The 288,358-nt window shown below is 42.3% G+C and overlaps 3 protein-coding genes and 3 non-coding genes across 7 annotated transcripts in view; 2 read left to right on the forward strand and 4 right to left on the reverse strand.

The window, feature by feature from the left end:
* The first annotated feature begins 2,196 nt into the window (after positions 1-2,196).
* On the forward strand, positions 2,197-132,102 carry SH3D19 (SH3 domain containing 19). Its single transcript, XM_089670463.1, has 21 exons — positions 2,197-2,706; positions 54,762-54,801; positions 74,782-74,822; positions 80,686-80,728; positions 84,659-84,794; positions 85,589-85,778; positions 91,780-92,775; positions 92,982-93,089; positions 109,703-109,800; positions 112,520-112,578; positions 112,837-113,092; positions 113,799-113,867; positions 115,307-115,447; positions 117,091-117,157; positions 118,180-118,310; positions 121,196-121,251; positions 121,390-121,583; positions 121,924-121,970; positions 125,231-125,408; positions 126,213-126,307; positions 128,253-132,102. The coding sequence occupies exons 1-21, from the start codon at positions 2,613-2,615 to the stop codon at positions 128,358-128,360; spliced, it is 3,147 nt and encodes a 1,048-aa protein (XP_089526589.1). The 5' UTR covers positions 2,197-2,612; the 3' UTR covers positions 128,361-132,102.
* Positions 132,103-164,517: 32,415 nt separating this feature from the next.
* Positions 164,518-186,385, reverse strand: RPS3A (ribosomal protein S3A). Its single transcript, XM_089670464.1, has 6 exons — positions 186,227-186,385; positions 180,791-180,894; positions 178,504-178,691; positions 166,703-166,911; positions 165,186-165,295; positions 164,518-164,688 (listed from the first exon to the last, which is right to left on the reverse strand). The coding sequence occupies exons 1-6, from the start codon at positions 186,286-186,288 to the stop codon at positions 164,567-164,569; spliced, it is 795 nt and encodes a 264-aa protein (XP_089526590.1). The 5' UTR covers positions 186,289-186,385; the 3' UTR covers positions 164,518-164,566.
* Positions 164,771-164,842, reverse strand: LOC149468288 (small nucleolar RNA SNORD73). Its single transcript, XR_016311778.1, has one exon. It is a non-coding gene; the product is annotated as a small nucleolar RNA SNORD73 (small nucleolar RNA).
* Positions 178,783-178,854, reverse strand: LOC149468289 (small nucleolar RNA SNORD73). The gene has a single exon (XR_016311777.1). It is a non-coding gene; the product is annotated as a small nucleolar RNA SNORD73 (small nucleolar RNA).
* LOC149468290 (small nucleolar RNA SNORD73) lies at positions 182,516-182,587 on the reverse strand. Its single transcript, XR_016311776.1, has one exon. It is a non-coding gene; the product is annotated as a small nucleolar RNA SNORD73 (small nucleolar RNA).
* Positions 186,386-221,545: 35,160 nt separating the features above from the next.
* Positions 221,546-288,358, forward strand: part of LRBA (LPS responsive beige-like anchor protein) — a 970,380-nt gene continuing 903,567 nt past the window's right edge. For both annotated transcript variants that reach the window (XM_089670467.1, XM_089670468.1), the window contains exon 1: positions 221,546-221,934. In XM_089670467.1, the coding sequence (XP_089526593.1) occupies positions 221,734-221,934 (201 nt within the window). In that variant the 5' untranslated portion in view covers positions 221,546-221,733. The remainder of the gene's footprint in view (positions 221,935-288,358) is intronic.

Genomic DNA, 288,358 nt, shown 5'->3' on the forward strand with positions numbered 1-288,358 from the left:
TTGAAAGATTGAGTTTAAGGTAGTGATGTGACATCCATGCTGATATGTCGCTTAGTAGATTTGTGATACGGGAGGAGATAGATCTGGGTGTCATCAGCATAGAGGTGGTATTGGAAGTCATGGGAGGTTATCAGTTGGCCCAGGGAGGAGCAATAGAGAGAGAAAAGGAGGGGCCCAAGGACAGAACCTTGGGGTACCCCAACATAAAGAGGAAGAGGAGTGGAGGAGGTGGAGTTGTATGCGACACTGAAAGTGCGATGAGAAAGGTAAGAGGAGAACCAGGAGAGAGCAGAGTCACGGAGGCCAATGGAGTGGAGTTTACTGAGGAGGAGCGGGTGGTCGACTGTGTCAAAGGCAGCAGAAAGGTCAAGGAGTATGGAGTAATGGCCATTGATTTTAGCAGTTAGTAGGCCGTTAGTGAGTTTTAGTAGGGCAGTTTCTGTGGAATGTTGTGGACGGAAGCCAGACTGTCGGGGATCAAGAAGGTTGTTGTCGGTGAGGTAGCAGTTCATACAGTTGTGAACAAGGCACTCAAGAAGCTTGGAGGCAAACAGGAGCAGGGAAATGGGTCTTAAGTTATTCAAACAGGTGGGCTCCAGCGAGGGTTTATTGAGAATGGGGGTAACCAGTGCATGTTTGAGTGGGGAGGGAAAAGTGCCCATGGAGAGTGAGAGGTTGAAGATGATGGTACTTAAAGCCATGGGAGTTTATCAAGTGACCAAGGGAGCAGGTGTAGATGGAGAAGAGATGGTGTCCAAGGACAGAACCTTGAGGGACCCCTACAGAAAGAGGGAGTGGAGAGGAGGAGACAGAGTTATAGGTAACGCTGAAGAAGCGCTGTGATAGGAAGGAGGAGAACCAGGGGTGAGCAGAGTCTCGGAGGCCAAGAGAGTGGAGTTTTTTGAGGAGGAAGGGATGGTCAACAGTATCAAAAGCCGTAGGGAGGTCAAGTAGTAAGAGAATAGAGTAGTGGCCATTGGTTTTAGCAGTTAGTAAATCATTAGTGAGTTTTAGTAGGACAGTTTCAGTGGAGTGGAGTGAGCGAAAGCTAGACTGTAGGGGGTCAAGAAGGTTGTTGTCAGTGAGGTGGGAGCTCAGGTGATTGTAGACTAGGCGTTCTAAGAGTTTAGAGGTAAATGGCAGCAGGGAGATGGGTCCTAAGTTGTTTAGATTGGTGCTGTCCAGGGAGGGCTTTTTAAGTATGGGAGTGATGTGTGCATGCTTTGGAGGGAAGGAGAAGGCACAGTTAGAGAGGGAGAGATTGAAGATGTGAGTGAGGGAGCATAGGATGGAAGAAGAGGGTGACCGTAGTAGTTGTGAGGGGACAGGATCCAGGGGGCAGGTAGTGAGACGGGCTTCTGAGAAAACCTTAGTGACCTCTTCGGTAGTAGCAAGATCAAAAGAGGAAAGTGTTGAGGGAGGTTTAGTATGAGGTATGCTACCTGGGATAGATATCTGTGCAGTGGAGATGCCCCTACAAATTGCATCAATCTTGCTTTTGAAATGATTTGCAATCTCGTAAGCAGTGAGGTACTGGGTGGAGAAAGTAGAGAGTTAAAAGTAGAGAAGAGACGACGAGGAATGGATGACAAGGTATTAATAGGAGTGACAAAGTAGGCTTGTTTGGCAGCATGGAGGGAGGAATTGTATGTTAAAGCAGATTTAGATCGGGTGAATGCTTGCTGGGAATGGCTTTATGCCACAATCGCTCCAGCACACTAGGGTCTCATCGGTTCAAATCCCAACCACCTGCCTGGAGTTTGCATGTTCTTCCTGTACCTGTGTGGGTTTCCTCAGGGTACTCCGGTTTCCTCCCACATCCCAGACATGCTGGTAGGTGAATTGGCTCCTGTGTAAACTGACCCTAGCATGTATATGTATGAATGTGAGTTAGGGACCTTAGATTGTACACCCCTTGAGGGTTAGGGACTGATGTGAATGTACAATATATATGTGAAGTGCTGCGTAAATTGACGGTAAGTACCTGAAATAAAATACTGGAAAATAAATATGAATCCCATACTACATTTATTACGCCTGGAGCAGCTGTGCACAGTAACCAATCAGCTTCTAGCTTCATCTTGCTCAGTTATGCTTTGCAAATGAAAGGTGCCAGCTGATTGGCTGTGATGCAGACCTGTGGCTGATGCCATTCCTGGCTGGTGCTCAGGAGGACAGATGTGAGGAGGAGGCGGCAGTGATTAGCAGCGAGCCTCGCTCTCTCTCTCACACACATGCCTGCACCCATCTCCTTGTGCAGGTACCTCCTCCTCCTCCTCCCTCCCCCTCCGCCTTTTGTTTTACTATCACAGGGAGAAGGAGAGAACAATTTCCTGTTGACACCGGAATATTTAGAAAGTGCAGGGAAGGAGGACCGGGAGAAGGTGGCGGGGGAAGTTTCCTGTGGCCCCGATGGGTGACTAGCACACAGGCCGGCCCTGCTTGGATGAGGAAAGTTGGTGTCATCCTCGGGGAGATGAGGTGCGGGGGACCGAGGGGCTGAGCGCACACAGCCGGATCATTGGGCGCCTGTAGAGGAGAGCACAGCTCGGCCTGCTGGACGCAAGGAATGTGATTTTTCTCCCCGCTCTGCCCTCCTATGCTGTCTGCTGATGGCTGAAGCCTGGCTGGAGGAGGAGGAGGAGGAGCTGAGGGACAGTGCTGGCAACAGGAGACACAGGAGGTCCAACCTCAGCCAAGCTACAGGTAACCATGGGGAACAGGGGCTGCCATGCTGGATGGATGGATGGGGTGGAATCCTCATCCACCTGCACTCACACCTAACATCTATGGGCTTAGCTGGGACATATGGACAGCAGCTGACAGCCATGGCTTGTGGTGATCCTTTAATTTTTATAGAAATATATTATTATACAGGATTTGTGTAGTGCCATCAGTTTACAATATAAAGTATATGGACTGCTCTAATGCAGCCTCAACCCCCAAAATTTGGATGAGGACCCCCCCCCAGTGCTGTATTAAGCATCATTATGGGCAGCACAGTGGCTAAATGGTTAGCACTCCTGCCTGGCAGTACTAGGGTTGTTGGTTTGAATCCCAACCATGGCACCACCTGCCTGGAGTTTGCATGTTCTCCCTGTGCCTGCGTGGGTTTCCTCCAGGTACTCCGGTTTCTGCCCACACTCCAAAGACATGCTGGTAGGTTAATTGGATCCTGTCTAAATTGGCCGTAATATATGAATGTGAGTTAAGGACCTTAGATAGTATGCCCCTTGAGGGTTAGGGACTGATGTGAATGTACAATATATGTGTAAAGCGCTGCGTAAATTGACGGCGCTATATAAGTGCCCAAAATAAATAAATTACACTCCCTCCTCCGCACCCCATAAGAGCCCATTCTTTCTATGTGCACTTACCGGTGTTATGTTCCTCATGCAAGAAGACAGGTAACTGCAATGACACCTAGAAAACAGTAGTTCTAGTCGCCGCAGAACACTGGCTTTCTCTGTGCAGAGCTGTGCGATTTTATGCAGCACGTTGGCACAATAACGTATCGAAAATGCAAACGTAATATTCACCAGCACACCACAGATCTCAGTATGGTCCAAAAAAGGTTTTTATGCCAAAAAGATCACATCACAAAGGAAAGTGCAATGTTTCAGAGCCACGCAGGACCCCTTCGTCAGGCGAGTGACTGTACAGACTATATATACATAAACCAACAATCAAAACCAAATACATATCCCCTCAAAATGCACCACAACGCACCTCTTACCCTCAGAGCTGTGCTATTTTAAACGCATGTAAAGGTCCATTCACACATAAAAACATGCCTGCAGTGCAGAGTTTTGGCGCATTTCCGCACATTTATATGCACACTTATGAGCGTTTTTATGTGCTTTTCTGCATTTATTTCTGTACAAAGGCATGTTTACTTTGACCTGTTGTTGTGGTTAAGAGTTGTGTTGTGCATGTTCTGTGCGTTGCAATGCAATATTGTGCAAACGTTGCATAAAATCGCACAATATGGTTGTCAAACGTATCAAAATGCACCACAACACGCCTCTTATCCCCAGCAATAGGCCAGTGGAATCATTCCTTTGAAAAAAACAAATCTATGCAAAATAACACATCATAAAGCTAATAAACACATGGAAATGTACCGAAATGCACAAATTCGCTATGCACTGCTGGAGTGTTTGTGTGTTGTAGCATGAATGGGCCCTCCTTGCGTACGTTTCTGTGTGTGGTGGTGTAATTATGCACACATGTGGCATACAAGCTCTGGAATGCAGAGGAACATAGCGTTCTGGTGTGAACATAACACACAGAAAACTATTGTTTTCTATGGGTCATTGCAGTTACCTGCATTTTTGCATAGGGAAAAACGGATGATTCACACCAGAACGCTGTGTTTCTCTGTGTTCCAGAGCTGTGCTATTTTATGCTATTTTATGCAACGTGTGTTCGTAAGATCGAAACAGACACACATGTAAGGGCCCATTCACATAACTCACATAAAAGCATGCCTGCAGTACAGAGAGTTTTGGCGCATTGCCACACATTTATATGCACAGTTATGAGCGTTTTCATGTGCTTTTCTGCATTTATTTTTTTTCAAATGCATGTTTACTTTGACCTATTGTTGTGGGTAAGAGGTGCATTGTGGTGCATTTTGTGTTTTTGTGCGTTTCAATGCGATATTGTGCAAACATGTTGCGTAAAATCACACAGCTCTGCAACACACAAACACAGCATTCTGGTGTGCACATGACACACAGAAAACTATCGCTTTTTGTCTGTTATTGCAGTTACCTGCATTTTTCCACAGATGTATTATGAATGGGACCTAAACGCACCAGACCTCCCACCCAACAATTAGGTCAAAGGAAGCATGCAGAGCTATACAGAAAAATGTGCATGAAAACAAATGGAAACATGCATGGAAGCGCAGCTGACTGCAGGCGTTTTTGTGCTGTAATGTGAATGGGCTCTAAGGCTCTGTTCACACCAGTGCTTCGGTCTGGCTGCAGCATGATTGCATCTGCATTTTACATGCGTGCTTTTTTGTTTGTTTTTTTTGTGCCCTCCCATTGACTTCTATTAAACCATTTGTTCTCTGAAAGCGTATCAAAGTTGCAGCATGAGGGACTTTAATGAAAATTTACAGTTCAAAGTAAGTCAATGGGAGCACACCTAGAACCATGTAAAATACGGATACAGTCGCACTGCACCCAAACCAAAATGCATCAGTGTGAACTTCACCTAACAGCATTTTATTTTTTCTTTTTGTTTACAGTTTTTCTGGTATGGTCCACCAAGGCGGGAATGACGTCTCCTCAGCTGTGAAGCATCCTGGGATATGCGTGTCCCATATTCCAGGATGCTTCACATTCCATTCGCTAAAGCTGGCCAAAGACAGCTAAAATGAGGGGGAACAAATGGATTCCCCCATTCACACAGAGGAGATGGGTGGAAGAATTCCTCCTCCCGACATTGTATTCAACCCGAACAGCAGGATTCACCCCTGTCAGAATACACTGATCAGTGGCTGCAGCTGCTGATCAAAAAAACCTTTATCTCTTTGACAGATGTTGATCAAACTATCAGCTTCTGTCAAACAGGGACAGCCACACACTGATCACAGTTGGCCCCACAAATGATTTCCATTACAAAGTGATTTGACAGATATGTGCACTGTATCATAGTGTAGTAGCATCTGCTGCATACAGTATGACGTCACGATGTTCTGCACAGCAGTGCGAGCGGCTTCCTGTCTGCTGCTGGAACTAAATATAGTCCACCTGAATACTTCTCAGCCTTATAATATTATCAATGAATGCAAGGTTTGATTAGCAGAGATAGAAATCGTGATGTCATACACCTGCCTCTCCATCTTGGCCAATCAGAGGAAGTCTTGTATTCACTGATAAAAAATACAAGCCTTCTCAACAGCTGAGAAGCATTCAGGCCAAGTCGGTTTAGTTCCAGCAGCAGACAGGAAGTCACCTATACTACTGTGGAACACAGTGGCTCCATACTGTGTGTAGCTAATGCTACTACACTATGATACAGTGCACATCGTGCGTGGCACTGACTGACACTGATAGGCGGAATTTAAAGGCAGCTCCGATGGGCACTGATATGTGGAATTGATGTGCACTGATGGGTACTGGTATGTGGCATTAAAGGGCACTGACAGGCGGCAATTATGGGTACTGAATGGCAGCACTGATAATCAGGGCACTGATTATCAGTGTAGATGTCCCCTCTGGGAAATGCTGCTTATTGGCTCTCTCCTCACACGCTGTCCACATGAGGAAAGGAAAGCCGATAACTGGCATTTCCTATTTACATGTGATCAGCTGTGATTGGACACAGCTGATCACATGATAGAGCCGGTGTCATCGGTTCTTTACTGTCATCGGTTCTTTACTGTCATCGGTAATGCACTGTGTCCAAGGGACACAGTGTACCACTGATCGCCAGGGGCCCTCATCCGCATCTAGAGTGGGAGGACGTCACATGATGTTCTCCCAGAATGCGAGAGCCACCGCCCACCGATAATTTCTTATATGGCAGGCGGGAGGACGTTAAAGAACTCCACTAATTTTGTCACTATTTAAAATGTGCTGGCTTACAATGGATTAAGTCTAACAAGGTGTATACCCCCTTGTGGACTTATCTATTTTATTTACAATTTATACTTCTAATGCAGGCCGTACATGGGTCAAATTCTGAACAAATTTTCTTTCGAAATTCATCATTGATTTTGAAATTCGACCAACCAAGTTTTCAATTTCACCTCCATGTTGCTACAAAAAATAATTTTTATGGCTGGGAATCTTCTTTTCTTTCCAGGTCACAGCTCATGCTCATCTCTTTTTCGATTATATTTTTCACAGAGTTCTCCCATCATTGATTAGAAATTTGTTTGTTTTTTCAAAAAATTTCCAACATGCTCAATTACTCAAATTCGATGGCCACACGAAAATCGACCAATGCTGCAGCCCACTAATGGTGCGAAATTTGAATGAAAATTATTTCGGAATTCAACTCATGTATAGCCTGTATTAGTGTCGGGAGTACAGCTTCTCCACTATGACATTGGACCTTTTGGGTCTCCAATCCTGTGGATGTAGAGTCGCTTTCAACCGCTCTGCATTCCCTTCCTCTCCTCTTATCCAATCACAGAAGACTTTGGATTATGTGAACCCATTCACAAATCCTTCTATGAATGGGCAGCAGAGAGGAGGGCAGTTACACTGCAGCCGCATGTCCTGTCGGAGCGCTCGCTGTACTCTAAGCACTCAGTAAGATTGTAAATAAGAGATAAGTCCACACGGTGGAATTACACCCATTGTAAACCAGCACATTTTAAATAGTGACTTTAAAGTAGAGCTAAAGGCAAAACTTTTTTTCAATTTGGATAGAGTAAGGAAGGGGTTATAACTTCTGTCAGTTTTTTGGCCACCTGTGTCCCATTGGGGAGATTTCCCTTCACTTCCTGTTCGATAGCAAAATTAAGAGGTGAGAGGAAATTTCACTAAAGTGAGGAAAAATATGTTTGTCACCTGAACTAATGTCCCCATTGGAATATCACCCCTCTATTTCAATTCTGGTGAAAACCCTAAATTTGGGATTTTCTTGCCTTTTTTTTTAAATTTTTTTATTTATTTTTTAAACAGTAAACCGAAATAATGGAGAGGGTGACTCTCCCTAATGGGGACACAGACAGCAGTAAAAACATGAAAGGTGGTCTAATCCCATTTCACTGTATCCAGACCAAATGAAAAAAATAAATAGCAAGGGTCTGGGCAGGAGAAGGCAACAAGGTCAGGTACAATCCGGGTCAGTAACTTAGAACAGGTTTGCAGATACAGGATACAAGGAAAGACCGGAAGGCACTGAATGACAGCTCAGGGTCATTTAAATATCCCGCCGTGCGCTGCCATTGGTGCCACGCGTGCACCCGCGGTCCCTACTGCGCATGCGCGAACTCCCTCGCTGCGGACGGCCAGGTCTCAGTGCCCGCATTTTGACACAGGGCGGTGCACCGCGCCTGCGCCGAGCCCATCGCGGCGGGGATCCCTGCCAGAAGCGGTGTACAAGGCCTCTTCCCGATGAGGAGAGAAGCGGTGTACAAGGCCTCTTCCCGATGAGGAGAGAAGCGGTGTACAAGGCCTCTTCCCGATGAGGAGAGAAGCGGTGTACAAGGCCTCTTCCCGATGAGGAGAGAAGCGGTGTACAAGGCCTCTTCCCGATGAGGAGAGAAGCGGTGTACAAGGCCTCTTCCCGATGAGGAGAGAAGCGGTGTACAAGGCCTCTTCCCGATGAGGAGAGAAGCGGTGTACAAGGCCTCTTCCCGATGAGGAGAGAAGCGGTGTACAAGGCCTCTTCCCGATGAGGAGAGAAGCGGTGTACAAGGCCTCTTCCCGATGAGGAGAGAAGCGGTGTACAAGGCCTCTTCCCGATGAGGAGAGAAGCGGTGTACAAGGCCTCTTCCCGATGAGGAGAGAAGCGGTGTACAAGGCCTCTTCCCGATGAGGAGAGAAGCGGTGTACAAGGCCTCTTCCCGATGAGGAGAGAAGCGGTGTACAAGGCCTCTTTCCGATGAGGAGAGAAGCGGTGTACAAGGCCTCTTCCCGATGAGGAGAGAAGCGGTGTACAAGGCCTCTTCCCGATGAGGAGAGAAGCGGTGTACAAGGCCTCTTTCCGATGAGGAAAGAAGCGGTGTACAAGGCCTCTTCCCGATGAGGAGAGAAGCGGTGTACAAGGCCTCTTCCCGATGAGGAGAGAAGCGGTGTACATGGCCCCTCCCGATGAGAGAAGCGGTGTACATGGCTCCTCCCGATGAGGAGAGAAGTTATCTACAAATGCTTTGGCACATGTTCGGTGTATGCATCTCTCTGGAGGGAGGAACATCAGCGTGGTTGCTATGACGCGTTTCAGAGGCATGGCCTCCTTTGTCAAGTCATGCCCACCTGCAACACCCGAAGCCTTATATATGGTATGTTACAATCAGGGTGGATTTGATTTAAATCCAACTGATTTAAATCACTAGTCAGTAAGGCTATTTAAATAATAGTTTTCTACATAAAGACTAATTCTTGCTGGTGTAACTTTAATAAACTTTAATATGCAAGTAGATGAAGATTTTTAGAATGACAACTTTTCATATTAGTTTTTTTTAATAGGTTAATCATTCATATTTGGACAACTTTTCTGTTGTACTTAGGAAGGAGAAAAATAATCATTACCTTAATAATAACAATTTAAATAGATTTATTCAACTGAAACAATAACATTACAGCATATGTTATTTGCTTAAACACATCCATGTTTGTTAACTAATTTGGCTAAACAAAATATATATATTTTAAGAAACTTAGACTGTCAGCCCCTTCCTCCTCACACTTAGTTTCACTTTCTTCTTGTGCAGATCTATTCCACTCCAAACAATCAGAAAAATATTGTTTCTATTCTATTCTCTGAACTTCTTGAAAGTTAGCACTGAAGGGGTTGATTCTGTATTCATAGGTTTGTAGAAGTTAGGATTAAGGTCTTTTTCTCAACTCTGTTCATGTTATAACATTTTTGCTGTGAAGAAGAGGCATGTGATCTCCGCTGAGTTAAATTCAGTTTTGAGAACTGCAAAAGTAAACCAAGCATCTGTGATAATATCTTGTAGGCAGAGAAACTGCCCAATAATCTTACAAAAACCTCTGGAAGAGCATGACATTGTGAATGGATTAATGGAATTTATTTACCAAAAAAATTAAACATATACAGCCTTATTCTACATAATTAAAAAACTAATCTTTATTTCATGATGGAATTACCTTTGGATGGTAATATATTTTCCTCAAAAAGCATTATATTTAAAAAAATCTGATTTAAATTAAAAAAAAAATCGATTTTAAATTAAAAAAATCGGATTTTTTTTTGATTTTAAAAAAAAAATCGTTGATTTTTATCCACCCTGATTACAATCCTCCTAGAGGTCCTTAAAGGGACATTTATAAAGGCAGCCACCGGTGGGACTACAGCAACCAAAACCTAACATATAAATCTCCTAATAATGCTGCTATAATTAATGGTTAAAATAATTAATTAAAAAAAAATTAAAAGGTTTTTAACCCTACAATTCAGTGTAATAAATTCATCAACGGGCCCTGCATGAATGTGAAACCTACACTCATAAACACACATCAACCAACTGTATCACTAAAACATATATATATATATATTACAAATTCCAAAGTATTATAATAAATAGGATGTTGTGATACAATCTTTATCCTAGCCACTTATGGCCATGGCTGATAGACCTAGTCGCGTTAGCACCGTAACTAGTGAATATTAAATGAGGGTGTTGATTTCAATCTCCTCATTAAACCCTTGGGACATCGTGTTCAATGTGAAAATCCAGAATGTATCACCTTGACAGTCTGGAAAACCTCTCACCCTCAGGTACTGACATAGGGATAGCGTCTATCCCAAAAAGTTCTAAACCCTAGGTAACCAAACCATGTACGGTACAGAAGTGGCAGGGAACACTATGTTTATCCCCTTTCTGTTCTGTAAGTCGTCAGTGTTCACTAAATCTTTTGCACATAGTGCGCACTGTCCTACCAACGTAACATAGTCCACAAGGGCACCTGAGGCCGCATACAACAAATTGTGTCCCACAACTTCTAAACTGTTTAATTTGAAATACCTTGCCAAACTTCATTGTGAAGGTTTTTTGGCAATGATTAATAAAAAGACAGGCCTTACACTTTTTCGACTTACATATGTAGGAACTTAATAAAATGTACCATGTGAGTGCAATTAGTTTTATGATTTTCATTATAAATAAATGGAATTACACTAGGGCTGTTGTGCATTCTGTCTTTTTTTTGTTTTGTTATTCAGAGCTTTGATTGGGAGCCAATCAGCAGACCTTTTTTGTTCATGCCCCTTCGACAGAAGCTGGCCGAACAGATGCCATAGACACAGGCTGAATGATGGCCGATTTCTATTGAACCAGCCAATGCCACCTGACATTCGGCCCATGTGTACTAGGCTTAAGTGTTCTGAGCACAGAGAAGTTAAAAGCAAGAAGGGACCACCACAGTGTAGTATGTTAAAAAAAAGGCTATTAATTTGGTAATGTACTTACAAAAAGAAAGTCATAGGCATATCACAAAAGATGAGCACCGCGGAATTTCTGCCAGCGTACGTGATAATGTCATGTGTTCGGCCTCGCCTTAAGACATTTCACTGGAAAACGGCATCTTCAGGTGATAGAGGCAGGTGATAGAGGCATGCCTCTGTACACTTCTTTGTTTATTTCTATTTAGAAAGTGGAGTATTGGATTATGTTACATACACTTTAAAGTTTGAGTGTTTTTGACATATTTAACCGCTTCCGTGCTGCCCTATAGTAGAAATACTGCTACAGGGCGGCACGGGTGCGCAAATTCACGTGTATACAAATGTTCTGTCTCTCCAATCTAAGCATTGAAAGTGTGATCTCTGTAACTTACAGTTGTGATGAGATAGCGATAACTCCAATCTCAGTTGGATACCACAGTCAGTGACTCAATCGGATGATATCTTGTAGATCTTGTGAAGTTTATTCCATAAACCGAGAGAATCTTACAACAATGAATATCTGATAGGTCAAAAGATCATAACATGACCTGCTTCATGACATGAGGCTAGAAGCTGCAATGCATTTCTGGGAAAAGGGGTGGGCTATCTATACAGCGTGAACTAAACCAGAGAAAAGGGAGGAGCAGAGACAAAATATAGAGAACACTTAAAGGCATATGACAGTCATGTGAAACATGACAATAAACGTGATTTTGCAGTTCTGGGTAGGAGGCACCCTACCCGTGCTGCCAGATCACCTGGTGATCACCGTGTATCTCCAACGGGGTAGAGACCATAGCAGAGCCATACAAAGCAGTGTGCTTAGTGAAAAACACACAGCCAACATAGTGAAACAGCACAAGGTTAACCCTTTGATCACCCCAGATGTTAACACCTTCCTGCATAGTTCCATTAGTACAGTATCAGTGCTTTTTATTAGCACTGATCACTATATTGGTGTCACTGGGGATGTCAGTGACACAGTCAGTTCCCCCCTAGTGTCAGAATGCCCACTGCAGTCCCGCTATATGTCGCTGATTGCCGCCATTACTAGTAAATTAAAAAAAAAAATGAATTCCAGTATCTATACCGCCATTTGTAAACGCTATAACTTTCACATAAACCAATTAATTTACACATATTGGGATTTTTTTTTAGCAAAGACATGTAGCCGAATAAATTTTGGCCTAAATTTATGACAAAATGTTATTTATTTATTTATTTTTTTACTGGACATGTTTAATAGCAAAAAGTCCAAAATATTTTTTTTTCTCAAAATTGTCGGTCTTTTTCTGTTTATAGCGCAAAAAATAAAAAATGCAGAGGTCGTCAAATACCACCAAAAGAAAGCTCCGTGGGAAAAAAAAGGACCTAAATTTAATTTGGGTGCAGCATTGCATGACCGCGCAACTGTCAGTTAAAGTAACACAGCGCCATATTGCAAAAAATGGCCTGGTCAGGGGGGTAAATCTTCTGGAGGGCAAGTGGTTAAGCATCTAACTTATCATAATCCATATACACGCTTCTATGTTTATCTTTATTTTGAAAGTGGAGTATGGTGTTTTTACACACGTTTTTAATACTTTTTAGGCATATGGCAGAACTTTATTTGTGGTTATTGCATGTATTGAGTTTACACGATCATTATTGCCTTATAAGATAATAATATGGTTTGATATAGTTACTCTGTATTCACAATTGCACTTTGGAATTTTTAAGAGACAGCGCGCCCACTATTCTTGAATTATTCATTTTACATCTAGTATCTAGATTGTGTAGTGGATGCAGCAGTCTTTATTTATATTCTGTTTTTGCTAGTGCAAGTAAATTTTGTTTGTTAGTTACATGTGCAATACCTTTAGTAGGTTGAGGTGCTATTCAAAATGAAAGGTAGCCCAGTGCGTCAACGCAGATGGTGTTGCATTTTAGCCAATGAAGTAGCAACTTCCAATAGGGAAAAAGACAAATGCATTAAGGTGGTGATGCTTCTGGTGTGTTAGATGTAACTAAATCAACTGTCATTTAGCATCCCAGAACATCACTGTATATCTAGCCTTACACATTACTGGCTAAACATGGTTTAACTTTCTTGCACGTTACCATAATGCTGTTTGTACACTCGGTAAATTTGTTGCTTTCAGTTTTGTTTCCACTACAAATGTTTCCTGCTTTAGGCAACCAAATGATAGATATCGGGATAGAAGGAATTTTCCATTTTAGTAGTTCTGGTCGATATTCACAACGGTTTCCATCGCTTATTCACTATAAGCAACAAATGTGAATAAAAGTAGAGAAGTACAGCCTTTCTTTCCAAAGCACAATAAAGTATTCATAAATTAAAAAAGCAGTGCCTGTATTCTCCACCCTCCTTCATGGAAATGTATTATTCTGCCCAGGATTACTGTGCACTTTGTGGTTTTCATACAATAATCTGTGTATGTGGAAGATCCTGGGTCTATTCTAGCAGCACCAGCTGCAATTGGGGGGGTTGTACAGTGTTTGTGTCAAGCTTTTTGAAAAATGTCAGTGGGATGAATGCCTTTTTTTTTTTTGCTGTAGGAGGTAGCAAGAAAGTATCCTGCTACTCCAAACTAGATGAAGAATGTTATAACTATATAAAAAAAAGACAAATCCCTTTAATTTTGCCTGTATGTTGTGTTTTATTTTTCGGGTTTTTTTTGCGGGGAACCCAAATCATGCTTTATTGAGCCAAGTGTAATATAGACTAGAATATGAATACAAGTAGCAATATGAGCATCTTTGGTCCTGCTACATAATACACATAGAGCATGTTATACCCAACCATATGTGTTGCAGCAGAAATCTGCACAGTAACTGTTTATCTGATTGATCGGGGTGAGCCCCATGTACAGAGTCAGGCTATGCAGGTAGAGTGTACACATCTAATATGCACTAAAATGTATGTATCTGCTGTAAACATACAATAGTTGAAAGTAAATGTATAACTAAACCATTTTTTTTTTTTTCATTTTGGATAGCATTAAGATGGTTAGTACCCTGTTAGATTTTTATCACTATTCTGACTAGGTTCCAGTTTCCAGCTGTCTAAGAGGGGAATTCCCTCAATTTGGGAAATTTAGGTAAGTGTGCATCTGGGGTTGGAGCAGGTGAGCTGCATTGTATGAAAGTATACTTGTACCCAGGGGCAGACTGACAACTCATGGGGACCCTGGGCAATAGGGGATCATGGGGCCCCTGTGTCCTTTCCCAATCTCAAAAAAGCCTATGAAAAAGGTACCAGGGGCATCTCATGGTGCCCCCTACTGACCCCGGGCCCTCGGACAGTGTACGAGTTTCCAAATGGTCAGTCCGTCCCTGCTTGTACCTTAAGCCTTAAGATGTATACAGAGAGTCAATGTGCTGATCCAGGCTTAGCTATAGTGCACAGACCAGCTCATTCCCTTTTGTTGATGATCCTGAGAAATACTCTTGTTTGTAATGCAGGAGAGGTATTCCCAAACACTATCATCTGTAGGCTCATTGCTCAAATACAGAAAGCCTGATGTTCCAAAGTGTACAAGGACATTTTTAGAGCCACTACATTCAAGCCTACCTTGGAAGTATAAATTTCATTGCTGACAACAGAGAGAGAGAGGAAGTTGCATACCTGAGCAGGAAGCAGTCTCCCATTACACATGTGAGGTGCTTTGTGAAATCTTGCTCCAAGGGATTATATAGTACTTAGATTAGGATATGCCCAGTGTATTTCCAACCTTTAGCACAACTACAGTGTATACTAGATTGTAGTAACAGTTTTCTGGTTGAAATCACTTGTTAATTGGAACTGTGCTTTATTAAATTACTGGTTCACAAAAGATGACGGATTTACATTTTTAAAAATATATTTATTTATGGGTTTGAAGCTGTAATGATGTAAAGCAGGGAGAGTGTTCAAACAGCTAAGATCTGTCACATGCTGGGCTCAGGACAAAATGCAAAAAGGGAGTGATACCAGAAAGGATGTAAAACATATATTTTTTTTTTCCTTGCTTGTAATATAAGCTTCTAAAGTCTTATTTGCTGGAAATCAAAGTATAATCCACTGTTTGGTTATTATTCTATAATGCAGTAAAGCGCTTTTTTAACTTTTTAAAAGTATTATAGCTCTGTATGTGTACATTGACAGGGAATCTTAATTTGTATAATTCTTTCTCTTAACTACCACTGTGTCATCTATCCATAATCAAAACATAGAGTGTTATCTCCAATTCAAGGCCACCTGGATATTCTTTAACTTGAGTATTTGGTAATCATTCACTTGAGCAATCAGTTTCCTTTAGAAAGAAAGAAGTGTAGGAGAGTGCCACAGGCTGGGATGGAACTGAACAGAGTATTTAGGTCCCATACACGATGAGAATGTGAGTCTAATACAGAAATCCTGATGTTCCAATGTGTACAAGGACATTTCTAGAGCCACATTCAAGCCTACTTTGGAATATAATGAGCTTAATACAAGTAAGCAAAAATGAACTAAAAAATTCCCCCCAATAATTTTTTTGTTTTAATTTGCTGATCTGTGATGAAAAGAACACAGACAGTGACTAACCAACCCTATATCTCTACTATGTCCTGTAGTGACATTGGGGTTGATATAAACAACCACAGCACCCGATGGGAGCACATGCTATCCAACACACCCAGAAGAGTTGGGTAACAACAGCATTCGTACCAGACCAGTTAGGTAAGTATTTTTAGTGTACGTACACCCTTAGAATGAACTTCTTATCTGAGCCCTTTTGCTCAAGTTCTAAATATTTCACCCTCTATTCTTAATGAAGGAAAAAGGGTAGTGTTCTTCTGTGAGACATCCTTTTTTTGGAGAGCTGCGTAGGAGAATGGTTAAGATATGTCATCAGCACACCTACTAGTTTGTCGTCAGGTACAAAACTTTGTTTGCTATTTGATCACATATGATTACTGTTTCAGGATCATGCAAGAACCTGCCCAATGAAGGGACCCTGTATGAAGCATTGACTATTCATGTGATTATACAGTAAATGAAGCTTTGCACTTGATGACAAGCTTGTGGGTGTGCTGACAACACATCTTATCCATGTTGTACATAGTGACCATACAGGACTCAATAAGAGCATCATGTTAAAGGCTAAGGGCCAGAACATGGTGCTGGAAACCCGCGTTCTGTGCACGTTTCACGTATCATGTTCAAAATGCACTGTCGTTGCGATCTACAGCGGATGTCAATATTAAGTTAATGACACACCAAATGCAGGTCACAAACTGAATACTACAGAAGTACCATGCAATTTGACTGCAGTGAATTTCCAAAAATAGTGCATGTGCTATTTTTGGTTCAGTGCTGTGCGATTTTAGCCAATTCAGAATGAATTAGATTAAATCGCACAGCACAAAACTGCATATGAATCGCACAGGAACACACAGTGTGTTCCTGTGCTATTCTGTGTGAGAACCGGCTCTAAGACAGCCTTTTGCAAATAAATAAATAAATGCACCCATATTTACAGAAACAAAAAATGCGATCAGTGGATTGTGGGTGCAATGCACAGGCTCCTGCGGACTCTCCCTCCTGAAACATGTCTGTACTGAGGAATGAACTTCTGGTTATGGAGCTGGAGAAAGTATCAGTGGGTTACAAGTGTGGTGATCGCTGCACTTGAGTTCCATTGAAAACTGAATCCCTTTGCCACTGTGCCAGACAAAACTTTGTGACTTTAGTGATTTGTTGACCAATATGTGCCTGCACAACTGTGCATCATTTAAAAAGTGCCAGTAGCCGCTGGAAAGAGGAGCCCTTGGACTCTGTAAGAGCTGGGGTGGTTTGGGTGTCAATTTAGCACTGTTACATTTTACAGCCTAACAAAGGATGTACATGATATAAAAAGTGGACTTGGCCTTTAACCAGTCCCCCGCCTCCCTATAGCATAACTACTGCTGCAGGGCTACGCAAAATCACATGTTTATATATACATGATTTAGCATTTCTGTGTAGGGGGTGGGCGCCGCCCTACCCACGCTGCCATTGGCAGCTACAGCTGTTGATCACCGGGTCCCGTCTGGAGATTCCCCGCCGTCGCCTGTCGATCGCCAATAAACAGTGAAAGGGGAGAGGTCTGTGTGTAAACAACACAGATCTCTCCCCTGTCAACACCAGCATGCTGCTTTGTATTGCTCTGTATAGTTGAGCAATACAAAGCAGCAGGTTTACCTAATAAAATGCATACATCACACACAGTAAAACAGCACACAGTTAACCCTTTGATCGCCCCAGATGTTCACCCCAGTGTCAGTGCTTTTTATTAGCACTGATCACTGTATTAGTGTTATTGGGATGTCAGTGGCAGTTAGTCAGTTCCCCCCAGTGTCAGAATGCCCGCCACAGACCTGCTATAAGTTGCTGATCGCCTCCATTACTAGTATTAAAAAAAAAAAAATAAAATATTCCAGTATATATACTGCCATTTGTAGATGCTATAACTTTCATGTAAACCAATTAATTTACAGGTATTGGGATTTCTTTTAGCAAAGACATGCAGCAGAATACATTTTGTCCTAAATTTATGACGAAATTTGATTTTTTTCACTGGATATGGTTTATAGCAAAAAGTCAAAAAATTTTTTTCCCAAAATTGTCGGTCTCTTTTTGTTTATAGTACAAAAAATAAAAACCGCAGAGGCGATCAAATACCACTGAAAGAAAGCTATATTTGTCGGGCAAAAGGACATAAATTTCATTTGGGTGCAGCATTGCATGACCGCTTAGTCAGTTAAAGTAACGCAGCGCCGTTTTGCAAAAATTGGCCTGCTCAGGAAGGGGGGTAAATCCTCTGGAGCGCAAGTGGTTAAAGTGAAAGTAAAGCTTGTTGTTTTTTTCCCCTAAAATAACAAACATGTCTATACTTGCCTGCTCTATGCAGTGATTTTGTGTATAGCAGCGCCATCCTCTTCTTTTCAGGTCCCCTTCAGCACTCCTCCTCCTCCTCGAGCAGTGTCCTTAGGGAAAGCCCTTGTGGCACCTGTGTGCTTATCCCAGAGCTGCTGCTCTATGCCTCCATAAGACACATAGAGCTATGGCTCGGTTCTGTCCCCCGTTCTCTCCTCATTGGCTCACTGGCTGTGATTGATAGCAGCAGGGGCCAATTGGGTCACTTTGCTGCCTCAGCCAATGAGGAGGAAGAGTCCCCAGACAGCAGAGGCTGTCGAGAACATCGCTGGATCGGAGGGGGCTCAGGTAAGGATTGGGGGGGCCGCTGCACACAGAAGGTAAAAAACTCAGCCTGCAGAACTACTTTAAAGTGATTCTAAATGCTTAATATATTTTATCGTCATGCATTCTATGCATGAAGGTAAAAAACCTTTTGTGTGCTGCTCCCCCCACCACCCCCCCTAATATTTATCTGAGCTCTGTCTTGATCCAGTGATGTGCATGGGAGCCTTGGGTCCCCCTCTCTTCATACCTGAGACACAACAGTGGGATTGAATCCAACTTCTGTCAATCACAGTTTGGCTGTATGTGTCTTATGGATGCATAGAGTGGGGCTCGAGAGCGAGCACACACCAGTGCCCCCATAGCAAGCGACTTGCTATTGGGGCACTGGTCAAGGTGGAGGAGCTAGGAGTGCCGGCGGGGGACCCAAAAAGAGTAGGATCGGGGCTGCACTATGCAAAACCTTACACAGGGCAAGTTACATAGTTAGTCTGGCTGAAAAAAGGACAAAAGTCCATCCAGTTCAACCATAAAAAAAGTTATAAACCTGTGCCCACAGTTGATCCAGAGGAAGGCAAAAAATACAGCAAAGCATGATCCAATTTGCTCTTGCAGGGATCCCCCGAGAGGCAATCTGATATTCCCTGGATCAACGTTACCTATAAATGTTAGTATCCAGTTATATTATATTCTGTGTATCTATGAAAGAATCCGGGCCTTTTTTAAAAGCAATCCACAGAGCTGGCCAGAACCAACTCTTGAGGGAGTCTATTCCACATGTTCACAGCTCTTACTGTGAAGGAACTCACCATTGAATTCTATAGGAGACCTGCACAATGAAGGAGTATTTGATGCTTTTTACTATTCTAACCACTATATCTGATCTCAGGAAATTGCTGAGATAAGAAACAATGAAATCTCGGAGAATGCCAAAAATATTTTATAATCCACGGTAAGGACATTCACATTGTAAAGATCCCTTAACAGTTTTGTGTATTTTTTTTTTTCCTAAAAATATTTATGAAGTTTTAAACAAGACCACTGCATTTAAATACCACTCATTTCTGTAAGAGGAAAGTGCAGGTACAGGCCAGACTGCAGCCCCAGCATACTGTGTCTTCAGGCGATACCTTACAGGTATAACATGTTTGGGTTTTTTTTTCAAATAACAAATAACATGTTTGGGTTTTTTTTTCAAATAACAAAGAACCTTAAGTATCACTTTAACCACCTCCTGCCCGCCATATAGTAATATGACGGGCGCAAGGTGGCTCTCTCGTTCTGGGAGGACGTCATATGACGTCCTCCCATTCTCACTGCGCATGCGCGGCTCAGGGAGGGCGCAGAGCGGCAATTGGCGGTGTGATGTGTCCCTCGGGCACAGCGGATCACAGAAAGAGCCGAAGATGTCGGCTTGGTCATGTGATCAGCTGTGTCCAATCACAGCTGATCACATTTAAACATGGAAATGCCGGTTATCGGCATTTCTCTCCTCTTGAGCTGTCACGCTGACAGTTCGAGAGGAGAGGAGAGCTGGTAATCTGCTTTCCGCGGAGGGGACATGTACACTGATCATCAGGGCACTGATGATCAGTGTGGCCCCAGAAGTGCCACTTGTCAGTGTCCATCAGTGCCTCGTGCCAGTGCCCATCAGTGCCACATATCAGTGCCTACCAGTGCACATCAATGCCACATATCAGTGCCCATCTGAGCTGCCTTTCAGTGCCACCCATCAGTGCCACCTATCAATGCCAGTCAGTGCCGCCTAACGGTGCCAGTCAGTGCCGCCTATCAGTGCTGCCTGTCAGTGCCATATATCAGTGCCATGTATCAGTGCTGCCTTTCAGTGCCCATCAGTGATGCCTGTCAATGCCCATCAGTGCCACCTACCAGTGCCTCCTCATCAGTGCCACCTATCAGTGTCCATCACTGCAGCCTATCAGTGCCCATCACTGCAGCCTCATTAGTGCACATCAGTGAAGGAGAAAAATCACTTATTTACAAAATTTTATAACAAAACCTAAGAAAAAACATTTTTTTTCAAACTTTTCTGTGGTTTTGGGTTTGTTTAAGAAAAAATAAAAAACCCAGAGATGATTAAATACCACCAAAATAAAGCTCTATCTGTCACAAAAAAATGGTAAAAATTTCATATAGGTACAGTGTTGCATGACCGTGCAATTGTCATTCAAAGTGTGACAGCCCTGAAAGCTGGAAATTGGCCTGGGCAGGAAGGGGGTATAAGTGCCCAGGAGGCAAGTGGTTAAGCCTAAATTTATTCCATTATATTGTGTAATAGGATTATACTGTGGCTGGCCAAAACACCTTGAATTTTGGCCAATTCCTGCTGATTTGGCCAAAATTCGAGCCATGGTTTGCCCTGTGAGCACCAACCAGCTTGACAAATCAATTTCAGCTAAGCCAGGTGAAAAATTACATGTGGTAAGGGACTACATCCTATCAGATGCAGTCATTTTTTGAGGTATTCAGGCAGTCACGGGTGTCATGGCTGCCTGAATACAGTAGCCGACATTGGAGTGTGGATGGGGGAATGAATTGGTATTCTGTTGTTCAGACCATAGGCTAAATCAGAAAAATAGAACAGTCCACAAACCAGACATTTCTATGCATTGTGTTAGCTGTATTCCAAAGACCATTTTTTTAAAGTCTGTATTATTCATATATTAAAATGTGCTTTTGTTTTACTATAAATTTGGTGACTTGAATAATCAGCAATATTTCATATTTTTGGGTAGAGTTCTATTTGCTATTTTTTTCAGCCTGTATTTTGAAAGCTCAGCCCAGTGCATTTCACTGGCATTTTAAGAAAGTTCGTATTTTTATGAAGTTTACTCCCGCTGACTTCCACCATATATTTATGATGCCCAGGAGCTGCAGCCCACGTAGAAGACCATGCAGGTAAAATATGCTGGCGGTGACACATGTATGACAAGCCCTGCTATTTGACTGTGTATTATTGGCAGAAGTATGAGGAGAGGCAGGTCGATCAGGTTAGGCGGTGGTTCAAAGTGACAACTCCTGAGAATGAGTCAGTCCTGGTTCAGAAACCGAAGATAAGGAATGGGAAACTTTGTTCAAAACATGATAATCAAGATCAGGTTTGCTCACACTTAACTCGTTTCTCATATATATCCAAAGCTTTGGGTCCATTTGCAATGGTGATGCCTTGTGTTTTCATGCACAGAAGGGTCTGTTTAAAATTGGGAAAATGTGTCTAACAGACAGGCCATGTTGGGTTTTCTTTGTGTTTTTTTTGTTTTGTTTTTTTTTGTCAAATAAACATGGTAGGCTAGGTTTACACCTATTCTTCTGCTTCCAAATGCTTTTTTGGAGCGTTTTTGCAGGTCATTTTTTTATGCCTTGCAATGCATTCATGCTTTTTTTTTTTTTTTTTTTTTTTTTTTTTTTTTCTTCAGTGGCAAGTAAAAATTTTTTTTTTTTTTTTATAATTACAATGGAGCGAGATTTGTTTTTATGCAGAAATATAATTTTAATAAGCATACGTTAGCATATTCACTGAAGTTGTTTTCAGAAGAAACTTACGTTTGCTGTCTTTGTATGGCCAGGTAACTGTCCCCAATCCTTGTACACCTCACAGGCAATGTCCTACCATGCCACATAATCCCCCTTCATCAGGGTTGGGTGAATGGCAGAATGTTTGGAGGAGCTTCAGTCTCCCCAAACAATTAAAATCAGCAGCTACAAGTACTGTAGCTGCTGACTTTTAATATAAGGATACTGTCCAGGGATCCAGCGCTGTCCTCACCTGAGCCAATTCTTCAATGGGCTTCAGGTCCAGGCTCTGGCATCTTAACGAAAGAAAACCGTCAGGAAAGCCTTGCGGATGCACAGCTAGCTTACCACTGCATATGCGCAAGCCACACTGTGCTTTGTGAATGGTCCCGCAGTCTTCTGAGACCCGTGATAGAAGGCTGCTGGCAAAGAGGTGGGGAGTAAACTTCTGTCAAAACTGGGTACCTGCTCACCCCCCCCAAAAAAAAAAGTGGCAGATGTTGAAGGGGGGGGGGGAGCAAACAAGCGGAACTTACCCTTTTTGGTGAAGTTCTGCTTTAAATGGACTCATAAATCCTGCAGGCAGAGGATGTTATAGTGCTAGTGTTCAAAGTGGAAGCAGCATATTTATATTTAATAAATTGGCCACAGATGATTGAAGGATAGATGCATATGGCTCGGACTACATTTACTTGCTGAGCATCCGCAATCAATGCCCCCTCCATTACAGCATTGGAGAGTTTTTTCCCGCAATTGTCGCTTTCAGAATTTTACCAGCCAAAATATTCATTGACAGAGACCTGTGAGTGAATGAGCTACAAGTGGTGTCTGCCACAAGTGCGTTACTGAGTGACCCTTCCTTCACTGATCGTGGGTGCAATACTTTGCAGGTGCCTGTAAAAAGAAAGAAAAATCAATTAAATACATTTTTGAAAAATTTTAAATGCTAATTTTTTTCCTGCAAAAATGTGTGCTTTTATAATTTTATTTTAATGTGACTTTCTCCTGTAACTGACATGCCGAAGCTGCTACATTTAGTCTGTGTATGTATGCATCAATGACCTCTGGTCATGAAGGGGTTAATAAGCTACTGTTTAGGTATAATTGCGGTTTTCACACCACTTTGTATAAGCTACAAATGGTTTTGTATGCTAAAATTTAGGATTTAATCCATAGTGTGTAGTGAAAGGTTTTTCACTATACTGGAATCTACTTGGGGGGAGGCTTTTCACTTTTGAGTTCCTTCCTCCTCATTTTTTTTCTCTTCTTTTTTCTTTCTTCTCCTCTTTCTTTGTTTTTCTCCTCCAGTCTTCTTTTTTCTTTCTTCTTTCTCGTTTTTTGTGTACCATAGTTTGGGTATATTCCTGCAAGCATCACATGGGGGCGCCCTCCTACTGTGATGGGATATGCATATAAAAATGAAGAATGTTCAGCAAGATTTGACTTTCAGATTTCAATAAGATGTTATTGCTGAACTTTGTTTAAAGTAAACAACCTGATAACCACCAATGTGCTGAAGCATTTCCACCTCTTGTTAAATGCAAATGGAACAGGACAATATGAAATTTACATAGTGGTCTCACCTATGTCTGACTGTATATGTTATGTCTGATTTATACGTCTCTATTATTATGGCTTTTGAAGTATTGATTATAATTACCAAAATACTGTCCATTAATAAAATGAAATAAGTGGACAGAACTTGCCACACAAACAATAAGGCATTTTATCCAGGTACTACAGGTTTTGTAAATACCTCCTATTTATTGAATAGAAGCTTTTACACATTTTTGTATACGTACAGTATTAGTATAATGGTTTTTCCAGAAAAAAATGAAATACTGTACTTTGATTGGAATCCCTGTGCACAGTAATCAGGGGGTTATTTATGAAAAGTAATTAACAAGAAATTTTTTTTCTTGCCTATAGCCACCAATCCAGAAATGAGTTGGAATCTTTGATAGCTTTTTATATTTAACATCTTGCTGTTTTGAAATGCTTAGAAAATTGAAACTGAAAAAGATTCACCAAACAGTCTGAAATTTTGGTGAGTTATACACGCCTCTGTTGTGGGAAAAAACATTTATAAAATATATCCAGTCCATGTTACTACAGAGAGAAGCCACAAACTGACAGAGGACATTTCAGGAAATTCCCCTATTTACATGAGAACTGTTTTTCTATAATATGGTATAATACTCCTTAACGTCCCCTAGCACCCTCCCTTAATTTTAGTTTTACCTGCCCAATCTCCTGCAAGATTCATGCTGTGTGGCCAACAACTGCTGGTCTCTCTCTTCTTCTGCACCATGTGGACTTCCTATGGAGAGTCACCCATTATGCGGCCCAATGGTGGACAGCCTCTTCATAGGCATTAATGGAATTTTCCCACAGGGTTTGCAGTGGTGGCTGTTAGGATCCCAGTGGGCTGCTCAGTGTAGACCCTTCAGGACTGTGTATGTGTGAGTATAAATGGACAGGCTTAAAGTGTCTCTAAAGGCAAAAACTTTTTTACAGTTTTGAATAGATAAAGGGAGGGTTAAAACCCTCCCTTCAGGTTTTTTGCCATCTGTGTCCCTCTATTTCTCCTCTATTCTTGTTCACATGTCAACCCAAAACTTGGGATTTTCTCTTTTTTTTTTCCCTTTTGATGTTAAAAAAAGACAAACGGAGTGGGTGAATCTCCACAACAGACAGCAATAAAACCGACAGGTGTACTAATCCTCTCCACTCTATCCAAAACATAAAAAAAAATTTTTTACCTTCATGCATTCTATGAGAAACCACCTCCTCCCACCACTGACTGACCCACACCCCCTTAACTACTGCCCCCACTGATAGACCACCACCCCTCAACTACTGATGGACCCCCAACTCCTGACTCACAGCCTACCACTGATAAACCACCACCCCTCCAACTACTGATCCCTGTCCCCCACTGACAAACCCCAGCTCCCCAAAATACCACACTCTCCCCCCACTGACAAACCCCCAACCTCACCAAATACCACCCCTCCCCCTACTGACAGACCCCCAACCCCCTCAGATACCACCTCCTCCCTCCAGTGTCCCTCCTCTTTGGAAAAAAAAAAGACAGCTGAGCTGCAGTTTTGTTGCCCACCGGAATTCTAACATTACAGCATGACAGGGCTGTGCACGTGCCCTGGACATTGCAATTTTAATTTAGTCTGAAGAGTTTGATGATAGTGTGACAAGCGGTGCCACATTGAGATCAATCGGGATGTACTGAAAGGACTGCAGTGTGAAATTTCCATTTGTCTGTCAGCCGCTGCTATGTCACCATCTGTAAAGCAGTCCACCGCAAATCACTTTTTTCAGAAGCTGGTAAGCATTACTGCTTGTCTAAAAGAGCCCTTAGAACTTTGTTATCTGATCAGCTACCTATTAATTGCCACTTCTCTACTTGTTAGTCTCTATCCACAGTCAGATTGTTGCATGATTGTGTTGGAATTGGTTGCATTGTTTGACAGTTTGGTTCAGTGTAGAGGTACTTTTTAACTTCCAGAATCAGAAAAACAAATTGTGATATATCATTTACACACCTCCTGTGTGTCACTGCCCCAAACACTGATTTTGTGATAATGACAGGTTTGTGGCAGTGACTTTCATGCGTCTGCTTCTCCAGCCAGGAATGTTGAAGTGCCATCAAAATTATGTACTAAGACCCTTTATGTAGCAGAGAACAGTCTGACCTGTGCTGATGAGTTCCCCCTGGCCGTAATGGCTCCATCTGCCAGGGGACGCTTAGTCAGAACCTTGTGTGTGCGCCGTACTGTAAAAATGTATTTATTATGCTTTTGGCTTGTATACACAGAGATTAAACAAACTACATTTCCCTTTCTTTGCTCAGTACTTTGTTAAATGTTTAAATTATGCTGAAATACTTGTAAAAATGTCATTCAGAATGTCGTGTTTATCAAATGGGGCTGGTAAAGTGTAACTGACCCTTCCAGTAATGTGAGATGTTTGCCATGGGTTGTCCTAAAGCCTTCAGCTGGGTGTGTTTTTAAGAAATGAAGATAAGAAGTGTAACTACAGAGAAGAATACGTTTGTTCCTGAGGAGGAGTGGAATACTGCTGTATGATTCTATTTTATTTTATCATTGGGAGTGGATTTACATGGTAGAAGAGTGGATCCATGATCTGGGGCAGTCTATCACACGTCTTCATCTGAAGCATTAAACGTGATTGTTGGCTCTAGGTAACTTTCACTTTTACTTTACTTATCTTATATGAGAGTTTGTAAGTCTGTGGCATTCTTTTTCTGATGGCAGCATGCAATAAAAAATAGAATAACATTGAGGGAGCATGAGGCTGGTTGATTTTGTTCAGGTATACATGTAAAAATTATGAATAAATGTAAATAGCTAGATCAACATGGATTAAAGCTGAAGTAACAGATATGACAAATGTTACATAGTTACATTGTTTTAGCTTGATCCAGTGTATAGTATATATGTGCCATACCTGTGGGATCCCATGGAAGCTGGAAATCACTGTAGTGGGCACCACTACTGCAATATTCTCCACTGGCTTGAAGCTTTTGGGTCCCTTGCCAAGCTGCTTACTGAATACAGGAGATCACTACTAGCTCAGCATGGGTACCATTCAGAGAACACTTTGCATTTTCTCAGTTAATGCAAAGTGTTATCTGATTGAAAGAGGTGGAGATTGTGACATCACAGGGGATCCCACCGGTATGGCCAAGCCATAGTTGTCATTAGAATGGCTGTCTCAACTGGAAAATTGCCCTTCAACTCCTGTTCTGGTGACAATTCTAAAATTTTGGATTTCACATCACTTTCTGTAACACAGTGGTAATCAGGACAAACTGAGTAGCTCTCCCCAGTGATTGATTTATATACACTTACACTGAATCTAATGCTGAGAGAGTGCTTGCAGTGCATAGCAGGTATCTGCACATTGTCAGTTTTCAAAACCGAGGGGCACTCTGTATTAAAATTTCTACCCCAGCTTCCTGGGTTGAGAGTTTGGCCCAAATTCTAATGCTGTCCTTACAGGTAAAGATTGGCTGCATTAAATAAATCCTTGGAATCCCCTATGTATGGCAAACAGCATGCATGGATGAATCTCTTGCTATTGGCTGTTGTAGTCAAACAGCTGGCACTTGCGTGTGTCAGAATACCCAGTGGCTGTATCGGATTTGCTGCAGCCACTGTTTGCTGGATTTTTCCTGTGTGGCTCATTTTATTTTTCAGTTGAAGTTTTTCAGCCAGGGTTCTGTTGACAGGGCTACCCTTGACTCAAATTTGCAGTCTTGCTGGGTAATAGTGAGGCTGGGGATTTTGGAGGTGGGTTTGGAGAGACTGTTGTCCCAGGAAACTGGTTTAATGTTTGTATACATTGTTGCTTCTAGCTTCTGTGCTCAAAGTGAACTGATATACACCTGATCTGCTGACAGCTATGTCGGCAGCTTTTGAGCTTTTTACTGACGTCATGTACTAAAAGTATGTAGACTATCATTGCTTCCTTTTTTTTTCTTTTTGCTAATTTCTGACTGTCCCTGGCTTCGGTACTTTGAGCTACTGTCAGTGAATGGGAAGATCGCCTCGGCGATTGAATCTGCACATGCGTAGAATCTTGACAAGACATACAGGCAGGCACTAGGACCCAGGCGCGCCTGTCACCAGTGACGGCGCCGGGCAGGCACTAGGACCCAGGAGCGCCTGTCAGGAGTTGGGCGGCCTATTTAAACCCAGCTCTTGCAATGCTCAAGTGCCGTATGGTCTTACCTGTTTCCTGAAGTTCCTGTTTAGTAGATTGTCTTGTTGCCGACCCTGCCTGACCCTGATTTGCTGTCTGTCTCCTGTTCTGATCCCTGGCTTGTCTGACCATTCTCCAGCTTAACCCTGCACGTTCTGATCTGATTCTGCAGCCTCGGCTGTACGGAATTAATGAACAGAGAGTTCTGCACAGTCTCCCTGTTTATTCACAAACCAAAGCAAGTAAACAGGGGAAAACACAGTGGGCCCAGGCAGCAGAAGGACGCAGAACCTGGACAGGAGGGATGGCATTTGCTGGAATGGACCCCTGTATTTTCCTTTTGCAGCCACTGAATGCTGTCTTGAGGGAATGGAGAAAAAGCTGGTTTTCAGTGGCTACAGGAGGAAAATAAAGTGGGTCGATGCCATTAAACGCAACCACCGAGGTTCTGGGGGTTAGCAAAGAAGGGACACGATCTACCCATCACCTACACATGATTGACAGATTGCTGACCCATGATACACAGCTTTACTAATATATTACTAAATATACTAATGCAGGCCAAAGATGGGCCGTTTATCGGCTGAAGTGTCGGCCGATAAACAAAAAATCAGTCGGTGCCATTGCCGATGCTGCCACCAATTTCCAGCATGACCGATAAAAATAAACAAGAAGATCCGCGAAAAGCGGCCGACGGGCTGGCCCCACTAACGGCATGAATATCGGCCGATTTTTCATCTGGACGAAAATTCGGCCGATAAACGACCCGTCTATGACCTGCATAATCTGTAGAAGTGGCATTGCTTCAAGCTGGTCCTTAATGATGAGGTCTGAATGATTAACAACAATAGACTCTGTGCAGTCTCTAATGATTAAAAAGCCTACAATGCAACCTATAGACAGAGACCATTGAGATCTATGACAGTGGTTTGACATGGTGAAGCTCAGAACAGTATATTTATTCATAGAAAGAAAGAGGTACTTTTTGTGCCCTCAAATATGACATGATTCTAATACTGACCTAAGTTATATTTGTTTCACTTGGTCACAGACTTCTGGAAAAAGAGGCATATAATGAATATATCAATACAAATTGCCTTGGACACTAGAAGTTATATACCAAAATATAGTTTCAGCCTTGAATCTCTTTCTCATACAATATAACTGAAGAAAGATACACATGTTGCAATCAGTCAGAGGTAACAAACCACTGATAACATTGTACATTATTGTGATCCAGCAGTTGTTTGGGTGTGCTATAAATATACAGATCTTCAGAAACCACAACTCCTCGATCAAGATAAACCGCATTTGCAAAAGAAAGTGATGCAATCGTGATACCTCCCCACTTATAAGAAGCATAAACAGCCTATAATAAATTAATAACCACTAAATAATACTGCAACATAATAAAATGTGGAAGCAGGAAATTGTCTCAAATTTAAACTCGCTGACAGTGAAAAGGAATCCCAAGAATAAAATATTTATATGTTGCAGTTTACCAGTCCTTGGATGTGGTGGCTGCATTAGTTTTAGTTTTCATGTTTCATGCTAAGAACATTTTTTATTTTTTTTTAATATGCATTTTTTAATCAAGGACAGAAAATGTGTTGACCATTCCAGAAGTGCCATGTCCTTGTCACTTCCAGTGAGCTGAACTGACTGCAAAAACAATTCTATCTTCCGTCCTTCCTTCATGTTCAAAACATTTTTAGTCACAGCACCCTTTAACCACTTCAGTAACAGGGCACTTTTGCCCCCTTCCTGCCCAGACCACTTTTCAGCTTTCAGCGCTCTAACAATTTGATAAATACTCAGTCATGCAACACTGTACTCAAATGAAATTTTTGTCAAATAAATAGAGCTTTCTTTTGGTGGTTTTTAATCAGCACTGGGTTTTTGTTATTTTTTGCGCTATAAATTAAAATAGACCGAAAATGTTGAAAAAACAAATTTTTCTTTGTTATAAAATTTAGCAAATAAGTTTTTTTTCCTCATAAATTTCATCCAAAATGTATACTGCTACATTGCTTTGGTAAAAATAATCCCAATCAGTGTGTATTAGTTGGTCTGTGTGAAATTTATAGAGTCTACAAGCTATGGTACCAATCATTGAAAATTGATCAAACCTGGTGTAGTTGTGGCCTCATGGATCTCGTTTCTTGAGACACTAAGCCCCCTGTCACATCAAAACCGATTTTGAAATCATGTGACTTACAGTGAAGTCGCACAATTTCAAAATGGGGTGACCTGCCGATTTTCAGTTTGATTTGCAAGACATCTGACACATCTATGCAAATCGCAACAAAAGTAGTGCATGCACTAATTTAGAAATCAGTGCAGCTCCGACCAAGTTGGAACCACACCGATCTAATAGCGGACAATTGGGTGCGACTTGGCATACGATTTGCAAGTCACATGGCATGCAAGTCGCACCCGATGTGACCGGGGTGTAACGAGCCAGGACAGTAAAAATACCCCCCAAATGACCCCTTTTTGGAAAGTAGACATTCCAAAGTATTTAGTAAGATACATGATGAGTTTTTTGAAGCTGTGATTTTTTTTCCCACAATTCTTTGGAAAATGAAGTAAATTAAAACTTGTTTTTTTTTTCCACACAATTGTTATAGTAACAGGTTATTCCTCTACATAGCATATGCATACTTGCAGCTACACCCCAAAACACATTCTGCTACTCTTGAGTTTGGGGATACTACCTTTGTGAGACTTTTCCACAGCCTAGCCACATAGAGAGGCCCAACATGCAAGGAGCACCGTCAGGTGTTCTAGGGAAATAAATTGCACATTTAATTTCCTGACTAAATATTTCACATTTGAAGGCCCTGGAGCACCAGGACAATGGAATTATCCACAAAATTACCTCATTTTGGAAAGCAAACTAAATGTATATTCTATGAGGCATGAGTCTTTTGAACATGTCATTTTTTTCCACAAAATTTCAGAAAATGTGGAAAGAAAATGAAAATGTAATTTTTTTTTTTTTACACAGATTTGTCCATTTATAAGATATTTATAACACACAGCATGTACATACCAAAAATAACACTCCAAAATACATCCTGCTACTCCTGAGTATGATGATACCACATGTGTAAGACTTTTCCTCAGCCTGGCCACATCCAGAGGCCCAACATCCAAGTAGCACCCTCAGACTTCTAACACATAGCATGTACATACCAAGAATTACACCCAAAAAATACATTCTGCTGAGCAAAGGGTAAACAAAAAATTACCTGTGGTTTTAGTAGTGCAGTTGTCCACAGAGGAGAGCATTGGTCAAGGCAGCAAGCGGGGATGTGGTAAGCGAAAGTGAAAAGAATCGCCCAGGCAACAGGAAGGAATACTGTCCATAGTCACTACAGGCAGCAGGCAGAGATGTTGCCAGCACAGCCAAAATATCAGTCCTGGTAGTAGGCAGGAACACTGTCTATAGTACAGGTAGCAGGCAGAGGTATGGTCAGTTCATGCAGCAGACAGAGGCATGATGGCAGTAAGTCAGCAGCAGGCAGAAATTTCAGGCTTAGGGCCTCGATCAGGTAAGACCTGAGCACAGGAGTAGAAGTTTCATTCTACCCAATCTCTTTGACCCTCGAGGACTAACAGACCCTCTTTCGGGAATTACAAAACCCAGATAAAATCAAAAACTTAATTTTCTCCACTCAGAAAATGTATTCTGGAGCCCCTCACATACATGAGAATCCTGTGTTGTTTTGAATCAAACTAATACAGTGGTAGGGCAAAAGGTCAGTTCAGGAGGCAGGCAAAAAGCATGGTTGATTAATAGGCCGAGTTCATTTCACGTGGAAGGCAGAAACGTGGTTGATTAGTTCAAGTGGCATGCAGAGGTATCGTCAGTAAACAGTCCAAGGTTAGTTCAGGTGGCAAGCAGAGGCATTGTTGATAAAATGTCCAGGTCATACAGGGAAATAGCAGATCGTGGACACTGAAAAAATATCTTCACTAATAGTGTAGTTGTCATGTACCTTGCTTGTGAGCCTGACGGCAGATGAAGGCCTCTCGTACAGCTCCGGCTCAAGGGCAACTGAAGGTGGAACAGCAACCACAAGATCATAGCTGGATATGAGTGCCGGGTCAGTCCTGTAGTCTGTGCAGGAATAGATGGCACTTCGCTGGTAGATGGGATGGCAGGACCGGCTGGTAGCAGGCTGACGTCACATCAGGACAGGTAGGTTGCAGAGCAGGGTAGCACGCTGTATGCAGGGTCAGACAGGCTGGGTCGGTAACGGATAAATAGGCAGAACAATAGTCGAGTCACAAGCCAAGGTCAGTAATGGGAGCAGATCAAGCAGAGACAGAAGGCAGAGATGGAGTCCAAGAAGCAAGCCGTGGTCAATCACAGGAACAAGCACATGAATAGAGGAGAGGGAACTGAAGATCAGACAGCACAGGCTAATAGTGCTGCTGGGTTTAAATAGTCTGGCGCCAACATTAGCAATGACTATGCACAGCAGAACAGGCCCTCGCACACCTGCGCCTGCGCCGCTGTTTAAGCCCAGAGGCTTCAGTTGCACTATGGAAAGCGTCTTCCTGACATTGCTCCCTCCGGATGCCCAGCTGGCTTCCCTTCTCCGGGTGGGCACGGGAACAAGTACAAATAAGTCCTTTAGCATGGACATTCTGTTTGGGCTCCAAGGAGTTTTCTTCAGGACCATACGTTTTCCACTTAATCAGGTACTGCAGCTGGTTCCTTCTTCTCCTGCAATCCTCGATAGCTTCCACCTAATATTCTTCATCTGCATTTACAAGCGCAGGTTCAGGAGGACCAGACCACCTATCAGAAAAGGGATCCGTCACCACAGGCTTTAGGAGCGAAACATGAAATACTGGATGGATCTTAAATTATTCTGGTAAAAATAATTCATATGATACCTTGTTAAGTTGCCACTTCACTGGGAATGGCCCCAAAAATTTAGGTGCGAGTTTTCCTTGAAGGACATGCCAAATTAAGGTTTGCTGTGGATAGCCGCACTTGGTCACCCAGCTGAAGACTCAATTCCCCCCCTTCTCTTCCTGTCCAATGCTCTCTTATTATCAGCCTATACTTTAGCCACTGCTTCTTGTAACAATTTTTTGTTATGGTTAAGAAAGTCCACCGTGCTTTGAACGGCAGGAACTGTTGATTCTGAAATAAAGTCAGGCAGAAAGGAAGGATGAAAGCCGAAGTTGGCAAAGAATGGGGATTGTCCTGTGGCTGAATGGCTGACATTATTATAGGCCAATTCTGCCAACGGCAATAATGATGCCCAGTTGTCATGGACAAAGGATGTAAAACATCGAAGGTATTGTTCAAGTGTCTGATGAGTCCTTTTTGTTTGCCCGATAGTTTGGAGGTGGTAAATTGAATATTCAAAACTTCACATAATGCCCTCCAAAAGTGAGAAGTGAATTGGACTCCTCGATCAGAGATAATGTTTGCAGGGACCCCGTGCAGCCTCACAATTTCTTTAACAAACATCCGGGCCATTTCCATGGCAGAAGGTGTTTTCCTTAGAGTAAAAAAAATGGGCCATTTTAGACAATCGGTTTACTACCACAAAAATTGCTGTACATCATTCAGAAGGTGGAAGTTCTACTATGAAATCCATAGATATACTTTTTCCATGGCCTATCAGGAACTGGTAAGAAGCTCTGCTTGTTGCAGTCTTTGGGTACAGACTGTACATGAGTCTTGTGGACACTAAAGTGGCCTGCCAGTGGGTGATCATGAAAAAGCCTCAGAACAGACACTCTGTTACTTTCTGGCACAAAGATTTTGTCCTTTAACCACAGTAAACCTTCTTTAACCGCTAGCCTACAGGGCACTTATACCCCCATCCTGCCCAGGCCAATTTCCAGCTTTCAGTGCTGTCGCACTTTGAATGACAATTGCGCGGTCAAACACTGTACCCATATGAAGTTTTTATCATTTTTTTGTGACAGAGCTTTATTTTGGTGGTATTTAATCACCTCTGGGTTTTTTATTTTTTCTTAAACCAAAAACCACTGAAAATTTTGAAAAAAAAAATGTTTTTTCTTAGTTTTTGTTATAAATATATATATATATATATATATATATATATATTTTGTAAATAAGTGATTTTTCTCCTTCACTGATGTGCACTAATGAGGGTGCACTGATGGGAACTGATAGGCTGCACTGATGGACACTGATAGGTGGCACTGATGGGTACTGATGTGGAGGCACTGGTAGGTGGCACTGATGGGTGGCACTGACTGGCACTAATAGGCGGCACTGATTTTCAGCACTGATTGGCATTGATAGGTAACACTGAAAGGCAGCTCAGATGGGCACTGATATGTGGCATTGATGTGCACTGGTGTGCACTAAAATGTGGCACTGGCACGAGGCACTGATGAGCACTGACATAAGGCACTGATGGACACTGACAGGTGGCACTGCTGGGGCTACACTGATCATCGGGGCACACTGATCATCAGTACCCTGATCAGTGTACATGTCCCCTCCGCGGAAAGCTGATCACCGGCTCTCCTCTCCTTTCAAGCTGTCAGCGTGACGGCTCGAGAGGAGAGAAATGCCGATAACTGGCAATTCCCTGTTTACATGTGATCAGCTGTGATTGGACACAGCTGATCACATGACCAAGCCGACATCTTCGACACTTTCCGTGATCGGCGATCCGCTCTGTCCGAGGGACACCGCCGATCGCCGCGCATGCGCTGTGAGAATGGGAGGACGTCATCCCAGAACGAGAGAACCACCTTGCGCCCGTGATATTACTATATGGCGGGCGGGAGGTGGTTAAGAACCAGTGTAATTGCAGAAGGGTAGGGGACCCCCACAGAGGCTTGCTTAATCTGTGAAAGAAGGTCAGTTTGTAATAACAAAAAGTTACCTGCAGGCAGGATGGTGTCTGGCACAGAAGGTTCTCTGGGATCATCATACTTACAAGACAGCGCATCCGGTTTAGTATTCTTTGATCCAGGTCCGTAAGTAATATGGAAAGCTATCCTCAAGAACAGTGCCCATCGAGCTTGTCGTGGCTTCAGATGCTTAGCAGATCTTAAGTACTCGAGGTTCCTATGATCTGTATAAATCAGTATAGGGTGTGCCGCTCCTTCCAACAGGTACCTACATTCTTCCAAGGCGTCTTTGATATCAAGCAGTTTTCTATCTCCTATGTCATAGTTTCTCTCTGCTGAAGTTTGCATTAAAAGAAGGCCACAGGATGCATTAAGTCCTTCAGACACTGACGTTGTGAAACCACTGCCCCCACTGCGATTTCTGATGCATCCACTTCCAATATGTATGGTAAAGATGGATCAGAATGACTGAAAATAGAGGCAGAAGAGAAAAATCTCTTTAGGTTTCCAAACGCAGTTCGTGCATCAGGGCTCCAGTGGAAACAAAGGTCCTGTTTAGTCAGCTGCGTGATGGGAGCAATAATGGCGGAGAACCCATTAATAATGTACACAAGTCCCCCAAGCTGCTGCACCCCCTTCTTGTCTGTGGGTGCCGGCCAGTCTAAGATGGTGGACACTTTTTGGGGATCCTTCTTAATTCCCGTTGTAGAGATCACCAGGCCCAAGAATTGGATGCACTGCCTCTCAAACTTGCACTTCTAGGGTTTGCCGTGAAGTCCATGTTGGCAGAGCCAGCATAGAACACTCTTTGCGTGCCCTCGGTGTGAGTCAAAGGATACAGAGATGATTAGAATATTGCCTAAATATACAATTGCAAAAATGTCCAGGAAGTCTCTGAATATATCGTTAATAAAATGCTGGAAAGTGGCAAGAGCATTGCAGAGACTGTAGGGCATGACCAGATATTTGAAGTGGCCGAATCTGGTACGAAAAGCAGTCTTCCACTCATCTCCTTCACGTATGCAGACCAGGTTGTAGGCCCCTCGTAAATCAAGCTTGGTGAAGACAGTTGTGAACTGCAACCTTTGGAACAGTTCGGGTACAAGAGGAAGGGGATAACGGTTCTTCACTGTAATTTTATTGAGTTCCCGATAATCCACACATGGCCGTAAAGAGTGGTCCTTTTTCTCGACAAAGAATATTCCTGCCCCTGCTGGAGATGTGGATGGGTGGATGAAACCCTTTTTTAAGTTTTCATCAACATACTCTTTTAAAGCTTCCTATTCCCATTCTGAAAGTGGAAATATTCACCCGAAATAAATCTCTGCTCCAGGAAGCAGTTCAATCAGGCAATCGTATGGCCAATGAGGGGGTAGGGTAGCAGCCCCCTATGTGCTGAAGACATCAAGATATTCATGATAAGGTTTAGGCACTATTTGACAGACCTCAAGATCAGAGTCCATACAGAGTATGGTCACAGCAGAATTGGGTGATTCTGGCAAGCAATGTTCTCAACAATAGGTGGATTGGAAATTGACTGCTCCAGTAATCCAATCAATTTGAGGGTTGTGGGCCTGAAGCCAAGGTAGCCCAAAATGACAGGAAACAACGGAGATGTGATAGCATCAAGGCTTAAAAGTTCTTTGGAAGGGATAACAACAGGCAATGGCGGTGTTTCCTGGGTTACCAATCCCGATTTGATACATGAGCCATCTGCCAGGTAAACTGAAAGTCCTTGAGTCTTTTGTTTTAAGGGTATATGCTACTGGGCTGCAAAAGTCAAGTCAATAAAGCAGCTGCATGCCCCAGAGTCAATAATGGCGTTGACCGAGATTGCTCCTTCCGGCAGCTGGAATGAGAGTGAAAGGGCTAGGTGAGTCGTACTGGCAGATTATTATTATTATTATACAGGATTTATATAGCGCCAACATTTTGCTCAGCGCTTTACAACATAACGGGAGACAATACAGTTCAATACAAGTGGGTTAGGAGGGCCCTGCTCCTTGGAGCTTACAATCTAAGAGGCAGATAGTGATGACAGGTTAGCAGGAGAAATAGACACTTACGCATCTTTACAGGGCATGTGCGCACATAATGGCTGGATTCTCCTCAGTATAGGCAAAGGTTGTTCTGCCGACGATGCTGACGTTCCTCAGGTGACAAGGACAGATGCATCAATCCAAGCTGCATGGGTTCTGGAGTGTCAGATGCTGGAGGCACAGGATTGACAGGAATGGTGTGTGCAGCTGTGGACTGAGCAGAAGGTGGCATCCTGGGCATCATCCATACAAGACGTGACTGCTGAGTATTTCTTTCCAGCCTGCGTTAATGCAGCCGCCGGTCTATCTGGATGGACAAGGTAATAATAGCCTCCAGTGTATTTGGTATACCGACCCGGGCTAGTTCATCTTTTAACCCTTCAGAAAATCCAAGGTGGAACTAGTGTCGCAGGGCTGTGTCATTCCACTGTATGTCTGCGCTCCATAACATAGTCCTCGAACGCTCTGCAGCCTTGCTGGAGCACATGAAGGGCAGCCTCTACTGTGGCAGTCCACTGTGGGTCTTCATATAACTGAGCCATTGCTTCAAAGAATGCAGATATGGTTTGCAGTTGAGTATTGTTCTCTTCAAGAAGTCGGTTGGCCCAAGACTGTGGCTCACCTTGAAGTAATGAAATTATGAACCCAGCTTTGGTGGATTCCAGAGAGAAAGTTTGTGGTTGCAGAGAGAAGTATAATTGACATGCATTTTGGAATGTCTGGAATTTACTTCGAACTCCCAGAAATCTTTCTGGCGTGGGGACCCGGGGTTCAGGGAGTAGCATCACCACGGTGGGTGCAGGAGCAGATCCTGTAGTAGCTGTAGCAGAAGAGGAAGCGGATGTTGTCACAGGACTTGCAGATGTAGCAAGAGATTGTACCCGCTCTTCCAACTGGACATACTCCTCTTGAAGAGACTTGATAGCTTAAATCAGGGCCGGCAAATCTCAATAATGGGAAAGGATCCTCCTGCAGACTCAGACATGGCTGTCTGATACTGTCATGTACCTTGCTTGTAAGCCTGACGGCAGAGGAAGGCCTCTTGTACATCTCCGGCTCGAGGACCACTGAAGGTGGAACAGCAACCACAAGATCACAGCGGGGTATGAGCGCCGGGTCAGTCCTGTAGTCTGTGCAGGAATTGTTGGCACTTTGCTGGTAGATGGGATGGCTTGACCTGCTGGCAGCAGAGCAGGCTGGTAGCAGGCAGAGGTCACATCAGGACAGGTAGGTGGCAGAGCAGGGTAGCATGTATGCAGGGTCAAACAGGCCAGGTCAGTAACGGATCAGGCATAAACGGCAGACAGAATAATAGTCGAGTTACAAGCCAAGGTCAGTAATGGTGGGAGCAGATCAAGCAGAGGCAGAGTCTAAGAAGCAAGCCAGGGTCAATCACAGGTATCACTCACAGGAACAGATACAGGAGGGGGAGCTGCAGATCAGACAGCACAGGCTACTAGTGCTGCTGGGTTTAGTCTGGCGCCAACATTAGCAATGCGCAGTCACGGGTGCAGGCGCATGGGCAAACGCAAATGCGCACGACTTTGCACAGCAGAGCGGGCCCTCACACATCTGCACCACTGTGTAAGCCCAGAGGATTCAGCTGCACTATGGCAAGCGTCTTCCTGACAGTAGTGATGTGTGATAGATCCAGAAGCACTCTCCAATACAGAGTCATGGCTGGGAAGGACATTGAGGACAGTAGTATCGGGTGTCGCAGCGAATTTGGTTACTGGAACATACATGACATTTTTTGGGGGGTTTGCAGCCTGTTTGGGTAAGAAGGAGGATATCAGGGAAATGCTTCTCATGGAGTCTGGTCACTGAATCAGAGCAAATTTGTTCAGGGGCATTGCCATGTGTATAGAGAAGGGCTGTACAATGTCCTCTTGATACTTCTGGTAGGTTAGGGACCTTTGTCTGCACTTAGAAAAGATGATATACGAATTCTACAAAGCTAACTGATAAAGATGGCAACCTTTTTATACCAATAGATTGAGCAGTCAGAGCAGTGGATGGGGTCAGTCATTAGAGCAGTGGATGGGGTCAGTCAGTAGGGCAGTGGATGGAGTCAGTAGAGCAGTGGATGGGGTCGGTCAGTAGAGCAGTGGATGGGGTCGGTCAGTAGAGCAGTGGATGGGGTCGGTCAGCAGGGCTGTGGATGGGGTCAGTCAGTAGGGCAGTGGATGGAGTCAGTAGAGCAGTGGACAGTGTCAGTAGGGCAGTGGACAGTGTTGGTAGGTTTTATTTTTAAATTTTTTATTTTTCACATTTTCTTTAGAAGCCCTGTTGAAAGGAGCGCACTTGGGGGAAGGAGGAAACAAAAAAAAAGGAGGAACAAGGGTAGAAAGGGAAGCAGGTGGGCGTTTACTAGAATGGAGATGATGTTCGGAAGAGATGCTAGCTTTCAGCTGCTCGAGGAGGACAATAAAGGGGATCGTTGTAAGGCAGGTATTTTAAAAATCTGAACTCCCAGCAAGTGGCTGGGGATTGGGATTTTTCTGCCCCCCAGCTATCCTGGTGCCCTTAGGCGGCTGCTTAAGCAGTCGTATGCTGGGGGCTCCAGGGTGGGGGAGGGTGCAAAAAAAATCCAGATCCCCAGCCAATTGCTGTGAATTCAGGTTTCTAAAATTCCTGTCAATGAGAGGAAAGGGGGGGGGCAGAGGTCATTGCTATGGGGGAAAGGGGGGCAGTGGACACTACTGTGGGGGTGTGTGTGATATGAAGGGCAGTAGAGGGCACTGCAGTGGGGTGGCCCTGTCCATAGCAGTTGGTGTCAGTTGGAAGAATAGTGCCCCAAGGTCCACACAAAGGCAAGCAAAGGGCCACAGTTTGGAGACCACTGGTATATACCATTGGAAGTGTGTTGTTATTAAATCTGTTCAACAAATGCAAAAAAAAAAAGCTTTTCAGAAATCTTGTGAGCTGATACATTCCTTTACTCTCTGCCTCTGAGTCATTATTCTTCTACGGGCTACAAAACACCTTACCCTGTTCTAGAGAGGGAGGTGTCATTTAGTCCTAACACAACCCCTCTGCTAAGGTGACAAGGCTGCTCAGTGCGGTTGTTACCCCAGGACAGGAAGTGTTTTATTGGCAGGATTACCAGGTAAAATAAAGGGAAAAGCCATGTGAAAAAATAAAACTGAGACACCACATCTAAGGAGTGCTAAGCTGCAATACTATAAATCTTTGCTCTTGGGTTTAGATACGTTTTAATGGCAGTGCAGCAAAGCCATTTAGTCAATCACTGCCCAGCACCTTGTATGTGATTTATGATTCAGAACAATGCAGTCCTAGCTTTATCTTGTAAGTGATTTGCTTTGAGATCCCTTTAATGGACCTGGTTTCCCTTTTTTAAGTGGTGAAAGTGAGGAGGGACCAGGCACTTCCTGAATAGCTGCATTCTTTTACTGCTCTTTGACCAGTTTAGCTTTTCCAGTCATAAATACACAAACACACAGGACCCATCCCTCCAATCCTCCGCCTCTCTGTCTCTCTCCTAGATGCTGCTAGCTCATTTCATCTCTGGCTTGCTCCCTCTAACACGCATGCCACTACATTGGGCTCAGCTGTGTGTGTGGGAAGTCCACTTGGTAACGATAGTACTGCAAACTTGTTGATACTCGGAAACAATGGTGGCAGTAATAGACAGCACAAGCATTTCCTTCTCTGGATCTAGGTAAGATACAAGTACTAATAGGGGAAGAGTTTACATTCCTGTCTTCCTGTCTGCTTGCTTGTTTTTATAGTTATACTATTTTTGTTTTGACGAAGTATGGAAAACTTGACAGCTATCACTGAGTCACTTTTATTGGTATTTTTTGTGGAATTGCTATTATTAGTGTAGCACAAGTTCAACACGCAAATGGAGAGAAATGCTAATAGATTTGTTACAGGAAATAATAGGAGTCTTCTTTATGTAAGATCAGATGCACAGGACAGCGATAAACGCTATTAATTGTAGTCTGTGTAAACAGGTAAACATTTAAAGGAAATACACAGTCTTTTTTTTTCTTTTTTTCTTTACTCCTTTCCAGTAAATGATTTTATCACTATATAATATTGTTTAAAAAGCCTTGTTTCTTTGTTTAACATGTATTGATATATTTACAGGGAGCTTAGACAGATTCTGCTTCCTGCTTTGCAGACCTACACAATGATTGTGCTTTACTACTCCTTCCTACAGTGCAAGTCCATGCATTGTATGACTCAGTGAAAACAATGCACTCACTGTGTGGCAGATATCCTATGTCAGTGTTAACAGAGAGACAGAGCCAGTAATGCTGGCCATACACTGATATATTTTTTCCTTTCAGCCAGGGGACAGAATGGAAAAAAATCGAACAGATTTCCCCCATTCACCAGATGTAGCACGAAAAGATAAATCCCCTTATTGGGCTATTGTATTATGACAGCTGCTGATGACGGTCAAAATAGCCAAACAACAGTTGCATCTGATTGGATGCAGCCACTGTTCAGCTGACAATATTCTGCCCAGTTCCTTCACTTTTCTCAATCGGAGGATGTCAGGTGGGGGCCGACAGGGCCATTCACTAAGAAAATTAATTAAGTTCATTAAGAACTACATGAAATTCATGACCTTAAAGTTCTAATCCACAAATATCTGTATTTAATAAAATAACAAAAATAGACAAGCTTGTAAAAATGTAAAAGCCATATGATGATGTTCCCAGCTGCCCAAAGCCTCTGGGATACTTATATTATCCATCCCTGGAGGCCTCAGGGGTTTGTGCATGCACACTGTGCTGGGACCGCTGCACAGCATCAAGAGGCCAGCTGCAAGAACGTGAAAGAGGTAGTCGGTTCCTGATGACGTTAGCAAAGATGGCGGGGTGGGACCTGGCGTGTGTCAGCCATTGCCAAATTGCAGCAAGGCAATGCTGAATTGGCTGGCTGTGCGATTATATGTTTTAAGAGAGAACCCAGGAAACCAAATCACATATGGATGGTGGTGGGGGGGGGGAGGTTTAAGTACCTCTTTAAGGTGAACACTACAATATCTAAAACATGTGTTCAATAAAAATGCACAATTCTTTTCACTTTATAAGGAGATAAGGCAGAGACCTTTTCTATGTGTATTTGTTCACTAATGAAGAAAGATAATGCATTTGCTTGATTAATTGTAGAATGGAAGATTGGATGGTTTGTGATTAAAGACAGATCTGTGTATGAACAGCTTTAGAAGTATATATTCTTGTAAAGTGAACATAGAGAGACACATTAGGTCATTTAGGACAATACATAAAAGATTTGTACCCATCAAAACCCAGTGGAGCATGAAAGGTTAATATGCAGTGTTTCCTATAAATTATAAGGTATTTATACAGCCATACAGTAAATTTCCAGATGTTGCTTAGACCTGCCTGACTCCCCCCTTCCTGTCGCGGAATCTTGCCAACAATGATTCATGGAATAAGCTGATCCCTCCTTTTTGTTTCTTTTACTTTTTGTGGTTTTTCGTTTTTTTCCCTCCTCTATTTTTAAAGTTGTGGATGAAGTATGAGTTTGACCTGTTGCTGAGGATACAGCTGCACTAGGTTGCTTTGTCAGCACTTTATTGTGTTCCTAAATTTAGGTCTTCACTCGGACAGTGGAGAGGCAGGGAATTCTTTTATGAACAGTTTGGATGGTATTCTGACAAAGCCCAGAGATGTACTGTAGAATAGATCAGGAGAACATTAACACAAACTGTTCTCAACCTATTTTTTTTTTTTGTTTTGTATGTTTCTAATCACGACCATTTGCTGTGTGGTTTTTGCTAGCTGTGTAACATCACAAGTGAAAATCAGGTAGTAGAGGCTTTAATGAAAAACTGCTATTGAAATGTCAAAGTGAACCTCAGCAAAGGGTCATTTCTATAGAATTACATACATGCTTAATAAAGACTTGCTATACTTACCCTTCTGGCAGCTGGTTTGTTAAAATGCGTCCTCTTCACAACTCACTGACCGCTGCATGTATTTCACATATTCAGCTTGCTTCCACACACTGTGATTTTTGGGGCAGTGGCAAGAAACGGGTATTCAAACCATCCCACTAGTAGAATACCTGTAGAAGCTAGCGAGCAGGAAAGAAGCAGCATTTTAACAAGCCAGCCACCAGAAAGGTAAGTATCGTGACTCTTCTTTTAGGCAATATGTCATTCTATACAAATGATCCTGTGCTGAGTTACTTAAAGCAGACCTAAATTGTATCTGAGCACCACTAACTGAAAAAGCTATTTCATTCATTTTTAATATTCACAGCAAGCTCACCCATTCATCCATTTCTCCATGCTTTATTTTGATTACTTTGAAAAACATGCCCTAGCATTTGTGGCCATCTTGAGTAAGAAAAGGTGATTCAGGTAGCATTTACATACTGAAATCTGTCTGCCTTTATCTCAGGTATGCAGGTAGGAGGTGTGCTGAGGAAGCCCCTCCTCCCTGAATTTTACACAACACAGAGGAGAAATTCAGAATAACATGGAGGCCCTTTCAGTACTTTAAAACCACAGACCCCTATCTAAAGGCAATGGTCCAGAAATCTAGTTGTAGACCTGGAGGAACACAACCAAGTACCTCAATTGCACCCCCAAAGCTTTAATATGAAGACAACCTTCTATATATCTCCCCACTGGGAGTTATCTCCTTCCCCCAGGGTGTGGCACTTATCAACCCGAGTGACAGCCTAAACCCCTACCGTCCCTCTTAAGCCCCCTACCCTTCCTCTTAAAGCCCCGTACACGCGGGCCGAATATCGGTACCATGTGTACACCTGCCTGTCGGCATTCGATCTGTGCTGGCAGCCAATAGCTGCCATCGCTGACCGGTGTGTTCTTGTGGTCCCCATTAGAACACAATAGCTCTGCGGGAGATCGTTGTACTAACATTGGATCATTAGTACAGCGAGCTCCTCCTGAGCTCTTCAGTTTTTTTTTCGTCATTGGGTTGAAGGAAAAAAACTGATGGTGTGTACCCAGTTTAAGAATACATTCACAGTGGTGACCCTAAAAATGCAGTATGTGGTATGCAAAAAACGCATATTGCGTTTGTAATGCATTTTCAATGGGTTTTTGGTGCGTTTTCTGGATTCCTGGCTCCCAGCATGCACCTGTGAAACTTGGATATGTGACTCAAACACACTAAAAACGCATGGATGTATTGGGTAAGCTTGAATAAACAGAGGAACACCCAGTAACTCATTAGAATAATTTAAACTGGATAAACTCTAACTGGTTTATGATAATAGGAGGTATGAAAAGTAGTAGGTGCTCAGATGAACGAGAGATTAACTGGTACCCTGAGCAAAATCAGACAGTACAGGATCCCATGTTGTACCCAATTCACTGGTAGGAGAGCACTTTTTACTCCTTCCCTGCATTGCTTAGAAAGTACCCACCAACATGGAATAACATCTTGTACCTAAGCTATTCGATGTAAATATTTGACAATATTAGAGCTGCAAAGTGCATGCTGATTCACAGGATTAATTGATATGAAAGTATGTTGCTATATGTATGAAATTGCTCTGATTTTTACTGGAGGTGTTGCTACCCACTGTGGAAACCCCAAGTTGTCTGTGGTTTGTTTGGTAGCAATACACACATGTAGCCTCTGCGTACTAATACCATTGTTGCTTTTCACTGAGATCCCTGCAGATCAGTTCATCTGTTGCTTTGTTCTGGACCACAGCTTTTTTGTTTCTTTTAATCCAGTCAATGGTGTGATGTATGGGTCTCGTGCCAGCAAAATGCTCTCTCGAGTTAACTGTGAAATTAGTCAGCATGCCTACAAGGCTGATGGATAGATGGTATTGAACATGCAACCTAGTAACACATAGAAGAAACCCATTGATACAAGGATAATAGCATAAAAAAAGCTTATTCATTCATTTTTTTTGTTTGGTGTAAGAGGATTGTACTTGCCAGTACTGTACTATGTCAGTTAAAATAGTATTTGTATAGCCATATATAAAGGGTATTTTTAGGAAAATCCAACCTTCCATCTGACTATATAAGACTATTTTGTATGGTAGTTAGAGGGGTTCCCTATTTGTGTAGCCCCTTTTATAAATAAAAACAAGATTTCTTTCCTGCATTCTTTTTGTTACAGCATTGTCAGCCATTAAAGACCGTAGTTGTTCTCTTTTAGAGATATTGCATTTTATGTTTGCTCATGATAAAGAAGTCCACTAGCAGATGACAAAGCTCTTTAAATGCACATAATTTCTATATGAAAAACTGAAGTCAAGGCCACAGTGCCAGCCCATACAGATAGGTGTCTGCACTTACCTTTTAGAAGGCACTCTCATATGCATATGTCAACATTTTGTGGTATTGCTGAAAGCTGGCCTTCCCCATTTTTTCTCTTACACTTTCAGAATATCCCATTACTGTATTGGACAGCTTTATTGGCAAGTAGTGAGATGCAGTAGGTGAGAGGCCAGCTTTCAAAATTTCTAGAACCTGTTATTTACAGGTAAGAGCACCTCAGGTTTCAGGGCTCCTGGGTATTTAGGAAGAATTCTAATGTTGTCAACAGCACTGGTAGGTGCCTGCATTTTAATCCTGGGGCCTGTTTAGGAGTAGTAGAGAAATAATTAGGGATGCACTGAAATTTCAGTGGCTGAAACGTTTCGGCTGAAAACACCCTTATCTGCCTTTGGCCGATTTGAAAATAAGCACCGATACAGGTGCCAAAAATAACCCCACATAACGCCGCTGCTCTGTGGTTCTCAGCCTTACCTGAGAAACCATCGAACAATCCTGACACTGGGCATAGAGATAAGTGAAGGAAAGATGGCCTCCACTCATCTCTATGCCCTTGGAGGACTGGAGTGATGTCACTACGTCACTTCCCGTTTTGGCACCTTGTAAACAAGGCTTTTTTCCCCTTAAAGCGCTAAATCAATGCTTTTGCTAATGTAATGCTTTATATTGTAGAGGAGAGATGTGGGGTCTTATTGACCCCATATCTCTTCATAAAGAGAACATATCACTGCTTATAGCTATCATAAGGGATGCATGCATTCCTTGTGATAAGAATAAAGGTGATTGAAAAAAATCACCACCTCCCGCCCGCCATATAATAATATGACGGACGCAAGGTGGTTCCTCGTTCTGGGAGGACGTCATGTGAGTCCTCCCATTCCACCGCACATGCACGGCTCAGGGAGCGTGCGGCAATCGGCGGTGCGCTGTGTCCCTTGGACACAGCAGATCACCGATCAACAGAAAGAGCCAAAGATGTCGGCTCGGTCGTGTGATCAGCTGTGTCCAATCACAGCTGATCATATGTAAACAGGGAAATGTCGGTTATCGGCATTTCTCTCCTCTCGAGCTGTCATGCTGACAGCTCGAGAGGAGAGGAGAGCCGGTAATCGGCTTTCCACGGAGGGGACATGTACACTGATCATCAGGGCACTGATGATCAGTGTGCCCTGATAATCAGTGTAGCCCCAGCAGTGCCACCTGTCAGTGTTCATCAGTGCCTTGTGTCAGTGCCCATCAGTGCCTCGTGCCAGTGCCCATCAGTGCCACATATCAGTGCCCATCTGAGCTGCCTTTCAGTGCCAGTCAGTGCCGCCTATCAGTGCCATGTATCAGTGCTGCCTTTAAGTGCTCATCAGTGATGCCCATTAGTGCCACCTACCAGTGCCTCCTCATCATTGTCGCCTATCAGTGTCCATCAGTGTAGCCTATCAGTGCCCATCACTGCAGCCTCATTAGCGCACGTCAGTGAAGGAGAAAAATCACTTATGTACAAAATTTTATAACAAAAACTAAGAAAAAAAACTTTTTTTTTTTCAAAATTTTCAGTGGTTTTTGGTTTGTTTAAGAAAAAATAAGAGTTGATTAAATACCACCAAAATAAAGCTCTATCTGTCACAAAAAAATTATAAAAATTTAATATGGGTACAGTGTTGCATGACCGCGCAATTGTCACTCAAAGTGCGACAGTGCTGAAAGCTGGAAATTGGCCTGGGCAGGAAGGGGGTTTAAGTGCCCTGTAGGCTTGTGGTTAAAGGAACAGTGTAGAAAAAAATAAATAAAATAATAAAAAGTTTAAAGTGCCCCCGTCTCCTTGCGTTGTGGGGAATGCATACGTAACATGTGAGGTATCGCCACGAACGTCAGAACAAGAGCAACAATTCTAGCACTAGACCTCCTCTGTAACTTTAAGCTGCTAACCTGTTGACATTTTTAAAGCGTTACCCATGGAGATTAAGTACCGTAGTTTGATGTCATTCCACAAGCTTGCGCAATTTTAAAGCATGACATGTTGGGTATCCACTAAGCGTAACATCATCTTTCATATTTTACAAAAAAATTGGGTTATATATTGTGGGGGGGGGGTTATCATGAAAGTGTTTTTTTTTTGTTTGTTTTTTTTTTAAATAGCGTTTGAAAAATATATTCATTTTTAAATACAGTCCATTTCAGTTTTCGGCCAAGTGCATCCTGAATTTTCGGTTTCCGTTTCGGCACCAGTGTTTTCATTTCAGTGCACCACTAGAAATAATAGATTACATATAGAAAGAACTTCCATGAAGTTACCTTTTGCAGTAGAGGAAGAGGTTGTAATGCTCAAACTTACACTTAGCTTGTGTCCTAAGACTACTGTAAATCTAAAATAAAAATCTACTTGTGTATTAATTTACAGTAAATCCCTAAATATATTGTAGATTCTGTGACTGTAAACATGAATGTCTGAATGTCTTGATTTCAGTCTCCTGTTATTTCCTGCACAGTAGAGAGATGGGGGGGCAGCACCGGTAGCCAGTGAGGCACTGCTGCACCCACATGTACTAATAGGAATATATTTAGAGAAGAAGAGCAAAGTGAGCAGAGATGTTCTCATTCGTTGTCCAATCAGCTGGCTGAGGATGTATTTTGACCAGTATTCTTGACCAAGCTTTGCTTCTGCAGAGTACGAGAATCTGGCTTTGTTCTCTGGAAGGGATGCCTGGATCACCAAACTGGATCCTTTGGCAAGAAAAACAGTTCACTTATATGCATTAAAGGCTCAGCTTTCACACCTTCCTGGCAAGTTTCTAATCTCACTATGAAGAATATATTATTAATGCAAAAGGACTTTATAAGGTGCTCAGGGAAACCACTATATAGAGTATAAACATAATTTTATTATAACATAATAAAATTAGCAAAAAGCACTCCTGTCAGATTACATAATAGTACCAGTTCCCTCTAAGGCTTACACACTTCTTGTGGATTACAAATTATGACATAGTTCCTTAATGTATCCAATAATATGAAATTTATTACAGATTACAAATATATTTAGAGGGTCTTCAAGAAGGTATGGCCTTTCTTTCTCAGCGTGTTTTGCAGTATATTATACCACTTTCTTAGGAGAAAGGGAGGCAAGATGGAATTTTATCGACCAGCTCCTCCACTCTTGATGACCCTATATATATATATATATATATATATATATATATATATATAGTTAAATGCATATATTTTGACACAGGCACAATTTTCATACTTTTGGCTCTGTATGCCACCAGAATAAATAAAAACCATCCAAATGAATTTGAAGTGCAGACTTTCAGCTTTAATTCAATAGGTTTTTACATAACAATATAATAGTACAAATTTTAGGAACTGCAACCATTTTTATATACAGTCCCTCCATTTTCAGGGGCTCAAATGTAATTGGACAAATGAATGTCATCAAAAATAAAATGTTCATTTTTAATATTTTGTTGAGAATCCTTTACTGGAAATGGCTGCCTGAAGTCTGGAACCCATGGACATTACCAAAGACTGGGTTTCCTCCTTTCTTATGCTTTGCCAGGCTCTAACTGCAGCGGTCTTCAGTTCTTTGTGGGTCTTTCTGCCTTTAGTTTTGCCTTCAGCAAGTGAAATGCATGCTCAATTGGGTTGAGATCAGTTGATTGACTCAGCCATTGCAGAATATTCCACTTCTTTTCCCTCAAAAGCTCCTGGGTTGCTTTTGCAGTGTGTTTTGGATCATTGTCCATCTGTACTGTGACGCTTCATCCAATCAACTTTGCTGCATTTGGCTGAATCTGGGCTGATAGTGTCTCTCTAAACACTACAGAATTCATCCAGCTGCTTCTGTGTTCTGTCACATCATCAATAAACACGAATGACCCAGTGCGACTGGAAGCCATGCATGCCCATGCCATCACACTGCCTCCACCATATTTTACAGATGACGTTGTGTGCTTTGGATCATGAGCTGTTCCAAGCTTTCTCCAGACTTTTTTTCTTCCCATCATTCTGGTACAGAATAATCTTCGTTTCATCCATCCAAAGAATGTTTTTCTAGAACTGTCTGGCTTTTTTAGATGTTTTTTGGCAAAGTCTAATCTGGCTTTTCTATTCTTCAGGCTTATGAATGGTTTGCACCTTGTGGTGAATCCTCTGTATTTGCTCTTGTGAAGTCTTCTCTTGATTGTAGACTTTGGCAATGATACGCCCGCCTCCTGGAGAGTGTCCTTCACTTGTCTGGATGTTGTGAATGGGTTTTTCTTTACCATAGAGCGGATCCTGTGATCATCCACCACTGTTGTCTTGCGTGGACATCCATGCTTTTTTATGTTGCTGAGGTCAACAGTGCATTTTTCTTTCATCAGAATGTACCAAACTGTTGATTTGGCCACTCCTAATGTTGCTGCTATCTTTCTGATAAATTTGCTTAATTTTTGAAGCCTTACAATGGCCTGTTTCACTTGCATGGACAGCTCCTTTGAGTGCATGATGTGGGTTCACAGCAATAGATTCCAAATGCAAATACCACACTTAGAATCAACTCCAGACCTTTTACCTGCTTAATTGATGAAGAAAGAACGAAGGAGTAGCCCACACATGGCCAGGAAACCGCTTTTGATTCAATTGTCCAATTACTTTTGGTCCCTTGAAAAAGGGGGGACAGCTACTTTTAAGAGCCGTAATTCTTAAACCCTTCCAACTTGGAAGTACATACCCTCAAATTAAACCTGAATGTGCACTTTCAGCCCATATCCATTCTATAACTATAGCTTGAATATGTTTTGGTAAACACCTGAAAAAAACTAAAATTGTGCCTGTGTCCAAATATATATGGACCTAACTGTATTTGTAATCTGTATTGCATTTCGTATACATCAAAGAACTATGTCATAATTTGGGGCCCAAGAGAAGTGTGTGTGAGTCTTCGAGGGAATTGTTACTATTTTATGTTATCAGACAGGAGTATTTTTAGCTATGTTTATTGGTTTTATTATGTTCTATTTTTTTTTTTTTATATACGCTACGTAGTGGTTTCCCTGAGCACCATAAGTCCTTTTGCTATATTATTATTTTCAGCATAGTATGATTTTAAGACAAGGTGTCTTATAAATGTACCCACCCATTCTTTGTATTACAAAATTTCCAATGTCACCTGAAGTGATGCAGCAAGCTCCATAAAAGCTAGTTGGGATTTCCAATGTTCCCAGAATGCTGCAGTGCAGAATGCAGTAGCTAGCAGCAAGCTAGGCAGAACAAGCACAGCGATGAGAATTGTCGCTTTTTAAAAGCCACATTTATTTATTTATTTCAGGTACTTACATAGTGCCATCAATTTACGCTGCACTTTACATATATATTGTACATTCACATCAATCCCTAACCCTCAAGGGGCATACAATCTAAGGTACCTAACTCACATTCATACATACACATACTAGGGCTAATTTATACAGTAGCCAATTAACCTACCAGCATGTCTTTGGAGTGTGGGAGGAAACCAGAGTACCCAGAGGAAACCCACGCAGGCACAGGGAGAACATGCAAACATCAGGCAGGTGGTGCCGTGGTTGGGATTGATATGAAAGGGATTGTAAAAACTCATTATACTTGCCTCCCCGATTTCTTCACAAATTTCAGACAAAGCATATAGTTATGCTCCAGACACTGTGTTTTGCATAAATACCTAAAGTAGAAACTATAGGCAAAACTTTTTTTTCTGCTAGAGTAAGGGATATAATCCCTGTAAGATTTATTTTTGTCCCAATGGGCCAATGGGGAGATTAACCTTGATAGCCAAACAGGAAGTGAGAGGAAATCCTTGCAAATTAGGGAATTTCTTGGGGACCCCCAGGTCACCAGAACTAGTGTCCCCATTGGAAGATTTCCCCTCTGTTGCTTTTCTAGGGACAACCCAAAATTTTGGATTTTCTATTACTTTCATGTTCAATGATAATGGTAAATAGGACAAAACGAGAGGGTGGCTCTCCCTAATGTTGACACAGACAGAAATAAAAACTGACTCTAATACATCTCCCACCTATCCAAGCTAAAAAAAAAAAAGTTTTGCCTTTTAGCTATACTTTTTTGTAACAGGACTTTCCAAATTGTGTTACAATGTGGAATTTAAAATGGATTCCATTGAGATTTTACTGCACTGATCTACACAGAATGGTCCGTAGTAGTGGAGTGGCAAAACCATTTACATAAAAATTATAAATATAACTCAAGCGCTTACTATGGTAACAAAAAAAAAATATATATAAATGCGGTAGCCGCTAGTGCGCACAACCAATATCTCAGTAGGCTAAATAGCGCAATAATTGAATCCAATCCCCCTGATAAAGGCACATGATCGGTGACGAAACGCACCGAGGAGCGTGCGGATGATGTCACAACATTACCTTTGATCGACACAGTGGTATACTGATCCTTACACTGCTCCAGGATCATCTATTATTTTAAGGCAACTGCATTATATATACAGGGCCTGGTTTTAGCTTTGCATGTACACAGTGTGGTGATTAGTTGGAGCCTGATCTATGCTGCTGGTGACGATACTGCCATCTGGTGCCTAAAGGGGTACATTACTGGATGCTCATTGAACCTTGTGTGGTTGTGCACCTACTGAATTTGAGTGCATTTCCTATGGTTATTGTGCAATAGAAAGTTTTAAAGGATAAAGCACTATGTTTAGCTTTTGTTTATGAGGAATATGGCTGATCCTGAGCTGGAGTGGATGTCTTTGGAGATATTATTCAACAAGTTGAACTTCAGAGTACATACTTTTGGGACCAAAAGTGCAGTTAGACCAAAACATTGTGTAATGTGAGGTCACACTGCTGGAGGTGAGCAGATTTATGGTGGAGGATAGTTTGCACCTGCATCTTGTGGTAGCTGCACATGGTGGTCGTAATCTTAAGGACTTTCCACAGAAGAACACTATTTGTTTGGACTTTCTAATTTTTATTTTTGATTCATTGTCTGTGTTTTTGGTTTTCCTAGTTATATTTTATATGGATTGTGTTTTTTTGATCATGTAGCACAGCACTTTTTTACATATACAGTTGTGCTCAAAAGTTTACATACCCTGGCAGAAATTGTGAAATATTGGCATTGATATTGAAAATATGACTGATCGTGCCAAAAAAATGCTCTTTTATTGAAGGATAATGATCATATGAAGCCATTTATTTGCAAATAGTTGTTTGGCTCCTTTTAAACCATAATGATAACAGAAATCACCCAAATGGCCATGATCAAAAGTTTATATACCCTGCAATGTTTGGCCTTGGTACAGACACACAAGGTGACACACACGGGTTAAAATGCCAATTAGAGGTTAATATCTGACATCTGTGGCTTTTTAAATTTCAATTAGTGTCAGTGTATAAATAGTCAATGAGTTTGTTACCTCTTACGTGGAAGCACTGACTGGGCTACATACTGAGCCATGTCAAAAGTCCTGCATAACAAGGTAATGGAACTTTATAAAGATGGAAAAGGACATATAAAGATGTCCAAAGCCTTGAATTTGCCAATCAGTACTGTTAAATCACCTATTAAGAAGTGGAAAGTTCAGGGATCTGTTGATACCAAGCCAAGTACAGGTAGACCAAGAAAGATTGCAGCCAAAACTGCCAGAAGAATTGTTCGGGATACAAAAGTTATAAAGTTCCATTACCTTGTTATGCAGGACTTTTGACAATTCTTTTCTGATCGCCATGGCTCAGTATCTAGCCCAGTCAGTGCTTCCATGTAAGAGCTAACAAACTCATTGACTATTTATACACTGACACTAATTGCAATTTAAAAAGCCACAGATGTGGGACATTAACCTCTAATTGGCATTTTAACCCGTGTGTCACTTTGTCTGTACCCAGGCCAAACATTCCAGGGTATGTAAACTTTTGATCATGGCCATTCGGGTGATTTCTGTTATCATTATGATTTAAAAAGGAGCCAAACAACTATTTGATAATAAATGGCTTCATATGATCATCATCCTTCAATAAAAGAGCATTTTTTTGGCATGATCAGTCATATTTGCAATATCAATGCCAAAATTTCACAATTTCTGCCAGGGTATATAAACTTTTGAGCACAACTGTATATCAAAACAATTTACATAGTTCCAATTTCTTTCCTTCGTTGTGAAACCTCTAAAGTCTTTTATGCAGTCAATTACTTTCAGATGTTACACAAGTAGCTGAATGGAGCCCACTTCTGTGCAGATAGTGTCACACAATCTGTTTCTGGAAGACCCTTATTCATAAAGAAATCTAAAGAAGTGACAGTACGTTTTTGAGAATTATAAGAAGGGTTGTGTTAATAAACAAAACAAAAAATTCCCACACTTTGAACATCCTCCATAGCACCATTTTAAATCCACTATTTAAAAAAAAAAAAAACCAAACAAATCGGACATGATAATAATAACTCCAAAATCCAGTGACTGAGTTTGGGGTATTAGTCAGTGAATCAGCCAAGTGGGCGAAGGTACATCTAAAGGTGCTGCCTAATTTGAGGAAATGGGAGAAGCTGTCCAGGGGACCACAATCCAAGTGCTCCACAAATCTACATGATGCAAAAAAACAAAACTGCCAATCGCCCTGAAAAACCATTCACATGGTTAAAATAAGGACTGGTCCAGTTTAAGCAAGAAACAAAAGATGAAGTTGAATACAGAATAATCGAAAAGGAGCATCTGTTTTATTGTGCAAGAGACCTAAGTTGGGATAGAGGTTCAACTTCCAGTAGGGGGGTGACCATAAACCGACAGCCAAATATGCATAGCAGTGACTTTAGGCAAAGAATAAACACACAAGTCTTTGTTTTAGAGTGGCCCAGTCATAGCCCATATCTTGAAAATCTGTGCCAAGATTTGGCAAATTGTTCAACAGTTGTTTCCATGCAAATTCACACAGCAGTTTTTCCAAAAAGATTGAACATTTGCTGGACTTAGGCAGGTAAAGGTGGTTGTAACTTAACCCAAAAGACTTACAGCTTTAATTTCATCCAGAGTTTGATCTACTAAGTATTGACCAGGACCAATTTTTATTTCATTGAAGCCCAATTAAAATGTATTTATTATTTGTAATACATCCAGATTGCATATACAGACAGACCTCTTTACTTTACTTTTTTAAATCTAAGTGCTGCAACAGGAGTTAGTAAAATCCTGTGCTTGCATGATATCAGAGAATCTCACACTCAAAATCAGCAAAGCAGTCTGACGTGCCCCTCTAAAAACTGCCTAATCAATGCTTAGGGAGGGACAGCAATGGTGATAGGAGCCTAGAAAACACAATGTATGAGAGCCTTGTTTCAAAAGTTATATTTGGTGGCAGGGTTTTTAACCCTTACTGCAGCACATGGCTGATAAAAAAGCATATTCATTTCTGTATATGGCTTTAAGAGGGTTCAGTTGGGCTTTATATATTATACAGTATAACAATAAAACCTATTCTGCACTTTCAAAGTGTTTTTAGAATGTTGTGTAAATGGAAGAAGTAAAAATTATAGGTCATGTCCACAGTAGATTGAAAGGTTTCAGTTGTTTTACTCTGGCCAGAGCTAGCTTTCTGTACCCTTTTATTCTCACAAAATATTGGTCATTCTAAAATCCTGACGATTGTGGAGTTTCAACAGTTATTTGCTGCAGAAATATTTTTTATGTGATTGTACATAATTTCCTTTCACTTGGGATAATTACATTGAAGAACATAGGGTACCAAAGCAAGAAAAACAATCATGTCTTAAGCTGTCTATATCTGAGTATTGACTTTTTCCACTGTGAAATGGTGATGCAGAATTGTGGTGTGTGTATGTATGTATGTATATGCATGTAAAGTTCAGTTCTGTTGTTTTTTTTTCACAACCATAAGATGAAATGAAAATGGAGAACGGAAGTGAAAAATGAATTTGCCGTTCCCAGTTACTGTTATTTGTGCTCATGTAACATATCCATAAAACAAATTCTTAGTAGCTTTTTTCCTCTCTCTTTGTACAGAACGCCCAGAAAGAAATAAACCAGAGCACAGATTTCCTGGGTAAGTTACTTTTGAGGGGATTTTCTTTTTTACTTTTTTTTTTGCCAGAAATAATGGAGGATTGCATGACTAATTTTTCACAGAAGTATTTTATTGGCTTTAAAGGGCCAACTCCAGCTAAAAGGTTTTTTTTTTATTTCGTTAGACAAAGTGTTTTATTGTGGTTGTATTACCACTCAATATAAGTACAGATAGACATGTTATTACAATAGTAGAGCTGCTGGAAATATGCATCATACCCCACAGTACAGAAATTCAGAAATCATTTATGGAGAGGTTCCACTACCCAAACAAACCTAATATCAGAAATCTGAATATTTTGAATGGTTGGTTTATTTATTAAAGCAGCACAGCTATACAAGATAAGTAATTAAAGCTGAATTCCATTCACTACTGTAAGGATTACACATGACACCCTGGTATACCCTGACACATTAGGTGTCACAGGGGCAGGTAGTGAAGGAAATTCTCCCCCAGTGACAGAGTTCTAACCTTCTCCCACAGTTTTATCTGGGGTTTCTTATCTAATCAGCATGAGGTCAGTCTATAGTTAGGACATACCATGTTTAGAGAATGGTGAAGAAGATGAATCTTAAAGCGGAGTTCCACTCAACCTATCAAAAAATAAGTCAGCAGCTACAAAAACTGTAGCTGCTGACTTTTAAAAAACAGCCACTTACCTGTCCCTCGGTTCCGTGGTGTGTCCCCTGCAGCCCGTTTCACCGGTCGTCCTGGATTCCCGGAGGCCGGCATCTTCAGTGTGGGCACCCGGCTGTGATAACTTGCAGCTTTACAGCCGGGTACCCACTGCGCATGCGCAAGTAGCGCTGTGCTTCGTGAATGGTCTTGTAGTCTTCTGGGACCTGTCACGTGTCCCAAAAGACTACAGGGAGGGAGGGAGGACACCTTCGGTTTCCGATCGCCTAGGCGATCGGACCGGAAGTGGGAGCAGGTACCTGTCAAATTCGGATTCCCGCTCCCCAAAGGTGCCAATCCTTAATGGGGAGCAGTCCTTAACCGCTTCCATACTGGGCTCTTTTACCACCTTCCTGCCCAGGCCATGTTTCAGGTTTCTGCGTTTTCACACTTTGAATGACAATTGCGCGGTCATACAACACTGTACCCAAACTAAAATTTTATCATTTTCTTCACACAACGTTTTTCTTTATTTCTGTTATTTATAACCGCAAATAAATAATTGTTCTTAATAAATTTAGGCCAAGATGTATTCTACTACATGTCCTTGGTGAAAATAACCCAAATTAGGATGTATTATTTAGTTTGTAGGAAAGTTATAGAGTTCACAAACTATGGTATATCTGAATATTGATCAATCCTGAAGCCAATCTAATTTATAGAGGTCCAAGAATGTCAGAACAGTACAGATATCCCCCAAATGATCACCTTTGCAAAGTAGACAGTCCAACATATTTCATAAGAGGCATGGCAAGTTTTTTGAAGTTGTAATTTTTTTGTCATAATTTTTCGGAAAATTAAAAAAATAATTTTCACTTTTTTTTTTTTCTACAAACTAACACCAGTGCAGTACAGCATCATCATATAACTGGCATGGTGGTGATCAGGGACACTGACTGGTGACAGTACGAAAAAAAAAAATGTAATTCTTTTTTTTTTATTAGTTTTAATTTTTTATTACATTTTTTTTCTCAAGATTTTTTTTTATATTTCACTATGACCAAAATAGTATAATGTTACCATAGTAACATTGTACTACTTTGGGGAAGTGATCAGTATTTTTTTTTTACACAATTTGCTTATAGCAAAGAATTACTTTAGTAGTAGTTTAGTAGTAGGAGATGTAGTGGGAAATGACTTAGGTCACTGGGTATGCAGAGCGAGCCTGATGGGGAATTAAGAGATTACATTCCCATCAAGTCAATCTGGTTGTTGACTGACATTGCTCATCAGTAGGAGGACCTGTAGCCACTATTCAGTCCGATAATGGTTTTCAAATCCACCCACTGTTGCGCACTGGCAACCAAAAGTGAGGCAAACTTGATGTGGGAAGTAGTCTCTCTCCCTCTCTCTCTCCCTCTCTCTCTCCCCCCCCCCTCTCTCTCTCTCTCCCCCCCCTCTCTCTCTCTCTCCCCCCCCTCTCTCTCTCTCCCCCCCCCAATAGTGCCCCATCGTTGGTGTCAGTTGGGTGGAAATAGTGCCCCATCGTTGGTGTCAGTGAGAGGAATAGTGCCCCATCATTGGTATTAGTGACACCAATGATGGGGCACTATTCCTCCCACTGACACCAATGATACTTACCTTGCTGACCTCTGCTTCAGCCTGGGCTCGCTCCCTCTCCTATCTACAGCCAGCATACCTGGCTGCAGCAGCACCATCTGCACTTTACAGGTGCTTACCGGTCAGCTGTCTTCCTTCTCTGGCCGCTCTCCTCTTCACTCGCTCTGGCTGCTCCCTCACTCAATCTTCTTTGATCTTCGCGCTGCAGCTCGGATCCTCTTCTCCAAGCTCCACCTCCTCGCCGGTGATTGGCCGCCTGTGTGCCTCTCCTGAGCTACAGTTCTGGCGGCCAATCGCCGGTGAGGAGGCAGAGCTGTTGAGTGACCCTGGGGGTGTGGCCAGGTGACAGGGGCGGCATGTCATCCCGCCCACACATCACGGTCCAGGGAAATGTGGGAGTATCTGCATGTGGGCAGACCCGCCTGAAGACGGATAGAGGAGCGGTGTCTCAGTTCCTAAGACCATCGGAAATATGTGTTTTCCGATGGTCTTAGGCGACCCCTGTGAAATGGTCGGTCGACCCCCAGGTTGAGAACCGCTGAACTAGATCAATTGATGTCTTTTTTGCAGCCTATGTATCTATGTACAGTAGCTTAGAACTGGTCATAATTACAGCCAGTTTCCTGATCTGTGAATTGGCGAAAATTATTTGATAGGTTCTTAAAGTCTCAGTAGTTAGAACTAACTGTGCAAGCGCTGCCTAGTTAAAGTGAATAATAACAAATTAAATTATAAATATATACATAAACGCAGTGATGATTAGTCATTCATGCAAAAACACTGGTGCAGTCTCTTAACTGTGTTGTGCACTATTCCTTTAAATAACTGTTCCCATTCACTCACCAACAGCACTGCACTCTTTGTGAAATATTGGTTGTCGTCAAATCCAGTTGGTAGACCGCATGGCGGTGCTTCACTTCTGGTATGGTGATTTTGCTCTTATTCTTCTTTTAAAAGTGCGTGTAACCAATTTTAAGTGTCATATGTAATAAATTAAATTACCTATGTGGATTCCCTCTATTATTTCCTTCATATGTGTATCATGTGAGAAATACTTATACCTGTGTACATTGCTATTGAATTGAGATACAGCTACAGAGGAAGACTACAAGCCCCAGCGACACCAGGATATTTACACAAAGCGTTTATGACTCTTATACATATCTAAATGTCCACAACTGTCAGTGAGTAAGTGGGATCACTGGCGGGGAGCACAGCACTGAATGTTTGCACCTTATTTAAAGGAATAGTTCGCAACACAGTTAAGAGACTGCACCATTGTTTTTGCATGTATGAATAAAGAAGCAGGTGGATCTAGACTAATCATCACTGCATTTATGTTTATATTTAATTTTGTTATTCAGTTTTACTAGGCAGCACTTATACAGTTAACTCTAGTCTTTGAGGGTTGTGAACCTTATTAGAGTGGCAGCCAGTCATTTTCAGCATTGCACAGTCAAAATAGTATTGCACTATATTTATTCTATTTTGTTTTATCTGTGGCTTTTTAACTTGCAATTACTACACCAAAGCCCTGTTCCAATATGCCTGACAACACCTTGACACGCCTCAGCATGCTTTTTTGTGGCATTGGCGCAGTAAAGACTTCTTTCTGGCAACTCGACCATGCAGCTCATTTTTGTTCAAGTATCATCATATTGTGCTCATTGAAACAACCATATAGTCTTTTTCCAGAGCAGCCTGTATTTCTCCTGAAGTTACCTATGGGTTTTTCTTTGCATCCCGAACAATTCTTCTGGCAACTGTGGCTGCGATCTTTCTTGGTCTACCTGACCTTGGCTTGGTATCAAGAGATCCCTGAACAGTACTGACTGGCATATTCAAGGCTTTGGATATATTTTTATGTCCTTTTCCATCTTTATAAAGGTCCATTACCTTGTTACGCAGATCTTTTGACAATTCTTTTCTTCTCCCCATGGCTCTGTATCTAGCTTGCTCAGTGCATCCACGTGTGAACTAACAAACTCATTGACATTGATTGATACAGACAAGAATTCCAGGGCATATAAACTTTTGATCAGGTCCATTTGGGGGATTTCTATTATTATTGTACAGGATTTATATAGCGTCAACAGTTTGCTCAGCGCTTTACAATATAACGGGAGATAATACAGCAACAATACAGTTCAATACAATATGGTTAGGAGGGCCCATTTCTATAAACATTATGATTTAAAAAGAAGCCAAACAACTATGTGATAATAAATGGCTTCATATAATAGCTATCCTTAAATAAAAGACAGATTTTATGGAATGATCAGTCATATTTTCAATATCCAGGCCAAAATTTCACGATTTGTGCCTGTGTTTGCAAACTTTTGAGCACAACTGTAGTTCTAGAGCAATCTACAACCAGCAAAGTGTCCGTTTTACCGAGTTCCGCAGATTGGCTTTTCTGCAATTATACCCTATACTGCTAGCCTTTATTAATAGATGTAGTTCTGTACTAAAATACCCCTATTTTTTATTTTTTCAACAAGCATTCCTAAATGTGCTGTCTGTAGTAGGAAGTTAATCATTTTGTTTTATTTACATCATCCCATCAATATGATGAGTTCCCGCCAGTCTCTATCACCACTTCAGAAACACTAAGGGCATTTTAGCTCTTTGTGGCCAGATGTCATTTCTCTACCATTCTAGGCTGTAAAAGGACAGTTTTACATTTACAATTACATTCCTTCCTAGGGCCATTTAATGAGACCCATCCAATGCTGAATGTTTTACTTTCTCATGAACATATTATAAACAGACGTGATATACAGCTGATTTATACTGGGCTGTGTTTAGACAGAGATTCCAAAACAACCATTCTTAAAATTTTATAAAGGCCGCAAAAACCAAACTGTTTTATTTAAATTTACAGATATATAAACAATTTTATGTGCAAAGATTAGATTAGAGATAAAACAGAGTGATACATTATTGGACTTTTTCTGTTATACAGCTTGAAAATGACAGTTATAGCTTGATATCAAATATTAATAGACATGCAGTTAAGTTTCATCTTAAGTCACCCCATATTAGGACTTTCCTTCCCTCCCCTCATTAAAGCAGAACTTTACTCTCATTGAACATTGATTATTTTTATTCCCTATGCTGTCCCTCAATTCAAATATCTAGTTTGTTGTAATACAGCTTTACGGAAAGGCCTGGACTGGGACAAAAAATAGGCCTGGGCATTTTAGAATGAGCAGCCAATTTGGGGGGGGGGTGGAAGGGCGTCCGCGGGGGCAATTGGTGACAGAATATTCACGAAGTCAGTCCTCCGCACTCTAATATAAAGGGGGCTGCACTGTTAAGGGCCACTGTATTTATTACAGTGCCCCTTTACAGCGCAGTCCCCTTTATATCACAGTGCCCCTTTACATTACAGTGCCCCTAGAGATCTAATCACAGTGCCCCATGTATATTAAAAGAGATGGCCCAATTCAGAGACATCTCCACATAGCAAAGACGGGATGTTTCTCTGCTAGACGAGGATGTCCCTTCTTGGACTTGGCTGTCTCTTTGCTGGATTGGGATGTCTCTTTGCTGGACCCAACTGGGCAAAGAGACAGCCCAGTCCAGCAAAGAGACATCCCCATATAAACGGTATGTCTCTTTGCTGGATGGGGATGTTTCTTCTTGGACTGGGCTGTCTCTTTGCTGGATTGGGATGTTTCTTTGCTGGACCCAACTGGGCAAAAAGACAGCCCCCTCCAGCAAAGACAGCCTCCTCCAGCAAAGAGACAGCCCCATCCACCACTGCTACAGACCTTTCACAGTATGCTGGCAACTGCGGGTGAAGAATGGAGGCTGCTGTTCTCCCTTCAGTGCAGCGGCCAGCCGAGGAGGTGTCCCTGTGTCAGCGGCGCTTCCTGCTTGTCTTCAGGAGCCGTCACTGCCATTCCTCCTGTCGGCCCTCCTGTTAGCCCCACAGCGGGAGGTGATCAGCAGCCGCGGTCTGTATTAGCCCCGTCCAGACCACGGTCGCCACTTACCTTCCGCCTTGCGGGGCCCGGTCATCTTAAGCCCGGCAACCCCGGCCCACCGGGCATATGCTCGGTGTGCCCTATGGCCAGTCTGGGCCTGTTTATGGATGAAGAAAAGACGAGTGCTTAGTAAAAGGGAGTAAGAAAAGAGGAAAAAAGGTGGTGGGGGAGAGGAGACATAAGGGACTCCATGCTCCAGCTCAATCCTTTTCCAGGTTTTCCAAATCGGGCTAAACCCGAGGGTCATTTGTTAAGTATTTAACACATGAGTCCCACACCTTTTCGAAGACTTTCATTTTATCATTCAAGATTGCTGACAACTGCTGGTTTATCATTATCCAGGAAAACGTGGTCAGATTTATTTGGATGAGGGTATATATTAAGTTATACACTCTAATCCAAAAGCACCTTACTTTGGGACATCTCCACCATATGTGGTATGCTGTACCTTCCTGGCCACAACCTCTAAATCATAAGAGTGACACACCCAGGACATATGTGGCCAGTCTAGCTGGTACCATGTACCACCTAAGGAGCACTTTATAATTGGCTTCTGTAATGGAAGTATTCATGATAGACCTTGAGGTCCTTGGGCTAATGAATGCCATTCGTCCAGCTCAAAACTTTCCTGGAGATCCGTTTCCCATTTCTGCATGTAGCCTAGTTGAACCGTAGCATCAGTTAAAATAATATAGATAGATGCCACAGAATTTTATCAATTCTGTGACCTAAAGGCTCCATAGATGACACTAAATCGGATCTGTGAGACAAGGTTTTTTAAAAATGCGTTATCTGAGCATATCTATAACATTCAGTTTCTGGCATACAGTACTTCTCTATTAAAGTTTTTTTCAACAGAATACCTCTATGATCAAAAATCAACTATACGCAAAAGGCCCTTGTTAGTCCAGCAATCAAAAGTATTGGGAGTGAGACCTGGTGAACTCTTTATTTCGAAGTGTTGGGGCCAGTGGACTGTGAGGGGACCTAAATTTATAGGACTTGGAAAGTCTATCCCAAATTTCCAGGGCAAAGGAAAGGGAGGGACATAAAACTGGAGGAGGCTCCTTCGCCGGAAGCAATAAAATGTGAGAGATTGGCCAAGATCAGGGGTCTCCAAACTATGGCCCTCCAGCTGTTGAAGTTCTCCAAGTCCCATCATGCTCTGCCTCTGGGAGTCTTACCTTTGGTTGTCAAGAGTCTTGCAAGGCCTCATGGAACTTGCAGTTCAACACCTGGAGGGCCATAGTTTGGAGACCCCTGGCCTAGATAGACAGGAGTAGGACTCTATTGCCATCCACAGTGGTTGGGGTTTATGAAAGTGAAATTGATTTAACTGAGCAGCATAAAAATATTTTAAAAAGTCCGCAACCCCCAGTCCACCTCTCTGTTTTGGAGTAAATAGAGCAATCTTATTCACCCTAGGCTTCTTATCTCCCCAGACAAACAATATTAGTTTTCATTTAAAATCCAACAGAGCAGATCGAACAAGTGCTACCGGTAAAGAGCGAAATAAATATAATAGGCGTGGGAGGATGTTCATCTTCAGTGAATGAAGTCTGCCAAACCATGACTGAGGGTGAAGCTGCCACTTGGCCATATCCAGCAGTAAGTTGTTTGTATAGTGAAAGATAATTTTGAGAATAAAGAGTATGCAGAGTAGGCGTCAAATTGATCCCCAAGTATGGGAAGGGCTCAGACTTCCAATGAAAACCATATGATGTTTTTAGAACTTCTACAATTATATCGGACAAGGAAATATTCAATGCTTGTGATTTATCATGGTTTATTTTGAGGCCAGAGATTTTAGAAAAGGGCTGAAGGATGGCATAAAGGTTAGGAAGAGTAGTGACAGGCGACGACAGCAACAAGATCGTCCATAAAAAGGGCACATTTGTGCTCTGTCTCCGCAGGGTATCCCCTTGATGTATACACAATTGCGGATTTTGATGGCCAATGGTTCTAAGGCCAGTGCAAAGAGTAGTGGGGATAGAGGTCATCCCTGGTGAGTTCCTCTGTGGATGGTAAGAGGGCCCGAAACATATCCCTTCACCGTTAAGGACGCAGTAGGTGTGCTATATAGGACCTGCAATATTGTCCAAACCCATATCGCAATAGGATATTAAAAAGACAGGGACTCGAAGGCCTTATGTATGTCCAGTGACAATAACATACTTTGTCGGGGCCCCCGGCCATCCCAATCTGAGTGTATTGCCGAAATAACGTTGATATCCTTCTTGGTCAGGGTTGATCCAGGAAAGAGTTCAGTCTGGCAGCAAGTATCTTAGACAGTATTTAAATGTCCATGTTTATTAAAGATATGGGGTGGTAACTGGCACAGTTCCCCTGGTCTTTCCCGCGTTTTGGTATAACATGTATATACGTTGCATCAGGAGAGCTGAGCCCTGCTGGACTGCATTGAAAAGGAGCATAGATGAGGTGTCAAAACATCTAGATATTTCCCTTAATAATGACCTTGGAAGCCATCTGGGCCAGGTGCTTTATAGCGGTGTAAGTTCTTGATAGCTAATTTAATTTCTTCTTAAGAAAATGCCCTGTCCATAAGCTTAGAATGACCGTGCTTCAGTTTAGGCAAGGAAATATCTTGGAAAAATTGATCTGCCCTGTCCGGTGGGAACTGGTCAGGTTTAGCAAATACTGCAGAGTAAAATGTATGAAATTCCCACAGGATCAGTGCAGGGTTCTGGATCAAGTGCCCATTTTGTAATCTCAGCTTGGTCGTGGAATCCACCTGTATAAGCTTACTTCTAATAGTAACCTTCTGAGCTGCCCAGTTAATAACTGGAGGGGTATCGTGCAGTAAATTTTCACAAAAAAAGTACGCAACTCCATCTCGATTTCCTTGTACACTGATGGATCATTCAACAAAGACCCATTCAACCGCCATGGGGAAGGGTGAGGTTTAGTCCATAGATCTGATAGAGACAATTTAAGGAGAGAACGATCAGGGGACAGTTCGAATTTTGACCGAAGTCACGTAGGATAAGAAGGATAAGCATATGAAAATATGGTCTATCTGAGAAATAGGTATAATCTCTAGTAGAAGGGTTATCGTCTCACCATTTTGCTGTTTTTAGGGACATGTTTAAGGACTGTTTTATTAGGGTCAGATTTGTCCAAGATCTGATCCAATTGTATGTTGCTGTCACCACCAGACACCACCTGTCCCTTCGCTTTGGGCCGCACGACCTCCAGCATATTGCCAAAAAATTCCACTTGCCCTGAATTAGGGACATAGTAAGATATAAAGGAGACCTCGTGTTCATTAATATGCCCTACTGCCATAACGTATCTGCCATCCTTATTTTTAAGTATTGAGGTAGGAGTAAAAGGGGCATTTCTAGAGAAGCATACAGCCACCCCCTGCTTCTTATCTGGACCAGAGGACAGGCAATGTTGTGGATATCTGACACTAAGGAATCTAGGTGCTGAAGTCCTAGAAAAATGTTTTTGCTGAAGCATTAAGATATCAGCGTGTTTTAAAGTAATAAAAGGCCTACGTTCGCTTAGCGGGGGAGTTGAAGCCTTGCACATTATGTGCAATACTTGTATTATATTCATTATATTGTATTATATTCAATACTTGGATGAAAATACCCTAGACATCATGGTAAGGCATAGCACACTTACCCGAAAACGGAGTTGGCAATTTCACTACCCAAAGTCATGAGCCTCGGGCTAACCCTGTATGCTGGAACATCTTGGAGACGCCAGAGCGTGGGATCAAGAGTAGGCAGGGCTAGAAAGATGGGTAAATAAGATTAAGAGAAAAGTATATGGCCAAAAACCTGGTACATTAGGTAAATTATCATTCAAACAGTTCAATCTATAATGGGTCTTAGCCCTGTCCCTGGTCCCAGCCCGGGGTAGTATTCGTGAGGTTGCCCCCAACATTTGGTCAAGGCAAGGTCACTGATGTGGCATGCATATCCACCACAGTTTATATATCACAAGGGACAGGAGAGAGGGCTAATAATAAAAATAATTGGTTCCTGCAGGATCATCCATCAAACTTAATCAACCAAAGCCAAGCCAATTGTCACCTGGACTCCACATAACCAAAAACTACCTTCAGTTGTGAGTAAAGAGGAAACAGTGTAAACCGATTCTGCAAATATTAGAAAACTCTCTGGAATAGATAATGATTAAGTAACCATAAGAGATGTAAGAAAACATGTTCAAGTTGTGGTGGGCTTTGGGACTAGCAAAGCCAGAAGTGGTCTATGCCACTGATCTCAATGGACAAGTAGGCTCTGGTGAAGAAAGGAGGAAGATGTCAACCTTGTGGCAGGTAGTCCACAAAACAGGTGGTTGGTGGTGAACTTCTAGTCGATGAAGAGCACTGCTTGTCTCAAATATAGATAAACGCGATCCGCTCGTTGGGTAGATGGAGAGGCTGACGGTTCCCTATAGATAATGCCCAAATCTACTAGGAGACCTTCTCCGTCCTGGAAGGAGGAAAAGTAGTGGGAATTGCCTCTGTAGGTAAAGGTGAGCCTAAATGGGAAAGACCATCTGTATTTTATCTGTTGATTCAGCAGCTGCTGTAAAAGTGGCTTGAAATTCTAATGTTTTTGCACCGTGAACGGGGCAAGATCCGCAAACAGCTGGATGGACGTGCTAAACAGGGACAGGTCTTGATGATTCCTTGCAGCCATCATCATTTTCTCCTTAATTCTTCAGTAATGTGGTTTAATCACATCGCGAGGCAGTTCATCAGACCGGGGGGCCAGTCAAGGCTCAATGAATTTTGTCCACTTCCAATTGATGAGGTAAGATATCCGGAATCAGATCTTTCATTAGAGAATGGATCACCCTTTCCAGCACTGTGTGTGATTCTGGGAGGCCTCTAATGCGCACCTTATAGCAGCAAGACCTGTTTTCCAGGTCCTCAATTTTAGCTTAGGCCTCCTCCAATTTATTCTGGAGCTCTATATTCACACCAGTATTCTGATTCACTCTAGCAACAGTGCCATCCACTTTGGATTCAATGGTATCTAAGCGTTCACCAATGCTCTGTGTGTCCCATTTAAGATCAGTAGTAAAGATGGAGCATGCTTTTGAGAGTTCCTGTTGTAGTAATGTGGAAACATGCAAAGAGCAACGCATCTTCTTAGTAGGGAGCTGGCTGCGGGACAGGTGAATCATGAGCAGGACTGGGTTGGCTGAAAGCAATTTCAGCCAGTTCGGCCATGTTTCTGTCCATGGAGGATGCTGTGGAGGCTACCGGGTCCTGGGAGATCTGTGGGGTCACAGGAGAGGGAGGTACAGAGAAGGACTCACCCTGCGGCTCAGCTTCCATGTCTCCTGAGGATTGGAAGTAGAAAGGATCTCTCCTTTTTGCGACTCCTGTTCAGGTGGATGTCTGGAGAGAGCATGGCTTTGACTGTTGCTGGTCGCCACGCGAGTCTCTCTTACCTGGCACCATATTATAAGCCTGGGTCTGCCCAGAGGAGGGTTGTGCAGCTCTTTGGTGATCGCCTTGTTTGTATGACCTTTTCTTAGGCTGGCTCGGTGCTGCATCTCCCTCTCCAAGTGTCCAGGGACCCTTTAATGCCTCTGTGTCCGCTTTACAGCCACTAATTTTAGCTGTGCTCTGTCGGCAGTGTGCGGAGCTTGCTCTGACCTCAAGCCTGCATGCATGCGCACTATAATAAACAATTCCAACCTAACACGTGCCTACTCATCAGCAAGATTAGCACTGTAGAATCTGCATAGATATCAGTGTTAGGGGAGCAAGTTCTGGAATCTGCAGCCATGGGTCCCACAATTTGTTAACTTGTGAGGAATGTCCTGTTGCATCAGTATATGCTTTTCTTTAAGCAAGGTAATGTTGACCTGTGTACGCCAGTCCTCAATTGTAGGGGGAAGAGGAGAAAGCCATTTCGATATAATACATTTGCAGGCCAGGAGTAATAATCTAGAGATTGAAGTTCGGGCTTGAGGCGTATATAGTTCCTCATCCAAAAATTACAGTATACATGTCAGGTTATGTTGTAAAACTGTCTGGAATGCCATATTAATGGTAGCAATAACTCAATGCCAATAGCACACCAATTTAGGACATTTCCAAAGAATGTGCAGTAGATCCGCAGGAGATCCTCCGTGTCTGGGGCAGTCTGGACTCTATCTACGGTGCCATTGATGTAGTAGTTTGTGTGGTGTTCTATACGCCCTATGTATGACAAAAAGTTTGGACAGGAGTTGCAATGGTGAAAGAAACACAAGCAAAACCTGTTCCAATACTGCCTGCCATACCTCTCCATCTAAAACAGCAATGTCCTTGCCCCATCCTGTCCTGCTAGGAAGCTGCTGATTACCAAGGGAGCTATCCAGCAGAGATTTAAACAGGGCGGAAATTAGGCCTTTCTTATCTGCAGTATTAGCAAACTGGTCTATAATTGCTGTAGTAATCAATCTAAAGATTAGCAAACACGATCAGAAAATCGTACGTAAAAATAATGCTTTCGAATCGATTGTACGATAATCTGATTTTAGTACATAGCTTTCGCCTGAAATTGTTTGAAGGGGCGAAGCACGATATATCTCTTAGCACGAAATATCTCTTACAATACCAGATCGTACGATTTTTGTGTAATCAGTACAGTTTTCACCCAAAGATACAATACAAACACATTACATCACTTCTGAATTTTTATTCTGTCGTACAAGAATTTTTGTAACTTTAGTAACCCCTTCATTTTTGATCTGAAACTAGCATGCAAAAAAAAAAAAGGAACATCATTCGTCTGATATTATCATCATGTGTATGGGGCTTAAGGCTCCATGCACACTAGTATTTTTTAAGCTCCTAGAAGCTATTATCAGGATATTTTTTTTTCTGCTCCTGGAAGCTAAATAGTATTATCCTATGTATCCTTGTGCACTAGTTTAGGCTATTATCATTTTTTGAGCTTCAGCATCTAGGAGCAGAAAAAAATTGTTTTTGTAGAGTTTTTTGGAGTGTTTTTCCTGAAGAAAAAAAGCTAAATGCTTCCGAATGCTACTAAAACGCTACTATAAACTCTATTTCCGCATTTTGTATCCAGCATTTTTTGAGCTTAAAAAAAACCTCCGCTAATGTGCATGGAGCCTAAGAGTAGTCTGTTTAAATTGGGCTTAAAGGGTGTGTCAAAGTTGGAGGTACTGGCAAAATACCTCTTAGAGAGGATATCAAATTCCTGTTGTAGATCTTGAAAGGATTTTAAATTGTCATCAGCACATAATTGATAAAGGAAATGGACATCCCTGGAATGCCAGCCATCAAAACCCTGCAGTTTATTCAGTTCCTCTAATCATCCTCCCTCCAAAATGGGTAAATATTGTGAGACCCCATCATACCTCAAGACTTGAACATCCCGTGAACATAAGGATTAAGGTAGGATAGTGAGGACAGTCCCAAAACCCGCCCGCCTCCAATTGTGCCAGTAGAGGATAGGTACAAGACTGTGATAATAGAACAGCTTGAATAGGATCTCTATGGTTCATGGCACCCCAACCAGCAAAGTGTTGTAACTGAGCAGCCAGGAAGTATAATCTCACAGATGAAACAGCTGGGTCCCTTCCATCCTCAGGTGATTGTAATATAAACAGACAGGTTTATATTACCTTTACCTTTCCAAATTAAAATTTGGAATAGAGAGTGAAGCAAATTCTACATTAATCATCTGCCCTTACTCAAGATGGCCACAGCCAGAAATGCTAGGGGGTGTTTTACTAGGTGATTTCTCAGCTAAATAAAGCATGGAGACATGGATGAATGGGCAAGTTGCTTTGAATAATAAAAGTTAATCAAACAGCATTTTAGGTTTGTGGTGCTCAGATGCAGTGTTTCACTTTTTTTTTTGTTTCCATATTTGGGGGTGGAACACATAACATGTTCCCAATGCTGCAGCCGCAGCCTGCTGCCCCCCCCCCCCCCTCCCCAGTGAGAGAAGTATGGGGAGAAGTTCCCTGTACTAGCTGTTGCTTTTTAAAATTGCCATGGCTGAGTAGTGCTCTGCCTACACTGCCATTCTTTCACAGTGTTCTGTGAATAAATTAACTACAAGTCCTGACAGCTTAGTGGCTGTCGGCTTCTAGTTCTCAAAGAACTACCAGGGCGCTGTGGAGCACCCTGGTAGTTCATTGAATCTTCTTTTCATTACATCTGGTTGTCCGTACAGGAAAACAGATATACTGACAGGTCTGGAGGAGTCCTGCATGGCACTAGCGATCTGCTGATCACTGGTGCAATGCTTTACAAGCTGCTGCAACCCAAAATAATAAATACACATTTTTTTACCTGCAAAAAAATGTGCATTTATTATTATTGGTCAAAAGGTGAGCTTGTCCTTTGACATGAGTTGACTTGTATTTCTTAATGCTTTGCTTCTTTAGCATTTTTGTATTGCTTGAGCTTTTATGTGCATTTGGCAATATAAGCAAGGACCTGTGGCATTTTCTTTAGGATGCCCCCCACATGGAATTATTCATTATATATTTTTTATATAATATTTTATATTTATTTTTTATTATGCTTCAAGTACCTGACTGGTTCTAAGATTGCCTTATGGCCAATACTTCTCTGACTTTTCTATTGTGTTCAGCTCACTGGCAATGGGGGCTGAAGATATACATTTTGGTTTAGACAACAGAATAAACACAGAAGAGATACAACTGTGTATAAGCCTTTACTTTTCCTCCTTCCATGACTTGTTGAAAACATTGTCATAATAGAGGATGTGCATACCAGACCCAGTGTAAATATGGCACCCAGTGTAAATAGGGGCAGTTCATGGCAGAAGGGGGTTGGTCTTACTGGGGGGGGGGAGGCGGTCAGTGCATCATTGCAATTCTTGAGATTTGCATCATAAAGTGTCAGACTGACACTACCTTGTGTGCGGGCCTGGAGAGGTCTTATATTTTTGATTGATGTAGATATGTGATATTTGTCAGTTTTGTGATTTACTGAAAATAAGTGATCTTGAGTATAAATTACAGAGCAATTCTTTTGTTCCTAGGGGCTGGAGTGTTGGGTGTGGTTTGGCTACTTTTGAGAATGATTTGCACATGTTGACAATTTGTTCAACATAAAATAATTGAGAACACATGCGAGGAATGCAAACATTCTGTTATACTTGTATCACGCTTATTACAAATTCCCCATTATCTCACCGTGACAATGCTCTTTTGTGTTTTGTTTTTTTTTAATTTAGAAATTGACTGTAAAAAAACAAGTTTTACATGTTTGTCTGGATAGGTATCAACTTTCGTGATGATTCTTTTTCCTAATTTAAGTAAATTAAGATGCCAGTTTAGGATTGGTCTAATCTGTAAAGTAGTGCAAATAAGTCAGGACAAAAGAAACACACATTTTAAAAGAATGTGACGTTTGGAAGATGTTATTGGTCTAGTCAAAGCTGACAGAATCAGCCATCAAAATCCATCAGGTCTCAGCAGGAATTTCCTCCCACCTAGTCAATCTGCAGTAACGAAAAGCCAGATGGTTTTTTTTTTTCTTACAAGAGCTGAACAAATCACAAAACCAAGATAGCCAGTGTGCCCAAATGGGGCAATATTGTGCAGTGCTGGCACAGTCACATAATGACCACAAGGACAAGGACCATGATGTTTTCGCTTGTGCAGTGAGGTGATCTGAAAGTGACTCTGGTCTTGGCTTTTCAGGGGGAAAAGAACAGTGATCAAACAAGTGTTCCAACCTGACAATTTGCTTCATCCCCCAACAAGCCGCAGCTAGTGATGTCTGCTGGGGCCCCATAGATAATAAATGTTTTCTTGATGTAGCCTAGCATCTGTCCATTATCAAGTAACACATTTTTTGTTTTAAAGTGATGTCTGTTGGGGGCTGTTTCCCTTTGTATAGCATGATATCAGCAAATTAAAATGAAGGCTGGCCACAGATGAATTGTTTGTTTGGCCAGAAGGCTGAACGGAAAAAACAAATGGATTACTCCATCTCCACAGTCAAGATGGATAGAGGAATCCTCCCCGCTGAGACATTGGGGTTTATTTACTATGGCTGTGAGAGTGAAAATCAGGCTGATTGGTTTCTATACAGAAGTGAGCCTGATTTTGGACTCTTCCACTTTAGAAAATAAACCCCATTGTATTCTGACAGCAGGGACTCCCTCTCTCAGAATACACTGATCTGCAGGTTCAGCCCATTGGCTGCCATCACTAATGGATAAAACTTTTCCAACAAGACCGTTCAACAGAAGTTGATCATTAGCTGGAATTCTGTTGAGCAGGAGTGGCCACACATACACCGAGATTCCACTGGTCCCTGCTGAACTGACTGAATTTTGATCCATCTATGGCCAATCTTAAACATCGACTCATGTATAAAGCATTGTTATTTGCACATTCTTTACAGGCCGGTTTAATGCACTAAATTAGTTTGAGGAAAAAACAGGACATGCTTTTTTTTTTTTTTTTTTTAGGATCAATAGAAAAAGAAATATGTAGAAAACTGCTTTTGTCCAGATGTCCACTTTACTGTATCTTAGTGGAGAAGAAGTAAAACAGGGCTGTTACCAGCTAATTGGGTTGTCTGCACAGAAGTGTCTGCAGAGTGTGAAAGTTCCGATACAGTTGTGTTCTGGTTCCACAATACAGTTGTGTTCTGGTTCCATAATACAGTTGTGTTCTGGTTCCATAAGTGTCTGTTATCCATTGTACTTGCTAGATGCTATTATATGTCAACTGGCAGTAAGCTCTCGTATTTTACTGGCAGCAAAGGCCTGCAATGCGCACTTCCATCTGTAAAATTTACATCCTAGCATTCCATTTTCACCTTCAGATTATGGCCTATGTTTTTAAGTCATCTATGTTTGGAAATAAGGCCCAATTTTGCATGACTGTGTCTGTTTTACTAAGGGCAGTTGAGATCACTATACGCTTTGGCAGATCTAGTGTTCTAGATCGCCACCAATACTCCTCATTGCTGAGCTTTCCCACTGTTCTGTTGGATCTGTTGAAGCTCTGAGATACCCCATCATGTCAGGTATGGATGGGCTGTGGCCTACTCCCTTACTTCAGGAATGTATTGTTCAGGGCTCTGTGGCTATTTACCAGACCCTAACACTGTGAGGACTGTGACAATAACCTTGTGTAGGCTTCAGAACAGGTCAGCATTGTGCTCACACAATTACTAGACTCAGGGATTGACAACTGAACAGATGTACAGGGTAGCAAAGGTAAGGCAGGTGTCAATGGGTGAGTGTAGTTCTAGTCAAAACTTTTTTTTTTTTTTCGGATAGTGAAGTGAAAAGCCTCTTGGTGAGATTTCTTTTCACTTTCTGTTCCAAGGACACATCGGGAGGTGAGAAGAAATCTTTACAAAATAAGTGGAAATCCCCTCCTTCTGACTCCCACCAGAACAGGTGTCCCCACTGAAAAATGTCCCCTCACCGCCTGTTCTGCTAACAACTGTTTTGAATTCCCTATCACTTCCTATCTTTGTGACAGTGGTCATCAGGACAGATGAAAAGGGGGAATCTTACCAGCAGGGGACATAGAAAGCTATAAAAACCTGACAGAGGTTCTAACTCTTCCCTGCTCCATCCAAAGCTGAAAATTTATAGCTCGAGCTATACATACAATATAGATATAACAGGGATGTACAGGCAGTCATAACATTTTACATTTGTTGATATTCAAGGCCTTTTCTCATAAACTAAGCTTTGCATGCTTAGTCCTCATGCACACTGGGTGTTTTAAAAATGCCAGTAGCGTTAGCTGTATAAAGTGACGTTAAAAACACAAGTTTTTCTCAATTTTTTTGCGTTTTGTATTATCATTTAGCTGTGTTTTTCCGCGTTCGCATTTTTTTTTAGAGTTTTTTACACAAAAACAAATTGCCGTTTTGCTGTGTTTAGCAGCATTAGTGTTTTTACAACTAAAAAACTCAACTAGAAACCCACTAGTTCTGTTTTTTTTAAACGCTGATTAAAGCCTATGTGTGAATGGACACATCGAATAACATGCTGGGGAGTTTACTGGCTGTAAAACACCAAAAGCCAAAAACAGCCGCTGTAAAAACATCCAGTGTGCATGAGGACTAAAAGTCAGTTCTCCTTTCAGACCTATTGCATGCATGCAGCAATTAGCCTGTGGCAAAGTTAGTTTTTTTTTGTTTTTTTTTTCTCATGAACTTCATACAAAAAGCAAGGTCAACAGTGGCAACTTTCATGAGAGGTTTCCTTTTTGAAGCTGAATTCCTGGATAAGAAACTATTGTCTAATTAAAAGTCGTATCTTTTCTCTTTTCTTAAATCTTGGAGTGCTTTGTGTGCTTCCAGAGCTGTGCACTAATCCAGTATAAGGCTCCATGCACACTAGCATTTTTTTATAAGCTCAAAAATTCGCAAAAAAATAAATAACTGGATGAAAAATGTGCTAGCTTGTAGTAGCATTATAGTAGCATTTAGAATCGTGTAGGAGCATTGGCCTTTTTTAGTGCTTTTACAGTACATGTTAAGGAAAAATAAAGCTAGAAATAACTGTTTGGAGCGTTTTAGTAGCATTTAGGAGTGTTCAGTGTTTTTGGTTTTTTTTCCTGCCGAAAAACGTTCCCAAAAAACTCTACAAAAACATTTTTTTCTCCTGCTCCTAAAGACTGAAGCTTGAAAAACACTACTAGTCTAAAATAGTGTGCATGGACATATATGATAACACTATTTAGCTTCTGAGAGCAGAATAAAATGCTGACAACAGCCTCTAGGAGTTTAAAAAAATGCTAGTGTGCATGGAGCCTCAAACCTCTGCAGAATCTTCCTGTAATAATGACCGATCATTGCTGCTTTTGCTGCTTGGGTAGGGTGACTTGTCTTGTCTCTGCCCCTTCTGTAGTTTTCTGCAAGCAGCCTGTAGTGGTTGGAGCTTCTGGGTCCCTCACACAGCTTTGCTGTCTATACAGGCTATGTACGGCAAAGTGATAACATCACTGCTGCTTTTACTAAGAAATATCTGGGTTTGCACAGACATTTGGTGCACACACAGTGGATTTATATCATTTGTGGCTACTGAGGAATCTATTTAAATAAGTCTTTGTGCCCCTGAGTTCAACTTTAAGTGGTTTCAGAAAGGAAAACATTTGGTAAGGTGTCTTTACCATCTTACTAAAAATTACATTTAATTTTAGAGTCCTTTTTACAAAAGTGTCTGTTGTGTACGTGACAACATTTTGGCTTGATGAAAACGGCTTGTGCTGTTTGTTAAATTGTTGCATGTGTGTTTTTAATCTTGTATGAATCTCATGGGAAGAGTCATCTGGAGACTCGAGCTTCTCTTACAGATAAACGCATAGTTCATCCTCCCAAGTGCTTTCCCTGCAGCAGAGAGCAGATTTCTCATCAAAGCAGCCTGAGAACAGCAATGCGAGTGCCGTGTGTTCATCTCTGTGTATTCGTTGCTTTTTCTTCTTAACAAGCAACACAAGTAATCCAATTAAAACAGTACGAATTTTGCTTTTTATTTGTTTTGCAGCTGATTCTCTTTCAAGATTCTGGTTTCCATTACAGAGGGCTGAACCAGGGTGGGATCAGGAGATTATTTTACAGTGCTGGCATAAACATAGTAAACTGGCTTGAAATACTTTCTTTTTTAAAATGATGGAATGCTTGCAAGAACCAAGTCAGCTTTTGTGCTTTTTGTTTCAAGTTGTTTTGTTCCAAATCAAGACACTAATCCAACCATTTTTTTTTTTTCAGACAAGGACCTTTGTCATCAATACGAGCTGTAATTAAGAGAAGTAAGTACTTTTCTTCCTGCTGATTGCATTGCATCTATCTGTTTTAGCCAAATATTTATAGTATTTTTGTATTGTTTTATTTTTGAATGACATGACCTTAAAGGCTAAGTTTAAAAACATGTTACACCCAATAGTTCCATGTTCTAGCTCCTGCTCCCCCTCCCCCCGTGACAGTGGGCAGGGGATCCTCTCCCCAGTGCCACTGTCACATTTAAAATTGCCATGGCTGTGCAGGGCACAGCTGAATCTTCCATTCACAGGCATCTGTGAATAAACTACAAGTGCCATCGTCCACCTTGGCAGACAGCTTGTAGTTCTCAATGGACTACAAGCATTCTGATCAGCACACTGAGCCCTCATGCACCCTGGACGTTTTGATAATGCTGGTAACGTTAGATGTGTAAAGTCATGTTAAAAATGTGAGTTTTTCAGCTTTTTTTAGCGTTTTTGCATTAGTGTTTAGTGGCGCTTTCCCGCGTTTTCCCATGTTTAGTGGCGTTTTCCCGCGTTTGCGGGTTTTAGCTTTGTTTTTGCCAAAAAAATTTTTTTTTTGTCAAAAAACGCTGTTTTGCAGCGTTTTACTGCGTTTTGGCACGTTTTTCAGTGTTAGAGCATTTTTACAGCTAAAAAAACTCCTCTAGAAACCAACTAGTCCTGGGTTTTTTTCCAGCCAAAAAACGTTGATTACAGTCTATGTGTACATGGATACATAGGATAACATGCTGGGGGGTGTACTAGCTGTAGAAAAAAAACATAAAAAATCAAAAACAGCAGCTGTTAAAAACATCAAGTGTGCATGAGGGCTCATAGTCCATTCACTCTTCCCCCAGCTTTCTAGCTGAAAGCCCATATAGAGGTATGAGCAGAAAGCTGGAGGGAGAGTGTGCAGGAGCCTGACATTGCACCCATGATTCACTATTTACAGGTGCAATGCTTTGCAGGCTCCTGTAGGAAAGAATAATAAATGCACATTTTCGTTTATTATTTTTTCTTTTAAGTACATAGCTCATGCTGAGATTTTCTCTTTGAATGTCAGTTGCCATAGTAGACCCGAAGGCTGTTTGTGCCCTTTCGTTTCAAAACATTACCTTTATTAAAGCAACTCTGACCCTTCTGAAAAAAAAAATGAAAGAAATGCCTGCAAAAGAACACAGTTCCACCGCCCACTCAGCTGAACTTGAGCTTCTTCTGCCTGAAGGATCTTATCCCAAAATAGCCAGATGCCTGTCCCTCTGTGTTCTGTGGTTCTATCCACGTCCCCTATGCCACCCTGAGAAAAAGTATTGACATATGAGCTAGCAGAAGGAACCACAAAGCATGCTGAATGTATGCTGAATTCTGAAGAGTGTAAGGCAGCAGTGGAGAAACAGCATGGGGAGTGGGACAGGTATTTAACTGGTATACAAGCACTTATTTTTTTTTCAGAAGTGAGTCACTTTAAAGAGAGACTAAATTCCATAGGCTATGTCTCAAAAAAGAAAAAAAAAAGGAACTTCCCTGTTGTCCCCTTGCAAACTCCTCTTTCACCAATTACATGCCTTATTTTGCACTTTGTGTGTCTGTATGAAAGTGGCCAACTTTCAACTTTCTTTCTCATGTTGACCCTTTGGCAAGGACAACAGCAATTATTACACCAAATCTCATTAAAACTGGCCATACATGGATCAAAATTTGGCCAATTGAGCATGGACTGGACACATTTCGATCCATCTATGGGCACCCTGGTTGTACAGAAGTCAGTCTACCAATAAACTTCTGTACAGCCAGCCCATCAGGTCTTTCCCAATCGATTAGTGCCGGCAGCACTAATCATTGTATTCTGACAGCAAAAAAAGGATTCCCCCATCCACATCAAATGTGTGGGTGGGGAAATTGGATCTTTTTTTTTTTTCTTTTTTGTCCAACCCGCAGGCTGAACGGAAAAAATGATGAATGCATGGGCTGCCTAAGTCTTTTGAGACTAGCAGTAAGTTGCAGCAGAGCTCACACCGCATATATACTGTACATTTATGAGGCTGTAGGTACGGAGTGCCCAGGCACTCACATACCACCGCACTGCAAATTTTCAGGAGGAATGAAAGGCAAAAGATACAAGAAAAAAGATTTCTCAGGGTATTGCTTAGTCACACTTAATACATCTAGATGTTTTTTTTACCATGCCAATTTACGTTTTAGGCTCACTTAGCTCCAAAATGTTCCTCTTTTGGAACCAAGTCTCTGTGTCTCAAACAATCCACAAGGATAGTGCCAAAATGAGTAAATAAATCAAAAACTAACTTGTAATAATACAAGTCCTTCTATGTCCAATAAATAAATGAAGACTACTTTGTCAGTCATGGCTGCAGCAACTCACTAAAGCAGGGTCTTGGGTAAATCCAGCTGGTACATGTATATAACAAAAAAAAAGAAAGAGAGGGTGCCACCATCTAAGTGTAGATTTATCAAGATAAACGGAAAATGCATGGTATGTCCTCCCTCACTGTGGTAAAATGGTAATTTGCATATCAAACAGCCCAGGTATAGCTGGTCTTCCCATGGTGAATGGTCATTGGTCAGGGATAGAAGAGGAGCTGGTAAGGTGCAGCTGAGTATGTATGAGAAGTGACCAGGGAGTGAATGCACTGCAGCCGGCTGGAATCCTTTGGCACTCTGCCTTGTCACCACTCTACTCATTTCATAATTTTTGTTATCATTTATCTCAGTAAATCTACACCTTGATGATGGCACCCTCTCTCTTCTTTTTTTTTTTTTTTCTTTTTATTGCGGTTTGTGTCCCTACTTTGGTGATTCTCCCTAACTTTACAGAGTTGTTAGCAAGACATGAAGTCAGTGTACCCTTTACCAGAGGCTCCCATTTTTTTCTACAATATACAAAATGTAGCAAGGACAGGAAAAGAACCAACAATGGTGGCAAGGGAAATGATTTAGCTTGTTATTGAAATGTTACATCAGGATTTGGTAATTTCAGCAATTAGGTCTCTTGCCTAGTAACTTGCTGATGATTATATGCAGGAGCTTGGAAGAAAGACTCGCCTATACCTGTGTACAGGCGGGCAAACGTGTGTTCTTCATCCTCTTGTAGCTGCCAGTGTTTTAATTTACACGTACTGTATACACTTGTATGTACTTGCATATGTAAATTACTGCACTCAAACATAAAATTTTCCAGCGTGATTTTATTAAATAGGACAGTGAACTAACCCAGAACAACCAATCAGAATTCTCCTTTTACTGATCTGTACTTAGTGAACACCTCAACCAATCAGATATCAGTGTAACTGAAATATCTCTTTTGGATTAGCATTTTTGATGTTTTATTTACTTAAAGAATAGGGTTTTAAGATAAAAAAAAAGTGTATATCCCTGCCCCACCCCCCTTTCGTGGCTATTGTTCCAAAAAAAAAATATCTGACCTTCGCTGCAGCGCTCTGTCCCTCTTTATACTGTGTAGACTTGAGAGATGCTGGTCAGTGTTCACTTTTTTGTTAACCCCAAGCACCCATGCTCCTGTACCCTTGAGCCGCTACAGGCTCCATAGAATTGAACGGCAGAACCTGGACTTTTAGCCCCAGTTCACTGATGTGGGATTTGCAGAGATTCCTGTGTTTGTTTTCCCCACACCACATCACAGCTGCACTCCGTTCTTGCAAACTGCTGCAGATGTCAATGTTAAGTTACCGACATGAACACCCATGTGATCCGATTCCAGTGTGGCAAAAAAAGGTGCATGCAGCTTTTTTTGTGCAGGTGCAGTGCGATTTGAGCCATACAAAATGAAAGGGTTCAAATCGCACTGCAAGGAATTGCATGTGATTGGAATGCGGTGCGATTCCTGTCTGAATCGCATGCAGTTTCCTGCACCGCATCAGTGCGCACCAGCACTTTTAAGTTTACCTCCTACCCTCTCATAGCATTTTGACTACATCTATAGACAATGCAGCCGAGAAAACTTCACTGTGCCTAGAAATTCTCTGCGCTATACTCGCACAAGTGCGCTGCCTCCATTCATGTCAATGGAAAACATGTCTGTTGGCTTACAAGGCTGTGGACAGCACCGTAGCAAGTGAGTATATGGTATGGTCAAACCCCTGGTGAAGGGTAGAAAAGGATAATTGAATTTATCTTTTAGATATTCAGGGGCTAATACACTTACTAGAACTTGTCTGAAGTACCAAAGAAGCTTTCTGTCTGAGTACATTAACAGGGAAGATTCCATCAAAACGCAATGACTAAGCTCTCTTAAAGTCTAGTCATAGCTTTAGCCACATGTCTGTAGTTTTGCTAGGATCATCTAACAGAGTGCACTATTTATTGAGTGACACAATCTTTGCCTGACTACACCCTCTTCCTGCATGGCCCCCAAAAATTCTTTATACATACATTGCCTGGAGAAAGCTTGAATTCCCATGTGGTTTCACTTGTGGAAATGGGATTTGTATGCTTTGGCAATTGCAATACTCAATAATATACAGGGATACAGGCAATGTTCTTCTTCTTCTTTTTTTTTTTTTATTGACAAATGAGGCTTTGCAGTGCACTAACAACCAGTCAGATTTCTCATTTTACCAAATTGGGCTGAAATCTCATTGCGTGCTGTAAGCTACTGTGTTTTCTAGTCACCTCACTTTGGCATTTTTATTAAAAAACTGGGTTGTGTTTCATGTAGTTCACTCGCATCAGAATATAGCATCTATGATTGTCAGCCATTTGTTATGCTGGCCGCACACTGCTCAAATTCATGCTGGCTCAGTCGAAATTCAAGCAATGTTTGACCCTGCCAGTGCTGCTGTGTTCAAAAAAGGTTGATTGTTAAATCAACTTTGTCAAAGGAGCCAGGCATAAAATTGTCAGCCAAATAGCACCTGTATCCAATCAGATGCAGGCACTGTTTGGTACCTGTTGAATTTCTTTCATTTAGCCCCACAGGCTGAAAGACAGAAAATTGTACGTGTATGGCCTGGTTTAGGCAAATGCCAGGTAAACTGATCTTCAGAGGACAAATGTCAAAATATACATATGTGTGGAATGAACTGCATGCCCTCAATAAACGGCATAGATTTTTTAATGTATTTTTTATTTATTTCAGGTACTTGTAGAGCGCCGTCAATTTACGCAGCTCTTTACATATATATATTATACATTCACATTAGTCCCTAACCCTCAAGGGCCGTACAATCTAAGGTCCCTAACTTACATTCATCCATACACATACTAGGGCCAATTTAGACAGGATCTAATTAACCTACCAGCATGTCTTTGGAGTGTGGGAGGAAACCGGAGTACCCGGAGGAAACCCACACAGGCACGGGGAGAACATGCAAACTCCAGGCAGGTGGTGCTGTGGTTGTGATTCGAACCAACGACCATAGTACTGCCAGGAGGAAGTGCTAACCATTTAGCCACTGTGCTGCCCATAGATTTGCACTGACAGAGAAGAACGCTGGAGTATCTGCTAGAAATGTTGGCAAAGCCCAGTTTCCATCTAGAATACTAGAGTTCTCTATTTCCAACAATGTTTCCCCATATGCCCTGGTATCTTAAACCTTAAAATATCACACATTTTAGAGCATCAATATGTCTTGTGTGGCAGGTTTGTGGTAATCGCTGTAGCCATTTGTTTTTACAGCTTGCATTCCATTGTTTGTCTTGTTTGTAATTTTCACTATCTTATTACAAGTTGTGTAAATACTCTCACATACTGCGGTGACCCAATAGCAATTGTTCATAATCAGTTGACACAAAGCATTGTGCATTTTACTTTATAAAATAACCCTTTACGTATGGTAGCTCAAAGTATGTTTTAAATTTTAATAGGCAAATCTGCATGTATGTAATATTTTAAATTTAGTTTTTTATCTTGCAGCTTCCAGAACTACTGCACAAAGTGAACAGCAAAGAGATAGGAGGTAATGCTGTCAATCATGTCCTTTTTTCTTTTTTTGTTGTTTACATGCTGTGGCACAAATGCACATAAACTCTGAGCTAAATGGTAAATCATGTGGATGCAGTTCAATAAATAAAGCACACAGACTGGTCAAGAGTTTCTGTTGTTTAGCGAAATATAAGAATGTGGAGCAAGTGTGTTTTAAATTACTTTAACTGTAGAATGATTATTAGTGCCAGTCATGGCAGTTGTAGCATCGCAAACACCGTTCACCTCCTGGGACTGTCACACATTAAAGTCTCTAAAGTTTACAGAGAATGATGTGAAAAACATCCAGTGAGCAGCAGTTTTGTGGTGAAAAACACCTCATTAATAGGTCAGAAGGGAATGGGCAAACTTGTTCAGGCTGGTAGGAAACCCACAACTGCTGAAATAACTCCTCTAAACTACAGTGGTGTGCAAAAGGGCATCTCATCATGTCACACATTGAAGAGGATGAATTATAGTAACAGAAAACCATGACAGATTCAACTTTTGTCAGCTAAGCATAGGAAATTCAACTCGGCATCAGAAAACTGAAGAACACATGCACCACCTTGTTGAAGCCATGGAGTGAACAATTCAGGCAATTCTGAAGATAAGGGGAGATGTTGACCCTACCCATTAGATAGGTGTATCTAACAAAAGGGCCATCAAAAAACTGCATAGCTTACTTGGAGCATACTGAAAATATTGCATTATACATACTGTATATCTGTAGCTATGAAAAGCATAAATGTTATACATTTTCTGTCAAATAACACTTTTTTCTTTCTCGACCATTGAGGAAAACAGGAATTCTTAAAATTTTGGTTTAAGCTGCAGCCTTAAGAAAAATTGGACACTGGAAAAAAAATGTAGGCCAGCCCAGGATAACACTTTCTACTAGCAGCATATCTCCTGCATGAGCACACGGCATCTCTGTGGACAAGGGCATCTCTGAGCTTATGATTACTATGATGCTCAAGGTTGGGAAAGCTACTTCCCACAAGGTTTATCATCAGACGTGGAAGGCTGACTAAAATGGTATCAGTCTATGGACTTTAACCCAGGAATCTTCTCCATGGGATGAATCCTCTCCTCTCTGTCTCTCAGAACTAACAAAGTTCAGATTCTGCCCTTTCCATTCTGTTTCAGGTTTTTTTTTACTTCTCACTCTTTTTTGTGCAGGGGGCTTGTGTGTAGCCCGCCTCTCTGTTCCCCAACGACAAGTGGAATTTGAATCTGGTTCTTTCTTTGTGCCTCAGAAACCACCATTTAAACCCATTAGAGACATTCCTTTCTACCCTCACCCAGAAGGTGGTTTTCCTTGTAACCATCACCTCAACGAGGTAAATTTGTGAACTGACAGCCTCATCAACCTTTGTGGTCCTACATAGGGACAAGGTGGTGTTGAGACCCAAGACTGAAGACAGGAAATTCCTTTCCTGCTAAGGGTGGATTTCTGTCTTCCACCTCAAGACACGATATTGTTCTCCAGAACATTTGCAGTATCTGGCTCTAGTTCACTAAAAGGAAAATTTCCCCCATTGTCTGTATGTATGGACTGCATGAGTCTGTGTCTCAGCCAAAAGCACCCATGGCTCCTCATTCCACAATTTTTAGATGGCTGAAACAGACCATTTATCAGGCTAGTGGTCTCAAATATTAGGTTTGCCTCTTTCCTGTTAAGACTTACTATATACTATTATATATGAGAGGCAACTGTTTCCCAAATTTGGAAAGCTGACGCCTGGACGTCTGTTCGCACGTTCTCCAAATTCTACCAGACAGGCATTTAAGTCTCATATGATGATATGATGCCAGCTTTGAGCTTAATGTCCTTCAGGTGGCTCTTTGAGCTGCAGGCAGTCCCTAGTTTTCTGTTACCTTGAGCCTGTTTGCTGTATTATCCACTCCTTGGTTGGAGTGCTTTGAGATGTTTTGAAGGTTTAAGACTTCCAGTGTCCCTCAGTGGATGAGAAAAAAATAGAAATTTTTTTTATGGTGACAACAAAATTCTTAAGAATCCATTCATCCATTGTACCACCCCTCTTTGCTTATGGCCATGCTCTCAGTACTGCTTTGCTACAAAACTGAGGCCAACTGATAGTTTGAAGGGTTTTCCTGGCCTGGACTACAGTTTGCTTGTGTCCACTTCCCCTGTAAGTGACAATATAAGGTTTAAGACTGTCCCTCAAGAGTCCTTCCAAGAAATGGATTTTACGATGAGTACAAAAATCCAAGTTTTCCAAGCTACAAAAAAAACTTCCGCTTGGATAGTCTAGGCCAGGGGTGTCAAACTGGTGGCCCTCCAGCTGTTTCTAAACTACAAGTCCCATGAGGCATTGCAAGGCTGACAGTTACAAGCATGGCTCCCAAAGGCAGAGGCATGATGGGACTTGGTGTTCCGCAACAGCTGGAGGGCCGCCAGTTTGACATCCCTGGTCTAGGCAATCTGAGCGGAAGTATAGTGGGTACCTCTCAGAAATAGGTACCCACTTGCTAGAAACAAAAAACTCCAAAAGTGAGAGGGGGAGGAAGAGAAAAAACAGAGGTTTCACTTTAATACCAAAAATATGAAGGTTACCAGAGTGTACCACAACTTTCAAATCCTTGACACTATGGCAATAGTGCCTTCAAAAAATTTGGGACATCTGGTGCATGTAGGGAGCATGTTGACACCCTCCCTTGTCCCACAATGCAACACTCAGTGCCTGAGCAGCTTATTGGTTGGCCCAGGACTATGCAAATCAAGAGGAAACAAGTGGGCTCTAGCAGTGCTGTGGGAGGTATCTTATTCACAGGACACATACATTTACTTACCTTAAGATTCTTTCTATGTATCTCAGGCACTTTATGTTGCCTTGCTTTCATCCTAGGCTCACCCTGATATAATTCCTATGACTATAGGTTTATTTTAAGGAAGAAAATGCAATGTTTAAAGATATCAAAAAATTAATACTGTTCTGTTCAATCCTGTTTTGGTGTTATGTTTGCCACTTATATTCTGTGTTTCTCACATTTTTATGACAAATTTATGCTATTTTACCTGTATAGACAGAATTAGTGTTTTGTATATTTGTTTCAATGAATCCTGCTATTGAAGCAAGCTACTTATGTCTGTACAATATCCCTGTAGAGTTCTTACACTGACCCTTTTTTTTTTTTTGCCAGTTCTGGATACTAGGCAGTGCACTATAGTCTTTAAGGAATAGGGTGTTTATCTGACTGCTGCAGTCCATTATGAATTACCAACAACTTATTAGTAGCAATGTGGGCTCCTGTGGTTGCATAGAGCATACAGACCTAGCTATACAGGGCTTAGTTGTGGCCTAGTTATGACACACAGATAACCAATTTCACACTTGGAGAAGTCAACCATATTCAGGTTTATAGAACATTTTGCCATTTAAATTTTATTGCTGAAGATCCTTATTAAAGGTCTTGTCCTTTAAAATGTTTCTAATCAGGTTCAGGTACCTTTTTAAAAACACAAACCTAGTTTTTGCGTATTTAATATGTTAATCGACATTCACTAATGCCTCACATGCTTCCTCCTAAATGATCTATATTAGCCTTTCATACATAAATTATTCAGTAAAGCATTGATTTTCTTCTTTTATAAAAAAAAATCTGTTATTTATCCTTTACTTGTTATATACTGTATATCCTTTAGGGATGAGCAAAATTACTTATTAGTAAACTAATAAAGCAAACCTTTAATTGTAGATCTAAAAGGTTTTACTAATATACTGTATTTGCAAACAAAGATGATCTGTGTGAAGTAAACTGTACTGGCTGATCGGAAATAATTGGGTTATTTGGAACTATGGCAATAACTCACAACCACTACCAGCTAGATAAATGTATTTTACGTATTGTCAAACTACATTGTTATACAGAGCCTTACTTCTGTATGCTCTTACTGTAGACGTCCTGAGATCACAATTGTTGCTGCTGAGCCTATTGGTCCTGGATCCTGGTTTCATGGTGGTCCAACAGGGGGGCTAGGGTTTCCTCCTCCACCCCCACCGCAGTGGAGGCCCAGTGATTCCCATCATCCAGAGGTCAGTAGTAGTTAATATTTTTTCTGTTTCATAATATTTTTTTTTTATACATCGGATTTATTGACAAAAGATAAAAATCCAGAACATGAATGAACTTGTAAGGTGTTAAAAAAAAAAATCAAATTGCAGTATTGTTGACATATTACCTAAAAGTACGTTAGTATTTTACAATGCACATTTCAATTGGTAGTCTTTGCGGTAATGTCTCTATTGTGCATTAGACAAAGTTCCCCAGTGAATTACTTTTCAGAATGTGGCTAAACTGCCGCTATCAGGCATTCAGGAGGCTATCGTGGTGCCTCCTGAATGCCTGCTTTATTTCCCAAAGGCCAATTTTCAGTTGGACTAATGTGCCGCAACTACAAACCAAGTGTTTGGTTAACGGTTTTGGTTTGCTCCTATTGACTTCAGTGGTTGGGTTTGCCAGACAGAGTGCCACCTGTCAACTCAACACAACATATTAGTCATGACACAAAGCTTTGGGTGGCCGGTAAAACCCAATCACACCAACCCACTCCACTCTATGGACAGCCCTTCGACACAAGTCCATTTACACCCACTGGCCCATAGAGGTAAATGAACTGTCCAATTGGGTCCACCTGAAAAGTTGACAGGTGGACCTGATCAGACCCTTCGTGTGAAAAATGCCTCAAGGTTTGGATATATTCAATACTGAAAAATTATAAGTGCGTTATTACTTTAGTTACTATATTTGCATCAGTGCAAAGGAGCCCTGTGAAGCTATGCTTTTCTCTGCCTACATTGTAACAATTGCTTTCTTATCTGTGATGCAGCCTCCATCCTATGAGCAGGTCATAAAAGAAATCAACCAAGTCCAAGTTACCACACCCAGTGCTAATGTTGAGCCCAGGCGGACAACAACGTGTGCTACACAGACAGACTTTCCTTTGGAAGATGATCGCCCTGGGCCCGGCAATAATGTAATTCATCAGCCTGTTCTCTGTGATCAAGCCACAATCACAGGTAGGTTTAAAATTCTTGTTGTACATGAATTAGCTGATAAACTTCTACATTGCACAGCAAATAATATATATTTATGAAAGAGGGTGCACTGACTTTTTTTCTTAAAGCTGTGTCATAGCTCTCTTCAAATTACTTGTGGTACACACATGTACAGTTAGAAACACATTTGTTTAAGAAGCATTTTTCTGACACTATATTCATTTACCATTAAAAGGTCACTAATCACAAAACAGGTTTCTCCCCTGAAATGACAGGGTGTGGTTGAAGCATGCATCAATTTTATGTGTGCTTCACTAGTGCAGGCTTCGTTTTCACATGAATAAAAGTTCAGGGTGGACAACCACATCCATATTTGAACCATAAAGTGGACTTTTCATTAAAATTTAAACTTCTCTTGAACCAGTAAGGCTATGTTAGGATTGCCAAATCATATTGTTATTGATGAAATAAGGTATATTTTTTGCCTGAATAGGCAGATAGGTAAGGTCACTTGGGCTGTGATTACTACCGGTCTCCCAGCCTTGGCAGATAATATGACATGTTTTCTCGCTACCAAGCATTACTGCGGAGTCCATTGTTTTCAGGCTTCCTTGTTATCCTTGACTATTGCAAATGTAACACAAGAACTTTTAATACATTACAGACTTCGCTGTTATTGCTTATATTATTGTAAAACCTTCCTCCAGTGCCTATATTTAGATATACTCTGCCGCACAGATCCCTGCTGCCATCTGCAGCAGTTGTAGCTTGATTATCAGTTTGCCCCAGCTCTGTGTCATGGGGATGGGGAACATACCATTCAATGTGTAATTGCCATTTATTTTGCAGGAGTAGCAGGAGGGATCTGAGTGGTGGTAAACGTAAATAAAGAAACTAGGACAGAGGTGCCTAGGACAGGGTGAGAGAGGGGTTTCAAAGGGGTTGTTTTCTGACAAATTACTTAAAGTTGAAAAATAATAAAGTACTTTAGAGACAGATGAAATACAGTATTTACAGTTGTGTTCAAAATAATAGCAGTCAGACATCACTAACCTGATCAATCACTGTTTTTGGTAGAAATGATATTTCTACATGACAAATAATTCTCTAGCAGGTGTAGTAGAGTAATAGAAATCCAACAGACCCAACAGTCATGACATGCATACTGCTGATTCTGTGTAATTGAATCACTAATTGAAAGGGGCATGTTCAAAATAATAGCAGTGTGGAGTTCTATTAGAGAGGTCATTCATTCTTTGAAAAACAGGTGGCAATGATTGCCCTTATTTAAGGAAGGAAGGCAGCAAATGTTGTACATGTTGGTTACAGTGCATTTCTCTCTGAAATTCTGAGGAAAATGGGTCTTCCAGACATTGTTCAGAAGAACAGCATACCTTGATTAAAAAGTTGATTGGAGAGGGGAAAACATATAAAGAAGTGCAGAAAATGATAGGCTGCTCAGCTAAAATGATCGCAAATGCTTTAAAATGGCAACCAAAACCTGAAAGACGTGGAAGAAAGCGAAAAACTACCATTCGAATGGATAGAAGAATAGCCAAAATGGCAAGGACTCAGCCAACAATCAGCTCCAGGAAGATCAAAGAAGGTGTAAAGTTACCTGTGAGTACTGTTCCAATTAGAAGACGCCTATGTGAAGCCAAGCTATCTGCAAGAAGCCCCCGCAAAGTCCCACTGCTGGAAAAAAAGACATGGGCTGAAGAGGTTACAATTTGCCAAAGAGCACATTGACTGGCCTACAGAGAAATGGCGCAACATTTTGTGGACTGATGAAAGTAAGATTGTTCTTTTTGGGTCTAGTGGGCAGAGACCGTTTGTCAGACAACCCCCAAACACTGAATTCAAGCCACAGTACACTGTGAAGACAGTGAAGCATGGTTGCGCAAGCATCATGATATGGGGATGTTTCTCATACTACGGTGTTGGGCCTATTTATCGCATACCAGGGATCATGGATCAGTTTGAATACATCAGAATACTTGAAGAGGTCATGCTGCCTTATGCTGAAGAGGAAATGCCCTTGAAATGGGTGTTCCAACAAGACAACGACCCAAACACACCAGTAAACGTCCAACATCTTGGTTCCAGACCAACAAGATTGACGTTATGGAGTGGCCAGCCCAATCCCCGGATCTTAATCCAATAGAAAACTTGTGGGGTGACATGAAAAATGCAGTTTCTGAGGCAAAACCAAGAAATAGAGAAGAACTGTGGAATGTAGTCCAATCATCCTGGGCTGGAATACCTGTTCACAGGTGCCAGAAGTTGGTTGACTCCATGCAACAGAGATATACAGCAGTTCTCAGAAACAGTGCTTATACAACTAAATATTAATTGATTAAAAGGAAAGCAAAATCTTCAAACATTTTTCAGTTTATATAGTGAATATTTGAGTTTGTAAAGAAGAATACCAACACTGCTATTTTTTTGAACAGTCTAATATTCACTTTTCTTAAATTTTTTTAGAGGAACAACACAAATTTGATATATTTTTCTTCATGTTTTGATTTGGAATAGAATGTGTAGTGTTCCCAATGCATTTGTGTATCTGGAAATAAAAACTATTAGAAGGATTTTGAGCTTTATTCACTTTTTTCAACACACTGCTATTATTTTTAACACAACTGTATAAAGGAGTTGTTTTACTTGCCATTTGTATTTCTGTCCATCCGGTTCTGAGATTTGCGCTTCTGTCACACAACATAGCCGTGTTTGGCAGGGCGAAAGACCTATCAATCAGATAAAAGTAAAGCGCTCCAGACGTCAAATGTGAAAGTAGATATAAGACCGCAAATACAATAATGCAAATAAAATTTTGTCCTAAATAAAGTCCCAAATGCTATACATGTGAAGTAGAAAGTGATTAAGTAGAAGTCTCATACACTGTCCAAGTTAAATCTTAAATCAATCTTGATCTGCCAGATGAAGATTGGCGGAGCTGGGCAGAGCTATACATGACATCATCGTGCACGCCGCTGCTCCAGCGGCGGTGCTGTTTTAATTCTTTTTGAAGCTAATGTTTTGGGAGTACCTGTACAGTGTAATAAACCTTTTAAGTTTAGATATTGGACCATGGCTTTTGTGGTTTGTTTCTCTCTGAGTGCCTGAGCCAGACCTGGGAGAGGACGTGCTGGAGTCCTGGAGATAGCTGCACAGTGGGAGCCAGACCTTTGCCTTGATTCTTATGAGGAGTGTTACCTGCTTATATAACGTCTTGTAATCTGAAGGTTAATGTATTTGGTAAGAAGCTACTTCTGGTGGTGGTGGATGCGCAGCGGTGAAGTTGCAGTGTATTTTTTATTTCATCCAATGATCTATGAACTTTGTGGGACTTGGTTTATATATTTATTTAATTAATTGCACAGAATCACTTTGTTGGTACTTGTTTTTCAGCAATTTGGTGTGGATGTTTTGAATCTCCAGTTTATTTATAAATTTACTTGGAATATTTTATTTTTTTTGATACGCACAAAGCACTTTTTTTTGACTTGCATAATAGCATTTTTATGTGATATTTACGATTTGTTTCACTTTAGCACTTCATTTATTTGTGTATGAATTGAGTAATTATTGCATTAGACCCCTTTTTTAGGCGTAGTATACATTTAAAGGGACAGCGCAGCTGTTATGTATATATTTAAAAGAGAAGTATGGGATCTTTTCTTTTTTCTAAATTATACTTAATACATAATGTCGGTTAAATGGTGTTGACCATCAGACTGCGGACATCTAGCGTTAGAAAAAACCATTATAGAGGAAATTTCTAGATTAAGGTTACTATTGCAGCAACATCTGGTTTTTTTTTTTTTTTAATTTGATTTTTAAAGAGTCACACATGCAGTAATGCATCCTTGTCATAGTCACTTTGGCACCTAAGGGGTTAATCCTCAGTATAGTGTATAAAACCTGGTTGATTCTGCCAGCTGCCTTCCTTCACTGTTCCCAATTCAGTTGCCGATTCCACAGAGCAGCATTGTCAAACAATGAGCCTACCCTGTACAGTGCACCTGAGAGGAGGTCAGTGACAGCCAGGCCACAGTCTAAAGGGGGGAGTGAATACACTAAGATGTAAAGGTTCCTCCTTGTATCGATCACCCCCCTTACTCTAGTGTATTTATTTTGTGAAGGTGGTCCGTGGTCACCAGAGTCCACACATACATACAAATACCAGTTCCCAACATTCCACTTTTAATCAGTGTCCTCAGAGTTCCCCTTCACATCAGAGTTGGCAGGATTCCCCCTTACAGTGCAAAGGGAACTCTGTTTACCCTGATCTAAAGTGGGAACTCTGATGTAAAGAGGAACTTTGTGGACTGTGATGAAAGAGGGAACTCTGTTTGCTTTGATGTAAAGGGGAACTTCGTGGACTCTGATGTAAAGGGGAATTTTGTGGTAACTGAGGTAAAGGGGAGCTCTGTGCACTTGACTCATTTTTAAGGGGGGCGGGGGGAATCTGGTGACCAGAGCCCACCATTACTTTGGAGTTACACCAGAGTCTACTGCATTCCCCTTTACATCAGAATCCACCGTGTTCTCTTTTATGTCAGGGTCCACAGAGTTTCCCCTTGCACTATAAAAAGGGAACCCTGCAGACTCTGATATAAAGGGGAACTCTGTGTGTAGAACTCTGTGCTGGGTTATATTAAAATGTTACTAAACCCATTACACTGTATTCACTATATCTGGTCTCCCACAGTACACACAACATGGAAATGCAATTATTTTAGTAAATATAAACTGTTAAATACCTTTTCTCATCAGCAGTTAGAGCAGTCTTGTGACTTCAGCAGAGCACTGGTTAAAGCTTGTAGGAGGAGTTTTCTTTCTGTTCTAGGAGGATGTGAAAGTCCTGACCCTCTGCCTGGACAGTGCTGATTGGTCCTGTGCTGATCACATGCACGTTCCCAAGAAAAAAAAAACATCTCTAGCAATACACACCAAACTGAGCATGTGCATGTGAGTACGATTCAGTCTGTATCAGGTGGTCATTTCAACAAGAGGAGGGCAGAAAAGACAGGATCAAAAAGCAAAGGATTAACCCCTTAGGTTCCATGGTGAGTATGAGTATAACAAGCATGCTTTACTGCATATACAGACTGATTTTACTGTTGTGGGTTTAGTAACACTTTATTCTGACCCATTGTAAAAGGAGAAATTTTTTTGGCTTTTGTTATACCTTAACCAGATTGCTAATCACACTACTTATGTTTGTAGCTTAAATATTGATCTATATTGCACTGATTTGCACTGAAACTGGTCATTGTATGTACTTATTTATTACGGTTCAGCAAAAAGAATTGCGCCTGTCTGTAAATTCCATGTGTCAGTAAAAAAATTGTGCTGTTGTACATTTTTTGTGTCCTGTCAGTAAATTTCACTTTGGGAGGTTGGCGACACTGGTATATACAGATGATGAATGACAGACCACATCCACTCTTCCTCCATGCCCACTAACTAGCAAAAAATACAGTGGGTGGGATAGTGAAAGAGATTATCATTGATATGCAACTCCACCCACACCATGTTGTTGCTGAGTAATAACAAAGCTTGGATTTCAAATATATACCTGTATGATCATTTTATACAAGGATGCAATGTTAAATCTATATTTTCTTTTCTGTATCATTAGTCTTTTTTTCTGGGGGGGTTATGTGACCAGTACAGCACCAGTCAGCGCTGTCTAGACACAGATACATCAGAGAGGAATGAAAGCTCCTCCTATGATCTCTCCCAGCACTCTGTTCAGTATTAGATATGAATCACGTGATCACTGTCTACAGCTATGGCATACAGGTACCTAGCAGTTTAATTTTTTTAAATGAATTACACAAACATGAATACTTTGGCAGAACATATAAAGGTTTTTATGGGGTATGTGTATGGTGTCACTTTAATTAGGACTATTCATATTTTATTTGTTATTTTTAGCTGGAGTTCTGCTTTAAACTAAATATTTTGATATTCATGTTTGCACAATAATCATGAATATTGTTATTATTTTTAGTGCAAAGAACAGAAAGGCCAGAGAGACCCCGGCAGCCATTACCATTTGTGAAAAACAATGTGCAGGACAGTGGTCACCAGATAGCAATCAGTAACACTGCTGGGACCAGCACCCGACACGAAGAAACAAATGTCCCAAATATCATCAGATATCCAGTGCCAAGACCAAGGACAAAACCAAATCTTAAGCCTGTAGGAAATCATTTGAGTATCTTTCAAGGAAACAGTGAGTTCTTTCAGGTCACAGCTGAGGGAGAACTGCCATCCAGTCAATCTTGTCCAGGTTTTGATGATAACTTCCTAGAGGAATTATTTGAAATGAACAATATGAGCCATGAAAGAAGCCAAAACAGTATTACGGCACGAATTAAAGCCTTTGAGTCTCAAGGTGAAAGTACTGAACATCCTCGAAGACCAGAAATTGCTCCACGCTCCATCAACACTAGAAGTGGTGTTCCTGGTAAGCCTTCTGTAGCTCCCAAACCATTTTCTAATAGGACATCTGGAGAATGGGAACCAGGAAAGGACAATAAACCAAAATGCACACCAAGAGAAGGACTAGTCCCAACCATTCTATCAGATTCTGGTGGTGTGACCAAACCAGAGCTGCCAAAGAAACCAAAGTCAAGTGTTGTAAAAAGCAGCAGTGGTGACATCCCTGATGTACTCCTTGGAACTTCTTTGTCTGGAATTAACAGTAAAGAGTCTGACAGGACAATCCCAGTTCCTGCTCCAAGGCCTATGCTACCGAAAAAAACCTTGCAGACTGATAACTCAGTACCGGTAGGAGCCAAACCATTGATTCCTGCTCCGAAATTCTCTATAGCGACTCAAGCCAAAGCATTTAATGCAGTGGAAACTCCTGCAACCCGAACACCTGCGCAATTCACACAAAGCAAGTCAGTGGGTGAATTAGATCTGATCAGCTTTGATGACGATGCTTTACCTCCTGTGTTACCAAGTCCAGATGTTAATAATGATTCCAAAGCAAATTCTGGTAAGAGCTGATACACATGTTTACTATGTTTCTTTCATTACTCTGTTTTTAACTTTTTCTTTCTCTAGACAGTTTAAAAGCAGTTATGTGTCTGTGTCTTTACTGTTGGCTATTTATTTTTAACAACTCTTAAATTCTGGCAAACTCAGGGAATTGCTAAACATTGCAACATTTGATTTCCAAAAGAATGCATTTTATTTTTTCAGATCCATTCCAGCTGTTTTCCAAGGATGAGACTGAGAAGGAACAGCCAGGTCCTCCTGTTATATTAAGAAAGCCTACAGTCATCAGGATCTCCGGCAAACTAGGCAAATGTAAGCAACGCAAACATAACCTAGCACAAGCATTTCTTTTTCACTATGGATTTTGTTTATTAGCTTCTAAAAGAGAGCTTGGTTGCACACAGTAACCTGTTTCTCTCACTTTGAAACCTTTTCTGAAGAATAACCTGTTTCATGAAATTCGCTGCTTGACAAGTCACACAGTTCTTACTTTATAATCCACGAAGAAGGCCCAGAGTTTCAAGACATAAACTATAGGTAAAACAGAAATATGACAAGGCAGGATCTAATGAAAAGGTTAAAGGAAATATATGGAACCTGAGATTCATAAAGTCTACAGATCTGTATGCAGTCAGGAGTTGCTGTGTTTGTTCTTGATAGAATTGTACTTTCAGCTGTAAATACGCTACCTGTCTGACAAAGGACTGTGTGGACAGGTGTAACTGGAGAAATACATCATGGGTCCCTTCTGTTTGGTTTCCTGTTATAGATAGAAGACCTCAAGAAACACGCTGCTTGCAGTAATGGATAGAAGATTGCTGGCTTGCAAACATACTAGGGTATCTATTAAAGCCCACATCCAGGAAATCTGAAAATTCCCCCTGCTGTGGAGCTGTGCCCATCCTGCAAGGATTACCTGCTTGTTTAATCTAGGGGAGAGGAGAAGCGCTTTAACTTACCTGATCTTCCTCTCCCCTGGCAGATGGTGCTCCCCCACACTCCAGAGGTGGACTATTCCCCTTGCATACTCACGTTCAGTGTAGGGTTATGGACCCTGCATTGGTCTTGATGATGTCAGGACTTTAGACCAGTGAAGCATGGAAAGAAGATGCTGCAGGGACCTGTCTAGCAGCACAGAGGATCAGGTAAGTAGATATTTTTTTTTTTTTTTATGTACCCCAAACGTAAATGAGCAGTCAGGCCTTGCAAAGGATTCAAGGGATAATATTTAAGTTTCTTGGATCTGGGCTTTAGCTCTTTTTAATTCAACACCGCAAGTACGTCATTTTGGGGTGGGCCAAGTGGTACAACCAATGTAAAATTTACGTATTGAGAGCATTTTCTATTTGAAATGATATTATTCTTTGAGAGTGGGGTAAGGCTGACAGGGAAAGCGTGCAGTGTAGAACAGTAATCCTGTCTTGGCTTAGTGCTTTGTCTTCGTGGTACTTTGGTGTTTTCTGGTATAATTTACTAAAACAGGAACAGACAGAATCTAGCAGCTATGCATGACAATCAAGCAGCTTACAACTTCAGCTTTTTAATTAAACTTTAAAATTGAAAGCTAGAAGCTGATTGGTTGTTATGTACAACTGTAGTTCTGCATCTACAGATTCTGTCTGTTTCAGACATAGTAAATGTCTCTCTTTGTGTATCTATTTATGTTAATAACATTTAGTTAATTTTATTAATCTAGTACAATATATTAGTATTTTCTTGGAAATGTTCAGTCAGGTTACTTGCCAGTATAGCTTAAAGTCGGCCATACATGGATCAAAATTCAGCCAGTCCACAGGGAGTGGCCAAATTTCAGTAAATGTATGGGCACCCTGTTTGATTAATGCAATTCAGTCAGCCCCACTGGCTTTAGCAGGCAGCACTGATCAGTGTGTTTTGATGGCGAGGAAGTCTCCCCGCTGTCAGAAATCGCTCCCACTGAGCTACTGTGTTCTATGTCCACATCAAATGTGTGGATAGAGAAATCGGGTCTTTTTTTTTTTTTTTTTTTACACATTCAACCCACTGGTTTAACTGAAAAAACGGTATAATGTATGGGCCGCTTCACAATCTGTGGGGGTATTCAAGGTGATCATCTACATGGTTATACCCATGCAGCCTATATAGATGACTATAGATAGTCATGGCTAAGGCTAGGTTCACATCTGTGCGGCTCTGCAAGCCACGGTTTGCCTGGGAATGGTAGCCGATTCATTTGAATGGGCTGCCATGCCTCCTGAAATGCAAGGAAAAGGTCCTTGCAGCATTTTAGAAATTACAGCCCGCACGGGAACCTCAAGCGCAGTGCACTTCCCAGTGCAGGAGCGATTTCCAGTGCACGTGGCGTGACATTGGCATTAATGAGACACGTACACAGCGCCTGCATTTTTCTGTGTGTGTGGTAGCAGGAACAGGTGCGTTCCCGCAGCGGTACTCGCCCACACAAATGTGAACCTAGCCTAGATCCAAATTCAGCCAAAACATTTATTTAGTTTTAGTGTTGGGAATGGTTAGAACTTCGGACAATGTTTTTAGTTATGTCTGGGCCTTTCCATTTTTCTGTGCATTTACTCATACATCAGGGCCTCTGGTGTTTTTCAGGAATAATATCAATTCAGTATAATTCTTTATATTCCATGTAATCATTTGGATATACAGTTGTGCTCAAAAGTTTGCATATCCTTGGAGAATTGGTAATACAGGTGTACCTCAGTTTACAAATGCCTCGGTTTATGTAATTTTCGGTTTACGAATGAAAATCCATTGACAATAATGCCTAGGTTTATGAATTTTGTTCACAATACGAAGTGTATGTCGATGCCAATTTTTAAATGCAATTGCCGGCTTTTTTTTTCTTCACTATAGCTCACAGAATTAGCTGTCGCTTTCCCCGGAGCTTTTGTTTCTTTCATCTCGGGAAACAAACTAAAAGGAAAAAAGGAAACATGGTTTCTTTTAACTCAGGGAAATAAACTAAAAGGAAACTTTCTTTCTTTTAGCTGGGGGGAAAGTGACAGCTGATTCTCTGAGCTATAGTGAAGAAAACAAAAAGCTGGTAATTACATTTAAAAACCGGCACTGACCTATAGTGACAGCAACTTTTTTTTACTTTTTTATGACCTCCGGAACAGATTAATTGGTTTTCAGTGCATTCCTATGGGAAACCGCGTTTTGGTTTACAAATTTTATTTTTTGCAATACGATACGTCCCAGAGAACGCATTCAATTCATAAACCAAGGTATATAATACCTGTATATAATATGTACCAATTATTTATTTATTTTTTAAACATGAGTGAGTAGGCAAAACACATTTCTTTTATTTCTTATGGTATTCATATTCAACGGTGGGTCATAACAGAATGGCACTATCATTAAAAAACATGGCAACAAGTACACAAATGAAATGACCTGTTCAAAAGTCTGCATAACACTAGTTCTTAATACTGTGTATTGCCCTCTTCAGCATCAATGACAGCGTGCAGTCTTTTGTAATACTGCTGTGACTCCATAAATTCTTGCAGGTGGTATAGCGGCCCATTTGTCTTGACAGAATGCCTCCAGGTCTTGCACAGTGTTTGGTCGTCTTGCTTGAACCACACTCTTGATATGTCCCCAGAGCGGCTCAATGATATTAACCACTTGCCATCCTGAGGATTTACCCCACTTCCTGACCAGGCCTCTTTTTGCTATTCGGCGCTGCACTATTTCAGCTGGTAATTGCGCAGTCATGCAATGCTGTACCCAAACGAAATGTACGTCACACAAATAGAGCTTTCTTTTGGTGGTATTTGATCACCTGTGCGCTATATATTTGTTGCGCTATAAACAAATAAAGACCAAAATTTTTTTAAAAAACAATATTTTTTGCTTTCAGCTATAAAAAAATATATATTAAACTCAAAGTTAGTCATAAATTTAGGCCAAAATGTATTCTGCTACATGTTTTTGGTGAAAAAAATCCCAATAAGTGTATTTTGATTGCTTTGTGTGAAAGTTATAGTGTTTACAAACTATGGTATAGATACTGCAATTTACGCCATTTTTTGTTTGCTATATAGCACTGCACTAGTTTAACTGACAATTGTGCAGTCATGCAGTGCTGTGCATAAATGAAATATATGTCCTTTTTTTTTTGCACAAATAGAGTTTTCTTTTGGTGGTATTTGATCACCTGTGCGCTTTTTATTTTTTGCGCTATAAACAAAAAAATTCCGAAAAGTTTGAAAAAAACCCCGATATTTTCTCATTTTTTTGTCATAAAAAATATCCAAAAAACTCAAATGTCGGGCATAAATTTAGGCGAAAATGTATTCTGCTACATGTAAAAAAAATTTGGTAAAACAAAATCCCAATAAGTGTATATTGATTAATATACAGTGACTAGAAAGATTCACATAAACAGCGCTCTGTCATGCTAGATTAAACTTGAAAAAAAAAATCGTAAATAAACCAATTATAAGGAAATAATATAGAAACTTCTACCAAAGTGAAAAAACTGTGAAAAAGTTCAGTACATTTCAGTGATGTGATATCTCTTTAAGGTAGCTCGATCCACCATCAATGTGATCCTGTAGTGATTATCACCCCATTGAATTAAACACTCCCTAGAAGCTGATGAATAACCAGCAGTGGAAAAATCAGTAGAAAACAACCTCCTTGATGCTGAATGGTTGCAAAAGCGACAGTAGGATAATCAGCCAGCAGCCCAAAAAACAACCTTCAATCAATTAATTAATGATCACTCCTGCTCCGATCTCCTCATCATCCAGATTAAATTATATCAATTCCACTCCCACACGCTGGTTCCTATGGATTCCCGCAGCTGCGGTCACGTGATCGCACCATGTGGTCCTGGCGTGCGTGCTGACATCACAGATGGTCACGCACTGACACATTTCATTATTCCGACTTCCCCTGAGGGTGTGCAGCTGTGGGAATCCATAGGAACCAGTATGTGGGAGTGGAATTGTTATCACAGGGAATGCAAATATCCACTATAACTTCAATGGGCATTGTCATATATTCTTTTTCTTTAAATCTGGGGTCTTTCAGACTCTAGATATCTCCTCTGCCCTTACATTATCTAATCTCACCAAGATCGGTGTGATCAGATGCTTTCCCAATTTACAAATGGCGCGGTTTATATCCTGGGAAACTGAAGTGATGAAATGCTCGTAGCTTCTGATTTCTTAGACTATAGAGGTGATTGGCACCATTTTGGTCTCCAATCAGCTCTATGGTCAGCTGGCAACACCGGCTGTACTCTCAGGTTTCCCCGATGGCACATACTGCCCAAGAATGCCGTGGAAGGCAGCGGGGGAGGGGGGGGCATCTTCTCCTGCTTGTAAAAGCAATCCTGCAGCTAATTAGCCACTAGGATTGCTTTTACTAGAAAGCTGATCGCTGGCTGAAAAAAACGATACCAGGATGATGGTATAACCACTCAAAGTCCAGTTATGTACCAGTAAGTCGCTGGTCCTTCTTTGGTGTATATGCTGTGTTCTTTTTTTTATGTGGGCTGAATGAAAAAAAGAGAAGAAATCTCTGCCAGAAAAAGTGTGTGGTATGCCCACCATTAGAATATGCCACCCTGCATCCACCCACTTCTTATGTGCCAAAAAATATTATAAAATATATATGCCGAAGCATAGGGGCCATCCACCCACTGGCCACCCCAGGTCCCCATGCTTTGGCATATATGCTCTTTTTTTAACTGCGGATGAAAAATCTCATCCAACAGCACTGCACACACCTAGTTTTGTATATTCTGAGAGCAAGACCCTGTTGCTGTCAGAATAAATAACTCGGTGCTGCAGCTGAATGACATCCTCATTTCTAAAGCAGGCTTTTTCCCCCTTTATAAGACTGGTATTTACAGTCATGGCCGAAATTGTTGGCACCCTTGATATTTTTCCTGAAAATCAAGTATTTCACACAAAAAAGGTATTGCATTAACACATGTTTTGCTATACACATGTTTATTCCCTTTGTATGTATTGGAACAAATATAAAACAGAGGCAGAAAAGCAAATATGACATAATGTCACACAAAACCCCAAAAATGGGCTGGACAAAAGTATTGGCACCCTTAACTTAATATTTGGTTGCACACCCTTTGGAAAACATAACTGAAATCAGTCGCTTCCTATAACCATCAATAAGCTTCTGACACCTCTCACCCGGAATTTTGGACCACTCTTCCTTTGCAAACAGCTCCAGGTCTCTCTTATTGGAAGGACACCTTTTCCCAACAGCAATTTTAAGATCTCTCCACAGGTGTTCAATGGGATTTAGATCTGGGCTCATTGCTGGCCACTTCAGAACTCTCCAGCGCTTCTTTGCCATCCATTTCTGAGTGCTTTTTGACGTATGTTTGGGGTCATTGTCCTGCTGGAAGACCCAGGATCTTGGACGCAAACCCAGCTTTCTGACACTGGGCCCTACAGTGCGACCCAAAATCCTTTGGTAATCCTCAGATTTCATGATGCCTTGCACACAGTCAAGGCACCCAGTGCCAGAGGCAGCAAAACAACCCCAAAACATCATTGAACCTCCACCATATTTTACCGTAGGTACTGTGTTTTGTTCTTTGTAGGCCTCATTCCGTTTTCGGTAAACAGTAGAATGATGTGCTTTACCGAAAAGCTCTATCTTGGTCTCATCTGTCCACAAGACGTTTTCCCAGAAGGCTTTTGGCTTACTCAAGTACATTTTGGCAAACTGTAGTCTTGCTTTTTTATGTCTCTGTGTCAGCAGTGGGGTCCTCCTGGGTCTCCTGCCATAGCGTTTCATTTCATTTAAATGTCGACGGATAGTTCGCGCTGACACTGATGCTCCCTGAGCCTGCAGGACAGCTTGAATGTCTTTGGAACATGTTTGGGGCTGCTTATCCACCATCCGGACTATTCTGCGTTGCAATCTTTCATCAATTTTCCTCATCCGTCCACGACCAGGGAGATTAGCTACAGTGCCATGGGTTGCAAACTTCTTGATAATGTTGCGCACTGTGGACAAAGGCAAATCTAGTTCTCTGGAGATGGACTTGTAACCTTGAGATTGTTGATATTTTGCCACAATTTTGGTTCTCAGGTCCTCAGACAGTTCTCGTCTCCTCTTTCTGTTGTCCATGCTTAGTGTGGCACAGACAGACACACAATGCAAAGGTTAAGTGAACGTCTCTCCTTTTTATCTGTTTTCAGGTGTGATTTCTATATTGCCCACACCTGTTACTTGCCCCAGGTGAGTTTACAGGAGCATCACATGCTTGTAACATTCTTATTTATCCGCAGTTGTGAAAGGGTGCCAATACTTTTGTCCAGCCCATTTTTGGAGGTTTGTGTGACATTATGTCGAATTTGCTTTCTTTCCTCCCTTTTTTTGTTTTGTCCCAATACACACAAAGGGAATAAACATGTGTATAGCAAAACATGTGTTAATGCAATACGTTTCGTGAGAAATACATGATTTCCTGGAGAAATATCAAGGGTGCCAACAATTTCGGCCATGACTGTATAAGCCGTTAAGGGAAGCCCCAGCGATTAGGTCGCACGGTGCCACATGCGCCAATTCCAAGATTGTATGAGTGTCTAAATAGTGGCATGCTTGAATAAAAATTGTCCACGTATAAGTGGTAACCCATATGGAAAAAGGTTGACACCAAGTCCCAAACTATCTTACCACTGCTCCCCATGTAGTTTAAGCATCCGGGGGGCTCCACGTGACTATCTTTTCCCTCGTAAATCCGAAACTTATATGTATAGCCCGTTGCCCTCTCACAGGTCTTATACATCTTGACCCATATCTGGCACTCTTGCTGTGGAGAAATTGTTTGAATGCACAGCAGCCAGAAAAATTAATGAGGGACTCATCAATCCAGATGTTTTGCTGGGGAGTATAGAAATCTGCAAATTTTTGGTTAAGGTGATTTACGAGGGGCCAAATTTTGTGGAGCTGGTCAGATTCAGAGTCACCCCGAGGACAACAGAGTGTGTTGTCATTGACATGCATAAAACGTATTATACTCTCATATTTATGCCTCGCCATGGCAGCAGAGAACACGGGCATATGATGAATTGGGTCTGTGGACCAACACAACCGTAATTAATTTTTTTTTAGTAATGCCCATGTTGAGGGTTAGGCCCAAAAAAACTTTAAATTCAGAAACCGTAAAGGGTTTCCATACAAATGATCTGGCAAAGGTTTGAACTTGGGTTGGTGGCGATAAACTGTTGTGCATATAAATTGCTTTGATCCACAATCAATGCATACAGATCTTGTATGAAAAAATGCTCCAAAAAATCAAGGGGAGTATTTAAATGTGCGGTTTCCACCTGAATTCCGGGTTGGTGTCAAGGCCCTACCTTTCTTCAGAGCTTGTGCATCTCCATGAGCTGGCATCCATCTTGGTTTTCTGCAAAGCATGGTGGGAACCTTTATGCCTTCAGTCTTCTGCGGCTCCTCCTCAGAAGGGTGTGGTTGAGCACATTTAAACCTGCTGTCTGCAAGTGTGCTCTGCACTTGTGTCCTGTATGTTGCCCTGTTGCAAGCTCTTTTGTTGTTCCCATTGCTCTCCTGGTAACCGACTCGGCTTGGACAAGACTACTCTCTGCGTTAACCCTTTATCTGACCTCCCGTTGCTGAACCCGGCCCGTGACCTGAGTATTCTTTGCCTACCGTCTAGTACTGTCTGCTCCGTTGTTATTGACCCGGCTTGTCTGACTACTCTACTCGTGTTCCCATCTAGCTCCCACCAGCTGTACGCCATTGGCGGCAGTCGTTATCGCAGCTGGGGTCACTCGGGGGCCGCGACCTGGTCTCAGGCTGCGTCAAGTCCATCCCCACCATCAGGGGCCCTGGTGAAGGGTAGCCTGGGGCTTAGACTCCGCGCCCTGAGGGACTCTGGTCTGTGGGTAGTGGCTGTCGTCAGTCGCAGCGTGACCATACCATAGGCCTGCCTGCCCATTCCAGCGTTCCTGCCCTGACATTACACAAGTGCCATGAATCCTGACGGTGCAGGTACGCCTTCGATCCCTATGTTACTCGCCAGACTTGACCAACAGGATCGCTTGTTGGATCAGTTCGCTCAGGCGTTGCAGGCTCTGCTTGCACGCACAGCGCACCTTACCCCTGGGGCTATTAGGTCAGTTGTTACTCCGGTGGACTCTCCCACTGTTGCTCCGGTTGTTGCGCCTACCTCCGCATCTGTTGCGGAACCCGCGGAACCCAGAGGTATGACTGGTTCTGCCCCTCTTCCTCAGCGCTTTGGGGGGGAACCGAGTCAGTGTCGTGGTTTCCTTAACCAAGTGGGGATTTACTTTGAATTAATACCTCACGCTTTCCCTACTGAGAGGGCAAAGGTGGGCTTCCTAATCTCGCTGCTCTCTGATAGGGCCTTGGCCTGGGCTAATCCCTTATGGGAGAGGAATGACCCGGTGATTCACGTGTTTACCCGTTTCGTTGCCTCCTTCCGTACGGTTTTTGACGTACCCGCTCGCTCCGCTTCTGCTGCCAAATTGCTCATGTCCATGCATCAGGGTTCACGAACCGTTGCCGAGTACGCCATCGAATTTCGTACTTTGGCGGCAGAGGTGGGTTGGAACAATGAGGCTCTAGTGGCTGCTTTCTCTCATGGTCTCACTGATGCGCTGAAGGACGAGATCGCAGCCAAAGAACTGCCTGTGGAGTTAGAGGCACTCATCTCCTTCCTAATCTTGATTGACACCACGCTCAGAGAGAGGCCTTCATTTAAGGAGCAGCTGCGGAGGCCTCCTAACCGTTTGGCACCTACGTTTTCTGTCCCACCCGTGCCTCCCTCTCCTCCCACGCCTCCTGGGGATGGTTTGTCTGGTAGTGAGCCCATGCAGCTGGGGTTTGCTTGCCTTTCCGAGGGGGAGCGGGCCTCTCGGCGTCGGGAGGGTCGCTGCCTGTACTGTGGACTCGGGGGGCATTTTCGGCAGTCCTGTCCGGTCCGTCCGGGAAACGCCCGCACCTGAGATCCTGTCGGGGGCAGATCTTGGGTGGAGTTTCCTCGTCCCCGGTTTCCCGTAAAGATAAACCGCTTATCACCGTTGTCCTCTCTTGGGCAGGAGGCTCGGTGACGGCCCAGGCGCTGGTAGACTCTGGGGCTGGCGGTTTGTTTATGGACAGTTCGTTTGCGGCCCAGTACTCCATTCCTCTGCAGGCTCGAGAGACTCCATTGGTTCTCGAGGCGATAGATGGCAGGCCCTTGCAGCCATTGCAGGTTACCCACGAGACCCTGCCGGTGGAGGTAGCGATTGGGGCTGTTCACAGGGAATTGGCCTGTTTCCAGGTAATTTCTTCCCCGCACTACTCCGTGGTTTTGGGCTATCCCTGGCTTCAGAGGCACAATCCGACCTTTGATTGGCGATCGGCCGAGATTCTCTCATGGTCACCACGGTGTGGGGCTGGTTGCATCCGTGGTCCGGTTAAGGTGCTGTGCACCTCCTCGGACTCTGTGCTGCCCACTGAATATGGGGAGTACCTGGACGTGTTTGACAAGGTGCGCGCCGGTGCTCTGCCTCCTCATCGTCCATACGATTGTGCCATAACCTTACAAACTGGTGCTACTCCTCTGCGTGGCAGGGTGTATCCTCTTTCGGTGGCAGAGAATCAGGCCATGGAGGAATACGTTGCGGATGCGCTTTCCCGGGGGCACATTCGCAAGTCTACGTCTTCAGCAGGAGCTGGGTTTTTTTTTGTGAAAAAGAAGGGAGGTGAGCTGAGACCCTGCATTGATTTTAGGGATCTCAATCGGATCACGATTAAAAATGCTTATCCTATTCCGTTGATCACCGAGTTGTTTGACCGCCTCAAGGGAGCAACGGTCTTTACTAAGCTCGACCTTAGGGCTGCCTACAACCTTGTACGGATCAAGGAGGGCGATGAGTGGAAGACCGCGTTCAACACCAGAACCGGCCACTATGAATACCTGGTTATGCCCTTCGGGTTGTGTAACGCACCCGCGGTCTTTCAGGAGTTTATTAACGATGTCTTACGTGACTTGTTGCAGCAGTGCGTGGTGGTTTACTTGGACGACATCCTGGTTTACTCTGCGTCTATGGAGACTCATATCCAGGATGTTAAGCGGGTGCTGCAACGGTTACGTGAAAACGAGCTTTTCTGTAAGCTCGAGAAGTGTGAATTTCACCAGTCCCAGGTTGCCTTTTTAGGCTACATCATTTCCCCGGTGGGTTTTTCTATGGACCCTGAGAAGGTTTCAGCGGTTCTGCAGTGGCCTCGTCCCAGTGGTATTCGGTCCATTCAGCGCTTTTTGGGATTTGCCAACTTTTATCGGAAGTTTATCAGGAACTTTTCCACATTGGCAAAGCCTCTCTCAGATCTGACCAAGAAGGGCAGTAACCCTCACGAGTGGTCACCCGAGGCCATCTCAGCTTTCAAGGCTCTGAAAGCCGCCTTCATTTCGGCCCCAATTCTGTCTCATCCCAATCCTGGGTTGCCTTTTGTTCTCGAGGTTGATGCATCTGAGACAGGAGTAGGCGCCCTCTTGTCCCAGCGTCGGTCACCCGAGGGACCCCTACTTCCTTGTGGGTTCTACTCTAAGAAGCTTTCCTCTGCAGAGTGCAACTACCAGATTGGAGACAGGGAGTTGTTGGCCATTATTCTGGCTCTCAAGGAATGGAGGCACCTGCTTGAGGGTTCTGTGGTTCCGGTCCTAGTTCTCACTGACCACAAGAACCTCACATTTCTCTCGGAGGCTAAGAGGTTGACGCCCCGTCAGGCCAGGTTGGCTCTGTTTTTGTCACGTTTTAACTATGTGGTCTCTTACTTGCCTGGTTCCAAGAATGTCAGGGCTGATGCCTTGTCGCGGCAATACTCTGAGCTGTCCAGGGAGGACACTGAGCCGACCTCGGTCATTCCTCCAAACCAGATCCTGGCTGCCATTCGTACCAACCTGACTTCTCCCCTTGGGGAGCAGATTTTGGCGGCTCAAACTAACGCTCCCCCTGAGAGACCTGCTGGAAGATGTTTTGTACCTGAGGGATTGCGTACCCGCTTGCTACGTACCTACCATAATTCCAAGACTGCCGGTCATCCTGATAGGAACCAATTGTCCTGGGTCGTTTCTCGGTTATTCTGGTGGCCATCTCTCCGTTCTGACATTGCCTCATATGTAGCAGCTTGTTCGGTCTGTGCCCAGAATAAATCTCCTCGGCACCTTCCATTGGGCCTTCTGCAACCCATTCCCAATGGGGAGCGTCCCTGGTCACACCTGGGAATGGATTTTATTGTGGATCTTCCTGCGTCTCAAGGTCATACGGTCATTCTTATGGTGATCGATCGTTTTTCTAAGATGTGCCATTGCGTTCCGTTCAAGAAATTGCCGACTGCACAGGAACTGGCTACGGTTTTCGCCAAGGAGATCTTTCGCTTGCACGGGTTGCCCAAGGTGATTGTCTCGGACCGTGGGAGTCAGTTTGTGTCCAGGTTCTGGCGCGCCTTCTGCTCCCAGTTGGGTATCGAGCTTTCCTTCTCTTCGGCCTACCACCCTCAGTCCAATGGGGCTGCGGAGTGTTCCAACCAGGCCCTGGAACAATTCCTTCGTTGCTATATATCGGATCATCAGGACAACTGGGTCGATCTCCTGCCATGGGCAGAGTTTGCGAGGAACTCGGCTGTCAACTCCTCCTCTGGGATGTCCCCCTTCATGGCCAACTATGGGTTCCAACCCGCTGTATTGCCTGAGTTGTTCTCTCCACAGGACATTCCGGCTGTGGATAACCACCTGGCTGCTCTGCGCTCCTCATGGGGGCAGATTCAGAGGTCCTTGAAGGACTCAGCACAGCGCCAGAAGCTCCAGGCTGATCGTAGACGGTTGCCCGCTCCCTCATACCAGGTCGGAGATCGGGTGTGGTTGTCCACTCGCAACCTCAAGCTTCGGGTGCCCGCACCAAAGCTGGCCCCCCGTTTTGTTGGTCCTTTCCGCATTCTTCGCAGGGTGAACCCGGTTGCCTATGCCCTTGCTCTTCCTCCTGGGATGCACATCTCCAATGTCTTCCACGTATCCCTGTTGAAACCTCTGATCTGTAATTGCTTTACTGCCTCTCCGCCTCGGCCTTGTCCTATCAGGGTCAACGGCCATGAGGAGTATGAGGTGAGCCGCATCTTGGATTCTCGGTTGGTCCGCGGTCGGGTACAGTTTTTGGTCCATTGGCGTGGTTATGGTCCCGAGGAACATTCCTGGGTTCCTTCCGCGGATGTTCATGCTCCTGCCCTCCTCCGCGCTTTTCACGCCCGATTTCCTCGGAAACCTTTTGTTGAGCCACGGAGGGGGAGGGGCCCTTGAGGAGGAGGTACTGTCAAGGTCCTACCTTTCTTCAGAGCTTGTGCATCTCCATGAGCTGGCATCCATCTTGGTTTTCTGCAAAGCATGGTGGGAACCTTTATGCCTTCAGGCTTCTGCGGCTCCTCCTCAGAAGGGTGTGGTTGAGCACATTTAAACCTGCTGTCTGCAAGTGTGCTCTGCACTTGTTTCCTGTATGTTGCCTCGTTGCAAGCTCTTGTGTTGTTCCCATTGCTCTCCTGGTAACCGACTCGGCTTGGACAAGACTACTCTCTGCGTTAACCCTTTATCTGACCTCCCGTTGCTAAACCCGGCCCGTGACCTGAGTATTCTTTGCCTACCGTCTAGTACTGTCTGCTCCGTTGTTATTGACCTGGCTTGTCTGACTACTCTACTCGTGTTCTCATCTAGCTCCCACCAGCTGTACGCCATTGGCGGCAGTCGTTATCGCAGCTGGGGTCACTCGGGGGCCGCGACCTGGTCTCGGGCTGCGTCAAGTCCATCCCCACCATCAGGGGCCCTGGTGAAGGGTAGCCTGGGGCTTAGACTCCGCGCCCTGAGGGACTCTGGTCTGTGGGTAGTGGCTGTCGTCAGTCGCAGCGTGACCATACCATAGGCCAACCTGCCCATTCCAGCGTTCCTGCCCTGACAGTTGGGCAGTGAATGGGGGAAGTACAGGTGCTGCAGAATTTGTGGGGGCTACCAATCGGGATTTGCAAGCACATCCGGAAGAATTCTAGGAGCTCTACGAGCCTGTGTGCAAATTCTTGGTGGCTGCGGGACACTACTTGTGCTTGCCACCGCACCAGCTGGTACTGCACTTATGGGACCCGCCACAGAGCATCTGGCTGTCAGGGACTGCTTGAACCGCTACGAAAAAATTTACCGGCAAGTGCTGACAGAGATCAGGCCTGATTCTGCGAACACTGCAGTTTTGTGAGCAATGTACCAAGTGACAGTAACCTACTGACACTGCACTTGCTGGAGGAGAAGGTGCAGGGGTAAGCGTAGGGGCTAAACGCAGGTGCTGGGGCTGATCCCATAAACGCTGCGTTTTTGGGGACACTATACTAATGTGAACACTGGTATAGTGCTGATCTGATCATAGATATTGATCCGTTCAGACACTATACTAGCAATCTAGGTTTATTGTGTATGTGAGCGTGTTCCTGGCAATCAAGGGGTTAAATGTGATTACTGGTGTACGGACGGGCAATCTGACGCTATATGGGAGGGGCGCGAAAACCGCGAGAGCGCGAATCACGTATATATACACATAATTTTGCGCTCCCGTGCCGCCCTGTAGCAGGATTTCTGCTATAGGGCGGCGCGGAAGCGGTTAAACATGTCCAGTGAAAAAAAATGTAAAATCAAATTTCATCATAAATTTAGGCAAAAATGTATTCTGCGACCATGTCTTTGCTAAAAAACAAAAATCCCAATACGTGTAAATCAATTAATTTATGTGAAAGTTATAGCGTTTACAAATGGCAATATAGGTACTGGATTTTTTTTTTTGCTAATAATGGCGGCGATCAGCGATTTATAGCGGGACATTCTGACACTGGGGGAAACTGACTTGGTGTCACTGACATCCCCAGTGACACCAATACAGGGATCAGTGCTAAAAAAAAAAAAAAAAAAAAAAACACTGACACTGTACTAATGGCACTGGGCAGGAAGGGGTTAACAATGAGGGTAAACTCAAAAATCAAAGGGTGAACTATGTGCTGGGAGTGTTTTACTGGTGGGCGGGGGTGCTTTACTGTAAAGCGCACTGCTCTGGATGGCTGTGCTCAGCCATCCAGAGCAGTGTGCCCAAACTGACAGGGAGGAGGACTGTTTGATAAACAAAGCAGCTTTCCTCCCCGTCGGTGATCCTCGGCAATCACCAAGCACCGGTGAGTAAGCATCGGGTGGGACCCAGTGATTGACACCTGGTGCCGCAATCGGCTGCGTGGGTAGGGCGCGCGCACGGCCTACGCGTGCTCCCTACCCAGATGTGCAAAATCACGTATAAGTGATTTTGCGCACCCGTGCCACCCTTTGGCAGTATTTCTGCTGTAGGGCGGTTGGTAACTGATTAAGGTAAGGAGACTGTGATGGCCACTCCAGAACCTTCAACGTTTTCTGTTGTAACCACTGGAGGGTCAACTTGGTCTTGCACCAAGAACGTCCCATGCAAAGCTTTCCTGCAGAAGAATTAAGATTGTCAGCAGGTATTTTGTAAAAACATAACACAAAGAAAATCAGTGAGCACTTCCAAAAATAGCAGCTGAATGCACCAAAAAAGGAACTACAAGTCCTCTCAATAAGATCAAATGTGCCAAGGAAGGTGCAGCGCATAAGTCAATCAATGCATTAAAACCTCATAGTCTTTAAACTAATTAAAATCATAAAAGACAATCAAAACAATGATCTATAAATAGATATATGCGTCCCAATAGGCAAAATCTGTAACGTGAAGGTGCTATTCCAACAGGTTGTGCACATATATACTGGAATCAACCAAAAAGTGGGAAGTGCTTATCATCCGGTGGTGTGTGATAGATTAGTGGGATTGCAAACTCACCAGAAGCGCAATCTTAATGCGCATTTAGCCAATAATTGCCGGCCTGGAGATCTCCCTTCAGTGGAACCTGGTCTGGAAATCTTTCCCTCTGATGGTGTGGGTGTTTAAGGTGAGGTCACTCAGAGGTTCCTCTCGTGGGTGGTCTGGTCTTAGGGGAGTTAATCCATCCTCCAAACGGATGGGACCTAGGTCCTGAGGGTTTATATGCTCCCTCCGCACCGACTTCAACACCGGAGGATAAGCACTTCCCACTTTTTGGTTGATTCCAGTATATATGTGCACAACCTGTTGGAATAGCACCTTCATGTTACAGATTTTGCCTATTGGGACTCATATATCTATTTATAGATCATTGTTTTGATTGTCTTTTATGATTTTAATTAGTTTAAAGACTATGAGGTTTTAATGCATTGATTGACTTATGTGCTGCACCTTCCCTTGGCACATTTTCTAAAAACATGCTGTTTTCATTTTCAAGCTCACATCATCATGCTTCACAGTGGGGATGGTATTCTTGTCTCTAATCCTTGTTGACCCCTCACAGCGCCTATGGCTGTGACCATAAACCTCTATTTTGGTCTTGTCACACCAGATTACAGTGTGCAAGAAGCTGTGCGGCGTGTCAAGGTGTTGGGCATTGTAACTGGAATTTTTTGTGGCATTGGCACAGTAAAGGCTTTTTTTCTTGCAACTCAACCATGCAGTTAATTTTTATTCAAACATTGTATTGTGTTCCTTAAGACAACCGCACTGTCTTTTTTTTTTTTTTTTTTCCAGAGCAGCCTGTACTTCTCCTATGGTTGCCTGTGGGTTTTTCTCTGTATCCCAATCTTTCATGGTCTACCTGACCTTGGCTTGGTATCAAGAGATCCATATCCCTATCAATACCAACATTTTATGATTTCTGCCATGGTGTGCAAACCTTTGAGCACAACTGTAGGCTCTTGTTGTATCCTATAGTTATCATTTATTCCTAGTTTAATTTGTTGACTAGTCTTCATGAAAGATCACAGTGTTATCCTGTGTTCACAGCATGTGAAGAACTTCAGGTTCCCCCACCACTTCCTACAGAAAAACCAGTTGGTCTTTACAATAAATCTGCTGCAAGAGCACGCCCTACAGTTAGAAAAGTAAGTACTATGTGCATGATGAAGCTCAGACTGTGAATGGATATCTGGTGATGGTTCCCCTCCTCATCCAGTCTTTATATGGCGATTCTTTCAATTTGTGTCAGAATTACGCACAGGATGTAACTGATGTACATAGACATGAACCCTTATAGCCTAGTGTGACAAAAAGAAAATGTAATTCCCAACTGAATGACATAAAATACTTTTTTTCACCTTTTTTATTCTTTGTTGCATCTCAGTGCTGCTAATCTCCTGCAGCCTCTTAATGTATGCCCTCCAGGGAAGGCCGCACACCATTTTTCAGGGTGATCCTGATTGTGACAACAGTGGACAATTCCCTCCGTAATGTATGTTAAAACTTCCACTTGTAGTCCATCAGAAGCCTATAGGACAGGGAGACTATATAGGAGCACAGTTGGGGAGCATTGTTACCCTTTAACAGGAAGAGCCTGGGCAAGGATTTTCATGGCAGGCTCTCCAGGTACTATCTTAATGGTAAGCTACAGATTTACAAATGTTGAAAATGACCTAACATGTTCCAGTACATGAGAGGGGCAGCACAGTGGCTAAATGGTTAGCACTTCCGCCTGGCAGCACTAGGGTCGTTGGTTCGAATCCCAGCCACGGCACCACCTGCCTGGAGTTTGCATGTTCTCCCTGTGCCTGTGTGGGTTTCCTCCGTGTACTCCGGTTTCCTCCCGCACTCCAAAGACATGCTGGTAAGTTAATTGGCTCCTGTCTAAATTGACCCTAGTATGTGTATGTATGAATGTAAGTTAGGGGCCTTAGATTGTACACCCCTTGAGGGTTAGGGACTGATGTGAATGTATAATATATACAGTGGGGCAAAAAAGTATTTAGTCAGCCACCAATTGTGCAAGTTCTCCCACTTAAAAAGATGAGAGAGGCCTGTAATTGGCATCATAGGTAGACCTCAACTATGAGAGACAAAATGAGAAAAAAAATCCAGACAATCGCATTGGCTGATTTGGAAAGAATTTATTTGCAAATTATGGTGGAAAATAAGTATTTGGTCAATATCAAAAGTTCATCTCAATACTTTGTTATATATCCTTTGTTGGCAATGACAGAGGTCAAACGTTTCCTGTAAGTCTTCACAAGGTTGGCACACGCTGTTGCTGGTATGTTGGCCCATTCCTCCATGCAGATCTCCTCTAGAGCAGTGATGTTTTGGGGCTGTCGCTGAGCAACACGGACTTTCAACTCCCTCCAAAGGTTTTCTATGGGGATGAGATCTGGAGACTGGCTAGGCCACTCCAGGACCTTGAAATGCTTCTTACGAAGTCACTCCTTCATTGCCCGGGCGGTATGTTTGGGATAATTGTCATGTTGGAAGACCCAGCCACGTTTCATCTTCAATGCCCTTGCTGATGGAAGGAGGTTTGCACTCAAAATCTCACGATACATGGCCCCATTCATTCTGTCCTGTACATGGATCAGTCATCCTGGTCCCTTTGTGGAGAAACAGCCCCAAAGCATGATGTTGCCACCCCCATGCTTTACAGTAGGTATGGTGTTCTTTGGATGCAACTCGGCATTCTCTCTCCTCCAAACACGATGAGTTGTGTTTCTACCAAATAGTTCTATTTTGGTTTCATCTGACCATATGACATTCTCCCAGTCCTCTTCTGGATCATCCAAATGCTCTCTAGCAAACTTCAGACGGGCCCGGACATGTACTGGCTTAAGCAGGGGGACACATCTGGCACTGCAGGATCTGAGACCCTGGCGGCGTAGTGTGTTACTGATGGTAGCCTTTGTTACGTTGGTCCTAGCTCTCTGCAGGTCATTCACTAGGTCCCCCCGTGTGTTCCTGGGATTTTTGCTCACCGTTCTTGTGATCATTTTGACCCCACGGGGTGAGATCTTGCGTGGAGCCCCAGATCGAGGGAGATTATCAGTGGTCTTGTATGTCTTCCATTTTCTAATTATTGCTCCCACAGTTGATTTGTTCACACCAAGTAGCTTGCCTATTGCAGATTCAGTCTTCCCAGCCTGGTGCAGGTCTACAATTTTGTTTCTGGTGTCCTTCGACAGCTCTTTGGTCTTCACCATAGTGGAGTTTGGAGTGTGACTGTTTGAGGTTGTGGACAGGTGTCTATTATACTGATAACAAGTTCAAACAGGTGCCATTGATACAGGTAATGAGTGCAGGACAGAGGAGCCTCTTAAAGAAGAAGGTACAGGTGTGTGAGAGCCAGAAATCTTGCTTGTTTGTAGGTGACCAAATACTTATTTTCCACCATAATTTGCAAATAAATTCTTTCCAAATCAGCCAATGTGATTGTCTGGATTTTTTTTCTCATTTTGTCTCTCATAGTTGAGGTCTACCTATGATGCCAATTACAGGCCTCTCTCATCTTTTTAAGTGGGAGAACGTGCACAATTGGTGGCTGACTAAATACTTTTTTGCCCCACTGTATATGTAAAGCGCTGCGTAAATTGACAGCGCTATAGAAGTACCTGAAATAAATAAATACATTTCAGTAATTAAGTTTACATATACTTTGAATGTAATTGAGGTTGTCACTGAAAACATATAATTAAAATATCATGGGCGTGTAAAACAGTACTGCCTGCACCCCATTTTCTTTTTAGCTTTATTTTAATTGTAAAATAGTTATATAGAGTATACAAATCTTCGGCTCATTGGACACTGTATATACTGAATTGAACTTAAATTGTTTTTCTGTTGCAGGAATGGGAAACATTTGATAGTATAGAAGAGCCTTGGACAAAGCCAGTGCTGCCTACTAGGTATGCACAGTATATATGTTGTAAATATCACACTGTCATTAAATCATATTAAACACATTTATAAATTGGTTTCTCTGTGTTTTGTATCTCCCAAAATATCAAGAACTCTCTGTACATGGTTAAGCAGTAAGGTTTTATAAACATCTGCAGATCTAAGAGCCTTGCTTCTAGTATAGACATTGTTGTTGGCTGATCCTGTACTCCGTCAGGAAACAGTCTTCTTTTGATGGTATAATTTTACCTCGCATTCCTGTCTAGGCCAGCTGGTGTTAAAGTAATGGAAACTGCACAGCAGCCTCCGCTGAAAGGTCCCCCAGGTCGACCACCACCTCCCAAACTTTCCAGAAATGCCTCAACTCGAGATGCCTTTCCTCGCTCATCCTCTGATGCAGTCCTTGGTGTAAAACAGAACACATCTGGTATCAACAGATCAAAGAGTCAAGTATTAAAAAGACAGCAACCAGATCTACCTCCTCGACCTAAACCTGGGCATCCTCTGTACAATAAATACACGGTGAGTTTTATAGATTTCTCTTCTATTGACGTAAGTACAGGCCTCTTTCCACTACTGTATTTACTACAATAGCACTTGTGGGTCAGTGTCTAGGCCTAGGGTAACAAAGATAGAGGGAGCGACACAAATGCCAGAATTTACATATTGTGATCATTTTTTTACATTTCCCTTTCTGGACGCCTCTGGCTCTATCCAGAACAGAAGGGTGCAGGGGTTGTTGAAAAAAGACAGAGGGCTTTTTATAGTTCAGGACACATGAAACAGTCTCTACAGTTAAAAATAATTCTGGATATAAAGCAGACAGCATTCTGTCTCCAATACCATATTCTGGCAGTTTTCGCTAGAATAATCACATGACACAATAGGCAGGTTTTGTATAAAGGTGTGTCACCATTCAGGTATGCCTAGAGCAGCATGATGTCTAAATATAGCCTTGGATGTATAGCAGCTTGTTATGGTCATGTACAGTATGAGAAATGAAATGTGTACAGTAGTAACTAAAAATGAGTGTGCTTAGGGACGCTGTGCTGTAAATTAATTTATGATGATAAATGTCATTACACAAACAGAAATATAAAAATGAAAAAGATGGTCGACTAAAGATTAAAAAAAGAATCTTGCTTGTTTTCAGTGTCAATTATTATCTTGTTGCAGCAGTGATATTACAGTGTATTGTGTACTCATGGGTGACTGTTTTCTGATTTAGCTGCCTCTTCCTCATGGAATTGCTGAGAAAGATATTGTAACAAGTAACCCACGAGAGCTGCCATGCAAGGTAAATCTACCATTACTGCTTTTAATGTGTAAAGCATGGTGGCAAGATATAATGATATAAATATGTGACTAATATGTGAATATGTGGCCTGGGTCCACCACTACCATCCTCTTCTGTGATGCCATCGGGAGGCAGCTGTCTCTTCCAGGTTCAGGCTGCCCTATTCCACTGTCTGCTGACTGAAAGCCAGTGCCTCCTGGGGTATGTGACGTGCATAGCCAAGGAGGCACAAGGAGCAGAGCATGTTAGGGAAGAGAATGGAAGATATGGGCTGGCTGGAATAGAAAAAAAAGGTATTTTGGAGAGGGAAAGTGGAGGTTGGTTCAAAAGGAGGAAATGTACTTTTTGGACCTTATTCACATGGGGCGTACATAACCTTATGCCCATGGAGGGCTGTATTTACCAAGATAGGGATGCACAGGTATCCCATGCATCCTTGTGCAGGCAGTCCCATGGTTGTCAGTTGGAACGCAGCAGCTGCACAGACACTTCTCCAAATGTGACATTGGTGTGGGTGCATTGCCCCGAATACATGCAGGATGTGTGCCTCATGTGAATAAGGCTTTAGTGTGAAGATTTGTTTTGGACTGAGTGAGTTAGATAGAACCCCTGCCAGGTCTTAAATGCTCTGTGTCCAGCTTAGGAGAATTACTGACAGCAGTTATTCAGAAAGGAAGAGGGGGAAATCTTCCCAGTGGGAATACAGACAGCAGTTAAATTTGTTCTAGCCCTTCCCCATTTTATGTATTTTTGTGTGCAATGACATACATTTTTTAATGCATTGCATAGATGTGCATTTTTACCACAGCAGCAGCCAAGTATTCAACGTGTTTTCCACAGCATTGCACTGCGTTTCAGTGCAGCATGTTCCATTTTCACTCAGTGCACATCAAGGTGAACTGAGCCTTTTGGAAACAATGGATTACAGCTTGTCATTGCATTGTGCCTGCCTTGTGCTATGCAGCCCAGCCCAGGTTTGAATGGATCCTCAACACACATTTAACATAACAAATACCTGAAAATCACATTGTTGTGCATGCATTTCCCAGATGTTTAGCATAAGTACTCTAACCTTCCCACCCTGTAGATGTGTCAAATCCTGTTCATGTTATTTTTTTAAATTCTTAATGGTTTGATACCTAAAGGATTGTACTTCTAAGCAGTTGGTTATCATTCTCTAACTTCACTTCAGCATTAGTCTGATAATGACATCTTTGTTTGACTAGCATGCTCAACAAACATAAAGAAATCTATGCAGTGTATTCCTCCCCTCCATAAATAACTGTAATCAGGAGGGTGATGGGAATTATAAAGGGCTACCTTGTTTGACATTAGTTATGCTGTGTATACATTTGAGGAAAAAAGACTGTAATGTTAATATTTAGCAGTATGTTTGTGTTCTATGAAACACAAATCTTGTTATGTCTCTATATCTACAGCGAGGAGAGGTGTTGGTGTTGCTGGAACAAACAGATAACAGTTACATCCATTGCCAGAAAGGTGGTATAACAGGGGATGTTAAAGCGAACAACATGAAGATCATTACTCCACTAGATGACAGTGTGGAAAACAGACAGAAAGTAAGCTCCACCCTAATACAGTACTTTGAAGGTTAATTATCAATCTTACTACAGTGTATATACTGTATCTCAGCTAATTGATGATAGATAAATAAATGGGTAAGGAGGGAATAGTTAAGATGGATATATATGGGAATGATCAGGTCTTAATCTGGGCTTCACCTGTGGCTTTTGGGCACGGATCAGACTATAAAGGGATCTTGCAAAAAAAATCTGTGTGACAGCAATTGATCTATTTCTAGTGGAGTAAAAGGGAGGTGCTCATCACACACACATTATTATTATTATACAGTATTTATATAGCGCCAACAGTTTGCTCAGCGCTGTACATTACAATGGGAGACAGTATACAAGACAGTACAGTAACAATACAATTTAATACACGAGGGGTTCGAGGGCCCTGCTCCTTGGAGCTTACAATCTAGGAGAATACACCTCTTTTACCTGCCAGGTGAGCAGCAAAGAAGATCAAGGTGGGACCTGCTGGGTTTTGGAGTGGGTATTCTTGATGATACTATTCTGATTCACTATTGTCTATAATTGTTTTTTTTTTTTTTTTTTGAATGGCTACAGCTGATTTTGACATAAGAGTAAAGACTGTACATACAGATATTCTGGTCTAGCATTTTCTCCTGCACATATTGTGTGAAACATTGCTATACAGCTTAAAGCTAAAGGTGGATGCAGCATCATACACATTTGTTATGGTTTGTATCCCCTTACCTGCAGGTGGCTGCTTCTGCTAAAAATCTTCCCTGTGCCTCCTTTAGAGCTGGCACTGCCATAGAGCAAAATTGCGCCTCTTGCAAGCCCTTATCTGCTCTCTCCGCCATTCACAGAACTCCTACTAATATTGTTCCACAATTAATAAAAGAGATGGTTTATATAGATATATATAGAAAGTCCCACATTGCACTGTGTTCTATGACTGAGCAGGGGGGATCCTGTCATTCAACTACTTCTCCTTCATTCACAGAACGTGATGCATTTTGGGCCAGTAATAGTAGGAGTTCTGTGAATGTCGGAGGAGGTAGAAGGGGGTCGGTGAGCCCCACAACTATTTTACTCTTTAGCAGCATCTGCTGGTAACTCTCACAGCGCTGGAAGACATCCGCTCAGGACAGTAACTGGGAACTATGAAGAAGGCACTGCATGGAAATTTTATAGCAGAAGCTGCCACCCTCAGGTAATGGGATACACTCAACTATTGTGTATAATGCTCTATGGCTGCTCAACCTGTGGCCCTCCAGCTGTTGCAGAACGAAAAGTACCATGAGGCATTGCAAGACTGACAAGGTTATAAGCATGACTCCCAAAGGCAGAGGCATGATGGGACTTGTTCTGCAACAGCTAGAGGGTCACAGGTAAGCACCAATGCATCCCCCAAAAAATATTAAACTTCAGCTATAACAAGGATAAGATTGCTGGGAGCTTCACAATGAACGCTAGTTGTTATCTTTTAAATATAATTATAACATACCTTTTGGAATAGAACTGGGAACACAGAACAAGTTTCTGGAAGATTCCTTTTTCAGAAAGCCCTAGGCTTTGGGAATGCCAGGCAATTAGCATTATACTAGTATTTTACAGTTATAATAGCTTTAATAACAAAGTTTGCTTTATGGTTCTCCCCTTGTTTAAAGGATGTGCTGCCTAGAATGGAAGACAGCCATACTCCTCATGCACAAGTGCTACATGACTATGCAGGAGGTAAGTAAAGTACTTTGTGACATAAACATGGCGTTCAGTCATACACATTTTAGAGAAAAAAATCTTTCTAATGGGGCAGACACAGAAGAGGAGGAGCCAAGAGTGTCAGTGGGGAACCCCAGAAGAAGAGGGTCGGGGCAACTCTGTGCAAAAACCGTAGACCACAAGAAAATGACGAGCTGTTCATAGTTTGAACATTACAATAATCAGGATATTTCTAACAAGCACCTATGGCAGTTTAATATATAGGAGAATTTTCCAATTTATTAATGGGATCTGCAGATGAAAAAATTAGTCAATAGTACTGCACATTAAATGTCTTAATACAATAGCAACTCCAGATGTAAAATGATGGATTCAGTCATGTTCTGTTATTGTCCCACTTTGTGTTCGGCCAGTTTGTGGTCGATATTCTTAGCTATTTTCCACCAGAAGAGCATCAGTCGATGTAGGGGTTATTACAATTGGCTATATACTGTATGCGTACCGTAAAGCTGAACTACACTCGCCTGTTCTCCAATATTGCATTCCCTGTTGGCTGCTGAATCTTCAGCCTGGCGACTTTCGAGTATCTGTTTGGCCAGGCCAGGATGACGTAACTCCCTTGCATGTGTGGCAGTTCAATCATCTGGACTTTGCCAAAATTTTACACTGTAAAAACACAGTGTACATTGCAGACAGGCAGGTAAGTAGTTTTAATGCAAGAGATGTAGCATATCTGTTCTGTCTTAAAAACTCTGCTGTTTGCAATTTTTTTTTGGGTGGGGGAGGGTGTAAAGTTCCACTTAAAGGCAACTTGTGCTTTTGAGATCAGTTAAGGTCAGTTTGGACTTTGTTTTTATTCTTCCATACAAGTTAGTGTAAATGCATATTAAATTTAAGACAAGCACATGGTAAAAGCCTGACAAAGCCTCTCAAATTTGTCCCTAAACCAGTTCTACAACTATGCATGCTTTGCAGCATATATGTTTTTTCATTGTGTGAGATGTCTTGGGCTAACACATTTTTTCGTACATGTTTAGAACATGAAGATGACCTAAGCCTGAGCTCAGGGGAGATTGTATACCTGCTGGAGAAGGTAGACAAGGAGTGGTACAGAGGAAAGTGTAAAGGAAACACTGGTATATTTCCTTCCAATCACGTCAGAGTTGTGGTAAGTGAATACATGTGTTGTTATGGAACACCATAATAGAGATGTACAGTAGTAGCTAGGATTTTGTCCACATTGTGGAACAATTGTCATATCTCTCTCATAACCAGACAATGCTAATCAGGAGCAGTGAGAAAATTTGAGAAAACATGAGACAGATTTCTTATATCATTCATTGATTCCTTGCTTGGCTGCTCTCAAGTGAATTAAACCTGCTTCTGACCACTTCCTAATATCGTGTGTCTTTTCACAGACACGATGACTACATTTAAGAAAACATGAGACTCATGGATCAGTGTTTCTCAATCTTTTTCCAGTCAGGGCACCCTTGAAAAGTATTTTCAGTCTCAAGGCACTCCAGTTTAAATCTTGGTTCACGTTATTGTGTGTCAGGGAATGCCTGCAAAATCTGCGCATGTTCCCGACACACAGATTTTTTTTTTTTTTTAGCAGACACACATGATGTCATTCATTCTTACCTGGTACCCCCACACACTGGCAAACAGTTTTTTTTCAGTGCAGCGTGATTTAAAAAAATAAATAAATAAATAAAAGGTCAAGGACTTCCTTCCCTGTGTTTCTGCAGGTAGGGAAGCCCATTGAAAAGAAAGGCTTGCCCTACAGCCAGCAGCATAGATGTGAATTAAGGGCTCATTCCCATCTGAGGTTGGGGGATGATAAAATCACATATTTGAGCTGTGTTTTTACCACTCCTAACTGCTCCCCTTTAGCTGCAGTGACAACAGCCAGGCTCTGACTTTGGCTGGAAGTATACCCCCAAGTGAATGGGGCTGTGCTGCAACTGTCCTGCAACTGCATGCATTGCCCATGGTTGTGATGCTGCATTTAGGGGGTTAAAACGGGATGAATAGGCAACATATTGCCTCTTCACTCCCTGTAAAATGCCTCTGAAAAGTGAGTTGAGCATGGATCGCCCTTCAGAGGAGCAGCAGTCCTTGCTGCTTTTATGAACGCACCCCAAAAAAAGGCATACATACACGCATGCGCACACACACACACACACAAAAGGCTGGGACAAGGTCATCCTGCGCCCCCATTTCCTCTCTATCCTCCTTTCTGAAACTCTCTCATTACATACACATTCTCTGCACACAAAATATAAACCAACTATTTGTTTCTGCATTCCAGTGCGATTTCAGCCCATTCAAATGAATAGGCTGCAAAATCACACCACATGTTCCCCTCTCTGCTAACTTCTGTACCCCAATCCCACTCTGCTCACTTTTGGACCCCAATCCCCCTGCTAATCTTTGCACCCCAAACCCTTCTGCTCACCTCTACACCACAACTCATTACAACACTGCTTAACTCCACACCCCAAACCCCCCACTCTGCTCACCTCCACACCCCACACCTCCCTGTTGGCACACCTTTGTAACCCACCCTCCCTTCTGCCCCCTCTTGTCCCTGCTTTCCTTTCACCAGAGCCTCAGGGGAGTGCCTTCTTCCATTACAATCTACAAGGCTGTGCATGGTGCTGGCCAAGTGAGTAGCGAGTGTTGTCAGGCTAGTGAACTGCAAGGGAAATATGGCTAGCTGCTGGGTGAGGCTTTGAATTGGAGACGAGTTGGAACTCAAGGCACTTAGTTATAGGATGTATGGAGCATGTACCCCTTCTGCTATCCCACTTAGGACTGAGCTTAGGACTCAGGGAGCCACCTCCCCTTTCTACTGCCCTTCACTGCATTGTCCTGACCGAGTTTCTGCTGTGCTGAATGACAGTTGTGTGAAGCATTAGCATGGTCGGATCTGACAGCATTTCTCAAGCAGGATGCCATGGTACTTCAGGGTGCTTTCCCCTACTGCTACCTCCCAACCTATCCTGCTCTCGTCTCTTCTTTGCTTTGTTTCTTCTTAGTTGCTATATTATTGGTTCCTTAAAAAGATACTAAAGGTAATTAAAAAAAAATGTCTTACTTGCCTGCTCTGCGCCGTGGTTTTGATCAGAGAATTGGCCATATTGGTGAGAATACAAGAAAATTACAGGAAGACCAGTTATGAGAGACTTGCAGAATGACACAAAAAATGGCAACCGTCCCAACCTATAACCAGTCTTAGCAGTAAGGTGCACATGGAAGGGCAACGCACATCGTAAACAAAAGGGTTTCCCAGCAACACTTGCAAGTGTGCGAAACAACCAATTTGGCCCTGTCTAACAGTTCGCGTTAAAAACAGAGGGTTTTGTTTGCACACATTTGCAAATACATGCGTAAGCCACAGTCCCATGTCAAGGGTCTCCTCTATACTGTGGACCTACTAAAATTTCAAAGCCTCCATAGTAGGAGCACATGTATCAATAGATAGGTTAAGGGCAGGTGTACCTGGAGGAGCCCATTCCTTCTTAAAGGTACAGGGACGCATGTGATGCCCAGCTATACCAAAATGACAGCAAAGGCATCCAGCGTGTCTCTGCATCCAAATTAACTGCAACAAGTGAAGTCATTGCCTGATCTGCATACTTTTCCAAGAATAATGATTTAGAAAGTATTGAAGCTAAGGGGTCAGCAAGACTTCCAGATAACTAGAATTTCAGCAGAAATTCCCAGTAGTGCTTTTTTCCAGATGGAGTCCAATCATCCCAGTACTGAAGTTTATTACTCTACAGTGCAATCATGATATTATTAAGTAAAGACATCTGGCAAAAACCTTATGTACTGTAAACATAAAATGTTTTTGTCATGTAATAAAAGTACAGGTATTTAGTCCTAATGACCTGATGAAGAAGTGTAAAATAAGTGGCACTAAGAATTATAGCTGATTGTAGTTTTTTTCATCCAGTGTTTTTATGTAATGCATTGCCCTCTGCTGGCTGCAATGTACAGAAAGTAACATTGACATACATACTGTCTCTCCATCTTATTCCCAAGATTGATGTTCCAGAAAAGTTAAATCCCAAAAGATACTCATCAGCATCTTTCATAAAGTAAGTACACAATCTATTTTTTGCCGTTATCTATTTTGTAAACTAACCAGGAGCCAATAAATATTCTAACAAAATGTGTTGTCACTTGACCCAGAAAGAAATGACTTCTCATCACTAGTGTGTGATTGGTTCTTCCAGGGGCCCACGGTGTGTGGCACGATTTGAATTCATAGGTGATCAGAAAGATGAACTGAGCTTCAGTGAAGGCGATACAATTGTCCTGAAAGAATACATTAATGATGAATGGGCTAAAGGGGAGCTAGGAGTACACACAGGGATCTTTCCAATCAATTTTGTTGAAATTCTAGAAGACTTGCCATCCAAAACATCAGGTAATTATGTACTGTATTGTACATGGTTATTTTTGACCAGAAATATATGGCTTGCTGTGACTCTTTGGCGTAAGAATGTTTGCATGACTTTTCCACACCTTTATTACCCTCCTAATGTAATAAGGCAATGAGAAAGCAATACTAATGATCCAAATTTAGCAACACAGAGCAGCCAGATGTCACCATTCATCAGTTTTAGTGAAGGATGATTGCTGATTTGGTTTCCATGGAATCCATCCCTCTATTTTATTATATGCCATATGACCTCCTATTTGTCGCATTTGTTTTACATCAGTGATTGTTTGATATAGATTGCTTTTTTACCATTTGTTCCTTTTAGATGTTCGGGATTCACATAAGAATAAATTGCCTGGATTATCATCACAGGTATGTGGTTTATGTGTTCCCTACAAAACGTGGACTGTTAGCCAAGATAGGTCTTATTGTGGCATTATCAGAGAATACAGACCCAAATGGTCATGCAATGAAATTCCGGGTTGTACATGGTTATGTTAAGTTAAATGCTGTATGTTACCATAACTTCACTCTACAACCACTGTATGCTTACAGTGGTTATAAAGTAAAGACATTTTTTTTTCACCTTAATCTATTCCTTGCAAGGTAAATCAAGATAAAAATTGTCCCAGTAATTGTATGCATCCCCCCACAACCACCAAATATACTTACATGAGTCCTTTCTCAATCCAGAACTGTGCCTGTCTGCAGTAGTTTTCTTCTTTCTCCCTGTTCACACAGGACACATAGACAGCAGCTTGAGCCATTGGCTCCTGCTGCTGTCAATCTGTCAAGGCTGTGAGGAGGGAACATTTGGGCAGAGCCAAGCCACACTGTGTGTGTCTATGAACACACACAGCCTGTCTTAGGAGCGTACCCAAATGAGTGCCCCCATAGCAGCCAGCTTGCTTTTGGGCCATTCGCAGAAGAGGAGGACCGGAGAGCACTGGTGGGGAACCTCAGAAGAGGAGGTAATTCTAATATGTTTATTATTTTAAGAAAAAACTAGCCTTTATAACCACTTTAAGAGCTGTGGAGTGGTAGATGTGTATTACCGCATTGATGTTTATAAATGGCATTTAGAAAATAACCCTCAGCTGGCCAGTGTACCCATGAATGGCTATTACCTGTGTTATCATAGGACAGCTTGGATCACAGACATGGTGTACAGAGCTCATCCCCGCAGCTTTGTACTTTGTGATTGCTGTGATGACCAGTACAGCAGTCACAAATCTAAATACTGAAGTGGTTACATCTGAGATTCTGCCCCTTCCTCTCACAACGAAGGAAGGAGAGTAAGAGGCATGGTGAATTTTTTTGATGTTGTAATTTTTTGCCACTATTTTTTGGTATGACTGGTGTGGTGGGATCAGGGATGTTTAAAAAAATGTAATGACTTTTTTTTTATTAAAAAAACATTTTTTAAACTTGTTTCCTTTTTTTTACTATTATTTTTTTTTTTTTTTTACTTACTTTCATCACAGTAGTTCAGTGTCACCGTAGTAACCATACTACTTGGGGGGGGGGGGGGGGGGGGGGGGGAATAAGGGTTTTGTCTTTTTGTTTGTTTGGTTTTTTTTTTACACTGTGATTGCAGTTACAATGATGGTCACTGTAACAGCAATATTTTGAATTGTCATGAATGGGCTACATTCATAAGAGCTGTGATTACTAGTGATTTGTGATTGGCTACTGTGAAGCACAGCTGATCTGAATGATGTGGGCGGGCAGCAAGTAGTTAATTACCACTATAACAGAGCTTTGTCTATCTGAAAATATAATATACAATTCATTTGAGTACAGTGCTGTATGACCAAACAAACTGTCACAGCACTGAAAACTGAGATATGGTTTGGTAGTGAAGAGGTAATACAGGCTGGTAACTCAAGTGGTTAAACTATAAACCTTTGCATGGCTACATTTGCAAACATGGAGATAATCATAAAACCTTTTTAGAAAGTCTCACATAAAAAAAAAAAATAAGCATTTAAAATTTCTTAATGTACTTGCTGTTTTGAGTTGCCATAAAAATCCAGTCATAGTATTCTTAAAGTGACACTAAACTTCGGTTAAAAAAAATTCTATTGAACTTTTTGTTAGGTGTCGTTCACACTTGATTAATTTCTAACTCTTGCCAAACGCCCCTATAGCAGTCTTTAGACAGGCATTTTGGAAGCGTTTTTAAAGCCCCTCAAATGCTCCCCAAATGCCCTATGCGTGTTTTTGAGGTGTTTGATCAGTGTTTTCCAAGTGTTAAAACTACACCCACAAATGCCTATAATGAAGTTTAATGGTATTAATGCTCCGAAACCGCCTTGCAAACAACTGCCAGGCGTTTGAGGAGCGTCACCATAGACTTGAATGGGAGGCTTCAACTCCTCCTGACTGGACATGAGGCATCAATTTTGCCACGCCACGACACTAACGCTTCAGTGTGAACAGCACTGTGTACTGCCATGTATAGAATTTTCATAGGCGTTTGAGTGTTAAAAATGCTTCCCAAATGCCTGTCTAAGGTCTGCTAACAAAGCTAGTGTGAACTTAGCCTTAGAGGGTGGCTACATTAGTTCTGTATGTAGGAATGTAGCCGTATATTTTACTCAACTAACATGCATGGCTCATTCCAACAAATGGAAGTGAAGGGGAACAAGAGTGGTTCAGGAGCTCAGAGGGCATTAAAAGATAAACACAGTACAAAACAATTTCATAAAACATAGATTACATGACCATTATATGTGCTAGGTTAGTTTTGAAGAATAAGTATATTGTCACTTTAAAGCTATAATCCTGGTAAATATAGGGAAAAATGACTTAGTTATGTATGCAGATAAATTATTTCAATATATTTTTTATGTAAAACTAGCATAATGACCTGAAGCTCAACTTTAATTTCGAACCCTCTACACAGCAGCCCTCAAACTGGCACAGGTCAGCAGTGTGAGCTAATCAGAGGATTGCTACTTTGGAAGAGAAAAGCTGAGGAATGATCTTATCAATGCTCTGTTGTTTCTTTAATGGCCATTAACAGACTAGGGCTGGGTCCTGAACCAGTCTCTATTTGCTTAACTGCAGTGTACTTTGCATGGAAGTCTTTAGAAAGTGACTAATGCAGCATGACAAGGGTACTGGCTGATCAGAAGAAACCCCTATGACAAATCCTTTTTTAGTTTTTAAGTGGACCCCTCACTTATGCATATAAATAAATTCAAGCTATACCTGACCAGATATAGAAAAATAATAAAGAAAGGTGATTTTGTGTTTTATAGCTGTATACATTTGAAATAGTAACATATGCATGAGACTGCCATCAACTAGGCAAATGATGGTGATTAACCCATGTACTAGCAAAGAAGACCACCCCCACCACACCCACACACACATGCACACACACAATGGGATCTGAGTTGTTACATGCAATCTAAGTACTCCATCTTTTATCATATAAATTGTTACACAACACGGTACCTTCCTCATCAACTCATATATTGTTACAGATCTGTTTATTGTAGGCATTTTCTTATAGTTGTGTGTTTTTGTTTTTTTGTTGTTTTTTTAGTTTTTTCTTAACTCACAACAAAAAGAGGAATCTTTTCTGTTTGTATTAATCTGTTTCCCTGCGTGTTTTGTTTCAGCAAATAGGTGATTGGGGTGAGGCACTGTATGATTTTTCTGGGGAGGCAGAAGACGACCTACCCTTTAAGAAAGGAGACAAGATCCTGATTATAGATCGGCTAGACCTGGAGTGGTACAAAGGAAGACTGAATGGCAGAGAAGGAATTCTGCCAGCTGCGTTTGTACAGATCTGCTCAGGTAGGGATTTGAGATTGAAATGCCCATCAAATGATGAAAATGAGACACCTCATTGAAGTTTAACTAAAGCATAAAATAGTGTTTTTATTAAAGCTTTTCTTTCCTGCTAGTATTAATGTACTAAAGTACTAAAAAATATGTAAACCCATAATTTCATATTCCCGATATGTGCCTGCTGTGCCATGTACTTCTATGAAAAAGGGAACTCTGTGTGTTCTCCTCTAATGATCAGACGTTTGCTGACACACCACCCCCCCTTTCTCCACACAGCCATTTAGTGGGAAGACCATTTTTCTGCTGTTTCTCCTTCCCCAGCTCTCTAAACTCCTTATGCAGCTAAGAGCGGAGGATATGTGATCCCTTAAAAATAGAAATGAAAGGCAAAACATTTGTGTATAGATAGGTGTATTATAAATACTATTTTCCCCTTTTTATAACTGAATGGTTTGGTTTGTGAGGGTTTACATGTATTTTACCTGGGGAATGAATGTCCCACTCTCTGCTTTTGCTCTCTGTCCTCACATCATCTAATATGATCTTGGGTTAACCCGGAGGAACAGGACAGCCTGGGAGCAGTGGGGGATGGAAGGACAGCACTTTCGCAGTACCATAGAAGTTATCAGACAGCTCTACATCCACCTCGATCCCTTTTACTGTATCGCTAGTAACTGGCTGGAAAAACAACTACTCTTCTATCGCTGTCTCTTATATTTTACATAGATTGGTTTTCAGTAAATGCTGTTGTCTGTCACATAGGAAATTATTGCTCATTGAGTTGACACGTAATGTTTTTGTGTTTTGCAGGACCAACAGCACGGCAAACTCAGGGAGGGAAACTTGGCAAGGCTCGGGCACTTTATGACTTCTGTGGGGAGAATGATGATGAACTTTCATTTAAGGTACATAAAAACCTCTCATTCTGCAATAGCTGTATTGCCCCTAACATTTTGTTATACAATTCCACTTAGGATCATTTGCCATTGCTAAAACTCTAGGTGTACCAAACTAATATTATCTTTATCTGACATTGAGAGCTGAATTTACAGTATATAAGATTTGAATGGTAGGTTGTTGTACAATAAAACTGGCCATACACCAGACCTCCTTTTGGCTGAATTCACGGAGCTTCTCCAAGCTTTGGAAGGATCCTGATTATATTGTTGGAATCCACCCAGCTGCCTAATTGACTGCTAGCTCGGCCTCTCAGTGCAGGGCTGAGACCCAAAGCCAGCTTTGCCCACCTCCTCAGCATCCTGGCACTATAGTGCGTACAGGAGGAGCAGAGCAGAGAGGAGCAAGGTGACTGACAGTCACTGCTCTCTGCTCAGAGCTGACCAAAAACTTGAGCGATCATCGGTCATGTGATCAGTTAGCTCTTGGACTTAGAGGCAGTGGGGAAACAGCTGCAGGATCAAACGATGCTGCAGCATGATAGTGAATATGTATGTTTTTTTTGTAATACCCCAAACTTTCCTTTCTACTTTATAAGTTGCAGTATTGCACAGTATTTTGAAGGCCAGTGCTCTGTCCCAGGGCCAGGACAAGGGGTGGGCAGCAGGTACAGTTGCCCTGGGCATGGTGAGGATTTTGGGGGGTTGTGCTAGAAGGGGGAATTTGGAGGGGGGGATTTGTACTAGGATGGTGAATTTCTATTAGGAAGGGGGATTTGGGGGGGGGGGGGAATTGTGCTAGTAAGGATGACTGCAGAGTTTTGTGCTAGTAAGGATGACTGGGGAGTTTTGTCCTAGGAGGAGAAATTTGGGGGGAGGATTAGTGCTACAAGGAGATTTGGGGGGGGGGGGGGGGAGAGGATTTATGCTCAGAGTGGAAATTTAAGGGGTAGAGGATTTGTATTGGGGTAGGGGGATTTGGGGAGGGAGAGGATTTGAGCTGAGAGGTGGGAAGTTTATTGGGTACATGTGAAGATTAGTGTTCAGATTGTTTGAGGGGGGAGGAGGGATTTTTGCTGACACATAATGCTACATTTTGGGTTGGGGACACCATTTGTCATCTTTGCTCTGGGCGCTAGATTGCCTTGTCCCGGCACTGGTCTTTTTGCACAGCTTATGTTGAAACCATATAGATTTCTGATTGGCCAGATCACAATGCCCTTTTTCTTTTTAAATACATTTTTTTTTATAAAACTAAATTACAACTTAAAGCATATTTAAAGATAAAACCGTTTTTGGATAGAGTAGGAACTTTACTGAAAAAAAAAAAAGTTTGCAAGCAGGCAGGCTTTTTAATGCAGAAGAAACAGTCTGTTTCTTCTGCATTGAAGTATTCCTACTTTCCTTGATTGCAGTGTACATTGAGCTGCGCACATACAGCTATTTGTACATTTTTGACATCTGCCGAGATGAATGAACTCCCGCACATGCATGAGTGTGATGTCATCTCAGCTTGGCCAACCAAAGTGTTCAAAGATCGGGACCCGGAAGAAGATCGGCCAAAGATGTCAGTGGCCAGGAAGGAAGCTCCTGGACATCGCATCGCAGGAGTAAAAGTGAGTGTAGTTCTGCTTTTAACCCATGGCACCACGCCTCCTGACCCTTTAAGGGGTTTGTGATTACAGGAGGCTGGGCAGGATTTATGATCATGTGACCGCCGTGATTGGCTGTCACATGATTGTAAGGCTTCCAATCACAAGTAGCTATCGGGAGTTATCTGATATGTGCCAGTAACTGTGCCGGGAGCCTAGATGCATAATACTGTCATTGTTGGCATTGCTTGTCAGTATGTGAAAAGAAAATTGATTTTTTTTACCATGTATGGTGGTCAGTCAGACTGTAGGAAGTATAAAGAAGATATCAAGCAATTCATGTTTTTCTGTCCTCCTCCCAGGCAGGTGATATTATCTCCTCGCTGGAATCTGTGGATAATGACTGGATGAGCGGTGATTTCCATGGAAGGACAGGAATATTTCCAAAGAACTTTATTCAGAGATGTTAGCAGTATGCAGTGGACATTGCATTGTACCCTCTCACAAAACAGAATATCACCTTCGGTGCCAACTGAACTTTTTATATATTAGGTATAATGTGTGAGATTTTTGCACTATGTTTGTTTTTGTTCCTTTTTGTTCCCCTTTTTTTTAATTTTAGAAAAGAAAATGTTTTGTTCTGGTCTCTGTATGCGCTGTTTACCTGCTTGTTCTATAGGAATACATCCTGTCGAGCCTACCATGTTCAGAACATATCATATGCCATGTAGCATTGCACAGGGCTTAATGGAGAATGTCCCTATTGAAGTTGCCAGGAATCCCCTATCTGTTCTCTACCATATAGTATCACTGCAGATTAAGCGACACGAGTGTCCGGAAGAAAGCTCGGCTAGAGTTACAGCGGACTAGCCTGGGAGAGTTCTGCATATAATGTGCTTTTGTATTTGTATTTTTTTGTGTGTTTGTATTTTCTGAAAGCAGTGATCATCATCCTGATGTTCTCTCACTTTCTTAAAGTGACAAGGCTAGCTTGGTGTATTTCATGGTGCTTAGTGCTGTTACATGGGCCAGGTTACTAGACAGCTTTAAGTAGCCACCATCCATTTAGTGCCTATGTACAATACTTTGACATGTCAGTGTTTGCCCCTCCATGCCCAGTGCATAATGTTTTCTATGATTGCCTCCACCTGTTCCTTCTTTACTTGTTGAATATGTTCCTTGATCGACGTTCTACAATTTGCTTGTACTCTGACCTGTAAGGCTTTTTTTTCATGCTTAAAGGGCCAGCCAGAACAGGCATGCCTTCTCACAAGAACTACCCCATTTTCCTTGTGTAGCGCAAAGACTTACTTTCTATATTTTGCTTTGAATCCGTTACAAAGCCAAATCCCTCTCTCAGAAGCCTTATACAAGCTGGCTTTCCCAGACTCACAGCATGCCACTTTTAGGGAAGCAACTTCCCTCACAGTAAAGTCAAATAGGTACAGCTTCACTGCCCTAGAAGAATTATGTAAAATAAATGGATCTCAGTTTTGCTGCTTCCATCTGAGGCTGCTGACACAGTTTTCCTGCACAAAACGTTTGTTATCGGGGACTCCCATGATTTATGCTGTCTTTACTGCACTTCTCAGATATGGAGTGGTTACACAGAGATGTTTAAATTGCTAGACGTTAAAGAATCCTGAAATGCGATCAACTACCAAGAGCAGGTATTTCTTGGTAATGGCTGTGTAGACACACTAATTACTCCACAGGAGAGAAAAGGACAGTTTAAACAGATATGAGAGTTAGCCAGGCTGCTAAGATTACCACTTACTGTTGCAAGATTGGGAATATTCCTGCAGTTTTCTCTGTTGTGGCATTAAATGCCAATTTAACTCAAGCCTGAACGTAGGCAGAAGTTTTTAATATTCTTTCAAAATCTTAACTTGCTAAGTCTTACTGCATTTAGTTCTTTTGTTGCCACCTAGCATCAGACGCAATCCAGGAAACAGACAGTGGGCTGCACAGAAATACTGCTCCTGTCTGGGTGGCAGCCTGCCTCTTTTCAGCAACTGTTGCTGATTGGTGTGCTTTAGTGCTGACAAAACGGGGAACCCGATCCTTGGATTTACAACCTTTGGTAGTGATACACAAAAGGACTTAAAGCGGTAAGGCTTGGCAACCTAAGCTTTTGGAACAATAAAAGGGCCTGAGTTGACAGGCTTTTGTAGGCTTCAAGCGGGTTTTGCCTTCCTAAAAACCCACTTGAAGCAAGTCAAATACAGGTTAGAAGGGTCAATTGCACAACAAATGCACCTGTCAATGAAATCTGAATGATCTCAGATCTATCCCAAACCTGATTCCATCAAAACCAGCTCAGAGCCCATCTCTGCAGACCCTTAAAGTGATATTAAAGGCATTTAATACAAAAATAATAAACATGTCCTACTTACCTGTTCTGTGCAGTGGTTTTGCACAGAGCAGCCCTGATCGCCCTGTTCTCAGGTACCCTGCCTGTGATCCTGGCCCCTCCCTGCTGCTTAGTACCCCCATAGCAAGCAGCTTGCTATGAGGAAACCCAAGCAGGCTCACTCCCAAGCCACTGCTCTGCGTGTCCATTCACACACAGAGCATGGCTCGGCCCCGCTCTCCCTTCTTTAGCTCACTGGCTGTGATTGACAGTAGGCCAATGGATCCCACTGCTGTCTTAACCAATGAGGAGTTAGAGTCCTGAGAGAGCCGCTGCTCTCATGCACATTGCTGGATCGGGATGGGGCTCAGGTAAGTATTTGGTGGGGGAAGGGGGGCTGCTGCACACATAAGGTTTTTTACCTTCATGCATAAAAAACATTGAGCCTTCGCAACCGCCTTTGTCTAATTTCTGGCTTGCGTTCAAAGGGGCCCATAAGATTTTAATAGTTCTACATGAAAACTTTGTTTCCAAAATGCCTTCCTCAATTTTCAGAATGCTTATCCCCAACAGTGCCGTAAAATCACACACTGGCACATATGAAAACACAATAGTGTCAGTAGGGAGAAGCTGCATGCAATGGTGTCATAGCTGCATGCTACTGCATGTGCATAGGTGCAAACAATCCCATAGTGTGGAAACTAGGAGCAGAGAGTAACTGCCATCAGTACAGCCCCCAAGGAGGAGAAAACGGCAACCATGTCATGAAACATATTTGTAAGCATATATTTTATTTGTTTATGTTTCGCAATAAGGTAGAGAAGCGTAGATTTATCTGCCTTTTGGTGCTTGAAGAGGTACTTTATGTTGGGGGCACTTTAGGTATCAACATGACAAAAATCCTAGGTGCACATTCTGCCAAAATTGCAGAACAGAGAAAAGGATCTTGTAGATTTTCTAAGCAAATGGCCTCAACTGTTAAGCAGATATAAAAGCCTCTAGCAGCTTGACTACGTAGCATTCCTGGCCAAGACATGCTGCTTTACACATTGACATGATCAGTCTTCAAGCAGTAGACAATTGCTAAGTGCATTTCTGTAGAATCGTGTTTTTGGTTTTTTTTTTAAATGAAGTATCATGTTTCAATATAACTTTCAAGTGAAAAGGGCAAGTTTTGGAATAAATATTTAAGCCTGCTTGATTCACAAAGCTTTGAAACAGGTGTACAATGCTTTACCCAAAACTCATCATGTACTTCTTGAACATAAGTTGCACTTCCTAAAAAAAGTGCAAAAATGAACTTTGAACACCCATATACAGGGTAGATCCGTAGAATTTATTTCTAATCATTCCTTTAGACTCTCTGTGGTCCTACTTTTTATGAAGACATATTTTGTACTATGGTGAAAGATATTCTAATGTAAAATAGAAAAAAAAATGAATGTGTCATAAATATGGGGAGTGCATGGAGTCATACTTAAAGTACAACCTCACAATTGAATGTCTTTTCCATTCATTGTAAATGTATGGAATTTCAGTGAGATGGCTTCTTCTGTCTCCTTTCATACTGTAAATTTCTGCATCTGTTTTGCTAAGATGAGTTAGCAGACGCAGTTACTGCCTAACCCTGCCCCATGTGTCCTATCTTCTGTCATACAAACAGCAATGCACTTTAAGGAACCTGACTGCTCTCCCTAGACTCTGAGATTGTAAGATGTGCAGGTGGTAAATGTACTATGCCTTTGCTGACTAATGAACATTTAAGAGGAGTTTACGACAAGGGTATAATTTGTTTAGTCTTTCATTGGGCAAGTATACATTACTGGAACGCTACATAATAAAAAAAAATATTTATAATATATCAGTCTCCTGTCTTTGTTTCCATTGATTGCTGATCATTTTGAATCTTTGCCAAAGCTGGAATTCAGATCTTTGTACTCAGCCAATTTTAAATTGTTTTTAAAGAACGCACAGACTGCTATAGTCAGCCAAGCTCTGGCACTCTCACCCCCCCCCCCCCAAGCTAACATCTATCAATGCAGTGCTGCCCCTCTCAGGTTGAGTGATCCTCAGAGTCATTAAATCGACTTTTTTGAGCCCAGGAAGTCAAGATCCCACCTGGGAATCACAGGGGAATGCTGCTGAGAATACAACCCTGCATCTTTACCTGGCACCGCTCTCTGCAGCATTTAGGATTTGCCAATTAACCGCATGCCACCCAGCCACTGTATAAATACGTTGGCAGGGCGGCACGGCTGGGCAAAACCACGTTTTAAAACGTGTGTTTTCAAACAGGTAGGGGGCGCCCTACCTGTCCCGCCGATCACGGCCGCGGATGTCAGTCGCCGGGTCACAGCCGGTCGTTACCGGCTATGTCCCGGCGATTAGCGGCAATCAGTGACAGAGAGCACAGCTGCAGTAGCTGTGCTTTCTGTCAGTTCCCTGACAGCTCCTGACACGCTGATCGGGACAGAAGAGTTTATCTGTCCGGATCAGTGTGTCTCCTTGCAGTACACCGCCCCGCCCCCTAGTAAAACACTCCCCTCACAGTTAACCCTTTCAGTGAATAATAAAGTTAACCCCTTCCTCCCCAGTGCCATTAGTACAGTGTCAGTGTTTTTTTTTTTTTTTTGCACTGATCACTGTATTTGTGTCACTGGGGATGTCAGTGACCCCAAGTCAGTTCGCCCCCAGTGTCAGAATGTCTGCCGTAGTCCCGCAGTCCCGCCATAAGTCACTGATAGCCGCCATTATTAGTATAAAAAAATTAAAAATCCCAGTATCTTTCCCATCATTTGTAAACGCTATAACTTTCACGTAAACCAATTAATTTACACATATTGGGGGTTTTTTTTAGCAAAGACATGTCGCAGAATACATTTTGGCAGAAATTTATGACTAAATTTGATTTTTAAATTTTTTTTTACTGGACATGTTTTATAGCAAAAAGTCCAAAATATTGTTTTTTTCCTCAAAATTGTCAGCCTTTTTTTTTTTTTTTTTTAGAGCGCAAAAAATAACCGCACAGGCGGTCAAATACCACCAAAAGAAAGCTCAATTTGTGGGGAAAAAAAGGAGGTAAATTTCATTTATGTACCGTATTGCATGACCGCGCAATTGTCCATTAAACTAGCGCAGCGCTGTATAGCAAAAAAATGGCATAAATTGCAGTATCTATACCAGAGTTTGTAGATGCTATAACTTTCACACAAAGCAATCAATATACACTTATTGGGATTTTTTTTTACCAAAAACATGGAGCAGAATACATTTTGGCCTAAATTTATAACTAACTTTGCGTTTACTACATATTTTTTATAGCTGAAAGTAAAAAATATAGTTTTTCTTCAAAATTTTTGGGCTTTTTTTGTTTATAGCGTGAAAAATAAAAAGTGCACAGGTGATCAAATACCACCGAAAGAAAGCTCTATTTGTGTGAAAAAAGGACGTAAATTTTGTTTGGGTGCAGCATTGCATGACCGCGCAATTATCAGTTGAATTAGTGCAGCGCCGAGTAGCAAAAAGAGGCCTGGTCATTAAGGGGGGTAAATCCTCAGGAGGGCAAGTGGTTAAAGGAAAATAAGGATGAAGAGTGTGATGTCACCTGACCTTTTTTTTTCTATGAAATTCTTATAAGCAAACTGTATTTATGCTATATTTGTTAGAGTTTTTTTATGTCAAAAGCTGAACACTGACTTTGCATAGGCCAAGGGTATCTTACTGGATGCCCTGGGTCATTGATGCCCATTCCTCTTCAGACTCTAGTACTTTTGAAAATCGGTGATCCTGAGAATGGGGACAAAGTGGGGGGCTGGGCTAATAGCATTATATTGAATGTTGGGTATGGCTAGATGGCACTGACAGTCTACAGTGAGGAACAGAAGTATTTGAACACCCTGCGATTTTGCAAGTTCTCCCACTTAGAAATCATGGAGGGGTCTGAAATTCACATTGTAGGTACATTCCCACTCTGAGAGACAGAATTTAAAAAAAAATTCAGGAAATCACATTGTATGATTTTTAAAGAATTTATTAAGTGTTCTTGCATAGCAAGGAACACTTATTGTATTCTCACATATATATTCTTATTCTTATTATAGCCATATTTACCACCCTAACTCCTCCCACAGTTTTTACACTACAAAGACAAGTAATATATCAAAACGTGCGGATTGTTCCCGATTGGTGTGCTATTACTTTGTGGAACGTTTCGCCAAATTGTTCACGAAATATCGCGGTTTTTGTGGCGAAATTTTCCCATAGGAATGCATTGAGCAGCAGAGCACAGCTAGAGTGTGCAAAGGAAAAATCAGAACATGATTTGTAAACTGCCATCACTCTGTCATTTTCAAGCGCACCTACACATATCTTATATCAAAACGTTCAGCTAACCCTGCTGTCACTAAAAATGTTCACGGCTAGGACATACTCCTGATAGTTTTTACAATTTGACCATTTGTTTGCACCTCACCCCTCCCATTGACTTTCATTGAAACTCCACTCTAGACACCAGAAATTTTAAGGGACGTTTTTAAACTGCGACTGTGCCTTCATCTTTCATACTATACATCAAAATGTAGGTCTGTTTCTTGTGATTGTCACAATATAAACCTTTTCACGGTAGCATTTATACTTTTAAAACTACAAGCGTTTGAAGATGGCAATCGCCAGTGAACTTGGCAAGTTTGAACAGCCTGTTTAGAACAGACATGCTGACATTCCTCTCAGAGTGAGTTGTCATAGCAACCCAGCTGTCTCAGCACAGTGAGCCTACTCCGCCCTCTCCAGGTGCAGCAACCAAAGGTCACTCAAGAGGCAGATGACTCACGAGGCTGGACTGTGAGCTTCAAAATACAAGCTGAAATGCATTTCTCACTATCAGGCTTGCAATGTGCACTGCTTACATTTCATCAATCATTTGGTAAAGGTTGCAGCAAGAACACTTTACACAATTTCCCCAGAAATTGTAGATTTTCTAGTCTCACATATATATTCTTATTATTATAGCCAATTTTAGCACCCTAACTCCTCCCACAGATTTTACACTACATAGACAGTAATATACCGAAACGTGTGGATTGTTCCCGATTGGTGTGCTATTACTTTGTGGAACGTTTCGCCGAATGGTTCACGAAACATCGGCGTTTTTGTGGTGAAATTGGTCCCATAGGAATGAATGGCGGAATGTTCAAAACTAGAGTGTGAGCTGAAAAATCAGGACATGATTTGTAAACTGCCATCACTCCCTCATTTCCAAGCCCACCTACACAAATCGTATATCAAAACGTTCAGCTATCCCTGCTGCCACTAAACGGCTAAGCCCTAGTCCTGATAGTTTTCACAATATGACCATTTGTTTGCAGCTCACGCTGCCCATTGACATTCATTGAAACTCCACTCTAGCCACCTCAAATTTGAAGGGCAAATTCTAAACTGCGACTGTGCCTTCATTTGTAATATTTCAGAGACATACACACATACATCAAAATGTAGGTCTGGGTCTTGTGATTCTCACAATTTAAAGCTCTTCAGTGTAGGATTTATATTTTTTAAACTACAACCGTTTGAAGATGGCAACCGCCAGTGAAGTGAGCAAGTTGGAGCAGTTTGTTTTTAACCGCTCTTCTCTGCCCTTGCTGTAGAGTGAGTTGCCATAGGAACCCAGGTGTGTGATCAGGCAGCAGAGTGACAAAAGCGAGAGTGTGAGCTGAAAAATAAAAGTTGAAATGCATTTCTCACTCTATCAAGCTTGCCATGGGCACTTTTTAAATTTGATCAATTGGTTAGTGTAATGTTCACTATCTTTACTCACTCCGCCCACTCCACACAGTTACTCCGCCCACTTCATAAAGTTACTCTGCCCAGTCCAACCTTTTCACAGTTACTCCAGCCATTCCAACCACACAACATTTACTCCGCCCACTCCAACCACACAACAGTTACTCCGCCCACTCCAACCACACAACAGTTACTCCAGCCACTCCAACCACACAACAGTTACTCCGCCCACTCCAACCACACAACAGTTACTCCGCCCACTCCAACCACACAACAGTTACTCCGCCCACTCCAACCACACAACAGTTACTCCGCCCACTCCAACCACACAATAGTTACTCCAGCCACACAACAGTTACTCCAGCCACTCCAACCACACAACAGTTACTCCGCCTACTCCAACCACACAACAGTTATTCCGCCCACTCCACCCAGTTACTCCGCCCACTCCAGTTGTAGCTTTTTTAAGCATTTTTGCATTAGCATTTTGCGGAGTTTTGCCACATTTGCATTTTTAAAAAAAAAAAAAATTTTGGGGGGGTCAAAAAAGTCCAAAAAACACCAGTTTGCGGCAGTTTACCGCGTTTTGCCACATTTTTCAGCATTTAGAGCATTTTTACAGCTAAAAATCTTCTCTAGAAACCCACTAGTCCTGGGTTTTTTTTCCAGCCAAAACAAAACGTTTATTACAGTCTATGTGTGTATGGACACATAGGATAACACGCCGGGGATGGACACATAGGATAACATGACGGGGATGGACACATAGGATAACATGACGGGGATGGACACATAGGATAACATGCCGGGGATGGACACATAGGATAACATGACGGGGATGGACACATAGGATAACATGACGGGAATGGACACATAGGATAACATGCCGGGGATGGACACATAGGATAACATGCCGGGGATGGACACATAGGAGAACATTCCGGGGATGGACACATAGGATAACACGCCGGGGATGGACACATAGGAGAACACGCCGGGGATGGACACACAGGATAACACGCCGGGGATGGACACATTGGATAACATGCCGGGGGGTTTACTGGCTGTAGAAAAAAATGTCAAATGCCAAAAACAGCCGCTGTAAAAACATCCCGTGTGCAGGAGGACTAAAGCTGAACTCCAAGTACCAAAAACTCATTTAAATATATTCCTGGCCATACACGATGTAAATCTACTCTGAGCGCACCAAAGGCCTTCGCACACCAAGATTCAAATACAAATTGCATGGCTCCTGTGGACAATGGGGCTATTTACTAAAACTGGAGAGTGCAAAATCTGCTGCAGCTCTGCATAGTAACCAATCAGCTTCCAGGTTTTAGGGTTCATGTACACTGCGGCTGATAAACTCACGTTTAGGAACTTTTCTGCATTTTTTTCAGCAGCCCCTGAACTCTCCCTCATGTTCTCCTATGTGTCCATGTACACTATGTTGTTTACAGGCAGTTGAGTTTACAGTTGTTTTTTTTAATGCACCAAACTTGTGTTCAGGAGTAGATTTTATCAGCATTTCAAATGCCAAATGCTTGTAAACGTATGTAAACGCATTTAACCGCGTTTGCATTTAGAAACGTTTTTTTTAACTGTTCCATGACCAGATGCTGCCCAGAGCCTTTTTTCATCATCAGAAATGCATGCAAAGTGTTTTCCATGTATTCAAATGGACCCGGTACACCAGCGCAGTCAGTTCCATGTATTCAAATGGACCCGGTACACCAGCGCAGTCAGTTCCATGTATTCAAATGGACTCGGTACACCAGCGCAGTCAGTTCCAGGTTTTGCGTGAAGGAAAAAAATGGTAGAATGCGCTGCATTATGCTCATGATGGGATCCATAGTGAAGACAACCAGAAAAGACAGGTCATCTCAACACATACTACACTCTCTGCTTCTGCTCTCTCTATTTCTCCTAAAATGTTTGAAATAGTTAATTTTTGACTATTTTTCAGTGCATTCTGGGCATTTTGGAAGGTCTCCTGAAGTTATCTTAAAAAAACGCACATAAACGCGGTATGCAAACGCAGCTAACAGACGTTTTTTAACCTACGTTTTCCAGCAGTAAGTTTCCATCGTTCAGAAGAGTTTTCCAAATTCCCCGTCTACATGGAGCCTTATTGTCAAAGCTTAACTGAACAAGCTGATTGGCTGCCATGCACAGCGCCACCAGATTGTAAGTGCGCCAGTTTTAGTAAATCTAAATGTGTGCTTATCCCAAAGTTCAACCCATTAAGCAGGAATTTCCCAAAATTCAAACTGTGAATGACCAGCATAACGGTTAGAATTTGGAAAAATCCAAATCCATATTAACCACCGCCCGCCATATAGTAATATGAGGGGTGCAAGGTGGTTCTCTCGTTCTGGGATGACATCCTCCCATTCTCACTGCGCATGTTCTTCGGACACAGCGGATCACCGATCACGGAAAGAGCCGAAGATGTCGGCTCGGTCATGTGATCAGCTGTGTCCAATCACAGCTGATCACATGTAAACAGGGAAATGCCGGTTATCGGCATTTCTCTCCTCTCGAGCTGTCACGCTGACAGAGGAGAGGAGAGCCGGTAATCAGCATTCCTCGGAGGGGACATGTACACTGATCCTCAGGGCACTGATGATCAGTGTAGCCCCAGCAGTGCCACCTGTCAGTGTCCGCCAGTGCCACATAGTGCCTACCAGTGCACATCAATGCCACATATCAGTGCCCATATGAGCTGCCTTTCAGTGTCACCCATCAGTGCCAGTCAGTGCCACCTATCAGTGCCAGTCAGTGCTGCCTATCAGTGCCTGTCAGTGCCGCCTAACAGCGCCAGTCAGTGCCGCCTATCAGTGCTGCCTTTCAGCGCCCATCAGTGATGCCTGTCAATGCCCATCAGTGCCACCTACCAGTGCCTCCTCATCAGTGCCCATCAGTGCAACCTATCAGTGTCCATCAGTGCCCATCAGTGCAGCCTCATTAGTGCACATCAGTGAAGGAGAAAAATCACTTATTTACAAAATTGTATAACAAAAACTAAGAAAAAACATTTTTTTTTCAACATTTTCAGTGGTTTTTGGTTTAAGAAAAAATAAAAAACCCCGAGGTGATTAAATACCACCAAAATAAAGCTCTATTTGTCACAAAAAAATGATAAAAATTTCATATGGGTACGGTGTTGTATGACTGCGCAATTGTCATTCAAAGTACAACAGCGCTGAAAGCTGGAAATTGGCCTGGACAGGAAGGGGGTAGAAGTGCCCAGGGGGCAGGAAGGGGGTAGAAGTGCCCGGGGGGCAGGAAGGGGGTAGAAGTGCCCGGTAGGTGAGGGGTTAATAACACAACATTACCACCTTGAGGTTTCTTGAATTTCGATTCTACACTTGTATACATGGAGAGGCTGCAACAGACACTTAAATTGCCACATAAAGTGCTGGGAGGATTACATGAAGGAAAAATGAAGGCTTTGTTACAGCAGAATACCCCCCCCCCCTAACCTTTATAGGTAAGAAAGCTGTCATTTTACAGGCGGTTGCCGTGGTCCTGCTCCTGTGTCCAGCTATGGCATGAAAAGTCAGTTGAGAGCTCCCATAGGCACACTGGTGACAGTTATCAGCACAGGTATGATTTGAATGTTACTGGCTGAACTTGCTCATTTGCATATCTTTGCAAAGGATTCTGGGAAATGGGTTTTGCCACCTCAGGATTGATGAAATCTGAATTATTTGTGTTTTTAGATGGTTTATAGAGCCAGAAATATTTGGAAGTGAACATACAAGCCAAAAGAAAGATTTTAATGTTAAATTCAAATTTGACTCTCCATAGGTTGATATTTTGGTAGTTCGGGCGGTTTAAAAAGACTCGAAGCTTACTGAGCAGATGGAGAGGTTGGGAAAGCTCAACGGACACCAAGTGAAGGATCTCTCTGGGGCCGAATCAGTGACACTGATGTGAAGATTCCTCTGAGGGGAAGTTCATTGATACTGATGTGAGGATCTCTCTGAAAGAAGTTCAGTGATTACTGACAGGAGTGATACATAAGGATCTCTCAGGGGGAGTTCAGTGATACGGACAATGAGGATCTCTCTGGGGAAGTTCAATGATACTGACAAAGAGGATGTCACAGAGAAGTTCAGTGACACTGAGGGCAATACAGACTTCTCTGAGCCCCATTCCAGAACACTTGGAAGTTGAGCATTGTTCCCTGCCTCTCTTTTTTAGGTGTTTTTGCATTGCAGACCCCTCCCCTGTTATCTCACATATAGGTTCTTATTATTATAGCCACCCTAACTCCTCCCACAGTTCTTACACTACATAGACAGTAATATACGGAAACGTGCGGATTGTTCCCGATTGGTGCGTTGTTACTTTGTGGAACGTTTCGCCGAATGGTTCACGAAATATCGCGTTTTTTGTGGTGAAATTTTCCCATAGAAATGAATGGCGCAACTAGAGTGGGAGCTGACAAAAGCTAGAGTGTGGAAGGAAAAATCAGGACATGATTTCTAAACTGCCATCACTCCCTCATTTTCAAGCCCACCTACACAAATCTTATATCAAAATGTTCAGCTGTCCCGGCTGTCACTAAAAATGTTCACGGCTAAGCCATACTCCTAATAGTTTTCACAATATGACCATTTGTTTGCAACTCACGCCGCCCATTGACTTTCATTGAAACTTCACTCGCAGCCACCTGAAATTTGAAGGGCCATTTCTAAACTACGACTGTGCCTTCATTTTTAATATTTCAGAGACATACTATACATCAACATGTAGGTCTGGGTCTTGTGAGTCTCACAATATAAAGCTCTTTGCTGTAGCATTTATACTTTTAAAACTACAACCGTTTGAAGATGGCAACCACCAGTGAAGTGAGCAAGTTGGAGCAGTTTGTTTATAAAAGCCCCTCTCAGCTTGTTCTGACTGAGTGAGTTGCCATAGCAACCGAAGGGGAGTCACCAGGAAGCAGAGTGACCAAAGCTACAGTGTGAGCTGCAAAATAAAAGTTCAAATGCATTTCTTCAAGCTTGCCATGTGCACTGTTTACATTTCATCAATCACTTGGTTAGTGTTGGAGGCAAGAACACTTCACACAATTTCCCCAGAAATTGTAGATTTTCTAGTTTCTCTTGCACTGCTGAACGTAAGTATTTGAACACCTGAGAAAATCAGTGTTAATATTTGGTACAGAAGCCTTTGTTTGCAATTACAGAGGTCAAACGTTTCCTGTAGTTCTTGACCAGGTTTGCACACACTGCAACAGGGATTTTGGCCCACTCCTCCACACAGATCTCCTCTAGATCTGCCAGGTTTTGGGGCTGTCGCTGAGGAACACGGAGTTTCAGCTCCCTCCAAAGATGTTCTATTGGATTTAGGTCTGGAGACTGGCTAGGCCACTCCAGAACCTTGATATGCTTCTTACAGAGCCACTCCTTGGTTATCCTGGCTGTGTGCTTCGGGTCGTTGTCATATTGGAAGACCCAGCCACGACCCATTTTCAATGCTCTGAGGGAAGGAAGTTGTTGCTCAAAATCTCACAATAAATGGCCCCATTCATCCTCTCCTTGATACAGTGCAGTCGTCCTGTCCCCATCGCAGAAAAGCACCCCGAAGCATGATGTTACCACCCCCATGCTTCACAGTAGGGATGGTGTTCTTGGGATGCAACTCATCCTTTTTCCTCCAAACACGACGAGTGAAGTTTAGACCAAAATGTTCTACTTTGGTCTCATCTGACCACATGACTTTCTCCCATGCCTCCTCTGGATCATCCAGATGGCCATTGGCAAACTTCAGACGGGCCTGGATATGTGATGACTTGAGCAGGGGAACCTTCCGTGCAATGCATGATTTGAAACCATGACGGCGTAGTGTTCTACCGACAGTGACCTTTGAAACTGTGGTCCCAGCTCTGTTCATGTTATTGACCAGCTCCTCCGTTGTAGTTCTGGGCTGATTCCTCACCTTTCTTATCAGTGATACCCCACAAGGTGAGATCTTGCATGGAGCCCCAGTCTGAGGGAGACTGACAGTAGTCTTTAGCCTCTTCCATTTTCTAACAATTGCTCCAACAGTTGATCTATTTTCACCAAGCTGCTTGGCAATTGTCCCGTAGCCCTTTCCAGCCTTGTGGAGGTCCACAATTTTGTCTCTGGTGTCTTTTGACAGCTCTTTGGTCTTGCCCATGGTAGTAGTTGGCGTCTGACTGACTGTGGGGTGGACAGGTGTCTTTAAAGAGCTCAGACAGGTGCCACTAAGTTTTTAATTAATGAGTGGAGTAGAGGTGGACTTTTTAAAGGCACAGTAACAGGTCTCTGAGAGCCAGAATTCTTGCTGTTTCTTAGGTGTTCAAATACTTATGTTCAGCAGTATAAGACAAATAAATTCTTTAAAAATCATACAATGTGATTTCCTGAAATTTTTTTTTAATTCTGTCTCTGAGTGGGAATGCACCTACAATGTGAATTTCAGACCCCTCCATGATTTCTAAGTGGGAGAACTTGCAAAATCGCAAGGTGTTCAAATACTTCTGTTCCTCACTGTATGTGCAGCATACTGTTATCGCTACTTTTTCTAGATAAATTAGATGTGCCAATTTTCCTACTTTTCCTCCCTCACCCTAGTTAGAATGTATATTCTTCATCTAGACTATGGGTAGGCTGAATTTTCTTACCTTCAGACTGTAACGGAACCGATCCAGACTGTGCTTAAGTACTTCTGCTAGAATACCGCTTCCCCATCCGAACACCGACAATAGACACCACAGCCGACCATACAAGACTAGACGACACCAGTCTTGAAGTAAACCAGGAGGTAGACTAGTTTATTTGAACACAGATACAAGACACACTTGCAAGAAAAAGTATGTGAACCCCTTGGGATTACGTGGAGTTTTGCATGAATTGGGCATAAAATGTGCTCTGAACGTCATCTAAGTCACAACAATAGAAGAACACAGTCTGCTGAACATAATACTACACAAACATTAGATGTTGCCATGGTTTAATTGCACATAACATGTAAACATTCACAGTGCAGGGAGGAAAAAGTATGTGAGGCCCTAGCTTAATGACTTCTCCCAGAGCTAATTGGAGCCAGGAGTGAGCCATCCTTGACTCCAATCAGTGTGATGATATTGGATGTGTTGCTGACAGCTGTCCTGCCCTTAAAAAACACACACCTGTTCTGGGTTTACTGGTTTCAAGAAGCACTGTCTGATGTGAACCATGCCTCGCAGAAAAGAGCTCTCAGAAGACCTACGATCAAGAATTGTTGACTTGCATGAAGCTGGAAAGGGTTACAAAAGTATCTCCAAAAGCTTTGATGTTCATGTGTCCATGGTAAGACAGACTGTCTACAAATGGAGAAAGTTTAGCACTGTTGCTACTCTCCCTAGGCATGGTCGTCCTGTAAAAATGACTGCAAGAGCACAGCGCAGAATGCTGCATGAGGTAAAGAAGAATCCCAGAGTATCAGCTAAAGACCTAAAGAAATCTCTGGCACATGCTAACATTTTTGTTGACACATCTACAATAAGGAAAACATTAAACAAGAATGGAGTACATGGGAGGACACCACGGAGGAAGCCATTGCTGTCCAAAAAGAATATTGCAGCACGTTTGAAGTTTGCAAAAGAGCACCTGGATGTTCCACAGCACTACTGGCAAAATATACTGTGGACAGATGAAACCAGGATTGAGTTGTTTGGGAAGAACACACACTATGTGTGGAGAATAAAAGGCACAGCACACCAACATCAAAACCTCATCCCCACTGGAAAACATGGCGGAGGGAGCATCATGGTTTGGGGCTGCTTTGCTGCCTCAGGGCCTGGACGGATTGTTGTCATTGATGGGAAAATGAATTCCAGAGTTTATCAAGACATTTTTCAGGAAAACGTAGGACCATCTGTTCGCCAACTGAAGCTCCGCAGAGGATGGGTGATGCTACAGGACAATGACCCAAAGCATACAAGTAATTCAACAAAACAATGGCCGTAACAGCACAGAATACGCCTTCTGGAGTGGCCCAGTCAGAGTCCTGACCTCAACCCGATTGAAATGCTGTGGCATGACCTTAAGAGAGCGATTCACACCAGACATCCCAAGAATATTGTTACATTGAAACAGTTTTGTGAAGAGGAGTGGTCCAAAATTACTCCAGAACATTGTGCAGGTCTGATCTGCAACTACAGGAAACGTTTGGTTGAGGTTATTGCTGCCAAAGGAGGCTCAACCAGTTATTAAGTCCAAAGGTTCACATACTTTTTCCTCCCTGCACTGTGAATGTTTACATGTTATGTGCAATTAAACCATGGCAACATCTAATGTTTGTGTAGCATTATGTTCAGCAGACTGTGTTCTTCTATTGTTGTGACTTAGAAGACGTTCAGAGCACATTTTATGCCCAATTCATGCAAAACTCCACGTAATCCCAAGGGGTTCACATACTTTTTCTTGCAACTGTATATACACTCAGGGGACAATCCCCCCTCTCTGCATAATGACACAGGGTGGGGCAATCTACATTTAGTAACAAGAGACACACAGGTATGCAAAACTCACACCAGCAGACAGTCCCATCAGGAGGGAGGGCTGCTGGAGACCCCCCCTCCACTAGGCTAATACACATACATATCATAATAGTTTGCTCCCAAACAATAGAACAATGGGATGCAGCCACAAACATCAAACAATCAACAACCCCCCACTCTTCCTATCTCCCAAACATGTCTACACAGTGTGCGACAAAGCCCACATAATGTTAGGACAGATCACCCTGTTCCCCTAACAGGCACGGGGTGATTTACACATAAGAGGGATATGGAGAGCTGAGACAGGGCTCCCCCCACCTCTCCAAAGTGAGCTGGGTTCCATGGGCCTCCCACCCAAAGTGAATCCCATTACACAGACTTCATATGCAAATCCTTGAAAGGTAGCAAGGCTGTTTTCCAGGAAACAATGCTGCTCTACACTATAGAGCACACATCATCCTCTGCCAGCCATCAGGGATGGTGATGGGTGCGACGGGGGGGGCAATTACTGGAACTGATCCCCTGTATGGCTCTCTGCAGTAGCTGAAAGCAAGTGGAACAGAGAGGAGAAGCTAGCTTTCAGCTGCTGCAGAGAGAGCCATATAAGGGATTGGTTTCAGTAATTGCCCCCAGCCCCCCCCCCCTTTACCAATCGCCCTTCCTGCCCACATCTGATTCACCCAGCTCCCTGGGCCCCATACAGGAGGACTGGTGGTACCCCCCTTATCCACGGCCCTGGTCATGTGTAAGCTATGGGAGCTTCCCAAAGGTCAGCAAAAAGCCAGATGTCATTACCCCATCTGATATAATTGTTGGGGTGAAACTTCACATGATAGTAAATTTATCCACAGGCTTAGAACCCTTGGTTTGTTACAGACATATAGAGGCCTCTGAGACCAAGCAGGTGGAAGAAGTTTTGTGGTTTCAAGAACTAGAACCTGACTTGGAGGAGCTAAAGGAACATTTTGATACAGTAGAGGAAATTGTCGACCTGCGTTGTTGATCCCAAGCTTTTCAAGCCAGAGGCAAGTGAGTATTCTTACCGCCTGTTGTTTTAGCTTGGGTTCACACTCAGGCGGTGCGGAATTTGCCTTTTTCTATGCAAATTCCGCACTGCATCACAATCACACCCTGTTCATGCGAACCTTTGCCAGTGTGTATATTAAGTTAACAACACTCCGACATCAGTCCACAAAACGCGGGGCAAATTGTGAATACCCATGTGATCTGATTCTAGTGCTGACAAAAAAAGGGTCCTCCACCTTTTTGGTGAGGTGCGATTTGAGCTATACAAAATGTATGACTCCAATCGCACAGCACACAATTTGCATGTGATTTGCACAGGAATGTGGTGCGGTTCCTGTGTGAATCACATGCGATATACCGCACCGCACAAATGTGAACCCAGCCTTACACTGCATATAGTGAAAAGATCTCCCACTAAGTGTAGACATAACAAGGCCTGTTTTTATGCTTGCTCTGCTTACCAGAACTTAAAGTAGTAATAAACCCTCAGTATTTTTGTTTTTTTTTATTTTACCATTCTAAGCACAATAAAATAGATATTCAGTGAGTGATTAAATCAGCTGCTGAAAATGGCATTACAAAAATGCCACGTCTCTGCCTAAAGAAGGCTGTTAAAATGCATGTAGAGAAACAAATGTCTCATCAGATCTCCTAAGAGAGCAGTGGGAGCGTAGTCTCAGAAGGTTATGAGATACTGACACATCATGATGTAGCCTCACCTTAGCTATCCTTATGGGTGCTAAATACAACTAACCCACTTATATCTGACATGTCACATGAAACTTAAAGGTCCCTTAATTGGGAAAGTGATACTTGCCTTTGACATTTTATACAGACCTCATACATTGCACAAGGTCTAGAAATCCAGTGCAGACTCTGCAATTGCCTCTTCATTAGTCCTTCTGATTCTATTTGTGCTAGCGGCCCTCAGCTGCCCTATTTGCCCCTGAGATGTTGCAGCTGCTTATGTTCAGCAGCGGACCCCAGGGCTATAGGCAGTACATGATGGGGATCGGCTCCAGTGGAAGCAATGGGTAAGCAAGCTGGGAGCAGAACATGCAGCTCACCATGGCTTTGACTGTAAAAAAAAAACCACGTCTCCAGTTTGGCTGTCGCAGAGTGATCGAACCAAGCTGTCTCACAGAATCACTTCCCTTAGAAGTGTGCACTCCTCCACTATACTGCATCCCAATTTGTCTGAAAAGAAGAAAAAAAAAAAAAGAGACTTTCATTTTAAACTGAATAGGTTGTTTTTTGTTGACTTTACAAGATAAGAGCTGACAACAAATACTTTAAGATGGAAAGAACACGGCAAGATGAGGATGAGTAATAAAAAGGTTTGGTTCAACACATTTAAAGTGTCACGAACATCATGAAAAAAAAAAACCATCAATAAATGCTGTACTACATGCTGTGCATGCGCACTTATTCACTATGGGATTAGTTTTCTGTAAAAATCTTGGTTGATCCTGCTGTTTTTCTCCACCTTCTGTCCATGTGCCCAATGAATGTGGGAATTTTGCAGAGTAGTGTTGGCAGCTAGTTTCTATGCTGAGCATTTCCGGTCACATCTGAACAGCCCATGTGACTATAGAGCCATACATGTGCGTGTATACACAGTGGTAAATGACAGCCCACTTCCTTCCTCCTCCATGTTCACTAACCAGCTAAACACAATGGGGTGGGTTGTTATGTCTTGATTGATGGAGACTTCAGCAACCTTTTATTCTAAAACAGGCTGAACTGCAACTGGCATGGTTTTGCCAAAAAATAAAGATTTGATTTAAACCATATATTTGTATTTGAAAAAAAAAAAAAAAATGGACAAGCCTGACCAATTAAGTCCCGGTTCACACCTATGCTTTTTTTTTTCTGCAGAAAGGCACTACAGTCCATTTAACATGGTTTCCTAAGGTTCACATCTATGCTTTTTTTCAGCTGCTGCATTTTTGGAAAGGGTCAGGGACTTTAAAAACACAAACGGTGCGTTTTTGGTTCAATAGAGACACTGCAGAAAAGCATGTAGCGCATTTTTGATGGCCAAAAATAGCATTAAAAACATGTGAAAAATGCAAAAAGCTCTGCTGAAATGGATCAAAAGCAAACTGCATATGTGTGAACCATGGCCTTAGAGTATTCAAGTCAAGGCCAAGTTCTGGTCAAGTCCTAGCTATAGAAAGGACACTGGATAGTATTTGTCAATGATTTTGAGAGCTGATAAAATCTTTTCTGGAAATATTTACCATTCTGTTTGTTCATGAATAGGGAATAACCTTTACTACCCATAGGGGCATGGTGAGACAGGAGAACCACAAGTGACAATGCCAAAGCTTTTGCGCACAGCAAGTGCGAGCATATTACCACTGGCAAGCATATTGCGTGAAGTCGTAACATCAGGTTTCCTGACAGCTCCATGTCAGCACAGCTGGGGGGGGGGGGATAGGTGGAGGCACGCACGTGGGCCCTTACCCAGCTGTGGTGATGTAGATCTCGCCAGGAAAGGAAAATTACGCTAAGTATCTGTCATTCAATTTTCCGTACTATAGGAGCCTGGATGTGCAAAATCTTCCATGGCCTCCACTAACACTGCTTCCGGGTCCTCTCCTTTCCCCTCTTCTAGGTAGATAACAAAAATCAGCCTCAGTCAGGCAGTACACATGTGTGACTAGGGTTATCACTCTTCGTGTCAAAAATTGAAGGGAAAGAAACTGGAGAAAGGTTGCAAAAGGCACAGAAATTCCAAACACATATTAGTAAAATCATTTGTACTTTATTATGACAATAAGTCATGAAAAAACATCTTGCAGTTTAAAAAAATCATAGTTATACTATCCCCGCAGACAATGTCAACCAGCCCACCATGTAAAAGGAACACAATGATTAGAGATGTAAAGACCACCAAATGGATCCTATGGGGGGGGGGGTGAGAGACATTAAGCCGCAGGAAAATGGCCCAACATGTTTTGCGACAATGATCACTTCTTCAGGGGCTTAGTAGTAAAATCTAAAAAAGATATACATAAATTGAATATATCAAATTACAACATGTAAATACAAGAAAAAAAAAATCATACATTAACATACTATGACTTACATATGATATCAATATGCACCATGCAGCCGCAAAACCCTCAATGTGTAAGGGGTAGGCCGCCTCTGTATTCCACAAGGCAAGGGGCCAATCAGAAGGCCAGATATGGGGGAGCAAAAAATGGCTGTCGGTCCAAAACCGCAAAGAGAAAAGAGAGACACAAATAGTATATACTAGGATTCAACCCAAAAGAATCGCAATAGCACATGTCTATAGATATGAGAAAACTGAATATCATCTTAAATTAGGCCATCCCAATAGTGATGCTTATTTGTTGAACATTACCTTTAACAGAAGTATTTGTGTCAAAGATCAAGTTTTCTTACAGGAAAACAATTTTCTCCTCCTTATAAGCAACAGATGTAATAGAGAGAGAGGGGGATACCCTCAAATATTTAAGAGCTGAAAAAGTTGAAAAAATATCTCTTGGACAACCGGAAGCACTCCCTACAACATTACTATATCATGGACACATGACAACTATCCAGAAAAGAAGGGGAAAAGGGGGGGGGGGGGAGAAAATAAAATAAAACACATGCCTCATAGTGACATACGGACTGTAAGAAGATGACCCCTAGTCACAGTAGTGCAACAAGATAGTACACCTGGGCCAGCCCGTCAAACACTTAAAAGGTACCAATTGGAAGGCAGGTCTACAAATGTAAATAGAGATAAAGACAGTTTAATATCTTATGCGTCACTCAGAATTATAAATTCATCCCAACAGTTTCAAAAAAGTATCTTACCAATAATAGAAATATTTATATTGGTACTTAATTGATGGAGCAAACGCACTTGTCCAGCAAAGAGATGACCGTGGCTGCAAAAGCATAGAAAAGAGTATTGCGCCATGAGTTTTCTCATATCTATAGACATGTGCTATTGCGATTCTTTTTGGTTGAATCCTAGTATATACTATTTGTGTCTCTCTTTTCTCTACTTGTGGATTTTAGACCATTGAGGTTTTAGACTGACAGACACTTTTTGCACCCCCATATCTGGCCTTCTGATTGGCCCCCTTGCCTTGTGGAATACAGAGGAGGCCTACCCCTTATACATGGAGGGTTTTGCGGCTGCAAGGTGCATATTGATATCAAATGTAAGTCATATTATGTTAATGTATGATTTTGTTTTTTGTTTTTTTTCTTGTATTCACATGTTGTAATTTGATATATTAAATTTATGTACAGTTGTGTTCAAAATAATAGCAGTCAGACATCACTAACCTGATCAATCACTGTTTTGGTAGAAATGATATTTCTACATGGCAAATTATTTACTAGCCGGTGTAGTAGAGTAATAGAAATCCAACAGACCCAACAGTCATGACATGCATGCTGCTGATTCTGTGTAATTGAATCACTAATTGAAAGGGGCATGTTCAAAATAATAGCAGTGTGGAGTTCTATTAGTGAGGTCATTCATTCTTTGAAAAACAGGTGGCAATTATTGCCCTTATTTAAGGAAGGAAGGCAGCAAATGTTGTACATGCTGGTTACAGTGCATTTCTCTCTGAAATTCTGAGGAAAATGGGTCGTTCCAGACATTGTTCAGAAGAACAGCATACCTTGATTAAAAAGTTGATTGGAGAGGAGAAAACAAAGAAGTGCAGAAATGATAGGCTGCTCAGCTAAAATGATCGCAAATGCTTTAAAATGGCAACCAAAACCTGAAAGACGTGAAAGAAAGCGAAAAACTACCATTCGAATGGATAGAAGAATAGCCAAAATGGCAAGGACTCAGCCAACAATCAGCTCCAGGAAGATCAAAGAAGGTCTAAAGTTACCTGTGAGTACTGTTACAATTAGAAGACGCCTATGTGAAGCCAAGCTATCTGCAAGAAGCCCCCGCAAAGTCCCACTGTTGAAAAAAAAAGACGTGCTGAAGAGGTTACAATTTGCCAAAGAGCACATTGACTGGCCTAAAGAGAAATGGCGCAACATTTTGTGGACTGATGAAAGTAAGATTGTTCTTTTTGGGTCTAGTGGCTGGAGACAGTTTATCAGACGACCCCCAAACACTGAATTCAAGCCACAGTACACTGTGAAGACAGTGAAGCATGGTTGCGCAAGCATCATGATATGGGGATGTTTCTCATACTACAGTGTTGGGCCTATTTATCACATACCAGGGATCATGGATCAGTTTGAATACATCAGAATACTTGAAGAGGTCATGCTGCCTTATGCTGAAGAGGAAATGCCCTTGAAATGGGTGTTCCAACAAGACAACGACCCCAAACACACCAGTAAATGTGCTACATCTTGGTTCCAGACCAACAAGATTGACGTTATGGAGTGGTCAGCCCAATCCCCGGATCTTAATCCAATAAAAAACTTGTGGGGTGACATCAAAAATGCAGTTTCAGAGGCAAAACCAAGAAATAGAGAAGAACTGTGGAATGTAGTCCAATCATCCTGGGCTGGAATACCTGTTCACAGGTGCCAGAAGTTGGTTGACTCCATGCAACACAGATGTACAGCAGTTCTCAGAAACTATACAACTAAATATTAATTAAGTGACTTAAAAGAAAGCAAAATCTTCAAACATTTTTCAGTTTATATAGTGAATGTTTGAGTTTGTAAAGAAGAATACAAACACTGCTATTTTTTTGAACAGTCTAATATTCACTGTTCTTCTCTTACCTTATCCTGCGCTCCCGCGATGTCCCTCCTGCAGTGTCCCCTGCAATGTCCTCCGGCGGATGCCGGCATCTGTCTTCTGGGTTCTGTCCCCTGCGGCGTCGGAACGTATGGGGGACAGAACAGCGGGAAATTTGAAAATGACTGTATTGTAAGCTCGAAAGAGCAGGGCTCTCGATCCCCTCATGTTTTGCATTGTATTGGTATTGTTCTGTCACATGTTCTGTCCCCCTTTGTAATGTACAGCGCTGAGCGAACCATTGGTGCTTATAAATACTGTATAATAATAATAATTCACTAAAATTACATAGTATAACATTACTGTATCAAGCCATTTCACGTACATTTTGTCTCTAGTGTTTTGTCCTGTGCCCTGCCTACATTTTTACTGTTCTTTCTGCCTGGAAACTGAGAAACGTCCATGGTGTCCAAAAAGCATCCCTTTATGTCAAAAGCGGTTTTAGACCAGCTAGAATACAGCGATAGTAAATTAGAACCACTTGCAGAATTGAGTGATAATGATTCGTGGGGAAATTCGTCATCAGACACTGAAAACGATTTTGCGACTTTGCTCAGTAATGTGCGAACTTGGCGCTATATTTCAAAATTCAGTGTTTTTGGTTTGATTATATTATTGAATTACATTTATTATATTATAATTTTTTATGATTATTTATTAAATTATAATTTATGATTTTGTGTTTCAAATTTTAACATACCCGGGATGTTTACTAGACTCTTGTTCGGACAGATTTCAGTGAGTTATTCCTAAAAATTACAGGCCTACAATAAAAAAATACATATTTCCATGCAAAAAAATATACCGCTTTGAGCACAGAAATATGGACATAATCAGACCGCTAGGGAGGTTAAAGTCCATTTGCAACCTTTCGCCCATTTCTTTCCCTCCAATTTTTTACTATTATAATTATGACGTGGCACCGCAATATTACGTACTCTTTTGATCTGGCACCCGGATACACTCCATTTTTTTCTTTTGTTCATCACTCTGAGTGGTTTTCAGGCCAGAGTAAATGATTGGCTGAGCCATTTCCCTTGCGTCTGGTTTTCAACATTGTTAACACAGAGTATTCCCTTGTGGTGTATTAACAGAGTAGAATGTGGAAAGGGAGAATGCAGGAACCTGGGTTTAGACTGTCCTGTAACAAAGTGCTTGTGGTAAAAGGATGTGGGGGGTGCAAATGCCAGAGTACTTTATAAAGGGCTCTAGGCAAAGGTGGCAAGAAAGTGTGCAACCTGTGGTGTGATATATTTATTTATTTCAGGTACGTATATAGCACTGCCAATTTATGCAGCACTTTACATATATATTGTACATTCACATCAGTCCCTAACCCTCAAGGGGCATACAATCTCAAGTCCCTAACTTACATTCATACATACACATACTGGGAACAATTTAGACAGGAGCCAATTAACCTACCAGCATGTCTTTGGAGTGTGGGAGGAAACTGGAGTACCTGGAGGAAACCCATGCAGTGACAGGGAGAACATGCAAACTCCAGGCAGGTGGTGCCATGGCTGGGATTCGAACCAACGACCCTAGTGCTGCTAGGTGGAAGGGCTAACCATTTAGCCACTGTGCTGCCCATACCTGGTCATCCATCTGAAACTAAGGCTACATTCACATTGGTGATTAATCCCTGGTCCACACTAAATGTGACTTTGAAATGAACTTCACTTGAAGTAGCGTGATTTCAAAACCACAAGTCAGTGCGATTTCAGGTGTGACTTGCCTTACATCTGTGCAATGTCATGCACAGATGTCTATGTAAGTCGCACCTAAAATTGCCAAAAATAGTACAGGAACGACTTTCAAAATATGTGTGACGCCATCAGAGATTTGAACAGTTCCATTGCCGACAATAAGGTGACTTGTCATGCAGTTTGGAACTGCCAAATCGCATGACAAGTTGCACAGGTGTATGCCAGTGCTAAGGCCTGTGTGAATTGTTTACTATCCCGAAAGGTTGCCAGTGGCCACAACTATACACGGCTCTCTGCACAGCCAGCAATTACTTGCAGTGATCGTTGCTAGATGCCCTCAACCCTACAAGTTCAAAGGTGCGGTGTTGGCTGCAAAGTATACAGTGACCACACATACAACCAATATTAGGGAGGTACATCACCAGCTTTAGTGTCTGACTGAATGGGCTGAGGATGCTGAATATTGTCTCAGACACAACAATGTCCATGTCATTGGCTTACTGGAGGGCGGAGAGGGGCAGCAGCCAGAGTTGTTTGCTGAAACTTTCTATAACCACTTGCCGACTGTGCTATATATCCAAAAGATAGCTACAGTGTGGTCATCCCATCCTGGGAGGGCGTCAATAGATGTCTTCAGGGGGTTGGTACCAAGTAGGCAAGTGGTTAAAGACCACCTCCATGTTGACTACCATTTCTCCTGCTTACATAGTGGAGCTTACCCGTCGAATTCCGCCGGGAGTGAGGCCAGAGCACATTCCAGGCCAGTTGTGAGGTTCCTTACCAATAATAGAAATATTTATATTGGTACTTAATTGATGGAGCAAACGCACTTGTCCAGCAAAGAGATGACCGTGGCTGCAAAAGCATAGAAAAGAGTATTGCGCCATGAGTTTTCTCATATCTATAGACATGTGCTATTGCGATTCTTTTTGGTTGAATCCTAGTATATACTATTTGTGTCTCTCTTTTCTCTACTTGTGGATTTTAGACCATTGAGGTTTTAGACTGACAGACACTTTTTGCACCCCCATATCTGGCCTTCTGATTGGCCCCCTTGCCTTGTGGAATACAGAGGAGGCCTACCCCTTATACATGGAGGGTTTTGCGGCTGCAAGGTGCATATTGATATCAAATGTAAGTCATATTATGTTAATGTATGATTTTGTTTTTTGTTTTTTTTCTTGTATTCACATGTTGTAATTTGATATATTAAATTTATGTACAGTTGTGTTCAAAATAATAGCAGTCAGACATCACTAACCTGATCAATCACTGTTTTGGTAGAAATGATATTTCTACATGGCAAATAATTTACTAGCCGGTGTAGTAGAGTAATAGAAATCCAACAGACCCAACAGTCATGACATGTATGCTGCTGATTCTGTGTAATTGAATCACTAATTGAAAGGGGCATGTTCAAAATAATAGCAGTGTGGAGTTCTATTAGTGAGGTCATTCATTCTTTGAAAAACAGGTGGCAATTATTGCCCTTATTTAAGGAAGGAAAGCAGCGAATGTTGTACATGCTGGTTACAGTGCATTTCTCTCTGAAATTCTGAGGAAAATGGGTCGTTCCAGACATTGTTCAGAAGAACAGCATACCTTGATTAAAAAGTTGATTGGAGAGGAGAAAACATAAAGAAGTGCAGAAATGATAGGCTGCTCAGCTAAAATGATCGCAAATGCTTTAAAATGGCAACCAAAACCTGAAAGACGTGAAAGAAAGCGAAAAACTACCATTCGAATGGATAGAAGAATAGCCAAAATGGCAAGGACTCAGCCAACAATCAGCTCCAGGAAGATCAAAGAAGGTCTAAAGTTACCTGAGAGTACTGTTACAATTAGAAGACGCCTATGTGAAGCCAAGCTATCTGCAAGAAGCCCCCGCAAAGTCCCACTGTTGAAAAAAAAAGGCGTGCTGAAGAGGTTACAATTTGCCAAAGAGCACATTGACTGGCCTAAAGAGAAATGGCGCAACATTTTGTGGACTGATGAAAGTAAGATTGTTCTTTTTGGGTCTAGTGGCTGGAGACAGTTTATCAGACGACCCCCAAACACTGAATTCAAGCCACAGTACACTGTGAAGACAGTGAAGCATGGTTGCGCAAGCATCATGATATGGGGATGTTTCTCATACTAGGTGTTGGGCCTATTTATCGCATACCAGGGATCATGGATCAGTTTGAATACATCAGAATACTTGAAGAGGTCATGCTGCCTTATGCTGAAGAGGAAATGCCCTTGAAAGGGATCCCTTGTGAAAAAGTCGGAAGTGACGAAACGCGTCAGGTCGTGACGTCGGACGTTGAGCCGGAAGGAGCAGCGCGGCCATTTTGAGTTAGTCACAACAGTGAACGGACTATAGCGAGGATGGACGGTATCTTTTATAATGTAAGTTTGTGAATAAATTGTGAATTACATTTTTACTCCACTGAATCTGCTCCTATCTGTCCTGTGAGGAACGCGGACCCCGGTACCTATGGCTGTATGAGAAAGGGATCCCATTGTGTATTCCCGAGAGGAAGGCGTATTCCCTAGGAAGGATATACCTTTTGGTATAAAGGAATTCAGAATGCTTTGATTTACAGTAAGAGGGTAATTGTATACTATCCCATAAGCAGAGTGGTGGCACTATATTCTGGCACAATTGTCACTGATCATTTTTTCACTGATCACGCAGTGTGGTTTTTGTGATACTTCACGGTTGCAGTGGTTGTTTCACTGGACCACTAGTGATATGGTGTATTGATCTTCACTTCATATGTATGATCTTTATCACCAGTGTGACTGCATGTTATCACTTACAATAATTTTGTATCAAAGATAATGCACTATATTTATTTTATTTTTTGAGGTGCCTTTGGATTGAAGGGAAGATTTGGACATTTACACATTTGGATTATTATTTTTGTTTTATTTTATTTTTATTTTATTTTTGGATTTTTGATTTTGGACTATGGACTGTATTATGGACATTATGTGAGCAGTATGAGACTGCGGAAGAGGGTATATATAGATTATTGAAAAGGTTTATGTTATGATAGAGGAATGAAGCAGCAGACAGAAATAATACTTAGTGCTCTATAGGGTGTACTTGTCTCTATTGAGAGCACTGTTTGTCAACCTTTTTCCAGACAAGGCGCCCTTGAAAATTATTTTCAGACTTGCGGCACCCTAGTTGTAAAGACTCAAGTTGTTTACCTTCATGCATTCTATGCATAAAGGTAAAAAACGTGTGTGTGCAGCATCACCCTCAGCCCCCTCAATATTTACCTGAGCCTCCTTGAGATCCAGCGATGTGAATGACAGCCTCAGCTGTCCTGGGTCACCGCCTCCTCATTGGCTGACACAACAAGCAGGAGTCAATCAAAGCCAGTGAGGAGAGAGGGGGCAAGGCCAAGCCACGGCTCTATGAGTGAATGGAAACATGGAGCAGCAGGTGCCCCCACAGCAAGCTGCTTGTTGTAGGGGCACCCGACAGGAAGGAGGGGCCAGGAGAGGTTGCGGGGGACCCGAGAAGAGGAGAATCCGGGCTGCTCTGTGCAAAACCACTGCAAACAGTAGGTAAGTGTAGACATGTTTGTTATTTTCCTTTAAAAAAAAAATAAAGTGATTCTAAATGTGTTTTTTTTTTTAAAGCTTGGTTTACATGTCCTTGTGATCTGCATGTTAGTGCCAAAGCATTGTTAATGGCACCCCAAACAGATTGCAAATACAATGCTTTTGAAGTTGAAGACTAATTGGTGCTGCGCTATCTCTAGGTGATAAACTCCTGTGATGTTAATACCCCACACAGTTTACAAACTTGTAAATAAATATACATAAACCAAAAATTATTGAATGGAATGCACATGAAAACATCCAAATTGTGGATAATACTGAATACCACCCAAACGTAAAAAGGTGTAACCTAGGTACACCACTAGAAATAAAATAGGTGACTATGGGTGAATAAAACACATAATTACACAAAACCAAAAATTATTGAATAGAATGCACATGAAAACATCCAATTAGTGAATAATAGTGAATACCACCCAAACGTAAAAGGTGTAACCTAGGTACACCCCTAGAAAATAAATAGGTGACTATGGGTGAACAAAACACAATTATACAGTAAGCATATATATTAATTATATATATATATATGAATATATATTACTTCTTTTTGAATTATGCCCCAAAAAAAGTATGATCCTATTGAGGATCATAAAAACTCAGTGATACAAATACAACACAAATGGCCCTGTGATGTAACACGTAGGAAGTGGTGACGTAATTTCCGGTGCAGACGCCATCTTGGGACTCCAATACAAACCCATGCAAGTACACCCACAGCATGTGGTTTAAAGCTTATATGATATTCATTACATGTGAGTGGGCATTGGATTGTTTCTTTTATTAAATCCATAACATTCTTACACTATGGGAGCATTTTATTTTACATTTCTTCCGGCTGTATGAGTTTTGGCTGTTCCTATACTTACTACTCTGGAGAGGGTTCCTGCTGTGCTGATATCCACCAGTGAGGGGTGACGACCGCGGTGTCAGACCCCAGCCCTTCTCACCAAACTCGTGACCGAAGGACTAGCCAATCTAAAACCGCGATGTCGCGTGCGTAACAATGCCACACTCAGCTGCACCCTGCACAACGATCTTCCAGCTAATGGACCACAATCGATGTACCGACAGCCTGGGAGCGATTGTTACTTGGTCAGGGTAATTACGCAATTAACCCTTCACACTGCCACAACCTCCTTTTTGTACAGAGAAAGAGGAAACTCGGCGATATCCGCAATAACACTATACTGGTGAAGGTAATCGTCTGTATAGCACGGTCACCGCAGGCCGGTTATACAGAGGGTTAAACACAGTAGCGTTCTTTTTAGAGGCAGGAATTTGGAAATTGCAATTAAGAGCTATAGAAACAGTTTAACACTTTCATAAGGAAAGATTTATTACTGAAAAGTCAAAAAGGGGTGCAATAAAAATATTTACAGAACAAAGATGTAACCAATATATATATAAATATACAGAGAACAACACCACAGCAAAGAGATAACAGGGAGAGGTTAAAGTACTTGCCAAAGTCCTGGGTTAGCAGATCAAGTTTCAGAGCAAAAGGGCACGGGTCTCCCCAGGTGGTCCTGATGTTAAAAGGGAAAATTCTTCAACTTAGCTCTCTTAGGCCTTACAGCCCATTTTGTAGTTCCCTAGCAGGGGGTGTCTCTGAAGTCAAGGACCAATGCCCCGTTTAGGGAGGGGTCATCGGGTGGATACCTCAACCAGAGCCAGAATCTCTCATAACTCATATTTTGCTCATAACTTTTCCTGTGCACAAGTGACATTCCACCCGCGGGTAGATTTTTATGCAGACACGTCTGAGGATTGATTAGATATGAATTATGAAATTATACACTGAATGGTTCCCGAGATCTACTTTTCTGCTTTCCTATCTATTCGAGACAAGGACCCATCAAATTGTTCGTCTCCTCTTAGCCAATCTGACGATATGTCTGGTTTTTATGTAAGTCCCTCATATTCCAAGATATGAGACATAGGGGAAAAATGGATTTTGAAAAGCGTTTATCTGATTTGTGCTTCGTTGGAATGCCTTGAACTCCTTGGAAAGCTTCCTCAGTCCACAGTGAAATATCAGACGTTGTAGGTGCAATCCAGTCTCCCGTTGTGATAATATGATTGCCTACTCGACAGAAACCCAGTAATAAACGCATATCTGTATCACATGCATCCTAGGATCTTGAATAAAGACAGCCTGGAAATGAAATCCTCTGATGGACTCTCAGTGGTGAAAGAAAGGATACCGATCTGATCTCCAAGTATTTACTTCATCAAGTCTGCAGCAATACCTAAATCATTGGGGCTGAGACATGAAGGCTCAGTGCCAGATATGGAGAATAAAGGTGCTCATAGTGTAGTATTTAAAACTATAAATTTATTACATTAAAATCTGAGCAGAAATACATACATGAATGACTGTATATAGTATGAAACTGCTATGAGCAGTAAAAGCACCCAAAAACACTGACCAGTATACATCTAATGTGGGCCGCCGGACCTCCTGATCCGGCGGCGTAGCGTCAAAGCGTGCAGGGGCTCCTCCTACGCCGCCGGATCTGGCGGCCCACATTAGATGTATACTGGTCAGTGTTTTTGGGTGCTTTTACTGCTCATAGCAGTTTCATACTATATACAGTCATTCATGTATGTATTTCTGCTCAGATTTTAATGTAATAAATTTACACTGAGCCTTCATGTCTCAGCCCCAGTGATTTAGGTATTGCTGCAGACTTGATGAAGTAAATACTTGGAGATCAGATCGGTATCCTTTCTTTCACCACTGAGGGTCCATCAGAGGATTTCATTTCCGGGCTGTCTTTATTCAAGATCCTAGGATGCATGTGATACAGATATGCGTTTATTACTGGGTTTCTGGTGAGTAGGCAATCTATTCATATTATCACAACGGGAGACCGGATTGCACCTACAACGTCTGATATTTCACTGTGGACTGAGGAATCCATATATTTATATTACAGTGGACTTATTTTAATATTAGTATTATTTGACTATATTGATATTATTTTACTGTATTTTTTCTTTTCCATTTAATTTGATGTAGCGCTGCACTCCTTGTACTTTTGAGTTTATTAGAAAGGTTTTGTGGTTCCTTTTAGTGCATTGGTCGCTTGTCGGATTGCGCTCACTAACTTATATATTCCTTGGAAAGCTTGCCTTATCTTATACAAGGTGTTATATGGTACATCTCGCCCAGACAACCAGGCACCTAGCTCAAAAATGTTTTATAGCTCTGGGGTTCCTTGCTGTGCCCTAGCCAGCCAGTGACACACAACCAGCACACACACACTGGCAAAATGTCTATGTGCCTCTGAGAGGGAGGGGAGAAAATAGAGATTCTAAACAAAATGGAGGCTGCGTCCTGCCTCTGGTGCGCACGTTCACGACAAAGGGGATTGACCCATCTGCTGACCTGATATCTGTGGAAGTGGATCCTGGTTCCTGGTTGATGCGATATGAGAAAGGCTTTTTGGCCCTGCAGGGTCACTTCATGGAGGTGACGGGGCATTTTGCCTAATGTTGGATCTTATTACATTGCGTATTCACCTTCACAATACCAGCACTAAGAACTACAAGACACCTGCACCGTCTTTAGGTGTATAGGACTTCACGTTTTTGGCTGGAGTATATGTAGTTCATGGGACTTGTCACCATCAGGTCTTTTGTATGATATTCATGACCCATTGTGTTCATATTATTTATGTCACTTATACACCATCTATTTCACATACCCGATTTAGGGGTCACTGTTTTGTGATATCACATTCATTTATTTTTTTACAAATCTCATTGAATCTGCAAGTTTCAGCGGATTTCGGTAATAGATGTGTTTTTCAGAAATTACTTTGCAGTCTACTTTATTTTTCCACACCAATTTCTACTGTTTATTCATTTAATTTTATTTTTTCACTTCCACCTATCCTTTATTATGTTCACTGTGAACACTTAAATTTCAGGAGCATTTCCTATAGCAACTAATCAGTTGCAGGATATTATTTGTGTTGTATTTGTATCACTGAGTTTTGGGATCCTCAAAAGGATCATATCACGGTTTTTTGGGGCACAATTCAACAAGAAGTAATATATATTCATATATAGGTGAAACTCGAAAAATTAGAATACCGTGCAAAAGTTCATTTATTTCAGTAATGTAACTTAAAAGGTGAAACTAATATATGAGATAGACTCATTACATGCAAAGCAAGATAGTTCAAGCCATGATTTGTCATAATTGTGATGATTATGGCTTACAGCTCACGAAAACAAAAAAACCACAATCTCAGAAAATTAGAATATTACTGCGTTGACCCTGGACTTAATGAAGCACAGCGGACCAACACCAGCAGATGACATGGCTCCCCAAATCAACACAGACTGTGGAAACTTCACACTGGACTTCAAGCATCTTGCAGTGTGTGCCTCTCCATTCTTCCTCCATACTCTGGGTCCTTGGTTTCCAAATGAGATGCAAAAGTTGCTCTCATCAGAAAAGAGGACTTTGGACCACTGAGCAACAGACCAGGTCTGTTTTTCTTTAGCCCAGGTAAGACGCTTCTGACATTTGTTGTTCAGGAGCGGCTTGACAAGAGGAATATGACATTTGAAGACCATGTCCAGAATCCGTCTGTGTGTGGTGGCTCTTGATGCACTGACTCCAGCCTCAGTCCACTCCTTGTGAAAGTCCACAACTCTTTTGAATGGCCTTTTCCTGACAATCCTCTCCAGGCTGCAGTCATCCCTGCTGCTTTTGCACCTTTTTCTTCCACACTTTTCCTTCCACATAACTTTCTATTAATGTGCTTTGATACAGCACTTTAGGAACATCCAACTTCTTTTGCAATTACCTTTTGAGGCTTTCCCTCCTTACGGAGGGTGTCAATGATGGTTTTCTGCACAACTGTAAGGTCAGCAGTCTTTCCCATAATAGTGATTCCTACTGAACCACACTGAGAGACCATTTAACTAGTTGCCTACCGCAAATAGCCAAATGACGGCTACACTGCGGCCGGCCAGTTCTGGGAGGGCGTCATATGGCGTCCTCCCAGAATGTGCTCTCCTGTGCACCCCCGGCGATCTCTGTCCTACGGTCACAGCTGATCACGTGATGTGGTAAAAGGCCAATCACAGCAGCTTTTTACCACGTGATCAGCCGTGGCCAATGACACGCTGATCACAGGGAAATGCAATTGCCGGTTCTCGGCTGCACTTTCCTCACGCTGTCAGAACGTGGGGAAAGTACTGCAGAGAACTGGCAGTTATCAGAGCAGGGATTGGCACCGATTATCAGGGCACTGAATACAAACACTTCTATTTTTCTTAAGTCTAATATTCACTTTTCTTCAATTTTTTTTTTTAGAGGAACAACACAAATTTGATATATTTGTCTTCATGTTTTGATTTGGAATAGAATGTGTAGTGTTCCCAATGCATTTGTGTGTATGGAAATAAAAGATATTAGGATTTTGAGCTTTATTCACTTTTTTCAAAACACTGCTATTATTTTGAACCCAACTGTATATATATTTACTTTTTAATTATGTGTTTTGTTCACCCATAGTCACCTATTTTATTTTTAGGGGTGTTCCTATGTTACACATTTTACATTTGGGTGGTATTCGCTAATTGGATGTTTTCATGTGCATTCTATTCAGTAATTTTTGGTTTATGTATATTTATTTACAAGTTTGTACTGTGTGGGGTATTAACATCACAGGAGTTTATTTATCACCTAGAGATAGCACAGCACCAATTAGTCTACAATTTGTCATTTTCCATCGGGTATATGGTAAGGTGCTAGCAGCTTTTTAGTATAAACTAACTGGGGACCTAGAGCACGGGAGGACCATACAGATATAATGCTTTTGAAGGCACCAAATTGCATGCTATCACGGTACGGTACCTTACAGTTTGGTATGGCAGTCTCAAAAAGTATGCATGCACTACTTTTTCTGCATCCCAGTGAAATCTGCAGCCCATTCAAATGAATAGGCTGCAAAAGTCACACCACACGTTCCTGTCTGCTAACATCTGTACCCCAAAACTCTTCTGCTCACATTATTCCCCCAAACCCTCCACCTATATCCCTAAAAATCCCCTCTGCGCAACTCAACACCCCAAAATTTCCTCTCTGCTCACCTCTGTGCCTCCAAACCCTCCCATCTGCTCACCTGTATCCTAAACCCCCTACTTTGCCACACCTTGGTAACCCTCACTGCTAGCCTCTGCAAGCCAACCCTCACTCTCCTTTCAGGGCAGGACCATTTTTCTGATACAACCCTGTGCTGGGGGCAGAGCTGACCAAGTGAGGAGCCAGTGTGTTTCTGCTTCCCCCACCTCTACAGGCCCTGCATATTCACACATAGCTATTCGCACCAAGCACTCTGTGCTGTGTATTGTTTGAATTACTCTACTTCCCCAGCAGTGCTTAGTTCACCTCAATTTTGGGGGAGGGGGGATTGTTTTACCCCAGTGGCTTTTCTTCTGGACTGACCTTTGGTTCTGGCTCCCAGCGTGGACTCTGTAGGGATCTCTCTACTTTTGTTTATGGGAGTGTGGCTGCACAGGTCAGGCTAATCCATGTTGGTTTTGGCCTGTTTTGCAATGACAGGAAGTTTTATTTTGTCTTTTTTGGGAGGAGGAGGGTGGATTGTTCAACTTTCAAGGTTTTGTGTAAATTTATATTCTTAACCACTTGCTCGCCAGAGGATCTACCAACCCTCCCCCCCCCCCCCCTTTCTGACTAGGCCATTTTTTTGCAATACGGCCCTGTGTTACTTTAACTGACATTTGCAGTCATGCAATGCTCTACCCAAATGAAATTTATGTCCTTATTTTCACCCTCACACAGAACTTTCTTTCGGTGGTATTTGATTGCCCCTGCGTTTATTTTTTGCAGTATAAAAAAAAAAAAACAAAAACAAACAACACACACTTTTTGCTATTAAACACGTCCAGTAAAAAATGTTTAAAAAAAATCTAATTTTGTCATAAATTTAGGCCAAAATGTATTTCTGCTATAGGGCGGCACGGAAGTGGTTAATTAGTGCTCCATTCCATATATTCTAATCTGTGCTGTATATGTACTTTGTTATTAGTCTCTGGGGCTTGTCTGTGCTGCCAATGTGGTGCTATATCACAGGTTTCTACTCATTATGCCCTTACCCTTTTCATTGCATTTCTAGTTAACTCCTTTTTATAAACATATCTATATCCCCTGACGGAAAGCAAGATAGAATTGTCGTTCTGGAATGTCTGGGCCATGAACGCAAAAGTGAAAAAGGGCCCTAGTGTTTCAGTACCTTAAGCTATATAAAATCCACTTTACCCAGGTACCCCATCTTACTGGCAGTAAAGTATTGGCCCTGAGTAAACCCTGGCTACATGTATTTCATGCATTGTATTCTGTTTATACCAAGGGTGTAGCAATCCGAAGGCATTATATTGTACAAATCAGCAGGCTGTCACAGATATGGCAGAAAGGTGGCTGCAGAACTAATAAAATAGAGATTGACTAATAAATGAGGCACTTCTAATATTTACTCTGCTCAATCTCATCTTCTATTTTACCAAGAAAAAAAAATAAATAAAAAGGTATTTTTTAATGCCCTAAAATTAGGTTTAGTGCATTGTACTGAAATTTTGCACTTTGTCACATAAAGCAAATCAGTTTACCAACAGCAGAATTGCCACTACTTTCCAGGGTATCTGCTTTCAGAAAATACAACATGTTTGGGGCTTTTAAGTATTAATCGAGACTAAAAGAAAAAAAAAAAAAAAAAAGAAGAAGATTAAGCTAAAGGGTAATGTATCAAATAAGATTTAGGTACCATTTACAGCTGGAACTTTTTAACCTAGTGTAACCATTTTGTAAAACACACAGACAATAAAATTACACAACAGTTGTTTATTTCTTTACAGGTTGAATCAGACTGATCATCTCAAACAGATTCCTGCACAGGGGGTTCATAGCCATCCGCCCTTTCGACTTTGGCGCCTGTATCATCTCCGGTTGGCTTGCCAGAACTGCCACCCTCTCCGTGCAGTTCCATGAGTTTGCCCACTGCAAAAGAGATAAATTGGAAGAGTATTAATACAAAATTTGAGAACGAACAGAACTGTATGCTCAAATTCAAGAATCTGGGAACGTCAGAATGATCTCAAATACAGTAATCACAAATGATCATTTGGGACCGAAACAGTTTGTCATCACTGTTCCCATATAATGTAGTCAAGTATAAATATATACAATCTGCATACATACCTGTCTGCACTAGCAAGCACCAGAGATCAGGTAATAAAAACAGCTGGATAGAAACATTTTCCATATGAAAAATATGAGCTTTCATTTCTGATGCTGGACGTTTGCCCTCTCCCTACTAACTCTCCTTTCTTACTACTGAAAAAGCATTGGGGGGCAATTTTACATAAAAAAAAAAAAGTGGTTTGTGAAGCTCCAGTTCCCCTAAACATCAGACAACCATGCGTATTTGACACTTGCATGCTTTTACACAATCCGATCTCTTATAAAAGGGAACACAAGACCAAACTAAAACTTACGCTCAAATTTTGGCTTCTTCAACATCTTGACCTTACGGACATAAACATCATGGAGCGGGTAGATTGACTGACAGGCTTTTTCAATGTCTTTGCCTATGCTGTCTGGAATTCTAGAAGGAAAGGGGAAAAAAAAAATCATAAGTTGCCTGCAAAAGATTTAAGAACCATTGCACAAGATAATTTGTCGTATATAAAAAGGAACCTGTCAAATGTTAATGGAGCTGCCATTGCTGATCTCTTTGATATTGCCAATTCCCAGGCTGTCGTTCCAAAGCTAAAACTGTACAGTTGGGAGTCACTGACCTGAACAAGTGTAAGAAGGTTTGAAGCTTATTTACAGCACACTTGTTGCAGGTCTGATTCAAGACTACAAGTCAAAGCCAGGCATCTGGCATTTTTAGAAGGCAGCCTGCATGGACAGCTCTTCTATCATGACAGGGCAACTTTAATATTATACATAATTTAAGTAACCTTGTTGCCAGGACTGATTTCAAATGACTGGAAGGTGGGACACTTAACTAGGCAGCAGTATTCACACTTTCAAGCATGCTTATTACCTGATCATACAATTGGCTCATTGCCTTCACCAGCTCTTATTTTATAATGGTATTCTGCATTTACTTACATACTTCTTTCACAGAGTTCAGATCACGGGAGATCTGAACTAGCCATAAAATGCAGCAGTGCAGAACCAGATTACCATTATGAGTATGGAATAGATCAATGTTGCAGTGAACAGGTGCTTCAGGAGTAGGCACAGCATATTTAATCAGATCTACCCAATTTAAAATACGATAAGGCTGTCTAAATCAGGGGTGCTCAACCTTTGGCCCATGGAGCCCTCTGATGTTGCCCTCTATCTCAAACCAGGTGTGCTGATGAAGGCAGGAGTTTTAGTGCATCACACCCGCAAGATAAAGTAGTCTATGGCAAAGCGCAGCTTACCCACAGGTGCATCAATGTGAAAGCAGCCTTATATGGGGCTCAGGACAGTAGGGGCTCAGTCACATTTGCAGTTTGGGGGGGTGAAAAAAATCTGAATCTTATAATCACTTTAAACACGTTATATTTACCTGCTCTGTGCAGTATTCTGGGACACGCAACGGGTCCATACACAATGCAGTGCTGCTCGTGCATGCGCAGTGGGCACCCGGCCGTGAAGCTGTAAGCTGTCACAGCCAGGTTACCCACACTTAATATGCCGGTGGCGGGGACAGAGGAAAGCCAGTGAACCTGGATGGAGTGAGCACACCTCTGGATCGAGGGACAGTCGAGTGGCTGTTTTTTGTTTTCTACACAGGAGACTGGATCTCCACTTTAAAAGGTGGAGTATTAACAAGACAGTCCAGCAACTAGTATTTTTAAAAGGAAAAATTGGCAATTGCAGCCCATGTATTCTCCCGTGAAAAATTCCATTACCACAACTCCAATGCCCCTGTTCAAACAAACAAACAAAAAAAAACCACCACCAAAAAAAAAAAAAAAAAACAGGCAAAATATTTTAATGAGATACTTACAGCTTGTTAACAACCTCTTTTAGGTCATTAGTTTGGACTTCCCGAGTCATGATTTCCATCATTTTCTTGCGAATCTGACGGACTTGCTGATGCTGGGCATATGAAGTCTTTCTGATCTGATTATTACGTTTTTTAGTGAATCCAACACAGAAGAGACGGAGCAGGTAGCCATCTGTTGTCTTTACATCAACATGAGCTTCAATCATGGTCTATGGCAGAGTAAGCAAGCATTCACTAAGCTGTTCCAATACTTTTTCAAACATTAAGATTAGGATTGGAGAACATTTGTATGTATGTATGTATGTATGTATGTATGTATGTATGTATGTATGTATGTATGTATATATATATACATACACACACACATATACACATATACACACACACACTTGTAAAACTAATAAAACTTAAGTGGGAGGTCAAATGCAGGCCAGAAAAGCACTTGTGTAAGAATTCAGATAAGCTCGAGTGTCTGACTCTGAAGTACACCAAATGAATTTTAGTCTCTTAAAATTAGGTTGCCAAGGCAGTCGGTGGTCTTCTGATTTCAGTAGTTTAAGTCACTTACCCAGAACAAGAATACAAGTTTAGGATGTCAGAGTTTAAATATACACTCATTTCAAGCCTAAAAGTACTAAGCAAGGAATCATCAGAACGATCTCAAAGGAGTAATCAAAGAATCATTCGGGACCGAAACACTGTCATCATTTGCCACCATACTTTTATATTTTCTCTTTTTAAACTGAAGTCAAACACTAGTTCCAAAATAATGGTATACAGGTATTCAGCAGATGCCAGCATCTAACACATGCTTGCTGAAAGGATAAAGACAATGGAAAAGTTCTAAATTGAAGTTCTACTGCACTCCATACACAATGGACCATTCTTGCATAAATTAAAGAAACCCTGCTGACAAACTGACCAGCCCCTGGCAAAATCTCCTACATCAACCGCAGCCCAACCGCCCAACCGGCGGCTACAGCTGTCGATCACCAGGTCTCGAACACAGATTCCCTGCCAGCGATCACCGAGGAACACCGACAGGGGAGAGGTCTGTATGAAACAATACAGATATCTCCCTGGTCAGCACCAGCATGCTGTTTTGTATTGCTTTTCATAGCAGAGTAATACAAAGCAGCATGCTTTCAGTAAAATAGCACACAGCACATGTGAAACACACAGCACACAGTTAATCCTTTGATCGCCTTCCTGCCCAGTGTCATTAGTACAGGGTCTGTGTTTTTTATTAGCACTGATCACTATTAGTGTCACTGGGGATGTCAGTGACAGTTCCCACCCAGTGTCAGAATGCCCACCGCAGTCTCACTATAAGTCGCTGATCACCACCATTACCAAAAAAATAAACCACACACACACACACACACACCACAAGCAGCATTCCAGTATACAGTGGTGTTCAAAATAATAGTGTGTTGAAAAAAGTGAAGCTCAGAATTCTTCTAATAGCTTTTATTTCCATACACACAAATGCATTGGGAACACTACACATTCTATTCCAAATCAAAAAACATGAAGAAAAAAATATCAAATTTGTGTTGTTCCTCTAAAAAAATTGAAGAAAAGTGAATATTAGACTGTTCAAAAAATAGCAGTGTTTGTATTCTTCTTTACAAACTAACATTCGCCTGTGAACAAGTATTCCAGCCCAGGATGATTGGACTACATTCCACAGTTCTCTATTTCTTGGTTTTGCCTCAGAAACTGCATTTTTGATGTCACCCCACAAGTTTTCTATTGGATTAAGATCCGGGGATTGGGCTGGCCACTCCATAACGTCAATCTTGTTGGTCTGGGACCAAGATGTTGGACGTTTACTGGTGTGTTTGGGGTCGTTGTCTTGTTGGAACACCCATTTCAAGGGCATTTCCTCTTCAGCATAAGGCAGCATGACCTCTTCAAGTATTCTGATGTATTCAAACTGATCCATGATCCCTGGTATGCGATAAATAGGCCCAACACCGTAGTATGAGAAACATCCCCATATCATGATGCTTGTGCAACCATGCTTCACTGTCTTCACAGTGTACTGTGGCTTGAATTCAGTCTTTGGGGGTCGTCTGACAAACTGTCTCCGGCCACTAGACCCAAAAAGAACAATCTTACTTTCATCCGTCCACAAAATGTTGCGCCATTTCTCTTTAGGCCAGTCAATGTGCTCTTTGACAAATTGTAACCTCTTCAGCACATCTTTTTTTTCAACAGTGGGACTTTGTGGGGGCTTCTTGCAGATAGCTTGGCTTCACACAGGCGTCTTCTAATTGTAACAGTACTCACAGGTAACTTTAGACCTTCTTTGATCTTCCTGGAGCTGATTGTTGGCTGAGTTCTTGCCATTTTGGCTATTCTTCTGTCCATTCGAATGGTAGTTTTTCGCTTTCTTTCACGTCTTTCAGGTTTTGGTTGCCATTTTAAAGCATTTGCGATCATTTTAGCTGAGCAGCCTATCATTTTCTGCACTTCTTTCAGAGAGAAATGCACTGTAACCAGCATTTACAACATATGCTGCCTTCCTTCCTTAAATAAGGGCAATAATTGCAACCTGTTTTTCAAAGAATGAATGACCTCACTAATAGAACTCCACACTGCTATTATTTTGAACATGCCCCTTTCAATTAGTGATTCAATTACACAGAATCAGCAGCATACATGTCATGACTGTTGGGTCTGTTGGATTTCTATTACTCTACTACATCTGCTAGTAAATTATCTGCCATGTAGAAATATCATTTCTACCAAAAACAGTGATTGATCAGGTTAGTGATGTCTGACTTCTATTATTTTGAACACAACTGTATATACCGTTTATAGAGGCTATAACTTTCACGTAAACCAATTTACACGTATTGGGATTTTTTTTTTTGGCAAAGGCATGCAGCAGAATACATTTTGGCATAAATTTATGATTAAATTTTTATCAATTTTTTTTACCTTGTTTTATAGCAAAAAGTAACAAAAATTTTTTTCGTTGGTCTTTGTTTATAGTGGAAAAAAAACCAAAAAAACCACGCTGAGGCGATCAAACTACCTCCGAAAGAAATCTACATTTATGGGAAGGGGGGGGGGGGGGGACAAATTTAATTTGGGAGCAACGTTGCATGACTGCGCAACTTTCAGTTAAAGTAATGCAGCGCTGTAAATGCAAAAAATGGTCTGGTCAGGAAGGAGGGTAAATCCTCTGGAGGGCAAGTGGTTAAAGAAGCAATAAAACAGACCACAAATTGCTGCAAAAGTTTGTAGTGCATGTACCCTCTGAATCTTAAGAGCAGCAAAGTTCACCTATTAACAGCAATGCAGATTTATATATGCTTGCATTTCTTTAGGAACTTTACTTTCCCCATTTACTACACTGTGAAAACTTCCATGCATTTCAATCCCCTTATCAGGCTTGTATACTTAATTTACCACCTGTAGGGCATTACATGATGTACTGAACTTTCAATGGCTATAACCAGTATAATACCTGCAGCTGCAATCATCCCAGTATCAATATTTTTGGACTTTGATGCCAAATAAGGTAAAAGTGATCCAAGTGGCTAAATAGTTGCTGGATCGCCTTTACATACCTTCCAGTGCCTTCCCGGGCTTTCCCATCCCACTGGGTAGCCCGGGACTGAAGCCGGCAGTTCTGCTGTATTACTGCCGAGATGACAGAGGATCAGAACTTCCCCAAGCAGCTCTATGGTACAAGAAACCGAAAGCAATGAGGATTTTGTCACTTCCAGTTTCGCAAGGATGTAAACAAGCCATTAATGGCTTGTGAAAGCACCTGATCAAATGCTTTAAAGGGCAGTGGAGAGATCGGAGGTCTAATAGACCCCAGATGTTTCAGTAAAAGGGACCTGTCACTGTTCCAGCTCTCGCAAAAGGATGTTGTCCATTATTTGTGTTAGCAATAAAAGTGAATAAAAATTAAAACACAATAAAAAAAAAAAAAAAAAAAAAAAAATTAAAGCGCCCACACAAAAGGTGAGCGCATACAAGTACTGCACACATGTAAATGGTGTTCAGACCGCATATGAGGCATCTCTGAATGTCAGAGTGAGAGCTACAATTCTAGGACAAGACCTCCTGTGTAACTCTAAATTGGTAACCTGTAAAAGCTTTTAAAGTGCTACCTATGGAGATTGTTCTGTACCCTAGTTTGGTGCCGTTCCACGGGCATACAGTATTCAGTTTTAAAGCATAACATGTTAAGTATCTATTTACTCAGCTTAAAATTTTATATTTTACCAAAAATGGGTATTCTATTGTGCACTGAAACTCAAAGTATTTTTTAATTAAATTTGCATTTACAAAAACCACTGTGTAAACACTGACAAAAAAACAAACAAAACTAAAATATATAAGATTGAAATAGGCACAAGGAAACATCAATGCTGACATTTTCCTTTCAAAAGCATAATTTACGGCCATTTACTCTATGAACTCTATTCTGTCTTGAAAAAAAAACAGCAAGGTGAATTATAAAATCAACATATGCAACTACATTATGTATCTATTGCATGTGTCCCTTTGTTCTTGGCACTCGATGCCATGGTTAAAGGCAGATAATAGCTGCACTCCTGGGCTACCAATCACGTTACATTAATATGTCACTCAGGATTCCCCCGGAATTCAAAGTGCCTTGAATATAGAACAGCTGAATGTGCTGCTGAGAGCGTTTGCCTGGAGTAGTAGCTGCGACCAGCGGGGAATAGAATCCACTGAGGGACTTTTAAAGTCGATCGGAAACACATGCATGATGCTGCCATGGCAACCTATGAACAATGCACTGAGCACTTGGGAAGGCGTACCTTATTAATGCAAGCAGTGGACAGGTCTCCAATCCAAGAATACAGGAGTATAATCTTCACTGTGGAACTGGCACCCATGTGCAGAGTATTTACATTTTACATATGTGGGAAATGCGAGGTGAGCTGCGCAAGTCTTTTTAGATTATTGATTTACGATTCCAGAACAGATTGTCTAAATTTGTAGTTACATTTCCTCTCTGTTGTGTTTAAGTGAGCTGTGGCACTAAAGTATACCTTTATATACATATGAACAGTGAAACCATGGGAAGAGGAGGGGTTGTGGAGTATTAGTATTATTATACAGTATTTATAAAGCGCCAATAGTTCGCTCAGCGCTGTACATTACAAAGGGGGACAGAACATGTGACAGAACAATACCAATACAATGTGATACACGAGGGGTTCGAGGGCCCTGCTCTTTCGAGCTTACAATCTAGGAGGGAGGGGATGGTGGCACAGGAGGAGATAGCTGTGGGGGATGGAGTGGTAGGAAGAGTGGAGGAGGTCGGCAAGTTAGCAGGGGGTGGGGTAGGCTTCCCTGAAGAGATGGGTTTTCAGGGTGCGCCTAAAGGAGAGGAGAGTAGGTGATAATCTGATGGGTTGGGGCAGGGAGTTCCAGAGGATGGGTGACACCCTGGAGAAGTCCTGGAGGCGGGCATGGGAGGAGGAGACCAGGGAACTAGAGAGAAGGAGGTCTTGTGAGGAGCGGAGTGTGCGTGCTGGGCGGTACTTGGATATTAGGTCAGTGATGTAGTTCGGGGCAGTATGGTGGACAGCTTTGTACGTCAGCGTTAGAATTTTGAATTTGATCCATTGCGCAATCGGAAGCCAGTGGAGGGATTGGCAGAGGGGGGTGGCACAGACAGAGCGGCTGAAAAGGTGAATGAGTCTGGCAGCCGTATTCAGGATCGACTGAAGCGGGGATAGCCAGCGGCGAGGCAGGCCAGTGAGGAGGGAGTTGCAGTAGTCGAGTCGTGATATGAGAGAGTGGATGAGCTGTTTAGTGGTTTCTGGGGTTAGGAACGTGCGTATTTTGGCGATGTTGCGGAGGTGGAGTCTGCACGAGTTTGTTAAAGATTGGACTTGGGGCTGGAAGGATAGGTTGGAGTCCAGAATGACACCCAGTACTCTGGCCTGCGGGGCGGGTTTGATGGTGGCGTTGTTGGATGTGATGGAGAAGTCAATGGGGGGTGGTGTCCTGGCTGGGGGGGAAGACAAGAAACTCGGTTTTGGAGAGGTTCAATTTAAGGAAGTGGAGCGACATCCAGTCTGATATGTCGCTCAGTAGGTGTGTGATTCGGGCTGAGACCAAGGGGGTTAGGTGGGGGGTTGAGAGATAGATTTGTGTGTCTTCGGCATAGAGGTGGTAGTTGAAGCCGTGAGAGTGTATGAGTTGGCCAAGGGAGGAGGTATAGATGGAGAAGGGGCCCAAGGACAGAGCCTTGAGGGACCCCAACAGAGAGGGGGGAGTGAGGGGGAGGTGGTAGCATTATAGGCAACGCTGAAGGAGCATTGTGACAGGTAGGATGAGAGCCAGGAGAGAGCAGAATCTCTGAGGCCGAGGGAGTGTAGTTTTTTGAGGAGGAGGGGGTGGTCGACTGTGTCGAAGGCCGCAGAGAGGTCAAGGAGTAGGAGCACTGAATAGTGGCCATTAGCTTTGGCGGTTAGCAGGTCGTTGGAGAGTTTGAGTAAGGCAGTTTCGGTGGAGTGTAGGGGACGGAAGCCGGACTGTAGGGGATCGAGGAGGTTGTTGTCGTTGAGGTGAGAGCATAGGCGGGTGTAGACTAGGCGCTCGAGGAGTTTAGATGTAAATGGGAGCAGGGAGATGGGTCTGAGGTTGTTCGGGTCATTGGGGTCCAGGGAGGGCTATTTAAGTATGGGGGTGATGTGTGCATGTTTCAGAGGGGAGGGGAAAGTGCCTGAGGAGAGGGAGAGATTGAAGATGTGGGTGAGGGAGCGTAGGATGGAGGAGGAGGAAGGTCGTAGGTGTTGTGAGGGGATAGGGTCGAGGGGGCAGGTGGTGAGGTGGGCATCAGAGAGGATCTTGGAGACTTCCTCGATGGTAGTAAGGTCAAAGGTGCGGAGTGTGGGGGGAGCTTCAGTATGAGGAATGTAGGGTGGGGTGGAAGAGGAGGTCAGAGCAGTGGTGGGGCCGTGGGAGAGGAGTGATGAGGGGGTAGCTGAGTGAGGGTGAAGGGGGTTGGAGAGAGTTTGAGCAGCGACGAAGTCCCTGCGGGTTATGTCGAGGGGGAGGGGGGATGAGGGGGTAGCTGTGTGAGAGGGGACGGTTTGAGAGGGCGTGTGAGTTGCGGCAATGTCCTTGCGAATTGTGTCAATCTTGTTTTTGAAGTGATTGGCAATCTCAAAGGCAGTGAGTGAGGTGCTGGGTGGAGGTGGAGAGAGTAGAGAGTTGAAGGCAGAGAAGAGTCGGCGAGGATTGGAGGAGAGGGCCTTGATGAGGGTCAAGAAGTAGGCCTGTTTGACAGCATGGAGGGAGGAGGTGTAGGTGTGGAAGGCAGATTTGTAGCGGGTGAAGGCTTGTTGGGATTTGGTTTTGCGCCATAGTCGCTCCAGGGCACGACTTTGTCGTTTGAGGGTTTTGGTGTGATCAGTCTGCCAGGGCTGGAGCGGTCGGGGTCTGATGTTGCGTGTGGTTAAAGGCGCTAGCGAGTCAAGGGCTGTTGAGAGCGCATTGTTGTAGGCGGTCAAAGCCAAGTCAGGGCAGGACAGGGGGAGGATGCGGTCGTGGAGTTGATCAGCTGCAGAGTGGAGGGAGGCAGGGTTAAGGTTGCAGAGGTTACGGCTGGTAGTAGTGTGACATTTGGAGGGGTAGGCGTTGGAGGACGAGGAGATCGAGAGTATGGAGTGATTTGAAGTGGGGTCGAAAACACTACTGTGGCCCACAGTACTGTGCACTGCAGCTGCTTTAGATCTGATGGGAAGCTCTGAAATGAGGGGAAAGCTCTGCTGATTTCTTTCATCCAAATCACATGCAAGCAAAAATGCTGTTTATTTTCCTTGCATGCAATTGGGTATGCTTTACAAAGTGAAAATTTTACTCATTTACTAAGCTCTGGAGCATGTGCACAGTATATTTCTCTTTGCTAAAACTCCAATGTGTACTTCATGCCATCTTTTTATTGGGGGACTTGATTTTTTTTTTTCTTTAACCACTGGCTTCCCAAGCCTATTCTGATATTTCTCTCCTACATGTAAAAATACTCTGAACCCCCAAACATACATTTATTATATATTTATTTTTCAGCTGAGGTCCTAGAGATTACAATGGTCGATGTCACAATTTTTTATGTCACATGGTATTTGCAAAAAAAATAAAAATAAATAAAACTCACCAATACATAACCCAAATTTAAGGTACAATATAAAAGATGATGTTACGCCAAGAAGATAACCAACAGGTCACACTTTAAAATTGCACTCACTTGTGGAACGGCACCAAAACTACGGTACATAAAATATCTACATAGGCTATGCTTTAAAATTTTTTACAGGTTACCTGATTAGGAGTTACAGAGAAGGCCTAGCATTTGCTGTAACATTTGTGGCAATATCTCACGTGTGGTGCAAACACCGTTTACATATGCGAGTATGACCAATGTATGCGTTTTCCACTGCAGCTAGCATGGGGGGACCAGGGCGCTTAAAAAAAAATTTTTCTCTTCTTTACACTGTTCCTTTAATTTTTTGTAAAATGTAAACAACTGCTAGTTATAGATATAAGCCATGACAGGCCTCTTTATAGCGAGATACCCCCACTTCTCCAGGTCCTCCCCCATCCTCTGGAACTCACTACCCCAATCCATCAGACTGTCACCTTCCCTCCTCACCTTCAGGCGCTCCCTGAAAACCCACCTCTTCAGGGAAGCCTACCCCACCCTCACCTAACAGCCGCTGCCCTTCCCTCCTCCTACCACTCCATCCCCCACAGCCGTTTCCTCCTGTGCCTCTACCCCCTCCCTCCTAGATTGTAAGCTCGAAAGAGTAGGGCCCTCTTACCCCTTGTGTACTATTTGATGTTACTGTTCTGTTTCATGTATTGTCCCCCCTCTATTGTACAGCGCTGAGCAAACCCTTCGGCACTATATAAACTCGATAAATAAATAAATAATAAATAAATAAATCTCTCCTCTCAGCTGGAAAGGATGAGCTATAAAAAAAAAAAAAAAAAAAAAAAAAAAAAAAAAGGGGGGGGGGGGGCTCAGGCTCCATCAAAAGAAAAAGATTTTCCATCAAAAGAAAATAAAAAGGAAGGGTTTACATCTGCCAGAACCAAAGTGACGTTTTGACGTCACTTCTGCCCTCCCAAGGGGCCCATCTCTGATCACCGCGCTGCAGTGGTGAATCACATTCCGCAACAGTGCCGATGGACCACCCCTCCCGCCGCCTGAAAAATGAATCTAGCAACAGCCTAGCCACTCGGATTACTATTATTTCAAAGAAAATCACCGGCTGAAAAAAATTATACCGATATAATGGTTGTACCTCAACTATTGCCGGTAGGGAAGCTGTTAAAAAGGGTGACAAGGCCCCACCCCCTCAATCTACAATCCGTACACCATGACAACGCGAATACAGAATTTTAGATGGGTTTGCAAAACATATGTAAAAGGAAAAACTGAAATATCACATTGCCATAAGTATTCAGACCCTTTGCAACAACGCCTGAAATTTAGCTCAGGTGCCTCCTGTTTCTCTTCAGGCTAGGTTCACATATGTGCGGGCGGTGCCACTGCGGATCCACAAAAAAATACGTGCAGCCGCACCACCCACCCGTGTCCCGGGGCACGGGAGTCCATTCAAATAATGGGCTCTTGTGCCCGAACAAAAAACGCAGCCCACAGGAACGCGAATATGTGAACCAGGGGTCATTGTGGCTGAGAGGTTTCTACACGTTGATTAGAAACCACCTGTGGTAAATTAAATTCATTGGACATGAATTGGAAAGCCACACACCTCTGTAAAAGGCCTCACAGCTGACGATGCATAATGTATCAGAGCAAAAGCCATAAAGGTCAAAAGAGTTCAGAGACAGGATTATTGCAAGGTACAGATCTGAGAAAGGCTACAAAAAAAAAATAAAAAATTTCTCCTGCACTGAAAGCTCCCAAGAGCACAGCGGCCTCCAAATTTCTCACATGGAAGTTTGCTACAACCAGGACTCTTCCAAGAGATGGTTGCACGGCCAAACTGAGCAATCGGGGAAAAAAAGGGCCTTAGAAAGAGGTGACCAAGAACCCGATACTCACGCTGACTAAGCTCCCGAGACCTTGTGTGGAGATGGGATAAAGTTCCAGGACAACCATCACTACAGCCCTCCAACCATCTGGGCTTTATGGCAGAGTGGCTAAAATGAAACCTCCCCTCATCTGCAAAATACATGAAAGCCCACTTGGGAGTTTGCAAAAAAGCACCTGAAGGATTCTCAGGATGTGATGAAACCAAGATTGAACTGTTGCTTCAATTCAAAACATTATGTCTGGAGGAAACCAGGCACTACTCATAACCTGCATGTAAACAAACAGAGGGCGCAAGGGCATAGTGCATTATCTTTTAAAATATCATTTATTGTATTAAAAAAGTGTTAATATACTCACAAATTAAATGTCAAAAGCACATCATATAAAAAGTACAGCATGGTCCACTCACACTGGATGATATCCATAATGGGACTCCAACACCTCCAAATGACTGACGCGGTTTTCGAGGATTTGCCTCTTCCTCAGAGCCCAGGTCCTCCTTTGTGAGTATATTAGCACTTTTTTATGCAATAAATGATCTTTTAAAAAAGGTAATGCACTAGGCCCATGAGCCCTCTGTTTCTTTACATGCAGTACTCTGGATTTCTCTGGTCCATTGGGGGCAGCAAGGCGTGCAGTTCCTAGGCATCCTAAATGTCGCTCTTCCAGCACAGGAGTATTTTCTCATGCCATTCTTGGTCACTACTCATAACTTGCCCAATAGTGAACTAAGGCGGTGGCAGCATTATGCTGTGGGGGTGTTTTTCAACAGCAGGGAGACTAGTCAGGGTTGGAGGAAAGCTGAATGGAGCAAAGTACAAAGATATCTTCAAAGAAAACCTGTTCCAAAGCACTCAGGTCCTCTGGGCCAAAGTTTCACCTTCCAACATGACAACAATCCTAGGCACATAGCCAAAACACAGGAATGGCTTTGGGAGAACTCAATGTCCTATAGTGGCACAGCCACAACCCTGACCTAAACCCTATTGAACATCTCAGTAGAGACCTGAAAATGGCTGTCCATTGACTGTCCCCATGCAACCTGTCTGAGCTGGAAAGGATTTGCAAATCCCCCAATCCAGGTGTGCAATCTTGTTGCGTCATACCCACAGACTTGAGGCTGTAAATGCTGCCAAAAGGTGCTTCACCAAAATACTAAGTAAAGGGTGTGAATACTTAAGTACATGTGATATTGCAGTTTTTTTTTTTTGTAATAAATCCAGACATTTCTAAAAATCTGTTTTCCCTTTGTCATTATGGGGTACTGATTGCAGATTAAAAAGGGGGGGGGGGGTGAAGGCTGCAACATTATAGACATACACAAAATATATATTACACACATAGTATGTGTCAGCTTATTCAAGGCCCATATCATATGTTTGTAGCAGCTACAAAATCTCTCTTTGTCTGGAAAAAAAAATTGCAATGAAGGTCTTTCATTGTGATTTGACATTCAGCAAGTTCCTTTTTGTAGTGTTTTGGTTACAAATCTCCACCTTCAATAGATGATCCAAGCAGCTGGTGCCAGCTACATAGCTGTATTGATATGTAACCAGCTAGAGCAGCAACTTTGTTGCCAGCTCCAAACTACAAGGGAGATTAGAGAAATTTCTAGTGCTAGAAATTAAAGAACCTCTCAGTGTGATGTGGTCTTAGTCTATGACTTTCAACCAATACATCCCTAACAGATGGAAATCAGCAGGGCTTGCAAAACTATCCAGCAACTTACCTGCCACTTTTTAACCATAGAACACATCTTGTCACGGGTTAGATCCATGCCATGGAAGTTGGTGAGACAGTTCTTGCCCTGAACATCTTCAGTAATCAGCTTGAACTTACGGAAGGCCACTTCATCATTCTGCAGGTCAGCAAGGCTTACCTCAAATACACGGCCTTTGAGGCCATCAGATGCAATCTCTACATTAAGCAAAACAGAAAAAAATAGAAAGACAATATTTTTAAGAAAACATTTCTAGGGCAAAATCAAGATCATTCTAGTGAATAAGGGAATGTCAGAACGATCTCAAAGATAGTAATCATGGATGTCATTTGGGACCGAAACAGTTTGTCATCATTTATTCCCATTTGTAAAACACCAATGCCATAAATCATTTGAAAACCTTAACCACTTGCCTACCAGGCACTTATACCCCCTTATGTACCAGGCCAATTTTCAGCTTTCAGCGCTGTCGCACTTTGAATGACAATTGCGCGGTCATGCAAGATTGTACCCATATGAAATTTTTATCATTTTTTTCTCACAAATAGAGCTTTCTTTTGGTGGTATTTAATCGCTGCTGGGCACTTTACTTTTTGTGCTATAAGCAAAAAAAGTGCAAAAAAAATTTGAAAAAAAAAAAAGTTTCTTTGTTTCTATTATAACATTTTTCAAACAGGTAATTTTTCTCCTTCACTGATGTGCGTTGATGAGGCAGCACTGATGGGCACTGATAGGCGGCACTAATGAGGTGGCACGGATAGGCTGCACTGATAGGCAGCACTAATGAGGTGTCACGGATAGGTGGCACTGATATGCGGCACTGATAGGTGACACTGATAATGGGTACTGATAGACAGCACTGATAGGTGGCACTGACATCACTGCTGGGCACTGACTGGCGGCACTGACTGGCACAACCGCTGGGCACTGGCTGGTGGCACTGACTGGGAGCACTGCTGGGCTGCACTGATGGGCACAGGTGGGTGGCACTGGTGGGTGGCACTGGTGAGCACAGGTGGGTGGCACTGCTGGGCACAGGTGGGTGGCACTGCTGGGCACAGGTGGGCGGAACTTGTGTGTGGCACTGCTGGGCACCGATCATCAGGGCACTGATGATCAGTGATCCTGATGATCGGTGCCGATCCCCGCTCTGACAACTGCCGGTTTTCGGCAGCACTTTCCTCACGCTCTGACAGCGTGAGGAAAGTGCAGCCGAGAACCGGCATTTGCATTTCCTAGTGATCAGCGTGTCATTGGACACGGCTGATCACGTGGTAAAAGGCCGCTGTGATTGGCCTTTTACCACGTCACGTGATCAGCTGTGTCCGTAGGACACAGAGATCACGGAGATCGCTGGGTGCGCGCCCCCGGGGGCGCGCAGGAGAGCGCGTTCTGGGAGGACGTCATATGACGTCCACCCAGAACTGGCCGGCCACAGTGCAACCGTCATTCGGCTATCTGCGGTCGGCAGGTAGTTAATGTTAAAGTTCACTAAAATCATTACATATAAGAGAAAAAAAAAAACCAAAGGAATAACAAAAAAAAAAAGAAAAAAAATCCCTTCTGGCCTAACTAAGCGTCCACACTAAGTGAGTTTATACCACAATTTCTGTATTTCGGATACATTTCTGCAAGTTTTTGATGCGTTCTGGTGTGTTTTCCCCCTCCATCTCAATTCAGGACATATATGTTCTGATGCAGTCTTGATGCACTCTGCCACATTCCAGATACGTTCCATACAGATAAAATTTAAAAAAAAGAAAAAAAATGCAGCACGTTCTACTTCTGTTGAGCACACTGCACTGGTGTGAACTAGGGCCACTGGAATACATGGAACACACTATGTATGCAATTTGATGCAGAAGAAAAATGCTCTGGACTACATCTGTTATGAACCAGCCCTAAGACCATATACCTCATTGTGTTTAGAGAAAAAAAAAAAAAAAAAAAAAGAAGTGTTTGTGCTGAAGATGTGCTATTATAGTCTACACCACAGTAATGCAAGTAGAGAGCACAAAATGGAATATACTGTTAACACAATCATGTAACTGGATTATTTGCCATGTTTTCTACCACAATCATAGTAAACTGAATTGACATTAGATGGAATCCACATCTAATAAATAAAACAGAATAGAATCAAGATAGGGCAGTGGTAAAAGGCTTAGCAATAGATTTGGTATTGGTATAAGAAAACTTGACTCAGAAAAATGATGCTCCCAGTTGTTAAGTCAGCTCAGCTAACATGCCTAAAAGTTTGCACTTCTCAATTACACAACGTCTCACTGCCACTTACTTGTTCCTTGTGTTCTTGTTACCAAAGTCTTGCCAAGGTTGCGGATATTGAACATTGCTGGTGCCTTAACATCATACCAATCTTTTTTGGAAAAGGGGTCAACACTGGAAAGAAAAAAAAAAATCCTGAAAAACGGCAAACAAATATGGTTGCCCATTTTACATCATGCTGTAACACAAGAGGTTGAACCATTTTTGTAGACTAGCGTTATAAGTTACAAATCTAAGAAATCTGCTGATGAACATTTTATGACCAACCAAGTCCTAAAACTTTGGCCAAACTATGGAGCTAGGATCACATATTACACTCTTTGGATAACTGGCTTCCTTCAGAAACTAGTTCTTCCTTCTACAGTAATATGTGACAATCCTGCAGATTCACAGCAATGACAAGTTGCTCAAACAACTGGATCACCATGTCACACCATTAGATTCATGAAGAACTTCTAGATCCAGAGTTGGAATGCAGTTTGCAGAGTGGCCGATAACCGCCATTGATGGGAAGGGCTGCAATTTCCCTTGTTAAGCAAAAAACTGTGCTAAAGGAAACAGGCCGCCACTGCTAACCACCTGCAATATACTAATTGGCTATCGTAATGACTCAACAGATTGAATCCTTTCATTGGTCCAAAACAAAGTATGCAGTGAGAAAGGTCCAATTCACACGTGTGGTGTTTTAGGTGCGTCACCATTGCATCAAAGAAGCAGCAAGCAGGATTTTTGAATGCACAGGTGTGATTGGGGCCTAGTCACGCCTGATCTGCACACTATTTTCCAGGTCAGTTCTCAAAGGAAATAAACTACTGAATATGTTAGAGTCCATTAAGGGATAAGCTCACTTAAAAAAAAAAAAAAAAAAGCACATTTTTTGCAGGTAAAAAAAAAATGTGCGTTTACTTTTTCTAGGAGCCTGTAAAGCATTGCACCAGCAATCAGTAGATCACTCCTGCAGACTGTTTGTCTGAGCTGTCAGCCCATACACTGCACAGGCAGGCAATTTCACACTGACAAGACAAAATTGGTGAACTACCACAACCACCTCAACAGCACCATGGTAGTTCATTGACAATTAGAAGCAGACAGCCGCAAAGGCTGTTGGGACTTGTAGTTTCCCATTCACAGAACTCTGAATGAATGATGTGGCTGGGTGGGCAGAGCCCCACACAGCTTTTTTTTTTTTTTTTTTAATTCTGACAGTGGGGGTAGAAGATCCCCCGCTAGCTGTCACAACAGGGAATTTGGGGGGGGGGGGGGGGGGTAGGAATATAGGTGTCTAATAGAATGGAAAAGGGTTAAAACTTATGAGGTTTTTATCGCTTTCTGGGATGCCATTAGGGAGGTCTCTTTTCTCACTATATCACTAACACAAGACAAAAAGGTCTCTGGGACACAGGCAGCAAATACCTGCCACTACTCTATAACAAGGGTTATTGCTGCTGGCTCTGTCCACTGTGAAAACATTTCTCATCACTGCCTGTCCCTGCAATCCTATCACTGGAGCAAGACTTAAGCAATAAATGACAGGAGATCTAACAATACCACATTCTATCTAAGGGAATGAAAAAATAATTGTTCCAAGAGTTGAGCTTTAAATTCTGTGCATCTGTGTACACCAACACATTCTACAAGAAGACCAGTTTTTACAATCTTTCACCTGTGGGAATGAAACTGTATAGATTAGATCAGTTAATGAAGTCTGATGAAGCCAAAGAACAAAACGATTGGGAATGTCAGAACGATCTCAAAGTTGGTAATCACAGATATCATTTGGGACCGAAACACTTTGTCATCATTCATTCCCATTAATAGTCTGAAATCATTCCTAGGATTAAGTTTACTTTTATATCATTAAAGCACATCTCTAGGCAAAGCTCTCCCCATCCATTCAGCAGGTTAAAAAAAAATCTCTTGTAAAGCTTTTATTTCAAACTCGCCTAACTCCCCGTCCCTCACTAGCGCTCCGACCAAGGAGTGACTACCAGTAGATCGAGCAATGTAGTCTGCACCTGTGCGGTTTGCCTGTGTGTACCCTGAGAGAGCCCTGCTGAAAAACAGCCAATAGAAGTGCGCACATCACTCAGGTAGCAACACTGGCAACCAGTTACAATACAATTCAGAGGAAGAGGGTTGGGAGTAGCCTGTCAATGCGATTTTACAATCTAATTATAATAAACATAACTCCCCCACCCCCTCCTTAACATTACATAACAGGACAGTTAAGTAGGATTTTTCAGCTAGTAAAATGCAAGTGGGAATTTAATTTTTTTCTTTAATAGTTATGCAATGTGAATGGGAAAACAAAGATAAAGTAGGTGTTATCCCAATTTTCGTTGTGGCAGGAGTTTGATGACAGACGAGACCCTATTGGTCTCCCAACTGGTCTCTTCTTTCCCAACTGCTTCTTCCTGTCAGCATTAAAGTGGAACTTCACCCATAACAACTTGATACAAAATGTTGTTCTTCAGCAAGAAACAAACATTCCAAATTATTATACTACCAAAATTAATGAGTGTTGTAAATTGCTTCCAGCGTTGTTTTTGCTTCTTTCTTGCTGGAGGATGCCATTTTGCTGACGCCTAGAACCAGAGCAGCAGTATATCTCGAACACCTCTAGTGGCTCTGATTTTCGGCACAGTGCCTAAAAATAGAGAGCAACTGAGCATGTGCAGAACAGAGAGTGTGTATTACTGGATTTTAAACAGTATAGGCACTTCTTTTTAATGTTTTTGTAGCTATACCTGCACAAGGGGCAAACCTGAAGTTATCTAGCAGGACTACATTTTCAGATTAAAAATCCACTTTATTGTGCACTGAGCATGCTCAGCAACCCCCTTGTGCAGCGATGAAGTGACTCCCATGCACAAATGTGGGAGTGACACAACTGCAGGCAAACCAATCGAATGACCAAGCCAAAAGAAAGGAAAAGATGGAAGCACCTGTGAAGAGTGGGAGTGCTGACAATGCAGCTATGGAGGGGATTGTTTCACAGGCAAGTCTGCCATAATGTGTGACAATGCTGTGCATACCAGTACAGTATAGCCAACACCTCCTGGGGACACATTTAAAAAAAATGTTGGAGTTTAATGCCACTTTAACTTAAAGTGGTTCTAAAGAATTTTTTTTTTACCCTAAATCAGAACTATACTCATGTCAGCTCCAACGATTTGCCGTCCTGGAGCTCCCCTCCAGTTGCTGACATCTTCAAGTGGCCGGCTTCCCAGGTATCAATTGTGGCTGCTCTCATTGACTGGCCAAGGATGACATCATTCCCACACATGCATGGGGGCTCTGTCAACTTCAGCATTGCAGAATTTCTAGCCTGAACTGCACAGACAGGAAGACAGCCAAGAAGGTCATTTCAATGCAGAAGAAACAAAGCATGCCTCTTCTGCATTAAAAATCCTGCCGGTTTGTTCATTTTTATTTTTCACATAGGTTTCCACTTTAATGAAATTCCTGCATAAAGGTAAACACCCCCCCCCCCCACACACGCGTAACATCTACCCTACTGATCCAGCCCTCTCCTATCTGCAGCACTACTACACTCCCTCTTCATGACTTCACAGAAGCCATTGGCTCCTGCTGCTGTCCGTCAAATCCTGTGAGAAGAGAACAGGGGATGCGACCAAGCTGTGATGTGTGTGTCTATGGACACACATAGCTCAGGAGTGCACCCTCAGCATATAGCTTGTTATGGGGGCACCCATAAGGAAAGTTGGAGTGTGCTGATGGCAAACTCCAGACAAAGAGGCAAGGAAACACTCTGCAATATCGTTGCCAAAGTATAACATCTCTTATTTTGATATTAATCGCTTCCCGACTGCCCTATAGCAGATATACTGCCACAGGGAAGCACGGGTGTGCAAAATCACGTATATACATATATACATGTGATTTTTCATTTCCGGGTAGGGGATGCGCGCAAGCCCTACAAGCGGTGCCAATCACCGGTCCTAACCGGTGATTACTCGCCAGTGCCCGGTGATTGCCGAGCATCTCCGACGGGGAGAAGCACAGCCATGCAAAGCAGTGTGATTACAGTGAAGCACATGGACACAGTGCCATTAGTACAGTGTCAGTGCTTTTTTTTTTTTTTGCACGGATCACTGTATTTGTGTCACTGGGGATGTCAGTGACACCAAGTCAGTTCCCCCCCCAGTGTCAGAATGCCCGCAATCCCACTGTAAGTCGCTGATCACCGCCATTACTAGTAAATATTAAAAAATTTTCAGTATCTATACCGCCATTTGTAGACGCTATAACTTTCACGTAAACCAATTAATTTACACGTACTGGGATTTGTTTTTTTAGCAAAGACATGCAGCAGAATACATTGTGGACAAAATTTATGACAAAATGTTATTTATTTTACATTTTTTATTGGACATGTATTTATAGTGCAAAAAAATAATACCACTGAAAGAAAACTCCATTTGTGGGAAAAAAAGACGTAAATTTCATTTGGGTGCAGCACTGCATGAACGCGCAATTGTTAAAGTAGTGCAAAAAAAGGCCTGGTCAGGACGGGGAGGGGGATCCTCTGGTGGACGAGCGGTTAAATATCACGTTTAAAAAAAAATATATATAAACTCTGCAATGAAATGGAAAGGGAGGTGTGACAGCTGACTGGGATTCAACTTTACAGCCAGGCTTCAGTCCAGGGTCTTTGCTTTGACTAGGCTTGAGAAGAGAAAACTTCTGTCAAGATTCAAAGTGTCTGCTTGTGCCCCCACTGCGGGGATTTCCCTCCCTTCCTATCACTGGGAGATCAGGACACAAGCAGGATCTTGTCGCTGGGACAGACGTTTCCCTACAAGAGAGATTCTCTTCCCATCCAGTTAGGAAGTTGCAGGAATCTGTTCCATGGGGACACACAGGCCACAAAAAACCCTTTCAGAGTTCCCATCACTTCCTCATTGCCCAAACACACGTTGGTAGCTGGGCTTTAATCACCGATGAGAACAGCCATCCTCTGAGCTGGTCAGCTTGTGCAGCCAGGCACCCTGTGCTCAGGGGATTCCATCACAACCCAGCAGCCTCAGAGTTCCTGCACAGACATGGTCCCTCCAGGGTCTGTCATTCCCTGCATTGTACAAGGGTGCAGCTACACGGGCTGTAGAGAGAGCCCCAGGAACACACAACCCTGGACGGAGTCAGCTGAGGGGCTCATACACCGGGCCTCACTATGGGACAACACACGTGACCTGTGTGTACAGTACACGCCTTAGTGCACACAGGCACCCCCGAGCCAAGCACACATTACCCATAGAAGGGACCTGCACGGGGCGCCAACCCGAGCCTCCGCCAGGCCGGCAGTCACGGAGCCCGGCTCCATCCACCTTCTATCAGCGCCATCCTTCTCCCAACACCCCACCACACACGTCCTATCGCCGCACATACACCTCGCCCTCATTCCCCGGCCTCTATTTCTACTCACATCTTCTTCTTGGCACCTTTTTTGCCGCCTTTGGTCAGCCGCTTGTTCTTGCCCACTGCCATCTTGCCCAGCTGGGAGAGAAAGAGGAAACGCAGGCCGCACACGCGAGACTTCAACGGGAAGGCAAGATCAGAGAGAGAGAGGGACGGGCACCTGGGAGACGCTGAGGACCTCTGATGGCCGGAGGAGGTATAGCGCGAGTGAAGGGTCTCTGCGGAAGGCAAATTACCGGTGTAGCGGCAAGATGAGTATCCCCATGAAGATGTCTCCCTGGCGCATCTGCGCATGTCACGGTTTCAGAGACATTCAATATTGCTGGGGAATATTATTTATTTATTTCAGGTACTTGTATAGCGCCATCAACTTACGCAGCGCTTTACATATATATTGTACATTCACATCAGTCCCTAACCCTCAAGGAGTGCACATCTAAGGTCCCTAACTTACATTCATATACAAGGGCCAATTTTAGACAGGATTCAATTAACCTACCAGCATGTCTTTGGACTGTGTGAGGAAACCGGAGTACCCTGAGGAAACCTGCACAGGGAGAACATGCAAACTCCAGGCAGGTGGTGCCGTGGCTGGGATTTGAACCAACGATCTTGGTACTGTCAGGAGGAAATGCTGACCATTTATCCGCTGTGCTGCCCATTAACATCATCATCATCCACTTGCCCTCCAGAGGATTTACCCCCTTTCCTGACCAGGACATTTTTTGTGAGAAGGCGTTGCATTACTTTAACTAACAATTGCGCGGTCATGCAACGCTGCACACAAATTAAATTTACGTCCTTTTTTCCCCACAAATAGAGCTTTCTTTCTGTACTATTTGATCGCCTCTGCGTTTTTATTTTTTGTGCTATAAACAAAAAAAGACTGACAATTTTGAAAAAATATATATTTTTGACTTTTTGTTATTAAACATGTCCAGTAAAAAAGTTTAAAAGATCAAATTTCGTCATAAATTTAGGCCAAAATGTATTCTGCTACGTCTTTGCTAAAGAAAAATCCCAATACGATACGTGAACTGACTCGGTGTCACTGACATCCCCAGTGACACTAATACAGTGATCAGTGCTAAAAAAAAAGCACTGACACTGTACTAATGGCACTAGGCATGAAGGGGTTAACATGTAGGGTGATCAAAGGGTTACCTGTGTGCTGTGTGTGCTTTACACTGTAAGCACACTGCTTTGTATGGCTCTGCTATGCAGAGCCATATAAAGCAAGTGTGCAGGAGCTGATAGCGAAGAGATCTGTGTTGTTTATACACAGGTCTCTCCCCCGTTGGAGATACTCGGCGATCACCGGGTGCCGGCGAGAAATCACCATCTGGGACCTGATGACTGACAGCCGAGACCACAGATTGGGCGCGCAGGGGCACCCCCTACCCGGAACTGCAAAATCACATATATATACTTGATTTTGCACATCTGTGCCGCCCTGTAGCAGTATTTCTGCTATATGGCAACACAGAAGTGGTTATTTTCAGGGCTTTTTTTCTCAGAAAATAGGTATAAGAAATCCCCCCCTCTGAGTCACTTCTTGTCTCCTCCTCCTACCTGCCTCCGAGCACCACCTAGGTTCCACCTAGGGTTGCCACCTCATTCCTTTAAAAGTGAACTCATATTAATTACACAGGTTCTGAGGCTAATTTAATACAGATAAGGCGCTAAGTGAGTTTAATTACCGCCTTAATCTGCCACAAAACCTGTGTAATTAATATGTGTTCAGTTTTAAAGGGATGAGGTGGCATCCCTAGTTCCACCCCCCACCCACCTCCCAGTACCAGCACTTTTAGAGGATACAGAGCCAACTATCATTTTGTGATGCTAAGTAATTCATATGGAATTTGTTCATGACAACAGGAAAAGCAGTAAAATAGATCCCCTGCAGCCAGCAGCAATAGACCCTCCTCCAGCAACAATAGATTCCTCCAACAACAATGGACCCCCTAGCAACTATGGATCCTCGCAACAACAACCCCCATCAGAAACAATAGACCCCAGCATCAACACCAGATTTCCCAGCAGCCAGCATCATCAGACTCTCAAACAGCCAGGAACAATAAACCCCTCCCTCAACAGTAGATCCCTTCCAGTAACAGTTGACCCCCTAGCAACAATAGATCCCCACCAGCAACAACAGACCTCCCCAGCAACAATATACCACCATGCAACAATAGATCCCGCAGTAGCCAGCATTAATAAAACCTCCAGCACACCCCATCTCCCCATACTATTACATACATTCAGTGCTGGAGGTGCTGAAACTGCATTCCCCATGTTCTCGCTGGAAAAAAAACCCTGATTATTATTATTATAATACAGGATCTATATAGGGCCAGCTCTTTACAATATAAAGGGAGACATTAGCAAGGGTGTCAAACTGGCAGCCCTCCAGCTGTTGCAAAACTACAAGTCCCATCATGCCTCTGCCTTTGGGAGTCATGCTTGGAACTGTCAATCTTGCAATGTCTCATGGGACTTGTAGTTTGGCAACAGCTGGAGGGCCGCCAGTTTGACACCTGTGCATTAGAGAAAGGATACAATTCAATACAAGAGGGTTAGGAGGGCCCTGCTCCTAGTAGTTTACAATCTAATAGGGAGGGGCTGGTGGAACAAAAGGTAACTGTGGGGGGGGGGTGAACTGATGGGAGATATAGAAGATTCGGTTATTTGAGGAACTCATCTCTAAATAGGTACAACAAATGTCTTTTTGTGGAGTTTGCTACACAAAAAGAGATCAATGATCATACAGTTGTCCTACCATGTGTGCCTGGTTTTGCATACTACTTGTGTAACTTCTCCTCTAGTGAGCCATTTTCCATCTATTTACTGACTGATTGCTACTCCTAGTGATTTCAGTAGCACAGTTAAAGTGGTAGTAAACTCATAAAAAAAATAAAAAAGTTTCCTGCTGCAAGGTAAATATCATAATGTGCTAGTATGCATCACACATTCTGAAGGACTTACCTTAGAATGAAGGCCTCCAGCAGCGCACTGTCACCACTGCAGGAGACTTCTATCTTCACCTGGTCTTCCTTCCAGGTCCACAGGCTGCGGCTGCTTGAATGGCCGAGCCACCGATGATGGCACTCCTGGACACACGCACAGGAGTTTCGGGCATGGCACACAACTCTGATGAAACGGCACAGGTTAATGTCCTTGCATTGTATGTGCTGATGCCAGGACTCTACCAACAGACCAGAACTATGTGCAGAGGAGGAGAACAATGGATCCAGCTGGAGAAGGAAGACAGGTAAGTGATACAGCCTGTTCTACAATCCTCTAAATATTAAATAAATAAGTGTTGCACTAAGGATATTATAAATGTGTACAAAACATATTATAGCAAAAACTCCAATATTAATAAAGTGCTTGATATATATATACAGTTGCAAGAAAAAGTATGTGAACCCCTTGGGATTACGTGGAGTTTTGCATGAATTGGGCATAAAATGTGCTCTGAACGTCATCTAAGTCACAACAATAGAAGAACACAGTCTGCTGAACATAATACTACACAAACATTAGATGTTGCCATGGTTTAATTGCACATAACATGTAAACATTCACAGTGCAGGGAGGAAAAAGTATGTGAACCTTTGGACTTAATAACTGGTTGACCCTCCTTTGGCAGCAATAACCTCAACCAAACGTTTCCTGTAGTTGCAGATCAGACCTGCACAACGATCTGGAGTAATTTTGGACCACTCCTCTTCACAAAACTGTTTCAGTGTAGCAATATTCTTGGGATGTCTGGTGTGAATCGCTCTCTTAAGGTCATGCCACAGCATTTCAATCGGGTTGAGGTCAGGACTCTGACTGGGCCACTCCAGAAGGTGTATTCTGTGCTGTTGCGGCCATTGTTTTGTTGAATTACTTGTATGCTTTGGGTCATTGTCCTGCTGCATCACCTATCCTCTGCGGAGCTTCAGTTGGTCATACGTTTTCCTGCAAAATGTCTTGATAAACTCTGGAATTCATTGTGCGTTTATTATTTTTTACTAAAAGGTGAACCTATCCTTTAACCTTTTAAAGGGTGCTCTCCATACGGACCCTTCAACTTCCCTCCTGGGTGTACTTTTATTAGGAGCCACTGATGACGTCATTTGTGATGAAACCTGTAGAGCAGTCTTGCCATCTCAGAAGAACACATACAGTAGGCTGTGAGTAAGAAGCATAAAGTGGTTGAATGGCAGTCTGTGTTTTTACTCAACATATGATTTTATCCTTGATTATGGCTTGATAATCTGTACTTATTTGCAGTGCTTTGAGTGCAATCTTTTTGGTTGTTTTATTTAAATACGTTTATTGAGTTTTTGACAACCATAATAAAATAACTTACCATTCTTATAATAGCAAAGCAATGTAATAGGCCCGCAACACTTCATAGTATACAAATACGGAACAATAATTAGGTACCACAGTTGTTTGTAAATTATATCATAAGTACATAACAGATAAATCAGTAAAACAGTAGAGATTTGCATTATGCCTACTAATGGGGCCCATTGAAGATAAGAGCTGATTCACACATGTACGGTGCAGATTGAAGCTCAGGTTTCACAGCTAATTGATACAGTAGTGCTAATTGATACAGTAGTTGTTCACATGAGGTTTACATCAGGTTCAGGACAGGATTAGCTCAGGATCTTATCTTGTTCACACATATGCGGTTTAGAATCGGTTGCCATAGAAGTCAATAGCTTGTAATCCACACCTGAACCAGACCGCACTGCTCAGAAATTGTACATGACTCTTTTTAAAAAACACACTTAATCTGCACCGCCAGTGCACCGGACATACAGTCAGGTCCATAAATATTGGGACTTCAACACAATTCTAACATTTTGAGCTCTATACACCACCACAATGGATTTGAAATGAAACTAACAAGATGTGCTTTAACTGCAGACTGTCAGCTTTAATTTGAGGGTATATACATCCAAATCAGGTGAACGGTGTAGGAATTACAACAGTTTGCATATGTGCCTCCCACTTGTTAAGGGACTAAAAGTAATGGGACAGAATAATAATCATAAATCAAACTTTCACTTTTTAATACTTGGTTGCAAATCCTTTGCAGTCAATTACAGCCTGAAGTCTGGAACGCATAGACCTCACCAGACGCTGGGTTTCATCCCTGGTGATGCTCTGCCAGGCCTCTACTGCAACTGTTTTCAGTTCCTGCTTGTTCTTGGGGCATTTTCCCTTCAGTTTTGTCTTCAGCAAGTGAAATGCATGCTCAATTGGATTCAGGTCAGGTGATTGACTTGGCCATTGCATAACATTCCACTTCTTTCCCTTAAAAAACTCTTTGGTTGCTTTTGCAGTATGCTTTGGGTCATTGTCCCTCTGCACTGTGAAGCGGCGTCCAATGAGTTCTGAAGCATTTGACTGAATATGAGCAGATAATATTGCCCGAAACACTTCAGAATTCATCCTGCTGCTGTTGTCAGCAGTCACATCATCAATAAATACAAGAGAACCAGTTCCATTGGCAGCCATACATGCCCACGCCATGACACTACCACCACCATGCTTCACTGATGAGGTGGTATGCTTAAGATCATGAGCAGTTCCTTTCCTTCTCCATACTCTTCTCTTTCCATCACTCTGGTACAAGTTGATCTTGGTCTCATCTGTCCATAGGATGTTGTTCCAGAACTGTGAAGGCTTTTTTAGATGTCGTTTGGCAAACTCTAATCTGGCCTTCCTGTTTTTGAGGCTCACCAATGGTTTGCATCTTGTGGTGAACCCTCTGTATTCACTCTGGTGAAGTCTTCTCTTGATTGTTGACTTTGACACACATACACCTACCTCCTGGAGAGTGTTCTTGATCTGGCCAACTGTTGTGAAGGGTGTTTTCTTCACCAGGGAAAGAATTCTTCGGTCATCCACCACAGTTGTTTTCCGTGGTCTTCCCGGGTCTTTTGGTGTTGCTGAGCTCACCGCTGCGTCCCTTCTTTTTTCTTTTTAAGAAAGTTCCAAACAGTTGTTTTGGCCACGCCTAATGCTTTTGCTATCTCTCTGATGGGTTTGTTTTGTTTTTTCAGCCTAATGGTGGCTTGCTTCACTGATAGTGACAGCTCTTTGGATCTCATCTTGAGAGTTGACAGCAACAGATTCCAAATGCAAATAGCACACTTGAAATGAACTCTGAACCTTTTATCTGCTCATTGTAATTGGGATAATGAGGGAATAACACACACCTGGCCATGGAACAGCTGAGAAGCCAATTGTCCCATTACTTTTGGTCCCTTAACGAGTGGGAGGCACATATGCAAACTCTTGTAATTCCTACACCGTTCACCTGATTTTGGATGTAAATACCTTCAAATTAAAGCTGACAGTCTGCAGTTAAAGCACATCTTGTTAGTTTAATTTCAAATCCATTGTGGTGGTGTATAGAGCCAAAAATGTTAGAATTGTGTTGATGTCCCAATATTTATGGACCTGACTGTATGTGAACAGGCACCATAGGAAGCAATGTTTTTTCAAGTCATGTGGATTCAATGTGGTTCAAACCACATCCAATCCACATTTATGTGAAAGGGCACTAAGTCTCATAATTCCCATGTCTCACTGGCTAGCCAGCATTGGCATAGTGAATACTGAGGATGCAATTTACGATCGATAATTGAATGCAATGGGATCATCAAGAAAGGAAGGAAGGAGAAGAAGAAAGAAAGAAAAGATGTCAGAATCCACCCAAAGGCCAATACCAAGCCGTCATGAGGCAAGGAGTTGAAGGTACTAAATCCAGGGGTTCCAAATCAGCTCAAACCTTGAGCATGTATCTTTCAAGATACTGACCAGCTTCTCATTAAGCATGATCCACCTCAATTTACAATTCATTACTGGCAGGTCCACTACCAGGCTTTTCCAGGCAGTCACTATGGCAATTTTTGCCACAAGAAACAGAAAAAGTATACATTTTGAGAGTCTCCAAAGACTATAGTTAGGACTGCAGTACACTGGGGTGCCATGACGTGGCCCTGCAGCTTACGCATATATTTGCAAATGTGTGCAAACCTAGCCCCTTGTTTTTAATGTGAATTATTAGATAGGGTTAATTAGGTTTGTTGCAGGCTGGCTGGTAAGTGAGCTGAGAATTTGTGTTTGTTGTTTTTTTATTACACGCATCGCCCTTCAACATGCTGCTTGCTGCAAAGGCCATTTATGGGTTGGGGTGGTCTCCATTTGTTTAAATTGTTGGTGAATTGGTGAGGGGATGCACTGGATACCTTTGCTGCCATTGTGCTATTGCTGGGTGTCCAGTGCTTCCCTATACCTTTAAAGAGGGGTGGGTTCCCTCCAGGAATACCTGCCCTCAATGTATCCATTATTATATATGTGATCCAACTTTGGAGATTCTCAGAATTTATAGAGTGAGGATTGCAGTACAGTGGGGTTGTGATGTGGCCTCTGCAGCTTATGCATATATTTGCAAATGTGTGCAAACTAAACCCATTGTTTTAACGTGAACTGTTAGACAGGATTAGTTTGGTTTGTTGCAAGCTGGCTGGTAAGTGAGCTGGGAATTTTCGTTTGTTGTTATTCTACGGGAGGACCTGGTAGATGAACCCCCAAACAAGAAGAAAGTATTTTAAACATATGAAAAACATACACAACAGCAGCTGCTGCATTTACCAGCAGTGGCCCTGGCATCAAATTCAAGAGCTTTTGAGGTTTGAATTGATGATGTAAACTAGGCAGTATCCAGTGATCTGAGTAAATCCGAGAATAATTTTGTTGAGAAATATCAAGCTTACCCAAGATTTTATGGTGGAAGTTTTGATAAACATTGTTAAACTCTTAGCAAGGGTGATGCTGTTGTCCAAAACAGGGAAAGAGCCCTCTGGTTAAAACCATGCTTGGCAGATCCAGCGTCCGAAAATAGCTGATGTGAAATTTTTTTTGAGAGTTAATCGCTATTTGGCAACAAGCTGAAAGCAGCAATATCCAATTGGATGGAGGGTAAGTCAGGATTTATTCCCCATGACAGGCATCTGATGAAAAAGAAGCCTAAGTTTAAGCACCAGGCTCAGGATACGTCAAAGTGGTTCCCACTTATAGACACATACCCAATCTTTTTTTCTCCAAGTCTCCACAGTTGGGGGTCAAGAGAGCCAGAAAAACTTTTAAAGTTTTGACTGCCCAGACTCACCAAGTAGGAGGAAGACTTTCCAGGATTGAGCAGGTGTGGGCAGACAATATAAAGGACAATTGGGTGGTGAAGACAGTATCAGAAGGTCACTCATGTAAGTTTCTAAAACAGCCTTGCTCATAGTTCATTCCAATTAAAATTATCATGTGCAAATTTAAAAAAACTAATTCTGTTGTCCTATATCAAAACACTTCTGGAACAGCAGGCAGTAGTAATTGAATGTCATTTATCACATTAAGATTGGATGGTGTATGGGAACTGATATCGTGATTTGGACAATTGCACATATTGTTTATTGAGAATACAAATTTTTTGGGTTGACTAATTTCTATGTATGTGAAGTATATAATTTATATGTGGCACCTATTTATTTTGCATATTGTTTGCATAAGATTTGTTTTGCACAGATCTGTCACTGACTGACATTAGGATTTCTATAGATTTTTGATTAAGGGATAGGGGGATTGATTTGAGCGCTTCATTTTTATTTTTTTAATTAGTGCTCCACACATACTGCCGTGCATTAACTTATGTTGTGATCAATAGCAGTACAATGTGCATTTTATCACGTGACCTCGCAAGGCATAATTCTAGCAGGGGTCATTTGATGGCAGCACATTTTGCACTAGGTCCTTGTGGCTTTTGGTTTTAATTGTGATTCCTGCAGGCATGATTTATTTGGTTTGGTTTTAATAAATGACCTTTTGATGTCTTAATCAGTAACTTTTTAACTTGCAAGGCAGCATCCATATTGTGGCAAGTGATGTTCTCATCCAGCTGATTAACCACCTTCTATGACAGTCTCTGTGCAATACTGTAACATTAAATCAATTCCAACTTTAATGTGAACTTAATTGTGTGCTTTCACAGGAAGTGTTTGTGACTTGACAAAGTTACATTGTATCCCAGGGAAACAAGTAAGAAAGGCCAGCTTTAATATAAAGAGCCTGGCTATCACAATATTTGTTACCAAGGTCAGTTATTATCAGTGTTTGCACCTCCAGGCCTAGAAAATAATCAAAGCAACATCTTGCTTAAGGTTCATTCACATTGTGAATGGTACCCTAACACTGTGTAGAGTATCTGCCGATGTACAGCGGTGTACCACAACACACGTACCATGTGCTGAGATGCATTGGTAAAAAAGATGCAAATCTATTAAGTGGTCTATTGTGCTGCTTGGCGGTCAATTTATTATGAATGGACTACCATAAAACAAAACACACATTAATGCACACTGAAACAGACCATATAAAATGGTCTAATTTAATATTTACCCTCAACTTCTGTCCCTGCAATGCCAGTAAAAGAAATTAAGGATGTGGATGTTACTAGGTACAGAAAGCACATTGTCAAAAGTTATAACCTTTTGCTGATTTGCTTAAATGGTTTTGTCATTGTTCTATTGAAAATATTTCCCATCACTAACGGTCCTCACATCTGTCAATAGAGATACACATGACCATAAAAACCTAACAGTGGCTTTAGCCATTCCCTGCTTTATCAAAAATTAAATGTATTGGCTTGAGTCCAGCTTTAAACTATCCATAATAACATTATTACCAGCCAGACTAGGTTTAATATTACACCCCGGCATGCATACATGTGGTTAAAGGATATTCTCAAATACTAACTAGATGGTTTATGCAGCCAATGTACAATCTCTTTTATTAAATAGAAAGCTACATTTCTAATGTCTGAATCTGTATTATGTGTTGTATGGCTCTCCCTCTTTTGAGGTGAGGCACCATGAAATAACTAACTTAAAGTGAAAGTCCAGGCTTTAACTAAGTTTAAACCTGCTCCCACCCCCCTTCTAACTCCTATCCAAACTACGCTGTATAGGGTGATGCTTATAGTTGTTGCTCTCAGGGCACTGCGGTCCACTCACATGTTTGACTCCCAGTGTCTGCTTCAGGAGAGAGGAGGGACAGCTGACAATTGATGCCCCATTAAGTAAGCCTATAGGTGATGTAGGTGATGTCACCGCATAGGCATTTCAACGGTCAGCATTCTCGCCTCTCCCCTGAAGCCAGCTGATGAAGAGATTGTGTGACCAAACCATAGCGCTCTGGGAATTGATAAGTATAAGCATTTTCCTTCTATAGGGTAGTTAGAATATGCATTAGAAGCAGTATGGGAGCAGTTGTAGGCTTAGTTAATTAGAGCCTGGACTTCCACTTGAAAGAATAGGTTCACCTTTTGTAACATGTTATCCGCTCCCCTGTTTTGACATCTAGTGGGGGATCTTCTTCTCCCCCAGCTAGTTGTCACAGTATTCTGTGAATGAGAAAATGGCAAGTCCCCAAAGCCCTTGTGGCTGTCGGCTTGTAGATCTCAATAAAATACCATGGCGCTGTGGAGCGCTGCGATAGTTAATTGAGTCTTCCTGTTAGAGTGTATCTGCTTGTCCATATAATATATGGCCACACATATACACTGACAGGTCTGCAGGAGACCTGCATAGCACCAGCGATCTGCTCATCCTTGAGCAATTCTTTAGAGGCTCCAGAAACAAAAAATAATAAATGCACATTTTTTTTATCTGCACAAAAATGTGCATTTAATATTTTTCGTTAAAAGGTGAACTTGTCCTTTAAGGCTGCTTTTGTTTAGTTTGTATCTACATCATGTACTGTTGTGTCCTTCGTTACTTTAATAAAAACTGATCAAACACAAACATTTACACGACATTTTCTTATAAACGCAATTCCTAAATATTCCTAAATAATATCAAGTGTTATAAATCCAGTTTTTAGAGTATGATTATTTGTCCTAATGAATAGTCATTAAAAAGCAATGAAAACCGCAAACTGCAGCATTTAAATTGTTTATTTTTCTTAGTCTTGCAAATTATATAATAGAAATTATTGCTACTGCACCTAATCTAATAATGCATTAAACCAATTATTTCTCATTGGGAGCTGGTGGCTCTTTGTCCCTTGAGATCCGCTTATTAGTGCTGTACTTCTACGCATGACTATACTGGCCAGTGGTTAAAACTGCAGCACAGGCAAATTCAAGCACTGATCACCAAGCTGCAAATACAAATTTTGTTGGTGGTACTTGATCTGCAGTTCTGTGGTGAGTATTTTGGTTACTTTTCAGGCCTGTTGCCTGTGTTGCCTGCGTTTAGCTTTTTTAAACAAAGTAGAAGTTATCATGGAATTTTAAACAACTCTATTTCTTCCCAGATCACTTCTTCTTCAGTTTAAATGTTCCTGTTGTAAAGTGAGTTTAGTGCCTTGCTTTGAGTTTCTAGTCAGACCTTAGATACACAGAATTCTATTTTTTCTAATCACAGCTATAATGACTGCACCTTAATGCTCAGCTTGAATTGCACCATTGAAAAATCATTGGCTACATTTGTATGCGTTTAAAAAATTTTTTAAACGCATATAAATGCAGGTCAGTGTGAATGAGGCCCTAAGCAGAGTTTGTTTATGTGTTACATTCTTGAGTTCAGCTGCTATCATTTGGGAAACTCTGGGGCTGTGATGTTGGATCTTCATGCAGGAAAACCTATACCTCACTAATGGAAATCCTGCTAAAGACAAAATGGTTTTAGTCTAGGTTCACATATATGCAGGTTGTGTTTGAGGCGTTTCTGCATTGTGTTTTGCGTTGCATTTTTTTTCCTTTTGTTGTTGCAAGGCAGATTTAAAACGCATCAAAAATTCAGCAAAAACGCCGCAAAAGAACAATGCATGCTTTTCTGCAACTTTCCCATTGAAGTCTATAGAACCAAAAATGCAACTTTTTGCATTCAAAATAGTCCCTGACCCTTTCCAAAAAACGCACCGGGTGAAAACACAGAGATGTGAACGTGTCCCATAGGAAATTATGTTAAATGGATTGTACTGCATTTCTGCAAAATGTAAAATGTGGCAGAAAATGCTTAGGTGTGAACCTAGGGTAAGACTCCTTTAATTGGCAAAAAAATATTTTTTCGTCACTGGTGACACAACAGTTAAGGATAAGTTCACCTTTTCTAACATGTTACACCCATATTCCCGTGCCCCATCCCTCACCCGTCCCTGCTGTTTCAGCAGACAGGGAATCTTGTCCTCATGTCTGCTGTCACAATTCAGATAAAAGACACTGACATTCAGGGCTTCATCCACCCGGCCGCATCAGTCCTTCACAGAATTCTGTGAATAGAAAACTACAAGTTACGACATCTTTTGCGGCCATTGGCTTGTAGTTCTCAATGAACTACTACAGCGCTGTTGATCACTGTGGTAGTTCATTCTCTCTTCCTGTCTGTGTATATCTGTCTGCTCCTACGAGGTACGGGCACACAGATTTACAGACAAGTCTGCAGGAGTCCTGCATGGCACCTGCGATCTGCTGATCGTGGGTGCAATGCTTTCTAGGCTCCTAGTAAGTAAATAAATAAATAAATGCACTTCTTTTTTTTTACCTGCAAAAAGATGTGCATTTATTTATTTATTTTTACAAAGGTGAACGTATCCTTTAATCATGATCATGTCAATCTCTAGAAATGCCTAATAATATTATTTGTGCCTTCTTGTTTGACATGTGGGGAAAAAAAGAAGTGTCTCTGATTCTTCTTTGCAAAAATTCTGTCTCCTTATACTCATGGCCAAGACCGCTTGTAAACGGTATAATCCACTAAATTGCATTTTGCCAAGGGTAAAACATCTGTGACATTGTGATATATTAAGCTACATTATTCATTTTAACAGCAGGATCATTGTGGAGAACATGCAGAGTGGCACAGTGAGTGTGTTCCAGTATGTCTTGGAGCTTGTTTTCAGTGGAAAGGAGGTCTGAAATGAGATCTGTATCCTAGTACAATGTTGCCAGACTTTAAGACACTTTATCAGTTCCCCTTTTTAAAGTTTGTGCTAGTTTGCATCTAGTCATCTAGAATTAGAGGTATGAAAACAGAAATGTTCAAGATTTAGGCTAGGTTTACACTGTTGCATTCCAATTTTGGTTCAACTTTCAGTCAGATTATGCAGTGCAAATTGAATGAAACATGTAATTTGCATATTCTATGGCAGCCTTTCTCAACCAAGGTGTCCAGGCACCCTAGGGTGCCTTGAGGTTTCTTCAGGGGTGCCTTGGCAAAATATCTAAAAATTGCCAGAAAACTTGTATACAAGCCAGCGGGTGGAACAAGCCTACATTTTAGTTACACAAAGCCACAGGTTTTCATTGTGCACCATTATGACCTTCTAGCCACCAGCATCCTGACAACCAATGACATCAGTTGATAAGGAGGATGTCAGCTGCCTGCACAGCATCCTAATTTGACCCTCTACTGCCACTCTTCGTCAGCTCTGGGGTCACATTAGCTCAGTGTTGGATAAAAACTGAGAGAGAAGAAAAACATTGGAATACTAGTCAGTACCAGTGTGCAAAAGTGTATTTGCTTTGGAAAAATAAATCAGCTCTAATGTTGGGTGTCCTACATGTGTGGATGTTGCTGCAGTATATAAAACTATTAGAATGGGGTGCCTCAAGACTGTCCATCATTTTAAAGGGTGCCTTGACTGAAAAATGTTGAGAAACACTGTTCCATGAGGCCAAAGTCATGCTGGAATCACACCAAAGCTGCAAGAAGCTATTCCAAATTCAAGCCTTGCTGAGTAGTATTGATATGAAGGAGCACCATTGAAAACAGTAATATTTCCATTGTCAAGCGATTCTATGCAACTCCAGTTGCATCTGAAATCGCACTAATGTGGAGTGAGCATTAACATACAGTACCTTTATTTAAATTAATTTTATTGGCTGGAGTGTTAAGTAGGGAGCTACAGGGATTAGCTGCTGTACATGCGTCCCGGTGTTATAGTGCCACAAGAAGGCCCAGGTGCAGCATTCAGCCCTGCTGCCTTCAGCCTGTCAAAGTCTATGACAAGTTGCAGGTGTTTGGGACTGAATGTTCTACTGAGTAGTACTCAGGTTTAGGACTCTATGTGTTCAGAGATGATCACCCAGAACATATAAGACCTGCGTTTTGAATGTATGTACAGGACCCCATGTGCAAGGGATCTAGGTCTAACTCCCCTATTTTACAACTCCAACCCAATTTCAAATATCATCTACCCAGACGAAAATGTTGTTTTTCAGCTATGCTGAACGTAATGAACACTGTTATTGATGATCAAGCAGGATGCAAAAGCTCTTTAGTCAGTCTTAGCCTACGGAGCCTATCTTTGCTTATAAAAAAAACAGGTTACATTTTTTGGGCCAGACAAATAATAGCCACAAATTCTATATCTGTTTAATTCTATTCTTCAGGATGCTTTTGTATAGTTGTTGTATTGCATAATCCAGGAAAGTTTTCTTTTTATGGGATCATTACTGGTGCCAGCACATAAACTTGACACACATCTGCTAGGTTATGTAAAGAAATATGTGTTGCTCATTCTGTTTAACAACATGGTTTTCTGTGACTTGAGCTTACAAATTGACACATTAAAGGAGCAGCAGGGGAGTGAAAAGAAGGTACAGTGCCTTGAAAAATTATTCATACCCCTTAAAATTTTCCACCTTTTGTCATGTTACCAAAAATGTAAATGTGTTTTATTGGGATTTATGTGATAGACCAACGCAAAGTGGCACATAATTGTGAAGTGGAAAGAAAATGATAATTGGCTTTCAAATTTTTTACAAATAAATATCTGAAAAGTGTGGTGTGCATTTCAGAAGTCACCTAATTAGAAAATAGAGTCCACCTGTGTGTAATTTAATCTCAGTATAAATACAGCTGTTCTGGGAAGCCCCCAGAGGTTTGTTAGAGAACATTGGTGAACAAACAGAATCATGAAGGCTAAAGAACACACCTGCCAGGTCAGGGATAAAGTTGTGGATAAGTTTAAAGCAGGTTTAGATTATAAAAATATCCCAAGCTTTAAACATCTCACGGAGCACTGGTCAATCCATCATCCGAAAATGGAAAGAGTATGACACAACTGCAAACCTACCAAGACATGTCTGTCAACCTAAACTGACAGGTCGGGCAAAGAGAGGATTAATCAGAGAAGCAGCCAAGAGGCCCCTGGTAACTCTGGAGGAGCTGCAAAGATCCACAGCTCAGGTGGGAGAATCTGTCCACAGGACAACTATTAGTCATGCACTCCACAAATCTGGCCTTTATGGAAGAGTGGCAAGAAGAAAGCCATTGTTAAAAGAAAGCCATATGAATTTTAATTTGCAGTTTATGAGAAGCCATGTGGGGGACACAGCAATCAGGTGCTCTGGTCAGATGACACTAAAATTTAACTTTTTGGCCTAAAAGCAAAACACAATATGCAGCAGAAAACTAACACTGCAAATCACCCTGAACACATCATCCCCACCATGAAACATGGTGGTGGCAGCATCATGTTGTGGGAATGCTTTTCTTCAGCAGAGACAGGGAAGCTGGTCAGAGTTGATGGGAAGATGGATGGAGCCAAATACTTGGCAATCTTAGAAGAAAACCTGTTAAGAGTCTGCAATAGACTTGAGACTGAGGTGGAGGTTTACTTTCCAGCAGGACAACGACCCTAAACATACAGCCAGATCTACAATGGAATGGTTTAGATCAAAGCATATTCAGGTGTTAGAATAGCCCAGCCAAAGTCCAGTCCTAAATCCAATTGAGAATCTGTGGCAAGACTTGAAAATTTCTGTTCACAGACACTTGCTTGAGCTATTTTGCAAAGAACAATGGGCACAAATTTCACTCTCTAGATGTGCAAAGCTGGTAGAGACATCCCCAAAAAGACTTACAGCTGTAATTGCAGCTAAAGTTGGTTCTACAAAGTATTGACTCGGGGTCTGAATACAAATGCATGCCACACTTTTCAGATATTTATTTGTAAAAAAAATTTGAAAACCATTTATCATTTTCCTTCCACTTCACAATTATGTGCCACTTTGTGTTGGTCTATCACATAAAATTCCAATAAAATACATTTTCGTTTTTAGTTGTAACATGACAAAATGTGAAAAATTTCAAGGTGTATGAATACTTTTTCAAGGCACTGTAAGTACAAGCTGCTTGTGGTGCCACCTGCATGGGCAAAGCACAGATTTTCTTGAAAGTGATTCTAAAGAATATTTTTTTTTTTTATAACAAATATGTTATATTACCTGCTGTGTGCAAAACCAAGCATGCCCAATCTCTTCTTCTAGGGTCCCCTGTTAGTGCTCCTGGTTCTGTCCCCTGCTAAGAGCTGCTTTCTATGGGGTTACTCATGCAGGCTCACTCCCAAGCCATGCTCTGTGTGTCAATTGGCACATAGAGCATGGCTCAGCCCTGCCCCCTCCTCACTGGCTGTGATTGACAGCAGCAGGAGCCAGTGGCTACCACTGCTACCTCTCTGCTGTCCAGTGAGGAGAAAGAAAGCCAAAAGAGCCACTGCTCTTGTGCATGGACCTGGATCAAGATCTGGCTCAGGTAAGAAAATATAGAAGCACATACTTTCAGATTCTGAAGCTTTGAGGAGGATATGCTGCGAGCCTTGGTCTGGCTCATCTGTTTGGGATGTCATGCTGTTTGAGACCAAATTAACATATTATGGGCAGCTTAAGTTGGTGAGTGTAAGTTCCTAAATTTGTGGTGGGCTACACTCTACTGTTCAACCCACAATGGTGAACACAAACATATGAAGTTGGATTTATGTCTATACACAAAGAATTAAACTTTCTGTGTACTATGAATTAAACTTTCTGTGTACATATTTTAATTACACTGGGACAGCTACATAGTATGCTTTGTGGATTTATACACTGGGTGGTGTCTGATATATTTGAATGTACTGACATCTCTTGATTTATTTATATTGTATTGTATATGAAGATAGTTTTGTATCATTTTGTTGTACAGCTGGGGTATTGACACAGTGTAGGTTGTGTATTTATCCACTATATTGTTGTGTACTGACATCTCTCCATTTATTATTCTTTTACTTTTTTTTGTTTGTTTACACTATTTACGACATTTATTGTTGTTTTGTTTTATATAAGTGATCAGTGCCATATGCAATAAGAGATAGCCTTCTATACAGGTATATCATTTTCGTGGGGTTGTAAATATAGCAACTTTCACACTATACTCTTGGATTTGTTTTTTTTTTTTTTTGCATTATTTAGCCTGGAGTTGAGGCTTATAGGATCTGAATAAAAACATTTAACTGTAGAACCACTTTAAGCCATAACTCCTAATTTGCATAGATGTTCCATATGAAGAATCCAGAAATAGACAAGTAGGCAACTAGCATTTCAGAAGGATGTTCACAATGGTAGCGTTATGTCTTTCTCATGATCTATTTCCAAGAGAAAGGCAGTTTCCCTTTTTAAATATTTTAATAAGCAGGATAACAGCTGTGTGATTTTTACTGCATTGTACTATGAATTCATGAAGGTATGGGATGCTACATAAGTCTAAGCATTTGCCTTTGTTTTTTTTATTTGGGTAGAAACCAATGGCTAGAAACTAATTTAACATCACATAGCTTTTTTTTTTCTCTTTATTTTTGCAGGCCCACTTCCTATTCTTTAAACAGTGTCCACAATTCTATCAACAGCATGACAATTTCATAGAGAAAATCTATGTGTGCATTATCTCATAAGTAGGGCCGGTGCAAGCATGTGGCTGCTTAGGCAACTGCCTTAGGGTGCCAGGACAGGGAGGGGGATTTAAAATCCAAATTCCCAGCCACTTGCTGCTTGTGTGCACGTTCTAAGGGACCATGTAGCTGCATGATCTTTGCTCTGCTGTGTCCACTGGACACAGGTTGTTGTACTAGACAGCTGTGCCTGGCCCTGGTACCATGTGATCACTCTGACCAATCACAATGATGAATAGCTTTCATTCATGGCCATTGTGTATTATTGTGATCTCTGTATTTAGTCATAGTGATCATGTGGTACAGGGCCAATCACAGTGAACCTATACCATGTGATAGCTGTGGCCAATCTGTCAAGGTCCTACCTTTTCCCTGTGGTTATGTTACTTCATGTGCTGGTGTCCATCTTGGATTCTGCTGTGCATGATGGGAGCCCTTTTATGCCTTCAGGTTTCTGTGGTCCATCCTCCAGAGGGGTGTGGCTGATGACATATAAGCCTGTGGCCCGCACATGCTCTTTGCACTTGTGTCTTGTGTCTTTGTGTTGCTGTTACTCTGTTCTGACTCTCGTGACTCTCCTGGTATCTGATTCGGCTTGTCTTGACTATTCTTTGTATTCTCCTTTGATCTGACCCTCTGTTGCTGAACCCGGCTCGTGACCTGTGATTCTCGTCTGCTGTCCTGTACTGTTCTGTCCTGTTGTTGTTGACCCCGGCTTGTCTGACTACTCTTTTGTCTCTTCCACCAGCTACACGCCATTGGCGGCGGCCATTACCGCAGCTGAGGTGTCTCGGGGGCCGCGACCTGGTTCCTGGCTGCGTCAAGTCCATCCCCACCATCAGGGGCCCTGGTGAAGGGCAGCCTGGGACTTAGACTCCGCGCCCTGAGGGACTTCGGTCTGTGGGTGGTGGTTGTCGTCAGCCAGTGCGTTACATTGTTAGGCCTGCCTGTCCGTTCCTCAGCTCCTGCCCTGACATTACACAAGTGCCATGAACCCTGACGGTGCAGGCACGCCTTCGCTCCCAATGCTAGTCGCCAGACTCGATCAACAGGATCACCTGTTGGATCAGTTCGCTCAGGCGTTGCAAACTCTGCTTGCACGCACCGCGCACCTTACTCCTGGTGTTATTAGGCCGGTTGTCGCTCCGGTGGTCGCTTCCGCTGCTGTTCCGCTTGCTGTGCCTACCGCCGCGGCTGATGCGGCACCCGCGGTGTCCAGAGGTATGACCGGTTCAGCCCCTCTTCCACAGCGCTTTGGGGGTGAGCCGAGTCAGTGTCGTGGGTTCCTCAACCAGGTGGGTATTTATTTTGAATTAATACCCCACGCCTTTCCGTCTGAGAGGTCAAAGGTGGGGTTCCTCATCTCACTACTCTCAGACAAGGCCTTGGCCTGGGCAAATCCCTTATGGGAGAGGAATGACCCGGTGATTCAAGATTTTTCTGGTTTTGTCGATGCCTTCCGTAGGGTATTCGACGTACCGGCTCGTTCCGCCTCGGCGGCCAAGCTGCTCATGACCATGCATCAGGGTTCACGGACCGTGGCCGAGTATGCTATAGAGTTTCGCACCCTGGCGGCAGAGGTCGGTTGGAACAATGAGGCTCTGGTGGCTGCGTTTTCTCAGGGTCTTTCTGACTCATTGAAGGACGAGATTGCAGCTAAGGAACTGCCTGTGGTGTTGGAGGAGCTCATCTCTTTCCTGATCCTGATTGACACCAGGCTCAGGGAGAGGCCTTCACTCAAGGAACGCCTGCGGAGGCCTTCCAATCGACTGGCACCTGCGTTTTCTGTCCCACCCGTTCCTCCCTCTCCTCCCACGCCTCCTGGGGATAGCTTGTCTGGTGGGGAACCCATGCAGCTGGGGTTTGCTCGCCTTTCCGAGGGGGAGCGGGCCGCTCGGCGTCGGGAGGGTCGCTGCCTGTACTGTGGCCTCGGTGGGCACTTTCGGCAGTCTTGTCCGGTCCGTCCGGGAAACGCTCGCACCTGAGATCATGTCGGGGACAGATCTTGGGTGGAGTTTCCTCGTCCCCGGCGTTCCGCAAGGATAAGCCACTGATCACCGTGGTCCTTTCTTGGACAGGGGGCTCGGTGACGGCCCAGGCGTTGGTAGACTCTGGGGCCGGTGGGTTGTTCTTGGACAGCTCGTTTGCTGCGCAGCACTCCATTCCCCTGCAGGCTCGTGCTGCCCCATTGGTTCTCGAAGCAATAGATGGCAGGCCCCTGCAGCCGCCGCAGGTTACCCACGAGACCCTGCCAATAGAGGTAGCCATTGGGGCTGTTCACAGGGAGTTGGCCTGTTTTCAGGTGATTTCTTCCCCACACTATTCGGTGGTTTTGGGGTATCCCTGGCTCCAGAGGCACAATCCAACCTTCAATTGGCAAACAGCCGAGATTCTCTCATGGTCTCCACAGTGTGGGGCCGGGTGCATCCGGGGGCCGGTTAAGGTATTGTGTGCCTCCTCGGACTCTGCGTTGCCCACCGACTATGGGGAATACCGGGACGTGTTCGATAAGGTACGCGCTGGTACCTTACCACCGCATCGTCCTTACGACTGCGCCATATCCCTGCAACCCGGGGCCACTCCTCTGCGTGGCAGGGTGTACCCTCTCTCGGTTGTGGAGAATAAGGCCATGGAGGAGTACGTGGTGGATGCGCTTTCCCGGGGGCACATTCGTAAGTCTACTTCCCCAGCAGGAGCGGGGTTTTTTTTCGTAAAGAAGAAAGGTGGGGAATTGAGGCCCTGCATCGATTATAGGGGTCTCAATTGGATTACCATTAAAAATGCATATCCAATTCCTTTGATTTCTGAGTTATTCGACCGCCTTAAGGGAGCAACGGTCTTTACCAAGCTCGACCTTAGGGCGGCGTACAACCTCGTACGGATCAGACAGGGGGATGAGTGGAAGACCGCGTTTAACACCAGAACTGGGCACTACGAATACCTGGTGATGCCCTTCGGATTGTGTAACGCGCCCGCGGTCTTTCAGGAATTCATAAACGATGTCCTTCGTGATTTGTTGCAGCAATGCGTAGTGGTTTACCTGGATGACATCTTGGTTTACTCTACCTCCATGGAGTCCCATGTCCAGGATGTTAAGCAGGTGCTGCAACGATTGCGTGAGAACGGACTCTTTTGTAAACTCGAGAAGTGCGAGTTCCATCGATCCCAGGTTGCCTTTTTGGGCTACATAATTTCCGCGGAGGGATTTTCCATGGACCCTCAGAAGGTTGCGGCAGTTCTGCAGTGGCCTCGTCCCAATGGTCTTCGGCCCATTCAGCGCTTTCTGGGTTTTGCCAACTACTATCGGAAGTTCATCAGGAACTTCTCCACATTGGCAAAGCCTCTCTCTGACCTAACCAAGAAGGGGAGTAACCCTCACGAGTGGCCATCCGAGGCCATCAGAGCTTTCGAGGCTCTGAAAGCTGCCTTTGCTTCGGCTCCGATTCTTTCGCATCCCAATCCTGGGTTGCCCTTCGTCCTCGAAGTTGATGCTTCCGAGACGGGAGTAGGGGCTCTCCTGTCTCAGCGTCGGTCACCCGATGGACCCCTACTTCCCTGCGGGTTCTACTCCAGGAAGCTTTCCTCGGCTGAGTGCAACTACCAGATTGGAGATCGGGAGTTGTTGGTCATCATTCTGGCTCTCAAGGAATGGAGGCACCTGCTCGAGGGTTCCGCGGTTCCGGTCCTCATTCTTACCGATCACAAGAACCTGACTTATCTTTCGGAGGCCAAGAGATTGACACCCCGCCAGGCCAGATGGGCTCTGTTCTTGTCACGCTTCAACTATGTGGTTTCATATTTGCCTGGTTCCAAGAATGTCAGGGCTGATGCGTTATCACGGCAATACTCTGAGTTGTCCAGGGAGGACTCTGAGCCAATCTCACTTATACCTCCAGATCAGATCCTGGCTGCCATTCGCACCAGTCTGACCTCTCCCCTTGGGGAGCAGATTTTGGCGGCTCAAACTGATGCTCCTCCCGGGAGGCCGGAGGGTAGATGTTTCGTACCCGAGGGATTGCGCACCCGCCTGCTGCGTACCTACCATAACGCCAAAACTGCCGGGCATCCAGGGAAGAACCAGCTGTGTTGGGTCGTCTCTCGCTTATTCTGGTGGCCAACCCTCCGTGCCGACATTGCCTCTTATGTAGCGGCATGTTCGATCTGTGCCCAGAATAAGTCTCCACGGCATCTCCCTTTGGGTCTTCTGCAACCCATTCCCAATGGGGAGCGTCCTTGGTCACATCTAGGGATGGACTTTATTGTAGACCTCCCGGTGTCTCGGGGTCATACGGTCATCCTCATGATCGTCGATCGGTTTTCCAAGATGTGCCATTGCATTCCACTCAGGAAATTACCCACAGCGCAGGAACTGGCCACGGTCTTTTCCAGGGAGATTTTTCGCCTGCATGGGTTACCTAAGGTGATTGTCTCAGACCGCGGGAGTCAGTTCGTGTCCAGATTCTGGCGTGCCTTCTGCTCCCAGTTGGGTATTAGTCTCTCCTTTTCATCAGCCTACCACCCGCAGTCCAATGGGGCTGCGGAGCGTTCCAATCAGGCCTTAGAACAATTCCTTCGGTGTTATATTTCAGACCATCAGGATGATTGGGCCGATCTCCTGCCGTGGGCAGAGTTTGCCAGGAACTCGGCGGTCAACTCCTCCACCGGGATGTCTCCCTTCATGGCCAACTATGGGTTTCAACCCGCGGTATTACCTGAGAGGTTCTCACCACAGGACATTCCGGCTGTGGAGAACCATCTTGCTGCCCTGCGTTCTTCTTGGGGGCAGATCCAGAGGGCCTTGAGGGACTCAGCTCAGCGCCAGAAGTTCCAGGCTGATCGCAGACGGTTGCCCGCTCCTTCATACCAGGTCGGCGATCGGGTGTGGTTGTCTACTCGCAACCTCAATCTTCGGGTGCCCACACCCAAACTGGCTCCCCGTTTTGTCGGTCCTTTCCGCATTCTCCGCAAAGTGAATCCGGTGGCCTATGCACTTGCCCTTCCGTCTGGGATGCGGATCTCCAATATCTTTCATGTTTCCCTGTTGAAACCTCTGATCTGCAATCGCTTCACTACCTCTCTTCCTCGGCTCCGTCCTGTCCGGGTTGACGGTCATGAGGAGTATGAGGTGAGCCGGATCCTGGACTCTCGATTGGTGCGCGGTCAATTACAGTTCCTGGTTCATTGGCGTGGTTATGGTCCCGAGGAGCGTTCCTGGGTTCCTTCCGCGGATGTCCATGCTCCTGCCCTCCTCCGCGCTTTTCATACCCGCTTTCCTCAGAAACCTTTTGTGGAGCCGCGGAGGGGGAGGGGCCCTTGAGGGGGAGGTACTGTCAAGGTCCTACCTTTTCCCTGTGGTTATGTTACTTCATGTGCTGGTGTCCATCTTGGATTCTGCTGTGCATGATGGGAGCCCTTTTATGCCTTCAGGTTTCTGTGGTCCATCCTCCAGAGGGGTGTGGCTGATGACATATAAGCCTGTGGCCCGCACATGCTCTTTGCACTTGTGTCTTGTGTCTTTGTGTTGCTGTTACTCTGTTCTGACTCTCGTGACTCTCCTGGTATCTGATTCGGCTTGTCTTGACTATTCTTTGTATTCTCCTTTGATCTGACCCTCTGTTGCTGAACCCGGCTCGTGACCTGTGATTCTCGTCTGCTGTCCTGTACTGTTCTGTCCTGTTGTTGTTGACCCCGGCTTGTCTGACTACTCTTTTGTCTCTTCCACCAGCTACACGCCATTGGCGGCGGCCATTACCGCAGCTGAGGTGTCTCGGGGGCCGCGACCTGGTTCCTGGCTGCGTCAAGTCCATCCCCACCATCAGGGGCCCTGGTGAAGGGCAGCCTGGGACTTAGACTCCGCGCCCTGAGGGACTTCGGTCTGTGGGTGGTGGTTGTCGTCAGCCAGTGCGTTACATTGTTAGGCCTGCCTGTCCGTTCCTCAGCTCCTGCCCTGACACAATCACAGCTATCACACTTGTACACAATGGCAGATGAATGTATGCCATTCACAGTTTCACAGTGTAAAACTGATTGCTTATGCAGTGATCATCACTGTAATACGCAATCATAGTTTAAAAAAAAATAAATATTGATCACCTCCCCAGAGCTGTACAGTGTTAATATGGTGATACTAAACTGCTCTTTTGGTATATACTTCTTTTAATACATATAATATTATTATTATACAATATTTATATAGCGCCAAAGGGTTTGCTCAGCGCTGTACAATAGCGGGGGGGACAGAACATGAGACAAAACAGTACAATACAATACATGAGGGGTTCAAGGGCCCTGCTCTTTCGAGCTTACAATCTAGGAGGGAGGGGATACTGGTACAGGAGGAAGTGGCTGTGGGGGATGGAGTGGTAGGAGGAATGGAGGAGATCGGTTGTTAGGTGAGGGTGGGGTAGGCTTCCATGAAGAGGTGGGTTTTCAGGGTGCACCTGAAGGTGAGGAGGGTAGGTGATAGTCTGATGGATTGGGGTAGGGAGTTCCAGAGGATGGGGGAAGTCCTGGAGAAGTCCTGCAGTCAGGTGTGGGAGGAGGAGACCAGGGAGCTGGAGAGTAGGAGGTCCTGTGAGGAGCGAAGGGCACGGGTAGGGTGGTATTTGGGTATCAGGTCGGTTAGGTAGTTTGGGGTAGCGTTGTGAATGGCTTTGTATGTCAGAATTAGTATTTTGAATTTAATGCGTTGGGCAATCGGGAGCCAGTGAAGGGATTGGCAGAGGGGGGTGGCAGATGTGGAGCGGTTGGTGAGGTGGATGAGTCTAGCCGCTGAGTTCAGGATAGACTGGAGTGGGGATAGCATTTGTTTGGGTAGTCCAGTGAGAAGGGAGTTGCAGTAGTCCAGACGTGAGATAATGAGGGAGTGTACGAGTTGTTTAGTAGTGTCTGGGGTGAGGAACGTACGTATCTTGGAGATGTTGCGGAGGTGGAGCCTGCATGACTTTGATAGTGATTGGACATGAGGTTGGAAGGAAAGATTTGAGTCCAGTCCAGTCATATGGCGATGCTATATTTCTCTGGTGAGAGTATGTAAAAAAGAAATGTGAAAAAAAAACCACATTCTGTTTAATTTCTTAATTCTCAAGAAAATTTTGACAAAACATTACAAGTTCAAAAATCAGCATGCCTCTTACCAAATACCTTAAGGTGCCAATTTTTTTGTGACTGTCCTGACATTTTACGACTTCAAGAAATAAGATAGGCCATCAGTACATCAGGAATTAACAATTTTCAAATATACAATAAATACTATATTTTGTAGACTATGTGGATTTGGGTTATTTTTACCAAAGAAAAGTAGCAGAACACATTTTGGCCTAAATTTATGAAGAAAGATTATTTTTTTTTTTAATTTATATATGTTTTATAACAAAAACTAGAAAAAACGAAATAAATTTTCTGTATTTTTACATTTATATAGCAAAAAAATAAAAAACCCAGTGGTGAACAGGGGTAGACTGACAACTCATGGGGCCCCTGGGCAATAGGGGATTATGGGGCCCCTGTGTCCTTGCCCAAACTCAAAAAAGCCTATGAAAAAGGTACCAGGAGCATCTCATGGGGCCCCCTACTGACCCTGGGCCCTCGGGCAGTGCCCGAGTTTCCAAATGGTCATTCCGCCCCTGGTAGTGAATAAATACCACCAAAAGAAAGTTCTAGCTTTCTAAAAAAAATGAAAATTTTATTTGGGTACATTGTTGAATGACTAATTGGCATTCAAAGTGTAAAGTGAGTGGCAGACACATATTATAAGGATTCCTGGTGAAAAGCCTCCTCACACCATTCTGTCACCACATATTTAAGTGTTCTTGCATGGCAAGACCACTTACTGTTATCTCACATATATATTCTTATTATAGCCAAATTTACCACCCTAACTCCTCGCACAGTTTTTACACTACATAGACAGTAATATACCGAAACGTGCGGATTGTTCCCGATTGGTGTGCTATTACTTTGTGGAACGTTTCGCCGAATGGTTCACGAAATATCGGCGTTTTTGTGGTGAAATTGGTCCCATAGGAATGAATGGCGGAATGTTCAAAACTAGAGTGGGAGCTGACAAAAGCTAGAGTGTGAGCTGAAAAATCAGGACATGATTACTAAACTGCCTCCACTCCCTCATTTTCAAGCCCACCTACACAAATCATATATCAAAACGTTCAGCTATCCCTGCTGCCACTACAAATGTCCACGACTAAGCCATAGTCCTGATAGTTTTCACAATATGACAATTTGTTTGCAACCCACGCCGCCCATTGACATTCATTGAAACTGCACTCTAGCCACCTCAAATTTGAAGGGCAATTTCTAAACTGCGACTGTGCCTTCATTTTTAATATTTCCGAGACATACTATGCATCAAAATGTAGGTCTGGGTCTTGTGATGCTCGCAATATAAAGCTCTTTGCCGTAGGATTTATAGTTTTTAAAACTATGACCATTTGAAGACACCAGTGAAGTGAGCAATTTGGAGCAGTTTGTTTTTAACCACTTTTCTCTGCCCTATTTGAAATCTAATTTTGAATTTGTGACAGTTTGGCCGGCTTCTGGTTAAAGGTTTGAAAATAAGTTTTCTACAGTAGAGAATATTTGAGGTGATAATGCTGCTAATGTTTTTATAAATGTATGTTTTAATGTAACTGTGAAGCACTTTGGGCAACAACATTGCAATTAAATGTGCTATATAAATAATTAAAAGTTTAAATGCATTTCTCACTCTATCGAGCTTGCCATGTCCATTTTTTAAATTTGATCAATCACTTGGTTAATGTTTACTATCTTTACCCACTCCAAACACTCCACACAGTTACTCTGCCCACTCCATAAAGTTACTCTGCCCAGTCCAACCTTTTCACAGTTACTCCAGCCACTCCAACCACAAAACAGTTACTCAAGCCACTCCACCCAGTTACTCCGCTTACTCCAGTTGTAGACTACTGGTGGAGGCAAGAACACTTCACACAATTTCCCCAGAAATTGTAGCTTTTCTAGTTATATACTGTAATTTCCAGCTAGCCATTGTGTCTGTCAGAAAGTTCTTATACTTATGCATTAGTAGGTTCTGCCTAGGGACAGCTGACCTCACAACAGCACAATGTCATGTTATGTACAGAGAATACAAGATCATCAGATATGAAAGAAAGAGACTTCATCTATCCTAACCATCAGACACACTATGTTAAACTTATATTTTCTAAAGGTGCTGTTTGCTTGTTTGGATCCATGGGCAGGAACAGCATGCTTGCTTTTTAGAAAGATAGACACTTGTAGCATACCTAAACACTGTCAGCTACTATGTTGCTCAGTCTGCCTAGTCAGTGCATCTTCTTCTTCTTTTGGCACTCCATTCCTTTGTGACATATGACAGGTGCCAATGACATCAAGTGGATCAGAGGCAGACTGGCAAATCATAGGCCATGTTACAGTAAATTCACAGAGTAAATCTAAATGCAGGTTTCCAGTTGGATGCAAATTTGAGGAGAGACTGAATGGTCAAAGGGCTAAGGGGATGGTTGTGAGTACTTCTTAGGCATTTCTAGGGTGGAAGGCTCTTGGTAGAGGTTATGCAGTATTAAAAAGGAGAGGAGTTGTTTGCTATTCTCGTAAAATCTATTCAGTAAAAGTAGTTAATTTGGAATCTGTACCATTGAGTTAGCGTGTCAGGTCCACCATAAGTTTAGTATTATTTTTTATTATTATTATATAGGATTTATACAGCACCAACAGTTTGCACAGCGCTTTACAAAATGAAGGTAGATATTACAGTTACAATACAATTTGGTACAAAAGGAAACAGAGGGCCCTGCTCGTTAGAGCTTACAATCTAGTATCCTCAATACGGTGGATACATTGCTGTATGGATAGTGGGAAGGGGGAATTCCCATTGCTGGGATGCTCAGAAAGCGGTCTTGACCACATGTATTATAAATGACTTTTTATAGGCCTGCAAAGGCACAGTGCTGTGGTGAAGAGTTAAACATGCTAGATGCATATGGGAACGCAGCAATCTATACATTTTTGAGCAATAGCATGGTATTTGGAAAGCCTGCGAGGTTGGGCAGGGCCAAAACATTTGCAACATGTCACCTGACATTGGATCACAGCTCCAGCAATTCTGGGGAACTGAGAGATAAGTGGAGTGTAGCAATGATGAGGTATGAGAACAGGGTCCTAATACCTATTACAAATAGATGTCAGATAGAAAAGTGTAAGTATTTTGGCATGTGCTGTTGGTGAAAGAGGTATCTGAAGACTAGCAAATTCTACAATGCAGTTTGTAGGAATAGGAAAGCACGTCTTGTTGCACCAAGGAACTGGCATTAGCATTTGAGTTGGGTCACAGGGTACTGAGAATGGAGGTAACTGACAATTAAGCCTTACGCTCCTGATGACATCGTATAGGAGATTTACTAAAACTGGTTGATCCAGAATCTTGGGCACCTGTGCATGGTAGCCAAAAAGCTTCTAACCTTAGCATGTTCAGTTAAACTTCAGCAATAAAACCTGGAAGCTGATTGGTGTTTATGCAGAAGTGGACAAGATTCTGAGTCAACCAGGTTTAGTAAATAAACCCCCATATGACGAAACGCATAGGGTGGGGCCTGATAGCCCTACACTTGTCCTCTGAGAAGGAATTGCTTTGTGCTGAGATTTAAAGTGCCATACACTTTTTTTATGTAAGTGCAATTTTAAGTGTTTTTTTACCTAATAAAAATGGTGTTACGCTATGGAACTTTTCCTTTGATATTTTTACGATGGTGGAGGAGTGCTGTGGATGTTCTGGAGAGGTTTTCACAAGCGATTTGATCTGGAGGTGTTTTCACATATGGAGTCTGTTAGCAGTGGATAGAGGTATCAAGATTATACAGACGGCAAACTTACTGCAGGAGAGCGATGCAACATCCAATGCGTTATTTGACCTACCATTCAAGGTGGTCAATTATTTGTGGTGAGTGGGGCTCTGGAGGGGGAGCACTAATTGGAGCACTTAACACAGATGATTTATATGGATAAGAAGATTAAACATTGTATCAGTTAGTATTCACATTGTATATGCGGATGGGGATTTTTTTACATTGGAACTTTTATATGTTTGCAGGCTATACTTATACAAATGACAATTGGAAGATTTGTAGGGGGCCTAAGGAAGAGAATTCAGGGTCAAGTAACATTTGGCCAACCATAAACAAAACAGAGTCTGCATGAACTTTGGGGCATTTTGGAGTTTGTACCTGAGGATTAGAGGACTGCCTTGTCTTCTTAGCCTGGAGGAAACTATGAGTTGCCCATGTAGCTTGTTTGATTCTAAAACTGAATATAAAAAGGAGCAAAGTTAAGATGAACTGTTTTGTTTGATCATACGGTAACTGGATACCAAGATACTTAATATGGGAAAAAAACCACTTACCTTCTTTGCCTCTCACACCTCTTCACTGCCTATGGACCAGAGCAGTTTTTACATGTCTACATGGACTTGTTTATTCAGCGATAAGTTTGTCATTACATAACAGTGCAATTTCTGAGGGGATTTGGCATAGCTGGAGATGAAATTCACACTGAACCTGCACTATGCTCGCACAGCACCCTTTTTTTTAACTGGACCAGAATCTCACTGCATAGATGTGAATTAATTCAATAGATTAAAATGTTTTTTTTTTCAGATGACATGGGAATCTATGTCTTTTAGATTGTTTTGGATCTAATCCACAAAGAATTTGCATCAGTGTGAATTGGGACTTAAGGCAAACAAGGCTTTTGTGTCTGTAATTATTGTCTTGAAAAAAAAAGAAACATTTTCACAATCCTTAGACAGCTAAACGTAACAAAACTTAACACACCCAGTTTGACCAGTGTTAGTTTAAAAATAGTGTTCCTGCAGATACATGGTGTGCACTTTATTCTGCAATTTGTCCTGTTTAAAATGACACTAATATTATGATTTTGGTACAAAGCATTACAAAGTTATTTACAAATGAAAAAAGTGTGTGTATATATTTTTTTTCAATTTTGCTCTTTTGTGAAACGTACATATATGTTAAATGTGTGAAAATATTAAGAAGAAAAACAAAAAAAAGTTGAAATATTAATGGTTAATAGAAAATAAAATAGAAACAAAAAAAATTCAGCAGGAATAAAAAACACTGAATGAATAAGGAGTTAATTAGGGCTGATTAGAGTAAAACGGAGGGTTAATAAGGGGTTAAACAGAGAAACATTTTATAGAAAAAGAAAAAAAAAACACTTTTTTAAATTATTATTTGTCAGGTTTAACTGACTTTATTTGGAAATCCAAGTTTGTCCCTTTGATCTGCAGATGAATGATGTACAGAATGATACAAATGTTGCAATAAGTAACATTGTAACTCTCTGTAGGGTCCAAGCTAGTGTTATTTGTAAACTCTGTCAGACTGTGTTTTTTTTTTTTACAGCTAAAGTTGTGGACCTTTTCTGTACACAGCAATACAGCTTTGTCTAATCACAGCAATATTGCTGTGTACTAGGAGGAGGGAGAAGGGCAAAAGGACTGGGCATGCTATACACGCCCTGAATACAACTATGACCTTTTTTGGGGCATGTGTAGCACTCCCAAAGTCTACAAAGATTTGTCTTGAGCCTATGCAGAGTTGATGCTGGTAGGGTCATATTTAATGCCTCTTTTGGCAGTTAATATGGAAGTTTGATGACTGCACCATAGGGAATAAATTCAATCTTTAGATTATTAATAAAGACACTCGGGTTACTCAGGAAGAAAAAAACAAATAATCTGCATAAACTGTGATTTAATGATGTTTGGTACCTACCCAGATCCACATTATGCATGGGCAAACCATAGGCTAAGAGTAGAAAAGGGCATGCCTGATGTGTCCCGATTGTGATATGAAAAGACATTGAGAAAATTCCTGACTTGGGTGGCTGGAGAGGGAGCTGTATAAGAAGCTAATCTAGACACACCTATATCCCAGACTGATGGTGAGATGGATGAAAAAACAGTCAAATCTGTAAAAGGCCTTTTTGGCATCAGTCGAGAGTATAAAAGCTGGGTATGCCCTCAACAGGGCCACATAGATAAGATTTATCTCTCGAAATGTACCATCTTGAGCTTTTCTGGTGGGCATAATACCTCTTTTGTCTAGGTGAACTATTTTTTTTTTTTTTAGGAGAGAGATTAGGCATAGGATAATTTTGGCAAATATTTTCAGGTCAACATTAAGAAGGAAGAAAGGTCTATAATTTGAAGTGTTCAGTATCATTCTATTCTTTGGAGATAACAGAGATGTGGCCTGCTAGGGTGGGAGCACATCAAGTCAGTTGTTGAACCAAACTGAATGCAGCCACCAAATGGGCTGTCAGTTGACTCTGGAACTGTTTATAATAGTTGAAGCTGAATTCTTCAGAACCTGGGGATCTCCTGATTTTGTTTGTTTGATGGCCAGAGCCAACTTGAATGCAGTAATTGGCTTTTCCAGGAATTTGATGCATGTGGAGCCAGTGATACGTATGTTCCTGATTGTGCACGGTATATCCGGTGTTCTTCTTGCATTAGTTTGGAAGTTTGTGTAGTTAGGTGTCAGGTTGTAAAGGTTAGCATAATAAAAAGTTGCTGCAATTTCCACTGGGAAAGCAATCTTTTGCATAATGATGGTGATGTAGGTTTTCGCTCTGTGCCCTAAAAGGACATGGCTGCACTGGATCCCACATTTATAGAAGATGCACCTAGTCAGGGTGGCTTTCACCCTGGAAGCAAAGCTCTTTTAGCTGGTTTATTTCTGTAGAAGTGTCAGGAGTCTTCTGTCATTTATGAACAGTTTAGTTTGTTAATTTGTGACAAAAGGTCAGAAATGTGTTGGGCCCTTTGTTTCTTAAGGAGCGTGTTTATTATGTACCCTTCTAAGATAAGGCTTGTGAACTTCCCAAACAATATGTGCAGGGGAAGTCTGCATTAGAAGTATCAGTGGTAAAGTATAGGTTTAGGTATAGGTCCACCTTCATATCTGGATCCTGTAAGTAACTTTCATGTAAACCAATTCATTTGCACGTATTGGTTTTTTTTTTTAGCAAAGACATGTAGCAGAATACATTTTTACCTAAATTTATGCCGAAATTAGTTTTTTTACTGTACATGTTTAATAGGAAAAAGTAAAAAATAATGTTTTTTTTCTCAAAATTGTCGCTTTTTGTTTTCTTTATAGCGCAAAAAATAAAAACCGCACAGGCAATAAAATACCACCAAAAGAAAGCTCATCCTGTGGGAAAAAAGGATGTAAATTTCATTTGGGTGCAGCATTGCATGACCGCGAAATTGTCAGTTAAAGTAACGCAGCGTCGGAATGCAAAAAATGGCCTGGTCAGGAAGGGGTAAATCTTCAGGAGGGCAAGTGGTTAATGCAGATAAGGCACTAAGTGAGTTTAACCAATTGCTGACCGCAGATTGCTGAATGACGGCTTCACTGCGACAGGCCAGTTCTGGGAGGGTGTCATATGACTTCCTCCCAGAATGCGCCCTCCTGCGCACCCCGCACCTGGTGATCTCCGTGAACACTGTGTCCTATGGACACAGCTGATCACGTGATGTGGTAAAAGGCCAATAACAGTGGCCTTTTACCATGTGATCAGCCATGTCCAATGACACAGCAGATCACCGTTAAATGCAGTTGTCGGTTATCACTCACGCTGAAAGTGCTGCCGATAACCGGCAATTGTCAGGGATCGGCACTGATCATCAGGGAACTGATAATCAGTGCCCTGATGATCGATGACTAGCAGTGCCACCCACCAGTGCCATCCACAAGTACCCAGCAGTGCCGTCCACCTGTGCCACCTATCAGTGCTGCCTATCAGTACCCATCATTGTTGCATATTAGTGCCAACTCATCAGTGCTGCCTACAGGGGCGGGCTGACCATTTGGAAACTCGGGCACTACCCGAGGGCCCGGGGTCAGTAGGGGGCCCCATGAGATGCCCCTGGTACCTTTTTCATAGGCTTTTTTGAGTTTGGGCAAGGACACAGGGGCCCCATGATCCCCTATTGCAGTGATGGCGAACCCGTGGCACGCGTGCCACAGCCGGCACGCCGAGCCTTATCTGTGGGCACGCCAGGAGAATACCGTATTTTTCGCTCCATAAGACGCACTTTTTTCCCCCAAAAAAGGGGGGAAAATGTCAGTGCGTCTTATGGAGCGAATATAGAGCGGCCGGTCCGGTATTTCCCCCACCGCCGTGTCAGAATACCGGGCCGGCCGCTCAGCTCTGCAGTGGGACCGTACCTGTCCCTCTATCCAGCGGCGCGCTGTCTTCCCGGCTTCTGTAGTGTGCGTGACAGCCGGGTCCCAAGTGCGCATGCGCAAGAAGCAGTGCTCTTTGTGAATGGTAAGGCGGTACCTGGGACACATGACAGATCCCAGAAGCCGCCGGACCAATCACAAAGCGCAGCGCTTCTCGCGCATGCACACTGGGCATCCGGCTGTCCGACGAGCGCCCACACTACAGAAGCCGGGAAGACAGCGCGCGGCTGGATAAAGGAACAGGTAAGATAAAAAAAAAACTCTGCGGAAGTAAGAGCGGGTACCTGTCAAATTCAGGTACCCGCTCCCCCTCCCTCCCCAAAGGTCAGCAGTCATCTGTACTGTCCGCAGTCTCTGGTCATCCCTGTGCTTTCCGCAGTCTCTGGTCATCTCCTGTACTGTCCGCAGTCTCTGGTCATCTCCTGTACTGTGTCCGCAGTCTCTGGTCATTCCCTGTACTGTCCGCAGTCTCTGGTCATCCCTGTACTGTGTCCGCAGTCTCTGGTCATCCCTGTACTGTGTCCGCAGTCTCTGGTCATCCCTGTACTGTGTCCGCAGTCTCTGGTCATCCCTGTACTGTGTCCGCAGTCTCTGGTCATCCCTGTACTGTCCGCAGTCTCTGGTCACCTCCTGTACTGTCCGCAGTCTCTGATCATCCCTGTACTGTCCGCAGTCTCTGGTCATCCCTGTACTGTCCGCAGTCTCTGGTCATCCCTGTACTGTGTCCGCAGTCTCTGGTCATCCCTGTACTGTGTCCGCAGTCTCTGGTCATCCCTGTACTGTTCGCAGTCTCTGGTCATCCCTGTACTGTGTCCGCAGTCTCTGGTCATCCCTGTACTGTCCGCAGTCTCTGGTCACCTCCTGTACTGTCCGCAGTCTCTGGTCATCCCTGTACTGTCCGCAGTCTCTGGTCATCTCCTGTACTGTTCGCAGTCTCTGGTCATCTCCTGTACTGTTCGCAGTCTCTGGTCATCTCCTGTACTGTGTCCGCAGTCTCTGGTCATCTCCTGTATAATTGAAAGCTCTGTTATTGTGTGTTTTTCTTTTAAGACAAAAGCTGTTAATTAGTTTGCACTACTGTACGAGTTGTTTTTTCTAAACCAAAAGCTCGATATTCAGGTTTCATTGCAGTGTTGGCACTTTGAAAGAAATAAGTTGGTTTTGGGTTGCAGTTTGGGCACTCGGGCTCAAAAAGGTTCGCCATCACTGCCCTATTGCCTTGGGGCTACATGAGTTGTCAGTCTGCCCCTGCCTGCCTATCAATGTCAGCTCATCAGTGTCGCCTATCAGTGCAGCCTCATCAACACACATCAGTGAAGGAGAAAAATTACCTGTTTGCAAAATTTTATAATAGAAACAAAGAATTTTTTTTTTTAATTTGTTGCTCTTTTTTTGTTTATAGCGCAAAAAATAAAACCCCCAGCGGCGAGTACATACCACCAAAAGAAAGCTCTATTTGTGTGAAAAATATAACAAGTTCATATGGGTACAGTGTTGCATGACCGAGCAATTGTCAAAGTGCGACAGCGATGAAAGCTGAAAATTGGTCTGGGCTGGAAGGGGGTATAAGTGCCCTGTAGGTAAGTGGTTAACACCTCAATCCACCACAGAACCTGTGTCATTAATATGTGTTGGGTTTTAAAGGAATGACGTGGTAACCCTAGTTTAGGGGTTATTTCTGTTTTTGTAGCGATTCGTGTTCACATGCAATTCCAGTGTGTTCCAGTCGAGTTATTTGCAAAAGAGATGCAGCATACTGCACTTTTTTCTTAAAAACGCACATAAAAGTACCACCATGCCGTAAACCTGGCTCATTATCTTACATTCCTTTTTCTTGTATATGCGTTCAAAAACGTCTTCCGGCTCTGAAAATGCTGATTTATAACAACACAATTGCTTATAATACACAGTGCTTTAGCAAACCGCATCCATTAAATACATGCGGTGCTTTTCCAGGCAGAGAGCTGCGTGAAGAGATGGCCGCCTGCTGTGGCCCTGCCCCCATCTTCGGTGCCCCGGCTCACATGGCGCCAGGTGAGACAGACCGGCCGGCTCCCTTCCAGTGTGATGCCATTCCTTCTACCTGCGAACAGGAGGGGTCTCCGCGGCGCACAATCCCGTCCAATCACATTGCTAGAAGTACAGGAACAGGGCGCACCAATTGGAGCTCCGTTCTGGTAAGAGCCCGCGACTGGCATCCAATTGCATGCTGGCCAGGGATGACAGCCACCAATAGTATGGCACGAAGGGCGGAGACTAGCTGCCACTTCCTAGGACGCTGCAGTGAGCGAGTGAGGGTTTGGTGAGGGCGCACCTGACAGGAGGAGTTCCCGGTGTACGGAGGACGGTGCCGGTCTGCCCAGCTCTGCCCACATAGGACCGCAGGAACCGTAGTGACCCCGCACTGTTCTCACCTAGGCACGACGGGCCCTGTGTGCCCCTGCACTGAGCCATGTCCAGCCAGGAGAAACAGGTGCAGACAACAGGTGAAGAGAGGAGAGCGCCAGCAGAGGGCCCCGACCCCGGCGGAGCCAAGGCTCTAGGCCCGGGGGTGCCCATACGAGGGATCCGAATGAAGTTCGCTGTGCTCAGTGGATTGCTGGAGGTCGGGGAAGTCAGTACGAGAGACCTGGTGGACACCGTGTTCAATCTGGTGAGTGAAGTCAGGAGGGGGGAGGAGGTCAGTCCTGATTGGACGGCTGGGGCTCCATTCACTTCTAGTCCATATGACACCTACTCTACACTGATCTGTCCTGGGGAGCCTACTGACTGCTTTGTCCTGGGGGTGAGGGAGACTGTGTAGCTCTGTCCTGGGGAAACCCCATCTACCCTGGGGGGGCCTGCACTGTCCTGGGGGTACCCCATCTGCCCTAGGGGTAGCGGTCTGCTTTGGGGGTGCCTGCTGTGCCTCATCAGAGACTGCCTTTAGATGGGTGCTTACCAGCCTGACTGACTTGTCCTGTGGGTGTCTGCTGTGCCCTGTGCTGTGAATCTCCATTGACTGTCTTGCCTTGTGGGTGCCCCCCCCCCCAGTCCTTTATGTGGGTACCTACTATCCTCTCTGCCCTGTCAGTGGCTGCCTTGTTTTGTGGGCTCCTGCTTTATTTTGCCCTGGCCATTGGGTTCTCACTGACTGCTCTGCCATGTGATATGGCTGCACACTGACTGCTCTGGCCTGTCCCTTTCATGCCACCTCACTGTCCTGTGGCCTGCCCTGTGGGTGCCTGATCTGCCCCAGAAGAGACTGCCTTTAGGTCAGTGGCTGCCCTGGCCTGTAGGTGCCTGCTTTGTTCTGTCCTAGGAATGCCCTGTGATGTGGGTGCCCACTGACTGTCCTGTGATGTGGGTGCCCACTGACTGTCCTGTGATGTGGGTGCCCACTGACTGTCCTGTGATGTGGGTGCCCACTGACTGTCCTGTGATGTGGGTGCCCACTGACTGTTCTGCCCTGTGCATGTCTGCTCTGCCCAGTCAGAAGGTGGCTAGGTGGTTGCCTACTAGCCTCTTTGCCCTGTAGTTATCTGCTTTGTTCTGTCCTAGGACTGCCCTGTGATGTGGGTGCCCACTGACTGCCCTGTGATGTGGGTGCCCACTGACTGCCCTGTGATGTGGGTGCCCACTGACTGCCCTGTGATGTGGGTGCCCACTGACTGTTCTGCCCTGTGCATGTCTGCTCTGCCCAGTCAGAAGGTGGTTATGTGGTTGCCTACTAGCCTCTTTGCCCTGTAGGTACCTTCTTTGTTCGGTCCTGTGGGTACCCATTGTCTTGTGCCTGTTTGGTCCTGCCCTGTAGGTGCTCTCTTACTGCCCTGTACTGCGAGTACCTGCTTTGTCCTGTCAAAAGCTTCTCTGCCCTGTTGGTGCTTGGTGGTCCCTCTATCCAGCCTACCAGCTGCTATGTCCTGTCAGTGCGCAGCCTGTCTTCTGGGTGCCTGCTGGCTGTCCTGTCCAAGGATTGCTTGTCGGCTGCTATGGCCTGTTTGTGCCCCACTGTCTACCATGTCTTTTGAGTTGTCTCCTAGGTGCCCTGTCATATGGGTGCCCACTTTTTTCCTTTTAGCAGTTTCCATGTTGTGTGGGTGCCTGCTTGCTGAAATATCTTATGGGTGCCCAATCAGTCCTCTCAGTGGCTGCCCTGGCCTGTATGTGCCTGCTGGCCTCTGTCTTTTCAGTGCCTGCTCTGCCCTTCAAAACATTTTACCACTGTCATACACCCCAGAGCAAAGTAGGATGCAACTGGCATGCAAATATCTCTGCTTTATCTTTTCTCCCAGTGGAATAATTTGAACTGTTTGTAACAGATGCATTGCTGCGTTTTGTGTTTTTTTTAGGCTGTTACTTGAATGCATTTTATCTGGTTAATAAAATACTGTCAGTGGTTATGTGCAGACGGTACAGTAATAGTTCTAGAGATGAAGTGACAGTTTCCCTCTTGCGCTGTTTTCATATGACTCAAGTTCTTTTTATGACAAAAGACACCATGAGGTGGCCAGATCTGCCTATTCTCTCTCATGTCTATGGCCTGCTCCATTCAGAATGGTTAATCGGGTTTCAGTTTGCTTTCCTGATAACCTTTAACTAATGTGATGGGTTGCTATGAGACTCTGTACACCCTATGTAGACAATGTAACTTTTTTGCTTTAGATTTATAAAGGAAGATGGACTGCATTCAGCTGGAATGTTACATAGTTTATATGTCCTAAAATGAGTTAGCAGACCATTGTATTCATGATTTAATTTTTATCATATGATGAAGAAATGCCAGTCAGTGTGACAGTAGCACATATTTGCCTCTAAACTAGTAATCTGGTATAATTCATTTTGTGGTTTGGTCATAATGCAGCTAGAAATAGGCCAGAATGTACACTAGGGAGGCATCAGGTGGATCACTTACAAAGTGTTCGTCTTGCAGCGAGTTATTTGCCTGAGGCTTTTCTAGTATAGCAGGTGTATGGATACAATTCATAGCAAGTGCTTCATAGGTACATCTCCTACAGGAACAAATATGTGCTCTCAGGTTGGATGTTAAACTACACCGAATTACCCCGTGGCTCTGTGATCTCGATTCCTAGAGGAAAGGTTTCCCTCCTTTTATCATTTGTTACGGGTTCAGACATCTATAGGCCTAATTGATGTATTTTTTACAATGTCATGCTGTCCAGGAAGTGTACGTTCATGTCCCATGTGTGGGCAGGTGCTGTTCATTGTTAACACATCTATTACTGTTAGGGAAGTGACTTGATACACGGGGCTTGTCGTTCTTGTTCCTACTTGATGTGAACAGAAATAACATGTAACTTTTTCTTTTCTTTCTCTCTCCAAGCTCAGCTTGAGGAATGCAGCATTTCACATTATGAACAGATTGAAGCTGTGTGAGGTGTATGTGAAACTACCTTTCTGGACATAAGTTTCATCTTTCACAATAAGCACCTTGTTAAGAATCGCTGTTGTAAGCCTGCTTCAGTGTCAGGAATAGAGCTTGTCGTTCTGTTACTATGTGACAGTCTTTTAAATATGGTGTATTTACAAATAAAGAAACCATATACACGGCACACACACTGTAAATATTGCAGCAGATTACTGAAATGGAGCTACTGTATAAAGAAATAATAAAAGCAGAGTTTAAGGAAATTGCTAATATAAATGTATTACAAAGTAGTAATCTGTCATTGATATATATTTGTCTACTGTATACAATAGTGACAGTTCACATATCTTTACTTATCAGAAAAGCAGTCTGGGGCTATATTAGACAGCTTTCCCCTTTCTTCCTGTCCCGCTGACAACATTTGACCAGAGGGAAAATCTCCAACAGAGGGAAAAAAAGAAAATATTTTTCTGTTATAGTAGGAGATGCCTAAAACCCCTGCTACTTTTATTTTTGTTTGTTGCATAATTTCCTTCACTTGCTGTTTGGTAAACCTGTTATAACAGAGAAAAAAATGAGAGAAAATCTCTTGCAGCATAGGTTCATGCTATTGCAGGCTGTGTGGCCCGCATTTGAATAGGCTGCTTTGCCACGTTTCCCACAGGAAACCACCCGCACCCAAATTGTGGTGCTCTGTTGAGATATGCTGGGCTGCCATTCAGATTGAATGGCACCTTCACGCAGCGCGTTTGCGGGAACTGCAGTGGAACAGCATGGTCAAAAAGACCATACAGGTTTTTCTGTGGCTGCGTCTTTAAAAAGGTGCATGCAGCTTTTTCCTGTGGGGAACACGGCACAGCAGCAAATGAATAGGCTGCTGTGCCTGAGCAAATGCGGGCCTGCAATAGTGTGAGCCAAGCCTCATGTAACGCTGGGCTGACAGGCAGCTCTAATCACCCCCCCCATTTTAAAAGTGAAGCAAAGTTTCTGGTGCGCCATACATTTCAGGACACTTCCCAGATTTGCAGAAGTCACAGCAATGGGAAGCCCCCAGATGTCTGGTTTAAAGTGGTAATAAATCTAAAAAAAAATGTAATATATTGCAGCTTACCAGTCATTAGATATGGTGGCCAGATTAGTTAGGCTTTTTCTTTTTACCTGGTGATGTGGCCAGTAACCCATCTTTTGTATTAGAGTGCCCCCACTCTTGATGAAGGAGCACAGGGGCACCACAGCAGCGTTGTCCGCCTGGGGGAAGGGGAGTGTTGGATGTACTAGCAGATTTAAATACTTTAACAAATTGAAGCCAAACTCCACCAATACTTTAAAAAAATTGCTCGCTGCAACTTCTTATTTTTCCCTTTTGGGATAAAGGTTTTACATAAATAAAAGCGGACCATTGTAAGCACACTTGCTAGTTTTACATGGTTTGTCATTTCTGTAATTGATACATTCTGCTGGAGAGTGTGTGTTCTTTTGAAAAACCGACTTACTGGTTGGATAACCAGAAGGAAAGAAAATGAATGCAGCCGTCACAGCTAAGAATTTATAAGCTGCTATATAATGTTTGCTTTTTGGTTTAATACTACTTTAAGGTCTGTCTTTACTTCTATAAATGTAATGAGAGTGAAGGAGACATCTTGAACTAGAAGTGATTGTAAAGTATGAACAAACAGGTATATATTAAATGGAATTACACAGAATGGCCCGAACTGCCTCTTCTTGGGTCCCCCAGCGGTGCTCCTTCCCTCTGGCGAGTGGCTTTTTATGGCTGCACTTGTGCAGGCTTGCTCCTGAGCCTTGCTTTCATTGTCTATATACACAGACTTGGCCCTGCCCCCTTTTGCTCACTCGTCACTGACTTTGATTGACAGCAGCAGAAGCCAATGGCTACTGCTGCCTCAGCAAAGCCTATGAGACCAGGATGTGATGTGGAAGAAGAGTTGCACACGTGCACAGCACTGGAAGAATGAGGGTTCAGGTAAATAAAAGGAGTAGTGAAGGTGAAAAATGCATTAAGGTAAAAATTGTTTAGGCTTTATAACCACTTTGAGCATATGGTTGGGACATGGGAAGTAACTGTAGTTCCTAGAGGAAATTTGCATTAAAGAGAATGTGTATTATTTATTTTTTAGGGTTTTAGATGTGCATGGTGCCTTATATAAGGTGCCATGCAGCTATATTTCTGCGCCTGAGAGACGCAGCTACTCTGTACAGCCAACTATAATAGCTGTGAGCTAGTTGAACACGGCCTTCAGTCATTCAGAATCAGTTGAGGTCATTCTTTTGAGGCGTCACTGCATGAATGACACATATAGGGCCTACATGTCAACATCAGTAGTGTTACACATTGTTGATATGGGCGGACCGCCCTGAGCAGTGGTGAACGGCCAGTAGTGTGTTAATGTTATATGTTGTTCTTATGTAAACAGCACAAATGTGTAAAATAAGTACTGCATACAGAAGTGTACAAAACCATATGCTATACCTTGCATTTTTATTACCCGCATGAATGCTCCCTAAAGCATAACGCATATACAGTGCAAACCATAAAAGCATAAATAAAGCTTTTGTACTACACTTGTGTAGATGTGACATGTAAAGCAAAATGTAGATAAATGGGACGTTTTAACTTTTTTTTTTTTTTTGTTATTCACTGTGCGAACATCCTTAGGCTGCATGCACACAGACATATTATGATAATCCTATTCACGCTGGATCTGTCTGCCAGCATAAAAAATGTGGGGTCTTGCACATGTTCATGTGCGTCGTCGTGAGTATGCATGTAATTTCATTCTAGTGACTAAAGTGTTTTAGTCGCTAGTTGGATCATTTATACGTACCCAACCCCCCCCCCCCCCCAAATCATAGGGATGTTCTAGCAACTAGACTGAAATTATGCGTACATGCATGTGTTTATGCATGCATATGTGTAAATTATGCCAGTATGCTTTTCTCTGAATTCAGGCTTTTTTTTTTTTTTTCCCCCCTCAATGCCCCTAAGGGCTTATTTATACTTGCTTTGACTTTAACACTCATTTAAGTGCCTCCTGCTTCAACATGCTTTTTGGATGCTTTAATGATTCTTCTGTGATGCTTTTTTTTTTTGAAGCTTGGCATATGGTGTGTGTGTTTTTTTTGCTATTTTGTTTTAAAGGGGCCCAGTAGAACCCCGACTCAGTAGTACCCCCACTCAGCACATCCCCAGCTCATTATTACCCCAACTCAGCTGATCCCCCAGCTTTAGTACTCCCGTGCAGCAGATCCCCAGCTTATTAGTACCCCCTGTGCAGCAGATCCCCAGCTTATTAGTACCCCCTGTGCAGCAGATCCCCAGCTTATTAGTACCCCCTGTGCAGCAGATCCCCAGCTTATTAGTACCCCCTGTGCAGCAGATCCCCAGCTTATTAGTACCCCCTGTGCAGCAGATCCCCAGCTTATTAGTACCCCCTGTGCAGCAGATCCCCAGCTTATTAGTACCCCCTGTGCAGCAGATCCCCAGCTTATTAGTACCCCCTGTGCAGCAGATCCCCAGCTTATTAGTACCCCCTGTGCAGCAGATCCCCAGCTTATTAGTACCCCCTGTGCAGCAGTTCCCCAGCTTATTAGTACCCCCTGTGCAGCAGATCCCCAGCTTATTAGTACCCCCTGTGCAGCAGATCCCCAGCTTATTGGCTCCCTTGTTCAGGAGATTCCCCAGTAAAGCAAACACAACAGTGTGAACAGGACTGTGTGATATAAATGTACAGATTTGAGTAGCTGAAATGTGACCTGTAGCAATATGTAATCGTAAATTTAGTTCAGTCCTTATTAAAGAAATATTCAGTCATAGGCAGAGGCATATGGTCATCCATTAGCATCTGAAAAGAGACAGAGCTTCCTCAGGCTGGAAGTGGCACCTGGGTGCTAATAAGATTTTGTCACCTATATGTAATGAGACTTTGCCATCTTCCTGAAGCTTAAAAGAGAAACGCAGACGTTTTGGCTTCATGACGCTAGGGGGGCTCCAATATGTCTAGGGAGCTCTAAAGTATATACATACATCAAAGGAGTAGGTTTCATCCCTCATACAAGCTAAAATTTTAGTTGCAGAGAGATGAAAATACTTCCTTCTGATGGGGCACTCTGTAGGCTACATCAGCATATAAAAACTATATTTGTGGCCTATGTAGAATGCCAGAAAAATGCAGGAAATGGTTATGTGGCGCTGGAGTGCGATAGCGGAACAGTGATTAGTACTGTCGCGATTGGACTGATGCGCTGGTGTCGGAAATTCAATCCCCGACTTGGTGATTCAAGCCGGTCTTGGTCCAATTAAATGAATGTAAATCCTCCTGCGCTGCTTTATCCACTCTAACAAATATAATTGCTGCCAACACCCAATCCTCTCTTTACAATGGACAGATAGTTAGACTTATTGTGTTAATGGTGTGGCGCTATAACCGATTTATCCAGAAATAACATTACTGCAAATCAAGTAAACGACATATATAGATACCTAGTGCAATATAGGTCAAGCATAAATAATTGGTGATACAATCATGCCACTCAGTGATTCCCTATAGAGGGATATACGACACGATCTAGGTGATAACTATGCATACAAGTGCAAAAAATGTCCATAACATTCAGGGTTTAAAACCATAAAGCTGAAGTGATATTAATGTCCACAAAATTCAGTGTTTTAACACACAATTAAAAAACCTGCTCTTCTTGCCAGTGCAGGTGACAGGTTAAAATCCTATATGGCTAGCATGCCTGCTCACCTTCCCCCTGTGACACAGGGGCCAAAAAGCCTTTGCGGATCACCTCAGGATCCTACACACTCTCTCCAGGCTAGAGTTTGGTCCAGTTGTCTTTGGGCAGTTCAGCACCCAGAACAGCCTGTGGGCGGGTACCCCCCCCCCCCCCCTCGAGTCGATTGGCCAAGGACTAATGTGCAGCCTACATCCATATCCCCATAAATTGAGGACCCTGACATTTGGACATTGTGATTCGTATGGCGCTAGTTCGATTGACTGACGGATTGATGACTCTCCCTGACTTGCTCCAGTCGCAGGATAAATCTTGGTAAAAGTTTTATTTGGTTTTCTTTCTCTTTTATAGTGAATAGTCAATGTGTGTCTTGTGTGGTGTGATTTTTTTTTTTTTTTTTTGTATTTCTGTAACTTTTTTATATTTTGTACATATTTTATGCACTGCCCGCTTTCGGGTTATTTAAATCTTTAAATGAATGTGACTCCTGGGTATTTTAAGCACGGGCTCATATCTCCGGAGAGATTAGATTATATTATATTTTAGTGTCTTTATATGCTCGGTCAAGCTCATTGCCAATCTGTATGCAATTGCACTGTGTGTTGGCAGATTGTAAGGGTGACAGGTCTGCCAGATGGAGATCTGTGTTTGTGGTGTCCCAACAGACCGTTCTTCAGATAAACTGTTGGGTCGTGGCAAGCCACCGTTTGTGGTGTGTCTGGTGTGGGGGTGTATGGACAGTGGAAGAGTGAATAACACCGGGGTTCTGGCTTGTAGGATAGCTGGAAGGATCCTAGAAGGGTGTGTGATTGCTTGGCTGCTCCTCAACCCTAGTTAGTGCATCAGATTGTATGTAAGATTTGTATCTGCCAGTGTGTGGTCAGCCATCTGGATTGGAGTGGAGTCTTCCTCCGGTGGTGGCCAAGAGGTAGTGTGGGCTGTGAAAGTATATCACGTCCGGTCTTATATATGGTTTTATATATTCAAAGTTAAGTCCCCCTTATTCCCTCTTACCCCAAGTCACGGTCGCACATGCGCGCCTCGGTTAGCTAGTCGCTGTGGGTGTGTGCGTGAATCATGACAGACTGTAAAGTAACCATTTTAATTAGTGAGCGGTGCTTTGATTGGCATTCAGATGCTTTAACCACCTTCCGCCCGCCCTATAGTACAATGACGGGCGCAAGGTGGTTCTCTCGTTCTGATATGACGTCCTACCATTCTCACTGCGCATGCACGGCTCAGGGAGCGCGCAGAGCGGCGAGCACCAGTGCGCTGTGTCCCTTGGACACAGTGGATCACGGAAAGAGCTGAAGATGTCGGCTCCGTCATGTGATCTGCTGTGTCCAATCACAGCTGATCACATGTAAACATGGAAATGCCGGTTATCGGCATTTCTCTCCTCTCGAGCTGTCACGCTGACAGCTCGAGAGGAGGGGAGAGCCGGTAATCGGCTTTCCGCGGAGGGGACATGTACACTGATCATCAGGGCACTGAGTGCCAGTGCCACATCAATGCCACATATCAGTGCCCATCTGAGCTGCCTTTCAATGTCACCCATCAGTGCCGCCTATCAGTGTCATGTATCAGTGCTGCCTTTCAGTGCCCATCAGTGATGCCTGTCAATGCCCATCAGTGCAACCTACCAGTGCCACCTATCAGTGTCCATCAGTGCAGCCTCATTAGCGCACATCAGTGAAGTAGAAAAATTACTTATTTACAAAATTGTATAACAAAAACTAAAACTTTTTTTTTTTTTTTTTTCAAAATTTTCAGTGGTTTTTGGATTGTTTAAGAAAAAATAAAAAACCCAGAGGTGATTAAATACCACAAAAAGAAAGCTCTTTCTGTCTCAAAAAAATGATAAAAATTTCATATGGGTACAGTGTTGCATGACCGCGCAATTGTCATTCAAAGTGTGACAGTGCTGAAAGCTGGAAATTGACCTGGGCAGGAAGGGGGTATAAGTGCCCCGTAGGCTAGTGGTTAAAGAGTGTCAAATGCCACATTTTCAATCAAGTGTAAACAAGCCCTAAATGCCACACTGTGCACAGACATGTTGTAGTTTTCCCATTCACAGAATACCGTGGGTGACTGATGAAGCTGGGCAAGCGGAGCACAATACGGCTGTGTTTTAAAAACAAATTGTGACAGCTAGTGAGGAGAAGATCCTCCCACTAGCTGTCACGATGGGGATTGGGGGGGTTCGGGGTCCGGTCTGATTGTAGCGTGTTGCATATTACACCCTGAATATGGAAATAACATGTTATGAAAGGTGAACTTCTCCTTTTTTAAAATGCTTGTTTTTTGTCTATGGTATCGGTAAAAAGAATGTTCGATTATCTTGTACTTTGTTCCCCAAGGCTTAGTCCTGTACCTGTGACCAGTCCCAGAAGCTGCTTAAACCAACATTACACCTAATAAGGAAGTTCTGCACGTTTTCCTCTTCTCTCCCTCCCTCCTCTGCCATCAATGTAAATATATATATATATATATATATATCTATCTATCTATGTACCTATTTCTGGCAGGTACCCACTTCTGCTTGCCTCACAATATTTTGGGACATGTCACAGGATACTGCTGGTCTGTTTAGAAAATGTAGCACAGAGCCAGCTTTGAAATGGCAGGAAGTCGCAGTCGGCTTCCCACAAGCAAGTTGTGGCACCAAAGACTCAAAGTGCGGTGAACTGGCCTGGGTGATGACAGCGCTGGATCTGTTAAGTGTCCTCCCCTTCTTCTTTTCTTTTTTTTTTTTTTTTTTTTTCTCTGAAGCTGCTGACTTTTAATTTGTTTTTACTGACTGAAGCACCTCGTGTTGTGTGTTTTTTTTTTTTTTTTTTTTTTTTTTTTTAAATCTCTTTGGGGTTCAGTTTTGACCACTGGTATAAATAGAGTTGATGTCAGACTCCCTGCTAATACTTATAATGGGGAAGTTAGTCCATCTCTAAGGTTTTAAATATGGTTTGATACCTGTGTCTTGGACAGAAAATAAGGAGAAATCTTCTGAATGGGGGCACAAATGATAATAAAAAATTTTGAGCAAGGGTCTAACTCTTCCTTACTTTATCCATACCTGAAAGGTTTTGATTATAGGTAGGCAATAATTTTAGGTATACTTGTACCTGTTACACTTTTAACATTATATTTGATGGTGTGCCAGCAGATTACATTTAAGGCCTCACTCACTTGGCTGATTTAGGCTGCACACTGCCAATCAGCATATTTCTGTTGCGGGATTGTATGCAGTGCACTGTGTTTAAGACACCTGAACAGTTTAACAGTGGGCTGACCAGCACTGCAGCTGTTTCCAAGTACCTGCACAGAAAGTGGTTACATGCGGTTAAGGAAAGATTAGTGACCCTGGATGCAGTGTGTGGTTACATATGGACAGCCATTGTGCTTGTCATTCTGTCATTGATTTTTCATGTATCCTGGTTGTGGCTGATTGCAAACAGCTGTGATCCCCGCTGCAGAAATAATCTGATTATTGGAGGTATATGGCCTTAATCGGCCATGTGAATGTGGCCTTAGTGGAGAACATAGCAAAGCAACCTACAGTACATGCAGCGTTCGGCTTCTGAAAAATGATGTGCTGTCTGGTGAGTTAGTGTTGCATGGACAAGAAACATTCCCATTTGTATCTGCATTGCAGGAACATGATTAGTGAAACACCATTAAAAACTTTAAACCTCATTTGTTATTGGCAGACTTAAAGCGCTTATCTGACATGTTTTAGGAATATTATTATACATGTGTTGTCATACACTGGGTACTTTTTCATAGAAAATCTTAACTGCCAGCCACCTGCCAAGTTGCAGTATCTCAGCATAGGGGAGTATTCCAGCAATGCTTGAAGAAGAGATTCCTCTATAAGAGAGTCCTTAATTATTTTTTGTATTATTCAGCAATTGTTTGGCAATTTTTTGCATTGCCGGACCGCACTGCAACTACGAGTGCTGACTGTCAATTCCGTCATCTAATGTTAAAATTGCTGCATTGCCATGCAAAGCATTGTGGCAGTGGCAGTGTGTGCTCACAAGCAGCACCATGTCCTCTTGTAGGTGGGCAGTTGGGGCATTAAAAACTCAGATCAGCAGCCTGTGAAAGGATCCCTAATGTATGAAGGCTTAGACCTAAGCTACAGAAGCAATTTTTCCTTTGTTTAGTAGCTTAGACATGCTACTATATTTACCTATAAGTGGTGTAACTAAAACCTTCAGGGCCCCAGTGCAAAAAACCATAGGAGAATGAAAACTCATACAAGCTTTAACCAGTGCTAAGCCAGACGCTGATAGAAGTCATAAGTCTGCTATACTGTGTACTGATGATGAGAAAAGGTATTTAGCAGTTTTTATTTAAAAAAAAAAAAAAAAAAAATAATAATTGCAATTCCTTGTTCTGTTATGGGTTTAGTAACACTTTAAGGAAAAAACTTTTTTCAGTTTTGGATAGGGCAAGGGAGGACTATAACCCGTCAGATTTTTTTTTTTTTTTTGCCATTTTCCCCAATTGGGTAGATTTTTCGTTCACTTCCTGTCCCATAGCCAAAACTGTAAGTGTAAGGAAATCCCTTTTAGTGTCCTTTATTGGAAGATTTCCTCTCTTCTTGCTCTGATGAGAACCCCAAATGTGGGATTTCCTTTCACTTTCATGTGATAATAGTTATATTTTAAGTCATGGAACAAATGATATTCTAATGTGTAAACTATGTAAGAACTTGGTTATGGTCCATCCAGTATGCCTTATAACTCTTTTATTTGAGTAATTGCATGGGGTAACAGAAGTGTATAGAAAATTGGCAAGAAAACACATTCACAGGACTTTGCCATACTCAAAATGTACCCCTACAATACTTTTTGCTGTGTAATGTGCTCTAGCAAGAACCACAGTAATTGGTGGATATGGAAATACGGAAAATAATTGTCACCGTTTTTAAAATCTGTGTCAACCAATGCTGCATTGCATGTCTTGGACTTTGTACCTCAGTAGTTAGTTGGAGTTATTGCAATCGATCCAGCTTCTTATACTTGTGTTCCCATTACCTGAATAAAGAGAACTGGAGAGGCGAAAAACATTGTGTAGAATTATGCGTCAATTCAGTAGTGTTAACATGTATATGAAAAATATCTGCATTATAAAGCCTCGTTTACACTTGTGCTTGAGGGGCTGTAAAATGCTGCGGTTGAGCCTTCCCCCCCCCCCCCCCTTTTTTTATACCTATCCCCCTGTTGCTGCTGAGGCAACGGCCAGGAATTGACACATGCTGCGGCAAGAATTGTACCCCCCATTTCAAGTAAACAGTGCAGTGCTGCAACCACCCTACAGTTGTGGCATGGTTGTCTGGTAATTGTGGGCAGTGGGAGGGCGATACAGTGACTCCTCACTGCCTGCCTATTGCTATCTGAAGTGTGATCCAAACTTGGATCGCGCTTCAGACAGCAAAACAAGTCTAAACGAAGCCTTAAAGCATATGTAAACTCAATAAATAAAATTTCATAGAAGGTTAAAAGAAATGTTTTTAATATTTGAAATCTTATGCTTTGATATATCCTGCAATGCTAGTCCTTGTGCTTCCATATCTGTTATAGGTGACAGTGCTCTGTCCTTACCACCGTTATTAAAGTAGACCTTCACTTGGATTTTCACTCAGCTCTTAGACAATGTAAGATGCAAAAAAACCCTCTCTCCCCCCCCCCCCCCGATATTTATTTTAAGCCTGGTTCACACTGATGTGATTTCTGATGCGTTCCAGAATGTCAAGTGAAATAACATGGGTTTCTATGGAGGTCGTTCACATATATGCAGTGCAGTTCTGATGCGATTTTTTTTTTTTTTTTTTTTTTTTTTTTTTTTTTTTTTTTTTTTTTTTAAAAAGGGTCTTGTGTGAGTTTAGTGCACTGCATTGGATTTGAAGCTACATAGACTTGAATGGAAATCGGTTATCTGTCCTAAGATTCTGCTGCGTTTTCTGCAAGTCTTTGCTTTGTTCCTTATCTCCCACCCCTGGTCCATGTCAGGAGAGAGACCGAGAGAGAGAGATTGACTGAGAACACTGCCAAATCGTATCAGAATTGCACCTGAATCGCTGAACAAATACTCCTTGAAATTTCACTGAAACAAGCAGGAAAATCGCACCACATCTTTGTGAACCTAGTAAGTACCTTTTCCAGCAGGTTCCTGCTGCTTCCACTTAATTATCTAGGTAAGGATGAAGCCCACCTTGGTCTGCTGCATCTCCAAACCCCCTCCACTTGCAGCCTCATGAGATGCATGTCACACATCCCAGAAGGCTTTAGGACCAGTCCCCCTACAGTCCAGATTTTGCATGTGCACATTAGGGGCCAGCTGCAGCTGAGCAAAAAATCACAACAGACTCCCAAATTCAAACAGACTCCCACACAGACTCCCAAGCTATGAAAACTTTAGGTTCTCAGAAGACAGCGCTGGACTTCATGGCCTGATACATGTGTTTTGTACAAGTTAGCAGCTACAGTACTTGTAAACTTTTACTTTTTTCAAGACCAGGGAAGTAGTTCTTCAGCATACACACCAAAACTTTGTTGCTGACTTTCTTCTTGTAAAAACAATTTGGTGTTTCTGTAGAAATTGTTTGGTCATCTAACCATTCCCATGCTAAATCTAGCTACCAGTCTATAGTGGTACTATGTATCAGTTGCCTTTTTAATAAATAAATAATGCTTTCACTTATTCTTTCTTTTTTGAATTTTGGTGCTGCTGCTCTTTTGTTCCTGTTGGTAGCTGGCCTTAATTTTGTTTATTGTAGTGCTGTCTGCAGGGGGTAATTTTTTGTTCCCAATCTTCAGTTCACAAGGAGTGCCAACAAGGCAAGTTTTCCAGACTACCACAGTGTGGGGCAATCATGGTGCAAAGGAAGCACAATTTTGGTATATGACTGTGAGTTTTAAAAAACCTGACCTCTTATTGTCAAGTGAGGACTGCTTTGGATCAGGAAAAGTAAAACTGGTGGAATAGAAATGTGGAGGTGCAGTTAATGGAGATGTGATTGTTGGTAAGTTTTAAAAATAATCAGGTTGCTGTGTTTCCAATTTCATTCATATTTTGATTATCTGGTTTATTTCTTTATTTTTTACGTTTCAAAAATGTTTTATTTTCAAAACTGACAAAATTAAAAAGTTTCACATATGGTTAACATAAACATTCCGAAAATGTCGTAGCCCATTGCAAAAATGAATAAAGAGTGAAGTAACCTATAGGGTCTGATATTGCTCACCATGTGCAAGAGCAATATTAGTTTACTGAGCAATAATTAATGTTCCAATAATTGCACAACTTAGTAGGAAATGGGTCAAGTAGTGAAAACAGGTGACATAGAAAGGCAAGAAGAAAGAGAAAGTTGTGTGTTTTTTTTTTTTTTTTTTTTTTTTTTTTTTTTTTTAAATGTATTTTATTATTCTGTTTGTGTTTAGCAGTATCAAGTGGATAATGCACTACAGTTGCAAGAAAAAGTATGTGAACCCCTTGGGATTACGTGGAGTTTTGCATGAATTGGGCATAAAATGTGCTCTGAACGTCATCTAAGTCACAACAATAGAAGAACACAGTCTGCTGAACATAATACTACACAAACATTAGATGTTGCCATGGTTTAATTGCACATAACATGTAAACATTCACAGTGCAGGGAGGAAAAAGTATGTGAACCTTTGGACTTAATAACTGGTTGACCCTCCTTTGGCAGCAATAACCTCAATCAAACGTTTCCTGTAGTTGCAGATCAGACCTGCACAACGATCTGGAGTAATTTTGGACCACTCCTCTTCACAAAACTGTTTCAGTGTAGCAATATTCTTGGGATGTCTGGTGTGAATCGCTCTCTTAAGGTCATGCCACAGCATTTCAATTGGGTTGAGGTCAGGACTCTGACTGGGCCACTCCAGAAGGCGTATTCTGTGCTGTTGCAGCCATTGTTTTGTTGAATTACTTGTATGCTTTGTGTCATTGTCCTGTTGCATCACCCATCCTCTGCGGAGCTTCAGTTGGCGGACAGATGGTCGTACGTTTTCCTGCAAAATGTCTTGATAAACTCTGGAATTCATTTTCCCATCAATGACGACAATCCGTCCAGGCCCTGAGGCAGCAAAGCAGCCCCAAACCATGATGCTCCCTCCGCCATGTTTTACAGTGGGGATGAGGTTTTGATGTTGGTGTGTTGTGCCTTTTTTTTTTTTTTTTCTCCACACATAGTGTTGTGTGTTCTTCCCAAACAACTCAATCTTGGTTTCATCTGTCCACGGTATATTTTGCCAGTAGTGCTCTGGAAAATCCAGGTGCTCTTTTGCAAACGTCAAACGTGCTGCAATATTCTTTTTGGACAGCAATGGCTTCCTCCGTGGTGTCCTCCCATGTACTCCATTATTGTTTAATGTTTTCCTTATTGTAGATGTGTCAACAAAAATGTTAGCATGTGCCAGAGATTTCTGTAGGTCTTTTACCTGACACTCTGGGATTCTTCTTTACCTCATGCAGCATTCTGCGCTGTGCTATTGCAGTCATTTTTACAGGACGACCATGCCTAGGGAGAGTGCTAAGCTTTCTCCATGTAGACAGTCTGTCTTACCATGGACACATGAACATCAAGGCTTTTGGCGATACTTTTGTAACCCTTTTCAGCTTCATGCAAGTCAACAATTCTTTATCGTAGGTCTTCTGAGAGCTCTTTTCTGCGAGGCATGGCTCACATCAGACAGTGCTTCTTGAAACCAGTAAACCCAGAACAGGTGTGTGTTTTTTAAGGGCAGGACAGCTGCCAGCAACACATCCAATATCACACTGATTGGAGTCAAGGTTGGCTCACTCCTGGCTCCAATTAGCTCTGGGAGAAGTCATTAAGCTAGGGCCTCACATACTTTTTCCTCCCTGCACTGTGAATGTTTACATGTTTTATGTGCAATTAAACCATGGCAACATCTAATGTTTATGTAGTATTATGTTCAGCAGACTGTGTTCTTCTATTGTTGTGACTTAGATGACGTTCAGAGCACATTTTATGCCCAATTCATGCAAAACTCCACGTAATCCCAAGGGGTTCACATACTTTTTCTTGCAACTGTATATTGCCAAAAGTATTGGGACTCTTGCCTTTACATGCACATGAACTTTAATGGCATCCCAGTTTCAGTCCATAGGATTCAATATTGAGTTGGCCCACCCTTTGCAGCTATAACAGCTTCAACTCCTCTGGGAAGGCTGTTCACAAGGTTTAGGAGTGTGTGTGTGTGTATGGGAATGTTTGACCATTCTTTCAGAAGCGCATTTTTGAAGTAGGCACTGATGTCGGACGAGAAGGTTTGGCTCGCAGTCTTCGCTCTAATTCATCCCAAAGGTGTTCTATTGGGTTGAGGTCAGGGCTCTCTGCAGGCCATTCAAGTCCTCCACCCCAAACTCTGTCATCCATGTCTTTATGGACCTTGCTTTGTGCACTAGTGCGCAGTCATGTTGAAACAGAAAGGGGCCATCCCCAAACTGTTCCCACAATGTTGGAAGCATGAAATTGTCCAAAATGTCTTGGTATGCTGATGCCTTAAGAGTTCTCTTTACTGGAACTAAGGGGTCAAGTCCAGCCCCTTTACACTTGGCACAATGCAGTCAGGCAAGTACCGTTCTCCTGGCAACTGCCAAACCCAGACATGTCCATCGGATTACCAGACAGAGAATCATGATTTGTCACTCCAGAGAACACGTCTTCACTGCTCTAGAGTCCAGTGGCGGCGTGGTTTACACCACTGCATCCGACGCTTTGCATTGCACTTGGTGATGTAAGGCTTGGATGCAGCTGCTCGGCCATGGAAACCCATTCCTTGAAGGTCTCTATGCACTGTTGTTTTTCTAATCTGAAGGCCACACCAAGTTTGGTGATCTTTAGCTATTGACTCTGCAGACAGTTGGTGACTTCTGTGCACTGTGCTCTTCAACATGCGCTGACATTTTATATGGCCTACCACTGAGTTGCTGTTCTCAGTTGCTTCCACTTTGTTATAATACCACTAAGGATCCATGCACACTGGGCGTTTTGATAACGCTGGCAACGTTAGCTGTATAAAGTCACGTTTAAAAAACGTGAGCTTTTTTTTAGTGGTTGTGGTGTGTTTTTTTTTTTTTTTTTTTTCATTTAATTTCCAGCCAAAAACTGTTCCTGCCAAGACATGTTGATTACAGTCTGTGTGCATGGACATAGGATAACATGCTGGGGGAGTTTACTGGCTGTAGAAAAAAACCCTCAAAAGCCAAAAACAGCAGCTGTAAAAATGTCCAGTGTGCATGAGGACTCATAGTTGACTGTGGAATATTAAGTAGCAAGGAAATTTCACTTATGGACTTATTTCACTGATGGCAACCTCACTGTAAAACGCTTTAATTCACAGAGCTCCTGGCAGTGACCCATTCTTTTACAAATGTTTGTAGAAGCAGTCTGCATGCCTAGGTGCTTGATTGTATACACCTGTGGCCATGAGGTGATAGGCACATCTGAATCCAATGATTTGGAGGGATGTTCCAATACTTTTGGCAATATAGTGTATGACATTCGTTCATCCATAGTTGTTAACTGGGATGATCCTAACAACTCTAGCACTTACACGAAGATCTCCCTTTCATAGCTGTCCAACTTGTTTTTCCAGTTGTATGCACAGATCAAGTAAAGTGAGGTTACTGAAAAGCATGAACAGCTTGCAGCTTACATATCATGTAGCATATGTATATCCTAAAACTTTTTTTTTTCCATAGGTTTGGATAATATGAGGAAGGATTAGAATCCCTCTCAGGTTTGTAAATTTCCCTTTGTGCACACATAGGTGGATTTCACCTAATCTGTTCCAATGGTGACAATAATTCTGGTCTAAGAAGGGAAATTCCTCCTGAACAGTGTAACTTCTCCTTTTGGGTGTAGCTCCACTTTGTTTTTTTGGTAGATGCTGGAATGAACTATCGAATGTATTTTTATGGAAGATGAAACCACCTAGGTGTGCGGGAACACCAAAAACATTTGTAATAGGAACACAGCTCATTGCTGGAGTTTCCAAGACATACTGTAGCAAGAAAAACTATGTGAATCTCTGTGGAATTAACTGGTTTTCTGCAGTAATTTTGCCAAAAAATGTCATCTGGTCCTTATCTAAGTTACAACAATATACAAACACAGTGTGCTTAAGCTGATAACACACAAACAATTCCAATTTCCTGTGTCTTTATTGAATATACCCAATAAAAATTCTCAGTGTTCAAGAAAAAAGTGAATCCTTGGAGTCAACAGCTGGTTGAACCTCCTTTTGGTAGCAATGCCTTCAAGCAATTGCTTTCATCAGCTCTGGATCAGATCAGCACAACATTCAGGAGGAATTTTTGACCATTTACTCTTTACAAAACTGCTTCAGCTCAGACACATTTATAGGATGTCTGGTGTGAACTGCTCTCTTGTTTTCATTCCACAGCAGGTCTGGGCCTCTCCAAAAGGTGCATTTTCTTTTTCTGAAGCCAGTCTGCAGTGGATTTACTTTAGTGTTTTAAGGACATTTTCCTGTTCCATCTCCTAGCTTCTACTAAGCTTCAGCTGGCGGACAACCACCTTGACATTATCCTGTAGGAAATCTTGGTAAACTTGGGAAATCATTTTCCCCTCTGATGTAATGTTTGTTCAGACGTTTAACAATTCAGCTTTTGTTTCATCAGTCCACAGGTGTTAATTTCGTTGTTGAAAAATGTTCTGCATAATTTTCGTCAGCGGCATGTTTCCAGTGATGAAAACAAAAATTGTTCCAAATTTTCATCAATTGACGAAAACTTTGACAAAATTCAATTCTAAACTACACCTTCAAACTACTGACTCCAACTAGCTTTAGTTGAGGTAACTAGTCTATAGGTTCAGTTACTTTTCCCTCAAGCACTATGAATGTTTAATGGCTGTGTTCAGTAAAGATACAAGAAATTGGAATTTTGTGTTATCAGCTTAAGCACATTGTGCTTGTCTATTATTGTAATTTAGATGAGGATCAGATCACATTTTATGGTAAATTACTGCAAAAAAACAGCTACTTCCAAGCGGTTACTTTCTTGCCACTGTACAAGATCACAGGGCTGACTTAGGCCGTTATGTACTTCCTATGGTGTCCTTTTATGAAACGGAGATCAGCGGCATTCCGGAGGATCGTTGCTGATCTCCGATTTATTAGTAGTTTAGGAAACCGCGATGATCAGTGGAGAACATGTTCTCCGCTGATCATCTCAGCACACAGATGGCCAATGTATGAAGGAGCGATGTCAGCCCTTCACTGGCGATCTGTGTTCTCCCTCCAGATTCTCCAGCCCAGAGGTGGAAAATTGGAGGAACCGCAAACGAAGCAGAGATTATTTACTGCTGCTTAGTAAATGGTGTTTGACTGATCTCTTACTGTAATCTCACGAGACTATAGTAAAAGCAGCCGCTTTCCAGCGTTCAAAGTGTTTTAGATCGCTTCTCCCTTCATTCGGAGAAGTGATCTACACTGCTTCATAAAAAGGCATTCAGAGGAGAACTCTCTCTGAGAATGCCAGAGAACTGAGCAGCGGTCATTTACCACTGCATGATAAAAGGACACCTATGTCTGAAACCTCACTTTTGGGAGGACTGACTCTTGACTGGTTTACACACTACTGAAACCTTGTAGTATTGCACATTCATGTGTTTTGCGTTAAGGCCACCTAGACATTGTTAAACAGAACCATGCACCCAAGAGCACACAACTCCTGATTTTCAGGGGGATTCAGCACTGAAAACATGCAGGAAATTGCCTGGATTTAAAAAAGTGAAACAGGAAATGCATCACCACATTTCTACAGCACTGGTCATGTATTAGGTTTCCTTTGGCTGGATGAGCTGCTTTGCTTGGAACCTGGTGGAAGGGAGCTCAACTCTGGGCTTTAGTCTGCAAACCTCCACCTATCCTCTTTGCATTCCTCTCCTCAAAGAGAAGTATCTTATCTGGATTTTGCCCCCCAAAACCCTTCCACTGTATGGGTAGGAGGAGGTTTGGGCCCACTCCACTTTTATTGCCTTGGGAAGGCCAATACTGAAATATGACTTATCCCCTTGGATGTCCACGTGGTATTTCTCATGTCAGCAGTGAAGGATAGGTCTCTGGAAGGCATTAATCCTTACCAAGGGCCTGATCTGGTGTTGTAGCAATGCTGGGATGTCCGTGGGTGCGGATGTACTGGATTAAGCTCACTTGACCAATGATTCCAGGTGTGGTAGTTTCCTGGGCACTGCAGCTCCCGTTCTGAGGCTGTCAAAGTATAAAGGAAGAAGTGGGTGGGCTTGCCTATTATACTTGTTCTTGCAAATCCTCTTGGTGTTGGTGATGCCAGAAGACAATGGAGCTTTCCACCACTGCTTCCATTAACATGGCGAGAGTTTCATGGCTTAACCCACCATAATGAAGTGTGCAATAATTGCCTTTGTTTTGGGATATGTGGTGGAATGTGTGGGTGCTGCTACTCTTCAATGGTTTATTACTCTAGTGCGCTTTAACACATGCATTGCTGTATGTTGCAGTAACATACATCAAAATGCCTGTTTTTAACCTGTGGTAATGCAGCACTCCTAATGGGACCTAATAGTGAACCTGCTTTTGAAGGGCCTTCCTGGTTCTTTTTTTCCACTAAATCTTCATTCAATTAATTTTTTACTTATTTTTATATATTAACAAGGGATTAAAATGAATGTAAGCTAGTCTCGGTTTGAATTGCTACATTAGTAAGAACTGAAGTACAGTAATTTAAAAGCCTCTTTGGAAAAAGGTATCAAGTACATCAATTTATTTTTTATTCACCTTTAATGCCACTACTATGGTGGCAGTAATTTTTGATTTCTGTTTGCTAAAAGTGGGTGTAGTAGTAAATTGGATTGTATTTGTAGGTTACAAAACAAACCTATAAAAGAGGGCAGGTGTCCTTGGGAGATATAAAGGCTGAAGATGGTTGGAACAGAAACAAGTAAAGTATTGGAGCAAAGGATAGGGATATGAGACCTCCCAGGTTTATTCCTCCTTTTTTTTTTTTTTTTTTTTTTTCTTCATACAACCATGCCTAGTGTATTCACTTGAAACCAAAGATCATTTACATCACCCTGCAAGAAATGTGCGCTTTCTGTCTGCACAGCTTGGTTTAAGGTTACATTGATTTCATTAAGCTGGTGTTTCTACTGCACAGAGACCTGCTTTAATAATTCATGATGCCTTCAGGACCAAAGTAATTCACTCTTTTGTTTATATATGAATTTGTTATAAAATGTTTGTTTTATTAATAGATATTTCTTGGGGGGGGGGGGGGTTAAATAATACTGTATAGGCTGGTTCACACTTGTGAGTAAAAAAATGTAGGTAAGAACTGATAGGTAGTCGCCTGCATTTACCTGTGCTTGAATGTGTGTGTTTTTTGTGTGGTGGTTTTTTTTTTTTTGTTTTTTTTACTCCTATTGCATTTAGCTGCTTTTTCTGTGAGCTTTCTCACTATTTCCTGTGTCATTTCCTTTTTCACAAAACAAAATTTAAATTAAAAAACTCATTAGTGGACACACACAGCGAACGTACACAATTCCTGCTAAAGATGATAAAACTGTATTGTGGTAATAAATAAAGCTCTGTATGTGAATGAAGTCTTGGAGTTCATTCACATGGGTTCTGTGGTCTGTAGAGTTTAAACCAGATTATTATTTTTTCTTTTATGGCTAGAGTTGTGTGCCGGCAGTCTATTTTATGCTATATAGATGTAGCAACTTTAAACCCAGTCGCAGGTCCTAATTTGACCGGCGTGTGGATGACGTCTACAGCCCCAAACACAGACAGTGTGCATTTGGGGCCACTCACCTGCCACTGCACGCCTGTCAAATTAGGACCTATGGCTGTGTTTGTACAGTCACTGCATCTATATAGAGTAACAAGATGCTCCAGCTGCACAAACCGCTCCCTCCCATGTGAATGGGCTCTCAATTATTTTTTTTTCCTTTTTTAAGGTGGTTGTGGTTTTTATTTATTTATTTTTGAGACGAAGAAAAAGGGACTGATTACACACATTCCCCTGTCCCTTTCTCTGTAGTCTCAGCTGCACTACAGATAAATGAACAGGAGACAGATGCTCCTGTTCATTCACAAACTGAAGCATAGTACACACAGTTGTGATTCATTCACTTTCTCCCTAGGGATCATTTTGTACCATTCTTGTTCAGAATTTGTAGACACATTTATTCATAGTGATTGTTGTCCATGACAACAATGTTTCCTTCTTAGAGTATTTTACTGATGTATTTTGAGTGATGCCTCTATTCTCTGAAGATGCTGTTTACAGTGAAACGCGTTATTCCAGGGCCAAACATGTGACGCTATTATGCACACTGGTGGAATCGGGTGATACTGATCATTGTTATATGCTTGTGATTGTCTTATTGATCGTATCTAGATGGAGTGGTGTGTCTGAATATTTTGAGGCAGGAGCTTCATGATCTCTATGTGGGATCGGTGTCTCTGGTAAGGAGTTCACCTTACATGTGGGTGGTGTGATTTCCTGGCACCCTCAATTCCTGCAGCACTGAATGCTCTCCATCTTGCACTTAGAAGTGTGTCTTCTTTTCCTTTAGGATTTTCCATGTTAATTTAGGACTGTTCCCCAGGATATTTATTCATCTGTACAGACATTTTGCACATTTGGTTGCTTTATTCATCTTCAACTTTGTTTGCAATATTGAATAATTATATTTTTATTTATGCTTGTTCATTTAACTTTTGTCCATATGTACATTGGTCCATCTGTATGCATATACACTTTTTAAAAATGGGTGGAACATGTAACATGTTCCCAAAGGTGAACTTATCTTTTAAAACGGGTCTCCAAACTGTGGCCTGGGGGCTAAATGTCTGTGAATTCTGTTTTCCTATGGTGCATGAAGTACATGTAGGTCTCATGGAACAGTTGCGATTGTGATGAGATTAAAGCAACTTCTTGAATTGGTGGATTTTTATCAAACAGATCTGAGCTACTGAGAACTAGCATTACTGTCTTCCAATAATTGGACAAGGTATTTTTATGCACAAAAGACATTAATAGGTTGTTTCATTGTTTAACTTGGATGAACTGTGATCTTTATCGTATGTTATTTTAAATTTTGAACATGATTTTATTGTTTCAAACTTGTCCAAATTTTGGCAAGGGTAGAAGTGGACAAAGCAATAGTTCTTGAACAACTTCAGATAAATTTTATAAAATTATCCATTTATTACCCAAAGTTGGTTTCCTCTTGAGACCTTTTTACTAAGTTTTTTTTTTTTTTTTGTTCTGTTTCCTACCTTTCTCATTTCTCTTGTTTGTGGATTGCAGGTTGCCTAAGAGCAGAGTAAGGAACATTCGCGATTGCACCCAAGTTGTTCTTATTACTAGGGATACATCAAAATTTCTGTGGCCGAAACCTTTCGGCTGAAAACACCCCTTTTCGGCTGTCGGCCGATATGAAAAAAAGCACCGATACAGGTGGTGAAAAAATCTTGCCGCTGCCGCTCGGTAGTTCTCAACCCTACCTGAGAAACCATTGAACAGTCTCTTCGCTGGGCATAAAGATTAGTGAAGGAAAGGTTGCCTCCACTCATCTCTATGCCCTTGGAGGACCGGAGCGATGTCCCTGCCAGTTCCGGACTTTTTTTTTTTTTAAAGCACTAGATTAATGCTTTTTTTGATCTAATGCTTTACATTGCAGAGGAGAGATGTGGGCTCTTATTGACCCCACATCTCTCCATAAAGGGGACCCGTCACTAATTATTGCTATCACAAGGGATGCATGCGTTCCTTGTGATAAGAATAAAAGTGATTTTACATTTTTCTTTAAAGGGATCATGCAAAAAAAAAAAAGTGTAAAGTTCTCCCGTTCCCCCATGCTTGCACATAGTGGTGAACGCATATGTAGGCCATGCCCACATATGTAAACTGTGTTCAGACCACACATGTGAGCTATCAACATGTGAGCTATCACCACGAACGTCAGAGCAAGAACAATCATTCTCGCACTAGACCTCCTCTGTAACTTTACACTACTAACCTGTAGAAATTTTTAAAGCATCACCCATGGAGATTTTTAAGTACCGCAGTGTCACACCATTCCATGAGCGTGCACAATTTTAAAGTGTGACATGTTGGGTATCTATTTGCTCGCCGTAACATTGTCTTTCGTATTTTACAAAGAATTTCAGTATATACAGTATTGTTTTTTATTTATTTTTTGTTTTTTTAATCAATGTATTTTCTTCCAAAAAATATTCATTTTTAAAAACTGCACATTTTGGTTTTCGGCCAAGTGCATTTTCGGTTTCGACACCAGAATTTTCATTTTGGTGAAATGAAGTGAAAATCTTTGATACTTTGAGTGCCCAGTAAATAATTACCTACACTAATAGTGTCTCTTATACTGCATGTTCTGACTGTGAGACACCAAAGTTGAAGGTCCTTATGTCATAATGTCATGTTACCCCATGAGTGTTGGTTATAGTAAAAGTACAAAAGTGACCACCACCTTGTACTCTCACCTTCATTCCATTCCTTTTAGTGCTATCACCATGTGCTAGTTACCCACCATCTTTAGGCCCCTTGGCACAGGGTCATTTAGCTGCAGTGCATCCCTCCCGGCAGTTGAAGTTTATTCCAGACTGCAGATGGACAGGGCTGAACACTGCACCAAGTTGTACCTGCGTTTAGGGCCCCATGCATTCTGGGAAAGGTTTCTTTGTTTTTAACTTTTTTTTTTTTTTGGAATGGTATTTTTAACAGACCAAGAGAAAGCAAATAAGAGACCTTTATTAGAGTTTACAAATAATTTAAATCTCTTACCACTGCATGAATCCGCTCTTGATTTAAATCGATACCACTTGTTACCTCTGTTATTTGAGATTGTAATGATGATCTCTCCATTTTCGATTATGGTTTTGACATTGGTAGGAGTAGCTGAGCAGCGAGTGTTTTTAGGGTAGTTTATGGAGGTTATCTTTTAATTCTTATCTACAGTGCATTCATACAGTATTCAGACCTTCTTCACTTTTTTCCATTTTGTCATGTTGTAGCCTGATACAGTTGTTGAACATCTTTGGAGAGACCTGAAACTGGTTGTCCCCATCTGTCCTGACTAATCTTTTGAGGATTTGCAAAGAATGGCAGAAAGCCCCCAATCTGCTTGTTGCGTGATGCTGTAATTGCTGCCGAAGGTGCTTCAACAAATTACTGATTAAAGGATCTGAATACTTAAAGCGGAGTTTCACCCATTTTGTTCATACTTTACCTGATTATGTTGTACCTGTGAATTAACCTCCCTGGAGGTATTCCCGAGTGTAGCTTGAGGTAAAGTTTCAGCACCACAAGTGGTAACCCCGAGCTACACTCGGGAATACCTTGCAGCGTTGCTCCGGGATCTCTTCACTTACCTTGTCCTGCGCTCCCGCTATGTCCCTCCTGCAGTGTTCCTGGCAATGTCCTCCGGCGGATGCCAGCATCTGTCTTCTGGGTTCCGTTCCCTGCGACGTCAGGACGTACGGGGACGGAACTGGTGGGAAATCTTAAAAGTGACATTCACTAAAATCACATAGTAAAACATTACTGTTTCAAATCATTTCACATATATGTTGTCCCGAGTGCTTTGTCCTGTGCCCTGCCTGCATTTTTACTGTTCTTTCTGCCTTGAAACTGAGAAAAGTCCATGGAGTCCAAAAAGAGTCCCTTTAGGACAAAAGCGGTTTTAGACAGCTAGAGAACAATGACAGTAAATCAGAACCACTTGCAGAATTGAGTGATAATGATTTGTGGGGAAATTCGTCATCAGACACTGAAAACGATTTTGCGACTTTGCTCAGTGATGTGCCAACTTGGCGCTATATTTCAAATTTTTGTGTTTTTTGGTTTGATTATATTGAATTAAATTCATTATATTTTTTATGATTATTAAATTATAATTTATGATTTCGTGTTTCAAATTTTAACATACCCGGGATGTTTACTAGACTCCAGTTCGGACAGATTTCAGTGAGTTATTCCTGAAAATTACAGGCCTACAATAAAAAAACTACATATTTCCATGCAAAAAAATTTACCGCTTTCAGCACAGAAATATGGACATAATCAGACTGGTAGGGAGGCTACAGAGCAAGTTGGCTGTGTGTATGTATATGTATATATATTTTTTTTTTTTTTAAATATACATACCGTTAAATCCACTGCAAGCCTGCAGTTCCAGTCCCAGCCGCCTAGGCGATTACGTTGTAAGGTTTGCAAGGTCTCCTGGGATGTCGTTTCCTGTATCCAAGGAGTCCTTTGCTTTCCTGTAATCGCGGGACTTGGAAACTGGAAATTACGCGAATGGGAGGTGTTTCACGCCATTTTACCAGAGTCAAGATTGCAGGAAGACGTGGATGCTGTATCCTGCTGCATCCTATGCTGTGCTCTATGCTGGAATGGCAGAGTATGTACATCGCACTCTGTCTATTTAATATGTCTACTTTGGTAACTATTTTGTGTGGTAATTGACTTTTAATTGGATGTGGTGAGTCTTGATGGGCTAACTTTCTGTGAGTAAAGTTCCTACCCCCGTCAGGTTGACTGACTGGGGCAGGAACTTCAGCCGTCCCCACCATTGTTATGGCAACCTGTACTACATATGTCACGAGAACGAGTGGTGCATGCTGGGATAGCCAGCAGCACCAATTCCCGGAAATAAATACCTGTGGGCTTCAGATGCCCACAGCCATCATGATGCCTGCCTGCTTCCGAGATCATGGTAAATTTTTAATAATTACGAAGTAATTACAATGCTTTTACTATGGAATGATTCCAATTGTTAATGCTATTTGAAAGATCATCGCGGATCTGCTTTTACCAAAAATTTATTCCGGGGACTGGAGCTCCGCTTTAACCATTTCCCGACCAGCCGTTTATATACAACGGCCTCCCCGCACCCTGCTTGTGCGTGCTCCCCGGGAGCCCGCAGCACCGCGATGCGGTGCCCGCTGTGTCCTCCGGACACAGTGAAACACTGATCGTCCGACGGGACCTCTGTAGGAGGCCAATCAGTGATCACATGCAAAGTAGTAAGCAAGATGTCACTTCTGACATCATTGCTTACTATGTGTGAAATCTGTGCATGATCACAGAGGTCACATGGTACAAGGCTATTCACAACAGCCTTGTACCATGTGACAAGCTGTGACCAATCACAGCTCACTTAGTAGTTCTCAATGGCTGCAAGAATGCAGACAGAGAGAAATGATTGCTTTTACATCCTATATGGGTGTAAAAGCAATCCGTGTAAAAAAAAAAAAAAAAAAAAAAAATCTTCTTCACCCCCCCCCCCCCCAAAAGTAGTACAGTGTCACCATGGTGACACTGTACTGCTAGGGTGACAGTATGTAAATTTTTTTTATAATTTTTGGTTATAAACTAATTTGGCTTTTTTTTTTTTACTAAAAAGATAATGGAATAAATTTTGGCCAAGATTTATGATTATTATTTGCAAAATTTTATAAGAAAACCCCCTTTTTTTTTTTTTTTTTTTTTTTTTAAATTTTGGACATTTTTCATTTACATAGCAAAAAAAATTAAAATCCCAGCGGTGAATAAATACCACCAAAATAAAGTTTTTATCTGTCTCAAAAAAATGGTAAAAAAATTCATATGAGTACAGTGTTGCATGACCGCGCAATTGTCATTCAAAGTGTGATCGCACTGAAAGCTGAAAATTGCCCTGGTCAGGAAGGGGGTAAAAGTATCTGGACTGGAAGTGGTTAAGTACTTGTGATAGTTCAATTTTTCCTATTCAATAAATTTACAGACATTTCTACAATTCTGAAGTGTAGATTATTGAGAAGAAAATGAATTTAAACAACTGTAGTATCAGGCTACAACAAACAAAATGAAGGGGGTCTGCCTAATTTATGAATGTACTGTAGATGCTAATTATTTGGTACCTCCATAACTACCCTAAAACACCCACTGCTCAGCTACTCCTACCATGTCGAAACTTAAAAAAGTGAAGAAGTCTGACTACTCTATGAATGTACTGTATGTCTGATGTGTATCAAACAAATTAAATCAAATTATTTTAATGTTCTTCTGTTTTATGTTTTTGGAGAAATAAAGCTGCACAGTAGAGCATTTATTTAATTGTTAGATTGCCCCCCCCTCCCCCCAGTCAAATATTTTATATTATTTATTACCTCCTGTGATATAAGCATAGTTTACTTATAATCCCTTCTGCAAGTGTATTCAGTTCACACATGTAGTTATTTCTGCCATATAGCTTGTTTTTGTTATCTGCAAGGAAACTGAAAGTGGTTGTAAAGGCTCAAGGTTTTTAATCTTCATGCATTCTATGCATGAAGGTAAAAAACCTCCTGTGTGCACCAGCCCCCTTAATACTTACCTGAGTCCCCTCTGGATCCAGCGATGTGCACAAGAGCCTTGTCTCTCTAGTAACTTTCCCTCCTCATTGGCTGAGACAATCACAGCCAGTGAGCAAGTGTGGAGAGAGAGAGAGGGGGCATCGCTGAGCTGCGGTGAATTGACACACATGGAAACCGCCAACTAGCCCCTATAGTAAGCTGTTTGCTGTGGGGGCACTTGGCAGAGAGAGGAGCCAGGAGCTCTGATGTGGGACCTTGAAAGAAAAGGATTGGGGCTGCTCTGTGCAGAACCACTGCATAGAGCAGGTAAGTATGGCATATTTTGGTGTGTGTGTGGTTTTTTTATTGCCTTTAATATCACTTTTATAAATGTATATTTATAGAGAATACTTCCTAGTGTAATTTCTACAGAGATTAAGTCACCTAGGAGTTTACCACTTAATATCCATAGGTTGTATTCTTGTGCATGAAGCTCTGAATTCCAAAGAGGCTTTACATTCTGTATGGCTTATGTACCACATTATACCCCTTCAACTGCATGCACGTAACAGTCGTCACCAAGTTTTAACAGCAAACTTGAGATAAAAAAAATGTGCAGCATTAACAATTGCACATCTCACAATTCTGTAACAAGGCAGTAAGAAACTAGTTTAGTTCAGTATGCTTTTAAATGACTAACATACACAAAAATGTAAAATCAATGGCTTCCTTGATCTTTGCTGGCAAATATTTATGCACGTAATGGCTTTAATACAGTACTAGACAAGACTATGCTGCATATTTGATGAAACCGTTTTTATATACTTTGTCAAATGTTTGAATAAATGGGGAATGTGTTTGTATTAGCATTACATGCAGTTTTGCAGTCTTGGCAATCCAAGTTAAAGTAGCATTCCAGTCAAATCCTAACTTTAAGTTTACTCCTACCCCCTTTCTAACTCTATTCTAACTACCCTGTGAAAGAAAAGATCTCAGTACTTGCCTATGCTGAGGGCACTCTGGTCTAGTCACATGATCGGTTCCCAGCCCTGGCTTCAGTGTAGAGAAGGGAGAGCCAACAACGGATGCCCCATAGTAAGCCTATGGGTAACCTCATCGCCCAGGCTCTGCAGATGTTGGCAATTTCTCTTCACTGAAACTGGCTGTTGGGGAGATCATGTGACCAGAATGCCCTCAGAATAGGCAAGTATATACCTCTTTCCTTTTACAGAGTAGTTAGCGTAGGAATTAGAGATGGGGCTGGGAGCAGGTTTAACTATAATTGGGTTTTGACTAGAACTCTACTTTAAGATAATAATTAGGTTTAGAGTTGCACAGCTTCTTAGGGTAGTCTGATGTAGATGCAGAAGTGTTAAAGTGTGTGTGTGTGTGTGTTAGCTTTGTTTTTTGAATACCATAAAGGATTATGATCCCTGCCAGATTTTTACTGCTTCCAAGTGCTGTGTTAGAAAGATTTACCCTCGCTTACTGTTCCGATGCAGATATTCCCACTGGTATGATAAATTTGTCAATGGGGACAAGAATGACCAATAAAAAGCAGGAGTTTTAGCCTTCCCCACTGTGTTTTAATTTTTTTTCTGTTTCAGTTGGAGATTTTCCACCACTTTCTGTCTAGTAAAACTTTTGCCACTGGAACAGTTAGTGGGGTGAAAGCTCAGTCTAGTGGAGCCCTCGGCCAACTTGGATGCTGGCCAGTGTAGTCCATCTCCACTCCCCATCAGAAATACAAAGAAAAAAACGTATCAATCACACTCCACTCTTAGCTCCTATTGCCATGTTTATTAAAGCAGTAGTAAGCTCTGCTTTTTCTCTTGTAGCTACAGGTAGACCTATAATAAGGCTTACCTAGATACAGTGAATATCCCCTAAACATGCACCATTTAGGAGATATTTATATGTGTAACAATGTGACATCACCGGTGCATGCGCACTGTGCTCTCAATGGACGGCATGCTATCCATTGAGAGAGCTGTGCCATGTCCTTGAGCTCATGCGCAGGAGTGATGTCATCATGGCTCGGCCATTCAAGTGGCCAGAGTGCATGAACCAGGAAGGAAGACCAGGTGAAGATGGAATCCCAGTCAGCAGTGATAGCGTGCCACCGGAGGGATCTGTTCTTTAGGCAAGTCAGTCATAATGTGCTAGTATGTGGTGGTGCATACTAGCACGTTATGACATGAGCTTGAAAGGGGGACTTTTTATTTATTTTTTGCTTTAACCTCTTGATGCCTCCCGGTCCTTTTAAGAGTTTTTCAGGAGCCGGGGTGGGGTTTTAGGGTCATGTGACCGCTGTCACATGATCTGAAAAGGTCCCGATTTGAAAGGGGAGATCGGGACCTTTTCGGGAGTAGCGAACATATGTGCTGGGAGCACGCAGGGCGTGCGCTCTCAGTACATATGTATTTTTTAATTGCACGCAAATATGCGGCCGCTCGGCGTCAAGGCCTAGACACAGAGAGGCTGCATGTTTGCGTCCGATTGGTGTCAAGGGGTTAAAGTGTTTTTCTAAAGGTAGAATTTTTTTTTTTTAAGAAAAATTCCAAACATGTTCTACTTGCCTGCTCTGTGCATTGGTTTTGCACAGAGCAGCCCTGATCCTCTTCTTCTAGGGTCCCCCGCTGGCACTCCTCCTCTTCATCCAGTGTCCCTGTAGGAAGCCACTTCCTATGAGGTCACTTGTGTGTGCTCACACCTAAGCCCTGCTGCCTGCGCCCATAGGCACTTACAGCAGGGCACTACCCTGCCCCCCCACTTCCTCATCAGAGTTTGACAACAGTGGGAGCCATTGAATCTGCCATGTGAGGAAGGACAGAGCAGAGAGAGCCGCTGCTCTCGTGCACAGCACTGGATCGCCATGGGGCTCAGCTAAGTAAAAGGGGAACATTGGGGGGGAGGGAGCTGGATACAAGTGTTGTGTTTTTTGTTTTTTTCCTTTTATGCATAGAATGCATGATGTTAACGAAAAACTTCAGCCTTTAGAACCACTTTAAATGTCAACAAAATGACTGCATATAGTCATGTCTTCATCTGGGAACCAGGTGGAGACATGGCTGTAGGCAGTCATTTTTTTTTTTTTTATTTAATAAATATGGCAAGAGGAGCTAAGAGTGGAGTGCAGCTGTTTTTAAATTCTACCTGATTTGTGTTTGTTGTAACATTTAGGGCTCGTTCACACTAGGCTGTTTTGCCAACGCTTGCCAAACGCCCCTATAGCGTTTGGCAAGCGTTGGTCCGGCGTTTGTGGGGTGTTATTACCGCTCGGCAAACGCCGCATGCGCGGTTTAGCGGCGGTTGCTAGGCGTTTGCCGAGCGTTAATAACGCCCCACAAACGCCTATAATGCAGTTTGAGTGGTGTTACCGCTCCGCAAACGCCCCGCAACCGCGTCGCAACCGCACCGCAAACGCCGGCCGGACGTTTGCGGAGCGGCACCATAGACGAGAATAGGAGGCTTCAAAGCCTCCTGACTTGTCCAGAGGCGTCCGTTTTGCCGCAACGCAAACGCTCCCGTTAGAACAGCACCATGTGCTGTAATGTGCAGAATTGGCAGAGGCGTTTGGGAAGCGGTAAAAACGCTTCCCAAACGCCTCTCTGCCGCCTGCACACAAGGCTAGTGTGAACGTAGCCTTACTTGTGTGAAAGCGGTAATAAAGTCAACATTAGGCTCCATGCACACTAGCATTTTTTTAAGGTTCTAGAAGCCATTATGAGCATTTTTGTTTCTGCTCCTAGAAGCTAATAGTGTTATTCTATGTGTCCATGCACACTAATTTATCCTAGAAGCGGTTTCCAAGCTTCAACATTTAGGAGCAGTAAAAAAATGTTTTTATGGGAGCGGTTTCCTGGCAGAAAAAAAAATGCTGAACCCTCCTGATGAAGTCATGTGATGTGACATAATGCGTAGGGTACGCCGATGACGTCAGGCCATTAACTGGAAGTGCACATGCCGCCATTTTGGAAGAGGGATTTCTGTATACACTTGGCAGAACTCACTGTATAGTGAGTTTTTAACCCTGTAATGTCCCAGGAGGACACATTTTAATGTGAGTTGAACTAGATTGTTTTAGAAAAGGCTGCTTTTAGTAGAAATGCTACACTATATTGAACATTTTTTTTCATATGGATATGGAGCGATCTGGATCTGCTTAAAAGTGCTGGCAAACGGTGGTGAAGATCTGTGTACTGTTATACCCTCCTAGGTTAAAGGGAAAAGCGCAGTTTCACCTGTCATTACTGGTCAAACTTGGAGATGAACGCAATAGTGTGTTGGAGGTGGAAGAGCACTAAGGGGTGACACGAGAGCACCGTACAGGTTTATGCAGTAGTGTGTTTACATCGGGCCACTTGAAGTACAACAGATTTAAAGGGACGTTCCACCACTATTGAGACTATATTCAGATGACACTTTTTGTTGGTGCATTTGGATCACGATACACAGGAAGTGTACTACACAGGTCCACGTGATATTTAGGATTTAACCATTAGCCGCCCGGCCAATGGCCGTTTGGCGGCCGGCAAAATCCTTCAGCGTTCTGGGTGGACGCCACATGGCGTCCTCCCTGGAATGCGCAGTTTGTGCGCCTGCAGAGCCACTGAGGGCATCTGAGTACCGGCCCTGTTGCCGGTACCATGTGACCTGCTGTGACCAATCACAGCAGGTCACATGACGGTTGTATACAATGGATGGCTTCATTCATGCCATCCATTGTATACTAGTGTGCCTAGCTGTGAATGGTCACAGCGATCACATGCACAAGCTGGGCCAATCACAGCCCAGCTGTGTCATGTGATTAGCCCTGGCCAAATCACAGCTAAGCACAAAAAAAAAGCCCTGAATGAATCTGTCATTCAGGTAAATGCTTACAGCAAAGTAATTCTTTGCTATAAGCAAATTGTGTAAAAAAAAAAAAAAAAAAAAAAAATACTGATCACTTTCCCAAAGTAGTACAATGTTACTATGGTAACATTGTACTACTTTGATCAAAGTGAAATATGAAAAAAAAAATAACGTTATAAAAAAAAAAAAAATTACTTTTTTGTTTTTCATACTGTCACTAGTCAGTGTCCCTGATCACCACCATGCCAGTTATATGAAGACTATGTACTGCGCTGGTGACCGTATGTAAAAAAAATTGTGAAAAAAATAATTTTTTGCATTTTTTTTTTTTTCATTTTTCCGAAAAATTATGACAAAAAAAATACAACTTCAAAAAACTTGCCATGCCTCTGAAGTACGTCGGACTGTCTACATTGCAAAAAGGGGCCATTTGGGGGATATCTGTACTATTCTGACATTCTTGGACCTCAATAAATTAGATTGGCTGTCAGTACTTCAGGATTGATCAATATACAGATCTATACCATAGTTTGTGAACTCTATAACTTTCCTACAAACTAAAAAATACATCCTAATTTGGGTTATTTTCACCAAAGACATGTAGTAGAATACATCTTGGCCTAAATTTATGAAAAACAATTATTTGCAAACTTTTAGAACATAAACAAAGAAAAACGTGTTTACTTTTCAACATTTTCGGCCTTTTTTTGTTAATTTAGCAAAAAATAAAAACCCCAGCGGTGATTAAATACCACAAAAAGAAAGCTCTAGTTGTGTGAAGAAAATGATAAAATTTTAGTTTGGGTACAATGTTGTATGACCGCGCAATTGTCATTCAAAGTGTGAGAGTGCTGAAACCTGAAAAATGGCCTGGGCAGGAAGGTGTAAAATTGCACGGTATGGAAATTGTTAAAGGATCAGATCACCATTAAGGATTATTTAATTTTGTATTTGTGTACACTATTTACAGCACTGGTTATGTGCAGTTTCTATGTTTGTTTATATGTATGCATTGGAAGATATCTTGAATAGCATATATTGATCTTCATGTGAACAGCAGTTTGTTTTCACTATTTATTCATGTACGTATTAGATTGTAAGCACCACTATATTTATTTATATATTATTGCGCTGCATTTCTTCATTTCATTTACTTTTACATGTGGGAACACATTATATGCTAGCTGCAAAGTTTTTTTTTTTTTTTTTTGTTTAATTGCTCTGAAGGTTTTCTGTACATATTTTAGCATTGTGCTACTTTAACTGGTAATTGCATGGTTGTGCAACACTGTACCTGAAGAAAGAGAAATTGATATCATTCTTTTCACAGGAATAGCTTTCTTTTGGTGCTATTTGATCACCACTGCTTGTTTGTTTTTTACACAGAGTGTTCCATGAGAATACTATACACTGTCACTGTGCCAATGACGCTGGGTGGGAAGGGGTTAAGTGTGTGCCTAACAAGTGTTAATGTGTGTAATATGTGCTGCTTTTTACTAAATATCTGTTTGTTCCTTCTCCTCTGTACAGAGTCCTGTATATTTGTTAACACAGGGCTCTGGGCTATGATTGAATACAGCCAATCAGCAGCTCTCAGCCATGACTTATTGGGATAAACCTTTTGACAAAATTCTGCTGTCTAACTATAGCAGTAGTCGGGGGGGGGAGTGGGTTTAAAATTACTGTGGGCGATCAGCAAGTGGTTTAAGGGTTAACATTTTGGTGAAATGTGCATATATTGTGTGTGTGTGTGTGTGTGTGTGTGTGTGTGTGTGTGTGTGTGTGTGTGTGTTTTGTTTTGTTTTTTGTTTTCCTGGCCTTGACATACACTTCAAACCATTGGTACTTTAGAGAAGGGGCAAGAGGACTGTATGCATTCTATAGAGCACCAGTTGACTTTGGCAGCCTTTGCTTACCGAGTCATTTTAAGGTACTTATTGACTTCTAGAAACCTAAAATGCAAATTAAAGCTTTATATTCCTGACCAAAATTGTAATTTGCTGGATTCACTGCCAAAACCAGAAAGTTTATAACTTTGAATGTAATGCTTTCTCTCAAGCAAGATGCACCGTAAAGCTTCTTATCTTCAAATGGTTAAATGCTAACTAATGTCATTCTTCATTAAAGAAAATTATACATCTATTCAAGAGCATTTAAGCATAGAAAACAGTAATGATTTAGCAGTTCAGAAAATACATCATCTTCCTTGACCCAGTTTTCCTCAACTCATTCTTGTTATCTCATAATGATCCTGGAATCTGCAATTCTTGTCATAGAGTAGTGTAGCACCATCTGTAGTGCCATATGTAAAGAAAGGAAATTACTGCAAACGGATAAGCAAAATCTAAGATTCTAAATATTTTTGTGTACTTGTATTTTCAGTATAATAACACAACCTAAAGCTGCATTATATTTAAAAAGGTGTAGTTTAATTTAGGTGGACCTTCCAGTGACATGTCACAATTTACAGCAGCTGTATGATTTTTCAAACACTCTACTTTAGTATTTTTACAACACTGCGCATGAGCTCCAGAAAAAAGACTGTCTGCTAAAATTCTGTCACTTGTATGCTGTAGGCAGGGGGAAGTGATTTCCCCGAGCTCCTCTTTCTAAAAGATCAGACTACAACATTTTAACTTTGTAGCAAGTCACAAGGGGCTCCAGCAGGGGCTGATGTATGTCTGACATTTGTGAACACAGCCGAGACCTGCACATGCACTAGAATTTACATGGTTGTGTCATCTCTAAGCAAGAATCTCAAGGTCAGCTCTATACTTCTAGAGCAGGTGTCGGCAACCAGTTGATTGCAGTCTGTCTGTCGATCATTGTTTTATCACAGTTACATGATTGTTTGGGGTTATTTTTAAGATGTGCACAAACCTTTTACAGGTAAAATCAAAGTGTAAATAACATTTGATTAATGACAGAGATAACAAATGTAACAATATTGGAAAAATCTGACGGGAAACCTAGCTATAGATATCTTTTGTCAAGGATCCCCAGCCATTTTCCAGTGGCTTGGCAGATGATGAACCCAGATGTTTGCATGTAGCAGCCCTGGTGAGAAACTACCGATCACTCACGGTGTTCATTCATAACTGAAGCGTAAGGTCATTAAGGTAAAAAAAAGTTGTCTTTACAAGGATGCATACTGTATCTGCATGTGTCAATCTGTGAGAAGCACTAGTGTTTTCTCCATTTTGTGATTGAGGAGATCTCTTCCAGTTTTTGGCCTCGCCTCTGTCCCCTGGAAATCTACTAAGGTGCTGACTCTGGTCTTGGTCTTGCTGAGATAGCGAGAATCTCTGTTGTAGGTTACTTGGCGGATTTGTTGCTCTGGGAAAACTTCCTCTTCCCTGATGGATAATTTGGATATTTAAAATTTGCACTTTTGGGAGTAGTTTGGATTCTGACTTTCAAGAAATCTCTTCTTCTGACCCAGTGATTGGCATACCTGGGTCTGATTCAGTACTCAGACCAGGGTGTTTCTTTCTCAGGACAAACTGCGTGAGCTTAGAGGTCAGATTTGACTGTAGGTGGTCAGCTCTGTGAGTCTTTATGCAGATTCTAAACAAACACTCCTGGCTGCTACAATTAACTCTAAAGTGATGACCTGTAAGAGCTTTTATAGTGTCGTATATGGACAATTTCGGGTACCGAAGTTTATTTCACAGACATGCTTAGTTTGAAGGCTTGACATCTTGGGTGTCCATTTTCTTGACATCACCTCCATCCCTTTTATATTTTACCAAAAAAATGGATGATATATTGCATTTTTTTATGCACTAAAATTAACTTGTATTTTTTTTTTTTACTGAGATTTGGTGCTTTAAAAAAAAAAAAAAAAAAAAAAAAATGGAAGTACAGTAATTTTATCTGGAGTCCCTGCTTTCAGGAAATAGATACTTTTGGGTTTTTAACTAATCTTCAGGCTTAAACACCCCCCACCAAAAACGGCTTCTTTGCCAGCAAAAGGCTTGAAAGTTGGCATTGAGAATAATAATAATACACGAGATACTAGTAGGTTTTGGACACAGATGTTCACAGGATATCAAAATGTTGAAAGTCATTATTTTGGCCCAGTTGGCCTATATTGGGCAGCTCACCATGAAGATGGAGATAGACTATGGGATTTGTAGTAAGCAAAACTAACAAACACCACTTGTTGAAAAACAAAACAAATATAAGTGAGGGGGAAAGGAGAGGTTCAGGTGTTTGAGGACTTCACAAAGAGGCACAAAAACTCAGTAAGAAGCAATTAAAAAAAATATTTTTTTTTTATATATGTATATTACATTACAGGGCCATTATGCAGTGTATTTCTATGGATTATTTTTGGAGACTAAGGATATCACTTGGTGTCACTTTAAAGTGGAGTTCCAGCCGTTTTAGTGTTTATTAAAAGTCAGTAGCTACAAAAATTGTAGCTGCTGACTTCTAATAAACTCACGCTTACCTGTCCCAAGGTCCAGCGATGTTCTCACCCACGCGGTCCCTTCTCTCTGCCATGGCGGGGCCTCTTAACTGTGGGCATCAGGCTTGCGTCTTCACAGCCTGGTGCCCACTGCGCATGCTCAAGTCGCTCTGTGCCTCCTAATTGGTCCAGCAGTTTCCTGTGACCTGTGAAAGTCCCCAGGAGACTGCAGGAGGGAGGAGGGTGCTGAACTTCCACCTCACTTTGCTGCAATGAACTGAGCCGGAAGTGGGAACGGGTATCTGTCAACCGGTATCTGCTCCCCCCAAAAGATCCCAAATATGGCAGTGGAGGGGGGGAGGGGAGGAGGCAAATGAGTGGCGCTTCCACTTTTGAGTGTAACTCCGCTTAAAGTGCAGTAATAGAGCAGGGTTATTGAATTTTGCATTTCCGATCACCTGAACAAAATTGTTAGTGGGAGTTTGCTGAGTCCTTTATAATATTTCAAAGCTGCCGACTGCGACAGATGTCCGAGCTTGGACTCAGTTTGCCACGTTCAGGCTCAGACATCTGTCCAAAACCTGCAGCTAATCACTGTATGTGCGGCTACATGTGATCGGCAACAGCTGCTGTAAGCCCGCCATTACTTTAAATGGGCTGAGCGAATGCTGCTGATATAACCCAGTCATTCTAGCAGCAGGAATCTGCATATTCTTGCGGTAGGAATCTGGCGGCTGCACCAACCCAGCTATGTGAAAAAGGCCTAAACCTATATAAACTCTCTTGTGTCTCAGGTCTTTTAGGTTTTGGACATGTGATATATTGTCTTACAATTGCTGCTTTTGTTTGTAGTCAATCTTGATATGGTTTGTTTTTTTTTTTTTTTTTTTTTTTTTTTTTCTGGACAGGTGGTACTTTCTTTTGATACCATACTTAAAAGAAGATTTCCAGGTATAAATATTTTTAAATGGTTACATTGGTCCATTTTGTATCCATGTAACTATGAATATTCCATACCTATGGGATACTTCCAGAAGCAAAATAATCATTGTAGTAGGCATCCCTACTGCAAGGATCTTCATAAGCTTCTGGGTCCCATGCCAAGCCACTTCCCATGCTGCATTCTAAACACAGGAGGTCAGCCGCACGGCACAAACTCCATTCAGAGAATATTTTGTATTTTCTCAATGAATGCAAAGCATTTTTCGATTGGACTAGGTGGAGAATGTGACATAACCGCCCCACTTCTCCACCTCGCCCAATCTGAGAATGTTTTTTTGCATTTTTTTTTCTGAATGGCATTTGTGCCATGCAGTTGACCTCCTGTGTTCAGAATGCAGTAGGACAGCTTCTTGGTGCAGGACCCAGAAGTTGATGGAGATCACTGTAGTAGTGGTGCCTTCTACAGTGATTTCCACCTTCTAGAAAAAATCCCACAGGCATGTAAGCATAGTTACTCTGGTGTAAAAATATACATACCTAGAATTCATCATTAAATTTATTGGCTACTTTTTTCCCCCTGAAATACATTTTTAATTCTGTCTGGGATCAAACAGTACAAGATTTGCCTGCTTTTTCCCAAGTTATGGGGAAAATATATGATACTAAATCAGTGGTACATATATTATATTTTTTAATTAAAACATTTTTTTTCTCACACTATAACAAGACAACTAAGGGCTTAATAGCTTAATGTAAAAGATCCCATAAATTGCACAATTTTGAAGGCAAAACAGTCTGCAGACAACAGTCTGTAAACATACTTCTGCTTAAAGCGACACATTTCTGCAGCAGTTGTCATTATACACTTTGTGCCCGGATGCTATGCTGCTCTGTTTGGACAAAAGCCTGCCACTTTTTGATAGTGACAAGTGGAGTACAATATTCTGAAAGTTTGTGTTTTCAATATCCATTAGTAGCATGAGTCCATAATAAATGTAATTCATGCATTTTTTTTTTTGTTTTTGTTACATTTTAAGAGTTTCTGTAAGTAGAATGAAATATATTGTAAAAGAGAGGACAAGCACTTTTCTGTGTTTATTTATTACAGGCACTTATATAGTGCGATCAATTTACGCAGCGCTTTACATATATATTGTACATTCATATTGGTCCCTGCCTTCAAAGGAGCTTACAATCTAATGTCCCTATCTGACATTCATATGTACACATACTAAGGCCATTTTAGATAGGTGCCAATTAACCTACCAGCAGAGTATGAGAGGAAACCAGAGTACCCAGAGGAAACCCACGCAGGCACAGGGAGAACCTGCAAACTCCAGGCAGGTAGTGCTGAGATTCGAACCAATGACCCTTGTGCTGCTAGGTGGAAGTGCTAACCACCGCCTCCTGGGTCAGCAAAAATCTAGACTACCAAAGTACACTATATTGCCAAAAGTATTGGGACACCCCTCCAAATCATTGGATTCAGGTGTTCCAATCCCCTCCCTGGCCATAGGTATATAAAATCAAGCAACTAGGCATGCAGACTGCTTCTACAAACATTTTGTGAAAGAATGGATCGCTCTCAGGAGCTCAGTGAATTGAGTGAATAAGTCCATCCATGAAATTTCCTTGCTACTAAATATTGCATGGCCAATTGTTAGTGGTATTATAACAGTGAAAGCAACTGGGAACAACAGCAACTCGGCTATGAAGAGGTATCCAACGTAAAATGACAGAGCGGGGTCAGCGCATGCTGAAGCACACAGTGTGCAGAAGCTGCCAACTGTCTGCAGAGTCCATAGCTTCAAACTTCATGTGCCTTTCAGACCAGCACAACAACTGTGCATAGAGCGCTTCATGGACTGGGTTTCTGTGGTCGGGCAGCTGCATCCAAGTCTTAAATCAAGTGCAATGCAAAGCTTCAGATGCAGTGGTGTAAAGCACGCCACCGTTGGAGCAGTGGAGACATGTTTTCTGGACTGACGAATCACGCTTCTCTGTCTGGCAATCTGATGAATGTTTCTGGGTTTGGTGCTAACTAGGAGAGCGGTACTTTTCTGACTGCATTGTGCCAAGTGTAAAGTTTGGTGGAGGGAGGATTATGGTGTGGGGTTGTTCATGAGGGGTTGGGCTTGGCCCCTTAGTTCCAGTGAAGGGAACTCTTAGGGCGTCCTAAGGCATTGCATCAGCATAACAAGAAATTTTAGACAATTTCATGCTCCCAATTTTGTGGGAACAGTTTTGGGATAGCCCCTTCCTGTTCCAATATGACTGTGCACCAGTGCACAAAGCAAGGTCCATAAAGACATGGATGAGCGAGTTTAGGGTGGAGGAACTTAACTGGCCCGCACAGAGTCCTGACCTCAACCCAGTAGAACACCTTTGGGATAAATTAGAGGAGACTGCAAGCCAGGCCTTCTCATCCGACATCAGTGCCTGACCTCACAAATGCGCTTCTGAAAGAATGGTCAAACATTCCCATACACACACTCCTAAACCTTGTTGACAGCCTTCCCAGAAGAGTTGAAGCTGTTGTAGCTGCAACTCAATATTGAACCCTATGGACTAAGATTGGGATGCCATTAACGTTCATGTGTGTAAAGTCCCAGTACTTTTGGCAATATAGTGTATCTGTAAGGATATCTGAACTCTCTATCTGCATATGTGTTTTGAGTCGGCAGCTTAAAAAGCTTTACTTCTCAGCTTACTCCTAGTAGCAGCACAAGGCAAGGGGGTGCAGTATGATGTAAGGGATGGTGGGGGACTCTTGACTTCTGATGATGGGGTGAGATCTTGACATCTGATGTAAGAGGGGGTGGGGTACACAACTGAACATCTAGTCTTACAAATACAATCTGCCCTTTTTGGGGGCAACCATAATGCTGATGCGGCCCGTGATGAAATGGAGTTTGACACCCATGCTCTACAACATCTGTTTTATCACAGTGTCTACTACAAGATGACTTCTATACACCAGTGAGTGGCATCTACAGTATTTGGCACTCAGTGAGGTGTCTGAAATATTGAGGCAAGCAAGGACTGGCAGTATTTAAAAACAAACTGAATACATGTTTATAGTATTGACTGTGTGTATCAATGACACTACAGTACAGAAAATAGGCACCACAGATGATTTCATCTGGTTGTGTCTGAATACAGGTATCCTTAAATTCCATTTTTAATTGTTTCTGTTTCTATGACTACTAGACTCTAAGAAATGATTTTAAATTTATTTTGCATAATGAATTTGACCATGGTAAGAATTAAGTGTACGTCGTGTTTTATTCGCATGTTTTAAACATAGCTTTGAATTTTTTAATTTTGTCAGACCACCACCCTACCCCATTTGCAGGATGCATAACTCATGATCCATGTGTAAAGTCATCCTATTGTTACTCTCAAAGTCAGAATTTAACTCCTCCGTAAAGAAAAAAAGTGAATACTTGACTCTCCTTTCCCCTGTGCTTGGATCAAAACAAATTGCTGTCTCCTCTGTGGAGAAATGAACACTTCCAGGAATGTTGATCTGCCTCTGTGTCCCCTGAAGCTCTAATTGGTTTTACATGTTAATCACTAAAGAACAAGCTGAGGTCAACAGGAGGGACCACTGAGTGCGAGGAGGTATACAGAAGATTTGTACTCTCAGAAGTGTTAATTTCTGAGTTGACTACAGCTGACCATTCCTTCTCAGGATGGGTGGCAGGAGAGGTAAGTATCTGCTTTTTTCTTTATAGGGACTTCTTAACTGTCCTGGTTCTGCTGCTGGTAATGGCAATCTACCACAACAGCTTGCAACCAAGAGCCGTTTAAACACCCCCACCCCATCATGGAAATTAAATGGGTAAAGAAAGTCAACAGCTGAAATGTTTGAATTTTAAAATTAAACTGTTGGCTTTCCTCTACTTAGTATAAGTGATTTGGGCAGCTGTAAAAGCCCATTCACATCACTTGCGGTGTGGTAAAGTACATACTAGTGTGTTGTGGTGATATTTGTTCTAAGGTAGCAATGTAAGCTACAGAGATGTTAGGAGAGACCTTCATGGCCCAATTTTTGTTCTATTTAATTTTGATTGGTATCCCAGAGCGACTCTACAATGCATTGCACTGTAGCACAACACCCTGTGTCCTGCATGCCGCATTGGAAAGAAATTGCAATCTGCAGATTTTTTTGTGCGGTAAGGTGTATTTTACCCATTCATTTTGAATAATCTTGTAACACCGTGTGCTGCCATGTCCCACAGAGCTTAAAAGCATGTGCGCTGCAGTACATTGTCGGTGTGAATTGGCCCTAAAGCCATGCGATTTTAAGTTATGTTTTTTGGTGGGGGACTTCACTGATGACCCCCTCTTGCACTTGAAGAAACCGGAAGGTTCTTTGCAGACTGGAGACTTTGTTTCTGATTTGTGTGGCCTGGATGCAGATATGGCCTATAGAAACACAAAACACTATACAGGCATACCTTGGTTTACATATAACAAAACCACACCCAACACAAGGGTAATCCCCCAAAGACCCAATGCACAAATACCTCCCCCCAGAAGCCACAGATATTGAAAATGACTATTTTGCTAATTTAGTGACCTTATTGCCTGTGTCCAACCAGATAAAATAATTGATTTAGAAGAGTCCTTCCCAAGTCCTCCGTATATTCTAATATAGTCTTCTTTTAAACCACCAGTTCTTAGTGATCCTTAAATGTTCACAAATCCTCAGAGAAATACGTCTTCTTCTACCCTTAGTACCTCAAAAAAATAAACTAAATGTAGTGCATTATCCTTAAACACAATAAAACGTGTTGTATGTGCTTCCAAATAATCACACAACCCGTGACCTGGATCACAAATAAATCCAGTGATTGGGGTTCCTACTTTATCCAGGGCTATGTAGGAACTCTATTATGTGATCAACATTTCTCCATGTGGTGTGAGTTTGTGCCACGCCACACAACAAGGCATGTTCAAATAGTGCAAATCAAATCATGTGACACCTGTCAATCAATATACCTTCCCAAAGAGGCCAGGCTACATGCTCTGATAAGGGTCTAGTATGGATTTATTTTTAAATTTGGCATGGGAGTTCCCCTCAAAATCCATACCAGACCCGAAGGGCTTGGTATGGATGGGAGGGGGGACCCCACATCGTTTTTTTTAATTTATAATGGTGCTGGTTTTTAAATGTAATTACCGTTTTTTTTTTTTTTTTCTCCCCCTTCATTATAGCCGAGTTTCAGCTGTCACTTTCACCCCAGCTAAAAGAAAGGTTTCTTTTTAGTTTATTTCCCCAAGTTAAAAGAAACAATGTTTCCTTTTAGTTTCTTAAAAGAAACAGTTTTCTTTAACTCCGGGGAAAGTGACAGCTAATTCTGTGAAATCAATAAATATCCGCGCTCTAATATTACCTTGCCAATGCTATATATTTTATAATACCATAGCGATACCGTTAATTCATATATGCTGTGATGCTATCATCTTATCAGCTTTTTACCTGGATTACCTAAATTAATCTTATTTTATTATCCTAATGCTTAATAAAGCTTAAAAATGAAAAATAAAATATGTAATTAAATCCAATTATATTTGTACAATGTGATTATTTCATTGAAAATAAATAAAATAAAAATTCACTGTGCCAGTGTAAAAATACTGCGGACACAGTACAGGAGGTGACCAGACACTGCGGACACAGTGCAGGAGGTGACCAGACACTGCGGACACAGTGCAGGAGGTGACCAGACACTGCGGACACAGTGCAGGAGGTGACCAGAGACTGCGGACCTTTAGGGACGGAGGGGGAGCGGGTACCTGACTTTGACAGGTACCCGCTCCCACTTCCGCGGAGTTCTCCTTCCTATACTGTGGGCACCCGACTTTGACAGCCGGGTGCCCACTGCGCATGCGCGAGAAGCGCTGCGCTTTGTGAATGGTCCAGCGTCTTTTGGGACCTGTCATGTGTCCCAGAAGACACCAGACCATTCACGAAGCGCAGCGCTTCTCGCGCATGCGCAGTGGGCACCCGGCTGTCACAGATGCTGGGGCGGGAAGAAGCTGGCGCGGGAAGACCACAGCGCTGGACTGAGGAACAGGTGAATTCCTGCTGCAGAGAACAGCTGAGCGGCCCGGTATTCTGACATGGTGGCGGCGGAAATACTGGACCGGCCGCTTTATATTCGCTCCATAAGACGCACTGACATTTTCCCCCTTTTTTGGGGGGAAAAAAGTGCGTCTTATGGAGCGAAAAATACGGTAACTAGCAAGGCCTAATCGTTCCAGTAAATGCTGCTTTCTAAAGGGGCAGCATTTACTGGAACCAATCACCTGTATTTTCCTACTGCAGAAGGTGATTGGTTCCAGTCAATGCCGCTTCTGTCCCGGTTCCAGGGATCAACAAGGAAGGGACACAATCCACCTGTGACCTGCCTGCGATCGTCGGGTTGCTGACCACTGATGTAAGGGCTAACTATTTGCTGGTTGGATTAAAAAATGTTATGTATGGCGAGCCTTAATCTCTTCCATTCTTTCTTGTAGATCTTGTATTTTTTTTCCTATGTAGTGGAGCACAGGTGATAGGGAAAATGAATGAACATTGCCCAGCACAATTTAAATAAAAAAAAAAAAAAATTTAAATAGTAGAAAGGACATTTTGTGTAATTATATCCATAGCAGCCCATGCAGCTGCTGTGTGGCCTTAGAGTGGAAGGGAGGCTGTTGATGCAAATTAAACAGAACATCTGTGTGGCTGTAAGGATAAAACAGATCTAGTTCTATATCAAGGTTCGGAGAGATTGCTGTTGATGCAGACCCTATACCCAGCTTAGTAGAACTGATCTCAGACAAATACAGGTAGTCATTGGGATTGTTGCTAGTCACAGGTCCCCCTTGCTTTATCTGTGCAGTAAGGAGCATTTGCTAAAATCAAAAACATAGAAATGAGCACAAGGGGCATATTTGTCCCTTGTCCATCCATCAATGAATAGAGGGGGGCAGAAATCTCAATCATCCATCCTTCCCCTTCATATCCTGTGTCATTCATAGAAGCTGTAGTATGACTATGCATGGTGGGTCTGGCAGAAAGGGGCAGGCCTAGTTCATCTCTTTTGATGAGAACACCTGACATCCTGTTAGATATTTTAAGAGGGTTAGGGGTAGGACTGAGGAAGATTTCTAGGGCTGCAACTAAGGATTATTTCATAATCAATTAGTTGGCCGATTGGTTTTGAAGGGAGGGTCGCACACCGCTGGCATAATCTATAAGGAATAGTTATTGGAGACTACTCAGACAGAACATGGTGGGGGTAGATCTGGGAATAAGGAGGTTCTGGGTCTGAAGGACAACCAGAGGAGGGCTGGAGGCAGATGCAGGAGTCTGAGACGAGGGGAAGCAGAGATAAAGGGGTGCTGCCATTGCATAGAGAGGCACAGTTTATGTCCTCACTGCTGGGAGTGGGGGGGTTGGGTGGAGACAAGGGGGTTGTATCAGCTGCAGGAGAGTTGTGAAGGCCACATAACCTTGTTTCACACGTGCTGTAAAGTATGTTTTTATACATATAGGAAGGTGTTAGCCCTGGTTCATACTGGTGCGGCTTTGAAATCGCACTACTTCAGCGGGATTTCAAAGCTGCATATCCGTGTGATTTGTGCTGCCGATTTTCATTTCGGCTTGTGACTTCATAACAGAAGTCTATGCAAGTCGCACTGAAATTGGCAAAAAGTAGTGCAGGAACCTTTCATAATCCCTGCAACATGAATAGCGGTGATATGAACTGTTCCATTGCTGGCAATAGGGTGTGACTTGTCATGCGATATAGAACAATCAAATTGCATGGCAAGTCGCAGCGGTGTAAACTGGGGCCAAGAATAACATTTGCACTGTATGCATGGTATGTTAGTGCAAACCTTGTATGTGCAATGTATGAACAAGATTGTACATAAAATCATGCATGTGTTTATGAGCGCTAATGTTGAACTAGTACATGTGTTGGTGATGGATACACTTTCAATTCAGCTGTATCTAAACTGTAAGTAGTTTTAGGTTTGAAGGGCTTAAAATGTACTGTATGTATGGTTAATTAGGGAAAAAATGCAGACCTTGTTATCAGCTGAGCTGCTTGCCACAAGCAAACCATTTTCTCTCTCCTTGGTATTATAGCTTGTATATGGTAATGTTTGAGCTGATGCTGTCTCTCCAGCTGAGACCTGCTGATGTACCACTTGATCCAATTCCCAGAGCCAGCTGGGAGCTGAATGGGCTGTTTTGTTTCATCTCCTGCAGTTTCCTCTTCTCAGTCTCTGTAATCTGCTAAAATGAAGCAAAGTGCTCCCTAGTAATTGTTGCTTTCATCTGTTTATGTGACAGCACTGTGTGCAAAATCAAGCTGTTGTTTCTGTGGTAATATGTTAGTTTGAATGAAGTCAACCCAGAGGTTACACTGACAAACCTAAATCTCTCTAGAATTTGGGCAGATTTTTTTCCACTTTACTGTACATGGTCAGCTTTCGATCAGTTTATTAAAACTGAACTCTGGGGGGGGGGGGGGGGGGGGTTCCTGGCTGTGGGATATTCACCTTACTGCAAGGGATAAATATTCATTTTTGTCTATGGGAACATTTTAAAAGCTGTTTTTTACTTTTTCTCTTGCTCCTGCAGGATTCCTCCTCTCTGCGTGACCATTCCCTTGAATCTGCTTCTCTTTGTCACTTTGTCAGTTGCAGGTTCTCCGATGCCATCACATATAATGCAGGACAAGCAGTCCTGCATTGTAAGTGAGGATTCCAAGGACATTCCCACAAACAGGTGTGTCGGAAAGTAGAAGAGCACGAGCTGTGAAGGGAACGAGGGAGAAGGTAAGTAGAACTGCTTTAAAATGTTCCCCTAGACCAGGTGTGGGCAACCTGCAGCTCTCTAGCTGTTGTGGAACTACATTTCCCATGAGACATTGCAACATTACAAAACTGACAGTTACAGCTATGACTTGCAGAGGCATGATGGCACTTGTAGTCCTGCAACAGCTGGAGAGCCGCAGGTTGCCTACCCCTGCCCTAGACAAAAATGAGGTTTAAAGCCTTACATAGCAAGGGACATGATTTACTAATAATGATAATAATGATGTGTCCCTTGTGTTGCTGGCTGCGGCTTTCCTTAAAATATTCATTGTATGTATATGTAGGAGAATGAGGCCTGGAGGGGAATGGTGCCTGTGACTAGAAAGCCTTGATTGTAGAAGGACACAGAAGCAGTCCCAGGGAATGCTATAGCATGAAAATTCAGGTTGCCCGATGGTCATGCCAACCCTACTGCTTCAGTAACCTTTTTTTTTTTTTCTTGATCTACATACTTGACATAGGTCAGGGACTCGTAATATTTTGAATACAGCTGGTCAACATAAAATAAAAGCAGTGATCAAGAGTAGATCAGCAATGGCAGCCCTTTATTTCTGTCATTACAGGCTTACCATTTCTTACACCTTTTATTTGCTCTCAGTCAGGGCTGCTGTTAGAGACAATTGGGCCCCATACAGCAAACCTGACAGCTCCCCCCCCCCCCAAAAAAAAACCCCAAACAAACCATTCACTATGCTCCGGTTATGAATGAACAAAGTAAGTGACTGGTACTGATCACTCATTGTGTTCATTCAGGAAAGGAAGGGGATGGTAAATTGGACATATTTACTGGACACTTCCCCCACTCTCCATCCTGAAGGATCCTATTGTGTGCTTGCAGCTGCCGGTGGGAAGGAGGGAAGCCGGCAGCACTGCAATGGTGGGGGAACTGTATGGTGTACAGGGAGGGGAGGGTGATGGGTGCGGCAGGGGGGCAATTACTGGAACAGATCCCCTGTATGGCTCTCTTTGCAGCAGCTGAAAGCCAACGGGATGGAGAGAAGAAGCCAGGTTTCAGCTGCTGCAGAGAGCCATACAGGGGATAGTTTCCAGTAATTGCCTCCCACCATGCCACTCACCCTCACTGCCCTCACCCGATTCATCCAGCTTCCTGGGCCCCCCTGCTGGCCTGGGCCTTATACAGAAGGACTGGTGGTACCCCCTTATCTATGGCCCAGCTTTTAGTCCTGTGTTGCTTTTGGTCAATATGCACATATTTCTTCCTGGTTTTCACCTGCTTTTTATCTTCTTTTTCATTATGCAGACTTATTGTGCATCTCTGTCATTCTTTGCGTCGCAGTAGGCCTCATACATATTACACCTGCCTTCCCATATGCTTAAAGCTGAACTATGGGGAAGTGCAAGAAAAATACTTAAGCAGTGGGGCTTCCCCAGCACTACAAGGGTTAAATGCTCATTTTTGCCTAGGGAACAAAAAAGTCACTCTTTAGCCTCCTTGCACACTAGCGCTTTTTTTAAGCTCCTAGAAGCTAGATGTTATCCTATGTGTTTATGCACACTACTTAAGGCTATTAGTGTTTTTGAGCTTCAGGCCCTGATTTACTAAGAATAGAGTCTACCAGTAGACTCTGAACATTCAGGCAGACTCAATTCAAACAGTCTAGACCTGTCAGTCCTCTGAAAGGCCTCCTAGCAAACTCATTGAAAAGAGTCTACTTGTAGACGCTTTCCTCTTAGTAAATGTGGAATCACATCTGGCACATTTTTAGGTGCAATACCGGATATGTTCACTAGATGGCGCACAACTGCAGGCTTTGGCGTTTTTTTGTTTGCATAAGAGAATACTTAGAATGTAAAATAAAAAGTGCACCTATATTTAGTTTTGCTGTTTCTCCAAAATGATCAGACAACCAATGTATTTATTAATGAATGTCATACATTCTAATTTTAAATGTTAAACATTTTCACACTTATATCTTAAATAATTTGGAATGTCTAGTTCTAAGTTTCCAATATAATGATATAGCTTTCTTCTCTTTAATCATGTAACTATTCTGTGTTAAGGTATTAATGCGCATGGGTTATACACATCAGCGGTATGCTGGCAGCTATGGGTTAGTCATCCAGCTCCATTTATCCATCCATTAGGGTGGGTGCCAAAATGGTCCTGGGGAGGAATTAGCTCAGCCACAGCAGCCAGAAAGGTGCTTAATAGTGTAGTACACCCGCTTTATCATTTTTAGACAATGTAACTATTCTATATTGGAGCTCAAACTCTGTCTCCTGCAGTGGCTTAGTGGTTAGAACTCAGAATTTACAACACTTGGGTCATGGGTTCTAATCCCAGACATGGCTGCATCACAGTTTGCATGCTTTCCCTGTATGGATGTGTTTCTGCCAAAACTCCAAAAACATCCAGTTAGGTTAATTGGGCCTAGTACATGGTGGCGTTTCTGCCCTTAGCTTATAAGCTCCTTGACATTTATGAATGTGTTACAAAAAAAAAAATGGATTTCAATTTTATGGGTTGTGTCAGTGACAGTAATATTGATCAATCAATTAAGATTTTGCCTAATGACTACAAAGTGGAAAGGGACTGAATCTTACCTGCATCCTGTTCTTCTGACAAGTTGGAAATGTGCAAGTTTCATGCTGTGTATATTTCACTGTAACTTTTTTTTACTCTTCTTTTAAACCTGTCTCCTTATACAACTTGACCCCCTCCCCCACCCCATCATCACCTGTCCCATATGCAAATCTATGGATCACTGCCCCACTCTTTTTAACTATTTATTTACTGATCAAGTGAATGTGTCTCATTTTCTATAAGCTGCAGCTCAGATCTCACATTATTATACGATTGCTGATTGTATATCACCACTAGTCTGATTGATTTCACAATTCCTGGTCAGTCCCTTTCCCTTGCCTCTAATAATCTTTAGGGCCAGTTCACACTACATGTGTTTCAGTTGCTTTTTCAGCATCACAAAGAAGGTTATTTGGTTGTCAATGTCATAGTTCACATCAGTGCTTGCATTTTCAGTGCATTGCAGGTTCTGTAAACAAAGTTGACCACGCTGCATTGTTTATGCACATTAATGAGCTGAGGAAAAAAACAGTAAAAAATGCCCCATTCACACAGGTCCACTGGCCAGTACAGCATGAATGAGTGGGTTGTTCATGTGGCTAGAGCCACCTGTTACACTATGGGGACACAGCAGCTGTATGAACACAGGTTTTAATTTGACAGGTGTGAAGGCGTGGGGAAGTGGCCCTGAATGCTCACTGTCTGTGTTCAGGGCTGTACACCTGCACCCATATGCTTGTCGAATTATGACCTGCAGCATTTCCATAGTGTAACATAGGTTGCCTGCAAATGGCGATAGCCACAAAAACAAACCACTGTTTCCCACTCTACAGGCCACAGCACCCATGTGAATGAGCCCCAAGACCTCAATTACACACACAGCTTTATGAACTCAGTACAGTTTTATCATTTAGATTTCACAGGAATGTGGTTGGGATTATGTCCAATAATAATGTTTTTAGTGTATTTTTACCATAAATATAATTTGGATATTTTCTCTGGCGGTGGGGGGCTGTCAGGTATGCTGTACAGGGCCCCGTGATATCTAACAGTGGCCCTGGGTGTATGCTTGTGTCTGTGCCACCTGTATAGTTAGGAAGAACCTTTGCTATGTACCTCAATGGATCTAGGAATTGGACATGTTTTCAACTGAAAATACAATTATTAGTAATGTTTCCCCAGCAAATGAGGATCAGCTCCTTGGTGGAGAACAGCGATCTCGCCATGTCCAGATGTGGTCTGGAATTCCACAAAAGAGCAATTCACAAAACTAAAAAATAGACTTGCAAATTACCACTAAACTCTCCTAACTACATTCCCCACTACCACTTCCGGGTGCAAACATCCTTCCACAAACGTCATGACGTATTTCCGGTATGACAGCTGCTCTAGCGCCTCCTCCAACATCTGTCTTGGCGTTTTATTTGTGCACCATAGCAATTTTACATGCGGCTCCATTATGTATATGACATTTGCAAATATATGTTTGCAGTTCTATTGTGGATTTGGCATATATATATATTTGCCGGTAAAGGCCCAAAGTCAACATAAATTGGGGGCCCAAATTTATTACTGTTAAGAGCATTGTAGAAAAAGAAGAGCTAGCTGCACATTGAACACAACCTATTCATTGGTACATAACATGGTCTTGTGGTGGAATAGGGGGCTTTTGGTTTGTTCGTTTGGACATACTTGCATATGTGCACTCTAACAAGAAAGATTTGGGCATATTCTATAGCTAGCAAAAGTGTTAGGGGTGCTAGTACATTTATTCATTTCAGATACTTACATAGCGCTGTCAATTTACGCAACGCTTTACATATATATGTGGTATATTCACATCAGTCCCTAACCCTCAAGGGGCATACTATCTAAGGTCCCTAGCTTACATTCATACATATACTAGGGCCAATTGTGACAGGATCCACTTAACCTACCAGCATGTCTTTAGAGTGTGGGAGGAAACCAGCGTACCCAGAGGAAACACAGGCACAGGGAAAACATGCAAACTCCAGGCAGGAGGTGCCATGGTTGGTATTCGAACCAGCAACCCTAGTACTACCAGCTGGAAGTGCTAACCATTTAGCCACTGTGCTACATTCAACTAGAACATGAAATAATCCCCCCACAAAATACATAGTCCAAATGTTTATTGATCAAATACACATTCCACATTTATTTGGACAGCAACAAGTAGGTACATTCAATATCTTGGTGTGAAAAAAAAAAAAAGCAGGATTGATGTTGCTAAAATAGAACGGTCCTGCTCATAAGAGCTTACAATCTAAAAGACTATACTTCTAATGAACTGTGCTTTCACAGGTTACAGCAGGAAACAAACGGTTAATATAAATCACTTAGGCTTAGCCACAGAACAAGCTGCAGATCAAAATATCAATATAAAAAGGCATACATGCCAAAATAACACCTCCCACCTCCCCAAATCCCCCACACATACATTTCCATCATGTTTTGTCTGAAAACTGCATTTCATTCTAAATAAAGCAAACTTGGAAGAGCAGAGCAATGGACATGTATTAGGATTACAACGCAAAGATATTAAACACACAATCATTGTACAATAACACACAAACACACCTTAGAAGGAAGAACATGCAAAACATTTACAGCCCACATCAAAACACAGCATGAGTGTGGCCTGGGGCAATTCACCACAATATCTCTTCCTCCCCAAACCACCACAGACAAGGATTTGCAGAAATAATGTGGCCTGTGCAAGGCAAAAAATGAGCAACTACTGCATTTCTTTATATAAGGTAGGCCACACCCACCAATGCCATTCATTTGGTCAGAGAAAGTTTCCACCTGATTAATTCTCTTCCCACCTGCGTTAACCCTTGGTATACAGGTCCCACAAATCAGAGTCAGAAAGAAAGCCACAGTGAAGTGTACCTGTGCAGCATACAACAGAACATTGAACAGGGATGTAAAAGGGAACCCTATTGGCAATATTTCTTGGCCCTATGGGCACAATTCACTCCAGATTATCGCATGACCACATCTCGCATGCAATACTGAAAATGTCAATTCACTTTTGCTAGTATGCGGCATTTCCCATAAATCGGAAAAACACTCAGGAAATCAAACATAAAAAGGCCTTACACCCCGGTCACATCAAAGCCGATTTATAAATTGTGCGACGTACAGTGAAGATGCCGATTTCCTTGCGATTTGCAAGACATCTGACACAGATATCTATGCAAATCACCACAAAAGTAGTACATGTACTACTTTAGAAATCCGTGTCGGAAACGCACCCATGTGACTGCTCTAATAGCAGACAATAGGGTGTGACTTGGCATGCGATTTGCAAGTCGCATGTCATGCAAATCGTATGCCAAGTCGCATCCAGGGTGCACGATTTCAGGTGTGATTTGGGAATTGAAATTGTACCTGATATCGGATCTAATGAATGTGGATGTGAGTGTCTTAACGTAAGCGATTTGCTGCAGCACAATTTCAAACGTCGTTCTTGTCTACCTTTTTCAGCATCTTGTAGCGATTTCACATATAGACTACAATAGAAACCGCAGTGCAAAACACAATTGGAAATTCAATAACTCATTGGTAAATCTACAGAAAATATGGTGAAATTGCCAACAAAAAGCACAATTTTAAATCGCATCTAGTGTGAACCAAGCAGGCATTTCAACAAAGGAAATAAATCTTTGAAGGCATGCGGTATCTGCATGCTCGGATAAGGGTCTGTTATGGATTGGGGGGGGGGGGGGGACGACTCCATGCCATTATTAATTTTTTTTAATCCTTTTCTCTCTCGCTCACTCTTCTCATGGTTTGACAAACTTTCCCAAAAGGGGGTGGAGTGCAAACCAGCATTATCAAATCAATCATTAGTCCAGGCCCTTATCTCATCCCATAAGGTACAACTTTAAAAGTGTTTGAACAGACAAGGCCTCATTCTAATTCACATTCTAAGGATCATTTAGACAGAAAGCAAAGACGCTGCCACCAGCATATGTATGTTAGGGTAGTCACACGGAGATCATCCAAATTCATTGCCATGGTTGGGATTCAAACTGACAACCCTAGCGTTGTGAGGCAGTAGTGCTAACCACTAATCCACGGAGCTGTTGAACACTAATCCTGCCTGTATTTCTGTGGTGTGAATCAATCCTAGGTCCCTGGGCAAGGTCAGTGTAACTAGCCAGATATCTCCAATGTGACACAAATGTTGTGCTATGTTGCCAATTCTGATGTATGTTGGTTCTATGTATCCCAATACAAAGGTACCGACGTACCTCGGTTTACCAACGCCTCAGTTGATGGAATTTTTGGTTTACGAATGAAAATCCATGGAAAATAATGCCTTGGTTTACACAATTGTTAATAATTTTTTTTTGCAATACAAAGTGTATGTCAGCGCTGATTTTCCAATACAAATGCTAGCCTTTTTTTTTTTTTTTTTTCTTCACTATAGTTCACAAGCTTAGAAGTCACTTTCCCCGAAGTTACAGAAAACTTTGTATCTTTTAATAAACTCAAAGTAAACATTGTTTCCTTTAGGGATATAAATTCCAAGCAAACTTTCTCTTTTAGCTGGGGGAAGTGACAGGTGAATTTCTGAGCTATAGTGAAGAGAAAAAAAAAGGGAGAATTACATTTAAAAACCAGCACCATAATTATTATTAATATTATATAGTGTTTTTATATAGCGGCAATAGGTTTGCTTAGCGCTGTACAATAAAATGGGGGGACAGTACATGAGACAATACAGTAACCATACAATACACGAGGGGTTCGAGGGCCCTGCTCTTTCGAGCTTACAATCTAGGAGGGAGGGGGTAGAGGTACAGGAGGAAGTGGCTGTGGGGGATTTAGTGATAGGAGGAGTGGAGGAGAACGGCTGTTAGGTGAGGGTGGGGTAGGCTTCCCTGAAGAGGTGGGTTTTCAGGGAGCGCCTGAAGGTGAGGAGGGTAGGTGACAGTCTGATGGATTGGGGTAGGGAGTTTGAGGATGGGGGAAGTCCTGGAGAAGTCCTGCAGTCGGGCATGGGAGGAGGAGACCAGGGAGCTAGAAAGTAGGTCGTCTTGTGAGGAGCGAAGGGTGCGGGTAGGGTGGTATTTGGGTATCAGGTCAGTGAGGTAGTTTGGGGCAGCGTTATGGATGGCTTTGTATGTCAGAATTAGTAATTTATAAAAAACGGCGTGGGGTCCCCCCTCCCATCCACACCAAGCCCTTCGGGCCTTATATGGATATTAAGGGGTAACTCCACAACGAAATTAACTAAAAAACAGCGTGGGGTTCCCCCCAAAATCCATACCAGACCCTTATCCGAGCATGCAGCCCTGCAGGTCAGGAAAGGGGGGGGGGGGGGAGACGAGCGAGCTGAACCATACCAGGCCACATGCCCTCAACATGGGTGCTTTGGTACAGGGGGGTCCCCCCCCCCCCCCCCAAAGCACCTTGTCCCCATGTTTATGGGGACAAGGGCCTCTTCTGTTGGTGGGATAATTGGTCGGCTGTCTTTCGGGATTTTGGCACATTTTGTTTATCGGTAAATTTGGAATAAAATCGGCCGATTTTGCTGATCGGCCAATTTTCTCGGCAATGATCAGCAAAATCGGAAGATTTTTTCCCCAAATTTACCGATAAAAAAAAATGTGCCAAAATCCCAAGAAACGGCCGACCAATTAACCCACTAATGGCCTGAAAATCAGCTGATTTTTTTTCCGGACGATTTTAGATCCATCTATGGCCTGCTTTAGATGGGTCTAAAATAGGCTGATTTTTTGGCCAAAAAAAAATCGGCCGATTTTCGGGCCGTTAATGGGTTAATTGGTCGGCCATTTTTTGGGATTTTGGCACTTTTTTTTTTTTTTTTCCGGTAAATGTGGATAAAAATCCGCTGATTTTGCAGATCGCCCGATTTTCACGGCAAATCGGCCGATCTTTTACCGATAAAAAATCTGCGCATAAGCTGTGACCTTCAAAAAAAAAGAAGAGAAGAAAAAGAAAAATGCAGGCCATAGACTGGGTGAAAACTGGCCGGTTTTATTTGAACAACTGATTTTTCATTTTTTTTTTTTTTTTAATCGGCTGACATTACCACCAACGGAAAAAAAATCGGCTGATTTTCGCCCGTCTATGGCTGGCAAATATAATAGCGAAGTAATTACTTCTGTCCCTGCAGAGAGCTGCGTTATTATATTTGACATTAAAAAGTATAGAGGTTGCAACATTGTATCTATTTGTATCCGAATAAAACATTATATCCGAAATGGATAAAAATAGATACAATGTTGTAACCTCTATACTTTTTAATGTCAAACATAATAGCTCAGCTCTCTGCAGGGACAGAAGAAATTACTTCGCTATTATATACATTACATACCCCCCCCCCCCCCAAAGAACCTTGTCCCCATGTTGATGGGGACAAGGGCCTCTTCCCCACAACCCTGGCCGGTGGTTGTGGGGGGTCTTTGGGGGCAGGGGGCTTATCAGAAGGGGGCCCCCAGATCCCGTCCCCCCCAGGTGAATGAGTCTGCGGTACCGCTACTAATTCACAAAAAAAGCAAAAGTGTAATGTAAAAAAAACACAGTACAGGGTCTTTGACAAGTCCTTTAATAAAACAATGTCCCCTGAAGTAGATCCAACGTCAATCACGGCGACCCGAAAAAAAGCTCGACCGAGTGCCGGCTGTCAGAGGAATCCAGCCAAAGATTTACTATTGAACAGTGGTTAAAAAGCAAGCGCCCACAGAGGACGTCTAAAATGTGTTCTGCACATGCGCATTTATATCGGCCAAATAAGCTGCATGAGCGTCTATTTTTTTACTGTGTCGACTTGCTTAAAAAAAATTTTTTTAACACATTTTAATTTTTTTTTTAAATGGCAGATATTGTTTAAAGTGAAGTCCTGATATTTGGCAAAGCAAATTTCAAAGTGAACATGTTTCTGCAGTGATTTGTTTATGGTGTTAGACATACCTCTTGCCAAGTCTGCTTTTTGAGTCTGATTCCTGATCTGTGTCTCGCTAGTAAATTTGATTGGGCGTCTACTTGTTGACGCTGCTCAATAGTAAATCTCTTAGCAGGGTAAAAGTAGACGGTCGCTAGCAAAAATTAGACGTTTGCCCACGGAAATGCGCCTAGGCTCAATAGTAAATCAGGGCCTCAGTGTCTAGCAGAAAAAAAACTACTAAAACCTTGTTGTGTTTTTTTTTTTTTTTTTTTTTGCTTGCTTTTTTTTCTACATATACTATAAAAAGCTCCTAAAACGCTATTACCAGCATTTTTTTTTTATCCAGCATTTTTTAAGCTTAAAAAAAAAAGCTAGCGTGGATGGAGCCTTAATTACTCTCTTCCTCAGTACTTGTATAAACGGCATATTTTTTGTTCAGAAAAATGTATCCTATAATAAAGTATTTTGGATTACAGTTCATTGAAATAAAAGATGAAATGTGAAAATGTGTGCAAGTGATGATCTAGAGCAGGAGGTCTCCAAGCTTTTTAAGCAAATGGCCACTTTACTATCTTGGACTGTGGTTAGTAGGAAAAGAAAGTGCCCTGGTGTCAGTAGGAGTAAGCAGTGCCCTATCATTCGTAATAGGGGCGGAATAGTGCCCCATCATTGGTGTCAGCGGGAGGAAGAGCGCCTCATCATTGGTGTCAGCAGGAGGAAGCGTGCCTCATCATTGGTGTCAGCGGGAGGAAGAGTGCCTCATCATTGGTGTCAGCGGGAGGAAAAGCAGATAGGTGGGAGGTATATTTTGGAAGCTAGAACAAGGAGATCACTGTCTGTGATCACGCCCTGGAGGAGGGGCAAAACACGTCAATGTAAATTTCGGTTCCGATGGAGGCTTTGTGGCATCACATCTGGTGAGTGGAGCGCATGCTATCCGCGGGCTCCAGAGCCATCTTTGATGGGAAGGGAGCATATACAGTACTTCCTGGTCTTAGCAATTTGTGATGTGGAAACCACACTGCTGCCAGTCCGTTATCCTTTCATGTGGGAGCCATTATTTGGAGTTGGTCCAAACGCTTTCTGGAGTGGAAAAGTTGTATACTTTATAAGGCTTCTTTTTATCTTGTCAAATGTGAGTGCATTAATCGCCTTGGTTTTTATTGCATTAAAGAGTATAACAGTATTACACTGTTCGCGTCCCTACTGTTTTTTTGCATCTCATCTGTCCTATTGGTCGTTGGAGATTGTCACCTTTTAAAAGCTTATTTGACTCTAGGGCCATACAAGCTAAGAGTCCATCAAATTTGGTGAGTGTGGATTATACCGGAAGGTGATCATGAATGGTGTTGGGATATGATTTAAAGAACACATTGAACTGTCCTTTGGCACTGATTTTGGACTGGAGCACTCTTTTTTTTCCACCATTTTAATTTGGGACAGTGGACTTTATTATTTTATCACAGCCCTTAATGCCCATGGTGTTCTACTGTAACAGGCATGTTCTACCACCTGTCATGGGCATGCCCCATTATACAGATGTTTTGGACCCAGATCATACAAATCTCATACAATCAAATGGGCTCCCTGCTGCAAATGGACTCTAAACAATATTTGATGGGCCTTCTCCTTAACCCTGATGTTGACAAATGTCTGACTATATTCCTCCATGAGACACTATTTAGTGCTATGAAGCTGTATGAATGAATATGTGCTAGCCTTGCATTTAATCACCTTTTTTATATTTGCTTTGGGTCCACACTGAATATCTTCTACTCGCTCCCGCTTCCTCTTTGTTGTCGACCATCCCTCTTATTTTTTTTGGTGTATTTTCTAATTACTCATTATCCTGATATTTCCAAGCCGTGGACATCTCGTTACAATATGTTGCAACAACACAGTTGTTAATGTTCTTGGCTGTCTTTTGTACTGCATTGTGTGTATCGTACCAACCTTTATACATTAAAAAAACCTTAGTTTCTCAACGTGAAGAAGCATTCTGCTGCAAATGGCTTTGCAGAGACATCTCTAATGTGAACCTAGCCTTTAGCTGGCTATACACTAGTAGATTTTTGAACAAATGTTCATATGAAATGTTCACTTGTATGAAAATTCTTTGTACTTTCAGTGACTGGACGAATACTGTTCATAAATACAGTACTTCAAAATTGTGTTTGCTTTTAACAATCGATTTTGGAATGAATTTAATTTCCCTCACAAAAATCATACACTGTCAGAAATTTGTTAGAGAAAATTTTTCCATTCTGCTCCTTCAAACTTTGTCACTGTGGTTGAAAATCCACATTGATTTGACCCCACAATTAGAAAATCAAACAGACATTCGTAAAGCTATATAGTCAGCTTAAAATATTAAACCCCAAACCAAAGATGTAATACAGTTAGGTCCATAGATGGTTGGACATAGGCACAATTTTCATACTTTTGGCTCTGTATGCCACCAGAATAAATTAAAACAAAACAATCCAAATTAATTTGAAGTGCAGACTTTCATCTTTAATTCAAGGGGTTGAACATAAATATCAAGTACAAATTTTAGGAACTGCAACCATATTTATATACCATCCCTCCATTTTCAGGGTCTCAAATGTATTTGGAAAAATAAATATATTAAAAATGAACATTTTATGAATATTTTGTTGAAAATCCTTTTACTGGCAATGACTGTCTAAAGTCTGGAGCCCTTGGACATTACCAAAGACTGGGTTTCCCACTTTCTTATGCTTTGCCAGGCTCTAACTGCAGCTGTCTTCAGTCGTTCTTTGTGGGTCTTTCTGCCTTTTTAGTTTTGCCTTTAGCAAGTAAAATGTATGCTCAATTGGGTTGAGATCAGTTGATTCACTTGGCCATTGCAGAATATTCCACTTATTTTCCTTTAAAAGCTCCTGAGTTGCTTTTGCAGTGTGTTTTGGATCATTGTCCATCTGTACTGTGAAGAGCCGTCCAATCAACTTTGCTACATTTGCCTGAATCTGGCTGACAGTATATCTCTAAACATTGCAGAATTCATCCAGCTGCTTATGTCTTCTGTCACATCATCAATAAACACCAATGACCCAGTGCCATTGGAAGCCATGAATGCCCATGCCAATCCACTGCCTCCACCATGTTTTACAGATGACATGTGCTTTGGATCATTGAGCTGTTCCAAGCCTTCTCCACACTTTTTTCTTCCAGTCATTCTGGTACAGATTAATCTTTAGTTTCATCCATCCAAAGAATGCTTTTCCAGAACTGGTCTGGCTTTTTTAAATGTTTTTTTTGTCAAAGTCTAATCTGGCTTTTCTATTCTTCAGGCTTATGAATGGTTTGCACCTTGTGGTGAACCCTCTGTATTTGCTCTCGTGAAGCCTTCTCTTGATTCTAAACTTTGACAATGATACACCCACCTGCTGGATAGTGTACTTCACTTGTATGGATGTTGTGAATGGGATTTTCTTTACCATAGAGCAGATCCTGTGATCATCCACAACTGTTGTCTTCTGTGGACGTCCATGCCTTTTTTATGTTGCTGAGCTCACCAGTGCGTTCTTTCCTGAGAATGTACCAAACTGTTGATTTGGCCACTCCTAATGTTGCTGCTACCTCTCTGATGGATTTGTTTAGTTTTTGAAGCATTACAATGGCCTGTTTCACTTGCATGAACAGCTCCTTTTAACCCATGATGTAGGTTCACAGCAATAAATTCCATATGTAAATACCAGGCTTAGAATCAACTCCCAGACCTTTTACCTGCTTAATTGAGGAATAAATTATGAAGAAGTAGCCTGGCCATGAAGCAGCTTTTGATTCAATTGTCCAATTACTTTTGGTCCCTTGAAAAAGGGGGCATCGCTACTTTTAAGAGCCGTAACTCCTAAACCCTTCCTCCAATTTGGATGTACATACCCTCAATATAAACCTGAGAGTGTGCACTTTCAGTCCATTTCCATCTATAGGTTGAATATGTTTTGGTAAATACCTGGAAAAAAAAAACATTGTGCCTGTGTCCATATATATATATATATATATATATATATATATATATATATATATATATATATATATATATATATGGACCTAACTGTATTTTGCAGTTTACCAATCAGTAGATATGGGGGCTGCAGCTGTTTTTTTATTTTATTTATTTTAGGGTTCATTTTAAAGTGAGCAAGACAAGCATGGAAGCAGATCCATTCTGCGGTGGTCAGTTTGTGGCTCTGCGATTGCTGCTGGGAGTTACAGTACTTCGGAACAGCTTCCTACAGTATATCTCCAATGGTCAGTTGTGCATCCATGTCCCCTCTCATCTTTGTTTAGTAAGGGGGCAAATTTTAATTATACACACAATACAGAAGTTCCCAGTGCGTGACTTGCATCACGCACAGTGGGCGAGATTATGCCGTAGAAGCAAGAAGTGCTTGCAACTGATGTATGACATGTTGGTCACAGCAAAAGGGTTTAGTCCAGTGTGTTCACAAATACTTTAAACCTGAATTACAGTAATTCAGCAACTTTGTAAAAAATGCAGGCACACTGTGAGTCCAAGTGGAACCTCATTCTCTCAATCAGTATGGACTATTTTCAATCCTTATGCTGCTGTCATTAGTAGATAGGAAAGTATATCATGTTTACTTGTGTTTTTAAACTTTTTTTTTTTTTTTACATTTCTTCAGTTACTTCCTGGTTTCCTGTCTAGGCAAATGATGTCATACATCCCAGCAGTCTACAGAAGAGGAGGGAGGGTTCTCAGCTCAGCTGATACCTGAGATAAGGGCAGATGGATTGCAGGAAGTAAATGCTACATGAATCATCTGCCCAGAAATGTTGGGGGTATCTTTCAAAGTTATTGTTCAGCCAAATAAAGCATAGAGAAATGCATAGATGTGTGAGTTTGCTTTGAATATTAACAATTAAATAGCATTTTTGGTTTGTGGTGCTCAGATGCAGTGCAGTTCCATGTTAACTCATAATATCTGGCTGCCTCATCGTTAACTTATCGCTATTATTTTTATCTGACATGTTTTTGGCTCTGCTGGAGTCTGTGAGAGGAGAGAAGCACAAAGAGCAACTATCCCCATCCCTCCCCTGTGCTGCCTATTCACAGAAGCTTTTGTATTTTGTGCTTGAGGTCATGCAATACAAAGGCTTTTGTGATTGGGCAGGAGGCGAGGAGCGGCGTGCATAGTAGCTGCAACGACTCTTCACTTGAAGGGGCTGAGACCAGCTGAGTCCAGCATTGGAGCTCTGGAGGCTTTGGTGCTGGAGCACAATACACCTGTCAGATATAAATAGAGATAAGCCCAGGAGGTGGCAGGCACCTCGATGGACTTTACTCATAGTGCCTTCACGTTTTACAAAGTTGATGAATTCAGCTTTAATGTGGTTCTAAAGTCTCAAGCTTTTTATCTTCATACAATCTCTGCATGAAGGTAAAAAACCTGTGTGTAGCAGCCCCCCCAGCACTTACCTGAGCCCTCTCTTGATCCAGCAATGTCCAGGAGAGCCTCGGTTCTCTGTGGATTCTCACTCCATTTTCATTTTTCAGGCTAAGAACACGCTCAGCAAGTAGAAGAAATACCTTTTTGTTCTTGCCAGAAATGCTGTTTTTCATGTTTGTTTCACTAATTATCCTAAAAATTATGCTATTTATTTATCCTAAAATGAGGAATATGCATTGAACTGGTATTTATTGTAGTAGATTATTGTACAAAAAAAATTTTGTTTTTTGGAAAGTTTGTTGGATTGAAAGGGTGGTGAGGTCAAATCAGTGGTTAGTTTTGACCATAGTAATGAAAAATTCGAAGGACCAGGTTGGAATTTTTTTTTTTTCTTTCAAATAGTATTCCAACTCTACATGTGGGTTTCGTTGGGGGAAAAATTGTACAAAAAGTTATACATATTGCAGTGAAACCCATTTTAATATGTCTGAGATTACAATTAATTAGAAAGTCAGGTGTGGATGAAATTTTTAGGGTTTTTCAGTTGAGATTAGTTGACTCGTGATGGCAAGAAAGATTGCCCTAAGGATGTTCTAATGAGACTTTCTACAAATATACAGTATATTAGAAATTCTTCTAGTTTATGGCCTACTTTATATCATGGGTGTGATAGAAAAGAGATTGTTCTTTTTCAGAGCCTCTGCTGTGCTTTGCAGTGGCTTAGTAGAGGGCTTGTTCATTCCATTTAGCCTACTTCTCCATAACATGTTGTATATTCTGTAGTTTGTCATGATCAGAAAAAAATGTCTCTTTATTTAGTGTATTATTGTTCTATCCTCTGCTTTTGTGGTGTTTACTTATATATCCATAAATGCTGCTGTAAGATGGCTCTTTGATACTCCTTGCAGGCATATTCTATTTTTGGCTTTATTATAGTACTGTATATTCTGACAGATGAAACTGCTGCACAGTAATGTGACATTTCTGTGCCTAGTTTCCTCACTCCTGTTGTGAAAATAGCCTTACTGTATGTTGCACAGTCAGGAAAATATAGTTGATCTGATAATTTGAATATTATGGGCTTTCTGTCCTAATCAATTCACTTTAAAGAGTAATCGTACAATATAACTCAAATGCACGAGCTAGTTAGAGGCACTCCAGTCTCCTCCCAAAAATACTGTAGTTGCTGACTTTTAATAAAGGATACTTGCCAATCCAAGGATCCAATGCTGCAACCCCAGCCGATTCTTGATACGACTTCAGGTCCAGGTGCCAGCATATCCACAGCCTGCTAACACTGCATGCATGAGATGCCCTGCGAGGAAGGGAGGGGAGGATGCAAACATGCGGAACATCCCCTTTTGGGTGAAGGTATGCTTTAAGGAAGACTATTTGGAATGTAAATAAGAATTTGTACACTAGCTGTGGAGTCCTATGGTAGGTAAAGTTGCAGTTATACTGCATCTGAGCACCACAAACCAAAAATTCCATTTAAATTCATTTCTTATTATTCAAAGCTAACTTACCCTTCCATCCATGTGTCAATGCTTTTTTGCTGAGAAATCACTTTGAAAAATGCCTCCTAGAATTTCTGGCCATTCTGAGTAAGGGAGATGATTTGTGTATCATTTATGTCTTGAAATTCATCTGTCCTTCGCTTGAAAGAGAAATGTGTTTTTTTTTTTTTTTTTTTCAATTATTCCTACTTACATAGGTTGATGCAGCAACGATCCAATGCAGGATCTGTCCCTCACCAGGTTAAAGGGTGAGAACTGAGCAATCAGACACCGCCACTCACTCAGTTCACCGCTCGCTGCTCCCCCAGTCCCCCTTAGTGCTTACTGGAGCGCTGGGCTGTTGAGGGGTCAGGAGCAGCTGGCTCAGGCCCTCATTGGCTTGCTGAGAGGCTGAGCCAGGTGCAGTCCCAGGAATCTGGGTGAATTCAGACTTTAAAGTTGGAATCTTTCCCCAACTTGGATCAGCTGATTGACGTCAGCCAACACCGGACTTTATCCCGCTGTTGGATGAAAATGGGTCACAGGAGTGCAGAACAAATTGCACTCCTGTGATTCATAGAAGTACAAACAGCTTTTGGCTGTGCTTCTCCTTTAAGCATGCAGACAGGGGGGTGTGCTTGGCTGAGAGAGCCCCTTCTGCAAACTCCTGGGATGTATGACATGATTTTCCTGGACCTGGAAACCAGAAAGTTACTGAAGGAATGTAAAAGCAAAAAAAAAAAAAATTAAATCAAATATATATCGGGCGTGGAAATAAACTACTTGTCCTGGGACTAAAACGGTGTCCCAATCTACTTGTCACTCGTGACAATCTACTTGTCCTGATAAACAAAACCTAAATTTTACCAAAACTGTATTTAAATCTGTTTTAAGTAATGTCCGGGGCTTTTAAAAACAAAAGGGACATTATAGCGACTTAAACGTTTAATATTTTTTAACATAGCACTGTTCATCTCCTCCTCCCCTCCCTGCCTGTCTGTCTCCAGCACCGCACCCGTGGACTATCAGGGAGGGGAGAAAACTTGCGGTGTAATGAGCATCGATTGGCTGCTCGTCAGGAAAGGGTGGGTCAGGGCTTATACTTTATCCCTTTCGCTGCCAGAGCCATTTTTACATTATTTAAAAAATCGTTTTAGGCCTGAAGATTACACAAACCCCCCAAACATGATATATTTTGTGCCAGCAGAGATCCTAGAGAATAAAATAGCGGTAGTTCCAAATTTTTATGTCACACGATATTATCACAAAATTTCAGTAAAAAATACACAAGTTAATTTTAGGGCACAAAAAGCAATAAATTATCCAGTTTTTTTGTAAAATATAAAAGACGAGGTTGCAGCGAGTAAATAGATATCCAACATGTCAAACCTTAAATCTGCGTGCGCTCGTGAAACGGCAACAAACGTTCGTACCCTATGTTTTCTATAGGTGACACTTTTTTTAAAAGCCCCTTATAGGTCATCAGTATAGTTTACGGAGGAGGTCTGTTGCTAGAATTATTGGCATGCGCGGCGATATTAACATGTATATCACAATCCACGTTTTCATGTGTAGGCGCCCAAGTATGTGCTTTTATGTTTGTGCGTACGTACATATGTGGGGGTGGCGGGCCTTGAAAAATTTGGGGGTGTTATATGCTTGGGTGTAACTTGACAAAGTCCCCTATGTGATGGTTTTTGGTGACAGGTTCTCTTTTGAGACATGCAGGGTCTAAAAGACCCTGCATATCTCCCCTGTACTACACTGAATGTAATACGGTGCACATCACACCTCATTAGTCATTCCCTGCCTCAGTAACCGAGAATGTGTCCGCTCTCCTCCTCCCTCCCCTATACCACATACCGTGTCACCCGCTGAACCAGTCTCTGGCCCACAGATGGGCAAGCGGAGCCCAGGACAGATAGTGGGGGAGAGACTGACACTGTGGGCTGTGTGGAAACAATTGGGCGGCAACGCTGCTGCCTGATTGCTTCCACCTAACAGGTGAGCCCTGCTGCTTGCT

This window comes from Staurois parvus, unplaced genomic scaffold (genome assembly GCF_062004578.1).
Source record: "Staurois parvus isolate SC_StPar_1 unplaced genomic scaffold, SC_StPar_1.0 ptg000090l, whole genome shotgun sequence".
Lineage (NCBI taxonomy): Eukaryota > Metazoa > Chordata > Amphibia > Anura > Ranidae > Staurois > Staurois parvus.

Coding starts and splice junctions, on each gene's coding strand:
- SH3D19 (XM_089670463.1), top strand. CDS start 2,613: ATGGCTGAAGCCTGGCTGGAGGAGGAGGAGGAGGAGCTGAGGGACAGT. Junction 109,801..112,519: donor CACGCCCTACAGTTAGAAAA/GTAAGTACTATG, acceptor TTTCTGTTGCAG/GAATGGGAAACATTTGATAG. Junction 113,868..115,306: donor CACGAGAGCTGCCATGCAAG/GTAAATCTACCA, acceptor CTATATCTACAG/CGAGGAGAGGTGTTGGTGTT.
- RPS3A (XM_089670464.1), bottom strand. CDS start 186,288: ATGGCAGTGGGCAAGAACAAGCGGCTGACCAAAGGCGGCAAAAAAGGT. Junction 180,895..186,226: donor AAAGGTGCCAAGAAGAAGAT/GTGAGTAGAAAT, acceptor TTTTCTTTCCAG/TGTTGACCCCTTTTCCAAAA. Junction 166,912..178,503: donor CTATGGTTAAAAAGTGGCAG/GTAAGTTGCTGG, acceptor ACTCTGCCATAG/ACCATGATTGAAGCTCATGT.